Genomic DNA, 288,358 nt, shown 5'->3' with positions numbered 1-288,358 from the left:
GAGGAACTTGGGGTGCTTTAATGTGCTGAAGGAATTCTGACTTAGTTTTCAGGTAAGTCGTAAAATTAAATACAAGATCGTGGTAGGAGAAAGATACCTGTTGTCGAAAGAGCTTTGAAACGTCTAACATTATAAATTTTTCTTCCCAACGTTATATTCTTCTGCTTCGATAGTAAACCTTTTATTAGAAGACAGAGCTGTGTTGTGTTACCAAGAGGCAATAAATTATATTAGAGATTTAATTAATTTCGCTATAAATGGTCCATTGATCGTGACCGGGCCAAATATCTCACGAAGTGAGCGCCAAACGAAAAAACTGCAAAGAACAAAACTTGTCTAGCTTGAAGGGGGAAACCAAATGGCGCTATGCTTGGCCCGCTAGATGGCGCTGCCGTAGGTCAAACGGATATCAACTGCGTTTTTTAAAATAGGAACCTCCCTTTTTTTATTACATATTCGCGTAGTACGTAAAGAAATAGTTGGATCACTTTTTTCGCTTTGTGATAAATGGCGCTGTAATAGACACCAACATGTGGCTCACAAGTTTAGACGAACAGTTGGTATAGGTAGGTTTTTTTAAATTAAAATACAGAACTTAGGTACGTTTGAACATTTTATTTCGGTTGTTCCAATGTGATACATGTACCTTTGCGAACTTATCATTTCTGAGAAGGCATTTTGTTACAGCGTGATTACCTGCAAATACCACATTAATGCAATAAATGCTCAAAATTATGTCCGTCAACCTCAATGCATTTGGCAATACGTGTAACGATATTCCTCTCAACAGCGAATAGTTCGTCTTCCGTAATGTTTGCACATGCATTGACAATGCGCTGACGCATGTTGTCAGGCGTTGTCGGTGGATCACGATAGCAAATATCCTTCAACTTTCCCCACAGAAAGAAATCCGGGGACGTGAGATCCGGTGAACGTGCGGGCCATGATATGGTGCTTCGACGACTAATCTACCTGTCATGAAATACGCTAATCAATACCGCTTCAACCGCACGCGAGCTGTGTGCCGGACATCCATCATGTTGGAAGTACATCGCCATTCTGTCATACAGTGAAACATCTTGTAGTAACGTCGGTAGAACATTACGTAGGAAATCAGCATAAATTGCACCATTTAGATTGCCATCGACAAAATAAGGGGCCAATTATCCTTCCTTCCATAATGCCGCACCATACGTTAACCCGCCAAGGTCGCTGATGTTCCAATTGTCGAATCCAACGTGGATTTTCCGTTGCCCAATAGTGCATATTATGCCGGTTCACGTTGCCGCTGTTTGTGAATGTCGCTTTGTCGCTAAATGGAACGTGGGCAAAAAATCTGTCATCGTCCCGTAATTTCTCTTGTGCCCAGTGGCAGAATTGTACACGACGTTCAGAGTCGTCGCCATACAATTCCTGGTGCATAGAAATATGGTACGGGTGCAATCTAAGTTAATGTAGCATTCTCAACACCGACGTTTTTGATATTCCCGATTCTCGCGCAATTTGTCTGCTACTGACATGCGGATTAGCCGCGACAGCAGCTAAAACACCTACTTGATTGTCATCATTTGTTGCAGGTCGTCGTTGACATTTCGCATGTGGCTGAACACTTCCTGTTTCCTTAAATAACGTAACTATCCGGCGAACGGTCCGGACACTTCGATGATGTCGTCCAGGATACCGAGCAGCATACATAGCACACGCCCGCTGGGCATTTTATCACAATAGCCATACATCAACACGATATCGACCTTTTCCGCAATTGGTAAACGGTCCATTTTAACACGGGTAATGTATCACGAAGCAAATACCGTCCGCACTAGTGGAATGTTACGTGTTAGCAAGTACTTATACAATTGTTTGTCTAATATGTGAGCCATATGTCTGTGACTATTACAGCGCCATCTATCACAAAGCGAAAAAAATGGTCCAACTATAACATTCATATTTCTTTACGTACCTCACGAATATGTAATAAATGGGGGTTCCTATTTAAAAAAAAAAACGCAATTGATATCCGTTTGACCTATGGTAGTGCAGTCTAGCGGGTCAACCATAGCGCCATCTGGTTTCCCCCTTCAAGCTATTCTTTGTAGTTTTTTTCGTTTGATGCTTATTTCGTGAGATATTTGCCCGGTCACTATCAATGGACCACCCTATATATATATATATATATATATATATATATATATATATATATATATATACAGGGAAAGTCCGGAAACACCCCCATAAAATTAAAATGGAGTAGCAAACAAGGAAATAGAGTCCCTACACACGAGGAACGGAAAGGGGCAAACTTTATAGGCTATGCCACCAACATGGCGGCCATCTTGAAAGCCGCCATCTTGGATTCAACTTCAAAATTTCAAATGGGAATGTGGTCATGTAACATATCAAACAGATAGATAATTTCACCAGAAAAACAATGCCGTTGTTATTTTAAACATAGCTTTATTCATTCTCGGGTTATAGCCAGTTACATGTGGCAGTGGTGGGACGCTCGGCAGCATGTGTGTAATGTGCCGAAGAAACATTACGCCGATGTTACACAGTCCTGAGAGACCACCAACAGTCATAGGGATGGCTCCATATGTTGTCCATTATGTTGTATTGTTAATGCTATCCTCCGAACCCAGTCCTGATGAACTTTGTTTGACCAACACATCTGGCTGAATTTGACCACACACAATCAACAATGCGCTGCTTTAGATGATGCAAATCCCGTATTTGCACATAATAAACCAGTGCTTTGACATGACCCCAAAGATAAAAATCCAAAGGAGTCAAATCCGGTTAACGCGGTGGGCACACCAGCACTCCACAGCACCCTTACGACCAATCCGCTTCTGAGGGAACTGCACCTGCAGGGATGCTCGAACATTCTGCCCATAATGTGGTGGGGCTACATCATGCTGGAAGATGTCGGAAATGTCCCGTCCTCCGTTAACAACGAGGAGAACACTTCTTCATCCAATAACCTCAGATAACCGTTTGTTGTTAACGTACCATCAATAAAAAAGGTCCAACAACTTTGGTACCCCGCACACCACACGAGACCATCACTTTTTATGAGTCGACCGTTTTGGAAGCATCAATCCAGTGCGGATATGTGTCGGACCAGTATCTGTGATTCTGCTTGTTCACTTCACCATTGATAAAGAAATTGGCTTCATCACTGAACCGCACCTGATAGGGGAAACGTGGGTTTATCTGCAGCTGCTGTGTCACACATTCTGCGAACTGTGCCCGACGGTCTGGGTCATCCTCGTTCAGGTGTTGGAGCAGCTGAATTTTTTACGGGAGCCATTTGTGCTGCGATAAAATTCACAGTATGGAGGTACGGCTAACCCACATTCTTGTGACTGGCGAAGAGTACTGCGTTGTGGACTCTTGCTAAATGATGCCAACACGCTCAGTGTTGTTGCTTCATCGGTGGCGGATTTTGGTCTTCCAACCTTAGGTTTATCTGCGACAGAACCTGTTGCTAGGAATTTGGGCAAAAGCTTGGCAACTGCGCTGTGAGTGATGGGCTGTCTGGTTGGGTGACGACTGTTGAAATCCTCAGCAATGACCTGTGTGCATCTTTCCCCTGATATCAAGATGATTTCAATGCGTTCTTCATGTGTTAAGGACATTTTGTAGCCCGTAAGTAAGGAAACAATAATTAAAAGGTCAGCATGAGTAAATGATACCTAACAGTTAAACACATGGGATAGTCACTTTACACCGTTTCAGACTCAATTTTATGACTTCTCAGTACGTAATATTCACGCTGCCGAGCGTCCCACTGCTGCCGCAAGTAATTGGCTATAACCCGAGGATGAACAAAGCTATGTTTGAAATAACAACGGCATTGTTTTTCTGGTGAAATTCTCTATCTGTTTGATACGTCACATGACCACATTCCCATTTGAAATTTTGAAGTTGAATCCAAGATGGCGGCTTTCAAGATGGCCGCCATGTTGGTGGAATAGCCTATAAAGTTTCCCCCTTCCCGTTCCTCGTGTGTAGGAACTCTGTTTCCGTGTTTGCTACTCCATTTGGATTTTATCAGGGTGTTTCCATACTTTTGGACAACCCTGTATATATATATATATATATATATATATATATATATATATATATATATATATGTATGTATTGTTGTTGAGGTCTTCAGTCCTGAGACTGGTTTGATGCAGCTCTCCATGCTACTCTATCCTAAGCAAGCTTCTTCATCTCCCAGTACCTACTGCAACCTACATCCTTCTGAATCTGTTTAGTGTATTCATCTCTTGGTCTCCCTCTACGATTTTTACCCTCCACGCTGCCCTCCAATGCTAAATTTGTGATCCCTTGATGCCTCAAAACATGTCCTACCAACCGATCCCTTCTTCTAGTCAAGTTGTGCCACAAACTTCTCTTCTCCCCAATCCTATTCAATACCTCCTCATTAGTTACGTGATCTAACCACCTTATCTTCAGCATTCTTCTGTAGCACCACATTTCGAAAGCTTCTATTCTCTTCTTGTCCAAACTAGTTATCTTCCATGTTTCACTTCCATACATGGCTACACTCCATACAAATATTTTCAGAAAGGACTTCCTGACACTTAAATCTATACTCGATGTTAACAAATTTCTCTTCTTCAGAAACGATTTCCTTGCCATTGCCAGTCTACATTTTATATCCTCTCTACTTCGACCATCATCAGTTATTTTACTCCCTAAATAGCAAAATTCCTTTACTACTTTAAGTGTCTCATTTCCTAATCTAATTCCCTCAGCATCACCCGATTTAATTTGACTACATTCCATTATCCTTGTTTTGCTTTTGTTGATGTTCATCTTATATCCTCCTTTCAAGACACTGTCCATTCCATTCAACTGCTCTTCCAAGTCCTTTGCTGTCTCTGACAGAATTACAATGTCATCGGCAAACCTCAAAGTTTTTACTTCTTCTCCATGAATTTTAATACCTACTCCGAATTTTTCTTTTGTTTCCTTTACTGCTTGCTCAATATACAGATTGAATTACATCGGGGACAGGCTACAACCCTGTCTCACTCCTTTCCCAACCACTGCTTCCCTTTCATGCCCCTCGACTCTTATAACTGCCATCTGGTTTCTGTACAAATTGTAAATAGCCTTTCGCTCCCTGTATTTTACCCCTGCCACCTTCAGAATTTGAAAGAGAGTATTCCAGTTAACATTGTCAAAAGCTTTCTCTAAGTCTACAAATGCTAGAAACGTAGGTTTGCCTTTTATTAATCGTTCTTCTAAGACAAGTCGTAAGGTTAGTATTGCCTCACGTGTTCCAACATTTCTACGGAGTCCAAACTGATCTTCCCCGAGGTCCGCTTCTACCAGTTTTTCCATTCGTCTGTAAAGAATTCGCGTTAGTATTTTGCAGCTGTGACTTATTAAACTGATAGTTCGGTAATTTTCACATCTGTCAACACCTGCTTTCTTTGGGATTGGAATTATTATATTCTTCTTGAAGTCTGAGGGTATTTCGCCTGTCTCATACATCTTGCTCACCAGATGGTAGAGTTTTGTCATGACTGGCTCTCCCAAGGCCATCAGTAGTTCTAATGGAATGTTGTCTATTCCCGGGGCCTTGTTTCGACTCAGGTCTTTCAGTGCTCTGTCAAACTCTTCACGTAGTATCTTATCTCCCATTTCGTCTTCATCTACATCCTCTTCCATTTCCATAATATTGTCCTCAAGTACATCGTCCTTGTATAAACCCTCTATATACTCCTTCCACCTTTCTGCCTTCCCTTCTTTGCTTAGAACTGGGTTGCCATCTGAGCTCTTGATATTCATATAAGTGGTTCTCTTCTCTCCAAAGGTCTCTTTAATTTTCCTGTAGGCAGTATCTATCCTACCCCTAGTGAGACAAGCCTCTACATCCTTACATTTGTCCTCTAGCCATCCCTGCTTAGCCATTTTGCACTTCCTGTCGATCTCATTTTTGAGACGTTTGTATTCCTTTTTGCCTGCTTCATTTACTGCATTTTTATATTTTCTCCTTTCATCAATTAAATTCAATATTTCTTCTGTTACCCAAGGATTTCTATTAGCCCTCATCTTTTTACCTACTTGATCGTCTGCTGCCTTCACTACTTCGTCCCTCAGAGCTACCCATTCTTCTTCTACTGTATTTCTTTCCCCCATTCCTGTCAATTGTTCCCTTATGCTCTCCCTCAAACTCTCTACAACCTCTGGTTCTTTCAGTTTATCCAGGTCCCATCTCCTTAAATTCCCACTTTTTTGCAGTTTCTTCAGTTTCAATCTGCAGTTCATAACCAATAGATTGTGGTCAGAATCCACATTTGCCCCTGGAAATGTCTTACAGTTTAAAACCTGGTTCCTAAATCTCTGTCTTACCATTATCTCCAGGATTCTTCCAGGTATACAACCTTCTTTTATGATTCTTGAACCAAGTGTTAGCTATGATTAAGTTATGCTCTGTGCAAAATTCTACAAGGCGGCTTCCTCTTTCGTTTCTTCCCCCCAATCCATATTCACCTACTATGTTTCCTTCTCTCCCTTTTCCTACTGACGAATTCCAGTCACCCATGACTATTAAATTTTCATTTCCCTTCACTACCTGAATAATTTCTTTTATCTCGTCATACATTTCATCAATTTCTTCATCATCAGCAGAGCTAGTTGGCATATAAACTTGTACTACTGTAGTAGGTATGGGCTTTTTGTCTATCTTGGCCACAATAATGCGTTCACTATGCTGTTTGTAGTAGCTTACCTGCACTCCTATTTTTTTATTCATTATTAAAGCTACTCCTGCATTACCCGTATTTGATTTTGTATTTATAACCCTGTAGTCACCTGACCAAAAGTCTTGTTCCTCCTGCCACCGAGCTTCACTAATTCCCACTATATCTAACTTCAACCTATCCATTTCCCTTTTTAAATTTTCTAACCTACCTGCCCGATTAAGGGATCTGACATTCCACGCTCCGATCCGTAGAACGCCAGTTTTCTTTCTCCTGATAACGACGTCCTCTTGAGTAGTCCCCGCCCGGAGATCCGAATGGGGGACTATTTTACCTCCGGAATATTTTACCCAAGAGGACGCCATCATCATTTAATCATACAGTAAAGCTGCATGTCCTCGGGAAAAATTACGGCTGTAGTTTCCCCTTGCTTTCAGCCGTTGCAGTACCAGCACAGCAAAGCCGTTTTGGTTAATGTTACAAGGCCAGATCAGTCAATCATCCAGACTGTTGCCCCTGCAACTACTGAAAAGGCTGCTGCCCCTCTTCAGGAACCACACATTTGTCTGGCCTCTCAACAGGTACCCCTCCGTTGTGGTTGCACCTACAGTACGGCCATCTGTATCGCTGAGGCACGCAAGCCTCCCCACCAACGGCAAGGTCCATGGTTCATATATGTGTGTGTGTGTGTGTGTGTGTGCACTATTTGCATGAAGGCCTGCTGAAAGCAAATTGTGTACATCTAGTTACAAAATAAATAAACTTCTCTTCAGAGTACATAAAAACAAAGGCCTACTTAAGGTCCTCTTTAACAAATCAGACTGCCTGCTTGCAAAATCTTGCCCATGTCCTTGAGTTATAGCAAATATAATGTTTCAAACAAAGGAGTCGACAGCCTCCAGATCAGACTACAGGATTTTGATCTAAGTTGATGCCGTGTTAGGCTCAGTTCATAAGAAAGACATGAAATTGTTTCTTATAGGGATTTAAACATAAACTTTCTGGCTGATTCTCCAGAGAAAAGAATGCTAATGAATTTACTTGAATCTGACAGCCTGATCTGGGTAGAATTCAGGGAAACAGCAGAACAATTGTAGACAATGTCTCCGCAGATTATTCTCTAGCTGAGGCAACAGCATGAAAAAAAATAGTAACCACTTTATTTGCTACCTCTTTCCCGTTAAAGAATTGCAGGCAGATATATAGATCTAAGATGTAATAATCAGTACACCCAATGGAATTAATATATCATGTAGAAGGAAATCCGAGCTGTATCATAACATAAAGGGCAGTCAGATCCCTGTTACAGAATTTTACCGCATACAGTGCTGTAAGCTGCTGAGGAACTTCATCAAGCAAGCTAGAAAAATGCGTTACATCTAAAGAATAGAAAGTTCTCAGAACAAAATTAAAACTACACACATCAAAAAACGTTTTGCATCACCTTGGTTCAGAGAGTCCGGAACCTGTACAGAAAACTGGGATAGAGATCAACATAAACATCATTTCCGCCCTTTTTATTGCTCATGAAAACCACACATTGCATGTTGCACCACCACACAGCAACACCTTCAGAGGTGGTGGTTCAGACTGCTGTACACACTGGTACCTCTCATACGCAGTAGAACGTCCGCTTACATTGATGCATTCCTGTATTTGTTGTGGCATACTATCCACAAGATCATCAAGGCACTGTTGGTCCAGATTGTCCCACACCTCAATGGCGATTCGGCGTAGATCCCTCCGAGTGGTTGGTGGGTCACGTCGTCCATAAACAGTCCTTTTCAATCTAACCCAGGCATGTGCGATAGGGTTCACGTCTGGAGAACATGCTGGCCACTCTAGTCGAGCGATGTCGTTATTCTGAAGGAAGTCATTCACTAGATGTGCAAGATGGGGGCGCGAATTGTCGTCCATGAAGACGAATGCCTTGCCAATATGCTGTCGATATGGTTGCACTGTCGGTCGGAGGTTGGCATTCACGTATCGTACAGCCTTCCATGACTACCAGCGGCGTATGTCGGTCCCACATAATGCCACCCCAAAACAGCAGGGAACCCCCACCTTGCTGCACTCGCTGGACACTGTGTCTAAGGCGTTCAGCCTGGCCGGGTTGCCTCCAAACACGCTCCGACAGTTGTCTGGTTGAAGGGATATGTGACACTCATTGGTGAAGATAACGTGATGCCAATCCTGAGTGGTCCATTTGGCATGTTGTTGGGCCCACATGTACCGTGATGCGTGGTGTTGTGGTTGCAAAGATGGACCTCGCAATGGACGTCGGAAGTGAAGTTGCATATCATGCAGCCTATTGCGCACAGTTTGAGTCGTAACGCGACGTCCTGTGGCAGCACGAAAAGCATTATTCAACATGGTGGCGTTGCTGTCAGGGTTCCTCCGAGCCATAATGCGTATGTAGCTGTCACCCAATGCACTAGTAGCCCTTGGGGGCCTGGGCGAGGCATGTTATCGACGGTTCCTGTCTCTCTGTATCTCCTCCATGTCTGAACAACATCGCTTTGGTTCACTCCAAGACGCCTGGACACTTCCCCTGTTGAGATCCTGCCACAAAGTAACAACGCGGACTCGATCGAAACACGGTATTGACTGTCTAGGCATGGTTGAACTACAGACACACGAGTCGTGTACCTCCTTCCTGGTGGAATGACTGGAACTGATCGGCTGTCAGACCCCCTCCGTCTAATAGGCGCTGCTCATGCATGGTTGTTTACATCATTGGGCGGGTTTAGTGACATCTCTGAACAGTCGAAGGGACTGTGTCTGTGATACAATGTCTATAAATGTTGATCGTGTTAGGACAGCAACCAGCCACTAATTTACTTTGAGTTCCTTTATTCAAAGGAAACCGTTACCGGTTTCGAATCGTTGCGATTCATCATCAGACGGTTTACACGCTTTCTTTATACATTTGGTGTGTTTTTTACAGATTAATTGTCGTGAAACGTCGGTTTCGAGTGATTGTTTCACGACAATTAATCTGTAAAAAACACACCAAATGTATAAAGAAAGCGTGTAAACCGTCTGATGATGAATCGCAACGATTCGAAACCGGTAACGGTTTCCTTTGAATAAAGGAACTCAAAGTAAATTAGTGGCTGGTTGCTGTCCTAACACGATCAACATTTGTCTTCAAAAACAGCCACGGTCTCCAACATGTCATGATATGACAAAATTACAATGTCTATAGTCAACGTCTGTCTTCAGGAGTTCTGGGAACCGGGATGATGCAAAACTTTTTTTGATATGTATATATGATGAATTGTAAGAGAGATATTTGGACAGAATGTGGGTGAGAATGAGACTAGCAGTGATCCACCAGAATTATGCAAAATGTTTAATAATCACTTCTTGTCAACAGTTAGCATGTGAAATCAGAATTTTATTGGTACAGGTATCACATGCAGCTACAGGAAACAAGCAAGGATGATACTGAATAAGTTATTACAGCGTTAAAGAGTAAAGATGCCCTTAGTTATGATGACATTTCATGTAGGATTATGAAGATTAGTGCAGCATGTGTTAGTTCTGTACTTAGTGACCTGTGCAGTGCGTATTTAAAGTGCGAGCAGTTTCGTGACAGATTTAAATACTTGTTAATGAAACCACTGTATTAAACGGATTAAAGAGTTAATGTGAACAATTATAACTAATTTCTTTGCTAGCAGGGCTTACAAACGTTTTCGAGAAAGCAATGTATAGGAGACTAATGACACATCTCAGTACACGTAATTTGCTGGCACCTCACAATTTTGTTTCAGGAAAAGCTTGTGAATCGCTACTAGATATGGAAATAACAGTTTACCTCAGACGAGATACATCAGTTTCGATGCTACATCTGGTCGCATGAATAATATTATTAATCCTCTGTCGAGATCAATCAGCTGCTACAAAATTAAATGAAGGTATGTGCTCGACTTTAAATATCACAACGGGTCGGTTAATCAAATGGGGTCACATACATAAGAAAGAAGAGTACACCCAAAACTGAATCCTGTGATTTGTGATTAATCTTCAGTCACTAAAATTTTCTAACCTTCCAACATTGTCTGAATTATTCGACACAATCGTTTGCATTCTGTTTGTTAGCTATGTCGCTTTGAGTAAAGATATCAGTCTCAAACAGCTTGAGTTTTTCTAAGAGAGTAACATGATCTACAATCTACAGAATCAAACGCTTGGAAAGACCACGATAAATACCAACTGGTGATATTTTATTATTAAAGGCTTGTACTCCCTGAGTGAATATATGAATAGCATTCTCAGACGAGCAACCCTTCTGGAATCGAGACTGTAATATAGTAACTAAATTGTTGCCACTTAAGCGTGACACGTCTTTTGACTACATTACTTTTTCGAGTATTTTGGAAAAAGATCTCAGTAGGGATACTGAACAATAATTGTTGAAATTGCTTTGCCATCTTTCTTACTAAGAAATTTAACTGTTGCACATTTTAATCTGTCTGGAAAAATTCCCTGCCGCAGTGATGCATTGTACGTATCAATAAGGACATTACTTATTAAGCTGTAACATCTTGTCAGAACTGTAGATTCATAATGCAATTAGAGCATTCACAGAAACTAATAAGTGCGGAATAAGTGCTTGGAGCCTTGCAACTATATCACAAAATCCTATAACCAAAATCACAAAGTTCTACAGCTTGGAGTCTCGTTAGCATTCAACGAGAAATACAATCTTCATCTTTGTATACACAACTAAAAACCACTCAAGTTTATTCCACTTATGAAATTAAGCAGTGCAACAAATCTTTACCGACCTCCCGACTCAGCAGCATTAGTGGCAGAACAACTGAGAGATAATTTGGAATACATTTCACATAAATTTTCTCAGCATGTTATAGTCTTAGGTGGAGATTTCAATTTACCAGATATAGACTGGGACACTCAGATGTTTAGGACGGATGGTAGGGACAGAGCATCGAGTGACATTATACAGAGTGCACTATGCGAAAATTACTTCGAGCAATTAAACAGGGAACCGACTCGTGAAGATAACATCTTGGACCTACTGATAACAAACAGACCCGAACTTTTCGACTCTGTAAGTGCAGAACAGGGAATCAGTGATCATAAGGCCGTTGCAGCATCCCTGAATATGGAAGTTAATAGGAATATAAAAAAAGGGAGGAAGGTTTATCTGTTTAGCAAGAGTAATAGAAGGCAGATTTCAGACTACCTAACAGATCAAAACGAAAATTTCTGTTCCGACACTGACAATGTTGAGTGATTATGGAAAAAGTTCAAGGCAATCGTAAAATTCGTTTTAGACAGGTACGTGCCGAGTAAAACTGTGAGGGACGGGAAAAACCCACCGTGGTTCAACAACAAAATTAGGAAACTACTGCGAAAGCAAAGAGAGCTTCACTGCAAGTTTAAACGCAGCCAAAACCTCTCAGACAAACAGAAGCTAAACGATGTCAAAGTTAGCATAAGGAGGGCTGTGGGTGAAGCGTTCAGTGAATTCGAAAGTAAAATTCTATGTACAAACTTGACAGAAAATCCTAGGACGTTCTGGTCTTACGTTAAATCAGTAAGTGGCTCGAAACAGCATATCCAGACACTCAGGAATGATGATGGCATTGAAACAGAGGATGACAAGCGTAAAGCTGAAATACTTAACACCTTTTCCCAAAGATGTTTCACAGAGGAAGACCGCACTGCAGTTCCTTTTGTAAATCCTCGCACAAACGAAAAAATGACTGACATCGAAATAAGTGTCCAAGGAATAGAAAGGCAACTGGAATCACTCAACAGAGGAAAGTCCACTGGACCTGAAGGGGTACAAATTCGATTCTATACAGAGTACGCGAAAGAACTTGCCCCCCTTCTAACAGCCGTGTACCGCAAGTCTCTAGAGGAACGGAAGGTTCCAAATGATTGGAAAAGATCACAGGTAGTCCCAGTCTTCAAGAAGGGTCGTCGAGCAGATGCGCAAAACTATAGACCTATATCTCTGACGTCGATCTGTTGTAGAATTTTAGAACATTTTTTTGCTCGAGTATCATGTCGTTTTTGGAAACCCAGAATCTACTCTGTAGGAGTCAACATGGATTCCGGAAACAGTGATCGTGTGAGACCCAACTCGCTTTATTTGTTCATGAAACCCAGAAAATATTAGATACAGGCTCCCAGGTAGATGCTATTTTCCTTGACTTCCGGAAGGCGTTCGATACAGTTCCGCACTGTCGCCTGATAAACAAAGTCAGAGCTTACGGAATATCACACCAGCTGTGTGGCTGGATTGAAGAGTTTTAAGCAAACAGAACACAGCATGTTGTTATCAATGGAGAGACGTCTACAGATGTTAAAGTAACCTCTGGCGTGCCACAGGGGAGTGTTATGGGACCATTGCTTTTCACAATATATATAAATGACCTAGTAGATAGTATCGGAAGTTCCATGCGGCTTTTCGTGGATGATGCTGTAGTATACAGAGAAGTTGCAGCATTACAAAATTGTAGCGAAATGCAGGAAGATCTGCAGCGGATAGGCACTTGGTGCAGGGAGTGGCAACTGACCCTTAACACAGACAAATGTAATGTATTGCGAATACATAGAAAGAGGATCCTTTATTGTATGATTATATGATAGCGGAACAAACACTGGTAGCACTTACTTCTGTAAAATATCTGGGAGTATGCGTGCGGAACGATTTGAAGTGGAATGATCATATAAAATTAATTGTTGGTAAGGCGGATACCAGGTTGAGATTCATTGGGAGAGTCCTTAGAAAATGTAGTCCATCAACAAAGGAGGTGACGTACAAAACACTCAGTCGACCTATACTTGAGTGTTGCTCATCAGTGTGGGAACCGTACCAGATCGGGTTGACGGAGGAGATAGAGAAGATCCAAAGAAGAGCGGCACGTTTCGTCACAGGGATATTTGGTAAGCGTGATAGCGTTACGGAGATGTTTAGCAAACTCAAGTGGCAGACTCTGCAAGAGAGGCGCTCTGCATCGCGGTGTAGCTTGCTCGCCAGGTTCCGAGAGGGTGCGTTTCTGGATGAGGTATCGAATATATTGCTTCCCCCTACTTATACCTCCAGAGGAGATCACGAATGTAAAATTAGAGAGATTAGAGCGCGCACGGAGGCTTTCAGACAGTCGTTCTTCCCGCGAATCATACGCGACTGGAACAGAAATTGGAGGTAACGACAGTGGCACGTAAAGTGCCCTCCGCCACACACCGTTGGGTGGCTTGCGGAGTATTAATGTAGATGTAGATCTTCTATAGTTCACAACATCCTAATAGTATTCAAACAACAACAAATTACGCACTGTTGTAAAATATTCAGTCACTGAAACCTGCTTTGGGGCTCTAAGTCCAGCAGCATTTGAGTTCAGAAAATATTCTATTTCCTCAACTCGTGGTCACCGAAATATTCCAAGTCCGAAATAACAACTAAAGCCCAAGTGACTCTCTCGCCTCACAGTGTCTTCGAAACAGCTTAGCAGATTAATCACATACCGACAAAAGATCCTAAGCGTTGTCTTGCTTGCTTATTTAAAACCTTGGTCAGATGACCGCTGCGTTAGTCAGTACATTGTTTTCAATCTGACCAATATTCGTGAAAATTGGAAATAATGGGACATTTACTCGTTTCATAATATACGTTAAATATGCTTGGCTTATTTGCAATCTCACTTTAGAATATTTACCCTAAATTTAGCAGGAACAATTAGCTTCATTGACTGTATTCGCAACATCCGAAGCTGCAGTTACAGTAGTCAAAATAACATCTTTACACACCTCGGCGCTGCAGGTTTGGGCTAGCAAATGATGGTTTCACATACATTAAGTTATATAAATATTACCAAATAGACATGGAAATTGATGGAGCTGGGATTCCCATGCCGCGTTAATAAATTGTGTTCTTGTGAAGAAATATTTTTTTTTTGGCACCGTTGTTTATGTTATCTAAAATCTTTTGTAACTATTTACTCATTTGTTAAACAACAATAGTGACTTCTATATCTACATCTACACGACTACTCTGCAACTCACACTTACATGGCTGTCAGAGGGTTCTTCAAACCACATTCAGACTATTTCTCCACCCTTCCACTCTCTAACAGCACGTGGGAAAAATGAACAATTAAACCTTTCTATATGAGCTCTGATTTCTCTTATTTTATTATGATCATCATTTCTCCATACGTAGTTTGGCAACAAAAAAATATTTTCACATTCAGAGGAGAAAGTTGGTGACTGAAATTTCATGAAAAAATTTGTCACAATGAGAAACGCCTTTGTTTTAACGACTGCCATCCCAACTTGCTTATCATATCCATGATACTCTCTCCCCTGTTTAGCGATAATACAAAACGAGCTGCCCTTCTTTGAACTTTTTCGAGGCCCTCCGTCATTCCTATTTGGTAAGGATTCTGTACCGCATAGCAATAGTCTAGAGTCTAGCACAGGAAGGACAAGTGTAGTGTAGGCAGTCCCTTTAATAGACCTGATGCATCTTCTAAGCAGTCTGTCACAAAAAAAATGCACTCTTTGGTTCGCCTTCCCCATAGCATTATCTATGTGGTCATTTCAGTTTACGTTGTTCGTAATTGTAATCCAGAGATATTTAGCTGAGTTGACAGCCTTTAGATTTGTACGACTGGTACTGTAACCGAAATGTAACGCATTCCCTTAAGTACTCAGGTGAATAATGTCACACTTTTCGTTAGTTAGGGTCAATTGCCACTTTTCGAAAGTCGTGCACTGCATCGTCTATCGATAATACCTTAAACGTATGGAAATGTTACAGTAATGATACGATACATTTCTGCAAAAGCTGGAGATAGAAATCGTTGGTTGTCTACGAAACTGATGGATGAATCTGATACGTCACAACTGCTCAACCCAGTTTTCGACTCATGAACGTTGACATCTTACTTCATTATGACCTCTTCAAAACTGGATAACTAGAACATAGACGTTAGCTTCATTATCGAAGGAGGTAGTGCCGTGGTTACCATATTGGACTCGCATTAGGGAGGATTCTATTTCAAAGCCGCGCCCGACCATCCAGACTTAGGTTTGCCTTTATTATTTTCAGCCATAATGGCTATGTTTGTGGACCGTGACTGTGTGGGATAATTATTTATTTCAAGTTTCTGCTACCAGTCACTTTTTATTTTATTTTATGCTTAATCTAACATAATGCAACGCGTTTCGAACATGTTCTGTTCATCTTCAAGCGTTAATACATACATACATACATACATACATACATAGAGAAGGTTTGCCTCGATTTCCCTAAACTGCTCCAGCAAATACCGGAACGGTTCCTTTGAGAGAGCACGGCCAGTTTCCTGCTCCATCCTTAAAACAATCCACGGTTGTGCTCCGTCTCTAATGACCTCGATGTCGACGGGACGTTAAACCCTGATCTTATTTCTTGCTTGTTAGCTTTATCGCTCGAAAATTCTGTCACGTGCTTGAAACGATCATGTAACAGTGATAAGATCGCTAATGGAGGCAATATCGGTTGATATCTATCTGTGATGGTTATCGTTATGAAAAAGTGACGTGAGCCTGTGTTGTAGAGGCTTAAGACACCATGCCGCAGACAGCGTTGCTTCTGTTGCTCCTAGCAGCGTCCGTGCGCTGCGCCCCAGGTGAGAACTGGATCTGTTTACATATTGTTTACCTACACTCTGCGACCAACCCTTCATGTGTCTGAATGTAACTCCATCTTCTGTCTGGAGTATGGGACTATGGCTGGTCAATATCCAATAAAACAGTACCACCGCCGTTACTTAGGTTTTATTTTTGGGTTACCAGTTTCGGCGATACGTTACGTCATCTTCAGGCTTGCTTGAATCGAGTAACCTTCGTGTTACAAAACACTGCAGCTCTTTTAAGTGGTCTCGTAACGATTATCACGGGCATGCGTGCTCCTTGGACAACTGTCAGAAACTTTGGGGGCTGTTTTGACAGTTGCTGCAAGGTTCGCAGGAGAGCTTCTGTAAAGTTTGGAAGGTAGGAGACGAGGTACTGGCAGATGTAAAGCTGTGAGGACGGGCCGTGAGTCGTGCTTGGGTAGCTCAGTTGGTAGAGCACTTGCCCGCGAAAGGCAAAGGTCCCGAGTTCGAGTCTCGGTCCGGCACACAGTTTTAATCTGCCAGGAAGTTTCAATCCTCTCTTTATTTTGCCACTAGCAGGTCGAATTCTCTGGCATAGTGTTAATAAATTGTGTATATTGACCGTCCAAGAAGTCCCGAGACTGATTTTATTCCTGGCGTGTCAGAGATGTCGGTGCAGTAAGTACGGTGGCAGATGAACTAACAGCAAATGTGCATTGGACTAGTCAGGTACGAGCAGGCAGTGTTAAGTAGTGGGCGTGCGGACGTACTGTGTCACAAACTGGAATAGGGCAACATCTCTAAATCAAGTGTTCAACACATTTTCCAGTATGTTTTAAAGACGCAAAAATATCTACAGAGTGTGTCCCGTACACCTTAACTCCAGTAGAAAAACAACAACGTGCGGGCACGTGCCACGGCAATATTGGGCAAATCTTTTCTGGAAAAAATGATCGTGGTTGACGAGGCTTGTTGTTCTAAATACTAACTTAACACAAAGTGCAGAAATTCACACGAAGGGGCAACTCTGTGGACATATCATGCATTCCAACCGTTGTGATGTGAGAGTTGAATAACGTCCCAAATGAGGACTCTGACAGCTTCACATGGTTGTATTAACGGGGTTAGGGGGAGACTATGTAGAACACTTGAAGCATTAAAACCACAATCTTAACGTTCATTTCTTTCATAAATATTAACTCGAAACTTTTTGGACTGATGAGGTGCACAAACCTTCTTTGTGATGCGTCTATCTATTAGTGAAAACCCTATAAAATCCCTACAGCAGTTGTTGAGATTAGCATTCATATATAGACGGAAAAACCCGGTGAGGTTTTTTAATCTGTGATATGTATAGATGTAGAGATTCTGCTCAACATTCGCTGCCGTCCGGAGTTAGTTCGTTACTTGTTCTCACGGGTAAAGGTTATGAAGTGGAAAACATAAACAGAACAAATGTATAACAATTACATACAACTAAATAAAAATAGTATTTATATGGCAGCGCGGTGGCTATTTATAGTAATTTATATCTCTACCCAAGAATTCCTCTATGGCATAAAAGAAGTTATTATGGAAAAGCCTCTGTAATCTACTTTTGAAAACGCTTCTGCAATTTGTCAGACACTTTATTTCGGTGGAAAGATTGTCAAATAATTTTACAGCTTGCTATTTCATTCCTTTCTGTGCCGAAGTTAGATTCATTAAAGGATACTGCAAATTATTTTTCGTCTAGTATTGTACTTGTGAATATATTTGTTATTCTCCAACTTACATGGATTATTGATAACAAATTTCGATTATACTTGACTGTGTGGTTTTATCATTGTTTTATGTCCGACTTTATGTAATCGTTTTATAAAGAATGTGTAGTCTTTTAATTTTAGAGTTTCTTATATTGCCATATCGTACTAAATCGTCTATAAAAATTTGTCAGTGGATCTATTCATTGGTGTTCTGAAAATTTGTTTTCGTACTAGTGTCGGCGAGCCGTTCAGAATGTGTGTCATCGATTTGCTGAGCATGGCACCGGCATGATGATATATAGACACCTACTTGCTTCCGTTGCAAATTGTAACTGAAATATCTTCTGATAGAGATTTTTGTTTGAATTTGAAATATGTGTCTTGTAAGGTTTGTTACCACATATGGGGTTAATCACTTTGGAGAAAACTGAAAGAAGAGAAAAATACTCGTATATTTGAAAAAAAGTTGCTGCTAGACGATAAGTGCCCTCTGTCCTAGTCTCCGTAAAACCTCCCACACCTCAGTGTCTCACTCAGGTGAATGAAGTTCAGGTCTGCACTGCATTACAAGATGTGTTCAAATAGAATGAACAGCCATGTGGTTGTCGTAATATACACTTATGTTACTGCATAGCTTGATTGTATGTACCAATTGTCATTAGTTATCTTTGTACTGTGGCACTGTTTTGTAATGTACAAAGTACTTACTGTATGGTTTCTGATTTTTGGGATGATTTGGTAATGCTCTAAGGCTCGAAACTAGTCACCAAGTAATAAAGAAAATTATTATTGCTACTTCGATGGTTCTCTGTAATTTATTGCACAATTTGGTAAACCATAAAGTTTCTGAGATCATGCCTTCAAGAATGCTGGAAATCAGCAACATATATTAACTTACTGACTTCAGTATCCCCAACTCTGGCACTCATTAGTAGGGTAAAAGTAGCCGAACCTATACTTCGCCTGAAGATGATGGATACGCAGTCCATTGAAACGTTGCGACTAGAAGATGACGCAACTCGGCTGATAACCCGTGAAGATTTCATAGCTGAAATACGCCGAGAAAATCTGCAGTCTCATAGAACCTGTACGTTTTAGTAAGTGTACAATACAGATCTTCCAGTTCAATCTTTTTATCAATATGCACATCTAAGGACTTACAGTTTTCTACCTCGTTTATAATATCTTGGTGATATACTACGTTAATTGGAGATGGGATATTTTTGACTGCACAAAACAGTGTGAACTGCGTTTTTTCAAAGTTTAAGCCTAGTCCATTCAGTAACTTTTACAAAAAAATAAAGTTAAGTACTCGTTTGTTCCTGTCTATCTCAACTCTACTGCATTTGTCTTGTAGTCCACAACTTAACCATAACTAAAAACCACAATTGATGATAATATCATAAAATTATGAACCAAAAGAACTGCTTATTGTAGATGTCTCCTGTTGGTAACTTTCCTACTATAGGGTGGAGCCCCTCCACGCCCACGCCGGCAAGATGACCAACACAAAAGGTCTACTGCCATCTCTGCATAAAGGGTTAGTTATCACTAAGTGAGGTCTCGCAGGGTGTGGGTACTGAGATGTTTGCGTAAGTCTGTCTCGAGTTCCTGTATAGTCGTGTGACGAACGTTTTGAATACTTCCTTGACGGTTTCAAGGCGGTATTCATTGTGAAGATCCACGGTGCGAGTCTAACGTAGAGCGTAGCTAATGGTGTGTAGCACTTTGTTCTGTATGATCTGCAGGTGCCACAGACGTCTAGGAGCTGCAGATCCTCAGACGGGAGCTGCGTACGTCATCAGAGGTGTAATCAGTGTCGTGTATATGGACCTCGACACCCTCCTATTCAGTGTGCTTTCCCTGTTGAGCATTGGGTAGAGCTGTTTGAGCCTCGCGTGCGCTCTGTTGGCAACGTACTTGATGTGGTCCCCCCGTGTAAGTTTCCGGTCCAGCCAGACACCAAGGTATCTGACTTTCTCTCGGAAACGTATTGGGCATGTATGTAGCGTTATCTGTCTACTGTGTTGATGTTTGCGCAGTAGTTTCGGTCTGCGTGTAAACAGAACTGCTTCGCACTTGACGACGTTTACTTTAATACGCCATCATTCCAGCCAAGGCTCGGAAGTTCTGAGTGCCGTCTGTATTCGTGAATTAATGTTCTAGGCGCTACAGTCTGGAGCCGAGCGACCGCTCCGGTCGCAGGTTCGAATCCTGCCTCGGCCATGGATGTCTATGATGTCCTTAAGTTAGTTAGGTTTAATTAGTTCTTAGTTCTAGGCGACTGATGACCTCAGAAGTTAAGTCGCATAGTGCTCAAAGCCATTTGAACCAATTAATGTTCGACGGTTTCCAATCTTGCGGAAGGATGGCTGTGTCATCCGCGTAGATGGCTAACGTCGTGTTTTGTGTTACTGGAAGATCATTAATGTAGAGGTTGAACACGATGAGCCCCAGAATGCTTCCCTGGGGTACTCCAGCTTGGATACCATGTTATGTCGATTGTTTGCCCTGCACGTCAGTGTTGACACATCCGTTCGTGAGGTATGAGGGTATGAGACATACGAGTCCTTCGTGGAAACCAGCATCGCTTAGTTTGTATGACTTTATGCAATAATTTTCTTGATGCAATAATTTACCAACAGCCGTATGTATTGTAGAAATTTATTTTATGAACTTCTTATGTGCTACCAGTTTCGGCATTACATTGATGCCATCTTCAGGCCCCACACGTCATAGTCGTAAAATCGCTATACACGGAAGGAGCCATATAACTGGATCCGTGAATCAAATCGTTCTGCAACAGCTCTTGGTGGCCAGGCTGTTGCATAAGGATTTGATTCACGGATCCAGTTATATGGCTCCTTCCGTGTATAGCGATTTTACGACTATGATGTGGGGGGCCTGAAGATGGCATCAATGTAATGCCGAAACTGGTAGCACATAAGAAGTTCATATAATAAATTTCTACAATACATACGGCTGTTGGTAAATTATTGCATCAAGAAATACATGCCAGCCGTTGTCCCATGGTCCACAATGGATCAACGAAGATTAGTTTGTATGAGGCTGTTATGCCAGAGGCGGCCGAAAGCTTTGCCGATGTCCAGGAACTCGGACCCTGTGCCTTTGTTCGTGTTGTGGACGCGTGTTATATGTTCAACTAGCGGATGAGTTGTTGTGTTGTTGAGTGGTGATTCCTAAAGCCGAACTGCTCCGGTCTTAGGGTGTCACTGGCGATGCAGTGCCTATTGATGCGTTTTAGTATTACCTTCTCAACAATCTTTCTGAGCGAGCTCAGCAGACTGATGGGTCGGTAATTTTGCGGGTGGGGCTGGTCTTTCCCTGGCTTCCTAAACATCAGAACTTCGGCCACCTTCCAAAAGTCAGGGAAGTGCCGGTGTTGTAAGATGACATTCGTTATGTGTGCAAGGTATTCTACGGCTCTGTCTGTGAACTCCTGGAGGACACGGTTTCGAATGCCATCGGGACCAGGAGCTTTCCTAGCATTGGTACGCTTGATAGCCCAAGTAATCTCATTTGTGCTAGTACATCTGATTTCGTCGTGCGTGGGCTGAGCTACAAGTTGTGTAACCTTCTGGTCCGTTTTAAGCGTGAATACTGGGTCTGAAGGGGCCAGATTCGACACGAAGGATGCTGGAAGTTTTGTGACCATAAGCTCTGCCTCCTCCTTCGCGGAGTACGAAGGACTGTCTGGTGCTTGTAGAGTAGGAATGTAATGGCGAAATGTCTGGCTAGCTTCCATACGCCAGCACGTGTGGTATCTAGCCCTGCGAGTTTCTGCCCCCATTGCTCGTTTCTAAATGTTTGTATTTTCTCCTGAATTAGTCCCTGGAGTCTGCAGACGTGTAGTTTATAGAACAGGCACCTGGTACGGTGCCAGTATCTCCTGAGGCAGTTCCTCATTAAGATAAGGCCTAGGACTTCCTGGGGAAGGGCCGTTGAGTGTTGTTGTGGTGTTGTATGTGGAATGGCGTCAGACATTGCGTCTTGGACTGTAGTAGTGAGACCTTCCACCTCCTCATCAATTTGTTGCATGTGAGTGTCCGGAATACGACTATCAAGCGTTTCCTTGAACAGGGTCCAATTCGTGCACTTGTAGTTCAGTACCCTGCATGCTTCTGTGTCCCGCAGTGTTTCTTACATGTGAAATATTACAGGCATGTGGTCCGAGTCCAGATAGTTTTCAACCGTAAGCTTGAGTGTGCATGTGATGCCCTTGATGAAGGCTACGTCTAACACGTCTGGCTTGAGTCAGGCCTGTGCAGGCATGTTCGTAGGGACGTTCGGCCCAAGTATAATAGATTCGCCCTAGTGCAGGTTCCTGTTGCTGGATCAATTGTACTAATGCAAAGTAATTAGTTGTATGTTGATGAGACAGCACATGGCGCTATGTGACACGACGGTCAAGGACGCAGCTGGGGTCAGACTCACATGGCACCCATGTGAAGACGGAATGGACAGGAAGACAGCTAGTAACACTGGCGGTGAGGTAGACACGTCAAAGGGTCGAAGCCAGGGCCCTCAGGCTGACCAGCTGCAGGCGGGCCGCAAGGCCGCAGGTTACAACGTGGCAGTAAACTCAGGGCAAGGGCTGTATGATACTAGTCAGCAGATGGGTCGCGCACCTGATCGGCAGCAAACAGCATGGCTCAGGGGCAGGCAGTACGGCAGTGAGCCTCTCAGTGGTGGTGTACCATGTCGACCGTGCACGGCTTGCCTGTACATTTGAACAATGTCAGCAATGTGTACTCAGTGCTTGGCATTGGTATCTGGTGACAAGACGACCCCCGGTGGTGCTAGCTCACACACACACACATCATTGTGTGGCTTGACTTTTGTGCCAGTCTGGCAGAGAAGCCGCAGAGTGGCTCCACGAACACTCTCCTGAGTTTAAACACTTCCGGTGAGCAGCAAACTCCCCAAATATGAACGTTAATCAGCATATCTGGGATGCATTGCAATGTTTTATACTACTGCACTGTTTTATACTACTAACACATATTCAATAATACACTCCTGGAAATGGAAAAAAGAACACATTGACACCGGTGTGTCAGACCCACCATACTTGCTCCGGACACTGCGAGAGGGCTGTACAAGCAATGATCACACGCACGGCACAGCGGACACACCAGGAACCGCGGTGTTGGCCGTCGAATGGCGCTAGCTGCGCAGCATTTGTGCACCGCCGCCGTCAGTGTCAGCCAGTTTCCCGTGGCATACGGAGCTCCATCGCAGTCTTTAACACTGGTAGCATGCCGCGACAGCGTGGACGTGAACCGTATGTGCAGTTGACGGACTTTGAGCGAGGGCGTATAGTGGGCATGCGGGAGGCCGGGTGGACGTACCGCCGAATTGCTCAACACGTGGGGCGTGAGGTCTCCACAGTACATCGATGTTGTCGCCAGTGGTCGGCGGAAGGTGCACGTGCCCGTCGACCTGGGACCGGACTGCAGCGACGCACGGATGCACGCCAAGACCGTAGGATCCTACGCAGTGTCGTAGGGGACCGCACCGCCACTTCCCAGCAAATTAGGGACACTGTTGCTCCTGGGGTATCGGCGAGGACCATTCGCAACCGTCTCCATGAAGCTGGGCTACGGTCCCGCACACCGTTAGGCCGTCTTCCGCTCACGCCCCAACATCGTGCAGCCCGCCTCCAGTAGTGTCGCGACAGGCGTGAATGGAGGGACGAATGGAGACGTGTCGTCTTCAGCGATGAGAGTCGCTTCTGCCTTGGTGCCAATGATGGTCGTATGCGTGTTTGGCGCCGTGCAGGTGAGCGCCACAATCAGGACTGCATACGACCGAGGCACACAGGGCCAACACCCGGCATCATGGTGTGGGGAGCGATCTCCTACACTGGCCGTACACCACTGGTGATCGTCGAGGGGACACTGAATAGTGCACGGTACATCCAAACCGTCATCGAACCCATCGTTCTACCATTCCTAGACCGGCAAGGGAACTTGCTGTTCCAACAGGACAATGCACGTCCGCATGTATCCCGTGCCACCCAACGTGCTCTAGAAGGTGTAAGTCAACTACCCTGGCCAGCAAGATCTCCGGATCTGTCCTCCATTGAGCATGTTTGGGACTGGATGAAGCGTCGTCTCACGCGGTCTGCACGTCCAGCACGAACGCTGGTCCAACTGAGGCGCCAGGTGGAAATGGCATGGCAAGCCGTTCCACAGGACTACATCCAGCATCTCTACGATCGTCTCCATGGGAGAATAGCAGCCTGCATTGCTGCGAAAGGTGGATATACACTGTACTAGTGTCGACATTGTGCATGCTCTGTTGCCTGTGTCTATGTGCCTGTGGTTCTGTCAGTGTGATCATGTGATGTATCTGACCCCAGGAATGTGTCAATAAAGTTTCCCCTTCCTGGGACAATGAATTCACGGTGTTCTTATTTCAATTTCCAGGTGTGTAGTACGAAATTTGAATATACTGCTATGAACATATACTGTGAAAACTTTTAATATGTACTTAATGGCAATTCCTCCAAGTACTCAGAGTGATAGGGATGCTTGGCTCTACCACTGGTTCTGCTTTGTTTTCTGCTGCTGCTGAGCGCTTCACCTCCATTCAACTAGAGATAGGGCTGATGCACTAACAACAAATGTGACTGCAGATTAGAGCAGAATGAGGGAGAGTGTGTGGGGATTAGGGTTTATGTATACTCAAGCTCCACCTACTAATTCAGTGAGAACCAATAGGAAAGCTGTACTCTGGCAAAAACACAGGTCTGGAAATACATCTTTAGGAGTCCTTCCAGGAATCCCTTCATGCTTCGTTGGAGTCTTTCATGGGACCAGGTGTTCCAGGAATCACTTCATACTTTGTCAGTGTCTTCCAAGTGTGCAGGTGGTCACCATCTTTCTAGAAATCCCTTCGCCCTTTGTCAGTGTCTTTCAAGTGTATAGGTGTTCGAGGAATCACTTTGCCGTTTGTCAGTGTCTTTCGAGTGTGCAAGTGTTCCAGGAATATCTTCACACTTTGTCGGTGCCTTTCACGTGTGCAGATGTCCCAGTAATCCCTTCGCTCTTTGTCAGTGTTTCAGGCGGCACTTAAGAGGGCATTATGAGCAGCCAGACAACAAAGCAAGCTGCTGACAAAGCCAGACCTGAGGAAAAGACTTACGTTGCGCACCTACAAATTGCACCTCTTACATGAAATAAAACCTACTGATAAAATCGGAAGGTATGAGTTTGCTGTTGACTCTGCACAAAACTGATGATAATGTCAATTTTTTAAAACAGATTCTCTTTTCTGATGAGGCTACATTTCATGTCAATAGAGCAGTTAATCGTCATAACTGCACCATTTTGGGGGCAGAGAATCCACATGAAGTTATTCAGTATCAACGTGACTCTCCCAGAGTTAACGTCTGGTGCGGTTTGATGGAAGATCGTGTGATTGGCCCTTCCATTTTTGTAGAAAAAACAATAAACGGGAGCGTTTACTGTGACATGTTGACGAGTACTTCTTTACCCAAATGGATGATATTGAGGCGGAAATGGGGCTTGTCTTTCTCCAATAAGATGGCGCCCCACATCTTTACAGTACCCATGTGTGTGTGGCTCTTGACACTCGCTTTCCAGGAAGGTGGATAGGCAGGGCTGACACAATACCTTGGCCACCACGAAGTCCAGACTTAAGCCCACTGGACTTTTTCTTTTGGGCAACATAAAAAATATTCTGTACAGTGAAAAGATCAGAGACATCAATCATTTACAGGAAAGAATTGTCATGGCAGTTGGGACAGCTACACCTGAAATGTTGGTGAATACGTGGCGAGAAGTGGAATATCGTCTCGACGTGTGCAGGGTAACAAATTAATCCCACGTGGAAGTCTACTAACATTAAACAAAACTTGAAGGAATTCTCTTTCATGATATGTACTTATTAATGTAATTCTTCATTAATTTCCCCATTAAATTTATACTTAAAACTAGAGAGTTCTTTTTCAAATACCCTGTATCATACAAAACTTGTACTGCAGATGTTGACCAGCCCCAGTGCGAACGACCATTGTGTTTGCTGTGCTTGTTGTATTTCTTCTTTCCAATCTGCTGCTATGTTGGAAGTTTCCTTCTTCTTTTCATGAGCCATTTTATCCTCCAACGGCTATACTACGCATGCTTTACTCACTCGAGGAAAACCGTTTGTTGCTTTCCATTACACAGTATTTGCATCACATGTTAATCACGCCTTAAGGCTCTGTATGGTCTGGCACCCCTGGTCTAGATGTAGCGTCTTTGACTGGTCTGCTGGTTTGAACCCCATCATTGCTTAAATATTTAACAAAATTCATCAGAAATGCCAGCCAAAGACTTCTAGCATGAGACTTCACTCTCGTTCTGCCAACGATCTTGTCCAAGAGGGCGGGGGAGCGATAGATATTAAGGGCGATCTCTTGACCTTGGGGTGGGAAACTGCCTCTAAAACGCTAAAAGATGGAGGAATCAGCAATGATCAGTGGAATGAGGATGAAAACTGTAAGGCAAACGACTGCATTAAATACACATAATGTGTATCTACATGATATGTCCATGTAATTGAAAGTAAAGGTTGTGTAATTGAAGACATATCATAATCGTATCTCCATTCGTAAAAGATTCTGGACTAGTCCCCCATTTGGATCTTTGGAAGAGGACTGCCAACAGGGAGGTTACCATGAGAAACATTAAATAACCAATGAAAGGGTGTGGAATGTCTGAAGTTTGAATGTGGTAGGGAAGCTAGAAAATCTGGAATAGGAAATGCTAAGGCTCCATCTAGATATAGTAGAGGCAGTGAAACGAAATAGAAAGAAGACAAAATTTCTGGTCAGGTGAGTATAGTTTGATATGGTATGATGGGAGTAGAATGTGTTACGAATAGGAAGATTGAGCAGAGAACGAGATATTGTGACCAGTTCAGTGATAGGGTTATTCTTACCAAAATCAACAGCAAACCAGCATCGACAACAATAGTTCACGTATGTATGCAGATGTCACAAGCGGAATATGAAAACGTTGAGAAAGTATATGGGGTACTGAATCGGTAACTCAGTACATAAGGGAGACGAAAATCTATTAGTCACAGGGGATTGGAATGCGATTGTAGAGGAAAGTGTAGAAGAATGCGTTCCGAGAGAATATGGACTTGATATTAGCTATGAGAGAGGAGAAAGACTAATTGAGTTCTACACTAAATTTCAGTTAGTAATAGCAAATACTCTATTCAAGAATCACAAGAGGAGGTATACCTGGAAAAAGGAAACGCGAGAAAATTCTGGTTAGATTATATAATATCAGGCAGAGATTATTAACTTAGATATTGGACTGTAAGGCATAACCAGAAGTAGATACAGACACAAGAAGTGAGGCAAAGTGCCTACTGGCGCAGTCTGTAGTTTATTCACGATGATGGATCTAAGATGGCGTCAGTAGATGTGGCAACTGATTATGTCTCCGTATGATGGCATGGTTTTTCCTCCTCTCCTCCCCCTTCCTCACCCCACCCCTCCGCCTTCCCATCCCCACCCCTCCCCCTTCCTGTCCCCTTCCCTTATTGGTGGGAAATTCAACTGCTGGCAGGAAATTCAAATTTTCATGGTAAATTCGAATTTTCCCAGTAAATTCAAATATCAGTTATATTGAAGGGATAATAATAATAATAATAATATATTTATTTATAAAAAATCAGTCTGCATATTTGTTGAATGAAGGATATCTCTTTATTTCATCATTTTTGGAAGGTGCATGTATTACCCTGCTTGAGGATCAACAACTACATGATACCCTAATTATATAATTACATTGTGCAGATCATCAATAATAACCCATTTAAAAATCATAAACATCAGTATGCACGGTTCAGATACAATACAAAGTGCTAAACATATTGCAAAAAACGGTACCCTAACACAGCTATCGAACGATCGAACGTAAAAAACAGCACAAAGACACTCCTGTTTATCGCAAATGGATTCTAAAGATCACACTTAAGAATAATTGCACCTTATGTGGGAGATGGCCCTTCCATCCGCATTTGTTGCAACAGCGAGTGGCTGGATGTAGCCACAGTGTTATGCAGGGCGTGTGCATGCACTGAGCACATCACACACCTTTCTCTCTCTGCAGTAGCCACCTGAGACCTGCGTGGCAGTTGTTGGCCGCCCCACCAGCCCACTGAGAGCCATAAAAAGCTAATGGGGACTCACACTGACTATCTGCAGAGGTGCGCAGTGCATTGTTTGCTTTTACCACCCCAACTTCCTGTTGTGGGCTGCATAAACCGCAGGAGATGCGTGCTGGTGGCAATTTGCTTTGTATCCATTGGTGATCTCCAGAACTGGTCGGGAACACTGTAGTTCTTCCTGCCAAATCGTTAAGCGTTCTGTGTGTGTGATCCGGAAGATGTGAACAATAGCAAAATACCTGCCTGCAGACCTGCCCATCCCAAACTTGTCTAAGATTATAGACCTAGGTTTTCCCCAGATCTGGCTTTGTCAGGCACTCCTAATTGTAGACTATGTCTGGCCAATGACTTCTCCGCGCTCCAAACACACAAACACGGATCTGTTCGACAAAATCTTCAGAAGTTCTCAGTCTACCTGGTGATTTTGCTTTTAAAACACTACCAGTTTCCTTGAAAGACTGTACCCAATGACAGACAGTTTTTGCTGTAGGCGGTTCACCACTGTACTGACGTCTAAAATTAAATTGCATTGTTATAACTGACTCAGTTTTCGCAAACCAGATAACACACTGCACTTTCTGTTGCAGAGTACACATTGTTACTGAATTGCTCTGCACTGCAGAGCACACATGCCTGGACTGAACTGAGGGAACAGAGGAAAAAAAACAGCACTGGTGCTATCTCAAGGTCAAGCAGACATGCCAATTGCATGGGACCCAAACTTGGAGTGTTTATGAATCGAACACCACAAACTAGAATAGTGTATGTAACTTTGTACAGATTCTAGGACACATTAAAACTAGGGAATTCTTTTTCAAACACACTGTATAGTATCTTATTGATCCAAGAAATCAGTGTATTGTATAATTTGTACAAGTCAAGTACACATTTTTACAAATAATTTTTACAATTTATTTGTTAGAATTTTAATTTGTTAGATGAAAGTCGGTACTGGGAGATGAAGAAGCTTGCACAGGATACAGTAGCAAGGAGAGCTGCATCAAACCAGTCTCAGGACTGAAGACCACAACAACAAACAGATGAAAGTCTGTGCAGTATTACAAGAAGGTAACAGGTTATTTGTTAGGTGAGATGTAGCTTCTTTTTACAATATAATGAAATGCCATGGAACATGTTGAGGCCAAAACAGGAAGAAATACAGATCAGTATATTACATACTTTAAGGAAACATACCCAATACATAATTATCAGGCATAAGAGATCTTTTATTAAGAAATTAGTTAATGTTTACAACCTTTTCAGACTGTGTAAAAGTTTTCCTCCAAGAGTTTTTTTTTTAATTTACATGTGAAAGCTCGTGGCATTTCTGTTCTTTTAATTTCATCTGGTAAATTATAATGCAACCATATTCCAACATGTAGGTCTCTTTTCTGGTAACCAGTTGGTCTGGACTGAATCATATGTAGGTCAGACTGCTATCTTGTTTCATAGTTACGAATATGTTCATTTAATGTTAGTTCTTTTTACAGATGACATTAGTATTGTAATCAATCCAAACATACATAAAGAATCAGAAGAAATGGTAAACAAAGTTCTTAAATGTACCACTGACTGGTTTTTAGCAAAAATACTCTCCCTGAGTTTTAAAAAGTCACAACATATTCAGATCTGCACGTCTATGACTACAACACCAATGATAAGTGTAACACATAGTGGGAAAATAATAAATATTGTGAGAACTTCAAAATTCTTAGGTGTACGTATTGATGAGAGTTTAAATTGAAAAAAGCACATTTTGTAACACCTAAAACAGCTTAGTTCAGCCACATTTGCACTTAGAATAATTGCAAATCTTGGGGAAACACAAATGATTAAGTTGAGATATTTTGCATATTTTATTCAGTAATGTCACATGGAGGAATGCTCTTAGGTAATTCTTCTTTAAAAAAGAATGTCTTCATTGTGACAAAGCTTGCTATAATAACATGTGGTGCTCATCCACGATCATCTCGTAGACATCTATTTAAGGAGTGGGATATCCTTACTACTGCTTCACTACATACTTATTCCCTTGTGAAGTTTGTTTTAAATAATCCACTACAGTTCAAAAGGAACAATGATGTACATAATTACAATATGAGCAAGGAAAATGAGATTAAGTAATCCAAATATAGATTGTCTTTAGCACACAAAAAAGTGCATAATGTTGAAAAAAAATTGTTCACTTACCTAGTGATATAAAATGTCTGACAGATAGCAACTTAAAATTTAAAAAAATCTGAGATGAATTTGCCCAGACAAATCTTTCTATTGCACAGAAGAATTTCTTTTACCATAACGTGTAAAAGGCAATGGGTGTGTTGGAATTACTAACTCACATCCACATATACTTTTTCTTTTCATAAAAAAAATTCAAAAACAGCTCTACATCAGATTTTCATAAACGCAGACAAACTACACCACTCAATTGAAGTCATCAGAACAGGTTACAGTGACCATGAAGCCCAAGTACTAATGGCGAGTTTAAATTACATAGGACAATACCCCACAATAACAAAAATGCAAAGGCAATTTAATGATGATAATATAAGGCTTTTTACTATCTGTTAAGGGCTGAAAACTGGGCAGAGGTATATAAAGAAAATAATGTGAACTACATATTTAATTCCTTCCATGAAACATTTCTCCACCACTTCAATACTGCATTTCTACTGACATCCAGGAAAATCGGAAACAAACACACAAACTCATGGGTAACAAAAGGGATAAGGATTTCCAGCCAAAAAAAGCGTGACTTAAAAAATCGCATGAAACACCATGAAGTCGATGATCGGTTTAGGTCGTATTGTAAGACCTATTTTGCAATCTACAGAAAAGTAATCCAACAAGCAAAAAAATTATACAATGATAAATTTATAAAGGAATCTAACAATAAAATGAAAGGCTTGTGGACAGTTGTAAATAATGAAACAGACAGTAAGCAGCATTTTATAAACAAAATATTAAAACTAAACCTAAATGATGAAGTCACATCAGATCCCCAAAAAATAGTAAATGGTTTTAATGACTATTTTAGCAAAATTGCAGAAAACCTGGTAAAGAAAAACTGCTACAGACCAAATACTCAACACCAAACACTAATGGACACCATACCAGTACAGGCATCAATGTTTCTTCACAAAGTCTCCAATACTGAAGTACTTACAGCTATAAAAGGACTAAACAATAAGTACTCCAGTGGCAGTGACAACATTCCTGATTTAATTGTAAAGAAATGTGGAGAATCCATTGTAGAACCCCTAACCCTCATAATAAATGCATCCTTTACAAATGGAGTTTTCCCTGGCCTACTAAAGACTTCTAAAATTACCTCACTTCACAAAAAGGGCCCTAAAAATGATGTAGCCAATTACAGGCCCATAGCACAACACAGCTCATTCTCAAAAATATTTGAAAAATTATTTTACACCAGATTGGAAGACTTTACTAATAACCTATCCTTATTAACAAAACACCAGCATGGTTTTAGAAAGCAAAAGACAACAACCACAGCTATTTATGAGTACCTCAACAAAACCTTAAAAGCATTGGATAATAAGGAAATCACTACTGGTATCTTTTTAGATTTATCCAAAGCCTTTGATGTAATTGACCATACCACACTCCTTAAGAAGTTAGCAAATAAAGGTATAAGAGGAATTGCAAACAAATGGTTAGAATCTTACCTGTCAAACAGATTTCAAAAAGTTGAAATTAATTTTGAAAAAAAGAATACAACCACCCATCAATCTACTGTCCACTCCTCTGACACAATGCGTATTAGACATGGTGTGCTACAAGGCTCAATCCTCGGACCCATACTGTTTCTGCTATACATTGATGACACAAGCACGAAGCTTGCTACAGGACATACCACACTATTTGCCAATGACACAAGTGTACTAATAACAGGTACTGATACAGAGGACCACAACCAAAAAATTAAACTGCTTATGTCGTCACTCAGCAAATGGTTCAACGAAAACAAACTGATTATAAATATACAGAAACAACATACATCAACTTCAGACTCTCATCCCAAAAACAAGAAATGCCCGATGTGATTCTAAATAAGCAAGAGCTTATGTGTGTGGACTCTGTCAAGTTTCTTGGCATATGGCTCGAAGAAAATCTTAAGTGGGAGACTCACACAAATTATATCTCAAAAAAGCTATCAACTGTGTGTTACATTTTAAGGATACTCAAAAAATCAGTCACAAAATCTGTTCTCATACATGTATATTATGCTTACTTCCACTCTACATTACAGTATGGAATCATAACTTGTGGGAACTACCTGGAGGTAGATATATTTTCAAAATGCAAGAAAAGTCAATACACATAATATGTAACCTAAGACATAATGAATCATGCAGACAACATTTCAAAACAAATGGCATTATGACACTGCCCTCTGCTTACATTTATAATATCGTCTCATTTGTGAAGTCATACCTGTTAAACAATGACTGCACATTAAAATTCAGTGGAGATATTCATAACTATGCAACGAGGCAGCAATCTGACCTACATATGATCAGTCCAGAACAACCTGCTACCAAAAAAGTGTTTTAAATGTTGGGATACAAATGTATAATAATTTACCAAGTGAAATCAAAGCAACAAAGAAACCAAGAGCCTTTACACAGAAGTTTAAAAAAATATCTCTTGGACCATTGCTTTTATGCAGTTGATCACTTTTTGAAAGAGGTTAAAATTGTAAACAATTTTATGATAAATGTTCAATTAGGTCTGAAAATTACACTCCTGGAAATTGAAATAAGAACACCGTGAATTCATTGTCCCAGGAAGGGGAAACTTTATTGACACATTCCTGGGGTCAGATACATCACATGATCACGCTGACAGAACCACAGGCACATAGACACAGGCAACAGAGCATGCACAATGTCGGCACTAGAACAGTGTACATCCACCTTTCGCAGCAATGCAGGCTGCTATTCTCCCATGGAGACGATCGTAGAGATGCTGGATGTAGTCCTGTGGAACGGCTTGCCATGCCATTTCCACCTGGCGCCTCAGTTGGACCAGCGTTCGTGCTGGACGTGCAGACCGCGTGAGACGACGCTTCATCCAGTCCCAAACATGCTCAGTGGGGGACAGATCCGGAGATCTTGCTGGCCAGGGTAGTTGACTTACACATTCTAGAGCACGTTGGGTGGCACGGGATACATGCCGGTCTAGGAATGGTAGAACGATGGGTTCGATGACGGTTTGGATGTACCGTGCACTATTTAGAGTCCCCTCGACGATCACCAGTGGTGTACGGCCAGTGTAGGAGATCGCTCCCCACACCATGATGCCGGGTGTTGGCCCTGTGTGCCTCGGTCGTATGCAGTCCTGATTGTGGCGCTCACCTGCACGGCGCCAAACACGCATACGACCATCATTGGCACCAAGGCAGAAGCGACTCTCATCGCTGAAGACGACACGTCTCCATTCGTCCCTCCATTCACGCCTGTCGCGACACCACTGGAGGCGGGCTGCACGATGTTGGGGCGTGAGCGGAAGACGGCCTAACGGTGTGCGGGACCGTAGCCCAGCTTCATGGGGACGGTTGCGAATGGTCCTCGCCGATACCCCAGGAGCAACAGTGTCCCTAATTTGCTGGGAAGTGGCGGTGCGGTCCCCTACAGCACTGCGTAGGATCCTACGGTCTTGGCGTGCATCCGTGCGTCGCTGCGGTCCGGTCCCAGGTCGACGGGCACGTGCACCTTCCGCCGACCACTGGCGACAACATCGATGTACTGTGGAGACCTCACGCCCCACGTGTTGAGCAATTCGGCGGTACGTCCACCCGGCCTCCCGCATGCCCACTATACGCCCTCGCTCAAAGTCCGTCAACTGCACATACGGTTCACGTCCACGCTGTCGCGGCATGCTACCAGTGTTAAAGACTGCGATGGAGCTCCGTATGCCATGGCAAACTGGCTGACACTGACGGTGGCGGTGCACAAATGCTGTGCAGCTAGAGCCATTCGACGGCCAACACCGCGGTTTCTGGTGTGTCCGCTGTGCCGTGCGTGTGATCATTGCTTGTACAGCCCTCTCGCAGTGTCCGGAGCAAGTATGGTGGGTCTGACACACCGGTGTCAATGTGTTCTTTTTTCCATTTCCAGGAGTGTATATACTGTGCATATCTATGAAATATACTGGATTATTATGTACTGTGCATGTCCATGAAATATACTGGACTATTTTACTATTACAATTGTATTGGCTGTTTGTATTTTACTATACAACATTTGTATTTACTGTTTTGTTAAACATAGCTAACTTCCTCATTACAAAATAATGTAAAATCAATTTATTAAAAATTACTTGCAAATATGTTCTCTTGACCTGTTCAATATCATATGTACAACTGTACAGTTCCATGATTTGTATTAATTGTTTTATTTAAGATAGATAATTTCCTTGCTACAAAATAATGTAAAAATCAATTTGTAATAATTACTTGTAAATAGCCTCTTGACCTGTCCAATATCATATGTACAGCTGTACAATACTATGATTGCATGGATCAATAAAAATACAACACAATACAATACAAAAGAAAAAGGAAAGAAAAGAAAAAGCTTAGAAATATTCAGAATGTTACCATGTGTACATATTAATTTGCAATGTGAATGTAAAATTATATGTTCTACATCATTACGACCTATTGTGCAGAATGATCCATGGAACATGTAACTAACTAATTAACATTTTATATAATAAGTAGGTCTTAACAAATGATATACTATAAATGTAAACACTAACCAGTTTTGTAGTGCCAAGTCTCTTGAAATGTTGTCTGCATGACTCATTGTATCTTGAACTATATATTATACATATTGCCTTTGTTGGCATTTTGAAGATATCTCTAGTGTAGTATGTATTCCCCAAAATATGATTCCAAAATGTAATATGGACTCAAAGTATGAATAAATACTTGTGTAAGAAGTAATTTGGTGACTGATTTGCTGAGTATCCTTGGAAAATAACACAGTTGGTAGCTTATTTGAGACATAATTGACATGAGTGTTACATGTAAGATCTTCAAGTCATATACCAAGAAACTCAGCAGAGCTCATACTGGATAGCACTTGCTTGTTTAGGAGTATGCTGGGTGTTTCTCGCTTATGGGATGAGAGGTTCAAACTAATGTGAATTGTTTTTTAAACATTTATAATGAGATTGTTCTCACTGAACTATTCGCTCAGTAATGGCATATGTGGTTTAATCTTTTGGTTATGGCCAGCATTGTCTGCACCTGTTACCGAAATATTTGTGCATTAGCAAATAGTGTAGTATGTAGCTCCCAAAGCTCTGCTCTTTTCACAAGATGGGGAGGGGCGGCTGTGAGAGGGGATCGCCACTGGCAGTGTTGACTGCGCATTGTACTTTTGTGTTCCTTGGAACAGACTCAGTTGGCACTCCATTTACTCTTTTGAGTTATAGATTTCTCTTTGTACTTTTGTTGTTTGACAGTTTTGGTAAGTTCATAAGTTGCATGTTGATAAAATTCATTGTAGCACCCAAAAGTGTCTTTTAGTTTGCTCACTAAGATGATCAACATGTAGGATAGCTACAAATTATTGCAAATACAAGCAAAAATAAAACAATGAAATTCCAAGATTGCAATAAAGAAGTCGTGATCAGGAACTCACATTGAGTGGATATATCTCTTCTACAGGGACACAATCGGATAAAACAAGATTTAATGACTTGTCATGTCAGATGATTTTTAAGTTTTGACTTATGCTAAGGCGCAATTATTTCTATTTGGTAATGCTCACTTGATCGAAATTGAAACATTGGCATTTACAAATAAATACCCTTACAGTCAAAACATTTTACATGACTGAGAACCCCACCTATGAGAAGTTAATCTTAGTTTTTTACTCAGATTTTTGGTATATATTACTTCGCAAAGTTTCCAGGCACATTACTAGACTACAAGATCTACCGTAAAGTATAAATAAAATATTGTCATCCAAATAGCGTATTTCCGAATAGAAATACGTATTTTCGCGCCATTTTTCTCGTATTCAGTGTTCATTGGCAGGCTACTAGGAGCGCTGCTGTTGTTCTCTGTGTTTTGTGCCGGCTGGAGTGGGCGTGCGGTTCTAGGCGCTACAGTCTGGAGCCGAGCGACCGCTATGGTCGCAGGTTCGAATCCTGCCTCGGGCATGGATATGTGTGATGTCCTTAGGTTAGTTATGTTTAATTAGTTCTAAGTTCTAGGTGACTCATGACCTCAGAATTTAAGTCGCATAGTGCTCAGAGCCATTTGAACCAGTTTTGTTTTGTAGCATGGTTCTGGCACTACTTAAGCTGGGTTTGCACTCGCAACAAAAGTGTCTCCACAGCTGGTGGTATATTATAGTTGCAATGTAGTTGTGTGTGCGAACTCCCAGTTTTTAGTGGCCCAACTCAAGAGATGCAACATTTGTCATGCCACAAAAAGTTTATTTATTTATTTACATTTTCTTTGCGTGGAGCCATCGTAATGATGGCTTTTGCAAACGTCAGACTTAATACTATGGTCATATTTATACTTATAAAATACACTATATTCTGTACTGATATGCTAATGCCTCATGTTACAATCACTATTTTAAAATTCATTGAAAGAATATAAACCTTTTTCTATTAGAAAAGATTTTAATTTTGTTTTAAAAACATTTCCCATGTATGTTCTTAGAGAGTTTGGTAGCCTGTTATACCAAATCAGACCACTGATATTTGTTGTTGTTGTTGTGGTCTTCAGTCCTGAGACTGGTTTGATGCAGCTCTCCATGCTACTCTATCCTGTGCAAGCTTTTTCATCTCCCAGTACCTACTGCAACCTACATCCTTCTGAATCTGCTTAGTGTATTCATCTCTTGGTCTCCCTCTACGATTTTTACCCTCCACGCTGCCCTCCAATACTAAATTGGTGATCCCTTGATGCCTCAGAACATGTCCTACCAACCGATCCCTTCTTCTGGTCAAGTTGTGCCACAAACTTCTCTTCTCCCCAATCCTATTCAATACTTGCTCATTAGTTATGTGATCTACCCATCTAATCTTCAGCATTCTTCTGTAGCACCACATTTCGAAAGCTTCTATTCTCTTCTTGACCAAACTATTTATCGTCCATGTTTCACTTCCATACATGGCTACACTCCATACAAATACTTTCAGAAATGACTTCCTGACACTTAAATCAATACTGGATGTTAACAAATTTCTCTTCTTCAGAAACGCTTTCCTTGCCATTGCCAGCCTACATTTTATATCCTCTCTACTTCGACCATCATCAGTTATTTTGCTCCCCAAATAGCAAAACTCCTTTACTACTTTAAGTGCCTCATTTCCTAATCTAATTCCCTCAGCATCACCCGACTTAACTAGACTACATTCCATTATCCTTGTTTTGCTTTTGTTGATGTTCATCTTATATCCTCCTTTCAAGACACTGTCCATTCCATTCAACTGCTCTTCCAAGTCCTTTGCTGTCTCTGACAGAATTACAATGTCATCGGCGAACCTCAAAGTTTTTATTTCTTCTCCATGGATTTTAATACCTACTCCGAATTTTTCTTTTGTTTCCTTTACTGCTTGCTCAATATACAGATTGAACAACAGCGGGGAGAGGCTACAACCCTGTCTTACTCCCTTCCCAAGCACTGCCTCCCTTTCATGTCCCTCGACTCTTATAACTGCCATCTGGTTTCTGTACAAATTGTAAATAGCCTTTCGCTCCCTGTATTTTACCCCTGCCACCTTTAGAATTTGAAAGAGAGTATTCCAGTTAACATTGTCAAAAGCTTTCTCTAAGTCTACAAATGCTAGAAACGTAGGTTTGCCTTTCCTTAATCTTTCTTCTAAGATAAGTCGTAAGGTCAGTATTGCCTCACGTGTTCCAGTGTTTCTACGGAATCCAAACTGATCTTCCCCGAGGTTGGCTTCTACTAGTGTTTCCATTCGTCTGTAAAGAATTCGTGTTAGTATTTTGCAGCTGTGACTTATTAAGCTGATAGTTCGGTAATTTTCACATCTGTCAACACCTGCTTTCTTTGGGATTGGAATTATTATATTCTTCTTGAAGTCTGAGGGTATTTCGCCTGTTTCATACATCTTGCTCACCAGATGGTAGAGTTTTGTCAGGACTGGCTCTCCCACGGCCGTCAGTAGTTCCAATGGAATATTGTCTACTCCGGGGGCCTTGTTTCGACTCAGGTCTTTCAGTGCTCTGTCAAACTCTTCACGCAGTATCATATCTCCCATTTCATCTTCATCTACATCCTCTTCCATTTCCATAATATTGTCCTCAAGTACATCGCCTTTGTATAGACCCTCTATATACTCCTTCCACCTTTCTGCTTTCCCTTCTTTGCTTAGAACTGGGTTTCCATCTGAGCTCTTGATATTCAAACAAGTCGTTCTCTTATCTCCAAAGGTCTCTTTAATTTTCCTGTAGGCGGTATCTATCTTACCCCTAGTGAGATAGGCCTCTACATCCTTACATTTGTCCTCTAGTCATCCCTGCTTAGCCATTTTGCACTTCCTGTCGATTTCATTTTTGAGACGTTTGTATTCCTTTTTGCCTGTTTCACTTACTGCATTTTTATATTTTCTCCTTTCATCAATTAAATTCAATATTTCTTCTGTTACCCAAGGATTTCTACTAGCCCTCATCTTTTTACCTACTTGATCCTCTGCTGTCTTCACTACTTCATCCCTCAAAGCTACCCATTCTTCTTCTACTGTATTTATTTCCCCCATTCCTGTCAATTGCTCCCTTATGCTCTCCCTGAATCTCTGTACAACCTCTGGTTCTTTTAGTTTATCCAAGTCCCATCTCCTTAAATTCCCACCTTTTTGCAGTTTCTTCAGTTTTAATCTACAGGTCATAACCAATAGATTGTGGTCAGAATCCACATCTGCCCCTGGAAATGTCTTACAATTTAAAACCTGGTTCCTAAATCTCTGTCTTACCATTATATAATCTATCTGATACCTTTTAGTATCTCCAGGGTTCTTCCATGTATACAACCTTCTTTCATGATTCTTAAACCAAGTGTTAGTTATGATTATGTTGTGTTCTGTGCAAAATTCTACCAGGCGGCTTCCTCTTTCATTTCTGTCCCCCAATCCATATTCACCTACTATGTTTCCTTCTCTCCCTTTTCCTACACTCGAATTCCAGTAACCCATGACTATTAAATTTTCGTCTCCCTTCACAATCTGAATAATTTCTTTTATTTCATCATACATTTCTTCAATTTCTTCGTCATCTGCAGAGCTAGTTGGCATATAAACTTGTACTACTGTAGTAGTTGTGGGCTTCGTATCTATCTTGGCCACAATAATGCGTTCACTATGCTGATATATGGACTTCTATCAGTCATTTTTAACATTGTTCTGTTACGGAAATAGTTACACTTTGTTCTAGTGTTGTGATCGTGTACATCACTGTCCTTGATTGCTTCTGTTGGTTGACTTATAAAAAATACAACTATTTTGAAGATGTACAGAGAACATATTGTCAGATATTCATGCTGCACAAACACTTCACGACATGAATCTCTACGTCCCATCCCATGTATAAGTGTTATTGCTCTTTTCTGTTGTAGTAGTATTCTTTTTAAATGTACTTCAGCTGCACAACCCCATAGTTCAACTCCGTAATTGAGAAAGGGGTAAAGTGTTCCATAATATACTAATTTCAGTGCTTGGCTAGGAACTATCTTTGTGAGCTGGCTGAGGAGATATATGGCACTACTGACTTTTCCTCATACGAAATTAATGTGGTATGTCTACCACAAATTTTTATCAACATATACACCCAGGAATTTACAGTTACCATTTTCTGTCGCAGAGATATTACACACACTATTCATATTGTTGTGATGAGAACTGCCTGTTTTAAATGTCAGTAGTTGAGATTTGGTGACATTCACCTTGAGTCCCTGATCATTGATGTATTTTGTTACTTCTGTTACACCACTAGTAGCAAGAGATTCTAGCTCTTTAGATTCACTCCCATAGAATAAGATTGACGTGTCATCTGCATAGCTTACAATATGGGAGTTAATGGGTTGCGCAATGTCGTTAATATATATAAGGAAGAGAAAGGGTCCAAGGATTGAGCCCTGTGGTACACCTTGTAATACAGGTTCACTGGTGGACTGGGAGTTCATGATTTTATTATCTAGTTTGTATGACAATTTAGTGCTTTGCTTACAATTCAACAGGTACGTGGTTAAAAGATTCATGGCTTGATCCCCAATACTATAAGATTTTAGCTTTTTAAGAAGTACCCTATGGTTTACCGTATCAAATGCTCTTGTCCGGTCCAAAAATATACCTGCAGTCTGCATCTTCTGGTCCAACAGACAGTAAACTTCATGGATGAACTGTGTAACTGCTGTGGTTGTACTTAGCTCTTTTCTGAAACCATGCTGCGAATCTACAAGCAGTTTATGTTTTGTGAAAAAGGCACTTAGCTGAGAAAGGATAATGCTTTCGAATATCTTGCTAAAAGTGGGAATTAATGATATTGGTCTATAGTTGGAGACTTCTTCCTTAATTCCCTTTTTATACACTGGTTTCACTACACTCATTTTTAGAACCGTTGGATACATGTTTTCTCTAATGCTGCAATCAATCAGGTGAGTAAGACGTTTCGAAATTTCTTTTAAGCATGCTTTAGTAATAGCACTGGATATGCCATCCCATCCAGATGAAAATTTTTTCTTTAGCATGTATATTGCCCTGCAAACCTCCTGCTCATTCACTTCCACAAATTCAAATTCGGTACACTGGGTGAGATGGCACCGGATCTCTATCTGTGAATCTGTAATATGCATTGATTGTTCACCGGAAATGTAGTAGTTATTAAAAATATTACATATATTATCCGGGTTTTTTATGATGTTACCATCATGTCTTATGCTGAGTGGTTCCATGTTCATCTTGTTGGGACCTTTTTGGTATTTGTCAATCAGCTTCCAAGATGCTTTGCTTATGTTGTCAGACTGTTCTATTGTTTTGCTGTTAATCTACTTCCTTAGATTGGCAATTTCAGTTTTAAAAGTTTGCTTGGCCCTATTGTATTTTTCCTTGAAAACCTGCACAGTAGTAGCTTTATAAAGCTGGTTTAGATCATGTACTTGCTGCCTGAGCCTAATCAACTTGGTTGTATTTTGTTGCACAACTTTCCTTCCACCACTGCTCCCTGGTGCCTTATTTCGAAACATGAGTATTCTGTCACAGTTATTGTGGACTGATTGATGCTGTAATCCATTCGACTTTAGTGTGTTTCCATCTTATTACTGAAAAAATTGAAAACAGTGGTCGGTAGGTACACTTTCTCAGCTTCTGGAACAACAAGGACAGCAATCTATGCTCAATCTTCTGCAGCAGCGTGTCTGTGTGTGTGTGTGTATGTGTATCTCTCTCTCTCTCTCTCTGAGTGAGTGTGTGTGTGTGTGTGTGTGTGTGTGTGTGTGTGTGTGAAAGAGAGAGAGAGAGAGAGAGAGAGAGAGAGAGAGAGAGAGAGAGAGCAACATCGCAAATCAATGACATACCCCACAATCTCAAAAGATTTATGAATAAATAAATTAATAAAGTTAATATACCTAATCAAAAAAGCGAGTCCTTTTGCGAGACCAAGCATTGTATAAATTGTGGACTGTGTGCAGGAAATAGCTCCCTAGTGTGATGTGGCAGCTGTTAAACTAAAAGTTAGGTATCGAAATGCCCATATCAATGAATACAACAACATTCTAAAATTTTGGAAGAGTGACATGTCTGCAGACGATATCGAAATGGTAGCCATTAGTTATTGCCACTGCAGGAAATAGCTCCCTAGTGTGATGTGGCAGCTGTTAAACTAAAAGTTAGGTATCGAAATGCCCATATCAATGAATACAACAACATTCTAAAATTTTGGAAGAGTGACATGTCTGCAGGCGATATCGAAATGGTAGCCATTAGTTATTGCCAATGCAGAGAACATTTCCATCTCTGAGTGTTATTTCTTTTATAAACATGTTTGTGCCCTCTGAGTTATCCCTGTGCGAAACCTATCTCCAGATCCTACATTTGGGTTTTGGCTTCCTTGGATTTAACTCGTGCACAGCTCTAATGACATAATCTGCACTCATACCCACCCATATGATATTTCAGTTGACGCCAAATTGAAAGCTGTGCAACTACTGTTTGTCCACGACAAGTTGACGATTGTCGAGGTGGCTGTAGGGAACGACCATGTCCACGCATTATGGCTGCCGTGGGGAGAGGAGTGGTGCGGGGAGGCAGCATCGGCTGCTTGCTGCAGTACTGGCACCACTACCCATGTTCTGTGCTTAACACAAAATCGAGGCGGCAATCATGGAAACTTTGCCTGCTAAAGTGGCAAATCTGTCGGATCGTAAATCACCTAATTTGCTTGACATATTCATGCTCAACGGTTTACTCATTCATCGAAAAACATGAAGAATGAAAGTAGATAAATGTACAACTTCCGAAAGCCAAAAACTGATCTTTAGAATCTGTTTGAGTATTAAATTTATTAGACACATCACAGCAGTAATGGTGTGTAATTAATTGTGCCTGGAAGAACTGTCAAAATGATGTTCATTAAAGATCGTGGTCATTTGTGTCTGATTCGAAATCATCGTCATCACCTCTTGAGAGCGTGATATTGATGATAACTTCACCAATGGAAATTTCCATTATTCCGTCTCATATCCAATACTATTGCTCCAGGTGCTGAACATTCCTGAAGTAAGGTCTAGTGCCGTAACTGAAAGGAAAGCAACAGTAAGAAAATTCTGCAATTTTTCCTTCGACATGTTACCAGTAACATCGGTCTCCCTGAAATTGTGTTTTATTTTTGGCTATACCAATTCCATAGGATTTAGATAGCAGTTGTAGGGCAGTAAATGCACTACTTTGTGGCCTGTGCTCTCAGCCATTTTATCCACAACACACACTTCTACGGCTGGTTTGTTTTCCTATATTATAGTAACAGTTCAGCCTTCCTCGATCGGCCCACAGTTTTGTCAGAAAATTTGCAATCAGAGATCACTCCGGTAAAGAGTGAAAATTTGTTCTAGTTTCTTGCATCTTGGCGACTTTGTCTTTTCGTGGAAGTTCTCAAATTTACAGAAGTTGTGCGTTCAGTACTGGTGTGAAATATCATCGTCAAAAAGGAAATGGCACAAAGACAGATGGGCCGAAACAAATGTACCGCTGGAACCCCTAAAAACACATAATTGGCACTAGCAATCAACAAACTACGAAATGAGTTCACCAACGAAATAAGTTTCACCTAAAGGGAAAGTAGAATGGTGATATAGACGTCTTTAAACTTTAGCTGATTTTTTAAATATTAGTGTAAACATAAATGCATTACATTTGTGATGAAGGTAGTAAATACTACTTGCAAAAATCGAAGAGTACTTAAAATGCAGTCTCTTGGTGAGATACTGCTACTCATTTTTGTCTCCTGTTATCGAATACTTGATTATGCAACAGACAAGAGATGTTCGGTATTTGCATACAACATCCTCAAAGTTTTTAATCTAAGTGAAAGGCTTTAATTTTAGTTAACTGAATATATCATCGATATGCACCCTCTAACTTTTTTGCATTTCATGAGGACTTATATTCATTAACAACAATGCAGCAACAGTGGCGATTGCTTTTCTTTTACTTTATTGAGTTTCGATTCCCCCTGAAGAGGGCGGGCTGCCAGCAGCTTAGTATGCCGCTCTTCAGCCTACAGAATTTGTTTTAAACAGATGAAGATAATAAATAATAAAAGCAGGCGATAAAATCGGTGACTTAAATGGGAAAATGGCGGAAAATGGTGGAACTTAAAACATAAAACAAAGTGTTGATGATGCTAATAAAATACACAGGAAGCAGAAAGGTAAAATAATAGACAGACAATTAAAAAACATGACGACAGTCTGGTATCTGTTCCCAAGAGATATAAAATTTACACCCAGTGACAGCATGATTTCTGTTTGCAACACTTTGAAAAGATGCACAACATTGAACACTCACTTGAACACTGCACTAAAAAGTTGGCACAAATATGACATACCACAGCCGAGGGCAGATGGAAGCAACCTGGACAGGTGATGGGAAATGGGGGGAGGGGAAAGGAGCCAATGGAGGACACGGAGGGGAGGACTGGGCAGATGTGACAGGGAGTGGGGAATGACAGAGGAGGGGAATGCAAAAGGACTCGGGGGGGGGGGGGGGAGGAAGCGAGGCAGAGAGAGGTTAGGCAGGGAAAAACAGGATGGAAGGGGGGGGGGGGAAGTGGGAGCCTGGAAAAAGAACAAAGAAAAGGAGGGGGAGATGAGAATCAGAGTTGATAGGAGGGATAAATGGAGGGAAAGAGGGCATCATCCGGGAGGTGGAGTTGACAGAAGCCACCTTGGGAAAGGAGATGAAGGATGTAGAGATGGAGGGTAGGGGGGACACGACAGTAAAGGTGCGGCAGAGGGTGGGGGTTGGGGAGGAGAGGAGAAACCAGGGAATGAGGGGGATCAAGGCAGCAGGAGGTGTAGAGTATGCGGTTATGTTCGAGGAATAGGAGCACATGGGGGAAAGGAATCAGGTCATAGAGGATCCGTGTGGGCGACGGGAGGTATATACGGAAGGCATGGCGGAGTGCATGGCGCTCAAGGATCTGGAGGGACTTATAGAATTTTGGGGAGGAGGCAAATATCCAGGTGGGACTGGCATAACAGAGGATGGGATGGATTAAGGATTTGTAGGTCCATGTCCAGCCAGAGAGGAGTTTGAGGAGTTGGAGGTGGTTGTGGGCTTTGGATTGGATGGAGCAGAGATGAGGAATCCAGGTGAGGTAACAGTCAATGGTGAGGCCAAGGTAGGTGAGGGTGGGGGAAAGGTGGACAGGACGGACACAGATGGTAAGGGGGAAATCCAGGAGCTGGAAGGAGCAAGTGGTATGACCTACGATGATTGCCTGGGTCTTGGAAGGATTGATTTTCAGGAGCCACTGGTTACACAACAAAGCAAAAAGGTCAAGGTGATTCTAAAGAAGGTGTTGGGACCGTTGGAGGGAATGAGCGAGGGAAAGGAATGCGGTGTCATCGGCACACTGCAGGAGGTGTACTGGAGGGCGGGTTGGGGCATATCTGCCGTGTACAAGAGGTAGAGAAGAGGGAGAGGACAGAGCCCTGGGGCACACCTGCGGTGCTGGAATCGGCGTTATGGATGGTAACGTAGGAGGGGCGGTGGGAGAAGAAGGAGGCAATCAGATGGATGTAATTGACAGGAAGGTTTAGAGTTTAAACAGGAGGCCGGGGTGCCAGACATGGTCGTAGGCCTTTTCGAGGTCGAGGGAGACAAAAATGACGGAGCGACAGGAGTTAAGCTGGAGGGAGAGGAGATGAGTGAGGCGTAAGATTTGGTCATCGGCAGAGAAGGAAGGTCGAAAGCCACATTGGGTGTTGAGAAGGAGGTGGTTTCGGTGGAGTTGATGATGGATGCACTGGGTAAGGGTGGATTCCAAGAGCTTGCTGAACACTGAGGTGAGACATATAGGACGATAGGAAGAGGCATCAGATGGAGGCTTGTTGGATCTGAACATCAGGATACGGGAGGTTTCCCACACGTCGGGGTAGAAGCCGGTGGCAAGGATGATGTTGTAGAGGGTGGCAAAGACTGGAAGGAAGCAGGGAGGGCAGTGTTTGAGGTGGTGGCAGGTAATGCGGTCATGGCAGGGAGCAGTGTTGCGTTTAGTGCGGAGTGTGAGGCTGATGTCCTGTGTAGTGATGGGAGTGTCAAGTTCAGATGGTGGTGAGTGGCCAAAGTACTGGAAGATAGGAGCAAGGGGAGGAGCAGAGGTATTCGTACAGTCAATGACGTCAGGGAAGAGGGAAAAAACATCGAATAGGTGAGGGGCAAAGTGGTTGGCATTACTGAGATTGTCAGGAAAGGGATGGTCATCAAGGAGGAGGGGGTACTAGGGGGTGTGGCAGTTCCCAGTAAGGCGGTGGAAATAAGACAAATACTTGGAAGAGTTTATTGGGAGTGTGGTGTTGAGTTGTGTACATGTCTGGTGCCATGTGCGGCGTTTCTTTTCAGTAAGCAGGTTGCGGATGTGTCCTTGTAATTGCCGGTGGCAGGTAAGTGTGTCCCAGTCATGAGTGCAGAGAAAAGAGTAGTAGAGGCGGCGGGATTCTCGAAGGAGAAGGACGGCCTGTGGCGGCAGGGCTGGGTGGTGAGGGTGGATGGTTTTGGTGGGGCTATGGATGGCGACAGCGTCAGACAAGGTCTGGTGCAGGAAGGCAGCATTGTGGGAGATGTCATCAGGAGTTTGGAGGTGAACGTCGTGGCCTTCGACCTGGGTGTGAATGGAGTCCCGGTAGGCATCCCAGTTGGCACGGGAGTAATCATGGACAAGTATAGGAGGGATGTCAGGGTGAGGAGCGGGCCGGGGATGGCAACCATTAGAGATAGTGAGGAGAACGGGAGCATGGTCACTGCCATTGAGGTCAAGGACATCTGCAGTGATGCGCCCAAGAAGTTTGGGAGAGGCAAGAATCAGCAGCGAGCACCGGGCAGCAGCTCTGGCAGACAGGCGGACGGACAGACAGGCAGACAGCAACACCAACAAGCTTCGAAGACTGAGATTCCACCCTGAGGGTAGCCCAGGCTCTGCAATCTGTCGTTTTCGAAGGAGGGGATCTAGTTTGTAAGAATAAGTACACTTCGGTAACAAGTATCTGCAGGGAGTTCCTGGAAAAAAGTTGCTCCAGTAACTCTAAGAAGTGAACACGAGTATGTTTTTGTTCTGTTGTAAACATGTCAGCAAGTTCTACAGAAGATACTTGGTAGTGGACACAAGCATTTTGTAGTACTTAGCCTCCAGCGGCAGCTTGACGTTGGCAGCACTCAGATGCAAATGAATATCCTTCAAGCAGTGCCGATTTCCTCCAATTCCGGCAGCACTATCGAAATCGTGACCAAACAGTACGTAGAATTTGTGGTGTCCTGTGTGAACGGTGCCACTACAGAAAGCAACGAGCTGTGGTGCCATATTAGTTGCGTGTGTGAACCCTATCAAAGTGTTTGACTCATTTTGCTGTCAGCAGACGCTTGTACTAGCAGGACAGGTACTAGAACTGTTGGTATTTTTAAATATATCGGAATTCGATATATCAATATTTAAAAAAAAATCATTATCGCCCATCGATATATCGAAAAAAGTATCGAAATATCGGATGCACATTGCAAATATACTGCCAGTTATAGAGCTGTATATTCAAGTATTGATTTATTATTAGATATTCTATACATAACAAGCTGACAGTCAACTCATCTCCCTTAGAGCAAGAACTTGCTGCTTATGGTAACTGCATGTAAGTGGCTCACTAAAAGGTGTCCGATGAGTCCATCATTCTGTTTCGTCACATATCATATTTGACCAGAACACTTCATGTCGGCTTCCCTGTTTCTTCATTTCAGCAAACGCTAGCGACCTATCAGTTGTAGTGTCGAAATTCCATGGTAAAGTAAAACGTTACAGTTTCTGTTTGCAGTGCGCACTAAGTCAGCATTTCCTCTCACATGTCTCCACCCAATGTAAAAACCAGTCTTGTCATTTAGATTTTTGTTCATCATTTTCAGCAAAAATGCAACTGGTATGCAATTTCTTCAAATCGGAAATCTTCTTATTCCATTCACACCCAGATGCAACTGGACTTCTATTTTGTGCCACCTATACCAAGACCACCTGCAATACATCAGACCACAACACAGAAACCAAGATGGCGGCCGTCTTAGGCCAAGTATTTCAGCGCTACCCTAATACGAATAATTTACAAACTTCATAAATGGAAAGTAGATTCTAAATTGCGGAAGAAATGTATTGTTATGTATTTTTCTATCTTCAAACTTAAATAAAAAGTTGTCACTAAAGCCACAAATTACGTAATAAGTCCTACGACGAAGTAAAATTATGAGATGCAACTCAAAATCAAATCAAAAAAACTACTACACAACACTTGTAAATGGCATATTTGGACTCTAATAATAATTTGCAAAATAGAAGATACATAACAATAATAAATGGTGTAACTAAAGCTCAAAATTGTATTAAACAATATGCAGTTAATTCTAGTCACTGTCATTACGTAATGTGTTAGAAGTGGTTTGATTTTGAGTACCTGTTGTATTTATATGCTGCTCAGCTTGGCCACTTTGCATTTTGTTATTTTTGCTGCAATGTCTTCATGAGTTCCTCTTTTTTGTTTGACTAGTGTTCGAGCAATTTCCTTTGAAACACACTTTTCATTCAACAGCCTTGCATAATTATGAATAAAAATATTTGAAAGCACTTTAATACTTTTCTTGATTATTGTCTTTAAAGGAATGCCACATTTGCACACATAACTGAGGTTACTAATGGCATTTTCACACAATTCAGTACCTAAGGCAAGTACTGCATCTCTCTGATTTTCAAGTTTGAGAAATTCTGGTTCATATGTGCTGCTAATCAAAACTTGAAAAAGTTTATATAGCTATATTACAACACAAGGAAATCATTATAGAAGAAGGACACTTCAATCCCCCATGATTCAGTTGGTTGAAATAGGAAAGGAGTTCTTTGGTTTCAAACTGCAACAAAATTTCATCCGGTGTCTGCAACATTTCTTCACAGCCTAAACATTTTCCACCTTTTTGCAGCTTCTCAAGCACTGTTTTGCTGGTGTAGCTAGCAATACAAACCAAGACTTTCAAGTCTTCATCCACCATGAGAATGTTTGCTAGTTCCTCTAGAGCAGATTCTAATTTATCTAAATTTTCATACGTTTGGTGTTGTATGCTGTAATTCACTTTTGCTGCAAAATCATTTATGTAAATTCACCATGTTTAATAGATCTGAGCTTTAGTAGACTTATTCCTTTCAGTTTCCTCTCAGATTCCAAGATTTGCTCAACTGAAACATTATACATGCAGCTGCTTAGCCTTCGATAAGCTCCAAAGCTTGCTTCCAAAGCATCATTGTGCAATTTGGCTGTCAGAATATAGGACCAGTTGTAAGTGTTAAAAATGTATCTGCAAAACTGAACTGTTGTTGCAAGTGTGTGAGAGAAAGCAGTATATGTTTCATTGGTTAATTTTCCATGAATAGGCAATGCATGGCAGATATCAAGAAATGTTTTCAATTTTTCAAGAAACACAAGTTTGAAGTCAGTAGGTCCAGTGATTGGGCTAGAATTATCAACTGATGTGTATTTGCCTTTCATGGGATGCTATACATTAGAAACTGTCCACCATTTAATGATTAATTTAAAAAATTGAATAGTGTGATCAGAAATCTCAATCCCCTGACTTTTCAAAATTTCTAGTGCTGCCACATTTTTAGAATCAAAAATGCTGAAAGCAAGGTTAACATTCTGTCTCTCAATAGAAGTTGGATATACTGCCTTTCTCACTAGCTTTGGGGCTAGTTTCAACAATTTATTTTTCTCAGAATGAAACAAGTTCCCTAAATCTGAAAACTTTGCTTCACTGACAGTATATTCACATGCAGCATTCCCTTCATCACTGTGTAGAAAAGTATTGATGAAAGCAAATGTATCCTCAATATTTGGCATTATGAACGATTCATTTTTTCCATTCAACCAATTATTTCTGATACATTGAAGCAAGTGCACATTGTCAAACAGAAGAGAAATTTGGATGGAGCAACTGGATTTGTAATACATGGATGTAAAGTGCACCCACACATAAGCTGATACATTTTTCTATTAGTGCTATGGTTATCTGTTACCAGGCATATAACATCATACTGAAGCTCATGCATTAACTTTAATACAGCAATTGTCATTTTCTGTAGAGTATCAGAATTAACATTTTTTACAGGAAAGAGAGCTATTACTTCTTTATAATCAGAATGTAAAGATGAGGCCATGAAAACCTGCATTGTACCTGCTGTTGTGGTATCTGAGGTATTCTCAGCTACACCAAGTATCTTTCCTGCCTTATAAGAGAATTTTGAATTAACATAAACTTCATCTAGCATCACTGAAATTACCTTGTCACTTCCCTGAAGAAATTTATTTTTTTCCCTCAAAAAAGCTACCTGTGATGGACCAATACAAGATTTATTTGGACCCATTTTGCGTAGAAACTGCCTTAAATAGACAGGATGAGGTAATGTTAACACATTTGTTTTTCTCAAGTGATGGTAGGCACCAGGAAATGAAAAGCAAATGGTTGCTGCCCATGTCAAAAGCTCAGGAGAATATCTACTTTGCTTCGTTATTTCAAGTTGTAATTGCTCCAAAAGAAATTCTATTTTAGGTGCTATTTCAGCGTCAAAATCACTACCAGCTTTCAGTGCTTGTTTGAGAACATTGTCTAAAACTATAATCTTCTTAATGGTGCCAGTAGAGTTATCTGTGGAACCATTTAGGTGACTCACCAGATTATCAAATTTCGTCCACTTGTCACATTTCAAGTTCTCTTCCTCCCCAGACTGTAGTATCCATTTAAAGGTTTCTGTAGGCAAACATACATTTTTGTGAAACACTTTTACTTCCAAGGAATTTGATATCTTGAAGCACACTGAAACTAATGGCACATCACTGACTGAATCATCCTTTAATTATATGAAAGATACGTAGTCATCCTTAAGTAAAATTGTAAATGGACAAACATTCCTTTTCTGCACTTCGTTTTTAAAATGCTGAAAGTCAGGTATATCGTCATTTTCGACCACTTACTGAAACTACATTCATCGCGTTCCAGTAGCTGTTGAACACGATCTTCAGGATTCTTCCTTTCCTTAGGAACTGGTACTTTGTGATAAGAAGGTTGATTATGAAAGATGGTTGGAATTGCATCATTTGTTAGTTTTGGTATTTTTCGTGGCACACTTATTGGTTCACTATTTTCCACAGGAAAAATGCCTTCCCTAACCACAAACTTAGGTTCAAAACGCTTAATGCATACCACAGCTGTATCGTTCACTTCAAAATTATCTCTATGAATTAGTTTAATCCATTTGTTCCTCAATGCTGTTTCCTTGGGAAACGTAAATGTTGAGGTATCGTATGTTTTGCCGTAATTGGATGTACATCCTGGAACACAACAGCTACGACCCACCGCAAGAACAGTTTACACTTTAAATTATGCCGAACTTACTACAGAATCTAGAAAATAAATACTAGCGTAGCACTTGTGACGACATTCACAGCATATAGCATAAATAACAGCTAGTAATAAATGCTTTCGCTTCTCTTGAACGTCACGTATACAATGTTACACACACACACACACACACGTGTTATGGAAACGTAGTGGTGGGCAGGAAATCGCGTATCTGTTAGAAATGACAGTGACTGAGAAGTCACAGATATCACAGTAGCAACTTTACAGAATCTAACTGCGATTTCAGTCACAGTTAGCAGTCGCAAGTAGTATTTCACATTGAAAGATGTGAGCCATTTATTGGTCGAATTTAGCACTGCTTTCTGAGATTTCAGTGACAAGTCGCAACTAAGAGTCGCAAGTAGCAACTAAAAAGGGCGGTTAACAGTGGCATCTGTTGGCCGAAGTTCGTACTACGTCCATCTCTGCGGTACGCTATGGAGTCTAACTGCGATTTCCGTGACAAGTCGCAACTAAGAGTCGCAAGTAGCAACTAGAAAGCGCGGTTAACAGTGCCATCTGTGGGTCAAAGTTCGTACTACGTCCATCTCTGCACTACGCTATGGAGTCTAACTGCGATTTCCGTGACAAGTCGCAACTAAGAGTCGCAAGTAGCAACTAAAAAGCGCAGTTAACATACTTTTCCTAGTGTCATCTGTTGACCGACGTATGTACTTCGTTATGAGAGCCTTGTGCCTCACGAGATCGATGTGCTGTGTGTGCATATGAAGGGCTTATTTCAATAGTGGTACAAGTCCATTTTTGTTAATTTTGAGATATAGAGTCGTAAAGTTAAATGAATGCTGAAAAATCTGCAGTTGAGATACCAGAAATATTCAAGCATATGGCTTCTTGCTAGAGATGAACCTTTATTTATGTTTGTTTGGATCACTAATTTCAGAAGCATTATAGACAGAAAAGTGTAGGTAATGGACTTGTACCACTATTGAAATAAGCCCTTCATATTATATGACGACATGCACATTCAGCATCAGTTATGGTTGGTCAAATACTGCTGTGACTCTGAATGTATTATATTAATAAGAAGCAACATTGCCTTTTTCTCCTGAAAATATCAAGTAACGTAACAAATGTGTTTGATTCTGCTTCCAATATGACAGTTTTGGTTAATACTCCACATGCCTGCAGGACTTTGCAATGTTAACACAGCAGAACTCAGACATCTGTATAAGTGTAGAGAAATGAAAACAGTCATATGAATGCCTCACTTTTGTTCCGACACAGTTCAAGACTCGGGAGAAAAGTTTTACACCTGGTGTTCTACATGGCAACTTCACACTCAAGAACTTTTTGCCGACACTACTACCACCTACATAAGTAAGCTTTTCCTGTGTCACTTTCAAGTAATGCACTTAAGCTATTCCTGATTTAACTGGAAGATCTGTACTTCCCACTTTCATATCAACAGCCTCAAAATGCATATTGTAGACTTCGGGATATGTTACAGGTCAGTGTCACACTAAGATTGGGGAGAAAGGGGGGGGGGGGCGGCATGTCACTCTCCAACAAGTGTTTACCAATAAATAAGTGGCGGAAAATTACGGGTATAGGACGGCTTAACATGTGGAAAATGAGATTTTTATTATTCACTCAATGTATTTAACATTCATTATTCCTTTAAAATCGCACAACAACTTCAATAAAACACTTTAATCAGTCACACACTTATTTCATAATTATTTCACTTTTAAACTGCAAATCCTCTAAGAGCTGTCTTGAATCTTCACGAGTCTCTCTCAACAGTCTTGATGTGGATAGATATGTACAGCAACCTGTAATCAGTCAGAACTGAGTCTGCAAAAACACAAGGATTATTAAACAATTTTTGCTGTCACTAATTACTAGCAATATAATTGACAGAGTAGATTGCTAATATTTGTACATATCACATTTGCTAATATTTGCTATATCACATTCGCAAGAACGATCTTACTGAAATAATTAAGTCCATCAAAACGCTTAGAAACTAACCTGTCGTCTGGCGAAAACGGTCTAAAGACTGGCAATTTCTTCAGATCTGTTGACAATGATATTTTGAATTATCACTTTACTGAGTGACTGAAATGTAGTTCAGGTACCTACGAACATAACAATATGTTAGAATTCATTTTCTAAACACGAACTATTACGGTACTGTGCGGCTACTTACATATTAATTACACTATTAATATTTTCACAGTTGTTTCTTTAATACAAAATTAAAGCCAACGGAAGAATAAACGTAAAACATACTTACCAATGACAGGTTTGTTGAGATGCAATTTTCTGTGTGGACAGATGTAACTTTTTCATACGGTGGTACGTCGCAGAAATCGCAGGAGTCACAGAAATCGCAGAAGTAGAAGAAATCGCAGAAGTAGCAGAAATCGCAGAAGTAGCAGTGGCGGAGGGATACGCGACTTAGGTCCCTTAACTGCGACAAATCACAGTTAAGAATAACAGATACTGAAAAGTAGCATTCACAGAAATCACTGATATCGGAAAATCGCAGTTTAACCCATCACTATGGAAACGCAAGCACGCTGATTTGTTTCCCCACGATTGCCTCCACATTGTCAACTATCGATATCTGCCTTATGGTCTGATTTATTTTAGGTGCTCTCGCCTATACTTGGTTCACAGTGTCAAATAGAAAGACTGGGCGTGATAGAAGCTCTAAAAGTAGAATACTCTTTCACACAGTGAAAGTAAAATTATGTTCTATTACTACACAAGAGAACAGTTTCAAATATTTACTGAAAATTGCGAAAACAATATAACATGAAATAAAGATATCGGCACTCGATATTGTCGTTTCGATATCGATATGTCGGGGACGAAAGCGTATCCTATAAGTATCGATATTTCCAGCGAAAACATCGATATTTTATCAACAGCCCTAACTTACTTATATTTGGTGTTGTATTGTTGACCACACTGATTGTTGTCAAAAGCAAGATTGTAAACAGTGTAATCAAGCGCGATGTGATATAATTCGAAAGTTGAGTGAACAAATGGAACGCTTAGGATTCGTTGCAGTCATTTTGTTGTTGCAGTTTAAATGTTTATACTGCGTAGAGGACTGTGACGTACATGCGACCATCACAAGACGAATTGAAAACGACGGCTTTCATCGGTTAGTGGAATAATGATTACCACTAATACATGATTGACAGTTGTATGCATAAGCGTCATATGTCGTATTCACATGTTTTGAAAAAATTGGGGTTGTTATTATTGTTATTATTACTAATAGTAGTATTACTGTTGTTGTTGTGTTGTTGTGGTCTTCAGTCCTGAGACTGGTTTGATGCAGCTCTCCATGCCACTCTATCCTGTGCAAGCTTTTTCATCTCCCAGTACCTACTGCAACCTACATCCTTCTGAATCTGCTTAGTGTATTCATCTCTTGGTCTCCCTCTACGATTTTCACCCTCCACGCTGCACTCCAATACCAAATTGGTGATCCCTTGATGCCTCAGAACATGTCCTACCAACCGATCCCTTCTTCTGGTCAAATTGTGCCACAAACTTCTCTTCTCCCCAATCCTATTCAATACTTCCTCATTAGTTATGTGATCTACCCATCTAATCTTCAGCATTCTTCTGTAGCACCACATTTCAAAAGCTTCTATTCTCTTCTTGTCCAAACTATTTATCGTCCATGTTTCACTTCCATACATGGCTACACTCCATACAAATACTTTCAGAAAAGACTTCCTGACACTTAAATCTATACTCGATGTTAACAAATTTCTCTTCTTCAGAAACGCTTTCCTTGCCATTGCCAGTCTACATTTTATATCCTCTCTACTTCGACCATCATCAGTTATTTTGCTCCCCAAATAGCAAAACTCCTTTACTACTTTAAGTGTCTCATTTCCTAATCTAATTCCCTCAGCATCACCCGACTTAATTAGACTACATTCCATTATCCTTGTTTTGCTTTTGTTGATGTTCATCTTATATCCTCCTTTCAAGACACTGTCCATTCCATTCAACTGCTCTACCAAGTCCTTTGCTGTCTCTGACAGAATTACAATGTCATCGGCGAACCTCAAAGTTTTTATTTCTTCTCCATGAATTTTAATACCTACTCCGAATTTTTCTTTTGTTTCCTTTACTGCTTGCTCAATATACAGATTGAACAACATCGGGGAGAGGCTACAACCCTGTCTTACTCCCTTCCCAACCACTGCTTCCCTTTCATGTCCCTCAACTCTTATAACTTCCATCTGGTTTCTGTACAAATTGTAAATAGCCTTTCGCTCCCTGTATTTTACCCCTGCCACCTTTAGAGTTTGAAAGAGAGTATTCCAGTCTACATTGTCAAAAGCTTTCTCTAAGTCTACAAATGCTAGAAACGTATGTTTGCCTTTCCTTAATCTATTTTCTAAGATAAGTCGTAAGGTCAGTATTGCCTCACGTGTTCCAGTGTTTCTACGGAATCCAAACTGATCTTCCCCGAGGTTGGCTTCTACTAGTTTTTCCATTCGTCTGTAAAGAATTCGTGTTAGTATTTTGCAGCTGTGACTTATTAAGCTGATAGTTCGGTAATTTTCACATCTGTCAACACCTGCTTTCTTTGGGATTGGAATTATTATATTCTTCTTGAAGTCTGAGGGTATTTCGCCTGTTTCATACATCTTGCTCACCAGATGGTAGAGTTTTGTCAGGACTGGCTCTCCCACGGCCGTCAGTAGTTCCAATGGAATATTGTCTACTCCGGGGGCCTTGTTTCGACTCAGGTCTTTCAGTGCTCTGTCAAACTCTTCACGCAGTATCATATCTCCCATTTCATCTTCATCTACATCCTCTTCCATTTCCATAATATTGTCCTCAAGTACATCGCCTTTGTATAGACCCTCTATATACTCCTTCCACCTTTCTGCTTTCCCTTCTTTGTTTAGAACCGGGTTTCCATCTGAGCTCTTGATATTCGTACAAGTGGTTCTCTTATCTCCAAAGGTCTCTTTAATTTTCCTGTAGGCGGTATCTATCTTACCTCTAGTGAGATAGGCCTCTACATCCTTACATTTGTCCTCTAGCCATCCCTGCTTAGCCATTTTGCACTTCCTGTCGATCTCATTTTTGAGACGTTTGTATTCCTTTTTTCCTGTTTCACTTACTGCATTTTTATATTTTCTCCTTTCATCAATTAAATTCAATATTTCTTCTGTTACCCAAGGATTTCTACTAGCCCTCGTCTTTTTACCTACTTGATCCTCTGCTGCCTTCACTACTTCATGCCTCAAAGCTACCCATTCTTCTTCTACTGTATTTATTTCCCCCATTCCTGTCAATTGCTCCCTTATGCTCTCCCTGAATCTCTGTACAACCTCTGGTTCTTTTAGTTTGTCCAGGTCCCATCTCCTTAAATTCCCACCGTTTTGCAGTTTCTTCAGTTTTAATCTACAGGTCATAACCAATAGATTGTGGTCAGAGTCCACATCTGCCCCTGGAAATGTCTTACAATTTAAAACCTGGTTCCTAAATCTCTGTCTTACCATTATATAATCTATCTGATACCTTTTAGTATCTCCAGGGTTCTTCCATGTATACAACCTTCTTTCATGATTCTTAAACCAAGTGTTAGTTATGATTATGTTGTGCTCTGTGCAAAATTCTACCAGGCGGCTTCCTCTTTCATTTCTGTCCCCCAATCCATATTCACCTACTATGTTTCCTTCTCTCCCTTTTCCTACACTCGAATTCCAGTCACCCATGACTATTAAATTTTCGTCTCCCTTCACAATCTGAATAATTTCTTTTATTTCATCATACATTTCTTCAATTTCTTCGTCATCTGCAGAGCTAGTTGGCATATAAACTTGTACTACTGTAGTAGGTGTGAGCTTCGTATCCATCTTGGCCACAATAATGCGTTCACTATGCTGTTTGTAGTAGCTTACCCGCATTCCTATTTTCCTATTCATTATTAAACCTACTCCTGCATTACCCCTATTTGATTTTGTGTTTATAACCCTGTATTCACCTGACCAGAAGTCTTGTTCCTCCTGCCACCGAACTTACTAATTCCCACTATATTTAACTTCAACCTATCCATTTCCCTTTTTAAATTTTCTAACCTACCTGCCCGATTAAGGGATCTGACATTCCACGCTCCGATCCGTAGAACGCCAGTTTTCTTTCTCCTGATAACGACATCCTCTTGAGTAGTCCCCGCCCGGAGATCCGAATGGGGGACTATTTTACCTCCGGAATATTTTACCCAAGAGGACGCCATCATCATGTAATCGTACAGTAAAGCTGCATGCCCTCGGGAAAAATTACGGTTGTAGTTTCCCCTTGCTTTCAGCCGTTCGCAGTACCAGCACAGCAAGGCCGTTTTGGTTATTGTTACAAGGCCAGATCAGTCAATCATCCAGACTGTTGCCCCTGCAACTACTGAAAAGGCTGCTGCCCCTCTTCAGGAACCACACATTTGTCTGGCCTCTCAACAGATACCCCTCCGTTGTGGTTGCACCTACGGTACGGCTATCTGCATCGCTGAGGCACGCAAGCCTCCCCACCAACGGCAAGGTCCATGGTTCATGGAGGGGGGGGGGGTGTATTACTATTATTCTTAATTAGCGGTAAATGAGTGTACGCTTTACGGGACGTTTTTGAATGGTTGTCAGGCAGGAAGCCAATTAATCAGTTTTTCTTCCGTCAAGGGTGACGAAATAGAACGATGACGGTCTTGTAAACGTTTCGGCGTTGCATCCATAAACAAAAGCGTAGTATAGTCTCCTGACTGGATATTTGGCATATCCTGGACTCTTGTCTTACACTTAGGAAAACCGTGCAGCATTAGCTTCCAGCTCTGAGTATGAAAATTTATTATTATTATCATCATCATCATCATCTTTAATTCATCTAACGATCACCATTCAATGGTATAGGAATTGCCAAGTTACTACCATACAAATTAATACCTCAAAATAACTTCTCACAGAATATGCGAAGTGATACATGACTAAAGGACAAGTGGTCAGCCATGGCCTTGTTGGAGGAACAAGCTTGGCATTGGCCTTAGTGATTTAGGAAAACCCAAATCAGGATGGCTGGACAAAGCAACTCCATCCTCCCGAATATTCAGCCAGCTGCACTACCTCATTCATTTGGACCATATTGTACCATGTTCCTCGATTTAAACACAGTTTATTTCAGATAACTGGTAATATAAAACAAAAGTTTTGTTCTTTATCGCCAAACACACTAAAGATACCCATTGTAAACTCATGGACTTGACTCCTACTGTATAAAAATATGGCTCCTTAAAAATGTCTATTAGGGCTTATACCAAACAATTTTAGAAAGAATTAAAATTTGTAGAAGCACAAAAGTCATTGAGACTGAAACCCTCGCTCTCCTATACTTTTATTTCTTTGTTTTAATTTTTATTGAGAAGGGGAGTCTTCACTGATATAAAAAATTGGAAAGTTAGTGTTAGGGATATGTGTGCATGTGAAAACGTCACTTTTTATTTTCTGACTAAGATTATTGTGATCAAGCTGCATATTGAGCTATCATAAAATTATGACAAACCATAAATGTTATCATTTCTTAACTTTGTAACCTGGTAGGGATTATTTTAGTAGTGGTATTTGAACTACTTTTGTTTTTACAAGAAAGAATAACTGAGCATGAAGTATTCTTAAGTTGTTTTCATTACCGAGTTAGAAGGACAGAGTGGAATTGGGTAACTTTTGCAACCCCAGGAATGTAATAATGATAAAAACTATTTTAATGTTGAAAAGTGCTGCTTTGCACATTGCTCTGGTTAGAGAAGTAGTTCAGAGGGATAAACCTGTGCTTTCTTTATGCACTGCAGCTGCAATATAAACTTTGTGATTTGTATCGAATGGCTGTGGGGTAAATTGGATACATGGAGGAAACAGCCTTGTTGGATTAGAAACTGCTGTGTCACTCATCGTAGTGCAAAACATGCTGGTCACAGCAGTGTTATATGGAATGCAAGTCATCAGTGCATATTGCAGTTGTACTGCTCTGCAGTGTGGTTTGGTCACTGATGTTAGCAGTGATTGGAGAAGAAACACTAGGGACACTTAACCTCCTAACTTTTGATTTCTGATTTAAGGAGAAGAAATATCAAGAAAAGCTGTCGCTATTTGTCAGAAAATGAAGTAGGCTACAGTAATCCAACCAAAAGTATCAGGTTGTCAAAATAGGAGATAGTACTGATAATGACGGATAAAAGTATTTTATTATGCAGTTGTATTATAAAATGTTGCCTTATTTTCCGGTACTGTGAACTATAAATGTGTATTTGTTGTCTTGTTTATGTTGCGTTAGAGACCTGCATTCACTTGTGGAGATAGTTGTGGATCATGCTGACCTTTGGATCAATTGCTCAGTGATACTGGAGGAGAAGATCCCAGCAGCATTGTATGTGAATCCAGACCAACTGCAGGAATTACAGCGGTTCAAACAGGTATGTTATACACTCTGCAGTTACCTACAAAAGTTGCTGAGTGATACTGGTGGCACTTGTGTGATGGGAATGCATCTTCAGCTGGTTCCAAATACATCACCCCCTTCCCATAATTCCCAACATGTAACAGTTTGTAGAAGAAAGAAAGAAAAAAAATAGAACAGTCATAGTATCATTGCTTCACAGTATAATCTTCATAACAACAAAAATAGTTTTGTTAATGTGATATAAAAATAAAATCACAATTCATACTAGTGTGTGGGCCATGCATAGTCTCTGATCACAGGCTGTTTTTTTTTAATTACTGCTTGAACTGGTCAGTAACAATAGCATCCCCTCATGATATTAGATTTGCTGGCTTCATCAAGTCACAACCTAACCAAACCTCAACTACTATACCAATCAATCTCTTATGATAACCTTCATTACTTGGACTAGTTTTTTTTTATTATGTTGCCATATTCACTGACTTCTGCAATTAAAACCAAGTAGGCCTAGCATCTTCCAGTTTAACTCAGACCTGAGGCTGCACTACAGATCAGTCAATAAACAGAAGCTTCATCTCCAAGAAATAGTAAATAAATATGAAAGCTGACGTGGTGGCAATTTAAGGCAACCTTTCTTGACTTGATGTAACAACATGTAATATCTGATGTTTTGGTTTTGGCTCTCAAAATGTTAAAATATAGAGAAGAGACATTTGGCTTACATTGTCATTTTTTTGTGTGTGTGCAGTTGTCATCTTGTGCAGAAGTAATGGGAGCGGTGAACATCGAGTTGCCAGAAGCCATAGCAACAGAACACACCGTCATTGCTTATAGTCCATTGCAATGTACTCAGAACCTCCTTTCAGCAAAGCTTTCATTACCTGTGCATGCACGGTACCGGGCACCAATTTCAGGTGGTGGCCATGTTGAGGGACACTTGAATTCTCCACGCCTGTTTCTCCACTGCTTAGAAGATACCTGCCTAAGAGCAAATGCGCAGGCAACTGCCAACTTCTCTTGTCAACCTTGTGTGGAGTTTACTGGCAAAAACTGTTCTTGGTTTTCTCTACCTTATGAGACAGTAAGTATATAGATGTGATTTTATTTTAGTTTAACCTCATTAACCATCTTGTTTGTCAAAGCTATAAGATGTGAAAAAGTGATGTGGGAAGTTTCTTATTTATGGTATTCTTTTCTGTGGATCGAAGGCACAAAACATGAACACAGTTTTTAAGCTGCAGAAGAGGGCCATGAGAATAATAATTAGAAATAGTAGTTGGGCTCATTGTACAGGACTGTTTAAGAAAGCGGGTATCCTTACTGCACCAAGTGAGAACATCTGTCGATTGGTGTACACATCAGGTAAAACCTAACTGAGTACTTAACTAATATTTCTATCCAGAATCGTGGAACAAGAGTCAATTTGGACATAAATTTAGCAAGAGAACAAGCAAAAAGTTCAAAACTCTATTTTCTACTAGAGATTAAAATTGTTTAATTAATTGTCCAAGGAAATGAAAAAGTTTAATATTGGGTTGGTGCACAAGTTCATAGCATTTTTACATATATTTAATAAACAAAGCAGATACACATAACAGAGACTTAAGCCATCAGTAATATATTTTCCTTTGCTATTTGCAACAGTCTGTCAATGTTGGGATAACTTTTTGACTCCACAACTGTAGAATCCCGAAAGAAAGTTCCTTGAGGATCATTTGGTAGAGAGCAGAAGAAATGAAAATCCGAGGATGCAAGATCAAGTGAATAGGGTGAGTGTAGAATGATTTCTCAGCTATCTCCTTGAAGTTTTTTGTCAATCTGGCAGAATGCAGGTGGGCATTATTGTAGGGTGGCATCACTTCATGCAATCTTCCTGGTCATTGTTTTTGTATTGTGTCCACAAGACGTCTCAGTTGTTGACAATAAATGTCAGCAGTGATGATTACAAGTTGGGGAAGCAATTTGTAGTACACCAGACCATCAATGTTCCACCAGGCACATTACAACCATTCCTTACTTTACCTTATATTAGCACAATTTATTGTCACCAGTAGTGATGTAGGATAGGAATGGTCAGTGTTGTTCAGCGGGCCAGTTGATGACTAGTAAGCAGGGATGCACATATGGTCACCTTCTGATTTTTGTGGTATTGGCTTAGAGTTTGTGGTACGCATAGACCCGATTTTTGAAACTTCCACATTGCATGCAAATGTCACACGATGGAATGATCACAGTTCGTCACATTTGCCACTGACGTAGATCGTTGTAGATTAATGTGTTAAACAATCTACATCAAACCGCAAAGGTCGTCCCAAACATGAGAAGTCCCTAATGTCAAAACTATCATCCTTAAAATGAGAAAACCATTTTCTTTCATGCACTGTCCAGTGATATTATCCCCATACAAGGCTCAAATGTTTCTGGATGCCTTCACTGCTGTCACACCTCTACTGAACACAAACAAAAGAATATGTTGGAAATGTTCCTATTTCTCCACTTTGCATTCCATTTTCTAGCATCCACAGCTCCACATACTATCTCCACATGATAGAATGACAGTATGCAAACCCATATAGCAGTGATGAAATACATAAAAAATAATTGATAAATAAACCCATAGCAACTGGAATACCAACATGTGAAACAAGAACACTACGAACTTATTCACCAACCTCATAAAATATACTTGTTTAAAAAGGCCGATAAAACATTCTTCATTAGTAATGCAAGCAACACAGTTAAAGATTGCTTAGAGGACTCAGCATATTGGTTTGTAAGGAAAGGGGTAACTGCAGTATCCTGTCGCATTATACTGCGAGATCGTGAAGACGTGCCTGGGGCATAGTTGACTGTTTTTGGGAAAGTAGATAGTGTTCCGAACAGAATGGAGAGAGTGCAAGGAAATAGTAGCATGTTCGTGGTCCAGGAGTCACCTGCAGGCATCCTTACTGTGTGTGGCAATGAAAAGTATTTATTATTGTTATTATTATTATTATTATTATTATTACAAGTTGTCTGGAGCAAACTGTGTACAAATCAAAGAACACTGTGCAATAGAGAGTAACCGAATAAGGTAGTGCATTTGTTAGGACACTGACTTCATGTTTAGGAGAACCGAGTTTGCTCTGTCCGGCCAATCTGATGTAGATTTTCCATGGTTTTTGTAAATTATTTCAGGCAAATGCCATGATGGTTCTTTTATCAAGGCCACAGTCAACCACATGCCCTATCTTCATAAAATCATGTTATATATTTTGTGTCTGTATATTTTGAGCTTTTTATTTTCATTGTATTACCTTATTCAAACACTGTTTTCCCCCAAAACTTACCAAGGTTAGAGCAAAGTCTACAAAAAAGCCATGGATTACTCGAGGAATAGGGGTATCTTGTAAAACAAAAAGAAAACTGTATCTGTCAATCTGAAACAGTTCCGATGTTGATGCTATAGCACATTACAAGAAATACTGCAAAATATTAAAGACTGTAATATGGATGTCAAAGCAAATATATTACAAGGAAAAGATAGTCATATCAGATAACAAAATAGAGACAATATGGGATATAGTGAAGGAGGAGACCGGTAGAACCAGACATGAAGAGGAACAAATAGCATTAAGAGTAAATGATACATTGGTGACAGATGTGTATAGTGTTGCAGAACTTTTTAATAAACATTTTATAACTATCACCGAAAAGATGGGGTTGTCAGGTTCGGTAGATGCTGCTATGGAATACCTCAGATCAGAAATTTCAAGCAACTTCCATAATATGAATTTGACCCTCACTACCGCAGCAGAAATATCCATCATAAAATCTTTAAAATCAAAAACATCTAGTGGGTATGATGAAATATCAACAAAGTTAATTAAAGAATGTGATTCTGAGCTAAGTAACATATTAAGCTATCTGTGTAACCAGTCATTTATCAATGGAATATTTCCTGAATGGCTGAAATATGCTGAAGTTAAGCCACTGTTTAAGATGGGAGATAAAGAAATAGCATCAAATTTCCTTCCAATTTCACTGTTGCCAACATTCTCAAAAATTTTCGAAAAAGTAATGTACAGTCGGCTTTATAACCATCTTATCTCAAATAACATACTGTCAAAGTCACAGTTTGGATTTATAAAAGGTTCTGATTTAGAGAAGGCTATCTACACTTACAGTGAATATGTGCTTAATTCATTAGACAAAAAATTGCAGGCAACTGGTATATTTTGTGATCTGTCAAAGGCATTTGACTGTGTAAATCACAATATCCTTTTAAGTAAATTAGAGTATTATAGTGTAACAGGAAATGCTGCAAAATGGTTCAAATCTTATATCTCTGGCAGGAAACAAAGGGTGTTATTAGGAAAGAGACATATATCAAGCTATCAGGCATCATCCAACTGGGAACTAATTACATGTGGGGTCACACAAGGTTCCATTTTGGGACCCTTACTTTTTGTTGTGTATATCAATGACCTTTCATCAGTAACATTACCAGATGCCAAGTTTGTTTTGTTTGCCGATGATACAAACAATGCAATAAATAGCAAATCAAGTGTAGTCTTAGAAAGATCAGCTAATAAAATATTTGTGGACATTAATCACTGGTTCCTAGCCAATTCTTTGTCACTAAACTTTGAAAAAACACACTACATGCAGTTCAGAACTTGTAAGGGGTGTTCCACGAGTATATGTCTAACATACGGTGACAAGAAGATTGAAGAAGTGGACAGTGTTAAATTATTGGGATTACAGCTTGATAATAAATTCAACTGGGAGGAGCACACCACAGAACTGCTGAAGCGTCTTAACAAATCTCTGTTTGCAATGCGAATTTTCTCAGACATAGGGGATATAAAAATGAAAAAGCTGGCATACTATGCTTACTTTCATTCCATAATGTCATATGGGATTATTTTTTGGGGTAATTCATGAAGCCAAGCTAAAGTTTTCCGGGCACAAAAACGTCAGTAAGAGTTATATGTGGTGTGAACTCAAGAACATCCTGCAGAAGCCTGTTTAGGGAACTAGGGATACTAACTACTGCTTCCCAATATATTTATTCCTTAATAAAATTTGTCATTAAAAATATATCACTTTTTCAAACCAACAGCTCAATTCATGGAAACAATACTAGAAATAAGAATAATCTTCACAAGGATTTAAAGTCACTTAGTCTTGTACAAAAAAGTGTGCATTATTCAGGAACACACATTTTCAATAACTTGCCAGCAGTCATAAAAAGCTTAACAACCAATGAAATTCAGTTTAAGAGAAGCCTAAAGGATTTATTGGTGGCCAACTCCTTCTACTCCATTGATGAATTTCTCAGTAAAACCAACTGATTTGTGTATATATTTAAGTACAATATAACTTCTGCGCAATTTCAGTGCAGTAATGTGTTCATTGTAAATGTGTGGGTGCGTGCGCGCGCGCGCGTATGTGTGTGTGTGTGTGTGTGTGTGTGTGTGTGTGTGTGTGTAAGTACAATGTAATGTCTGCACCATTTCAGTGCAGTAATGTGTTCATTGTAAATAAGTATTATAGTAGTTGTATTACACATTTATTACCTTATAAATAAATAAAAAACTTTTTTATTTTAAATTCAGTGCATTAGTAGTTGTAAAATGACTTTCATATAGTGTTCATTAAAAAATGACGATCATTCCACTTGGGACCTGTGGAATGGTACATTAGCTTATTTGTTTTAGTTGTAAATATTTGTCATGTATTGTTGTTTTTCTGACATGTTCCACATCCTGGAGGACCTCCTCACTATGGATCAATTGGAATGAAAGTTAATCTAATCTAAAAAACCGTGACAAATCCTGTATCATTGTGAAATGATCTGTGGATGAATAAACAAAATAAAAGTGTACAGTTGTATCCCTAATGCCCATGAAGTTAATAATGTGTGATACCTGTTTTCTTTGCCGCATGCAGTGAGCAGTGCAAGGCCGATGTAATAGAATGGCAAGAGTAGGTTCTTGCCTTTTGAGGTACACATTCTAAAGGAAGTGGCTGATGTTGTAGGTGTAGGCCTATACCATTTACAGTGCTACAGTTTATATGGCAGTGGTAAAATTTTTACAGCAAAATATCAATGCTTGTTCTTGTCAACCATTCCTGAAAGATGTTGTGAAACCTGGAACATTTGCATATCAAGACAACACTGAACACTCTTGCCCTTGGAGCTGCCTCGTTACAGTGTTGAGATACACCAGCAGTTGACCGTGGAGGGCCATGGATAGTTCGTTTGATCAGATGTGTTTGTTGGTATGTGAAAGACAACCGGAGTCTTACTCATTTTTTACTACAGGAAATCGTGCCCAAAGGGATTTAACTGTTATGTTCCAGTGCTGATGTAAGTAGGCCTATGTGCAAAGGATAGTTGCTACCCACCATATAGCGGAGATGCTGAGTCAGAGATAGGCACAACAAAAAGACTGTCACAAAATGAGCTTTCAGCCACAAGACCTTTGTCAAAAATAGACAAAACACACACACACACACACCACACACATGATTACAGTCTCTGGCGCTGAAGCCAGACTAGGAGCAGCAGCACATGATGGAGCAGTAAAATGTTGCTAGAGAGTGTGCAAGGATGAGGTGGAGAGAGGGTAGGGCAGCTAGGTGAAGTTGGGAAGCAAGACTGGGCGAGGGAGAGGGGGGGCGGGGGGTTAGCGGAAAAGGAGAGAATTGAAAAGACTGGGTGCATTGGTGGAAAAGAGGGCTGTGTAGTGCTGGAATGGGAACAGGGAAAGGGCTAGGACAGCGACATTGCAGAGAGAGTTCCCACCTGCACATTTCAGAAGCCGGCCGGGGTGGCCAAGCGGTTGAAGGCGCTACAGTCTGGAGCCGCGTGACCGCTACGGTCGCAGGTTCGAATCCTGCCTCGGGCATGGATGTGTGTGATGTCCTTAGGTTAGTTAGGTTTAAGTAGTTCTAAATTCTAGGGGACTGATGACCTTAGAAGTTAAGTCCCATAGTGCTCAGAGCCATTTGAACATTTCAGAAAAGCTGGTGTTGGGCGGAAGGATCCATATGGCACAGGCTGTGAAGCAGTCATTGAAATGAAGAACATCATTTTTGGTGGTTGTTTAGCAACAGGGCGGTCCAGTTGTATCTTGGCCACAGTTTTTCAGTGTATATTCATGTGGACAGACAGCTTTTTGGTTGTTATGCCCACGTAGAATGCAGCACAGTGGTTGCAGCTTAGCTTGCAGGTCCCTGGTTTCACAGGTAGCCCTGCCTTTGACCAAAGTTTGCTTTAGAGTCCCCTATACAGAAAGACACATGGAACTTATTAATGAACCCGTTATGATGGCCTGTGAATCATGTTTTTAATTTTGCTCTTACGTATACCCACTGCTTTGATTCCAACCAGACTGTGAACTACTGTTGCTCTTGTGCCACTATTTATTCCTGAGTTCAATTCCCAGTGCCCACTATGCCCATGTTCAGAGCCCACTTTAGTATCCTGTGAAATGCACATTCTCTTAGGCTTTCCCTGCTATGGTGGATGTGATGCTGAGCAAGCTCTTACTCAACTCTGCATCGAACCCCAAGCCTTGTTTAAAATGAATCTTTTGCCCTTGTGTAGTAGGTTTTCTGATGTTTTTATTTCAATATACACTATAAATATGCTGTTATGGAAACTTGGTAATTGTACTGCAATAATGGTCTCATCGTATTTCATTTCATGATTATATTTTGATGCAGTAATTGGCAACAGATGATTTGCTTGGTTGCTTTAGTCACGTGTATTGCTGACTTGCTGACCTACCTGTGTGTGTGTGTGTGTGTGTGTGTGTGTGTGTGTGTCGGTCTCATGGGAGGAGGGGGGAAATTAAGTAGCTTCAGTAAAGGACATTCCGTCATGTTAATGTGTCTGCTGTCTACACAGCATCTCATGTATACAGGGAGTGGTTACCTTTACCCCTGTTTGGAAGTCAATGGTTCAGTTTTGAAATGATGAATATGAATAATAAATCTTGCTAATATAGCCTAAGTCTACATTAGGGTAGAAGATGATAGCATTAGGGTTTCTGTCTATTTGACCCAGAAAATGGCTTTTTTTCCTCTGAAAATATAATTTGCCTGCTCTTAGGGCTGGTGATGATGATGATGAGTCCCATACTCCTTGACAGAGCGTAGGGGAGTGATGCGGGAGACCCAAGCCGCCTTACTAGGCAAGGTCCTTGTGGAAGTGGTTTGCCATTGCCTTCCTCTGACCGTAATGGGGATGAATGATGATGATGATGAAGACGACACAACAACACCCAGTCATCTTGAGGCAGGAAAAAATCCCTGAACCCGCCGGGAATCGAACCCGGGACCCCGTGCTCGGGAAGCGAGAACGCTACCACGAGACCACGAGCTGTGGACGCTCTTAGGGCTACAAGTAGAAAATGACCTTATTATTGCATCATTGGCTACTCAAAACCAGCTGCTATTTTACCATCTTAATTTCTGTGATCTTCAGCAATGGATAATACCAACAAACACATTGAGCACTGTATCTTTGAACAACTTCTTGTAATATTGTACCAGAGATTTTACTCTGCTCCAGTGATCTTGCCATCATTAGGACATTAAGCTATAATCCTCCTTTGTTCCACAAAACATTGAAAATATTTGGTAGCATTACTGACTTGTGACCACACAACATCTGCCCATAATTCAACATTGGCGAGAGTGAAGTCCAAGGTATGCATGCCATCTCCACATTTTTATTTATTTATATAATGGAGGGAAACATTCCACGTGGGAAAAATAAACCCACATCCTTTCGTCTTTCCCTCTCCTTCCCTCTTTCCTGATGAAGCAGCCGTTGGTTGCAAAAGCTAGAATTTCGTGTGTATGTTTGTGTTTGTTTGTGTGTCTATCAACCTGGCAGCGCTTTCGTTTGGTAAGTCATATCTCTCTCTCTCTCTCTCTCTCTCTCTCTCTCTCTCTCTCTCTTTCTTTCTTTTTTCTTTTCTTTTTTTTTTAAAAAAAAAAAAAAAAGAAAAACGGTTTGCTCAACAGGATTAAGGCCAATGACTTAAGTAGCAAATAATTCATTTACATCCATACTGTGCAAAACATTGTGAAGCGCATGGCAGAGGATACTTGTGATTGTACCATGAGTTAGGTTTTCTTCTCATTCCATTCATGTATGGAGCATAGGAAGAATGACAACTTAAATGACTTTTGTAAACAGTAATCAGTCTAATTTGTTTTCACAGTCCCTATACTGCGAGATTCCTCACTTAATATGTGTTCTTGAAACTTTGTGACGTAAGCTTTCACAGAGTATTGGCTTCTGTCATCAAGCATCTGCCAGTTGAGCATTTCTGAGAACTGTCCCGTGAGTCAAACAAACCTGTCATCATTCGTGTAGCCCTTCTTTGCAAATGTTCACAACCCGTTTTTATTAAAAGTTTAGGATGTTAATATTTTAGGACACCATCACTTACTAAGTATCACACAATGTATATGACACCGTGTTACATATCGTATATGACAGCTAAATTACCATACCATACTTTCCAAATAACTTTCCACATGTTCTTCATTCTTGGCTAAGCAAAACATAGTCTCATTTTTATTTATTTTTTGTTACAGAATTCAATAACAATGAATATACGCATACCAGTTGGAAACTCTGATCTGCGAGCCATTGTGGTAATTGTTACATTAACTGTTACTTGGACAGCCACTGCGTATGTCCTGTCAACGATCTTCCTCAAGCACAGTAAAGGAAAAAGCATTTCATAGGTAAAAGCATGTGAGCTCGTCTTTAAAATGTGGCATCTAGAGCACCACTGAATTTGTTGGATATTGAAAGACAGACTTTAAGAACTGTGTGATTTAACTATTGTATACATTCCCAATTGCATTTTATGATTAAATAGAAGTGTTTGAAAATTTGAATTAATGTAAGTGTGAGTGTGAGCAAGTGTGCATGAGACAGGCAAGCCAAACTTGCTACAACATTTGGAATGTCTTGTATTTAACCAAAGAACACAAGAATGATTGTAAAGTATTTATACATAAAGAGGAAAAATAGACAAAACTGCTTTTGTTGTAAAATTCAGTTTAATCCTGTTTGCTAGTCCTTCATCATATCCCCAGGGTATTCAGTGCAACATGAATTTTTATGAAACGTTTCTTATCATCTCTGATGTGCGTGGCAGAAGTTTTATTTAAATTTTATGAGATTGTATCAAGTATTGTAATGTAGATTTGTAAAAAATATAGATACTGTTTGTAATGCTGAATTGCTCTTCTGGTGCCATAAAATGGAAGATACTCGTGTGATTCAGACTGAAGCCGACTTTTGAGAAGACCTTGATTCAAATAGTGAATATAGAGTAGACTGCTGTCAGCCAGCAGTCATATAGGAGTAGTCTAACAAATGATGAACTATAACCACAACTAGACATGATTGGATCTGAAAATTATTGCAGTGAGCTTCAGTGACCTTACTGCAGAAGATGCCAAAAGCACTGGAGTTCATTGGTTTTCCTCTTACATATAAACACCAAGTAAGGCTGTGCACAGGACTTTTGTTCAGAGGAATCGGATTCTAGCTCTTGGGCACACCCTCTTGGATGCCAGGCGTGTACTAGGAAGAACATACGTGAAAGTTTCCATACACAATTCTAATAAAAGCTAATTGTGTTAATGTATTTTTTGTTACCTTTCGTCAGGTGAATAACATGTATAAGTTGTGCCCTTGCATTATCTTGTATTCCGCAACTAAGTGCAGATTGAACTGCTGTTACAAGGATGACAGACTCACAGCTATAGGAACCTGGGGTTCATGCATCCAGAAAATGGGAGAGTGCAAAATATTAACAGAAGTAAGACTTTTATATTGATTACACAGGAAAATCACCTGGAACCACGGTTAAGAATAATCATTGGGATGGAGTAGTGTAAAATTGAGATTGTCTTCCTTGATTTGTTTTGTTTGATTCTGAACGCTTCTTTTCTTTACCAACCATATAACAAAAGCTGCAACAATACAGCATAGTTGTACGAGAACAAATCATCATCTTCAGTGAACCTGCAATTCTCTTTACCCAGTATTAAACAATGAGAGCATTGCTCCGTATTTTGTTTACATAGGGTCGTGGATGGTTTTCTGTCTCTTCGAAAGTCCTGTTTTATTTCATTCATCTTGCCTGCAAATATGATCAAGGAGAAAAACATTCAGGGAGATGAAACAGTTAACATGTGCATTAATTAAGGGGAAGTAGGTGTTACCAGTTAAATCTTTCCTCTGTCTTAGTAACAGACTATCACAAGGGGCTAAAAAAAAGTCTTATTTCATCATTTTCAATACCATTTCTCACAGTTCTACGACATTTTTGCCAGTTTCATTGTTATTTTCTAACAGCATTTGTTTGATTTAGTCTTTATGCTTGTCTTATTTTATTACTTTTTTGGTGTTACATCCAGTAGTTCTCCTTTCTTATTATGATTTGATCTAAATCTACAACTGTAATCTGTGAACCACTGTGAAGTGTGTGGCAGAGAGTGCATCCCATTGTACCTATTTGGTGACGGTCTCACATGCTTGAGCAATATTCCAGAATGGGTTGCATGAGTGATTTGTAAGCAGCCTCTATTGTAGACTGATTGCATTTCTCTAGCATTCTACCAACAAACTGAAGTCTGTTACCTGCTTTACCCATGACTGAGCCTACATGATCGTTCCATTTCATGTCCCTACAAAATGTTACACCTAGGTATTTAAATAAGTTTACTGATACAAGTGATGACTCATTGATATTATATTCATAAGATGCTTTGTTTTTTTTTTCATTTTTTGAAGGGCACAGTGTTGCACTTCTGAACAATTAAAGGAAGTTGCCAATCTTTTGGACCTGAAATCTTATCAAGGTCTGTCTGATTATTTGTGTAGCTTTGTTCAGGCTGTGCTTCATTGTAGATAAGTGCATTATCTGCGAAAATTCTGAGATTAATATTAATATCATCTGAAAGATCTTTAATGTACAACATAAACAGCAAGGGACCCAACACATGTCCCTAGGGTACACCCAAAGTTACTTCTACATCTGTTGATGACTATCCATCCAAGATAGCATGCTGCATCCTCCCTACCAAGAAATCCTCAATTAAGTCATAAATTTCACCTGATACTCTGTACAGTCATACTTTTGATAATAAGCATCAAATACTTTTTGGAAACAGAAATACAGTATCTTCCTGACTAACTTAATCCATGATTTTCAGGATGCCCTGTGAGAGAGTTATGAGTTGAGTTTCACATGATCTGTTTTCGAAATCCATATTGATTGGCATGGAAGAGGTGATTCTGTCAGAGGTACTTAATTATGTTTGAGCTCAGAACGTCTTCTAAGATTCTACAACAGATGGATGTCAAGGATATTGGATGGTAGTTTTGTGGATCACTTCTGTCAGTTCCCCATTGTTTTTAAGGAGAATGTAAAGATAGTAATAGAAATAATTGTTTAATCATTGATTCAGTTATCTCTGAAAACTGATCACGGAAGACTAATTTTCTCTGCAACCAACTACTGTTACCTAGCTGTCATGAAACACAAGTGACAAGAAGCAATAATAAGGAATGAAATAACATCTAACAACAATAAAAAGAAGTGGTGAAGTTAAGCTCCATTAAATTACATCCTAACAACAATATATACAGGGTGATTCTAAAGTCACTATACATTTTGTACGTAAACAAATTTTATTAACCAATATATAAAGGCACTGCAACTTATGTGTCAATAGGACATAATTTCAGTATATTTCTATGTGACCATCTTGCATGTCTAGGCACACCCCCCCCCCCCCCCCCCCAGTGCTCCACTGTAGGCCGAAAAACCTACCCTAGCATACCTGGTGCAATCTCAGCAGCTGTGGCTCAAATCCGCTGTGTTAAGTGTTCAGTGCTGTGGATCTTCACCTGGTATACCTTAGACTTGATAAACCCCCATGCAAAAAAGTCTAAGGGTTCAAATCAGGAGAGCAGGGTGCCCACATCTGTGGAGAGGCACAACCAACCCATCTGCCAGGAAATGGTTGATTCAGATAGTCCCGAACAACGAGGGCAAAATGGGGTGGTGCACCACCCTCTTGAAAAACAACAGTATCCATAATCCCATCAGATATCAACTGGGGCTCCAAAAACTGTTTCAACATATCTAGGTATGTGGTTCCAGTAACGGTTTGTTCTGTGAAGAAGAAGGGCCCGTACACTGTTGACCTCGTTATTCCTAACCACACATTCACTTTGGCTTTGTCCTGTTGCCACTCCTGCAGCACACTTGGTTGTTCGTCTGTCCAGATCCTACAGTTGTGTCTGTTCACATGTCCACAGGTATGAAATGTAGCTTCATCACTGAACAAGACATTTTGCATCAAATTATCATTTTCCACAGCTTGTAGTAGGTCATGACACATAGCTTGTCTGACTGCGTAGTCCTCCGCTTCAAGCTTACGTATGACCTGGATATAGTACGCACTTTTGTGCAGCTTGTAACGAAGAACTCTCCATACAGTGGTTTGAGGAATACCAAGCTCCCTACTAAGTCTCCTGGTAGATGTGGAAGGGCTACGTGTGATCACATCCTGCGCACTTTGCACGGTGTCTGGCATTATGACCGGCCTCCCTGGACCTTTATCATCTGCAACACTACCAGTACGCTGGAATTTATTGACTAGGGTCTTCATAGCAAGCCTGGTGGGGCCTGTTTTCTGGAATCGACGGGTAAAGTCTGTCCGCACCTGTTCATACGTCATTCCATGAAGACGAGCAGAAACAACAGTGAGATTCGTTCTTCTTTGGTTAGCATTCTGTTGTAGTACCTGCAAGAAAAAAATATTCCATTACTATATCACTGAAATGTACAGTGACTTACTATATCACTGAAATGTATAGTGACTTTAGAATCATCCTATATAACGAAACATATGTAGTTATTGTGACTGAAAGTAAATCTAGAGTGAGCAGGAAGGTTAGGCAAGCGCTAGTATCAGTGCCCACATTATGTCAAAAATGAGTTCGGATGCCACTATCAAAACTACCGGGGAAAGTGTTTGACACTGAGGGTTTATCCGATTCGCATATGTCGAGTGTAAATTTACCTTAATGCTTCATACTGATCAAATAACTGCAAGCAGAATGCCATAACATTCCATCGTTGGTCAAATGGGTGTATTTTGTAAATGAAATCTTTTGGCCCAGAACTGACAATGCCAAACTATTTTCCATTTGCACACTCAGTGTGGTTAGGTTTAATGTTTCTTATGGTGCATGCTCTGTACTGTCTGCAATAAATTATGAGAGACAATGATTGTTATATTACTTGAAGCATAAAGCCAATATTAGGCAACATAATCACAATGAATTTATTTACAAAATATGCAAAAAATTACTTTTTTTACATTGTATTTTAATTAAATTTTCATGCCCCTGCCATATGCAATTCATGCTTAACCTGAAGCTTGGTGTACTTACACAAATGAAATTTTTCCAGTCTTTCCTCTTTATCTTGACAGACAATAAAACCCGTACATATAGAAACTGCAAAACACAAATACCATAAAATTACCAAGAGAACTTTCATTTTTATGTAACTATCACTTGGGATGTAACAGAAAGTTTGCTCTGAATGGAAGCATTAACAGTGAGGACAGAATACATAATGAAACTTTAAATTGTGAAGTTGTGGGAGACATAAGTAAATAACTATCTGTTGTGTGTATATTCTGAATTGCTAGAGTTGATGACATGAATGTACGTTATGATTTTACAACAGTGTTTACTTACCTGTTATTGGCCCAGAGACAGTGAAGACAAGATTAATACAAAAAATCATGGATCAGTGTCATCTGAAAAGAGCAATTCATTCCCCAGCAGAAAAAATAATGCAGAATTTAGGAAAAGATGTACACAGAGTGGGGTGAGATAATTAGACTGCCTCCACTGTCTAATTTTCATTATTGTGCCTTGATGACACATTAAGTCCCATGGTTGTTTCCTAGTAATAACACTGTTTTGTGGTGAAAAAGTCCTAGTATGGTACTCAGTACATCTGGCCTAATAAACCCAACTGCAGAACTGTTTTATTGAAGGTGTGTTGATGTCAAGTGTCTATAAGCTATATAGGGTGATTCTGTGATGGTGTTACAAACTTACATGGGTAATGGAGAAGGGTAAATTTATCAGTTTGAGGTAAGGGAGTCTGGTCCGGAAATGAGCAAGTCGAAAATTATAAGGGAAAATCCTTCTGATACCTCCGACGTAGACTTTTTCTACTGTGAGCTCTTTGCTTCCCATATTTTGAGAGATGTTATTAAGGATCGAAACAAAAAAGTGCACACCTCAAGAGCTATGAGCATTTGTTCATCTTTGATTCTGTGAAACAGAATCCTTCTACTGAACAAGTGTTCATAGCTCATAAGATATGCATTTTAGAGCCCATGTTTACCAGGCAACTTTTTCTTTTTTTGTCTATACTACTTCCTCTTAAAATATGGAAAGCAAAGAGCTTTTCTGTTTCTGGTCCAGGGTCCCTTGATATTTTTATCTTCTCCATCAGCCCTGAAATTTTATAACATCATCACGAAATCACCCTCGACATGTACATATGCACAATGTGTCACACATCATAACATACAGAATGTACATTTGCTAATGGTTATTTCCAGCGAAAAGAGGTGCTGATGGAAATGTTTACAGTTATTTTCTTCGAAATGAGCCTGAACTCAAACTAGACCATATGTTTCTAATTAACATCATATTTACCATCAACTGCACTATGTATTACAATTTATGTAATTGCAATTTCGGCAGTAGGTCTTTTCAATTGTTTACAGATGTTGAAAACACAACAGTTGTTAACATTAATAAAACAAGTAAGTACTTTTGTGTTTTTAGCACATGCAACCACTTGAAAATGACCTAAACTTGAAACTTGAATTGTGGAAATTGTAATAAACAGTACAGTGAATATGAAGTCATTTAAAAAGCACACACACACACTTAAACATCAAAGAACCCTCAAGTGCACTGAGAGATTGTGCCGTAGAACATTGCTAGTAGTGCAAAATGTGCTGCTGTGGTTTACTTTGACACTATATTTGGTCTTCTTTAAACACAAGCACAGGCATTTTTAACACCCACTACACGATCACTGCATGTATTATTTTTTTGAATGTCCTAACAGTTTTCAAACTTCGCAAATGACAGAAGCATATGTTACATTCTGCCGCGTGGTGTGACCACGCAGTCTGAGGTGCCATGTTACGGATTGCATGGCCCCTCCCGCCGGCATGGATGTGGTGTTCTTAGCATAAGTTACTTTAAGTTTGTTTAAGTATTGTGTAAATATAGGGACCAATGACCTCAGCAGTTTGGTCCCCTAAGAATTCACACATTTGATCATATTGTTACATTCTGCTCTTGTGGACTAATTGTCACCATTTTGAATATGGAAAGTGCACTGCTGACTAAACACTGTTACAATTACCTTGTGAGCTGGACCATGCTGACCCCTTGTTCACACATAAGCAAATGGTGCCCTTATTCTTGAAGCTCAAGCACATGTTTCTTTCTCCAACTAGTCAGCCTCAGAAACAATTTGGAAGCTCTAAGAGCGTGAATGTACCTTGTAAAGACAAAAGAGGTAGAAAAGTCAAAGTCATAATTTAAGGCTGTTTCGGTACCTCACAATCCTCCTTGTAGGAGACAGTAATCAAGAAAATGAATTTAACTAAGTGCATACAACTTCCGAAGACAAAAAAGTCATATACAAGTAAAACATTTTTTGCAACAGCACTCACGAACAAGTGCAATGGAAAATGAAGCATATTCAGACACTGTCATGGGATTTAAACACAAACAAATGCTTTTGCAAATGGATCTTAAAAAACAGAGTTGCAAATGAGGCAGCTCCACCAATCAGAATCATTCTATCAGCAGAGGTTGAACATTTGAAGTAGAAAAACTGTGAAAAAGAACACAGAAAAAAAATCTCATACAACCTAAGTCAGTGCCTTAAAATTAAAAGAGATAACTGCATGAAAGCAAATACAAAATCTTACAATTTTAAATGTGGCTGTGAGATAGCAACCATACAATAATACGAGGTGTATAATACAGCCAACCAGTTGCAACAAGATTTTACTTTAACCTGGTTTCGACACCAATTGTAGGTGTCGTCATCAGAAAATTCAAACAATAACTGCAAAGATTACAAATCAATTAACAATGAGAAAAACCAAGAATAGATGGTTATTATACCAAACAGATTCATGAGGAGACTGTACTCACATGTAGTAACAGATTTAAGAGCAAAATGCTCTCGTCATATAAAACCACATCTGAACGATATAAAATTACAGACTTTTGGAACTGACATAAAACTGTTAAGTGTCAGTAAAATTATAACTACACGATGTAGTACACCATACACCACTAAGGGCTGTAAGAGGAAAGAGTCACTGGAGGTGGCATCAGACTAAGAGGCTACTAGGCCGAAGTTGCCACAATTTGGACACAACAAGTCTCGCCATCTATTAGAAACCAAAATAATCAGCTGCTTAAACTATGAAAGTATTTCAAATGGTCTATAAGTATTCATCTCACTAATCAATAGTCAGTGTTACGCAAACTGAACTTTTTACAGGACAGTGCAATAGCAATTATTCTGTACATTTTGTATGAAATGATTATAATGTAATAAATAAAAAGGAGGGAGGGAAATGGTTTATTAGGGTCTACTCTGAGGAAAAAGATGAATGCTATCGGCCAACAAGGCCTTTGTCAAAATAGACGAATGACACACACACACACACACATGCAACTCACACCCACCTGACCACAGTCTCTGGCAGCTGAAGCCACACTAGGAGCAGGAGCAGCACAGCAGTGCAGGATGGGGGTGGCAACTGGTTAGAGGCTAGGTGGAGACTGGGCCAGGTGAGGGAGGGATAGCAAGGTAGGAGTGGCGGATGCTGGAGTGCTGCTGGGCAGTGTGCAGGGATGAGGTGGAGAGAGGAGATAGGGCAGTTAGTTGCAGTCATGACATTAGCAGGAGAGGGGCCGGAGGGTAGCAGAAAAGGAGAGAAGTAAAAAGACTGGGTGCGTTGGTGGAATAGAGGGCTGTGTAGTACTGGAACAGGAACAGGGAAGGTGCTATATGGGTGAGGACAATGACTAATAAAGGTTGAGGCCAGGAGAATTATTGGAATGTGCAGTTCAGAAAAGTTGGTGTTGGCGGGAAGGATCCATATGGCACAGGCTGTGATGCAATCATTGAAATGAAGAATGTCGTGTTTGATGGCATGCTCAGCAACAGGATGGTCAAGTTGTTTTTTGGTTGCAGTTTGTCAGTGGCCTTTCATGTGGACAGACAGCTTGTTGGTTGTCATGCCTACGTAGAATGCAGCACAGTGGTTGCAGCCTAGCTCGTAGATCACATGACTGGTTTCACAGGTAGCCCTGCCTTTGCTGGGTTAGGTGATGTTTGTGACCGGACTGGAGTAGATGGTGGTGAGACGATGTATGGGACAGGTCTTGCATCTAGCTCTATTACAAGGATATGAACCAAGAGGTAAGGGGTTGGGAGCAGGGGTTGTGTAGGGATGGATGAGTATATTGTGTAGGTTTAGTGGATGGTGGAATATCACTGTGGGAGAGCTGCGAAGAATGATGGGCAGGACATTTCTCATTTCAGGGCATAATGAGAGGTGGTCGAAACTGCAGCGGAGAATGTAATTCATTTGCTCCAGTCCTGGGAGGTACTGATTTATGAGGGAATGCTCCTCTGTGACAGGATGGTAAGATTTTGGGAGGTGGTGGGTGACAGGAAAGATAAGGCATGGGAGAAATATTTTTTGTACAAGGTCGGTACAATAATTATGGTCTGTAAAGACCTCAGGGACACTTTCAGTGTATTTAGAGAGGGATTACCGTATTTACTCGAATCTAAGCCGCACTTTTTTCCGGTTTTTTGTAATCCAAAAAACCGCCTGCGGCTTAGAATCGAGTGCAAAGTAAGCGGAAGTTCTGAAAAATGTTGGTAGGTGCCGCCACAACTAACTTCTGCCGTCGAATATATGTAGTGCTACACAGGCATGCTTTGCAGGCACAAAGATAAATACTGGCGCCAAAACCTCTGCGTCAGTAAATAAATTTAAAAAAAAAGGTGGAAGACGAGCTTTTTACTCCGCCCCGAGTTTCGATCATTGCATTTTTATACATTATCCAAGGAAGTGAATACGAATTCCGTATTGTTCATCTTCGAATGTAGCAGCATTTCAATGTACTACAAAAATCCGACTGACAAGACTGTTTGGGATGTTTGTCAATATGGCCGACTCTACGTTCTGAATTTTTTCCTACCTGTGAGAAGAGATGGTTGCTAATAGGAACTTTTATGAACTGTGAATCACATGCAGTATTCTCTTCACCATAAGAATAATATGAATATAAACATTTTGCCATGTATTGTTTCATGTTTGCTGGTATCTCATTTAAATCCTGTCTGCCTAATACACTACAAAACTAGAGTGAGACAACAGCAAATGTGGAAGAATATACATTTGTCATGTTTATATTCGTATTATTCTTATGCCTAATAGTGATACAGTCAAAAATGAAGCACAGCAATTGACTAGATTTTTAAATCTAAAATGACTCTAATTTCTGTGCAGAATGTTATCTACTAAAGAGGCGTCTGCAAAGATTTTCAAACGGAGAAAATTTTTCGCTAAACTCTCGGTCAGAACTTCTGTCATACGCAGTATATTATTTGATTCTTGTTGATCATTATCAAAGAAAGCAGCAGTGTAAGTAACAACAAATAGCAGTCTCTTGCCATTGTTTAGCCAATGAGACGATTCCTCTCTCTCTTTTTTTATTTATTTTTTTCTCCCAATTGTAAGCGGCGGTAGCAAATGCATTTTCAGCTTAGAGTGACGTAAACACCTATAACAAAGAGAACGGCGCTTATCAGATCAAAGAAAAATAAACAATCAATTCAAACCAGACGAAGCACGTGAAAAAGGAAGGGTACCCGTATAAATACGGATGGAGCGCCTGACGCATAGCAATGGCTACCTGGTAAAGCTTAACAGCTAAGCTTACGACTCGAAGCATACTACTGTAGCTGTATCGTCATTCATTCTACCTAAATTGTGTCTCATATTACAATGGACCAACTTCGTTTCGATTTGGAGGTGCGGCCTAAAACTTTTCTCTCCCCTTGAATTCCGAGTCTCAAATTTCAGGTGCGGCTTAGATTCGGGAAAATTTTTTTTCCTTGATTTCAAGTCTCATTTTTTAGGTGCGGCTTAGATTCGAGTGTGGCTTAGATTCGAGTAAATACGGTACTTGTCACTGCAGATGCAACAACCATGCGTGACTAGGGTACATGGAAGCGATTTCTTGGTATGGAACGGGTGGCAGCTGTGAAAGTGGAAGTTTGCTAGTGGTTAGTAGGTTTGATGTGGACAAATGTACTGATGTAGTCATCTTTGAGGTGGAGGTCAACATCTACAAAGGTGGTTTGTTGGTTTGAGTAGCACAAGGTGAACCGAATGGGGGAGAAGCTGTTGAAGTTCCAGAGGAATGTGGATAGGTTGTCCTCACCCTCGATTCAGATCGTAAAGATGTCATCAATGAATCTGAACCAGGTGAAGGGTTTAGGATTGTGAGTATTTAGGAAGGATTCCTCTAGATGGCCCATGAATAGGTTGGCATAGGATGGTGCCAAGCAGGTGCCCATAGCCATACCCCAGATTTGCTTGTAGGTATCACCTTCAAAGGAGAAGTAATCACGGGTGAGGATATAGTTAGTCTTGGCAACTAGGAAGGTGTTTGTTGGTTTGGAATCTGTCAGATGTCAGGAAAGGTAGTGTTAATAGCAGTAAGGCCATGGGCATTAGGGATGTTAGTGTAAAGGAAGTGGTATCAATAGTGACGAACAGGGCACTGTGTGGTAAAGGGACTGGCACTGTGGAGAGTCTGTGGAGGAAATGGTTGGTGTCTTTCATGTAGGAAGGTAGGTTCAGGGTAATAGGCTGAAAGTGTTCTGGGATGGGCCTAAGGATTTGAGGATAGACTGGAGATCCTTTTGGATTACTGGAATGGGGTCACTGTGGCAAGGTTTGTAGGTGAATGTATCTGACAGCTGGCGGAGTCCTGCCAGGTAATCTTGGTGGTTAAAAACAACAGTGGTGGAGCCTTTGTCCACAAGCACGACTATACGAGGGTGAGTCAAATGAAAACCTTAAATCTGTAATAACAAATCGAAATTTCACGCCGTTATCCTGTAAGTTTGTAAGCGTGCAGAATGGCCTGTAGGTGGCAGAATAGTGCAGATGCACACCTACTGTCGCAGTATCAGTATAAAGATGGCTGCCCCACTTGCGACTGGCACCAGGGAAGAACAGCGTTCTGTTATTCGGTTTCTGCATAGTGAAGGTGTGAAACCTATTGAAATTCATCGACGAATGAAGGTTCAGTACAGTGATGCATGTTTGTCACAGCAGCAACTGTACGAATGGACTAGGAGGTTTGCAAATGGTGTGACTTCAGTGGAAGATGCTCCTCGTCCAGGTCAGGCACAACGAGTTGCGATTCCACAGAACAGTGCAGCAGTTGAAGCCATAGTGAAGAAAAACTGCCGAGTGACGCTAAATGACATTGCAGCATGTTTACAGATTAGTCATGGGTCGGCACACCACATTGTGCATGATGTGCTCCAGTTTCACAAAGTTCTTGCAAGATGGGTGCCATGGCAGCTGACTCCTGAAATGAGAGAACAATGTGTTGATGCATGTGAAGAACTTGTTCGGCACTTTGAACGAGAAGGTGATGGCTTCCTTGCAGGAATCGTTACTGGGGACGAAACCTGGGATCACTTCCACCAACCGGAAATGAAGAGAGCGAGCAAGGAATGGCGCCATTCCTCATCACCAAAACCAAAGAAGTTTCTAACAGAACCATCAGCAAGGAAGGTTATGCTGACTCTCTTTTGGTATGAAAAATGCGTCATTTTGGAGCATTACATGCCTAGAGGGACCACTGTCACCAGTGCATCATACACAGATCTCCTAAAAAATCATCTGTGACCTGCAATCAAATCAAAGCGATGTGGATTGCTGTCAGCAAGTGTCCTTTTGCAACATGACAATGCAAGGCCCTACACTGCCTGTACAACAGTTGCAACAATCACAGACCTGTATTTTGAGTGTCTTCCTCATCCACCATACTCACCAGACCTTGCCCCAAGTGATTTCCGTGTGTTTGGACCACTCAAAGACGCAATGGAAGAAAAGAAGTTCCATTCTGATGAAGAGGTACGCCACACGGTGCATGAGTGGTTGCGCAGACTACCAAAAGAATTTTTTTCTAAAGGAATTTATGCACTTTGTAAGCACTGGAGGACTTGCGTTGAGCTTGGGGGAGATTATGTTCAAAAGTGATACAGCTTTGTACCACTTCTGCACAATAAATAATATTTAAAAAAATATTTAAGGTTTTCATTTGACTCACCCTCGTAAGTTTGGGATCAGTTTTTAGTTGATGGACTGCAGTTCTTTCAGCACATGTAAGGTTAGTTCGCATGTTGAGGAATTTGGGAAATGATGGAGAGGCATGGTTTGAGGTTAAGAAATTCTGGAAGGATAACAAGGGGTGATTTGGGGACAATGGGGGTGGATCATGGTTGAATGGAGGGGTGAACTGATTCTGGCAGGATTCAACATTGGCCTTTGGGTGAGTCCGATTGACAGGGTTGGTGGCGAAAAAGTTTTTCACTATAGGGACTGGGAGAAGGAGAGAAGGTCTTTAGCAAGTCCTGCATGATTAAATTTGGAAGTGGGGCAAATCGTGAGTCCTTTGGAAAGGAATAATATTTCTGTAGGCCTAAGGCTTTTGCAGGAGAGGTTCATGAATGTGTTTCAAGTCTGTTAAGTTATGTTCTGGATTCTGTATTTTGGTGGGAGTGCATTTTGGAGGGTGGGGTAAATGTAGTAGGTCTGTGAGACAGGAATTGTCGGCTGTGTGGGGATGTGGGGGAATACCACTAGGGAATGCCCTTTACCACCACCTCTGCAACAACCTTCAAACCTCTCTCACGGATACATCAGTACCCCTGTCCATAACAAACCTAATAAGCACCAGCAATACCTCCATTTTGACAGCTGCCAGCCATTCCATTCCAAGAAATCCCTTCTATACAACCCAGCCACTCGTGCTGGTCACATCAGCAGTGGTGAGCAGTCCCTCTCTAAATATGCCGAGGGTCTCACTGAGGCCTTTACAGACCATAATTATCCTAACAACCTTGCACAAAAACAAATCTCCCATGCCTTATCTTTCCTGTCACCCACCACCTCCCAAAATCTAACCATCAGGCTACAGAGGAGCATTCCCCTCATAATTCAGTACCACACAAGACTGGAGCAACTGAATGACATTCTCTGCCATGGTTTCGACTACCTCTCATCGTGCCCTGAAATGAGAAATGTCCTGTCCACCATCCTTCCCAGCCTTCGCACAGTGGTATTCCACCGTCCACCAAACCTACACAATATATTCGTCCGTCCCACACAACCCCTGCTCCCAACCCCCTACCTCTTGGCTCATATCCCTGTAATAGACCTAGATGTAAGACCTGTCCCATACATCATCTCACCACCATTTACTCCAGTCTGATTGCAAACACCACCTATTCAACAAAGGCAGGGCCACTTATGAAACCAGTCTTCCGATCTACAAGCTAAGCTGCAACGACTGTGCTGCACTGTATGTGGACATGACAATTAACAATCTGTCTGTCCGCATGATTGGCCACCGACAAACTGCAGCCAAGAAACAACTGAACCACCCTGTTGCTGAGCACGCCGTCTAACACGAGATTCTTCATTTCAGTGGCTGCTTCACAGCCTGTGCCATATGGATCCTTCCCACCAACACCAACTTTTCTGAATTTCGCAGATGGCAACTCCCCTGCAATATATCCTGGGTTCCTGTAATCCTCCTGTCCTCAAACTTTGTTAGTCATTGTCCTCAACCTTCGTTAGGCATTGTCCCCACCCATCTAGTGCTTTCTCTGTTCCCATTCCAGCACTACACAGCACTCAACATGGCGGAGAGATAGGCAAGTTGCTCTAAATGTTCAGAAATGTAGAATTTTGAACTTTACAAAACGAAAAAATGTGGTATCCTATTGTTGTGGTCTACAGTCCAAAGACTGGTTTGATGCAGCTGTGCATGCTACTCAATCCTGTACAAGCCTCTTCATCTCCGAGTAACTACTGCAATCTACATCCTTCTGAATTTGCTTAGTCTATTCATCTCTTGGTCTCCTTCTACGATTTTTAACCCCCCCCCCCCCCCCCCACTCCCTCATGCTTCTCTCCAGTACTAAATCGGTGATCCTATGATCCTTCAAAATGTGCCCTACCAACCGATCCCTTCTAGTCAGGTTGTACCACAAATTTCTCTCCTCCCCAATTCTATTCAGTACCTCCTCATTAGTTATGTGATGTACCCATCTAATCTTCGGCATTCTTCTGTAGCACCACATTTCAAAAGCTTCTATTCTTTTCTTGTCTAAACTGATTATCGTCCATGTTCACTTCCATCCATGGCTACATTCCATACAAATACTTTCAGAAAGGACATCCTGACACTTAAATCTATACTTGATGTTAACAAGTTTCGCTTCTCCAGAAACGCTTTTCTTTCCATTGCCAGTCTACGTTTTATATTCTCCCTACGTTGACCATCATCAGTTATTTTGCTTCCCAAACAGCAAAACTCATCTACTGACTTAATTCAACTATGTTCCATTATCCTTGTTTTGTTTTTGTTGATGTTCATCTTATATTCTCTTTCCAAGATGCTGTCCATTCTGCTCAACTGCTCCTTTGCTGTCTCTGACAGAATTAAAATGTCATTGGCAAACCTCAAAGTTTTTATTTCATTCCCCCTGAACTTTAATTCGTACTACACATTTTTGTTTGGTTTTCTTTACTGCTTGATCACTGTGCAAATTGAATAAACTGATGATAGGCTGCAACCCTGTCTCACTCTCTTCTCAACCACAGCTTCCCTTCCATGCTCTGTAGCTGCTGTCTGATTATTGTACAAGTTGTAAATAACCTTTTGCTCCCTGTATTGTACCACCACCAGCTTTAGAATTTGAAAGAGAATTTTATTCCCATCTACAATGTCAAAATCTTTATCTAAATCTACAAATGCTATAAACATAGGTTTACCTTTTCTTAACCTATCTTGTGTGAGAAGTCAAAGGGTCAGTATTGCCTTGCGTGTAGCTACATTTGTCTGGAATTCAAACTGATCTTCCCTGAGGTCGGCTTCTACCAGTTTTTCCGTTCTTCTATACAGGATTCATGTTAGTATTTTGCAACCGTGACTTATTAAACTGATAGTTTGTAATATTCACACCTATCAGCACCTGCTTTATTCACATAGGATCAATGAGACACTGTTGGAATCAGCCAACTCATATAAATACCTGGGTGCAACACTGTATGGATATGAAAGGGAATGATCACTTAGGTCAGTTGTGGGTAAACCAGGTGGTAGACTTTAGTTAATTGGTAAAATGCTGGGGAAGTGCATTCAGTCTACGTAAGAGACTGCTTACATATCACTTGTGTGACCCATTCTAGAATATTGCTCAAGTATGTGGGACCCACACCAAATAGGACTGTTGTTGTTGTGGTGGTGGTCTTCAGTCCTGAGACTGGTTTGATGCAACTCTCCATGCTACTATCTCCTGTGCAAGCTTCATCATCTCCCAGTACCTACTGCAACCTACATCCTTCTGAATCTGCTTAGTGTATTCATATGTTGATCTCCCTCTACGATTTTTACCCTCCACACTGCCCTCCGATACAAAATTTGTGATCCCTTGACGCCTCAGAACATGTCCTACCAACCAGTCCCTTCTTCTAGTCAAGTTGTGCCACAAACTCCTCTTCTCCCCCATTCTGTTCAATACCTCCTCATTAGTTATGTGATCTACCCATCTAATCTTCAGCATTCTTCTGTAGCACCACATTTCAAAAGCTTCTATTCTGTTCTTGTCCAAACTATTTATCGTCCATGTTTCACGTCCATACATGGCTACTCCATACAAATACTTTCAGTAACGACTTCCTGACACTTAAATCTATACTCGATGTCAACAAATTTCTCTTCTTCAGAAACACTTTCCTTGCCATTGCCAGTCTACATTTTATATCCTCTCTACTTCAACCATCATCAGTTATTTTGCTCCCCAAATAGCAAAACTCCTTTACTACTTTAAGTGTCTCATTTCCTAATCTAATTCCCTCAGCATCACCAGACTTAATTCAACTACATTCCATTATCCTCGTTTTGCTTTTGTTGATGTTCATCTTATATCCTCCTTTCAAGACACTGTCCATGCCATTCAACTGCTCTTCCAAGTCCTTTGCCCTGTCTCTGACAGAATTACAATGTCATCTGTGAACCTCAAAGTTTTTATTTCTTCTCCATGGATTTTAATACCTACTCTGAATTTTCCTTTTGTTTCTTTTACTGCTTGCTCAATATACAGATTGAATAACATCGGGGAGAGGCTACAGCCCTGTCTCACTCCCTTCCCAATCACTGCTTCCCTTCCATGTCCCTTGACTCTTATACCTGCCATCTCATTTCTGTGCAAATTGCAAATAGCCTTTCGCTCCCTTTATTTTACCACTGCCACCTTCAGAATTTGAATGAGAGTATTCCAGTCAACATTGTCAAAAGCTTTCTCTAAGTCTACAAACGCTAGAAACGTAGGTTTGCCTTTCCTTAATCTCTCTATAAGTCGTAGGGTCAGTATTGCCTCACTTGTTCCAGTATTTCTACGGAATCCAAACTGATCTTCCCAGAGGTCAGCTTCTACCAGTTTTTCCATTTGTCTGTACAGAATTCGCGTTAATATTTTGCAGCTGTGACTTATTAGACTGATAGTTCGGTAACTTTCACATCTGTCAACACCTGCTTTCTTTGGGATTGGAATTATTATCTTCTTGAAGTCTGAGGGTATTTCGCCCGTCTCACACATTTTGCTCACCAGATGCTAGAGTTTTGTCAGGACTGGCTCTTCCAAGGCTGCCAGTAGTTGTGACGGAACGTAGTCCACTCCCGGAGCCTTGTTTCGACTTAGATCTTCCAGTGCTCTGTCAAACTCTACACACAGTATCATATTTCCCATTTCATCTTCATCTACATCATCTTCCATTTCCATAATATTGTCCTCACGTACATCGCCCTTGTATAGACCCTCTATATACTCCTTCCACCTTTCTGCTTTCCCTTCTTTGCTTAGAACTGGGTTTCCATATGAGCTCTTGATATTCATACAAGTGGTTCTCTTTTCTCCAAAGGTCTCTTTAATTTTCCCCTAGGCAGTATCCATCTTACCCCTAGTGAGACAAGCCTCTACATCCTTACATTTGTCCTCTAGCCATCGCTGCTTAGCCATTTTTCACTTCCTGTCGATCTCATTTTTGAGACATTTGTATTCCTTTTTGCCTGCTTCATTTACTGCATTTTTATATTTTCTCCTTTCATCAATTAAATTCAACATTTCTTCTGTTACCCAAGGATTTCTACTAGCCCTCGTCTTTTTACCTACTTGATCGTCTGCTGCCTTCACTACTTCATCCCTCAAAGCTACCCATTCTTCTTCTACTGTATTTCTTTCCCTCATTCCTGTCAATCAGTCCCTAATGCTCTCCCTGAAACTCTGTACAACCTCTGGTTTAGTTAGTTTATCCAGGTCCCATTTCCTTAAATTCCCACCTTTTTGCAGTTTCTTCAGTTTTAATCTACAGTTCATAACCAATAGATTGTGGTCAGAGTCCACATCTGCCCCTGGAAATGTCTTACAATTTAAAACTTGATTTCTAAATCTCTGTCTGAAACCTTCCAGTATCTCCGACATCTTCCATGTACACAACCTTCTTTCATGATTCTTTACCCAACTGTTAGCTATGATTAAGTTATGCTCTGTGCAGAATTCTACCAGGCAGCTTCCTCTTTCATTTCTTACCCCCCAATCCATATTCACCTACTACGTTTCCTTCTCCCACTTTTCGTACTATCTAATTCCAGTCACCCATGACTATTAAATTTTTGTCTCCCTTCACTATCTGAATAATTTCTTTTATCTCATCATACATTTCATCAATAACTTCTTCATCTGCACAGCTAGTTGGCATTTAAACTTGTACCAATGTAGTAGGCATCTATCTTGGCCACAATAATGCGTTCACTATACTGGTTGTAGTAGCTTACCCGCACTCCTATTTTTTTTTTTTATTCATTATTAAACCTACTCCTGCTTTACCCCTATTTGATTGTGTGTTTATAACCCTGTATACACCTGACCAAAATTCTTGTTCGTCCTGCCACTGAACTTCACAAATTCCCACCATATTTAACTTTAACCCATCCATTTCCCTTTTTAAATTTTCTAACCTACCTGCCCGATTAAGGGATCTGACATTCCACGCTCCGATCCGTAGAACACCAGTTTTCTTTCTCCCGATACCCAAGAGGACGCCTTCATCATTTAACCATACCGTAAAGCTGCATGCCGTCAGAAAAAATTACACTGTAGTTTTCCCTTGCTTTCAGCCGTTCGCATTACCAGCACAGCAAGGCTGGTTAGTGTTACAAGGCCAGATCAGTCAATCATCCAGACTGTTACCCATGCAACTACTGAAAAACTGCTGCCCCCCTTCAGGAACCACACATTGGTCTGGCCTCTCAACAGATACCCCTCAGGTATGGCTAGCTGTATCACTGAGGCACATAAGTCTCCCCACCAACGGCAAGGTCTATGGTTCATGGGGGGCAAATAGGACTAACAGAGAATTTTGAATGTATTCAGAGAAGGGCAGCATGAATGGTCATAGGTTTGTTTGATCTGTGAAAGAGTGGCACAGAGATAGTAAAGGAACTGAACCGGCAGACCTCTTGAAGACTGACTTAAACTATCTCGAGAAAGTTTCAGGAACTGGCTTTAAATGATTATTCTAGGGAGTATACTATAACCCCCTATGTATCACTCACATAGGAATCGTGGGGATAAGATTAAGATAATTATTGCATGCATAGAGGCATTCAATTAATCATTCTTCCCACACTCCATACATGAATGGAACAGGAAGAAACTCTAAAATTGGTACAATGGGACGTACCCTCTGCCATGCACCTCACGATGGTGTGGGGAGTATAAATGTAGATGCAGAATAGGATGGACATGTGTCACAGCTAATTTTGTAGATGTTTGAATTTTTTTAAAGGGAAAATGCACCAGTTTCAAATTATGAGTAAGATTATTTTTTTTAACCTATTGTTTGGTGGAAAATGCTGCTTTACAGTAATATTGTTTTGGAGGAGATGCTGACTCCTGTGAGATACATGTCTGAAAAATGGTACAGAATTTTTTTTTTTTTTTTTTTTTTTTTTTTCTTTTCATGGTGGAGTATGAAAGAAATTCCTGAGAAGAATTCACCTTTCAGCCACTATTTTAGGTGTTCTTTCATCCTCCAGCTTTGTAGACAACATTTTGATTATTTACAGAGGGTCTAATAATGGCATTGATCGCCATTTCAAAACCTTTAATGAACTTCACGAAAAAATTACTTTCGCATGTGAGCTTGAAAACAAGTTCCGTCAGTTAAATTATTTAGATCTGACATTAACAATAATTTATAACAAAATTTCTTCCAACATTTTTTTGCAAAGTAGCCTGTACTGATCATACAGTGCCGTCCTGTTCAACACACCATCAGTTTCTTTTTTGCAAAGTAGCCTGTACTGATCATACTGTGCCGTCCTGTTCAACACACCATCAGTTTCACAAAAAAAGCCTCTTTTCACTCTTCCATACATAAAGCTGTTCTACTTCTTTATCTGATGAAAATCTTGATATTGAAATTAATTTGATTAAAGTCATTACAGTGAGTAATGGATGCAAACCAACCACAATGGATAATATTTTCAAAAACAAAATCAATAATAGAATCTCCACTCTCCTAATAACGAACATCATGAAAACGAAAATTTTTAGGACCTCTATCTTACAGGATTCAACATTTCCTCCAAAACAATATTACTGTAAAGTATATTTTCTGTCTAATAATAGCTTAAAAATAATCTTATTCATAATTCGAAACCAGTGCATTTTCCCTTACAAAACTCGAGAATCTATAAAATTAGCTGTGACACATGTCCAGCCTATTATATATGACAAACAAGATGAGCAATTGCTGTTAGACATAAAGAACATCCCTTACAAGAAAAATGTACTATCCTGATTATAACCTTCAGTAGACATCTTGTTTCATTTGGACAGTTTGCATATGTTTAACTCGTATTCCTTGATAACCTTTTAACATGTTGACTGCCACGAGGCACTGGTGGACACAGCAGATGTTCATACCTGATGCCATGTCCACTGGATGCCGCACAATCCAGGATGTTCATTACAGTATATACTGCAATACTGTGCATTAATTTGTTTTTCTTAGTTGATTTGACAACAATGTACAGGAAATCGACTACAGCATCTTTCTCAACATTTTGAACTTTGTTTTTTGGAACTTAACACACCATCCAAAGTTATACTGTGCTACATCAAATGGAAAAGTCTGCCGGGGCAGCCTCGTGGCAATCAACCTGTTATGCACAAGACCCAATACATGATGGACCAGTGAGAACATGCCTTCACTGTGAAGCTCATTCAAATGATGGATGAATGGAAGTTTGCCCTCACTATGAGATCCGTGATATTAGAGCCACCAATAGCACTTCTTTGTAAACAGACCACGTGGTCTGTCTGGAATTGTGGAATGATCTCTTATGCCCAAGCAGGAGTAGTTGGACATACTTAATAAAAGTGATAGTGAGTATTTGCCCGAACTGTGTCAGGCAAAGCTTTTTGTTCCTTGTGAAGAATCTCATCAGCTCAACCTCCCCAAGTATCATGCTTGAAAATACAAGGTGTAGTATTTCTGAATAATTATCAGACTAATGAAGATCCAGGTATTGGGAGATAGGGGGGGGGCCTTCGTCTCTGTGAGCTGCCATTCTTGCAAGTCACAACTGTCACTGGCTGAAGACAATGGCTTCGCAAATATTTTGTGGATGAAGAACTAATCTGTCCAACTGCAGGCTGTTTTGACTTGAGAGCATGGCAGCTGGTGCCGCCGCTCCTTGGCAGCATGCACTTGACCGTACCGGCTGTACACCAAGACTGTCCCTTGGGTTGTCCAGTGTGCCAATGATGGTACTTCTGCCATACTTGCCATCATGACACCCACCATCAGGGGTATCCTGATTTTTGGGGGCAAGCCTAAGAATAACTATGCTCAACAAGAGACCTGACACTTCAGTGGATATCCATAGTCACTCTAGGGTGTGGGGATTCACTAACTGCTGCTCCGCCCTGCACTAGGCTGCAGAACTGACTATGGGAAAAGAAGGGATTATGGCCACAGATTCCAATATGGGCACCGACACACCACTGAGTGCATTCCTGTGAAGCGAATTCAGCACGGCTGCTAACACCCTGCGCTCCTTTGATGGAATCACTGTAAACTTCTCAGCAATAAATGGATGTTAAATTAATGCTATCTCAATAAGACATTGGGCACGACATGGGACCGCACCACCACTTCTCCAGCTGACCGTCCTGAACCTTCATAGTGGTCATATCCAGTGAACCCCTACATAATTTTCTAACAACGTGTTTTGAGTGAAATAATACATACATATATTTATTGACATGATCAGTTCCGCTGATATTTCTGTTAATGTTTCTTTATTTCTAGAGTGACAATTGCTAATTAAATGATTCCTAAAATAGACCTTACAGTATCATACTGAAATATAAAATAAAACTGAATACCAGTACTACCTTATTTACCAGTGCATAAGGTGACCCTAAATGTAAGCCCCCCCCCCCCCCCCCCCCCTCCTTTCCTAAGAAGCTCCTTGAGAAAAATTTATTTTGTCACATATTCTGACAAATCGAAATTACAAACTTTTGTTCACGTAAGAGGTCTGCCAAAAAGTTAACATTACACCTACTCTAAATTTATGCCATTTACTGTCTAAATTTTGATAATACAAGAAGAAATAAAATTTAAAAGGAAATTGTTTACATTAATTTTTATCTTCACTGCCTTTTTTGTTTAGTTATCCTGTTGTCTGTGGTATCACTATTTTTAATCATCACTGTCATCATCCTAACAGGACAGCTGTGAATCTTATACCTCCATGTTTGGCTGTTTCTTCCAAATATGTTGTGATTTCTGAGGTGGTGGTTACTGTGGGACCCAAGAACACCACTGTTTTTTGTGTACACACAGCAGATTTCATCTGATGTGGAAATATTTACAATATTATTTGCTTACAAACATAATTTCTGCCCGCCACTCTCTCATTGGCTGTGTCGAACCAGCAGCTGAACCCCCCCTCCCCCCCCCCCCTCTCCCCAGTTGTGCCACAGACTGATTACCCTGTAGTTTGGTCCCTTTATACCACAAACCAACCAACCATCACTCACAGTGAGTGTCGACAACATTGCTGCACAAAACACGTAAATACACCACTGGCCCCCATCTAGACGTTTAGTCTCTCCTGCAAAAATGTGTGTTACTGTTGTGTATTTGTCCAATTTTGAAATAAGTTTGATTCTGAGCACAAGTGCATTCATGCAAACTGCAGTTTGAACATGGTAGTTGTACATAGAAAGCCAAAGAACACAGAATATATTTCCACAATTGACTGCACGATGAAATTTTTGCCTGCTGAACACTCCCCTCCCCACACTCATCGTAGTTCTCAGCCACGATGGATACTGTTCCCCCTCCAACTTCCTGTATTGCTGTGCTTGAGCAACAGTGAACATGGACAGCAATATCTTCTGGGATGCAACTAATACGTAAATGAAAGATTGCAATCACTATCAGTCCAATTCTCGAACTTTTACTCATCCCGCAATCTAGTGACGTCTATTCGTACCATCTCCATAATGGGCCCTTTTGTTGTAATTTATTCTCGTGACAACAATTACAATCCATTTAATATCATTTTAGCATTTGTTAAACATTTCCTTCTGTGTTAATTTTCCTTCAGATTTCATCTGAACATCATCAGTGTGTTCTAAACCTGATTAAAAAGCTGGTAAAGATTTTCTCTGGTATTCTAATATGTGTACAGCGATTGAATTTCTCATTTGCAACCCCTTGGTATGTATACAAATGAAATGACAATTTCAGAGACTTTACTGGCTCATACATATACAATTTTATGTACATAGACAAACATTGACACAATTTGTATCAAGGCTGGGAACTGAACCCAGATCTCCTGCATACGAGGCAAATGCGTTAGCCACAAAGTCTCCTTTGCACAGTGGTTCACACAGCAGCACGAATTGCCCTGGCACGTCTTCCTCCTCAATCCAAATCCGTGCAGCTGGGTGAACCACTGTGCTAAGGAGGCTTTGTGGCTAGTGCACTTGCCTAGTAAGCAGAAGACCCAGTTCAATATCCAGCCTTGGTACAAATTTTCACTCACTGCTTCAGTCTATGTACATAAAACCCTTGGAAAAACATTACTTTCTCATAATGAAATAAAATATTGACTTGGGTTCAGACTCAAATAATGGTTTTTAAAGAACAAGATTTTCGTCTCTGAATGTGACCTCTACTTAAGAAGTAGCATAAATGTTTGTGTACGGTATCCATACATGTATGAGAACTTTTATTGCAGACCTATTCAAATACAACAAACGTTTGTAAGTTGTTAGAATTTAATGTTAGTTCCTCCTGTGTTTCCAAAACTTGTCACTTTGTAAACAGAGCATTAGATTGTTGTGGTGGCTAGTTTATAGTCTCGCGCATATCCCCTTCATTAGTGCCAGGAGTCAAGGTTGACACTGTATCGAGTGCTTCGGTCTGTATGGAAATCTCGAGCCTATTCGAATGCAACTATTGTCCTACCCTTCAGGATTGTTTGAAATAAATTTGTATGAAACCCCAACAGCCAAAGCTTCCTCTATAAATGTTAGATGCGCCCTTTATTAATCTATTAAAAAATGTAAAAACATTGATCTCAGCCTCAATAGTTTAATCTGCGAATATAAGATGACTCCATATTTTTCAAATGACAGATTTGCGAAAAAACCTTGTCTTATAATCGGGTAAATACGATAAGTGACTCAACCACTTCTCACGTAATACAGAAAAGCATTTTATTATTATTATTGTTGTTGTTGTTGACCATAGCTGGATATTTCTTTTCAGAAAGGAGAAATAGTAATGTGTGCTGCTCTTCTTGTGTAAAATTTATATTCTGAGGCCGCAGATGAAATGTCTTTTGATGTTGTCTAATAAATATTTTATTTTAGAAGGAAACATTCCACGTGGGAAAAAATTATATATAAAAACAAAGATGAGGTGACTTACCGAACAAAAGCGCTGGCAGGTCGATAAACACACAAACAAACACAAACATACACACAAAATTCAAGCTTTCGCAACAAACTGTTGCCTCATCAGGAAAGAGGGAAGGAGAGGGGAAGACGAAAGGAAGTGGGTTTTAAGGGAGAGGGTAAGGAGTCATTCCAATCCCGGGAGCGGAAAGACTTACCCTGAAAATATGTCTGCTTGTGTCTGTATGTGTGGATGGATATGTGCGTGTGTGCGAGTGTATACCTGTCCTTTTTTCCCCCTAAGGTAAGTCTTTCCGCTCCCGGGATTGGAATGACTCCTTACCCTCTCCCTTAAAACCCACTTCCTTTCGTCTTCCCCTCTCCTTCCCTCTTTCCTGATGAGGCAACAGTTTGTTGCGAAAGCTTGAATTTTGTGTGTATGTTTGTGTTTGTTTGTGTGTCTATCGACCTGCCAGCGCTTTTGTTCGGTAAGTCACCTCATCTTTGTTTTTATATAAAATATTTTATTTTCATTGAATCAACAGTGGGTTCTTGGTGAAACATTGTAAATTAACTAAACAAACACTGTTCTTTGGCCTTGTTTCACAATATTATTATAAATGTTACTGCACAACCTAGGTTTCAGGTTATAAGCCCACTATGTACTTGTACTTGAAAATGGGCTTATAAGCTGAAACCTAAGTTTTGCAGTAAAACAGAAAAAAGTGAGTGTATGGGACACCATTTGCAGCTGTGGAATCATTTGGGCCAATCTTTTCCAACAGCACAGTTAAAAATGCCCACTACATGGATTTGTTGCAGAACAATTTTCTTCTGCAACTTTAGGCAATAGTGTTACCAACTGACACACAATGGTTCATTCAAGATGGAGCTCATCCTCAGAAAGCAAACATTCTGGATTTCCTGCATGAACATTTTGGGCACTGTGTCACGACCCATTGATATCCATAATGTTTTCAGAGTGGTTCAATGTGGTTGCCACAGAGCCGAGATCTTAATCTCCGATTATTTCTTATGGGGATCTGTAAAGGCAGGCACAAAAACCATTAAATCTAATCCAGCTGTGAGTGGCTATCGACAGTTTTTCAGTAAGTCACAGTAGACTTGGATCTAGGCTGGTTGGAAACAACAGTTTGTCTCTAAGAGATGATAGTCAACAAGGTGGACATATTGAACAAGTACTGCATGCTCACGGAGCATCAACATTCTGATGAATAATGTAAAACAAAAAATTGAGATGTTCTGTTTATTAAAAGTAAAATAAACAATTTTCAATGTGTGACATTTTGAGCGACACCCCATATATTCCATGTGAAATAATATGCAATTTATTATAATCAAAAGTATGTAATTTTTTAACTTTGCCAGTGCCAATCAAAAGCCTATATCAAAAAGGATGGGAAATGTTCTTTATTTTGTTGCATCTAGTCTCGTGTCACAAATCCGCTAGCAGAGCCTTCTCATGCAGATGATTCTACACTGCATGAGGCCACACAGTGCTCCCATCACTGACTTTAAAGGGTCAAATCTTATTTTGCATTCATATGAATGAGGCATGTTCTTCTGGCAACCGTAAGTAGACAAAACTTTCATCTTTCATTAATAAAGATTTACTATGGCAATATGTGCTTTTAGTTGAAGCCTTGTCCCAGCATATTAATTTGCATGTTACTTAAATTAAGCAAGGAGTTGGAAAGCACACAAATGTTTGTAAATCAAAATTATCTGTACAATCACATCCAAAAATAGGTAGTACATTTTCTGTGAAATAGCCAGCATAAATTGCTAGATTAATGAAACTACCAATGCCAGCTATCAGTGACTGGCAGCAGCAGCACAAGTTTGTGCATTGCTCCTTGTTTATTATTAAGCATAATTTAGTCTTGCACTTAATTTCTCCATTTTTCCTTGAAAGAAATAAGTGATTGTGGCTGTTGTGAGATTGTGATGAAGGAGTAGGCTGCCATTTCCCAACAGCTGGAAGCTGCATTGGCCACTGTCAACCAGATTCATGTGGTTGCTGAGAATTGTGCCAGTGATGGAGTGGCAGGGTGGCCTCCTTTTCAAAAAATACCATGGTTTTTGCTTAAGTGGTCTGCAAAGGACCTTGGTCGATATGTGGCTTAATCCTCCAGTTGCACTGTTGGCATGCACTAACAAAGTTAATTTGCACACCTGGATACAGGAAATGGAAGTGCTTAAAGGAATGAAACTTCACAAGCTGTCATTTTTATGATATAACATCATAATTTCCAGTTTTTTTTTTAATGTGAGAAAATCTTTTTCTGTCTTTTCTCCAGATCTTGTTTATTACATGTCATTTGGAGCATTGAAATACTGACAAAGAACACTGATAGCCAGGTAAATTTTATAGTTACAGCAAGAATTAATAATTATAAAAATAATACTGTAACAACTGTAATGCACTTCCACAAATTTGGTATAATATATTGTCCTATATTTGTCTTAAGTTCTATCAGAATATGACAGTGATCCATTCCTCAATAAAGGAACATATAGAGTGTTTCTATGAAAAAAAAGTTTTTTTTTCATCAAGGAAAATATTTTCCAATCATAATTCAGATCTAATTAAACAACTTAACAATATATACACACAAAAGTGCACAGTATTAGGTATAGCTAATCAATAAGCTACATATTTAGAGAAATATAAATAAATGTGCTTCATGATTAGTTATAACTGCTCTGCTTATTATTCCTTAAGTCCTTCCAAAGAAGAACTGATAAAATTTTAAATAAAATACATCAACAAAGGAAAAAAGAAATCTATAGTGTTTACTATCACAGGTTGCTTAAAGCCATTCTAGACATTTCACTGCCTCTCAATTACACCACCAGACAACATTAGACATTTTTATCATTCAAGGAACACAGTACAATTGTTGTCTGCTAGTACAAACATAATTAAGAGTTTACCCATGAAATTGCCACAAAATAATCAAGAACAAAGATTCCTGTTTTACTGAAGGAGAAAGACTAGGTAATAAAACATTATATTAACAGTGATACTCATGGAATGTGTTACTGTTTCTTATCAGAAACATGAAGTAAGATCAACACACTACTTCAGTTATTCCTTAGACTAAAGGAATATGCCACTATGTTGTACATCTATAATTTGCACTTTTAAGATCATAAATACTTATGAACTGCACAGGTCTTTAAACATTCATGGCATAGTATATGCTGCTCTGGGCTACATTTTTAAAATATAAAAAGGTAAACCCATTATGAACCAAGCAGATATTGATACAAAACACTATTTCCATTGCATGTAAAAAAAATATTTTATATTGAATCATATCAAATAACGAACACACGTCAGCTGCCTCATGAATAGTGTTGCCTGGTATAATTTTGTTATACAATATTTACACACACAAATCACTTAAGATAAAGGATTCTTTTTCCCTGAGGAATATGCAATATGAAAACCATAAAATTTCTTGGAAATAAGTCACAGCTGTACAGTGTCTGTTAATACCTGAGTAAACAATTTTTGGCACCAAACATTGCACCTCACAAATATAGTTTGGCTCACAAAGTCCACAGTTAAAGACCAGTGTACTGTGGAGTGTTCTCAGCTGCACGAGTTTCTGCACTTCGCCCCAAGCGTGAAAACAAGCTGCGAGAGCAAGAACTTGTGCCCTTCTTGTGAGAGTTGCTTCTGTCATCTGGAGCCGCAAATGAATCTCTGAAAAATTACACTAATTGTGAAGACTGTTTACCAGTTATAAGACTCAAGATAGGGACAATTGAAAAAGTATCTGTAATCCATGTACATTATAATCAACTGATATAATTTATTAAAAATAATTAATAATTAACTAAAAAATAAAAATTAATAATAATAATGATAATAATAATTCATAAAAATATTTGAGCTTACTGGCTCAACTGCTTAGTCAGATTACAAATTCAAAGATTTGGGAGTTAAACCCCTAGACAATTCTCAAAGGTTTTTCAGTCACTTCTTCCAACTCGGACAATGACATGTTAATATGAAAATGCTGAGTTGCGCAGTGGTTTGGAGTGCACGTGTAATTGTTGGTCCTGCTTTAAGTTGCTAGGTAAATGAGCTGAAAGGTCTGAAGACTGCAAAGACACACTATCCTAATATGTTCATGCCTTGTAAAGCACTGTGGTGCTCAAACCAACCACTGGATTGACATTTCATTTCATAATTTGTTCAGCTGAACTGCTGTTATGAGGTTGAAGATGTCAGAAGTGCTACAAAACTTTTTATTTTTATTTTTTTGTGCAATCTCGTCTCAAGATTCATATCTTCCTGTGTATGTCTGGTAATGAGCTATGATCACAAGCTGCGATGTGGTCACAAATTGAACAGTGACCCAAAAACTGAATAAATTTCCTTTACTTCATGTCTATGGTCACAAATTCTTTTAAGTCCTTGGACTACAGATTTCAGTCAGCAACGATCTTCAGATCTGCAGCAAAATATTGGAAAAACACAAATACAACTATCAGATTGTCTACAGCTTAAAACAATAAAACAGACCATGATGAAAAGTGTTACTGACACATATGTGCACATGTGAACATTAAATATGATGAAGCGTTGTTGTTGTTGTTATCTTCAGTCCTGAGAATGGTTTGATGCAGCTCTCCATGCTACTCTATCCTGTGCAAGCTTCTTCATCTCCTAGTACTTACTGCAACCTACATCCTTCTGAATCTGCTTAGTGTATTCGCCTCTTGGTCTCCCTCTGCGATTTTTACCCTCCACGCTGCCCTCCAATGCTAAATTTGTGATCCCCTGATGCCTCAGAACATGTCCTACCAGCCAATCCCTTCTTTTAGTCAAGTTGTGCCACAAACCCCTCTTCTCCCCAGTTCTATTCAATACCTCCTCATTAGTTATGTGATCTACCCATCTAATCTTCACAATTCTTCTGTAGCATCACATTTCAAAAGCTTCTATTCTCTTCTTGTCCAAACTATTTATCGTCCATGTTTCACTTCCATACACGGCTCCACACTCCGATCCGTAGAACGTCAGTTTTCTTTCTTCTGATAACGACGTCCTCTTGAGTAGTCCCCGCCTGGAGATCCGAATGGGGGACTCTTTTACCTCCAGAATATTTTACCCAAGAGGATGCCACCATGATGCATGCCCTCTGGAAAAATTACGGCTGTAGTTTCCCTTGCTTTCAGTTGTTCGCAGTACCAGCACAGCAAGGCCGTTTTGGTTAGTGTTACAAGGTCAGATCAGTCGATCATCCAGACTGTCGCCCCTGCAACTACTGAAAAGGCTGCTGCCCCTCTTCAGGAACCACACGTTTGTCTGGCCTCTCAACAGATATCCCTCCTTTGTGGTTGCAACTACGGTACGGCCATCTGTATCGCTGAGGCACGCAAGCCTCCCACCAGCGGCAAGGTCCATGGTTCATGATGAGGCATACCTGTTTTATAAAAACACGTCCTAATGTACTGCAGCCATAGAGGCATCGTCAAATGCTAAACACAAAATCAGCAACGGCATTGTCAAACGTATATAAACAATAGTATGCGGTCAAACATATATAAATAATAGTATGCGCAGCTGTCATCTTATCAGCAGCACTACTGTTCAAAACAAACTGCAGTGTACAGTAGCTACAAAATGTTTGTGTTGCATGTTCACCAGATGTAGCTACTGTAGGCGTACACACATTCTTCAGTGATAATTGTGTGATGTAAAATAAAAAGGGAGGTACAATCAGTAAAATCTGTAGTGGACTTATAAGGTGTAAAATGCATTAAAGGAATGAAATAAAACAAGACACAAGTTAATTGTTAAAAAGGAAAAAGTTAAGAGCAAATAACTGACACACTCAAGTGGCGGTATTTTAGATAATGACATAACTAATAAACAGCTTTCAGAGTACACAGAATAATATAAAAATCACAAAACAAATAGCTAAAGAAGTCCAATGAATGTAAACAGACTGCTGCTGTTGGTGCTAACGCAAGAACGCCGCATTAGCGAGAAGGGGTTAGCGGAATGTGACCACCAGAGGACCCCTCGTACCCTGTGGAACATTGTTCCAAGAAAAGAATGATTCTAGTTAATGAAAGAGAGGAGGAACAAGAAAACTCTAGAGTTATGCACACAACATAAGAAAATGAAGTAAATATGTAAAGCACTCTAAAGTAGGTGAAACTATCAGCAAGATATATAAAAGAGAGGTATTCAATGATTAAAGTAGAACACTGTCCAACAAAGTAAAGTAGGCATTGGCACAATATCACTTTGGCAATTAAGTACTTATGCTGGCTCTTGTTTTTCCTCTTTATAAATTTCAAGCTCTTCTAACAAGTTCGTGGTCTTTTTCCACCCTGTGGAGAATATGCATACTATTCTCTGTGTTCTCCATAGAATGGCGACTTTTGGATACATGCTGTCCCAAAGCAGTTTTGTTCCATAGCTGTGAATGTTCTTTAAACCTACATTAAAAGCAGCATGTTTGATTGATATAATATTTGTCACAGTTACTACAATCAATCCAGACCCATCAAATTTGTCACATGTCCTTTCCAGTTTATGATTTACTTGCAGTTTTAGGGTGTTGTTAACCTGAAAGTTGCATCTAACATCAGATGTGTGTGCCCGCTGTTTGTTATACATTTCTTTAGCCTACTGTAAGGGCGCGTTATGTCATTTACAGAAAAGCCGTTAGCTACAACAATCTGCTTTAAAATGCCGAGTTCTTCACATATTTTGCTTTTGGCCAAATGTAGATGAAGGAGCTGGTGAATCATGGAGGTGAAGAAGGCCTTTTTGTATCAGGGAGGATGACATGCACTGGCACTGAAGATACTATTTGTACAAGTCAGTTTTCTGAAAATCCAAAACTTATGTTTGTTGTCAACTTTTTTAATGTTAAGATCAAGGTAGTTAATGGAGCTTTCTTTTTCAACTTCAGTAGTAAAAGTTGTTTTTGAGTGCACGCCACTTGTTGCTTGGGCAAATGCGTTGACCTAACTGGTGTCGCCTTCCATCAGTAATAAACATACTGTTTATAATAAATAGTTTGATCTTTTAGCTGAGAAAACTTGGCAAAAAATTTACAGTCTATATCATTCACAAAAATATTGCTAAAGTACCAGCTAGACTATTACGCATCCCAAGCCCATCTTTTTGATAATTTATTTTGTCACTGAAGGTGAAAAAAGTCAAGAAATTCAATTAGTTGTGTACACTTTTAAGCACTGATTTTATTATGGGATAGGAGATTACGTTGAATAATATCAATAGTTTCTTTTACTGGGACATTACTGCAGAGGTTTTTTATATCCAAGGATGCTGATGTCGCATTATTTGGTATAAGTATAACCTTGATTGCATTTGCTAGCCTAGAACTGTTTATGACCCCAATTTAATTATTGACTTTTTCTGTTGTCCGTCTTTCCCTCACTAGCTCTAAATTCCTGGAGGTATGTACTGTCTATGCAACTAAATGAAGGCAGTTTTGTTTATTGCCATATGCATTTCGCTTCTTTTATCAAATGTGTTAACTGATTTAAGTTTATTGATCTGTTCAAAATGGTTCTTTTAAAGTGGTGAATCATGAGAGCCATATTTTAAAGGGTCTAAATACCAAGTCAAAGAAGGAATCGAATCCAGGTCTCCTGCTTACTAGGCAGGCATGTCACCCACTGAGCCACCTTGGTACAGCGGTTCACGCACACACCTCCCTCCTTGATCCAAATTTTCACTGCCACCCCACTCTAAATTTTCGCTTACACACATACAGAAATGCCGAGGTCCTTCATGTTCTGGAACAGCACCTCAGCATTGAACGTAAAATAAGGGATCCAACCTGAAACCCAAAAGCAGAAACTTATACAAATGAAATAACAAAATTTCAAACTTATCTGGTCTCATACAGGTATGATTTTGTGTATATAGACTGTATGAGAAGAGTAAAGTCTCTGAAATTGTGTCATTTCATTCGTAAATATATAACTTATAATAGGAGATGAAGTCCATCTATTTGATATAACTTAGAAAGCAGAACTTCTCTGCAAGGTAGCACCTTTGTTTACAGTTTACTACATTAAATTTAGCTGGTGCAAGTATGATTAGCAATATGCTAAGTGATAGTTTATTGTTAATACATTGTAGAGATTAAATTAAGACATGTAAATTACAGAAACTTAATTATGTCTTGATTCATTCCATATCCCTGAAGGTTCTCTTCAGCAGAAAATCACCCTTAGAATTGAGAAGAGATTTTTTTTAAACTGACATCAAGATTCCCCTTCTGCACTATTATCTGATATCCGCAAACACTGCTGCTTCAATATCATGGACAGGAAGTTACATTTGCTACACTTTTACATAGTTTTCAGACAATACAAGAATTTATGCATATGGCCATATGCAGCTAGTTAGTTAGATGTTCCATGTTGTTGTTGTTGTGGTGGTCTTCAGTCCTGAGACTGGTTCGATGCAGCTCTCCATGCTACCCTATCCTGTGCAAGTTTCTTCATCTCCCAGTACGTACTGTAACCTACATCCCTCTGAATCTGCTTAGTGTATTCATATGTTGATCTCCCTCTACGATTTTTACCCTCCACGCTGCCCTCCAATGCTAAATTTGTGATCCCTTGATGCCTCAGAACATGTCCTACCAACCAGTCCCTTCTTCTCGTCAAGTTGTGCCACAAACCCCTCTTCTCCCCAGTTCTATTCAATACCTCCTCATTAGTTATGTGATCTACCCATCTAATCTTCAGCATTCTTCTGTAGCACCACATTTCGAAAGCTTATATTCTCTTCCTGTCCAAACTATTTACCGTCCATGTTTCACTTCCATACATGGCTACACTCCATACAAATACTTTCAGAAATGACTTCCAGACACTTAAATCTATACTCAATGTTAACAAATTTCTCTTCTTCAGAAACGCTTTCCTTGCCATTGCCAGTCTACATTTTATATCCTCTCTACTTCGACCATCATCAGTTATTTTGCTCCCCAAATAGCAAAATTCCTTTACTACTTTAACTGTCTCATTTCCTAATCTAATTCCCTCAGCATCACCCGACTTAATTCTACTACATTCCATTATCCTTGTTTTGCTTTTGTTGATGTTCATCTTATATCCTCCTTTCAAGACACTGTCCATGCCATTCAACTGCTCTTCCAAGTCCTTTGCTGTCTCTGACAGAATTACAATGTCATCGGCGAACCTCAAAGTTTTTATTTCTTCTCCATGGATTTTAATACCTACTCCAAATTTTTCTTTTGTTTCCTTTACTGCTTGCTCAATATACAGATTGAATAACATTGGGGAAAGGCTACAACCCTTCTCACTCCCTTCCCAACCACTGCTTTCCTTTCGTGTTCCTCGACTCTTATAACTGCCATCCGGTTTCTGTACAAATTGTAAATAGCCTTTCGCTCCCTGTATTTTACCCCTGCCACCTTTAGAATTTGGAAGAGAGTATTCCAGTGAACATTGTCAAAAGCTTTCTCTAAGTCTACAAATGCTAGAAACGTAGGTTTGCCTTTCCTTAATCTTTCTTCTAACATAAGTCATAAGGTCAGTATTGCCTCACGTGTTCCAATATTTCTACGGAATCCAAACTGCTCTTCCCCGATGTCGGCTTCTACCAGTTTTTCCATTCGTCTGTAAAGAATTCGTGTTAGTATTTTGCAGCTGTGACTTATTAAACTGATAGTTCGGTAATTTTCACATCTGTCAACATCTGCTTTCTTTGGGATTGGAATTATTACATTCTTCTTGAAGTCTGAGGGTACTTCGCCTGTCTCATACATCTTCCTCACCAGATGGTAGAGTTTTGTCAGGACTGGCTCTCCCAAGGCCGTCAGTAGTTCTATTTCTTTATTCATTATTAAACCTACTCCTGCATTACCCCTATTTGATTTTGTATTTATAACCCTGTATTCACCTGACCAGAAGTCTTGTTCCTCCTGCCACCGAACGTCACTAATTCCCACTATATCTAACTTTAACCTGTCCATTTCTCTTTTTAAATTTTCTAACATACCTGCCCGATTAAGGGATCTGACATTCCACGTTCCGATCCGTAGAATGCCAGTTTTCTTTCTCCTGATAACACATAACACTATAGTTGGCTAAACGAGATGTTTTGCAGAATCATGAAAATTACAAGTGTGTGAGAATTCTGTTATGAATAACAGCTCTGTACTCCAGGGCGGAGGCTAGTGCCTCCTCTTGGCACCTTCCATCCTCAGTCACCTATGATACTAATTTTCAATTTTTCATAAGAACCGTATATGAAGCACAAATGAATGGTGAACGAGTAAAAATAAACGGTTCCCAGAAAAGAGTGATAATCAGTGAACTAGTTCCCAAGGATGAACGAGTTTGCCCATGTCTAGTACAGATCTTTCATCGAGTGAGCACTTCTATATGATGATTAAGTACGGAGCTATTATATCTGCACACTCAAAGTGATTTAATTGGTATACTATCTGGACCAGCGGACTAGTCTTTATTGAATGATTTAAGCCGGTTTGCTACACCAAGTATATCTAATTTTAACTTACTCATGTTGGCAGCAGTTCTGGATTCAATTTTTTTAATATTTACACTGTCTTCTTTGGTGAAGGAATTTTTGAAACCATATTTAATGACTCCACTTTAACAGCTCTGTCACTGGTAAAATTAGCATTGCTATCATGCTGTCAAAAGCAAACCACTCAGCTCTTTGTTTACATGGCTGACAGCTGTGTTAACATGGTGCTGTAAAACCTCTACAAACCCCATGAGTGTGTGTGCTGTTTCTGCACCTGTCTCCTCCATGTGACCTTTAATACTGTACTCTTAAGTTTCTGGCCAGGCTGTTACTTGCTCCTCCTACTTTAACAGGGTGTATATGCCCCGGGACAACTTGGAAATCAAGGAAAAATGTAAGAATTTTTTCATCTGGGAAAAATATGAGAAAACCTAAGTTTTTTCGTATTCTGGAAGTTTTTTATTTTTTAGTTTTTAGTTACATTTTTATAATTTTGACTGAGAAGAACTGATACTCTAACACAACAAAACAAACAAGAGAATAACACCAAAATAAAACTTTAGTTGAAAAGAAAATATGCCATTTAGAACAACAAAACACAGCATTTTATTTTAGAGGTCTGTCTTGACCATACCTATTACTGGTTTTGGCTACTGACATCTTCAGATCATAAAATATTCTGTTGTAGTATCAACGTCAAAATATTTTATGATCTGAAGATGGCAGTAGCCAAATCCAGTAATAGTGAAGCGGTTAAAAAAATAAATAAATAAAAAAAAAAGATCATGAACACATTTTCAGACTTTTATGTCTTCTACTGATAACGAAACACGGTGCACCCATAAGCTGTGTCAACAGCAAAATGTGTCAAAGGCCTTCAGACGAAGACTATGCAATACTCCATAACAACAAACTGCTTCTTATGAGCTTGGCATCACAACTGTTCACATTCCTAACACATCACTGGAAAATACTACAAATGATGGTTGGAGAAACATTACTTTTAAAGTAAATTTTCTTTTTCAAGGCGAATCATGTTACATGTGAGAACGTGCAATGCATTTCTTAAATTATCGATTCATTCTAAACCTAACACTTTGAGGATCACCCATTTACAAACATTTAAGGCCCAGAAGGACAGCCATTTATGCCATTATTTAAAATTTAACTGGCCAATTGTGTTGGATATATCTTAAAGAGTAACCCACTCCAAGAAAGACCAATATTATATATGAAAACTTAGCTTTTCTCATAGCTGTACTTACATATATAATTTAAACCATTACCTTTTCCTATTTATGTGTTTGCACTACTTAACAGTGATGCTGCTATGGGCGACATCATCAACATGTGTCCTATGCTTTGAATATCCACTGTGATTGGCTGGCGAGATCACATGACATGATGAATGTCCGGCTGACAAAAACGCATTGCGGTCTTGATTACAGTCCTTCGGAAACTACTGTGCTTTATTTGGTGGAATTCATATTTATACTTTTGTAATCTGAAACTGTGCAATACACATGTTGCCGTGCATCACTGATCTTTCCAAAACATGCCATTTGTTGGGTAGTTCTACGCTGGTGTATAAAAGTTTTCCCATTTACCAGGAGGAAATGTGTTTTTAACCAGGAACTCCAGGAATCTCTCTTCCTTGGCTGTGTATACAGCCTTTATAAGAACTTAATCCTCTTCCTCAAAATGTCTGCACAAAGTCCATACTTTCTGTCACCTAGGTAAGCTAGGCACTAGGTCTGCAATACTTGTGACCTGGTATTCTGCACTTATCTTTTCATGTACTATTTGGCCTACACCCCTCCCGCGACTGCTATATAGCAGCAGACCTCTCTTCTTTGTACTCGACTTTCTACTGACCTAACCTTAAAGTCATTGTAGAAAGTCTGCTGCACTTTACTTTGCAGTAGAATCCTTTTTCTGTCTACTGATTGTGTGCATCACCCCCCCACCCTCCCACACACACACACACACACACACACACACACACTAAATGAGTCACATCCAAAAGATTATTATCTTTTTTTAAAGTAACAAACAGGTAACTGAAATGTCTTACCCAAAGAAGGGGACAAGGGACACAAGAAGATCCTTGTCTGGAGATGTGGCCATTTCATTGTTGGTCTGCACAAGGTGATTAACCACACAACGCAGATAGTGCTGCAAACGTCTTCGTCTCTCTTCAACAAATCTGGAATCCTGCAGCAAAGCAGTGATGCAACATTCTGAATGTGAATGATTAATGACTCATGGTCTAACAAATATGTCTACTGGTTCCTTCCTGCAACTGAATTTTTTTTGTCAGTTCACGAACTTATATCCTTTGAAAATTTCAGCAGGTCCAAAAATGAATTTGTTCACAAAACCATGCCCTTTAGATGTTGCTCTCATATTACAAATGATTAGAAACTGGAAAAATTTTCATTTTTCGATAAATGTGTAATAGATGCTAATTCTGCTCAAAATAACAAAATGCAAAATTACTTAATAGATACTATTTCACAGCTAATTATCTAGATGAACTGTTTTATCAGAGATAGTTTGAAACAACTTTATTTTCTGCAAATAAATACCGAAAATGTAACCAATTATCAATTACTGGTATTGTAAATCATCTGCAAACCAAATTTGGAAAGATAATTTGTGTAAGAACCTGTTTGCAAAATAAAAAGTATACAAAAGCAACGACATACACTAAGTGATCAAAAGTATCCAGACACCCCCAAAAACATACTTTTTTCATATTAGGTTCATTTTGCTGCCACCTACTGCCAGGTTCTTCATATCAGCAACCTCAGTAGTCATTAGACATTGTGGGACAGCAGAATGAGGCCCTCTGCAGAACTCAGGGACTTCGAGCATGGTCACATGATTGGGTGTCACTTGTGTCATACGTCTGTACGCGAAATTTCCACACTCCTAAACATCCCTAGTTCCACTGTTTCCGATGTGATAGTCAAGTGGAAACGTGAAGGGACACATGCAGCACAAAAGTGTACAGGCTGACCTCATCTGTTGACTACAGAGACCACCCACAGTTGAAAAGGGTCGTAATGTGTAATAGGCAGACATCTATCCAGACCATCACACAGGAATTCCAAACTGCATCCGGATCCACTGAAAGTACTATGACAGTTAGGCGGGGGGTTGGAAAACTTAGATTTCATGGTCGAGTTGCTGCTCGCAAGTCACACATCACGCCGGTAAATGCCAAACAACGCCTCGCTTGATGTAAGGACGTAAACACTGGATGACTGAACAGTGGAAAAACGTAGTGTGAAGTGACAAATCACACTATACAATGTGGTCATGTTTTTCATGGAGGGGGCTTGCACCCCTTGTTGTTTTGCGTTGCACTATCACAGCACAGGCCTACATTGATGTTTTAAGCACCTTCTTGCTTCCCACAGTTGAAGAGCAATTCAGGGATGGCGATTGCACCTTTTAACACAATTGAGCACCTGTTCATAATACATAGCCTGTGGCGAAGAGGTTACGCGACAATAACATCTCTGTAATGGCATCCACAGAGGCTTGACCTGAATCCTACAGAACACCTTTGGAATGCCAACTTTGTGCCTGACCTCACTAACTGACATCGATACCTCTCCTCAGTGCAGGACTCCATGAAGAATGTGCTGCCATTCCCCAAGAAACGTTCCAGCACCTGATTGAACATATGCCTGCGAGAGTGGAAGTTGTCATCAAGGCTAAGGGTGAGCAAACACCATTTTGAATTACAACATTACAGGTACAGAGCACCACAAACATTTATGTTATTTTCAGCCAGGTGTCCGGATACTTTTGATCAAATAGTGCATCAATGTGCCCAAAGATCTGGCAGTTGTGGGCAGTTGAATGGTCTATTTAAGATATATGTAGTACTCAGTCATGGTACATAGCATTTTATGACAAAGACACATGTGCAAGCTCAAAATATGGTATAAGGCAGACACTTTTAATGTAGCAAATTAGGTGGCATATGTTTTGAACTGTGGTTGCATTTTACACAGCTAGGCGTCAGGTCCGAACTATTTCGTTAACAATACTCTGCCAACCTCAAAAAGCAACTGCGCAGCAGTCCTCCCTGAATGCTTTGTGTTGTGCATTGACTGCTGTTTTGATTTCTTTTCTTATTTTGAAATAAGTGAAGTGACTAATCCTGGTTCATCACAAATATTGATTGTGACCCTTAAAACACCAGATGAGATCTGTGATCCCCATGACGATGGGTCAGTTCTGCTGTAGACTGCTGCCATGTGAAATGGAAACTGTGGGAAAGGGGGGAGAGTTTGTTTCTCACAAGGGAACCTCCCCATCGCCCCCCCCCCCCCCCTCAGATTTAGTTATAAGTTGGCACAGTGGATAGGCCTTGAAAAACTGAACACAGATCACGCGAGAAAACAGGAAGTTGTGTGGAACTATGAAAAAAATATGCAAAATACACAAACTGAGTAGTCCATGCGCAATATATGCAACATCAAGGTCTAATGTGAGTCCAGGAGTGCCGTGGTCCGGTGGTTAGCATGAGCAGCTGCGGACGAGAGGTCCTTGGTTCAAGTCTTCCCTTGGGTGAAAAGTTTAATTTTTTATTTTCAATTATTTTGCGAAGCTGCACAGGTACACAGAGCAGTATTGTTTATGTGATTGTGAGTCAATTATCGAAGTTCAGGCACTCACACATAATCAACTTCGCTCTCCAAAATTCCAGGACATGTTCAGATTTGCTTGGACATATGCAGGATTTGACGGTCTACACACGGAAAAATTTGAAAATATTAAAAACATATGTTTGGACAGAGCACAGGGAAAACTGTGAAACTGTTGCATTCATTTGTTATCGTTTATGTGACAAACTCTTATGTTTTCATCACTTTTTTGGGAGTGATCATCACATCCACAAGAAAACTTAAATTGGGCAAGGCAGAAGAATCTTTTTACCCATTGTTCAAGTGTACAAGTTAGGTGGGTCGACGACATATTCCTGTCATGTGACGCACATGCCGTCACCAGTGTCGTGTAGAATATATCAGACGTGTTTTCCTGTGGAGGAATCAGTTGACCTATGACCTTGCGATCAAATGTTTTCGGTTCCCATTTGAGAGGCATGTCCTTTCGTCTACTAATCGCGCGGTTTTGAGGTGCCGTCGCAAAACACAGACACTAAACTTATTACAGTGAACAGAGACGTCAGTGAACGAACGGACAGATCATAGCTTTGCGAAAATAAAGAAAGTAAATTTTTCACTCTAGGGAAGACTTGAACCAAGGACCTCTCGTTCCACAGCTGCTCACACTAACCACGGGACCATGGTGCTCATGAGCTCAGACTATACTTGATGTTGCCTATCTTGCACATGGACTACTCAGTTTGTATATTTTGCTTATTTTTTTCATAGTTCCACACAACTTCTTCCTGTTTTCTTGATTGATCGGTGTTCAGTTTTTCAAGGCCTATCCACTGTGCCAACTTATAACTAACTCTGAGGGGGCTGTGATGGGGAGGTTCCCTTGTCAGAAGCGCTTCTCTCCCCTCTGGCAGTCAAAATTCTAGTTTGTTTACGATCGTGGCCATCTGCCATTATATCCTGTAGTGCCTGCACTCTGTGCTATAGAGATTGGAAAACAAAACCTGCAACTTTTTTCGTCTGCACCGAAATTCTGCGGAGATCTGGGGTGCAAATTTCTCGATTTCCCTATTGGGTGGACAAATGTAGGGTCCCTATGAATAGGTCAGGAGTGCACTACAAGCAGAAAGCAGCTACAAGGGTAGCATAGTATGTGTGGAGTGCACATGTGGGGTTTTTAGGTTAGAGAATTCCCTCCCTAGGCTCGACAAGATGCCTCCTGAGACGCGACAAGGTAGTAGTAGGCAAAACACAACAGGGAATAACAAAATTAATGTGGTAATAGTAAACTGCAGGAGCGTCTATAGAAAGGTCCCAGAACTGCTCTCATTAATAAACTGTCACAGTGCCCATATAGTACTAGGGACAGAAAGCTGGCTGAAACCAGATGTAAACAGTAATGAAATTCTAAACTCAGATTGGAATGTATATTGCAGAGAGAGGCTGGACAGTGAAGAGGGAGGCGTGTTTATAGCAATAAAAAATGCAATAGTATCGAATCTAACTGACGGAGATCCGAAATGTGAAATTATTTTGGTGAAGGTCACGGTTAAAGCAGGCTCAGGCATGGTAATTGGATGTCGCTATAGGCCCTCTTCCTCAGCAACTGTTGTGGCAGAGCAGCTGAAGGAAAATATTTTGAGTACATTTCCCAACCATGTTATAGTTCTGGGTGGAGATTTTAATTTGCCAGATATAGACTGGGAGACTCAAAAAAATTTCACTGCCACCCATTATAAACGTTTAAGTACATTATCTGAGAACTACCTTGAGCAGTTAAACAGAGAACCGACTCATGGCGATAATATATTAGACCTTCTGGTGACAAACAAACCCCAACTATTTGAAACAATTAATGCAGAACAGGGAATCAGCGATCATAAAGCAGTTACTGCATAGATGATTTCAGCCGTAAATAGAAATATTAAAAAAGGTAGGAAGATTTTTCTGTTTAGCAAAAGTGACAACAAGCAGATTTCAGAGTACTTGGCGGCTCAACACAAAAGTTTTGTCTCAAGTACAGATAGTGTTGAGGATCAGTGGACAAAGTTCAAAACCATCGTACAATATGCATTAGATGAGTATGTGCCAAGCAAGATCATAAGAGATGGAAAAGAGCCACCATGGTACAACAACTGAGTTAGAAAACTGCTGCAGAAGCCAAGGGAACTTCACAACAAACATAAACATAGCCAAATCCTTGCAGACAAACAAAAATTACGCGAAGCGAAATGTAGTGTGAGGAGGGCTATGCGAGAGGCGTTCAATGAATTTGAAAGTAAAGCTCTATGTACTGACTTGGCAGAAAATCCTAAGAAATTTTGGTCTTATGTCACAGCAGTAGGTGAATCAAAACAAAATGTCCAGACACTCTGTGACCAAAATGGTACTGAAACAGAGGATGACAGACTAAAGACCGAAATACTAAATATCTTTTTCCAAAGCTGTTTCATAGAGGAAGACCACACTGTAGTTCCTTCTCTAGATTGTCGCAAAGATGACAAAATGGTAGATATCAAAATAGATGACAGAGGGATAGAAAAACAATTAAAATCGCTCAAAAGAGGAAAGGCCACTGGACCTGATGGGATACCAGTTCGATTTTACACAGAGTACGCGAAGGAACTTGCATCCCTTCTTGCAGCAGTGTACCGTAGGTCTCTGAAGAGCGTAGCGTTCCGAAGAATTGGAAAAGGGCACAGGTCATCCCCATTTTCAAGAAGGGACATCGAACAGATGTGCAGAACTATAGACCTATATCTCTAATGTTGATCAGTTGTAGAATTTTGGAACACTTATTATGTTCGAGTATAATGACTTTTCTGGAGACTAGAAATCTAGTCTGTAGGAATCAGCATGGGTTTAGAAAACAACAGTCGTGTGAAACCCAGCTCGTGCTATTCATCCACGAGACTCAGAGGGCCATAGACACGGGTTCCCAGGTAGATGCCGTGTTTCTTGACTTCCGCAAGGCATTCGATACAGTTCCCCACAGTCGTTTAATGAACAAAGTAAGAGCATATGGACTATCAGACCAATTGTGTGATTGGATTGAAGAGTTACAAGATAACAGAACACAGCACGTCATTCTCAATGGAGAGAAGTCTTCCGAAGTAACAGCGATTTCAGGTGTGCCACAGGGGAGTGTCGTAGGACTGTTGCTATTCACAATATACATAAATGACCTTGTGGATAACATCGGAAGTTCACTGAGGCTTTTTGCGGATGATGCTGTAGTATACCGAGAGGTTGTAACAATGGAAAATTATACTGAAATGCAGGAGGATCTGCAATGAATTGACGCATGGTGCAGGGAATGGCAATTGAATCTCAGCGTAGACAAGTGTAATGTGCTGCTAATACACAGAAAGAAAGATCCTTTATCATTTAGCTACAATATAGCAGGTCAGCAACTGGAAGCAGTTAATTCCATAAATTATCTGGGAGTAGGCATTAGGAGTGATTTAAAATGGAACGATCATATAAAGTTGATCGTCAGTAAAGCAGATGCCAGACAGATTCATTGGAAGAATCCTAAGGAAATGCAATCCGAAAACAAAGGAAGTATGTCACAGTACACTTGTTCGCCCACTGCTTGAATATTGCTCACCAGTGTGGGATCCGTACCAGGTGGGATTGATAGAGGAAATAGAGAAGATCCAACGGAGAGCAGCAAGCTTCATTACAGGATCATTTAGTAATCGTGAAAGTGTTACGGAGATGATAGAGAAACTCCAGTGGAAGACTCTGCAGGAGAGAGACTCAGCAGCTTGGTACGGGCTTTTGTTGAAGTTTCAAGTACGTACCTTCACCAAGGAGTCAAGCAGTATATTGCTCCCTCCTACGTATATCTCACGAAGAGACCATGAGGATAAAATCAGAGAGATTAGAGCCTACGCAGAGGCATACCGACAATCTTTCTTTCCACGAACAATACGAGACTAGAATAGAAGGGAGAACCGATTGAGGTACTCTAAGTACCCTCCGCCACACACCGTCAGGTGGCTCGCAGAGTATTGATGTAGCTGTGGATGTAGATTCTTCCCCTAATGTTTAAACAGTTACTTTATGTTCAGTTCTAATTCTATGCTAAGTATCCTGTCAGTTCTACCCGTAGGCCTAGCTTTGTCAAGCATAGACCACATGACTGAATTCCCATGAAAGGTTGAAATTTATCATTTGCAGAATTTGTAATCATTGAACTTGGGAGAGAGAAGACAAATATGTGCAGAAACATCTTAAACCAGAGACGCATTCAGTTCACTGGTGGGAAAATACTGGCTGCTTTTCAACAGAATAATCATTTTTGAAAGCTTCAGTACAGCCAAACGGAGAAAACATAGGTTATTTAAGAAGAAAATCGTGTTGAAGTTTTTGCAAAAGCAAACATTCCAGTCAAAAAGTTCCCAGTCAGCACTTTTTTTAACAGTCAATTTCAAAGAACTGAGGCTTGCTTTGTCTTCAATCATGTAGCATTACAACCTTTTAAATTTGTACATCTACTCATTTATAATAACATACGAAAAAAATTGTGAACTTTTGACAAAAACAGACAAGAATTTTGCCAAAAACAGGTGCAAATTTTGCCAGAAGTAGATGCTACAATTTTCAGTTCCTTAAAGTGACCTATGTTAATTGCAATGCATTTTTGACCAACACAGGAGCACTAAATAATTTTGGTTGCTTAAAACTTAATCATAACAATTTCTGTGAAAAGTCTTGTTAAAGGTAAAAAAAAGCTCTAAGATAATCACAACCCTGGATGTATATGAATTCATGGATTTATCAAAGTATTAACACTCTTACGGCACAAATACTTTTCTGTGTGTTCCTCTTTCTTTGACACCCACAGAAGAGAAGTTACATGACAGACAAAACAAATTTATAAATCCATAAGTCACAAAACAAACGCTACTTCTTTATTAAACTCTCAGTTACTGTTACCACAAGAATGCCATTATAAGAAGGCAGAATTATCATGATCTGAACTGTAAATTTCTAACTACATGTAATTCAGTTACGGTAGCAACTGCAAGTCACTTTGAAACAGAGCCATATTCGTAATTTGGAAAAGCGAGTAACTATCCAATGAGTTGTTACTTTTACACTTAAATTATTTCCAGAATCTTATCCCCGCACCCCCCTCCCCCTCCCCCCTGTCCTCTCTTCATAAAGAAAGATATACCAATATGGAGATATCAACCTCACCAAGGTAAATGAGGTACTGGAAGGGAGAAAAAACTTACTTTGTTTCCAAGAGTCTTCTTGGGAGGAAAATCAAAAGTAGTGAAGACAGCATCTTGTTTCTTCAACTGCTTATGGAGACTGTAGAACTGGGCATATCGCCTGTATATATTCCATTCATCATCTCTGATACGAACAAATACCTGTAACAACATACACAGTTGGAAATAGTTTTACATTGGCCTACAATAAACAGCTTCTAGTAATAAGAGACTGAAAATGTAATGCACTTTCATGGTAACACAAAGCATGAAATAATATGACAGTGTGCCAAAGTTTTTATCGTAGACCATAGATCTATTCACAGATAATGTGGTATCTCCTGCAGGCACTCTACTACTATTTTTCTAACTTCATTTTATTACATATATTATGATAGAGTTTACCTCTGAAGTAATTTCCAAAATGTGACAGAACAAAATCTTAAACAGTTGTTAGAATAGTAAGGTTGGTTAGTCAGATCTGACTACAAAGTATTTTGTGAAGACTTCAAAGCACTACGAATAAATTTTAGGAAACAGAACCCTTTAAAACATTGAGCACACCACTTCAAATATGTAGTCTTGCCTGGTATATGACGATACAAAGAAGCAAGTACTTTGAGGTAACTGCTACCATTCAGAGGTTTTGAGAATGAAGGTACGGGTCAAACCCACTGACAGAATAGTCAATGAATACCTTAATAGCTGTTTCTTCCTTGCAACATCTGTAACTGGAGACAGTCTTGCGTCAACATTCACGTCCAATACCAACTGCTCTATTAAGTGATGTAGGATCTCCAATTACAAATACAACACTAACATCTGTACATGCCTGTTGAAGTCCAAGTTTATAGATTTTTTAATTGTTATCCAAACTGGGCCAGAACAACCTGTTACCTTGACAGGCAATACATATAAGATTAAATGCCTCTACCTCCTGGGTATAATGCTGAATGTAAGTGCCATCTACCATATACTGAACCAGTGCCATCTACCGTATACTGAACCAGTGTCCCAGAGTATGAGGTCCATCAAGTTCCAACACGAATAGCAACTCATTATAAATTTGACCCTTCCTGGCTACATCTGTAAGGAAAAAAGCAAGCTACAGCACAGAAGTTGGGGACTTTTCCAGTGAATGTAACTCCGAATGAGAAGACAACTGCATGAAATGTGTGTGAATATTTGTGTACTATAACTGCTACAACAACTATTTTGATTCATTTTTAGTAAGTGTGAGTGTGTGTGTGTGTGTGTGTGTGTGTGTGTGTGTGTGTGTGTAAAAATGTATTTACATGGAAAGAAATAATCATAGTCATGTGGCAAATTTTATTTCAAGAAATATTAGGCAAATGGATTAATAAGTCATAGTTTTCAAAATACCAACACAAATTACTTACAGAAGAATGGAAAAGCAGACAGTGGCCGACCTTAGTGATGATCAGTTTGGGTTCTGGACAAAATGTAGAAACTCTTGCAGCAATACTGACCCTACAGCTACAAAATAGTTTGGAGAAAGCATTGTATGTTTGGAGAACATTTTTGACAATGTTGATTGTAAAACACTTTTTGGAATTCTCAAGGCAGCAGGGATAAAATACATGAAGCAAATGATTATTTAGAACATGTACAGAAACGAGACTGTAAGGTGAGCAAGCAGTAGAAGAAACCGAAGATAAATTTGGGAGAGAGATCAAAGCTCAAAGAAGATTAACAAAAACTAACATTTATGGGTGACATTTGAATTCTGTCAGAGATAGCAGAGGATTTCAAAGAACAATTTAACAGTACAGATAGTGTCTTGAAAATATTTTACAAGATAAATATCGATAAAAATAAAACAATGATCATGAAGCATAGGTGACTTAGCCCGCCTGGTTGGCCGTGCGGTCTAACGCATGGTTTTCCTGGTGGGAAGGAGCGCCTGGTCCCCAGCACGAATCTGCCAGGCGGATTTGTGTCTAGGTCCGGTGAACCGGCCAGTCAGTGGATGGTTTTTAGGCAGTTTTCCATCTGCCTCGGCAAACGCGGGCTGGTTCCCTTTTTCTGTCTCAGTTACACCATGTTGGCAACTGCTGCATAAAGAAGTTCTCCATGTATGCATACACCACCATTACTCTACCGTGCAAACATAGGGGTTACACTCGTCTGGTATGGGACATTCCCTGGGGGGGGGGGGGGGGGGGGGGGGGTACACCAGGGGCTGAACCGCACAATAACCCTGGGTTCGGTGTGGGGCAGCGGAGGGGTGAAGTGGACTGTGGTAGTCGTCATGGGGTTGTGGACCACTGCGGCTGCGGCGGGGACGGAGCCTCTCTGTCGTTTCTAGGTCCCCGGTTAACATACAATACAATATATACAATAGACTTACATCAGGCAAAGCCAAGGAACTTCCATTCACTAGGCCATGGGACACAAAGTTGAACAAGAGTTTTGGTATTTGGGCAGCAAAATAACTTGCTATGGTTTAAGTAGAGAGGATGTAAAATGAACTCTTGGGGAAGTTTTTGAAAAAAAGAGAAACAGATTAACACTTAATATAAATTTGGGTGTTAGGAAGTGTTTTTTGAAAGTATTTAACTTTAGTGTAGCCTTGTATGGAGGTGAAAGGTAAACAGTAAGTAGTACATACAAAAATAGAATTGAAACTTTTGGGATGTGGTGCAACAGAAGAATGTTGAATATTAGATTGGATAAGAAATCAAAACTTACTGAGTTAAACTGGGGGGAAAATAAATTTATGGCACAGCTTTACCAAACGAAGAGATCGTCAATTGATACGGCAGATTCAGAAGCAAGTGAGTGAGAGTGTAATAGCATAGAGGGAGACCAAGGCAGGTTCAAATCAATGTAAATTGCAGTAGATATACAGAGAGGTTAAACAATGGAAAATCCAGCCCGTAAGCCCCTCATCAAAAATAGCCCAAGCACACACGCACGTGCGCGCGACTGCAGTCTTAGGCAACTGTAACCACACCATCTGTCATCTATTTTTGACGACGTAGTCCTTATGGGCTGAAAGCTTTATTTGTGACAGTCTTTTCGTTGTGCCTATCTGTGACTCAGCATCTCCACTATGTGGTGAGTAGCAACTTTCCTTTTTGTAATAATGTTATACAGATATTATTGCACAAACTGGACTAGCACACAGCACTGCATCGAACCACGAACCATTATTTGGGCTGACAACATTTTAAAGGCTTCTGCATCAATCAACCAGTAGATACTTTGGCACTAACCCAGTATTTGTGATATCAGAGGCAGAAAATAAGAATATCAACAGAAGTCATTGAATTGCAGACAGGCACAATGGGAAGAGTGTTATACATTTGAACTTTCTTCCAAAAAGGCCTCTTTCTAAAGTAGAAAAAACACATATTCACACAAGCACAACAATTATTATTCCTAAACACATTCAATAATATGAACAAAAGGTCCTTCCTTATCTACACAAATGGTTTATAGAGAAATCTGCAAACTCACTTGTTGGACAGACACATCGCCATAACCAATTACAAACAAAAGCTTACAGACTACACTTCTTTTAAAACAAAAAAATTACAACCATCTTTGTAATACGAAGTGTGTTATTTGTATTGATGACAGCTTCACGTATCAAATGCCAATTCCTAATCTGTTGAAATTTAGGCACTATTTAAAACTGAGGTTGTATGAAATATGCCACTGACCTGATAAACATGGTGGACATCTGAAGAACCTCCGGTGAGGAATGCGGAAGGAATCCATATATTTACAAGTGCACGTGCTGCAGCACCTAATGAGCTAACATCATAGTCTGAGGTGACAGATGCTGCATCTTCATCCGATGTATGTGCATCATCTGGCAGCGGTCCTCGCAAATCCACTAACTCCTCCCTCAGACGTCGCAATGCTGCCTCCTTTGACTGCAGCTGACGATGCAGGCGATCGTTGAATTCCATCAGCTCACCATGCATCTCTGCCACCTGCAAATGTTTAGTGAAATGCTTGTTTGTCCAGTTTCTCTAACCAGTAAGTGTTTTTTAATCACAATCAAGAATGTAAGCAATTTTCATTAAAACTAGAGTGGTAGGGTTCTAGGCCTGCATATGTGACTTGTTGAAAATAAATCTTTTCTGTTCTTAGGTTAGTAGTTAAGAAGTTATGTTAATTTCTTTAAGAACTTGTAAAGTGAAATGGGACATTCTGCCCACCTGACTTTATCGCTGATTATCTCTGGCACCCCAAGTCCCTAAAGTACACTTCGAACAGCGCTGGGAAGGCAGGAAGAACCAGGCAGCGAGTCATAGCAGACATGAGGGCATTAGGAGAGTGGGTCAGTTGGTCATTAGCTCTGTTTATGTCAAGACTTGGTGTAACTGATCAAGCCAGAGCTACGACATTGAGCTCAGCATGTTGTCGTCCTGTCCGCAAGCACGGATTGGTCTGGCTTTGATATCCCATGCTGTGTGGGACTGGGAGTGAGCTGGCAACCACACTGAGTATTTCCAGGATTATCAAATATCTGTCACATCGTGTGTTCATGGTCGGTATTCCTTATACTACGACACATCCACCTCTACTGCCTGCACTTGATGGCTTGCTAAAATATTTGTTCCAGTGTCATTATCTAGGCCAAGGAGCTGTTGTTTCAGATTATTCATACTTCTGATAGTCAAATTTGGCTGTATATATAATTGTACCTGTATTTTCAGTGTTTTCATGCGCCATCATCACATTTTAGCAAAAGATCTGGCTGAGAGCCTGAGAAATTTTGGTCTCACTATGCAGGTCTAAGGCATCCAATCAGTCCCTTGCTGACCAGTCTGGTGTCGCATTTGAAGATAGCAAAACGAAAACTGAGTTTCAAATCTCACATCCAAGAATTTGTTCACACATTAGAAATATATCATCATTTGACCATGTGACAGATTACCTTATGGATGATATATAATAAGCATATCTGACATGGAGAAACAACTGAAAGACTTGAAAACAAATAAATCACCAGGTTCGGTTGGAATCACAGTTCCATTTTACAAAGAGTACTCAGTGGCACTGGTCCCTTACCTAACTTGCATTTACCATGAATCTCTTGCCCAGCACAAATCCCCAAGTGACTGGAAAAATGGGCAGGTGACTCCAGCATATAAGAATTGCACAAGAACAATATTTTCTGAATCTGTGTTGGTTATGTATCAATAAGTCACTTTCTTCAAGAGTCACTTTCTTCAAGGTGATTCATAATGTTCGAGTACAGCATATGCTCCAAAATCCTACTGCAAATTGAGGTCTGTGATAAGGGTCTGTAATTCAATGTGTTACTCCTATTTCCCTTCTTGAATACTGGTGTGACCTGTGCTACTTTCCAGTCTTTAGGAACAGACCTTTCGTCAAGTGAGCAGTTGTATACAACTGCTAAGAAAGGAGCTATTGTGTCTGCATACTCCGAGAGGAACCTGATTGGTATACCATCTGGACCGGAAGACTTTTCTTTCTTAAGTGATCTGAGTTGTTTCACAACACCTAAGGTATCTACTTTTATGTCACTCATACTAACAGCTGTTCTGGTTTTGAATTCTGTAATATTTACTTCATCTTCTGTCATGAAGGAATTACAGGAAACTGTATTTAGTAACTCCGCTTTAGTGGCACCATCATCAGTGTTCTGACATGTTTTGTGTACCATGGTGGATCAGTCCCATCTCTTATTAACTGATGCGGTATGAATCTCTCTATTGCTGTCCATACTGTATCTTTAAATTTGAGCCGTATCTGGTCTACACTTACATAATTAGCTTGGAAGGAATGGAGACTCTCTCTTAGGAAGGCATCAAGCAAAATTTTATCTGCTGTTTTAAACAGATATATTTTGCGTTTATTTTTAGTGGTTTTGATTGATATGGTTTTGAGCCTCGCTACAATGACCTTGTGTTCACTACTCCCTGTATCCGTCATGATGCTCTCTATTACATCAGGGTTATTTGTGGCTTAAAGGTCAAGTGTGTTTTCACAACCATTTACAATTCGTGTGGGCTCATGAACTAATTGTTCAAAGTAATTCTCAGAGAAAGCATTTAGTACAATTTCAGAAGATGTTTTCTGTCTACCACCGGCTTTGGACATGTATTTTCGCCAACAAATCAAGGGCAGACTGAAGTCTCCGCCAATTATAACTGTTTGAGTGGGTTACTTATTTGTAATGAGATTTAAGTTTTCTTTGAAGCGTTCAGCTATTGTATCATCTGAGTCAGGGGGTCAGTAGAAGGAGCATCCAATTATTATTTTGGTATGGCGGTTGAGTATAACTTCTACCCATAGTAATTTGCAGGAATTATTCATTTCAACTTAACTACAAGATAAACTACTACCAACAGACACAAACACACCACCACCTATTTTATTTAATCTATCATTTCTGAACACTGTTTGCGCCTCTGTAAAAATTTCGGCAGAATTTATCTCCAGCTTTAGCCAGCTTTCTGTTCCTACAAAACCGCCCAGTCCATGCCACAAAGCCCCTGCTACCCATGTAGCCACCACCTGTGTGTAGTGGAACTCGAAGTCCCACCACCCTATGGCGCAGCCTACATGGTCGCAGAACTGTCTGAGCCTCTGATTCAGACCCTCCACTCGGCTCTGTACCAAAAGTCCACAATTGGTCCTGTCGACAATGCAGCAGATGGTGAGCTCTGCCTTCATCTCCATATGGTGGCTAGTGGAATATCTATGTAGATACAGACATTTTGCATTTAATCTTTTATTTTATATTTGTTTGCTTTAACAGAAATTTTTCTGTATTTAATGTATGTATTAAAATTGTGTTTTAGATTCACATGACTAAATACCATGAAAGGAGACACTGCTTGTAAGATCTAAAGGTACCACCTTGCAGGGGTAAGCTTGCGATTTTCCTTACGGAACTGTTTGCTTTGTGTTAAGTTCCATGCTATGTGGTTTGCCTAAATTGCTATCAGATGTTATTCTGAGCATTTCTCAGGTTTTCCTGCATCACATTTTATTCTGCTTCGAGAGACAGTACCTTTGCAACTACTATGCTTTTTGATAGCATGAAAATTTAGTTAAGGATAAATTTTGAAATTTTGTCTACATTCCATCCTGGAGATTCCAGTGTTCGATTCTGAAATTTTGTGGTGGATTAAGAGCCCTTACGCTGACCATTTCTTAAGATGGTGGCCATTAATAGTTGTTTAAATAGTTTGTTTGGTCTATGTTTTCCCTAAGTTGTGTTTGTTAACAACCCTACATAGTATTCTTAACCTTGTGGCTGGGTTTTCAGCAGTTTGTGGCCGCATTATCGGCTGCCTTTGAGGTATGATCTTGATCTGCTTATCCTGCTGATTCATATTCTTTGCTACAAGATTTTAAGCTAAGTAGTGACTGTACAATATTCCAGAGGTAAAATAGTCCCCCATTCGGATCTCTAGGCAGGGACTACTCGAGGACGTCGTTATCAGGAGAAAGATAACTGGCGTTCTACGGATTGGAGCGTGGAATGTCAGATCCCTTAATCGGGCAGGTAGGATAGAAAATTTAAAAAGGGAAATGGATAGGTTAAAGTTAAATATAGCAGGAATTAGCAAAGTTCGGTGGCAGGAGGAACAAGATGTGAATACAGGGTTATAAATACAAAATCAAATAGGGGTAATGCAGGGGTAGGTTTAGTAATGAATTAAACAATAGGAGTGTGGTTAAGCTACTACAAACAGCATAGTGAACGCATTATTGTGGCCAAGATAGACACGAAGCCCACCCCTACTACAGTAGTACAAGTTTATATGCTATCTAGCTCTGCAGATGAAGAGAGTGATGAAATATATGATGAGATAAAAGAAATTATTCGGGTAGTGAAGGGAGATGAAAATTTAACAGTCAGGGGTGACTGGAATTCGAAAGTAGGAAAAGGAAGAGAAAGTAGGTGAATATGGAATGGGGGTAAGAAATGAAAGTGGAAGCCGCCCAGTAGAATTTTGCACAGAGTATAACTTAATCATAGCTAACAGTTGGGTAAAGAATCATGAAAGAAGATTGTATATATGGAAGAAGCCTGGAGATACTAGAAGGTATCAGATAGATTATATAATGGTAAGTCAGAGATTTACGAACCAGGTTATAAATTTTAAGACATTTCCAGGGGCAGATGTGGACTCTGACCACAATCTCTTGGTTATGAACTGTAGATTAAAACTGAAGAAATTGCAAAAAGGTGGTAATTTGAGGAGATGGAACCTCTGACAGAAACAGAGGTTGTACAGAATTTCAGGGAGAGCATAAGGGAACAACTGACAAGAATGGGGGAAAGAAATACAGTAGAAGAATGGGTAGCTTTGAGTGATAAAATAGTGAAGGCAGCAAAGGGTCAGGTGGTAAAAAGACCAGGGCTAGTAGAAACCCTTGGGTAACATTAGATATATTGAATTTAATTGATGAAAGAAGAAAATATAAAAATTCAATAAATGAAGCATGCAAAAAGGAATACAAACATTCTCAAAAATGAGATCGACAGGAAGTGAAAAATGGCTAAGCAGGGATGGCTAGAGGACAAATGTAAGGATGTAGAGGCTTATCTCACTAGGGGTAAGATAAATACTGTCTACAGGAAAATTAAAGAGACCTTTGGAGAAAAGAGAACCGCTTGTATGAATATTAAGAGCTCAGATGGAAACTCAGTTCTAAGCAAAGAAGGGAAAGCAGAAAGGTGGAAGGAGTATGTAAAGGGCGATGTACTTGAGGACAATCTTATGGAAACGGAAGAAGATGTAGATGAAGATGAAATGGGAGATACGATACTGTGTGTAGAGTTTGACAGAGCACTGGAAGATCTAAGTCGAAACAAGGCCCCAGGAGTAGACTACAATCCGTTACAACTACTGGCAGCCTTGGGAGAGCCAGTCCTGACAAAACTCTAGCATCTGGTGAGCAAAATGTATGAGACAGTTGAAATACCCCCAGACTTCAAGAAAAATATAATTCCAATCCCAAAGAAAGCAGGTGTTGACAGATGTGAAAATTACCAAACTATCAATTTAATAAGTCACAGCTGCAAAATACAAATTCAAATTCTTCACCGATGAATGGAAAAACTGGTAGAAGCTGACCTTGGGGAAAATTAGGTTGGATTCCGTAGAAATATAGGAACACTTGAGGCCATACTGACCCTACGACTTATCTTAGAAGCTAGATTACGAAAAGGCAAACCCACGTTTCTAGCATTTGTAGACTTAGAGAAAGCTTTTGACAATGTTCACTGGAATACTCTCTTTCAAATTCTGAAGATGGCAGGGGTAAAACACAGGGAGCAAAAGGCTATTACAATTTGTACAGAAACCAGATGGCAGTTATAAGAGTTGAGGGGCATGAAAGGGAAGCAGTGGTTGGGAAGGGAGTGAGACAGGGCTGTAGCCTATCCCGGATGTTATTCACTCTGTATATTGAGCAAGCAGTAAAGGAAACAAAAAAAAAAAAATCTGAGTAGGAATTAAAAATCCATGGAGAAGAAATAAAAACTTTGAGGTTCGCCGGTGACATTGTAATTCTGTCAGAGACAGCAAAGGACTTGGAAGAGCAGCTGAACGGAATGGACAGTGTCTTGAAACGAGGATATAAGATGAGCATCAACAAAAGTAAAATGAGGATAATGGAATGTAGTCAAATTAAATCGGGTGATGCTGAGAGTATTAGATTAGGAAATGAGACACTTAAAGTAGTAAAGGAGTTTTGCTATTTGGGGAGCAAACTAACTGATGATGGTCGAAGTAGAGAAGATATAAAATGCAGACTGACAATGGCAAGGAAAGCGTTCCTGAAGAAGAGAAATTTGTTGGGTAGATCACATAACTAATATGGAGACACTGAATAGAATTGGTGAGAAGTGAAACTTGTGGCACAACTTGACTAGAAGAAGGGATTGGTTGGTAGGACATGTTCCGAGGCATCAAGGGATCACCAATTTAGTATTGGAGGGCAGCGTGGAGGGTAAAAATCGTAGAAGGAGACCAAGAGATGAATACACTAAGCAGATTCAGAAGGATGTGGGTTGCAGTACGTACTGGGAGATGAAGCAGCTTGCACAGGATAGAGTAGCATGGAGAGCTGCATCAAACCAGCCTGAGGACTGAAGACCACAACAGTTCTAAATTCCTTCGGAATATGCTTGTTTTGTACATTATGTGACTTCCGGGTAGTTAAGATTTTCTTAAATAAGGTGCTGCCTTCATCACCATTATCAAGTTGTGTTAATGTTTCCAAATCATTTAACCATAATTAGTATTTGAGCCTAACTTAACATTAATTTGCCTCTTGGGTGGATAACCTTAATCCATTTGTGCTGTTTTGGTACTTTATAAAATTTTCAGTAGATTTTATGCTGTTCAAAAAGATTTCGGGCTTGCAGCCAGTCGCCGTAAACTTCATTGCACGATATTTCGGCTGGACAACTGCCAGACATCTTCAGGTGAGCCGAACAAGGACTGGCAAAGACGTTCTCCGCTCCAGCTTATATAGTGCGCTGATAGTACTGCCGCTCATGCGTTGCAATTGCGTAGACAGAAGGGCCACACCGCCCAGCGGCAGCGCCCTCACTGGTGGAACTGCAGTACTCAGCTGCCGTCAGTATTGTCGCTGGCTGCAGTTATCCAAGTCTTCTGGTGTCTTCGTCTCGAGCAAATTTCAGAGATGACAGGATACCATGCGTTATTCAATTGGTAAACACTGTCACTGTTCATTAGATTTCCTACAATGCATATTTCAACTGATTCTTTGATAATGGAGTCCCAAAAAGTTGTTGCAGTGGCCAAAATCGAAGTTTTGTCATACTCCATTGAATGTCCATTAGAAATACAATGTTTCGCAACTGCAGACTTACTGGGTTGCAGTAGGCGAGTGCAACGTTGATGTTCTGTACAACGCTCTTCCACTGTGCGTGTTGTCTGTCCTGTATAGGCCATACCACATTGACATGGTATTTTGTAAATTCCCACCTTCCGCAGTAACAAATCATCCTTCACCGATCCCAGCAAATCCAAAATCTTAGAACGCAGACAAAAAACCACTTTCACATTAAAATGATTAAGAATCCTTGCTATCTTGAAGGAGATATTTCCGACAAAGGGAAGAAAAGCTAGGGACTTGGCTGGCGGTCGGGTTCTTCTGAAAGCTCCTCCTCAACGCAGTAATATAACTGCTGAAGAACGGGCTGCATTACGGAACCTTAGAGAAGATCCGGAAATAGTAGTGCTTAAGGCTGATAAAAGTAACTCTACCATTTTGTTAACTCATGGGTTGTATTTGGAGATGACGTATAGTCTACTTAGTGATACTATGTATCGGAGAATTGATCAAGATCCAACAGCACGTGTGCAACGGAAGACATGTGCACTTTTGAACTCTTCCTCGCTAGCTCCAGAGACCATGAAGCGGTTAAGACCACATGGCAGCGTACCACTGAGAATGTATGGTCTTCCTAAAGTGCATAAAGAATGTCTGCCTTTACAGCCTATAGTTAGTAATATTGACGCACCCACATATGATTTAGCCAAACATCTAGCTTCTTTGTTGAGACCATTTGTTGGCAAATGTTCACACCATATACGGAACTCTGCTGATTTTATTAACAGACTGGGGGCTCTCCACTTAAGTAGTTCCGATCTTTTAGTGAGTTTTGATGTAGTTTCCCTTTTCACAAAAGTACCTCTTGCGGATTCCTTGATTTTAATTGGTCAACAGTTTGAATCGGACATTACTGCTTTGTTTCAACATTCTCTTTCCTCAACTTATTTTATGTTTAACCAGTGATATTTTGAACAGTCTGACAGTGTCGCCATGGGCAGCCCTCTGTCTCCTCTGGTGGCTAACTTCTTTATAGAGGATTTTGAGGAGAGAGAGCACTTGAATCAGCTGTCTGTAAACCAACTGTTTTTTGGAGATACGTTGATGAGACTTTCTTAGTGTGGCCCCACGGAGAAGAAAAGTTAATGGAGTTTTTTCATCATCTTAACTCCATCCATGAGAATATTCGATTTACTATGGAACTAGAGAAAGATGGCTGCCTTCCATTCCTGGATGTTTTGGTTAAACAGAAGAGTGACGGCACTGTGGGACATTCTGTCTATCGCAAGCCCACTCACACTGATTTGTATTTGCATTCTTCAAGTTGCCATCACCCATCACAGACCATGAGTGTGCTTAAAACCCTTGTACACAGGGTGCACACAGTGTCGGATGCAGAGAATTTGCCTAAGGAACTGGCACATTTGAGGACAGTCTTCAGAGACAATGGGTACTCGACCCGGCAAATAACAGGGCCTTCTCAACTAGAGCCAGGAACCGGGAAGTGGATAAAGAGGAGGAAGCGCCAGCCAAGTCCCCAGCTTTTCTTCCCTTTGTCAGAAATATCTCCTTCAAGATAGCAAGGATTCTTAATCATTTTAATGTGAAAGTGGTTTTTCGTCCGCCTTCTAGGATTTCGGATTTGCTGGGATCGGTGAAGAATGATTTGTTACTGCGGAAGGCGGGAATTTACAAAATACCATGTCAATGTGGCATGGTCTATATAGGACAGACAACACACACAGTGGAAGAGCGTTGTACAGAACATCAACGCTGCACTCGCCTACTGCAACCCAGTAAGTCTGCAGTTGCGGAACATTGTATTTCTAATGGACATTCAATGGAGTACGACAAAACTTCAATATTGGCCACTGCAACAACGTTTTGGGACTCCATTATCAAAGAATCAGTTGAAATACACATTGCGGGAAATCAAATGAACAGTGACAGTGGTTACCAATTGAATAACGCATGGAATTCCTTCATCTCCGAAATTTGCTCGAGATGAAGATGCCAGAAGACTTAGATAGTTGCGGTCAGCGACAATACTGACGGCAGCTGAGTACTGCAGTTCTACCAGCGAGGGCGCTGTGGCCCTTCTGTCTCCGCAATTGCAACGCATGCATGGCAGTACTATCAGCACACTATATAAGGAAGCGGAGAATGTCTTCGTCAGTCGTCGTTCGGTTCACCTGAAGATGTCTGGCAGTTGTCCAGCCGAAATATCGTGCAATGAAGTTTACGACCGGCCGCAAGCCTGAAATCTTTTTGAACAGTTGATTCACCGGGAAAATTTCAAATTTTACAGATTTTATGCTGATTTATAACAGTGTATTTGCACCCCTGTGTGTTAAGGGCCTGTTTCTTAAAAAAAAAAAATAAATAAATAAATAAAAAATAAAAAAAAGAGGTCAGTTTCCCGAAAATCCTTTGAAGGCTTCGTCACCGTTTCTTAAATTATCTTATGATTTTTTTAGCTGTTACACTTTGAGCACTTTGTTTTATAAGGAAAGAGATTAAAAAAAACTTTTTTTACAGTTTAATATTTATTCTGGCATTGAGTTTTGTGGCTTGTTAAAGCATATTACTGGTGTAAGCAACTAATTAATTTTACTGTGTCACCCATCATTATTTATGGTTATTTTATCAATTTATTCATGCTGTAATGTGGTGCTTTAATAAATCTAAACAATCAAACAACAAATGACACTGCTATTCTGGGGTCACCCTTCCGTGCTTTCCTTGTTCTATGCCATGCCGTGCTTAGGGATTTCACAGTCAGTGGTTTTCTTGAAGTTTGGAATTCACATAATTCATGAACAGAGAATTCTGCTCTTAAATGTATGTCTTTAGAGCTGTCAAATTTTAACAAACTAAGTTACACCTGACGAAACATAATATGCAAGAGATAAGTGTGACTTAATTGTGAAAAAGATTACTGTCACTGCTGATCTTGATTGGCATCTTTCCTTGTTCACCAAGTTATCTCTGTAACATTTATTTTAACCAACTGCCACTGTATTTGTCACATTCTAAATTTGCTGCAAATTCTAATTACATTTTATTGAGAGATATATGGTATAACACTTGCAATAATAATGCACCTGTATAAGTTTCTTCTCATACTCCTGAGCTTCATGATGGTAGTCAGCTGGATCAACAGGCCGAGACTGCTGCCCTTCAAGACTTGCAAGTGCTTCATATGCTTGCATGCCATCCCGTTTCAGCATTTGCACTGCACCAACATATTTGCGGAGCTGGTGTTTTAGGAGTTCATTCTCCCTGAAAAAAATAGGAATTGCTCTCTCTGTACTAAAAATTTGAATACACAACATTTTGTTGGAACAGAATTTTTATGCTATGAAATTAAAATGTAAAAAACATTACTGCAATCACTATTTTGTTGAAAACTGCCATTTTGCAACCGTGGCTTTATTCAAAATGTAAAGTCAATCCTTTCATAGAAGAAGACAGAACCAGCCCCTACTGAGATTGCTATTTATTTACACAAATAGTACCACAACCAGTTTCAAACCACGCAAGTTCTTCTTCAGACAACTGTTCACGTCAAGATGCACATTTGGTGAAGTTTACATAAGGTTTTAGCTCCTTATTCCCCTTGTGGTGAAAGGTTCATCACATTCTTCGATAGTAAAGGATTAGTTCACCATGAGGATGTTCTTCCAGGTCAAACAGTGAGCCAGACTTTACCTTGAAGTCTTGAAACATCTGCGACAAGCAATTCGATGCTGGCACCCTGATTTGTGACATTTTCAGGACTTGTTCTTACTATATAATAAGTCAAGACCCCATAGTGCGCTTTATCTGTTACCAAGTATCTGGCTGGACATTCTGCTATTGCCATCCCACACCTGTTATATATGCCCAACCTCCTGCCTTGCGATTTTTTCTTGTTTCTACGAGCGAAAAGGTGACTGAAAGGAAATAATCAAGCATTGCAGACATCCAACAGGTTGTGACAAATGAGCTTACAAGCATCGCAGTTGAAAATTTCCCTGCGTGCTTCCAAGATCTCCAGAAACGTTGGCAACTGTGTTAGACAGCCAAGAGGACTATTTCAGAAGGAGCTGGAATCATTATGTGGTCTATTTTTTTTTCTTTTTTTTTAAAAAAAGAAAAACCTGTCTTAGAACTTTTCTGACAAAGGGAGTATTTACAGATAGCCACTTATTTTTTAAAGTGAACTTTAAGTATCGGTTCATTCCTTGTCATGCAAACATTTTCAAGACACTTCCGGAGAAACAGAATCACATTGAATAATTAATATTCATAATAGGGATATCAACAACTCATTGGCGCAGGGTGTGATTCATAACTGTCTTTGGGCTTTGTTCTGCCAACTCAACACTGACATTCATGAAAGGCTCAATCATGCTGTTTCTGTTCCAGCATATCGACAAGCACCGGCACGAAGATGAAGACCACAAGAGCAACGAAGGTGGTTGAGAAGACATCATCTTATTTGTAGTAAAAACTATTAATGTGATTTGCTTGAATTGTTGCGAGAACGCAGTATCCTTTAGGCACCCTACAAGAGGCGAGTGGGCAAGATCCTGGTTTCTACAAGGTTTGAAGTTTTCCATCAATGTAATAAATAATAACAATAATAATATAAAATGAGATGCATACTAAAAGGTATTTTCTAATCAGACTGAATGCTGAAAGGCCCTGTCAGTCATATTATATTTATAATTTTTGAAAACACAGATTTCATTTAAGGAGACAGTTGCTGCCCTACATCTGCTTGTGAGCTGTTAAAATACATGTGGATCACACCTGAAAGTACCATGTTCATGCGTTGTCACACTGCATATAAAACAAAAAATCGTGGAGTTATACACATGAAACTAAGTGTATGTTTCTTTCTCTACTCTTTGTGCCAGATGCATGCATCCACTATAAGACAATATTTACTTTTGAAAACCATAAAATACGAAAGGACTAACAATAATATTTCAATTGGTTATTTGTAAAATTTAAAATTTTAGTAAAAGTCGTTAAATCAATAAAACCATATTTAGGAACAGAGTAAGGTTTTTACTATGAGTGAGACAAAGGAGCAATCCTTATAGTACACACTTTCAACAGCTGTTGGCGTTGCACTCCTGGCTTCTAGATGTTTACATCACTGCCCGTAAGTTTAGAAGAGATGACAACGGAATGGACGACAAGGGTTGCATTCTACTGTAGCTTGCTGGTGCTCTTTTTACAACTGTGAGGCGTGTTTATATTTTCTTGGCAGATGCTAGTAAGTGCTGGGATATCCTGGACAGTAAGCGGAGCACTCAGTCGCAGGGCAGCCTCAGCATCAGCTGTATATATATATATATATATATATATATATATATATATATATATATATGATGCAATGACTCCCAAAACTTAATAACTGCGCTGTAAATATTCAGATATGCATCTGTTGCAAACTCATTCTGCCCATTGAGGAATTTGTCTGGTTTCTTCTGTTTTGTAATGTAAATCTTCAGTGCTTCTAAAACATCTAACCATGTATTTTTTTCCAACTCTATGTAAAATTCTTAGTTGCTCCTCAATGCTACCAATAATGTGTCCCTCCCTTCACAAATAAAAGCCTAATGCCTTCTTACTGCTAACATAAGTGTGCTCTTTACATATCAAGTCAAAGAACCTGTGTGACTAGCTGATATAGACTTTTTCACAGTCATAGCGTGGTATTTTGTAGACCCCAGATTCCCCCTATTTATTACTGTTATGTGGCAAGTTATGATGATTCACGTTTTTGTATTATTTGATGTGAATGTGATTTTAAACTCCATTTCTCCTGAATAAGTGCCAATTCTATCTGATGTTTTGCCTACGATTTCACGGGGCGTACTTGAACTTAACAGATAATGTTCGTACATGTAGTTCATTTATCTTCTTTACATTCTTTTTAATATTGTTGTGTATGGTTATATTTTCAGGTCATATTCATTTGCAATGGGGACCTGTCTTAATATTCCATGTTCTTTTTTCTCTTATGCTGCACGCAATGGAAGCCATATTATTCTATGAATCAGAGTGGATGATTGGAATGGGCATTGCTAATTATGTCTGTACATGCTAGCTTCCTAAACATCTGAAATACATGTCAACAATATTATGAAAAGGACAGATTGCTGCTCACCATAAAGCTGGCACACTGAGTTGCGATGTGTCACCTTTACCATTTCCCATAGCAATTCCATCAACTTGTGTGTAACATTTACTGTTAAACAAAAAATTGTCATTCGGCAGAACAAACTTTAATATTTCTATCAGTTCTACAACTGCTGCTTGGCCTAGGTATTTACTACATAGCAGATTTATTTTTATAATATCTAAGGCTTTGTCAATAGGAACATTTGTATAAGGTTTCTCAATATACGATGATGTGAAAGAAGCACAATCTGGCATCTCAGTGTCTTATTTCCTGGACTAAGGCCACACAGTTTTTAATATCACAGTATTGTTCATGAACAAATTTCACTTTCAATATTTTGTTGGGCTCCCTATTAATTTTATATGTAAGGCAGTCTTTGGTATTAACAACTGGCGTGATTAATCTCTCTTTTTACACAGTTTAATTTCCCTCAGGACAGATGTACAGGCAATCATAATCTTCACATAACTTATCTGAAAACAGAAAAATCAAATTATCTATCTTCTGCTTCAGCTTTTTCTGGAATCTCTTGGTCGTGTCCTTTTTTTCTTCTATAATGTAATTCTTCTTAATGAATTTGTAACCATTATTGTGAACTAACACAGCTATGTTCCCCTTGCCTGCCCTAATAACAAGAACTTTAAGATTATATTTAGTTTTGGAATAACTTTATCCTCAGTGTCTTCTTTTTGTGAAAGATTTAGCGGCCTTTCTAAGAACTTTTTGCTTTTGGCCACTGTTGTTAACTGTTCACATCTACTCAAATTTACCACCTCACCTGCCATTTTAACCTCAGCTACCATATTTTTAACTGTAAATCTGTCTTGCATTTTCCTTATATTATACTGTAAACCTTTCGTAAAAATAGGCTTCAGCGGCCGTTGTCACAGTCAATGAAATTCTTAACATTTTGGTGACTATTGCAAGCTGCCTTCCTCAGGTGTATTGCTAACTAACTAATAGTAATACACCCTGAGAAAGGCGTCTTGCAATAGTCGCTGATACGTCGGAATTTTATAGTTGACAATGCGGTGTCAAACCCAGAAGAATTTTATTGACTTGTAAACCTTTGTTTAAAAACGTGTCCTTTGCCACTGTTTAACATTGTAGTAGAAAAATTTTCAACATGTTTAAAATATTTGTGGACTTCATACTCTTTACTTTTTTGCTGCCTGTTCCTGTTAGAATTTAAATTTTTAAATTTATTTTTAAGTCCCCTTTTAATTAAAACTAGTCCCTGATGGATGTGATCCTAAATCATCATCCACACTGTCAGAAAACTGTGCTGGTAAAATTATACAACTTTGCGGTAGGTGCCCCCTCATTTTTTCACTTGTGTACAATCCACACGTATTTTAATAGCACTTTACTTAGCTTACAATCAAAGCTTGGAAAAATATTGTTACTTGCTCAAAGGTTTTAATATATACTTCTTTTGAAACTTCCTGGCAGATTAAAACTGTGTGCCCGACTGAGACTCGAACTCGGGACCTTTGCCATTCGCGGGCAAGCGCTCTACCAACTGAGCTACCGAAGCACGACACACACCCGGTACCCACAGCTTTACTTCTGCCAGTGTCTCGTCTCCTACCTTCCAAACTGCAAGGTTCGCAGGAGAACTTCTGTAAAGTTTGGAAGGTAGGAGACGAGATACTGGCAGAAGTAAAGCTGTGGGTACCGGGCGTCGGTCGTGCTTTGGTAGCTCAGTTGGTAGAGCACTTGCCCGCGAAAGGCAAAGGTCCCGAGTTCGAGTCTCGGTCGGGCACACAGTTTTAATCTGCCAGGAAGTTTCATATCAGTGCACACTCCGCTGCAGAGTGAAAATCTCATTCTATACTTCTTTTCTTTGTAGCATTTGAAGATGGCCACTGTGGCCAAAACCAGCAATGACTATCACATAAAAACATGATTACATCAAACAATATTTTAAAAAAGCTTTATTATCTATTTGGTTATCAGTGGAATGGGCTGCTAGCCCTATATTGGGGCCATAATGTTGTAACGAAATTAAAAACATAACAGTAGGTACTAACCAGTGGGTATATCAGAAACTTCATTCAAAGGTAGTAGATGAAGATGAAAATAAAACAGTGATGTGGTTATGTGGTTTGCACGATTAAAGAATTCAGTAATGGCTGATAAGAAGTAGAGATGGACCAGAAAAGAGGATGGAGTTTATCTGGGTGGTGGCAGGTGGTGATAACTGAAGACGGGGGGAGCAGTAGAGAGAATGGGCCAGGACGTATGGATGGGTGGAGGGATGTAGTGCCTAGTAAGAAATCAGATCTAATGTTTATAGGGAAAAATGCATGTTTAAGAGTCGAATAATAAAATGACTGTACTCTCATTTGTGTGTTAGTATTGACTAAAGACGAGGGATAGTAGATATCCTTGGCTAACAGAAGTGTGATATACTTGAGGGTAATATTATGGAAATGGAAGAGGACGTAGATGAAGATTAAATGGGAGATGTGTAATGAGGTTTTTTTTTTTTGGGGGGGGGGGGGGGGGGGTACAGCTACAATGGTCATTAGCACCCAGACTAAGTTAGGAATGCACTGTGAGGCACAAGGTTAAAATAGCAACTAAAAGGGACAACACTATAAAAGACATATTAACAGGCAAGGGATTAAAAGAAAACAGCATAATCAAATGCCCTCAGACAGGTTTGTCGAGTGGATAAAACGAAGAACGCGAGCAGCTGCTCCTGGGTCATCCCCTAAAATGGCATCCAGAGTACATGGCAGGCCCAGATCAACGCGCAGTGTATTAAAATGCGGACAGGACGTTAGAATGTGGCATTCCGTCAGCAATTGCCCACATGGGCAGAACGGCGCCAGCACAGCCGTCAGCATGGCGATGGCTGAACTGGCAGTGTCCAATTTGTAACCGGGCCAAAACGACCTTCTCCCACCGAGAAGGGCGTGAAGAGGTCGTCCAAGCCGTGGGAAGAGGTTTCAAGGCCCGAAGCTTGTTGTTCGTAAGTGTAGCCCAATCGGCATGCCACAGCGATAAAATGCGCTGACAAATGACCCTGCTAAAATCAGATGAAGGCATACACCAAGAAGCTGTCCGAGGCTGGAGGACCGCAGCCTTGGCCACGGCACCTGCAGCTTCATTCCCAGGGATACCGACATGGCCAGGAACCCACATAAAGGTAACAGGAGAACTGTCATCCACCAGCTGCTGAAGAGAGCGTTGGATCCAGTGCACGAAAGGGTGAACCGGGTACAGATCACTGAGGCTCTGGATGGCGCTCAGGGAATCAGAGCAGATGACATAAGCAGAATATCGGTGGCGGCGGATGTAAAGAACAGCCTGGTAGAGGGCAAATAGCTCAGCTGTGGAGACTGAATGGCCATGGAGCCGGTATTTGAAACTGTGTGCCCCAACAATAAAAGAACGCCTGACACTATCATTGTTCTTAGAGCCATCTGTATAAATGAAGATCATATTAATGAACTTCGGACGAAGTTCGACAAACCGGGATCGGTATACCGAAACTGGGGTTGTAACGAGAATTATACATATAATAATTTTTTTCTTTATGAGTTTAGATAAATTAATAATAGCAATGTGTTGAATTTCTTTTTCGATTCTTTTCGTGTCATGTTAAAGAAACTGTGAGCAACTTTTGAAACGAATATTATTATTTATGTTAGATTTCAAATAATGTGGTAATCAAAGGAAGGTGTATTTAATGTTAAAACTATTGTAAGATGTGAAAATTGTAATTTATACACTTGGTCCATACGTAGGTAATGCATTAGGATATGTGTAGTAGAAAACCTGTGGTGAATACCCTACCTGTAGGGGAGCGGGAAAAGGTGGAGGCAGGCGAGGCGGGAAAACGCACACTGGCGCGGTTCGGCACAACGGGCTCAGTAACACAGTCTGAGGCGAGCAACAGTCGGAGGCGAGCAACAGTCGGAGGCGAGCAACAGTCGGAGGCGAGCAACAGTCGGAGGCGAGCAACAGTCGGAGGCGAGCAACAGTCGGAGGCGAGCAACAGTCGGAGGCGAGCAACAGTCGGAGGCGAGCAACAGTCGGAGGCGAGCAACAGTCGGAGGCGAGCAACAGTCGGAGGCGAGCAACAGTCTGAGGCGAGCAACAGTCGGAAGTACACGTACTGTACCGAGGAGGCTACCCAGGAAAAGTGGATTCCATTGAGCCTCGGATGAACCGATTCCGACGACTACTTGGCATGGCTATATTCTGAGGCACAAAATTGGAAAAATTACGACGCTGAGAAGATGGAAAGTGCCGATGTTGTGTGAGCTTTAGCCGTGCTTGTATGTGTGCCGTGCTGTCCGCTATCTCGCTGCCCGCCATCCGCCGCACCGACTTGCACAGGTCAAACATTTATTTCATCTTTAGAAGTGTATCTGTGTGGACCAGTGTCAAAACTGTTTCTAACGATTCAATAATAACGTGACTTTTACCAGAATTGTTTTAGCCATGACTTATCCTGATCACTGACCTAGACAGGATCCTTACCTCGTATTGTGCAATCCGAGTATCCTAAACAGAAAGTTTAATGTTTGTGTTAATGAAAATTATCAGCAGATTAATCTATGCCTTAAAGGAATCGATAGTTCTGTGTGCTGTTGCAAATGTTGATACAGAACAAAAGAGTTTTTTTTTTTTAATTGAGTTAGCGATGTTATTTAATTAATTTGAGACAGAAATAATGACAGTTAAATAATTCAGAAGTGAGACAAAAGAGTAGTTATCCAGAGATTGATAAATTTTGTGTGTTAATTTGCCTTCAGTACTTAACAGTTTCAGTATAACCACTATAACAGTTTCAGGGCCCGCCCCCCCCCCCCCCCCCCATTTTTTCTCTTATCCATTCGTTAAAACCTTGATGTGTACTGATCAGATTTGACCAGTAAAGCTAAATTCTATATTATACCTAAGTGTATTAGTGTTTTTCCATCTTTAATAGTGACATTGTATATGTGCTTTCAAAACTGCTAATTATAGGGTAATCTATGCCCGATTTCAGTCTGATCAATATACAAAATGTAGTTCGTAGTAATCATTGCTGTGGGGTGTTGTGTAAATTTAGTTTGTCTAAATTAGTACAAAAAGAGAAAACTTTAGTCCAGTGGATTTTTCGGGTTCCAAACTTTGTCATATAACGCATCATTACTACGTGTTACTATGCTAGTACCTGCACCCACTTGTACTAGGAAAAACTCACTAATTGCCTAAGTAGGCTGGCGACCGGATCGTTAATTATAGGTAGCACCTACTGTGAGTACTTCTTGTCCATGCGAAAGAGCAATTATACTTTACATTTGCCTGATGCATCACTGTAGTTATTGACTGAGAATAAGTCCGATCTTGCTTCTATTAGGTACACGCGGTCAACTAACGTACTAAAATCCTTGTTTATAAGGTGAAGCCCGTGAACTTATTACAGTACAGGCTTTATATAGCTAACCTACGTCCGATTAGGGCGGTAGTGTTACAAGTGGCTTCCCGGTGACAGGACATCCATCTGTTGTCGGTTACAAATTAATGTAAATACCGAACAGTGGATGTTCAGTGGCACGAATTACAATAAAGTTTAGTAAAAGAAACTGCAGTGTGAGCCAAGTATAATAGTGTGGTGTAGTTGGCATTTAGTATGGACAGAAACGTAGACGGGGTAGGTGCGCCAAGCGAAATGGAGAATGCGGCTGGCAGTAGCCGGAGTTTACGCGGCCAGATAACAGATGGCGTTAGCGAAAGACAGTTGGCGTACATACGATACCACGAACATGTCAATGAACAGATTGAAAGGTTGAGATTGCCTCGGACACAACAAGGGACAAAACAGGAAGCAGAGGGTGACTTTGTAGATGATAGTGGGTATGTGAATGAATCCACTGACATGTTTGATTCACCACAGATAAAGAAAGAACCGAAAGAAACTTTTGAAGTAGAATCGGAACACACCGATTCCGTAGAACAAAACAGTGTGAAAATTTTAAGCATAAACGATTTATTTGAACAATTAACCAAACAAATTTCAGGACAGAGTGAGCAGATCAAAACACATGTTGATCAGCAGCTCAAAACACAGGGACACCAGCTCAAAATGCAAAATGAGCAGCTTAAAACACACGTTGACGAGCAGCTCAAAACACAGGTGGATCAAATTAAAGCACAGGTCGAAGGACAGGGAATTAAAATTAGTAAACAAATAGAACAAGTAGAACAAAAAGTGGGTAATTTAAATTCTGTGGTAAATACTCTGAAATTTGAAATTGATGTTATTAGCAAAAATATGGATACTATGCAGGAGGAAATTGGAAACATTAATAGTAGATTCGAGGTTGAAATTCTCAACATCCAAGAGAAAGTAGAACTTCTGGTTGAAAATAAGGTAGACGAAAAAGTTTTCGGTCTTAAAACTGAGATCGTAAGCGAATATCAACACGGGATATCACAATTGAAAAAGGTAGTTTTGGACACTGAAAGTGATTTAAGTAAAAAAGTATCCGGATGTGTTCAAAATTGTGAACAAAATACTACGAAATTTCAAGGCAGAATTTTCGATCTGGAGAGCAAAATTAAAGATAGGCCTGGTGTTGTCTGTAATGGCACACCAATTACGAAGCTGCTAGAAGGCGAGGAACGCTTCGAAACAGCCAAGAAACATAACGGGTGGCATCCGTTAGATTTTATCAAAAATTGCGAGAGAGTATTTCCTGAGTACTTGTCTGATCAGGAAAAGATAAACGTAGTAATTAGCGCCTTAGCGGGTGATGCTAAGCGCTGGGGAATAAATTTAAATGCCGAACAAATGACGTTCGAGGAATTTAGGCAGAGATTTACGGAAGAATATTGGTCTGAACAAAAGCAGGACCGTTTATGGCGGGAGTTCATCATGGCCAAACAGCATGATAACAGGGGCAGGAACTCTTTGAAAGATTTCTGCGAGTATTGGTACCGGAAATTAACGCATTTAAGAGGTCGAAGATCAGATTCAGAAATTATCTGGGAGTTATATAAAAAACTTCCAGAAGATTCAAAGAGGTATGTAGGAAGCAATCATCACAGCTTCCAAGCATTTCTCGAAAGAGTCGAAGACGAAGATCATTGGCGCGAAAGTCGTGCCAATTATCAAAATTTTGGTAACCATAATAACCGACGTAATGACGAACGAAATGACGGCGATGGATTTCGCGTCAATATAATACAAAGACAAAGAGGTAGAGGAAGAGGTAGAGGAAATAATTCAGGTCGCGGTAGAGGGTATACCGCGCAAAACAATAACGACGCGGGAAACTAATTTCCGCGAACGTTGCGGGCCAAACGGAAGCGGACAATACATACCGGCCCCGATTCAAGAAAAGATACCGGACCGACCGTAATGTAATGAGACAGGCTAGGGACGAGCATGGAACGCCGCGACGTGTTGTGGCGAAACAAGCGTCAGGTGCGAGCCAGAATGAATCATCGCTGCCGCACAGAGCGCTACATGTTAACAGGCGAGTGGAGCATCAGAGGGCAACGGCCCAGCCTAGCCGAACATCTGTTCGGAAAGAAGCCGCTAGCAATACGGCAGCAGTAGGTACGAACATAGCAGTCAGAGCTAATGAAAATTTTACGAGTGATAATTCCGTGGCAAAGGAAACAATAAATGAGACTGTGAGTACACAGAGAGGTGCGGTTAGCAGTGTTTGCAATGAGGTAAAAGGCGATAATGAATTAGCAGAAGTTACTGATTGGCGTGTGCAGATCGACGATCTGTACAAGGGCCTAAAGCAATGTGAGTGGGAGGATTTTAAAAGGGAGTATGAGGCGCAGAAATTAGTTGGTGGAAAGAGAGATAGTAGGGACGTCCATAAAGTGACGTGGCCCAAAATTGAAGAGGGGAGAATAAATAGCGCCGCGCAAAGTACGCGTGCCGCCAATAGGATGAAGGTTAATGATAGGAAGGATTTGGAGGATGAAATCCTCAGCATTGACGAAGAAATAACCTCTGCTAACAGTCCACCAATAGTACAAGCTGCTACCGAGAGGCACCGTGTAGAAGGGGTAGATGATTACCTGAAAGTAATTAAAGTCCACGAGGATTACACCGAATATGAAGTCACAGTGGATGTGAATAAAGCTGAGGATGAGGCCGTTTTGCCAAAAGAGGAGATTGAATTAAAATCTAAACCTGACGACAATACAGAGGAAGAACTTAGTGCCTGTCTCAGAAAAGCTTTTATGTTAGAACCTGAAAGCGATCCAGAATGGTCAGATTCCGACGATAGTTCAGATGATGAAAGATACGCAAATACAGACGAAAATGAATGTACTAACTCTCCCTATTGTGCAAAAGTAGCGTACTTAAGTGAATCTGATGTTGAGGAAGAGAGTAGTGATGAATCTAGTGAAGATGAATTTTCAGGTGTAAAGGAAAATGAATATACTTTTACTGAAAGAGGGTATCAGAAAATCAGTGAAAATAATAGGGATGCAGTTAATTGCGGTATTGTACCTAAGGATGAAGAAACTTCAAAGCAAAATCCAGATGTTGAAACAGAACAAAGAAAGAAAGAGCCACCGGACGACTCAGGGTTTATTTCGCGAAGAGTTCTGGTAATTAATGACTTTGAACTCCCGGAACCCAAGAAACCGCCAGATATATGTGAAGTGAATGTTAAAAGCATATCTTGGGACGATGTCATTGTAGACCCGGATTTGCTCAAGGAAGACCACGGTAATGAAAAACATTCGACGGTTAAACAAACTATAATACCAATTGAAATTTATAACGTGGAATTGCAAGTACTTCTTGATACTGGGTCTCAGATAAGTGCAATTTCTCAGTCATTTTTCGAACATATTTGTGATAAGCCTGGGCTAGTAATTATGTCAGTGACAGGTGTAAAAATTGTTGGTGCAACTGGTAAGGCTAGCAAGCCGGTAAAGAACCAGATTTTGGTTGAATTTAGTGTAAAAGGACAAAACTTTGAACATGATTTCTTGGTTGTGCCAGACTTGAGTACTGAAATGATTTTGGGGATAGATTGGTTGGATAAAGAAAAGGTTATTATTGACTGTAGCCAGGGAGTGTTCAAAATAAATAGTACATTTAGGAATTTGGAATTAAATTTTGAGGAAAGTGGGAAAGTGTTTGATTCAGAAATCGATTCTTTGTTGTTGGAGATCGACCAAGGGAATGATGGGTTGACAAACAAGTACGAGGTGTACCACGTCCAGAGAATATTAAATGACAGTGACGAGCAGGGGCAGGAATTTAAGGGAATGGTGGAAAATTTAGAGGGAATATCTCCCAAACAGAAAGCAGAATTACTTGAAATTTTAGATAGTAACCACCCCGTATTTTCGGACAAACCTGGCCTAGTTAAGAATTTTGAATACCAGATTGAGACCATAGAGCATAAACCTTTCTTCGTAAGACCGTTTTCGATACCCATATCAAAGAGGCAGGCTGTTCAAGTGGAAATAGATAAAATGATAGAGTGGGGGGTAATTGAACGAAGTAGCAGCGAGTATAATAGTCCCCTTATCATAGTGAACAAAAGGGATGGGGGAGTGAGAGTAGTTATCGACGCCAGGACTTTGAACAAAATTGTAAAGAAGGAAATAGACAGACCTGAAAATCTGGACGAAATGCTCCAAAAATTTTATAACGTGAAGTATTTAACCAGTCTGGATATGACAGCCGGATACTGGCAAATCCCATTAAGTAAAGAATCCCGTAAATATACCGCTTTTCTATTCGCCGGGAAATGCTATCAGTATAAAGTAGTGCCGTTTGGGCTTAGCACTCCTGTGGCAGTATTTATTAGGGCACTGGACTTTGTGTTAGGGAGAGAACTGAGTTCCCGGCTAACCATTTATGTAGACGATTTACTGATTGCTACAGAAGCATGGCAAGAGCATTGCGAGTTGTTGCGGAAAGTTTTTGTTGCTCTACAAGCAGGGGGCATGGCACTTAAGTGGAAGAAATGTGAGTTTGTGAAATCGGAAATAAAGTTTCTGGGGCACATTATTACTACAAACGGCATTGGCAAGGATCCGGAAAAGTTAAGTGCACTATCAGGATGTCCGGCTCCTAGAAATAGAAAACAGTTGAAAGCCTTTTTAGGTTTATGTGGGTTCTATAGAAAGTTCGTCAAGGGGCAAGTTTTTAATAGTCCTCATCTGAATAATTTACTTAAGAAAAATAGTGCTTTTGTGTGGACTGAAGGGTGCATGAGAGATTTTGAAGATTTGAAGAACGAACTTTTGAATGACAATATTTTGCATCACCCCATACTATCAGAACCTTTCCATATGAGTACTGACAGCAGTGCTTATGGAATTGGAATAGAAGTTTTCCAAGAAATCTGTAATGACAAAGAAATCGAACACAGGACTATCACATTTGCAAGTAGAACTCTAACAAAATACGAGAGGAACTACACTATTTCGGAAAAGGAAGCTTTAGCCATTATATGGGGGCTAAAGAAATTTAGAAATTATCTGTGGGGCCATAAGCTCATCATATATACTGACCACAAAGCTTTAACTTTTCTTAAAGATTGCCGTTTACTTAATGGTAGGCTGACTCGTTGGGCTTTGTACCTACAACAATTTGATTACGATATTTGCTATGTTAAAGGTACTGAGAATTATGTGGCAGGTGCTTTATCTCGATTGCCTAATGGTATGAGTGAAGTGCCAAATGAAAATGGTGAAGAGGGTACTTTTCAGATAAGGTATATGAAAGAGGTTTCAGGAAAGAGGAAAATTGAGCAGATATGTAAAAATATGAGATACCATCAGAATGAGGATTCAACCTGGAAATCAGTGAAGGTAAATTTTGACAGTGTACAGTATCCTCAAATTAAGAAATATTACAAAATTTATAAAGGCATTTTATATAGGAGGAAAGATTTAGCCACTGAGGAATGGAGAGTATGTTGGCCACACCAGTTTGATACCGAGGTCATAGATTATTTTCATTTAGCATTGGGGCATAGTGGGCCAAAGAAATGTTTGGATAAATTGAATAATGTAGTAGTGATTACTGGTAGTATAAGTAAGAAGGTAAAGGAACGAATTAAGTCATGTGATGTCTGTCAAAAAGCCAAAGCGCCGAACAAAACTAGTAAGGGACCAATGCAAAGTACGTTGCCTGAAGACACCCTAGACTTATTATCGGTAGATTTATATGGTCCCCTCCCAAAGACTTCGGGGAATTGTGCATATATTTTGGTGATATTGGAAGTATTTTCAAAACTTGTGAAATTATACCCCTTGAAAAAAGCAACAGCAAAAGCTGTATTTAATAGGATGGTCGAATACTTTAGGACCATCGGGAAACCGAAAGCAGTACTATCTGACAATGGACCCCAGTTCATATCCAAAATTTGGAAAGAAGGAATGGAGAGAAATGGTGTGGAGGTTAAATACACTCCTGGAAATGGAAAAAAGAACACATTGACACCGGTGTGTCAGACCCACCATACTTGCTCCGGACACTGCGAGAGGGCTGTACAAGCAATGATCACACGCACGGCACAGCGGACACACCAGGAACCGCGGTGTTGGCCGTCGAATGGCGCTAGCTGCGCAGCATTTGTGCACCGCCGCCGTCAGTGTTAGCCAGTTTGCCGTGGCATACGGAGCTCCATCGCAGTCTTTAACACTGGTAGCATGCCGCGACAGCGTGGACGTGAACCGTATGTGCAGTTGACGGACTTTGAGCGAGGGCGTATAGTGGGCATGCGGGAGGCCGGGTGGACGTACCGCCGAATTGCTCAACACGTGGGGCGTGAGGTCTCCACAGTATTTCGATGTTGTCGCCAGTGGTCGGCGGAAGGTGCACGTGCCCGTCGACCTGGGACCGGACCGCAGCGACGCACGGATGCACGCCAAGACCGTAGGATCCTACGCAGTGCCGTAGGGGACCGCACCGCCACTTCCCAGCAAATAAGGGACACTGTTGCTCCTGGGGTATCGGCGAGGACCATTCGCAACCGTCTCCATGAAGCTGGGCTACGGTCCCGCACGCCGTTAGGCCGTCATCCGCTCACGCCCCAACATCGTGCAGCCCGCCTCCAGTGGTGTCGCGACAGGCGTGAATGGAGGGACGAATGGAGACGTGTCGTCTTCAGCGATGAGAGTCGCTTCTGCCTTGGTGCCAATGATGGTCGTATGCGTGTTTGGCGCCGTGCAGGTGAGCGCCACAATCAGGACTGCATACGACCGAGGCACACAGGGCCAACACCCGGCATCATGGTGTGGGGAGCGATCTCCTACACTGGCCGTACACCACTGGTGATCGTCGAGGGGACACTGAATAGTGCACGGTACATCCAAAACGTCGTCGAACCCATCGTTCTACCATTCCTAGACCGGCAAGGGAACTTGCTGTTCCAACAGGACAATGCAGTCCGCATGTATCCCGTGCCACCCAACGTGCTCTAGAAGGTGTAAGTCAACTACCCTGGCCAGCAAGATCTCCGGATCTGTCCCCCATTGAGCATGTTTGGGACTGGATGAAGCGTCGTCTCACGCGGTCTGCACGTCCAGCACGAACGCTGGTCCAACTGAGGCGCCAGGTGGAAATGGCATGGCAAGCCGTTCCACAGGACTACATCCAGCATCTCTACGATCGTCTCCATGGGAGAATAGCAGCCTGCACTGCTGCGAAAGGTGGATATACACTGTACTAGTGCCGACATTGTGCATGTTCTGTTGCCTGTGTATATGTGCCTGTGGTTCTGTCAGTGTGATCATGTGATGTATCTGACCCCAGGAATGTGTCAATAAAGTTTCCCCTTCCTGGGACAATGAATTCACGGTGTTCTTATTTCAATTTCCAGGAGTGTATATCTCAGCTTATCATCCTGCTAGCAACCCAGTTGAAAGGTACATGCGAGAAATCGGGAGATTGTGTAGAACATACTGCAGTCACAATCATAGAGCCTGGGGCAGGTTTATATCGGATTTTGAGAATGTCATGAACACATTACATCATGAAACTACAGGATTTCCACCGGAAGAAATTTTGTTAGGCAGAAGTAGTAAAAGTTTAATTGAAGAAAAACTAGAGTTTCCACCTTGTACAAGTTTGGGATTGGATCAAAAGAAAGAATTGGTGATAAAAAGGGCAAAGCAAAAAGCTGAATCTAGATCTAAAAGACACAATAAAAATTTAAAAGTTTCAAAATTTAAAATTGGAGATTATGTTCTTTTAAAAACCCACGAAAAGTCTAGTGAACTAAACCATGAAATTTCAAAATTTAAATATATTTATAATGGACCATATATAATACAGAATATTCCACACGACAATGCTTACTACCTGATCTACCCAAAATCCAAAAGACCTTTAGGCGTAAAAAAAAATATTGTGGACCTGAAACTGTATGTTCCTAGGAACGAGTAAATGTGCTGTATCTTATGCTGAACCCAAGTTATTCTAAATGTATCTAATCTTTGTAAATGTCTGTATACCCTTGAAAGTGTGCTAATGTAGTTATGTGAGTTTCAGATTACCAATTGTACTGTAACTGTAAAAATGTATGGAGAAAAGGACTGAAAAGAAAGGATAAATGCTATCAGCCAGATAAAAGATGGGACTGTCAAAATGAAAATGGGCAGTGAATGAACCATAATATGAAGGACTGCCAAATACCAATGAGGGCAGATAAATAATCGATGGAAAATTGTAAATGTGATCCAGGAAATGTCACAATATGAAGTGAAAAGGACTGCCCAAATCCGCATAATAGGCAGCAAATATGTGTAATTAAATTTCTGAATATATGTGTGTGTGTTTTGTTTAGTAAGTAAGAAAATGGACTGCTATGCAAAGCAAGCAGCGACAAATTATCTTATAGTGTATACAAAATATGAAATTGTTTTTGTAGTTAAATGTTTGTATTCCAGAATTTTAAATTATTTCCTTGAGAAATTTAGAAAAAGTGAGTAAATTGCTATTTTAGTGATGTTATGATGGGAAGTTGGACTGTGCAAAAGGCACTTGAGTAAATGACAAGTAGTTATTCTTGAAGTGTTTAAAAAGTGTAAACCTATATACAGTGAGTAAAAGGAAATATGTAGTGTAAATCGTTTTGGACATTTAAGTGAAAATTCAGAACCACTGTATAATTGTAAGATTTAGTGTTCCCATAAAATTTGGACTTAAGAAAATTTTCTGGAAACAGGGGCATGTGTAACGAGAATTATACATATAATAATTTTTTTCTTTATGAGTTTAGATAAATTAATAATAGCAATGTGTTGAATTTCTTTTTCGATTCTTTTCGTGTCATGTTAAAGAAACTGTGAGCAACTTTTGAAACGAATATTATTATTTATGTTAGATTTCAAATAATGTGGTAATCAAAGGAAGGTGTATTTAATGTTAAAACTATTGTAAGATGTGAAAATTGTAATTTATACACTTGGTCCATACGTAGGTAATGCATTAGGATATGTGTAGTAGAAAACCTGTGGTGAATACCCTACCTGTAGGGGAGCGGGAAAAGGTGGAGGCAGGCGAGGCGGGAAAACGCACACTGGCGCGGTTCGGCACAACGGGCTCAGTAACACAGTCGGAGGCGAGCAACAGTCGGAGGCGAGCAACAGTCGGAAGTACACGTACTGTACCGAGGAGGCTACCCAGGAAAAGTGGATTCCATTGAGCCTCGGATGAATCGATTCCGACGACTACTTGGCATGGCTATATTCTGAGGCACAAAATTGGAAAAATTACGACGCTAAGAAGATGGAAAGTGCCGATGTTGTGTGAGCTTTAGCCGTGCTTGTATGTGTGCCGTGCTGTCCGCTATCTCGCTGCCCGCCATCCGCCGCACCGACTTGCACAGGTCAAACATTTATTTCATCTTTAGAAGTGTATCTGTGTGGACCAGTGTCGAAACTGTTTCTAACGATTCAATAATAACGTGACTTTTACCAGAATTGTTTTAGCCATGACTTATCCTGATCACTTACCTAGACAGGATCCTTACCTCGTATTGTGCAATCCGAGTATCCTAAACAGAAAGTTTAATGTTTGTGTTAATGAAAATTATCAGCAGATTAATCTATGCCTTAAAGGAATCGATAGTTCTGTGTGCTGTTGCAAATGTTGATACAGAACAAAAGAGTTTTTTTTTTTTTTTTAATTGAGTTAGCGATGTTATTTAATTAATTTGAGACAGAAATAATGACAGTTAAATAATTCAGAAGTGAGACAAAAGAGTAGTTATCCAGAGATTGATAAATTTTGTGTGTTAATTTGCCTTCAGTACTTAACAGTTTCAGTATAACTACTATAACAGTTTCAGGGCCCCCCCCCCCCCCCCCCCCATTTTTTCTCTTAGCCATTCGTTAAAGCCTTGATGTGTACTGATCAGATTTGACCAGTAAAGCTAAATTCTATATTATACCTAAGTGTATTAGTGTTTTTCCATCTTTAATAGTGACATTGTATATGTGCTTTCAAAACTGCTAATTATAGGGTAATCTATGCCCGATTTCAGTCTGATCAATATACAAAATGTAGTTCGTAGTAATCATTGCTGTGGGGTGTTGTGTAAATTTAGTTTGTCTAAATTAGTACAAAAAGAGAAAACTTTAGTTCAGTGGATTTTTCGGGTTCCAAACTTTGTCATATAACGCATCATTACTACGTGTTACTATGCTAGTACCTGCACCCACTTGTACTAGGAAAAACTCACTAATTGCCTAAGTAGGCTGGCGACCGGATTGTTAATTATAGGTAGCACCTACTGTGAGTACTTCTTGTCCATGCGAAAGAGCAATTATACTTTACATTTGCCTGATGCATCACTGTAGTTATTGACTGAGAATAAGTCCGATCTTGCTTCTATTAGGTACACGCGGTCAACTAACGTACTAAAATCCTTGTTTATAAGGTGAAGCCCGTGAACTTATTACAGTACAGGCTTTATATAGCTAACCTACGTCCGATTAGGGCGGTAGTGTTACAGGGTAACCTCCTTTGAGAGCGAGCTGAGGTCAAGGTGAACGCGAACCTGAGCGTGGAGCCAAGGTGGCATTTGGCTCTCACCCACTCAAAAGGTTGCAGGGAGTGAAAAATCAAGGTGCTGAATGAGGCGACGAAAGCGAACTCTAGGGGGTAGCAGGGGAGATACATGTAACCCGTATTGACGGTCGAGACAGTCTTCAAAAAAGGAACGATAAGACGGGTGGTCGGGCATTGACAATAGCTGACAGGCGTACCGACAAAGCAGTATATCACGCCGGTAGGTTAGTGGCAATTCACTGGCTTCAGCACGAAGACTTTCGACGGGACTAGTATAGAATGCTCCGATCGCAAGACGTAGCACCCGATGGTGTATAGAGTTGAGGCGGCGTAAGATGGACGGCCGTGCAGAGGAGTATACGAGGCTCCCATAATCCAGCTTTCAGCAAATGATCGACCGATATAGGCGAAGTAGGACGGTTCGATCCGCACCCCACAGGGTACTGCTGAGAACACGGAGGACATTTAGAGAACGGGTACAACGGGCAGCCAAATATGACACATGTGGAGACCAGCTGAGTTTCCTGTCAAATGTAAGACCTAAAAATTTTGTTGTCTCCACGAATTTGAGAGCAACGGGACCGAGATGTAAGGACGGTGGGAGAAACTCTTTGTAGCGCCAGAAGTTAATACAGACCGTCTTCTTGGCAGAAAAACTGAAGCCATTGGCGACACTCCAGGAGTAAAGACGGTCAAGACAACGCTGAAGACAGTGCTCCAGGAAACATGTATGTTGCGCGCTGCAATAGATGGTATGATACATCAGCTGGGAGGCAATCCATTATTGGATTGATGGCTATGGCGAAGAGAGCAACACTCAAAACTGAGCCCTGTGACACCCCACTCTCCTGGCGAAAGGTGTTAGACAGGACAGAACCCACACGTACCCTGAACTGTCGATCCATTAAAAAGGCACGAAGAAAAAGAGGGAGGCGACCGTGAAGGCCCCAGGTATGCATGGTGTGGAGAATGCCCGCCCTCCAACAGGTGTCGTAAGCCTTCTCCAAATCAAAGAACACAGCCACGGTCGGGCGCTTCCGCAAGAAGTTATTCATAATGAAGGTCGACGGGAACCAGATGGTCAACGGCAGAGCGGCGCCTACGAAATCCACATTGTACATTGGTAAGTAGACGTTGAGATTCAAGCAGCCAAACCAAATGAGAGTTAACAATTCGTTCCATCACCTTACAGACACAGCTGGTAAGGGAGATCGGTCGATAACTGGAAGGCAAGTACTTGTCCTTTCCCGGCTTAGGAATCGGGACAACAATAGATTCGCACCAGCATGTGGGAACACGATTCTCAATCCAGATGCAGTTATAAGTACGAAGAAGAAAACCTTTACCTGCAGGAGAAAGGTTCTTCAGCATCTGAATATGAATAGAATCACGCCCTGGAGTGCAGGACCGTGACCAGGTAAGTGCGTTTTCAAGTTCCCGCATGGTGAATGGGGCATTATAACTTTCACGAGTCGAGGAGTGGAAGTTAGGTTGCCTTGCCTCCTCTGCCTGTTTTCGGGGGAGGAAGGCAGGGTGGTAATGAGCGGAGCTCGAAACCTCTGTGATAAAGCGGCCGAAGGCATTGGAGACATCCTCAGGGGCCACAAGGCCGTCATTCGTGACCGTCAAGCCAGAAACTGGTGAGTGGATCTTAGTGCCAGATAGCCGGCGCAGGCTACCCCAGACAACAGAAGAAGGAGTAAAACTGTTGAAGGTGCTTGTGAAAACAGCCCAGCTGGCTTTCTTGCTTTCTTTAATAACACGACGACACTGCACACGTAATCGTTTATAATTGATACAATTCGCCATTGTAGGGTGGCATTTAATGGTGCATAAAGCACGCCGACGAGCACGTAAAGCATCTCTACATGCTGCAGTCCACCAGGGGACCGGTACGTGACGTGGAGAAGAAGTAGTGTGAGGGATGGAATATTCAGAAGCAGTGAGAATGACTTCTGTGAAGTGTGGGACCCGACTATCGAAGCTTGCGAAGGTTTGATCCTGAAAGGTCCCTGGAAGAGGAGAGCCCCCAGTCTGCTTTGGAGATGTTCCAACTAGATGAGCATGGAGAGGTGGTATGATGCAGGAGACGGATAACACAAGGGAAGTGGTCGCTCAAATATGTATCACAAAGTGCGTACCACTCAATCCGGTGTGCAAGTTGAGTAGTACATATAGAGAGGTCTAAATGGAAATAGGTGTGAGTTGTGTCCGAAAGAAAAGTAGGGGCGCCAGTATTGAGGCAGACAAGATTGAGGTGGTTGAAAAGGTCTGCTAACAGGGAGCCTCTCGGGCAGGATGCTGGAGAGCCCCAAAGGGGATGGTGGGCATTGAAGTCTCCAGTCAACAAAAATGGTGCAGGTAGCTGAGCAATAATTTGCATCATGTCTGCCCTGGTAATGGCAGACGACGATGGAGTGTAAACGGTACAAATGGAAAATGTAAAAGTGGGGAGAGTAATTCGGACGGCAACTGCCTGCAGGTCGGTGTGCAATGTGATGGAATCATAGTAAATATCTTCTCGGACCACCAACATAACCCCTCCATGAGCCGGAATACCTGCCACAGGGGGTAGGTCAAACCGCACAGAGGCATAGTGTGCTAAGTCAATGTGATCGCATGGGCGTAGCTTCATTTCCTGGAGAGCTACGACGAGCGGACAGTGCAAGCATAGCGGCAACTTTAAGTCCTCTCGGTTGGAGCGAATGCCGCGAATATTCCAATGAAGAAGTGCCATCGTGAGAAGAAAAAAAAAAAAAAAGGAGAAGCAAGAAGATGTCACCTCGAAGGTCGCTGAGGGCCTGGCTTCGAGTGAGCACTGCCGCCACTATCAATAGGTGGAGAGTCATCGTCCATTTGTTCAATAGGTTCGTCGGCCATCTTGTTAAGATGGCCGGGAGGGGGAGCTTCTTCCGCCAGTGAACGGCCAGATGTTCAGCTACCAGCGGTGCGGCCAGGCGAAACGGATGACGGCCTGGGGTGGCAACCGCTGGGTGGCACAGGAGAAGAAACACGCCTTGGCAGAGAAGGAGAACTTTGCTCCCTATGAGCCTTCCTGGAAGGTCTTCCTATGAGCCTTCCTGGAAGGTCATTTAGTCTAAGTACTGGTTGATGGCTGGGAGTTCGAGGTACATAGGAAGTCTTCACGAGATGGTTCCTTGTTGAAGGCCCATGCATCTGACTTCTGGGTCTTAGTCTTGGCAGAAGCTGATAAAGGTGCTTGTGTCTTAGGGGTGACGGGGGAAGAGGAGACGTTGACCGGGCGATCTTAGCATTGGCCGAACGGACGATCATAGTGCTAAAGGTCAGATCGGATGTCTGCGTCGACACCTCCCTGGCAGTCCGAGGAGAGGTGAGGACAGTACTGTATTTCCCCGCTGGGAGCAGTGTGGGCTTCCTACTAACAAATAGCTTGCGAGCAGCCGAGGTGTACACTTTCTCTTTGACCCGAATTTCCTGTATACAGCATTCATCCTTGTAGATGGGACAGTCGCGGGAGGACGCTGCATGGTCACCCTGACAGTTCACGCAACAAGGAGACGGAGGTGGACAGTCACCCTCATGGGCGTCCCTGCCACAAGTGATGCACTTAGCCGCATTAGAACAAGACTGGCGAGTGTGATTAAAATGCTGACACTGGTAGCAGTGCGTAGGTGTCGGGACATATGGGCGAACAGAAATAACCTCACATCCCGCTTTGATGCGTGACGGCAGCTGAACACTATCAAAGGTCAAGAAAAGTGTCCGGGTCGGTACAAGGTCATTGTTGACCTTTTTCATGACCCTATGGACAGCCGTCACACCCTGCTCAGCGAGGAAAGACTGAATCTCCTCGTCAGTCAATCCATCGAGGGATCTAGTATATACCACACCACACGAAGAATTCAAAGTGCGGTGAGCCTCCACCCGGAAAGGGAACGTGTACAGGAGTATGGCCCGAAGCAGCTTTTGTGCCTGAAAGGCGCTCTCAGTTTCTAACAACAAGGTACCGTTATGCATCCTGGTACAAGACTTGACAGATCCGGCTATGGCATCTACGCCCTTCTGAATAATGAAAGGGTTGACAGGTGCAAAATCCTTCCTGTCCTCAGATCTAGAAACTACGAGGAACTTTGGGGCAGGCAGTAGTACTTTTGTCACTGGTGGCTGGTCAAGTTTCCATTTTTGGGCAGACGTCGAGAGAGAAGAAGAAGAAGATAAATCCATTGCGGAGGAATCCCCGATGATTGCCAGCGTCTCCGATGGCTCCTTCCTTGTGGGGACCCTCTCAGAGGGTGCTCCCGCCTTAGTTGAATGTTTACACCTCAGGTCACACTTCCCGAGAAATGGATGGAGGGACCAATTGGCATGGTCAGAAGGTGTCAACTCAGGCAATCACCCCTCCCTGAGCCTGGCCTTTACCAGGGGTACGTGCATGCCTTACTTGTCTACCCAGGGCGGGGAATTATGCGTTACCCCGTCACCGGCTATGCGTGTGAAAGGTGGGTTGGCCTTCAGGCACGCACAGGGAGGAAAGAAGATAGAGGAAAAAAAAGGGGAGAGCGGGAGAGAAAGGACAGACAGTCTGAAATGCCGAGGCGGAGGCCAGAGGGTGAAGAAGACGGCGAGGCACGGAGGAGTGAGGGAGGCACGGAGGAGTGAGGGAGGCACGGAGGAGTGAGGGAGGCACGGAGGAGTGAGGGAGGCACGGAGGAGGAGGCAAAGTAAAAAGGAAGGAAGACAGTGAGAGGGAGAAGGACAAAGAAAGGAACCAAACAAAGGAAGGAAGAAACCAGAATAAGCGAAAAACCAAAATTACCACAAATATAAGTCGTGAAACCGTCCGTCTCCGGACGCAGGCACAAACTACCCCCTTGAGGGGGAGGGACTCCGTTTAGTCACCTCTTACGACAGGCAGGAATACCTCGGGCCTATTCTAATCTCCGAACCCGCAGGGGTGATGATGGGTTTGACTGAGTACTGAAAGACCTGAGTCAAAACAAGGCCCCGAGAATAAACAACATTCCATTAGAACTACTGATAGCTTGGGAGAGCCAGCCCTGACAAAACTCTACTATATGGTGAACATCATATATGAAACAGGTGAAATACCCTCAGTCTTCAAGAAGAGTATAGTAATTCCAATCTCAAAGAAAGCAAGTGTTGACGGATGTGAAAATAACCGAACTATCAGTTTAGTAAGTCATGGCTGCAAAATACCAACACAAATTCTTTACAGACGAATAGAAAAACTAGTAGAAGCTGACCTCGGGGAAGATCAGTTTGGATTCCATAGAAATGTTGGAACACGTGAGGCAATACTGACCCTACAACTTACCTTAGAAGATAGATAAGGAAAGGGGAATCTCCATTTCTAGCATTTGTAGACTTTGAGAAAGCATTTGACAATGTTGACTGGAATACTCTCTTTCAAATTCTGTATGTGGCAGGGGTAAAATACAGGGAGCGAAAGGCTATTTGCAATTTGTACAGAAACCAGACTGCAGTTTTAAGAGTCAAGGGGCATGAAAGGGAAACAGTGGTTGGGAAGGGATTGAGACTGAGTTGTTAACTATCCCCGATGTTATACAATCTGTATATGGAGCAAGTAGTAAAGGAAACAAAAGAAAAATTTGGAGTAGGAATTAAAATCCATGGAGAAGAAATAAAAAGTTTGAGGTTTCCCAACAACACTGTAATTCTGTTAGATAGCAAAGGACCTGGAAGGACAGCTGAACAGAATGGACAGTGTCTTGCAAGGAGGATATAAGATGAACATCAACAAATGCAAAACAAGGATAGTGAAATTAATCAAATTAAATCAGGTGGTGCTGCAGGAATTAGATTAGGAAACAAGTTTTGCTATTTGGGAAGAAATAACTGATGATGGTCGAAGCAGAGAGGATATAAAATGTAGACTGGCAATGGCAATGAAAGCATCTCTGATGAAGAGAAATATGTGAACATTGAGTATAGATTTAAGTGTCAGGAATTTTTTTCTGAAAGTATTGGTATGGAGCATAGCCATGTATGGACGATACATAGTTTAGACAAGAAGAGAATAGAAGCTTTCAAAATGTGGTGCTACAGAAGAATGTTGAAGATTAGATGGGTTGATCACATAACTAATGAGGTGGTACTTAACAGAATTTGGGAGAAGAGGAATTTGAGGCACAACTTGACTAGAAGAAGTAATTGGTTGGTAGGACATGCTCTGAGGCATCAAGGAATCACCAATTTAGTATTGGAGGGCAGTGTGGAAGGTAAAAATTGTAGAGGGAGACAAAGAGATGAATCAACTAAGCACATTCAGAAGGATGTAGGTTGCAGTAATTACTTGGAGATGAAGAAGCCTGCACAGGATAGGGTACATGGAGAGTTGCATAAAATCAGTCTCTATACTGAAGACCACAACAACATTAACTAATTGCACGTGCTCTGTATAAGACCTGATGCAATTGCTGCATTATGATCAACAAGCTCGAGATATTATATCAAACAGCCTAAAAATTACAACTAAACCTGGAATTGAACTCTGCATCTCTGCTATTCTAACTCTAAACTGCATATGCTCTACTAACTAGACACCACTGTTATATTCAATTGATTTAAAGAATTTGTCATACATGTGACTACAATTTTACCAAATTGGTGTTTCTGATGTCCATTTTCTACCAAAAATCTTCTTTCCAGTATGTTTGGCAATAATACAGGTTTAACTACTGACGTAAGCCATTGTTTTCAGGACAAACATACACTGAAAATAAGAAAGGGATTAAATTTTATTACACGTTTTTGTATTGCTAGTAGGCAGGAAGTCATACTGTGAAGTCTGAATGCATTACTCCACCAGTATTTGAAGTTGTTCTGACTGTATTGATGATTTTGATTCAGGTACTGGCTGAGTAACACCAATGTTTCCTGGGTTTTATTGACTGGTTGGTATACAAAGTTTTAATTTTGAATTCATTCTGTGTTTCTTATGCTGCTCTCATTACAATTATTTTGGCTTAGTTCAACTGTGCAATAAAGCACTCTTTGCATTCATAGCAATTTTCTATCTGCTACTGAAGCATGATGCGTCCTCCCCAGGCCTCTCCATCTTGCTCACATATTTGTCATAAGACAGTGTAAAATATTCTTTAAGTTTTATTGGAGATTACCTTTCTATCTGCATAAAAGTAATGAACTATGAAGTACTATCAGATAACTATGATAATGTTCATTTTTAGTGACTCAATTTCATAACCACCAGTTCCTTTATATTTGGATAGTTCATCAATAATGACAGACTTATGAGGACTTTCTCTAGGGCACAGCTTTATTGACAATGTAAGGCTAACATGAAAGCTGTGTGGGTACAACGAAGAGGAGGAAATAAAGGGAACTTTGTAGGAAAGACATTTTACCAGTAATTATTACTGTTATCTTTTCTTTCTACGAAGTATTACAGGTCAAATTTTCTTGCTTTCAACAGTTCTCTTCTTAAAATGTTATGACTTATGTGGTTAAATCATAAATATTATCTGTATTTTCTCCAGTTTCTGGCTACAATATAATTTGCACAAGTGAATTTGATGTATCACTAAGATTACACACCTAGCAAGAGCTTGTATGCGAGCCTCCAGTCTCTCCGTCTTTTCAGTGTGCTGCCTTTGTTTCTCTGACATTTCAGCTTGCAGATGTGTATTTGTTTCTTGCATCTGCTCCACCAGCTTCTTCAGTGATCTCGACTCTGCCTGCAACTCTTCTTTCAAGGCTAGCACAGTGAACAGTGCCTCACGAACTTCACCTGTCACATACAAAATACAGTACAGTAAACAACGACTCAAATCAAGCTTTAAACAAATGAAGAGGAACTTCTATCCATCAGGCAATCTTACACATCCCAAAAAAGACAATTTCAGAACTAAGTACAAAAGGAACTGAGATCTCAAGTCAAGGTATATCCAATATGAAATAACATCAGCATATTATTACTTTGATGGCTTTTAGATGCATTCTTTTATTTAGCCAGAGGACACACACACACACACACACACACACACACACACACACACACACACACACACACACACACACACCTGGTACAATGTTGCTGTACCAGTGTGTGAGTGCACTGTTCTGGGACTGCAGTTCTGGATATTGACTAGGGCAAGAGGTTGTGTAGGGTGCAGTGGGTAAGGGGAGAAAGGAGGTGGGGAGTGGAAGGGAGGGTTGCGGAAGAATGGCAGATAATTTGAGGGAGGCAGGCAGGTGCACGAAACATGAATGTGGTAGGAACTCTAGCACTGGTGAGCTGTGGATGGTACATCTACAATGATGAGAATTCCCTTGCCCAGTATGCTGCAGTTCTCAGTAAGGCCTTCACCAACTACCATTATATCCCCCCCCCCCCCCCCATTAGGCATTGGCCAACTGGTGCTATTTTCCCTCCAAAATTTAGTCTATAGGCATATTTTGTACACTATTTCCTCACATCCCCATAAGTTGTCCTCAACAGGCAGTTGCAACTACAAATCATCCAGTACCATCCTGAACTGGAACAACTAAGCCAATTCCTTTGGCTTCAACTGTCTGTTGTTGTGAAGAGGAATTAGGACCATCCTACCCACAATCCCCCCTCCCTCAAATTGTAACTTGCTGCCATTCAATCCAAGCAACATACTGACCAATCCTTAAGCTATATCCATTCCCAACTCCTTGCCATATGTGTCATATCCCCTTGGAAGACTCAGGTGCAAGATCTGCTAAGATATGTTCACTCAGCACATCCTATTTCATTCCTGTTACAGACTTATCCTATCCCATCAGGGGCAGAACCACTTGTGAAAGAAGTTGAGTCTTGAAAGTAGCTCTGCTGCAATTTCTGCACAGCTTTTTATGAGAGCATGACCACCAATTAGCTGTGGATCTGAATGAAAGGCCACTACCAAACTTAGGCCAAGTGCAGATCTGACAACCCTGCACTCTCTCCATCCTCTGTTTGGACACCACCACCACCACCACCACCACCACCACCACCACCACCACCACCGTTTGATGTACAAACTCACCATTGCCAGTATACATGCCATATTCCTATCCCACACTTGCTGCCTTCCTCCGACTGTCAACTGCCCTGCCTCCTACTCCCCGCCTCTATTCTCCCCTCATCCACTCCATCTGACAACCACTCATAAGAATCAACTTGCAGAACTGCAGCCTGGCACAATTTATTCAGCCAGTGCTTGTCTATGATGCAACACCTCTACTATTTAGTCAGTCATTACCTTTGCTTCTAAATTATTTAGATTCTACAAACACTTTCCGTTACCATATTTACGAGGGTCATTTAATAATTAAAGAGACAAATTGGTCTGGGGAAAAAGCTGTTAGTAGGGCAAAGTTTGGTACTTTTATGGCCTTAAATTGGCAACACTGGGATGAGCCCTGATCAGCTGATGTATCAACATTATTTTGTTTATAACCTCAAAAATACATTTTTAAGACAGCGAGTCTGCTTGAAATATCCAAATTACTTGAACAACGTTCTGTTATTCTTTTTTTTTTTTTTTTTTTTTTTTTTTACTTGCTGAAGGTGAGAAACCAGTGAATATATACTGTAGAATGTCTGAAGTTTATGGTGAAGGTTGTGTGAATAGTGCAAATTTTTACAAGTGGGTAGATTCAAAAATGGTCGCAACTCAGTGACTGACGACCACCGTGCTGGCCGACCAGTTGCAGTTTCAACTATCTCACTTGAAAGTTGAACTGATGACATTATTGATGCCGACCGCCATGTGACTGTGGAAGTGATAGTTGATAAAGATCAGATTAGTACTGGTACAGTTCATAACATTATCTGTAACAAGCTGAAGTACCGTGAAACACGTGCAAGATGGGTCCCAAAGGAGTTGACGTGGCTACACAAGGAAGCCAGGTTGAGAGTGTGCACAGAGCTAAAGGAACATTACGAAAGAGAAGGTAAACACTTCAACAAAATTTTAACTTTTGATGAAACTTGGGTTCACTATTATGAAGTAGAATCAAAAAGACAAAGCCGGGAGTGGAAGCCCAACAACCCACCTGTCCAGAAAAAATTTCAAAACCAAAGCATCAGCACAAAGTCACGTTAATGGTGTTTTGGGATGCTGAAGGTCCAGTTTTGTACAATGTACCTCCAATAATACTTCGATTTGCTTTTAAACAAGGTGAAGCCAACCATGAGAGAGAAACTGTGACATTCGCCTGCTTTTTTTTCTTTGGTGATAGTCTTTGGTGTCTGTGTAATGCATTGCTATACTGGCTGAAAAATCGAGGGTGGAAGTTCCACACTGACTACTGTAAAAATGACGTAGCCAACAATTGCATAGTTATGTTTCACAGTTCTTTACTTCCACTGTTCACAATCCCCCCTCCCCAAATATTACACAGTTAATATGGCCAGTTCACTATTGGTTAACTTTTGATAAGCCTCATTAATAGTTTACACGAAAACATCACTATACTGCTACAACAGTTTACCATTGAACACCTATGAGCAATAAAACCTAACCACACAGTTCTAGCAGAATAATACAGTACATATGACACTATTGAACAGACACTGCCATTATTTTAACACACGGCCTATTTGTGTTATATTTATTTCACGGTTCTGTTGATGCATTGTTGTTGATCAAAAAAATACAGGTTTCTTGTCTGGAAATTGGCCATGGACTGACTGTCTCTGGACCAAAAGTCGAGCCTTTATATATCCTCACAATAACAGATACTGAAACTATAAATTGTTCGATGTTTAATTTACAGGAATTACAAGTAAAACATAACTCATTCAGCTAACTGAATCCACTTAAAAATTACATCTTTTTAACAGTTTCTTCTACAATAAAGGTTAGGCTGAATTATTTGTTTAAATAACAAAATTAAAAGACATATTACACAAACAATGCTTTTGACAAACCTGCTAAATATTTTGGAATTAATTAAGGGCAGGCTTTGCAAATATGTTTTCGAATAGAGCCAAATAGATACTTAAAGAATCCTAGTGGTGGTTCTTCCAAATGTTTATAACTAGTACAGAATTTATATTTGTTTGTAAGTCAACAATAGAATTTAAGTTATGAAACAATTACTTATTTCACCCTATAACAAAAGATATTAACTAGGAATAGTCAAAATAAATTAGGAAACTGATTACATACACAAACTAAGCACAAAATTAAATCTGGTGCTATATTCATTAAGACTGAGGGCCAACCTTTCTCTTTTATGAAATTACAGATTATACTCTTGTGTGTTAATGGTAATGAGTCAAAAATGAAAAGATGAATTTAAGGAGGCAGATGGCAAAACAAGAGAGGAAGTAAAGAGATCCCAGCTTGCTTCATCACAAGATGATGTGGATCTCAGAAGAGAGGTGCGATTCTCTAGCAAGACAACGCACGTCCTCATATTTCTCAACTAACCCATGAAACCATTGACAAAATGGGCTGGAAAATACTGCCTCATTCCCCTTACAGTCCTGATTTAGCACCTAGTGATTTCCATTTGTTTGGTGCACTGAAAGAGGCATTATGTGGGATAAGGTTCCAGGACAACGAGGATGCGAAAAGTTTGTGGAAAATTGATTCAAACATAAAGCTAAAGAGTTCTTTGCAGTTGGAATAAAAAAGCTTGTAGCCCATTGAAACAAGTGCATAAATGTTAAAGGGGATTACGTTGAAAAGTAGAAAAAGTATTGTTTTGCTTTTTTTCTCCAGACCAATTTGTCTCTCTAATTACTGAATGACCCTCGTACATCAAATCTGCCAAATAAACTTCACACGGTCCTGTTCAAAATCCCATACCACTTGCCTCGATGTTGACCTCATCCTCACTGAAGGTCAGCAACACACTTCTGTTCACATTAAATCCACTAACAAACAGCACTAACGTTTTCACAGTTGCTGTCCTTTCCATGACAAAACTTCTCATACAGCCTTGGCATTTGTTCGGATGCAGACTACAGCAGGGATGGCAAAGGACTAAGCTTATGAGCCATGACATGGCACAAGTGCCATAGCACTCGGCCTCTCCACACATTTCCCTCACTGTCACAGCAAGATATCTTAGCACTAGGAGGGGGAAGAGAAGTAACTGCGAACGTGCCACATTTAAGTAGCCATGCAAATTATTTTTGCCATACTGAAGGCATAATTCTTATCTGGTATGTAGTGTCGGTGTATGGAAAGATACAGACAATTTCTCAGATTTTTGCACTTGGGTCGACACGAAACTGTGACTTAGTTTCACAATAAAAATGTCTTTCTTATAAAAAATCAATCAAAATTTATAGCAATTTTGCAACCTCATTATGGGGACATGAAAACTCTACTTGAGGAAAGCAATGCAGAAGTCCTGGAAAGTTTTGACATAAAAGGATTTGTCATTAAAATGGGAATTACCTCAAGTTCAATCAGTTATATCTGCATTTGCACAATGGCCCTTTCAACTGAAAAGGCAAACAATCTTTAAAACAGATGTAAGATTGACAGTGTTCTCAAAATATTTCGGAAATTATCCTTTTAATTCTTTCAAGGCCACAATGATTTCTTCAAACCTCATTTCTTTAATGGCAGTGAGCTAAGAGAACTGTACTGTGTTTGTCAGAGTTTGTCCTTTCAATAATGTAATTTTCTTTTTAAATGAAACTCTCTCAAATCAGAAAGAAGTTGTTTCTCACCTTGCAAAGTCTTATAGTGGCCAGGGTGCAGTCAAGTCCACTTAAAATGCTAGGTCTGCAGTCCATTCTGGATGTCCTGGTTTTCAATCCTCCACTTCTTTTTCCTTCATAAATTTAACAATGAGTTTTAAATCAAAAAATTGTTCCATGTATGCCCCTTGGCTTAATAACATACTTTGTCTTTATATAAATTCTCCACACTCTTTGTTCCACCAAAAACTGTTGTAACTGACAGTGGAATAACAACAATATAAGGAAAAGATATATTCCCACTCACCACGAAGATGACAAGATAAGTTACACACAGGCAAAACAGATAGACTGTTACATTTTCAGCCAAAGCCTTTTTCAGAAAAGGAAACACAAACATACATTCACACAAGCTAGCTCACTTCACACACAAATGACCACCACCTCCGGTAGCTTTGAGTCCGAATCTGTCAAACCGAAGAGAGTTGTGCCAACTGAAAAATACTACACTGCAGTAGTAAATGAAGTGTTGCGCTGTACCTAGTACTCCTGGGAACAAATGTGAAAAGCTGATACAGGCGAGTCTTGCCCACATGTGGCCCTCACACTCAAGGCGTGTTCAATTTGGCATGCCATGGCTGGCCCTGCTTTACAGCAACACACCAACTTTCTCATCTCAGCCTTCACTGTATGTAACTAGCCCACCAGCATAGTAGAAAAGCAATTTTTCCTGAGTCATCACATCCAATGCTATTACTGCTGATCCCTCCACAAAACAGCTTAGGAGTACACCTCTTGTCACTCAGTACTATAGTGGTCTTCAATGCAATATCCTGGTTATAACCTATCCTCCTCCTGCACCCATTTCCTGCCCTATAGCTCCTATGCCTGTGACTGTCCCTACTGTAATACTTGCCCTATGCACTCTCCTACCACTACCTATACCAATCCTGCAACAAAGACCTAGGTGCTTGTTTCACCATGCATGCCATCTGGATTATTCTCACAGACACTAGCCTCTGAGAACTCTGCAGGTGAGAACTGGCTTTACAGCATGTCCCAATTCTCACCATCCACCTGGCCTTAATGTGTGTTAATTTTTCTTGGCCTCTGAGTTTCTTCTCAGAAACTATATCTTTCATCACTAACTTTTAGTTTTCTAGATCTTTTATAAAAAAATTTAATTTTCTGAACCAAAGGAAGGTAATTTTACTCTCATCCTTTTATGATCTCCACTCCTTGGCCCTCTGCCACTGCTGATTTTCAAATTAATTCTTAAATGGTCTAGTTTCTTCCCGTCTGTCCTCTCTTGATGAATGAGAATGTGAGGCCATGAGTCATCTCCCAGCTAGTGGATACTGTACAGGGAGCCCCCTGATTCTGAAAACTATCATTCTTGTCACTTGTGTTGCTATATCTGCCACTACTTGATAAGTGAAATGCCAATGTCTTTAAGAAATTTCTGTGCCTCATTACTTCTCTTTTAGCCACTCCCATTTTGTTATGCACATCTTGTGTTCAACAGTGAATTGTTATATATATTAGCTCAATAAAAAAATAAATGGATGATACAACTCAGAATTCACACTGTGCATTTATTGTTACTGACAATGAACACTGTAATACGAGGATAAATCAAGGTTAGAAGATGATAGTGTTCTGTGAACATACGGATCTTAAAATAAGAAACGAGCTTAGTTGAACACAGAGTGACACAAAATTTACTGTGGTGTATTTAAAGGAATCGTTTTGGTTTTTGCATGATCTGAGCAAGGTAACTGCTGCAAAATATAAATCCATAGGGCTGGATAAAGATTTAAACGCCGCTCTTCCCAGTGTCTTTAACAACTTTTATGACACAATAAGCAGGATTTAAGATACAATGAGTCAAACAATACCTTACCAGATGGACTCTCAATCACAAACTGTCAACCAGTAAGCTGAATTGTATCCAACACTACAAGTACAGTATTAACAGTAACTTCAAAAAATTACCTGTAGGAGGTCGTGTACTCACCATTAACTTGGTAGTGACCATGGCTGTCTTGGGTACTTCTAGAGGATGTCAGTTCATGTGGGGACATGTCCACTAGATTTGACTGCAATAGCTTCTGTGTGGCCAGAAGAGCTGCAGCAGCTCGGTCAGTGTCCTGCAAAAGATATTCTATCACTAACAGTATTATGCACTACTTTGAAGCTTTTGGATGATAATTTCAGAAAATCATGTAAAATTTCAGCTAAAATACAACTTTTCATCCAACGAGTCCTTTACTTCAAAATTCACAATCAGTGGCACCAACTCTGTCACTGATTTATTTCTCTGCAAGAACACCATGATATATTTCTTTTATTTGACTTCTCCACAATTCAATCAAATAGAATTCTTTACTACTTTTATTGTGTTCCCTAATTCATTTCATCTGTTTGTTTTCGAGCTTTGATCATGACAGAAAAAAATTCTATTTCTCCTCCAATCTGAAAAGTAACAAGTTTGATGTTTTCTGTAAGTATGCCTTCATGATACAACAATTCTCTGAAGTTTATATGTTTCATATTTTTAAGGTAAAACTCCTAGCATTAAAAACCAGTACTGTGGAACCTCACTTTATGAGCACCTCCCAAACTCGCGAACTAGCGATGTTTTGCTTAACGGGTGACAATGATTTAGTGTTAGGTCACCAACTGTACGCGCACTGCAGGGGAAATTTTCAACAATATGAGCATCCCCATGAACCATGGACCTTGCCGTTGGTGGGAAGGCTTGCGTACCTCAGTGACACAGATAGCCGCACGGTAGGTGCAACCACAATGGAGGGATATCTGTCGAGACCAGACAAACATGTGGTTCCTGAAGAGGAGCAGCAGGCTTTTCAGTAGTTGCAGGGGCAACAGTCTGGATGACTGACTGATCTGGCCTTGTAACACTAACCAAAACGGTCTTGCTGTGTTGGTACTGTGAACGGCTGAAAGCAAGGGGAAACTACAGCCGTAATTTTTCCCAAGTGCATGCAGCTTTACTGTATGGTTAAATGATTATGGCGTCCTCTTGGGTAAAATATTCTGGAGGTAAAATAGTCCCCCATTCGGAACTCCAGGAGGGTACTACTCAGGACGACGTTGTTATCAGGAGAAAGAAATCTGGCGTTCTACGGATCAGAGTGTGGAATGTCAGATCCCTTAATCAGGCAGGTAGGTTAGAAAATTTAAAAAGGAAATAGATGGGTTAAAGTTAGATATAGTGAGAATTAGTGAAGTTCAGTGGCAGGAGGAACAAGAATTTCGGTCAGGTGAATACCGAGTTATAAATACAAAATCAAATAGGGGTATTACAGGAGTAGGTTTAATAATGAACAAAAAAATAGGAGTGCGGGTAAGCTACTACAAACAGCATAGTGAACACCTTATTGTGGCCAAGATAGACACTAAGTCCATGTCCAACACAGTAATACAAGTTCACATGCCAACTAGCTCTGCAGATGAAGAGAGTGATGAAATATATGATGAGATAAAAGAAATTATTCGGGTAGTGAAGGGAGATGAAAATTTAACAGTCAGGGGTGACTGGAATTCGAAAGTAGGAAAAGGAAGAGAAAGTAGGTGAATATGGAATGGGGGTAAGAAATGAAAGTGGAAGCCGCCCAGTAGAATTTTGCACAGAGTATAACTTAATCATAGCTAACAGTTGGGTAAAGAATCATGAAAGAAGATTGTGTACATGGAAGAGGTCTGGAGATACTGGAAGGTTTCAGATAGATTATGTAACGGTAAGACAGAGATTTAAGAACCAGATTTTAAATTGAAACACATTTCCAGGGGCAGATGTGGACTCTGACCACAATCTATTGGTTATGAACTGTAGATTAAAACTGGAGAAACTGCAAAAAGGTGGGAATTTATGGAGATGGGACCTGGGTAAACTTAAAGAACCAGAGGTTGTACAGAGTTTCAGGTACAGCATTAGGGACTGATTGACAGGAATGGGGAAAAGAAATACAATAGAAGAAGAATGGGTAGCTTTGAAGGATAAAATAGTGAAGGCAACAGAGGATCAGGTAGGTAAAAAGACAAGGGCTAGTAGAAATCCTTGGATAACAGAAGAGATATTGAATTTAATTGATGAAAGGAGAAAATATAAAAATGCAGTAAATGAAGCAAATGAAGCAGGCAAAAAGGAATACTAACGTCTCAAAAATAAGATCGACAGTGCAAAATGGCTAAGCAGGGATGGCTAGAGGACAAATGTAAGGATGTAGAGGCTTATCTCACTAGGGGTAAGATTGATACTGTCTACAGGAAAATTAAAGAGACCTTTGAAGAAAAGAGAACCACTTGAACGAATATCAAGAGCTGAGGTGGAAACCCAGTTCTAAGCAAAGAAAGGAAAGCAGTAAGATGAAAGGAGTATACAGAGGGTCTGTACTAGGGTGTTGTACTTGAGGGCAGTATTATTGAAATGGAAGAGGATGTAGATGAAGATGAAATGGGAGATATGATACTGTGTGTAGAGTTTGACAGCACTGAAAGATCGAAGTCGAAGCAAGGCCCAACAAGTATACAACATTCCATTAACAGCAAAGCAGCAATCTTCTGGTGCAACAAGAGGAATGCTGAAACCATAGAATAGGTTGCATCGTACATTGAAAATCATCACCCCGATAAAGCAGTGGCTACACATGCTACAAATTTATTTGACGATAATGGTGTGACGCATTTTTGCCAAGTGTTGAAGCTTCAGCAGAAACAATTGACTATAGATAGCATCCTGATAAAAAGGAATTAGTTACATATCGTAAACAATAAAGTATGTAATACTTTATGTATAATTTTCTTTGAACAAATGGCTTGAATAAGATAAAACTTTTAGTACTATTTCTGAATGGAATGTACTATCATATTTTACAGCAATTTATACGGGATCAAGTGTTTCACTTAGCGACTGTTTTGCGCTATGAGTAACATTCTGTAATGAATTATGCTCAGCTATTGTTAGTTCAATACTGTATTGCAGTGACCTTCCCACTTGCTTCGGCAATCTATGGACCCAGGAGGCTTGACATGCTTTGACTGTCACCAGAAGATTGCAGCAGCAGTCACAATTCAACACAATGTCATCGTCACCATGAATCCTGCAAGCTGTCAATGTGAAAGGCACTGATGCTGCTGAGAGGCTGTTGTAGGCTGCTTACACAAATAATAGAGTCATACAGGTTGGGCCCATTTGCAGCTGTCAACCAGCTCAAAGAAAAAGGAGGACACTGATACCCATTTTCTGGAGTGCCGGTCCGGCACACAGTTTTAATCTGCCAGGAATCTTCCAATCAGTGCACACACTATCCATTTGTTGGGTAGCATAAAGCAAGAGCTGCCACAAAATATGACTATATATAAGCCAGCATGTGCACTTAATGACCTCAGTAGTCACGCTACAAATTTTAAAAAGTGCATTACAATAGCACTAAACTAGAGAAGTGTTTGTATCCTGTTTTCTCTACACACAACATATAATTAAATAACTTTTTAATTCAGTAATATGATAAATGTAGTAATGGGCAAACTATGTACAATAGCACTGTTTTGCATACACCAGTCTGCAATGGATGAAAAGTCATAAAATTGATATATTATACATCCATTTGATATTAAAAAGTTTTTCTTTCAACGTTGTATGTTTCATTTAGTAAACTAAATCTCTGGTCGTACCAGTCACAGAGAAAAGATACAAAGATCACAGTATGTTACACATTTTGAGGCCTACATAAACACTAACACTGTACTTTAAATTAAAAATCATTAGACCGTACATTCTCCTAACACTTCACTAGTAAAGCTACTTAATAGACAGGTCGTCAGAATTTAGTTTTCAGAATGCCCAAGAGTGAACAATGACCTCTGGATGTAATGTAATTGAGTGGAAGTGTCCTCCTATTCAGAAGCTAACTTCGAGCTTTGATTTTAGCTAAAATCGGTGAGCTAACAGTCCAGTTGTTTCAGTCCATTGCCTCATTAAATGCATACTACAAAATTAACTCTAAACTGTTCCTCAAACCAACACAGATCATATCCATGATTAAGAAATTCAGGCAATTAAAATGGTCTGTGTGGTACTATAGGAGAGAATGCAAACTAACACAGGGTTTCAACAGATGATAATGCCAGTGTTCAGAATGTATCAGGTTTCCATTCAGTAGTGTTGCGACTTTATCGTGGCTGCACATTGTGTGTACCTGGCACGGCAACATCCAAGGGCTTTTCTGTGGTAATTTTTGGTGTGGTTCTCCTCTTGCTACCTTCAATGGTCACTCACTGCAGTACGTGAATCCAGGACCCTTTCACTTGGCTGGCATGGAGGTTCTGGCTGGAGAGAAGAGCTATCACACCTGCTTGTTCAAAGAAGCTACAGAAACATACAAACATGAGAATAGCTTCAACAAGAAACAAGAAAGCCTCAAATTGAATGGATCCTGAATTACCATGCTCCAGCGAATGATCGTTGCATGTTCCAAGAGTGGAACTGCACCAGAATTGCCCATGGGAAACGCCTTTGATGTTGGCACGACTGGTACGTATAATCAGTGGCTGTCAGCTTGACTCCAGTCCACTACAAGTGATGGAAGGTGAAGCTTTGACAACGCCAGCCACTTGTGCTGGTGAAACATCCAAAAAATGATCCAACAAGTGTCAGCCAATGAACCCGAGACAGAAGTCTTATAAAACTGAAAGACCTTCCAAATAACATTAGATCCATGCTCTACTCTTTTGTTCTTACAACAAATCAATCAACAAGGAAAAAGATGGAACACTTAAGTCACTCTGCTCATCCTTGCTGTCTGTAGGAGAAGTTTGTCACAATCATCAAGTTTCTCCTGTAGTTTTTTATGTTCCTCATGACACATTTCGAAATGGACTGGAATGGTTAAAAGGTCTTTAACATGAGTTTTTCTGCAGTATCATGTTCCTGAATGGTGAAAAGCACTACAATTGTCGTCGTAATTATGACTGGAACAAATGACATAGCGAAAAACAACAGCGCGAACTTAATAAAAGGTTTAAGAAGCACATTACCAAGTATCACATCAAAAAAAGTGTTTGTTGTCGATGTTCCATTTAGATATGATCTTACAAAACGATCCTGCGTAAATCGCGAGGTATTGGACTTAAACAAACGGCTATATCACCTGTGTTCGAAATTCAAAAATACCACAATCATTAAAGCTAGCGAGTTTGACAGGGAGTGCTATACACGACAAGGATTCCACCTCAACAACCAAGGAAGAAGACTAATCTCGAAACTGATTACCAAAACTGTGAGAAAAGAAATGGCCACCTTAACAGTAATACCGCTGGACCAGGGAAGCCTGTAAAACCTGCTGGTCTGTCTGGCAAAATATTAACAGATATGCTCCAGCAGGATCAAAATAACCTTCAAATCATTCACTCTGAGTCCAGGAAACTAGATGCATCCAAACGTTGTCAAAATGGGGCCTGGCTACCAGCAGTAGACTTACAAACAACTCAAGATATCAGCTGTATAGAAGTGCCCTTAAGAAGACAATCTGAACCCTCATCTTTACTGCCCAGGGTTAGCAAAAATAGTCTTCTGCTCTTACATATTAATATACAGTCTTTAAGAAAGAAGTTGGAAGAATTGCAGTACTGGTTAGAAACTTCCAACTGTGGTATACTTAGTGTAAATGAGCACTGGCTATATTCATCAGAAATTGATCTCAATATTCCATTTGGTTACTCCTTAGCTAGTAGTTACTGCAGATCAACAATTGGACATAGGGGTGTTGCAATATATATTAAGAATAGTCTAAATCTACAATACTTTACTATTGATGTCACAGACCTGTGTATAGACACCATCTTTGAGGCTGCAGTTGTACATATACCTAAACATAATATTATTGTTGCATCTGTATATCGCACATCATCTTCTAGTGAATATGAATTTATGGTAAATTTAAAGAAACTGTTAGTCTTACTAACTAAGCCTAAATATAAATACCAAAGAATCTTAATTTTTGGTGATATTAATATGGATATCAGGGTACGGAATCATATCATAATGGAATTCTTGGATAGCCTAAGAGCTTTTGATTGCTATTGTTTAAATGATAAGCGTACAAGATATAATGCATGCTTAGACAATATAATAAGTAATATCCATGAAAATAATGTTGAAATTGGAGTAGTGAAGTTAGGCCTAGCTGACCATGATGGCCTATGGATTACAGTTCCAGTCAGCATTCCAGATGAACAACACAAAACTGTTAGACCTATGAATGAATGCAACATAAGAGAGTTTAGAACCAGATTAAGGTCAGTTAACTGGAATGACATCTTATACAAAGATATGTGTGTGAATAACACAAGCAAATTATTTATAGAGGAAATTGCAAGAATATTTGATGAGTGTTGTCCCAGATTAGTAAAAAGACAGAATAATAACCGAGCTCATAAACCACAGAGACTAAATAATTGGTTTACGCCATACCTCAACAGCATCAGGATTATGCTTCTTATGTTTAAGGACAGATCTCATAACAGCAACGAGTACAAAGAGATGTACATTAGAATAATAAAAATTTATAGATCTGAAATAAGTTTGGCAAAACGTAGGGCGAAAGATAACTATATTCTTAAATCCAGAAACAGCTGTAAAGCTGCCTGGGAAATAATTAAAAGTGAAATAAATAGACCAACAACTCAACTAGCTATACCCATAGCCCCAGATATCTTAAACTCACACTTTGTTAACTTCAGTTTACAACAAGATTTGTCTCCCCTCAACGCCATGCTTGATGCTAAAACTCTTTTAGGTTCAAATAAGTATGTAGTCCATAAATTCTGCTGGGCAACAGTAACTGAAAATGATGTTAGCAAAGCAATAGGCAAACTAAGTAGTTCCAGAGCAGAGGACTTCTATGGTCTGTCAAACTTTGTCATAAAGAAGATATCAAGTGATCTTCTGCCCCCTCTAACCACTCTCATTAATCATATATTACAGCAAGGGATTTTCCCCGACTGTTTGAAAATAGCAGTAACTATTCCCATATTTAAGAAAGGAGATAAATCAAATCCAAGTAACTATCACCCTATCTCATTAATCCCAATAATATCTAAAATAATCGAAGACTGTGTTCACCAACAAATGAATCACTATTTTGAGAGGAATAATTTGTTAAGTAACTCACAGTATGGATTCAGGTCTAAACTATCCACAGTTAAAGCAGTTGAAAATATTGTTAGTGATATATATGATGGCTTTGAAAATAAATTAATCTCATGTGCTACTCTCCTAGACCTGAGTAAAGCATTTGACACTGTATCTCATAGTACATTGATCATGAAATTAAGACACTACGGCATGGAAGAGGACACCCTGAAATTATTAGAATCCTACTTAAGCAACAGAGTACAATTTGTTAGTGTAAATGGGCAGCTGTCAAACCCACAAACAATAAAAAGAGGTGTGCCACAGGGCTCCATACTTGGGCCCTTCCTGTTTGTAGTGTATGTTAATGATATGCCACAGTATTTACCCTGTAAAACAGTCCTCTATGCAGACAATACAACTTTTATCAATTCAGGACAGACTCGAATCTGTACGAGAAAAAAATAATATAATATTTGAAAAATCAGTTCATTGGTTTAGTGCAAACTCCCTATTCATAAATGAAACAAAAACTGAGGAAATATTCTTTAATTTGAAGGTATCAAACAAAGAAAATAAGTCCGTTAAACTGCTAGGAATGATGATTGACCAGAAACTTAGCTGGGATAAACATATCACATACGTCTGTTCTAAACTTGCACGTGCTATGTTCCTACTTAATAAGCTTAGGAGTAATGTCAGCCAAAACTTACTGTTGCATTCATATTTTGCTTATATCCACCCCCATCTTTCTTATGGTATTCTGCTTTGGAGAAATTCTCCCAGTACAATATCGATTTTCAGATGGCAAAAAAAAAGCTCTTCAATGTGTAGTGGGTTTATCTCCCAGGGATACATGCAGGGAACATTTCAAAAAACTTAACATCATGACAGTTCCTTGTTTGTACATCTATTATTGCTTACTACACATAAAAGAAAACATAGCTCAATACCCCCTTAGGTCATCTGTCCACACCCACAATACAAGACGAAACCACACAATTGATCTGCCATACTCTAGACTGTCTAAGGTACATAATAGTTATAAATATGTAGGCCTCGAACTGTTTAATATGCTCCCTAAAACTGTACAAACAGTATCTAAAAGTAAATTTAAGACAACATTGGGTCAATGGCTCAAAGGTAAAGCATTTTACTCAGTTGATGAATTTAAAGATTGTAAGATGGAAGATTTGCTGTTTTAACATAGAGAAAAGTACCTCTGCCTGTAGTAGGCCCTAAATTTGTATCAATAGCTTAGGATAATTACATAACGTTATCAACATGTATATGATAATGACACAGTGTCATCAACATGAATACTCCCTGCTTAATATAAATCTGTATAATGCTTTCCTTTTTATTGTAAAATTAATAATATATAAAATTCCAAATGTGTGCTATTGTACTAAACTAAATTTCACATGATTTATATATACATTGTTATGAGAATATAACCATCTCTATACTGTAATTGAACTTATTGACGAAGCCCATTGTATAAGAAAATACTGAACGGCTAATAAAGATTCTTATTCTTATACAATTAACCTTGTTGTTCTCTCCGTTTCAAATGACAATAACGACATGTTATAGTAATGATTTAGGGTGCAACAGCAATCAAGATAGCAGCAGAAGAAATATCTTAGTATGCATGATTTTTTTTTAATTTTGCAAACAAGAATGGCACGTGCGCACGCACAAGTAAATTCATATGGCATGATTGATCATGAATCCCTGAAGAACGATGTTCTGCCACCTATTTGAAAGCTTTCTCCACCCCCCCCCCTCTCCCCCCTTTCAATTTGACACCGCGTTGGCAACTTGTGTGCTATTAACCTATTCCAGTAATCCTGCTGGGGTAAGGAGATCTACAGTTTATAATGAAATCCAAACCATGTGTTGTTCTTGGCATGTCTTCACATCACCGAAGTGAAGGTTAGCATAAAGGTAGATTGAAAAATTTTGGCTTCTTATCAGAAATCAATCTAGTGACTTAACAGTATTCAAGCCAGACTTGTTTCTTGGTGATTCAACCAGTCTATGGAAACATTACACTCATTATCAAAAAATAATGTATGCTACTATTTATTCCATTGAATTTTTGATACTGCTGGTGTACCCTGATGTCTTATCTACTCGCCGACACTCAAACTATGTGACACGTCCTGACCACCTTCCATGTAACTCCTTCACCACAGATTTATCACATGTATGATATATGCCACAGACGGTGCCATTTATGCTAGAGAAAACCATTCACTCTATGCAGAAGATGGGAGCCACACTCTTCACTTTCGTCAACAGTTTCTTACATTCATCACTAGAACAGGATACAGAGTATGAAATACACTAGGCAAACCTCGAACACTATCAAATATTACAACTCCAGCAGCCTGAGAAAAAGCTGCTGCATAAGTTCAATGTGTAAGTGTCCCTTACAATCAGCAAGAGCCTCTTATTTGGACCATAACATTATGTAAAACTTAACTTGTACAAAGCTTCTGTTCAGCCAGCAGTAATACAAAATCATGGTAAAAACACACATATACTAACCTCAGAATAACTGGGCACAGAAAGCGAGTCATCCTCAGAATGTGGTTCTTCACTAGCAACACCTTGGGACACTGGGATGAGTTCTCCGACATTCACATTGTTCACAGGAGTCAAAGTCTGGGGGGCATGTCTCCTGGGTGGGCTACCACTCCTATGGTTGCACGTAACATTTAAATAGTGTTAATATTACTGAGATGAGGTGGTGTGGTTGGAGAGATTAAATTACTACAAAATACGCAAATTATATTAATTTTTGGTCCTTAAATACAAAGACTGTTCCATCTTTATTTGACTTTTTCACTAGTTAAGTGCTAAAATTTACAGAAAAAGCCTCCACAGTTCGTATATCGCTCAAAACTACTATGGGAAGAGGATTTTAAATATCTGCCCTACTCCACTGGTCAATATCTGAGGATCAATTATGTTACCAAATTATACCTTCTTCATACATTAAGTACACAAAAAAAATAATCGTTACAGCCTCATTCATTTACATAATAAGAGCTGGAAAGTCCAACAAGTGTCACAAACAAAGCAGAAACAATCATTCACCCTGTCATTCTTGGTGCTTTTCACTGAACTTTGATATCTCCAAAAACATTTGTTTGTTTTGTTTTAAGGTGCAAAAACAAATAGGGTCATAGGCACCCATGTCAAAACTGTGAAACATGAAGACAAAGAGAAGAGTTAAAAACAACTATTTGCCAACCCAAAGAAAAGCTAAAAACAGGGATGCAGAGAATGTTCTATAACATACACTCTACAGAAACGGAAGTCCAGAACTAAAAATTAAATAGTCTTTGTCATATTGCTATGATGGATAAAAGTAAAGCGCGGTCGACAGCTCGCGCTTCGTGGACAGTTCAAAGTTGGGCACAATGTGCACAAAGTGGTGGGGGAGTGTCACTTCACAAACTGTGATGGCTAAAAAGGCAGTGCCCAGTGCCTGAAGTGTCGTAGGGGTTTGAAGACATGCAGCGATACGTCGACTGAGAGCATCCCAGACATGCTGGATGGGGTTTAGGTCTGGAGAACAGGCAGGCTACTCCATTCGTCCGATATCTTCTGTTTCAAGGTACTCCTCCACGATGGCAGCTCAGTGGGGACATGCTTTATCATCCATCAGGAGGAAGGTGGGACCCACTGCACCCATGAAAAGGCAGACATAATGGTGCAAAATGACATCCCGATACAACTGACCTGTTACAGTTCCTCTGTCGAAGACATGCAGGGCTGTACATGCACCAATCATAAACCCACCCCACACCACCAAACCACAACCTCAATACAGGTCCCTTTCAAGGACATTAAGGGGTTGGTATCTGGTTTCTGGTTCACACCAGATGAAAACCTGGCAAGAATCAGACTATACCTGGACTCTTCTGTGAGCATAACCTCGGACCACTCTTCCAACGATCATGCACTGTGTTCTTGACACCAGGCTTTACCGGCTCTCCTGTGACCTGGGGTCAGTGGAATGCACCTTGCAGGTCTCTGGACGAATAAACCGTGTCTGTTCAGTCGTCTGTAGACTGTGTGTCTGGAGAAAACTGTTCCAGTGGCTGTGGTAAGGTCCTGAGCAAGGCTACCTGCAGTACTCCGTGGCCGTCTGCAGGCACTGATGGTGAGATATCTGTCTTCTTGTGGTGTTGTACACTGTGAGGTCCCGTTCTGTAGTGCCTGGACACGTATTTCCTGTCTGCTGGAATCGTTGCCACAATCTTGAGATCACATTTTGTAATACACGGAGGGTCTGTGCTATGACCTGCATGTTTCACCAGCCTCCAGTCACCCTAGTATTCTACCCCTCATAACGTCATCAATATGTGTTCTTTTAGCCATTTTCAACACACAGTCACCATAACGTCATCAATATGTGTTCTTTTAGCCATTTTCAACACACAGTCACCATTAGCATGTCTGGAAATGTCTGCACACTTACTCGCTGCACCGTACTCTTATATGCACCAACACACCTCTGCATATGTGGACTTCTGCCAGCGCCACCTGGCGGTGACCACAGGTCAAATGCACTGCATGGTCATACCCTGAGAAGATTTAAACCCGCAAACCGCTCACCAGAGTGTTGTTTCACCATATATCAGCATTATCCTTAATTTATGAGCATGAGTGTAGTTATAATGGCCTCCTCATGGCAGGAGGGCTGAGAGAAGGTCGCCCAAGCCACTGGGAGAGGCTTAATAACCTGGGGCTTACTCCCATGAAGGGAGAACCAGTGGCAATGCCGAAGTGACACGACCTCTTGACAGATGGCAACACAGATATCACTGGAGGGGACATAAGAACTAGTGGGCTGTGGTACAAGGACTGTAGCCTCGACAGCATTGTCAGCAGCCTCGTTTCCTTCAGACCAACATAACCAGGAACCCACATAAACAGCACAGTGGCTCCATCAAGAGTGAGGAAGTGACGTTTTCCTGGACTCGTTGCACTAAGGGATAGGCGATGTAAAGCGTACAGAGGCTTTGAAGGGCACTGAGTCTGAGCAGATGGCACAATTGAAAAGCCTGTGTCACTGGATGTCTTTGCAGCCTGATACAGGGTGAAGTGCTCTGCTGTAAATACTGAGCAGTGTGCTGGAAGCCGATACCGAAAAATGTTGGCGCCAATAAAAAAGGTACACCTGACACCAAGATCAGTCTGAGATCCTTTAGTGTACACTAAGGTACTATCGCGAAGTTCAATGCAAAGGTTGTCAAACTGAAGGCGACAGAGCGAGGCTGGAATAGTGTTCCTACGAAGCGAATGAGGGCCATGGTGAACATGGGCCGCCGCATGAAACCAAGGTGGTGAAGGGTTCACCCACTGGGAAAGTTGCAGGTAGCATGAAGTTACGCTGCTGGAGCAAGAGCCAAAAGCAAACTCCATACTGGCAATCAAAGGAGTCATCGAAGGAGGAGGCATCAGATGAGTGGCCATGCATGGCGGACAAACAGTACTCACTCCTGCTGAGTAGAAAGTCATGGCAGTAGGACAGCAGTAGTTCAACAGCTTCTGCATGCAGACTCTCAACTGAGCTAGTGTAAAAGGTACCAGTGGCCAAGTGGATGACACAATGGTGGATAGTATTGAGACAGCATAAGAGGGACAGCAATGCAGATGCATAAACAAAGCACCCATAGTCTAGTTTCAAGTGGATAAGGCACTGGTACAAACTGAGGTGGTTTTATCTGCACCCCAGGAAGTAACATTGAGGACTTGAGGGACTGCATACAGCAGGCTGCCAGGTAAGACATGTGGTAGGACCTAGAGAGTTCTGTATTGAGCTTGAGCCCCAGGAATTTTGTAGTTTCAACGAACAGAAGAGCAACAGGCCCAAGATCTAAAGATGGTGCGAGAAACCAATTGCGCCACCAGAAATTCATACAAACGGTTTTGTCAGTGGAAAAACGAAGAGACAGGTCCATGGACAGCTGCAATAGATGGCAAAGTCACCAACAAAAAGGAAGCCAGAGGTGCCCGGCAGGAGACAGGCCATTATAGGGATAATGGCGATAGCAAAAACCATCTTCCTGGATAAAGGTGTCAGACAAGGCAGAACCCACACAGACCTTGAAAATTTGATCTTTTAAAAAGTCCTCAAGGAAATGGGGCAGGTGGCCATGGAAGTCCCAAGTGTAGAGAGTACAGGGGATACCAGTCCTCCAGCAGGTATCGTAGGCTTTCTCCAAATCGAAAACGCAGCCACAGTCAGGTATTTTCACAGAAAACATTCATGACATGGGTGGATAAAATGATTAGATGGTCAACTGCAGAACAGCGTGGCCGAAATCAACTCTGTGCAGTGGTTGGTAAATTGTGAGACTCAAGCCACCATACCAGCCAGGCATAAATCATACTTTCCATCACTCTGCAAACACAGCTGGTGAGAGAGATGGGGCAGTACCTAGAAGGAAGATGTTTGTCCTTACTAGGCTTAGGTATGGATATGGGTATGTCAGTGGCTTCACACCAGCATCTGGGAAACATGCCCTCTGCCAATATGATGATGTACATACTAAGCAGAAAGTGCTTGCCTGCAAAAGAAAGGTGCTGCAACATCCAATTGTGAATAGCATCTGGCCCTGGAGCAGAGGATTGAGAGGAAGTGAGAGCATGATCTAGCTCCTTCACAGTAAAGACAGCACTGTATACACACACATTTCTGAGAAGAGAAGGGTATTGCTCCAGCCTCCTCCACTCATTTCCATTGGAGGAAGGCTGGGTGATGGCGGAAAGAGCTCAAAATTTCTGCAAAACGGTGGCCTAAGGTGTTGGAGATAGCAATAGGGTCCATGATGACATCTGCTATTGTCAGGTCAGAAACTGGGGAGTAGAGCTACGTCCCAGAGAGCCTTCGGAGGCTGGCTCACAGGACAGAGGAGGGAGTGGAACTGTTAAAAGAACTAGGGAACGAAATCCAGCTAGCTTTTATGCTAACCCAAAGAACGCGACGACACAGTGCATGCATCTGTTTATAATGAATGCAGTTTGACATCTAAAGATGACTGTTAAAAATACGGAGAGCATGTCTCCTCGTGCAACTTGTGTTGCGGCACACCTCAGTCCACCAAGGGACCAGAACACAGTGTGATAAAGATGAAGTGTGAGAAATGGAGCGTTCTGCAGTGGTAAGAATAACTTTCGTAAGATATTCCAGCTGGTTATCACAACTGGTGAAATCTTGTTCACTGAAGGTCGCCATGGAGCAGTAAAACCACCAGTCGGCCTTAGTAAGCTGCCATTTGGGCATGAACGCAGGTGGGATAGGAGTTGGTAAATGGGTAGCATACGGAAAATGGTCGCTCGAGTAGGTGTCAGAAAGAATGGACCACTCAAGACGATGGGCAAGCTGGGCATTGCAGAAGGATAGGTCCAAATGGGAATAGCTATGTGAGGATTCAGAAAGGAATGTGGGTGCTCCTGTATTAAGGCAGAAGAGTTTAAGTTGATTACGAATATCAACCAAGAGGGCACCTCTGACAGGTTCTGGGAGAACCCCAAACAGGATGGTGTGCATTAAAGTCAGTCACCGAGCAGCAGAAATGGGTAAGGTAGCTGCCCAATAAGCTGGAGGAAATCTGCCCTGGTGACATTGAATGATGGAGGGATATAAATGCAACAAAGGGGAAAGGTCAAGTGAGGAAGGAAAAGGCGAACTGCAACAGCTTGATGACGGGTAGTCAGGGAGATGGGTTGACTATGAACGTTATCCCTTATGAGCAGCATGACTCCCCCACGAGTTGGAACGCCAGCCTTGGGGTGAAGGCCAGAATGGATCGGGAAGAAATGCGAGAGCTCAAAGCAGTCATGAGGACAATTTTGTTTTCTGAAGGCAGAATACAAGTGGACGCTGCAATTCTAAAAGCTGCCATAAATCCTCTTTGTTGGATCAAAGGCTGCGAACGTTCCATTGGAGGAGAGTCATGATGAGGAAACAATGAAGGCATGTCACCTCGGCTGCTGCGAGTGCCAGCCTGCGAAGACTAGCTGCTACGGGGCACAGAAGCAGGAGGTTCCTGCTCCATGAGGTCTACAGAAGCATCAGCTTTCTTGTGCTGTTGGCCTATGGCGTACAACACAGTAAAACAGTTGGTGGTGTGCACAGACAACACAGAGGCTGGCTGGGCGAAGGCACCAAGTGGCGACACCTTCGAAGAGGATCTTACGGTCAGCGAAGGAGAAGACCGTTTGCTTTTGATGGGCTTCTTTGAGCCTTTCCAGTAAGCAGAGGAAGACTCAGGTGTTGGTTAGCTGGAAGGACGTAGGAAGTCTTCACATGAGTATTCCTTCTCTCCTTTCCAGCCTGCCATTTGTGTAGCTGGTGACTTCGCCCCATGAGGCGAGAGTTTGATGGTTTGTTACACACCCGGACAAGGGGACAGCGATGCTACCATGACACAGGGCGATTTCACAACCTCAGAGCTGAATTTGAGGTCACGTGTCTGCATGGCCATGTCCTTCATGAAGCGAGATGTAGAAAGGACAGTATTATAAGTGCCAGACAATGGAACACAGAGTTTGCGACTAGCCAATAACTTGCGAGCGACCTGGTAAGGAATTTTTTCCTTTACCCAGATCTCCTGGACAGCCCATTCATCAAGATACACGGGACAATCTCGAGAGACAGCAGCATGGTCACCATTGCAGTTGATACTGGGGGGAGGAGGCAGCAGACAATTGCCCTCATGCCTATCCCTACCACAAGTTACACATTTGGCCAGATGTTAACAAGACACTCGAGTGTGGTTGAAACAATGACATGGGTAGCAGCACATCAGGTTCTGAATGTATGGTTGGACTACGATATCTTTATAGCCTGCTTTGGTCTTCAATGGAAGCACCACTCTATCAAAGGTGAGAAAAAGAGTGTGTTTGGGCATTAAGGAGGCATCTACCTTTTTCGTCACCCGATGGATGGCAATGACACCCTGATCAGACGGGTATGTTCGGATTTTGGCCTCGGTCAGACTGTCGAGCAGCCTAGTATAAATAACACCATGGGAAGAATTCAGAATCTACGGGCCTCAACACGAATAGGATAAGCGTGGAGAAGCGAAGTGGCATGCAGTAGTTGTGCTTGAGAACCAGAAGTAGTCTCCAAAAGCAATGTGCCATTCCGTAAACAAGATTAGGATTTCACAGGGCTTGTATCAACACCTTTCTGAATAATACACAAACGTATTTACTGTTGTGAAGGACTGACCGTCTTCAGTACGTGAAACCATGAGGAACCATGGTGCAGCTGGAAGGGTCTTTGAATTGTTAGCCTCATTCTGTTTATGTTTTGTAGATTCTGATTGTGATGATGACTGGCTCATTGCGATTAGCTAATGAGATGCCTAAAGGACTTCGAGACTGGGACCATGGAAAGCTGGAGTTTTAAAGAAATTACTTGATCAGCTAGATAAGTACCAACTGAATTACCATTATTCAAGAGGTGATTCGGTCAAGTGAAGGAGTGAGGGAAGAATAAACAACTGATTTTTTACATCTGCCAAAAGAAAGATCATATGGATGGTACTGGCTTTACTGTAAATAAGAGGTGGGGATAGTCAACTTATGCACTTATGGTGAAATCTCAGACTTTTCAGACTCTGAATCAGAGGAGGACTCTTCAGCTATGGTCTCACATGTGCTCATGTCTAAACTTGAAGAGAAGGATGATTTCTATTATGAGTTATACGAAGTATACAATGAGTGTCTTGACACTATTTCTGAAGATGTCAATGCTAAAACAGGAAAAGAAGATGAATATTAGTCTTATGCAAGGCAATAATGTCAACATGACAACTTAAATGATAATAGGATCAAATGCTTACACTTTGTTTCCTTAATGAATACGGTAGTGGGCAGTACAACTTATAACCACAAAGATGTATGTGAAATGATGTGTAAATTTCCAAATTAAAATAGTTTTAACCAAACTGACCACCTAACAGATGCAAGACGTGTATCCGACTTAATGGCTGTTAGAAGCTATAGGGGCAATCACCCTGCAATAGCAATAATCAGAAAGAAAAATATCTAATGCAAGGAAGGTATGTGGATCTTGGGCAAAAAAATTCCACACTAGTAAGCTCAAGGAACCTCAGAATGCTTAAAGATTTTCCATCCTACTCATGGAAAACCTCGCACTCTGTTCAACAGTGAAAGAATTGAGGAAAGATGGAACCCTAGAAGACATCCATCCAAAAGCTGCTGATGAAGGTCTAAAGAGAGTAGATCAAGTTGTACACAATGGCTGGTTTGATTATGAATATACACAAGTAGTAGCAGTTAAAAATGAGTCCTACACAATAATGCAACACATAAACCATTTCTGAAGATCTGTGCAGGATTACATACCGTATTTACTCGAATCTAAGCCGCACTTTTTCCGGTTTTTGTAATCCAAAAACCGCCTGCGGCTTAGAATCGACTGCAAAGAGGAAGTTCTGAAAAATGTAGGTAGGTGCCGCCACAACTAACTTCTGTCGTCGAATATATGTAGCGCTTCGCAGGCACAAAGATAAATACTGACACCAAAACCTTTGCGTCAGTAAATAAATTTAAAACAAAGGTGGAAGACGAGCTTTTTTTCTCCGCTCTTGAGTTTCAACCACTGCATTTTCATACATTATCCAACAAAGTAAATACAAATTCCGTATTGTTCATCTTCGAATGTAGCAGCATTTCAATGCACTACGAAAATCCGACTGGCAAGACTGTTCGGGATGTTTGTCAAAAGGGCCAACTCTGCGTTCTGAATTTTTTCCTACCTGTGAGAAGAGATGGTTGCTAATAGGAACGTTTATAAATTGTGAATCACATGCAGTATTCTCTTCACCATAATAATAATGAATATAAACATTTTGCCATGTATTCTTTCGTGTTTGCTGCTATCTCATTTAAATCCTGTCTGCCTAATAAACTACGAAACTAGAGTGAGACAACAGCAAACGCGGAAGGATATACATATCATCTCATGTTTATATTCTTATTATTCTTATGCCGAATAGTGATACAGTAAGAAACGAAGCACGGCAATTGATTAGATTTTTAAATATAAGATGACTGTAATTGTCTGCAAAGATTTCCAAACGGAGAAAAATTTTCACTAAACTTTCGTTCAGAACATCATCTATCTTACGCAGTCTATTATTTGGTTCTTGTTGATCATTAGTAAAGAAAGTGGCAGTGTAAGTAAAAACAAATAACAGTCTCTTGCCATTGTTTTGCTAATGAGACGATTCCTCTCTTTTTTTAAAAAATTGTAAGCGGCAGTAGCGCGCACAAAAGCAAGCCATACCGCGAGCGGCGACAGGTCGTAAACACGCCTTATCAGAATGCGACAAACAATGCATGACACAGTACAGTAATGCATTTTCAGCGTTGAGTGATGTTAACACCTATAACAAAGAGAACGGCACTTATCAGATCAAAGAAAAATAAGCAATCAATTCAAACCAGACGAAGCACGTGAAAAAGGAAGGGTACCCGTATAAATACAGACGGAGCACCTGACGCATAGCAACGGCTACCTGGTAAAGCTTAACTGCTAAGCTTACGACTTGAACCAAACTACTATAGCTGTGTCGTCGTTCATTCGACCTAAATTGTGTCTCATATTACAATGGACCAACTTTGTTTCGATTTGGAGGTGCGGCCTAAAACTTCTCTCTCCCCTTGAATTTTGAGTCTCAGATTTCTGGTGCGGCTTAGATTCGGGAAATTTTTTTTTTTCCTCGATTTTGAATCTCATTTTTGAGGTGCGGCTTAGATTCGAGTAAATACGGTAATAGCATGAAGAGAAGTAAAGAGGCTGCACAAAATGGAAAAGAGAAAGAGCACAAAAATACAGAACTGGAAGAAATGGAACAGCTGAAGGGGATGAATGAAGGAGGACTTTTTTCTATAGTTGAATGAAAACAAAAAGGATTTCAGCCTTGAACTAATCCATATAGAAATGCAGGTGACTCAGTGTTGAGGAGTTATGCAATAGGTGACAGATGGGCTGTTGGATGAGGTTTATCTGAAGACCAACGAATCTTACCCTCTGTAACAACAAACAACTCAGATACAAGAAAACCAGCACCAGGTGCTGAGGAACTGGAGGCAATCATGAAGAAGATTCGTAGTAATGTCCTGGGAATGGGTCTAATATAAACAGAACTGTTAAAAATACAGGAACAGTGTGGGCCAAACATTTCCACAAGCTTGTAGTTAAGGTCTGGATAAATGAAAACATTCAGATGAATGAAATGTCTGTATCATCTGCCCAATACACAAAAAAGTCAATATCATAGTGTGCCTGTCTACAGGGAAAATTGCCTATTACCGACTACATATAAAATATTCTCCAACATTGTCTTTAGTAGGTTTGCACTTCATATTAAAAACACTGCTGGTATATGAAAGTGGATTTTGTCAAGGAAGATTGATTGTTGATCAGAACTACAAGCAGCAGCAGCAGCAGCAGCAGCAAAGACTAGAAAAATGGAAATGACTTCAATTTGATACACGTCACCTTTTTGCAGACTTCGGATCAGCCTACAAAAGTATTTATGGAAGGGAGTTGTATATAGCAATGGAGAAGCTAGAGATTCCTAATAAACTGACCCTCACCATCTTCGAATGAAAGCAGCTAAGAAAAACACAGAGTCAAATTACTGTGCAGTGACCACAAGTCAGAGAGATTCATTATCCTGCCTTCTAATCTGTTCAGGTGTTGGCATTTGCATATGACACTGATATATTGTAAGAACACCAAGATCAATTAAATGAGAAAAAGCCTTTACAAGTCTTAAAAGTGCTGCTACAAAGATGATTCTACAAAAAAATGAAGAGAAAACTATGTATATGCTAATATTTAACAATGCGAACATAGCAAGTGCCATAACTCTATTTCCCAGAAACTTCACTCAGTGGAAGAAGAAGCAAAATAAGTGAACACGTGTCCCGAGTTAACTGTAGATACTACACTGTTTCTGAGAAAGCAAAAGTCAAAGTTTTTGACATAATTTAACACATTTTTACTGCAGGACAGTCTCAGCCACAATGGGGACTCAGTGGCTAGTGTAGAGGCCTATCACTTCTGAGAGTCTTGTTTGAAACCTGATTAATGTTTTATTATTTTTTTCCTTTACCTGCCCATGTACGTAGAAGGTTACCCCAACAAGAATGTTTATTATCTAGTTAGAGGATACATGGGCGTTAGATTAATTTTAAAATTACAAATTAGTTTCATAATAACTGTCATTTATTACATACTATATGTATATGGTATTTTCAGGGTTACAAACTTTAAATCCTCATGTTCTTGTATTAATTCTTAGATTAATTTTTATATTTTAGTCATATTTATTTTTCAGGAACGTTTAGATGAGACCAATCATAGAAACATTTGGAACAGAGAGATTCTGAACACCTCGAGCATCACATGAAGACAAGTTTACTACATTAACACTTCTTCATATGAATCTCACTGGGAAACTTCATTAACTTAGCTGAGGATTTCATGCTTTGCGAATAATTTTGTGGAAAATCTTGCATAACAGGTAGCTTTTCCGAAAACTGGCACCTGCAGTTAATTGTGAATCAAGATATACTACAGGAATTTTACTGAAAAAATTTTCAAATAATTTTCTTGTTCATTTATTTTTTAATTCATTCAAAAGACATACAATTAGTAGATAAACACAGATAACATTATTTCAGTATACACTGGAAAATATTCTTGTAGTAATCTCCTTTGGAGATGTGTAGAAAGATGAAAAACATAAATGAAATTGATAATTCAATTTCTGAACATGGAGCGCAAAAATGAGATTCCATGACACTAGCCATTGTGCCCCATTGCTTCTGTTCAACCGTTTACTTACTACAAAGGCACATAAAGTAGCTCAGAAACTTTGACCACAGTTATCTCAGAAACAGTTGTGTATCTATGTATAAGTGAAGACAGGTGTTCATTTGTTTCGACCCCACGAGTGACATTTCTGGAGAATTGGGTTATGGCACTTGCAGTGTTCTCCTCATAAAAAAGATTATCCTAATACACCTCCATTCATATAAACTGGTTCACACAAATTTGATGTATTAATTCCATTACTTTGGATCAGAAGTCAACTAAGAACAATGTCAGCTCTGGAATACAAAAACAAATATTGTCCACTAACAAATGCTAGTATGGTCTCAGAAAACATCTGAACTCTAAGGTACTGTTCAGGAAAACTAAAGTTACGATGTGTATAGTTTTAGTGAGGCAGACACTAATGTATGGTGCTGAAACTGGGACATAATTCAATCAAAAGTGACTTGGGATATTTGAAAGAAAAGTCTTGAGACAAATTCTTAGGCCACTCTAACAAAATGGAGAAGGTGATTATATGATGTATGTAATGAACCAGACACTGTCAGCTGCAATTGATGCTGCTAAGGGGAGCCTACTACTTCCATATTGCTGGCAACAGGTTATACACAATGCTGGTGACTTACTTTGAAGGACAGTGAAACTTTGAAACATCTATCTATTTTGCATAAGTTGTAAATAAATAGTTGCCACTATTAAAGTTCTATCCTCATAGTAATAAACAGCCAACTGCAGAGGCATTTGATTTACTCTGGTAGACACTGCGCACACTACTAACGAACAGTTTCAAACATAAAACCTCTGAAGAGATTAAAAATTGGTCAGATCACTAACACTTAAATCGTTTGGCAACAATTGTGTTTCTGCTGAGTATTCAAAATACAGTGGCATCTTCGTTCACCTTATAATCAGGCAATGACTCAAGGCCTATTTCTGAATAGACTTAGATATGCTGTAGTGTCGCCTATATAAGGGGCTCAGAAGAAAATTGAAAATCCTAGTTATATGACAATTTGGTTCAAAGATATCAATAATTCCTCAGAGTAACAACGAACCAAGTACATGGTTCAATATTCTGTCTGCAGGTGCTGTAGTTACTTGATGCTCTGAGACCATCTACATTACATCTATACTATGCAAATCACCATGAAATGCATGGCAGAGGGTATGTCCCATTGTACCACTTATTACAATTTCTTCCAGTTCCATTCATGTATGGAGTAAGGGAAGAATAATTGTTTGAATGTGTGTATACATGCCATAATTATTCTAATACAAAAGGTATCTCTAATCCCGAAAAAAATATTTGATACTGAGCTTAACGGCTACTGTCCATGAAAGTGCACATAAAAAATTAGTATGAAAACCATAGAAATTACTTCATTATTGAATCTTGGGGATTTTTCTGAACAAAACTTGTACCTTCGTGATCTCGTGCAAGTTACTGAATGCCAGACATGACAATACAGGCACACCTACATAAAATAAAAGCAAGTAATTTATCAGGATTTCTAATGAAAGTGTGCAACACATTTTTTCTGGCTACATTCCAAGTAAGTTGGGGAAGGCTATAGAGAGGTCTGACAAAAACAGACATATTTGCTGTGACAGCAATGGGATAAACATCTCTGTGAATAAAACTGATGGCAGTGATGTTATGAACACCATACGATCTTTTCCTGCTTATCAGAGTCATTACTCGCAAAAAAGAGAGAACTCTGGATGAAAATGCCCAAATCCTTATCTTAACATACATAAAATTTATTACTTGTACATAGCAAAATGCCAACATGAAAATTAGACCCAATGAAACAAGGGTTCTGTTACTGAGTTGTCAGTACAAAATTTAATTTGTCTTTCAAACCACCATATACAGATACTTGACGACCATGTGACTAATTAGAAATGAAAATTTCTAGTTAATGTAATAACATTAAAGCTTTTAAAGCTGAAAAAGACCTGCATTAAATCAGGCTGGTACAAGACACTCAATGCAATCTGATAAAGAAACTGCATGGCATGAGATGTATCAGGCTGCATCCGATTTCCAGAGGGCTTTGCCATTCCATAAACTATCTATAAGATAATGTACTATGAAAGAAATGTGTATGTATACAATTCTGACATGCTTTCAATCAATCCGTGGCCTTTATGTATACATGGGATGAAACAGGATGATGAAAAGGATCTCAAGAAACAGCCAGCTGTACCAGAATGCATTTAAAACCGTATGCATCTTTACCCTGATGCATGTTCTGGACAGAACTTAAAAATTAAGATGGCTCTCACCTGTTAAAACTACTCAATAATACAGAAATGCAGGTGGAAATAACTGACCACAAATTTATAACACTGGATCATTTACGATTACTTATTTTTACAAAATGATGTTGACTTTGGTCTAACAGAAAAAGCTGCAAGTAAGATGCAATATATCTACGGCCCAGAGGATTGGTTCAATATTGCAAAATCCTCAAAAAGCTAAGCACAAAAATTTTGAAGTCAATGTAATGAATAGAGAAAATTTGACAAGTGCAAAATCATTAGAACAGGCAGTTACAAAGAGAAAATAAGCTATTGCTGGGTATGAGGTAAATTGGTTAAAAATTTGATGAAAGAAGTATGAAAAGAGCCTAGCTTTTACAATGAGGTTTAAAGTGGCTAACTGATTTTGTGCAATTCAATGAGGTATGTTATATGTAGAAGAAGAAGAAGAAGAAGAAGAAGAAGAAGAAGAAGAAGAAAGGAAATAAACTAAACTCACTTCCCAGTGACAATCAGGAACAAATTTACAAGAATCAGAGGTCAGTTAAAAATTAAAAGGAGGACATGCTGTAAAAGAATTTTCTAACTGCAGAAGAGGAAGACCACAAGAGGAACAGCAAGGTTTTCATGAACACAATGATTTGTTAGATGAAATTGTGTTTGCCTCAATGTTATGTAAACTTGCTTGTAGGCCTGCAGTTTGTGTAATTAATTAGAAGAAAAAATATTTATGAGGACAGATTAAAATCTGGGAAGAAACAGGATGCAGGTTTCATTATACCTAAAGTCAGAAGTGAAAACGTTTTTGTGCATTAGTGAACCATGTCCAGTAAACTGTAAGAAAGATTTTAAATTAATGAAAATCTCTGTGTACATTGTACTCTACATTATCTCTTATTTGAGACCCGAGTTTCCCCTGGCATATACAATGTTCAAATAAATTTCAGGAATGCATCCCTGTAAGTTATCTGTAGCTTGTATTTGTTCTCTTTCACTGTAAAAAAATAATGTTTACTTGATTTGCATTTAAACATATTACTCTAACATTATATAACTTTTTCTTCAAAGAGTAAAATGTGGACTTGGTTCACTTTTGCTTTGAACCCCTCATATATAAAAAATGGAGATATATCATCTCATTACAAACCTGCTTCACTCCTTCCAGTATTTTCACATTAAAATTTTAAATTTTGCTATGTGGACTGCAAAATCCCTCACCCACAATGTAGAAATTTGAAAGGGTAATTAACACTATTTGATAGGTGGTTAAAAGCCCAAAGCAATACTGACCTTATGAGATTGCCTCCTATTACACAACAGAGTACCACAGATTAAGGGTCTGCTTCAGCATAGTGTTGCTGACTCAAGACAAAGTCAAAATCTTATGATTTCTTCTACGACTTAACTACAGCGCTAAAATTTAAATCCGATTAAGGGGTAAATTGCTTTTTTAGAATTCATGTTGTGGGGGCACCGTTGGTCAAATAGAGGGGAGAGTGGGCATGATTTATAGTGACCAACTGGAGGTTTGTATTCAATTGGTGTTCAATTGCGATAATGCATTGGACACGTGAGAAGTGCTCATTTTGTGTTGAAGCATATTGCTCGAATTCCCACTATCATAGCAGTGCAGCGTGCTTTTCATTTGCGATTTGCGGAACCCCCATGCGGACATGTTCATGGATGGCAATCAATTTTAAATTGGGTAAACACATTCAGAACAACAGGGCATGTGTCTTCTGTATGAAGGCAATCTGGGAGAAGTGTTACAACATCACAAAACGTTAAACAAGTTAGAGCAGCAGTACTGCAGTTTCCGAAATGCTCAGCTTGGAAACATGCACTTGCTCTTGGCATTTCAAGACATTCTCTCAACCAGCTTCTTCATAATGAACTGAATTTTCACCTGTATAAAATGTGTTTCATTCAACAATTGTCAGTCCAGGATTATGTAGCATGAAGAGCTTCTTGTGAAGACATGCCTGCAACCGTACCCGGTGACACAAATGTGTTCTTTTCTGATGAGGAGTATTTTCACCTCAGTGGGCTATTACATAAACAGAATATTCGGTACTGGACTGACATGATCCCCAGGCAAATCCACCAGGAACTCCTGCACTCAGACCGCATTACTGTGTGGTGTGCCATATCATGAATATGGTGTCATTGGTCCTTACTTTTTCCAGGAAAATAATCATGCTGCAACTGAATTCAGATCATTACTTAACTACGCTGCAAGAATTTTTCCAGCTGGCTTTAGAGGCAATGTAACTACAGGATACCTGCTTTCAACAAGACAGGGCCACTGCACACACACACACACAATGGGCATTGCCATGAATTTTTTTGAGGCATACATTTCTTGGAAGGCTTGTCTCTCAGATGGGGGATCTCAACTGGCCCGCATGGTCACCGCACTTAGACTCGTGCAATTTTTTTCTTTGGAGTTACCTTAAGTCAAAGATGTATTACAACTGTCCCAACACCCTGGAAGACCTACAGAACAAAAACTGAGGCTGAAATTGCAAGAATACCTGAAGACAGCTTGAAACAGTGCATGGGAATTTCAGAACACAACTGCAGCAGTGTGTAGATCATGAAGATAAACATTTGCCAGATATACTGTTTAAACCATGTAATTAGAAACTTCCATTATTGTCCAATATGAGAAAAATAAAAAAGAAGTTTCTAAGTGTTTACTATTTTTTAATTTCATTCCCGAATCAGCAGTTTATCGTGCTCCACCCCGTACAAGAAAATGCCTGACAGGAAGACTCATGTTCTATGAACAATTGCATAAACAAATAATGTCTAATATATAAAAATATGATTATAATAGAGGGAAACATTCCACGTAGGGAAAATATCTCTAAAAACAAAGATGATGTGACTTACCAAATGAAAGTGCTGGCAGGTCGACAGACACACAAACAAACACAAACATACACACAAAATTCAAGCTTTCGCAACAACCTGTTGCCTCATCAGGAAAGAGGGAAGGAGAGGGAAAGACTAAAGGATTGTCTGCTTGTGTCTGTATATGTGTGGATGGATATGTGTGTGTGTGCGAGTGTATACCCGTCCTTTTTTCCCCCTGAGGTAAGTCTTTCCGCTCCCGGGATTGGAATGACTCCTTACCCTCTCCCTTAAAACCCACATCCTTTCGTCTTTCCCTCTCCTTCCCTCTTTCCTGATGAGGCAACAGTTTGTTGCGAAAGCTTGAATTTTGTGTGTATGTTTGTGTTTGTTTGTGTGTCTGGCGACCTGCCAGCACTTTCATTTGGTAAGTCACATCATCTTTGTTTTCTAATATATATATAAAAAATGAATATTTATTTTTCTATCTTCTATACCAGTCATCTGATTATGATGAAACTGAGCTGCTGTGCTCACACCCATGAAGGTTTCTGTGGAGGCAGAGACCCACTACCACCCACCTAGGTGACGGGTAAGAAGACTGTGTAAAAATAGTCAACAACAAACAATGTCAATATCAAATCCAGATTTTCTAGGGTGGCTAGACTTACTGCTGACAAGTCATGGTGATATTTCACCCCTAGAGACGAGAGGAGTGGTGCAAAGACAGTGACATATCAGAATATTTCTGTAACATATAAAAGAATTTCTTCCGCACACATATCACTAGCTGTCTGGAAGGATTTGCTGTGGCAGCAAGACATACCAAGCATCCATATGGCTGAGTATTTGGTATGAAAAAGGCATGACAAAAGCACAACACAGGAATACCTGAAGCTACTGTAAATTTGGTATATAATGACTCATTATTTGCATAAAAATTCTGTGGGAGTAAGGTACCCTCTACTACTGCTACAGGTGGGGGTTATAATGAGAGGCATCTGAAAATGACATGTTTGTATTTCTTTCCTGTAATTAATTGTCTTTGAATACTTTGAAAGTATGAAGCACAATGGGATTTGCATTGCTCAATGCATCAAATACATCATGTTTTGGGGCCAAAGATCATGCCACACAGCTCAATACACCCGGACACATTTAATATGTCAATTAAAAGAAATTTTATCAATGGCAATTGAGAGAGACATATCAAATCAATAAGAGATGGTACTGATCCCCCAAGACACACAAAAGAGGTCAGAACATTGCTGCACAATCAATGGAAAAAAGTGGGCCAAATTATAAGAACACAAAATCCCCAAGATTGGCAATGCTTTACAGAAGCTCAGAATTTAGCATGAACTTCAATGTGAGATACTTATAATGTTTCAAAATTGTCTTGAAATCTGGCAGAGAAACCAAAGAGCTTCTGGTCATATGTGTATTACACCAGTGGCAAGACAATCAATATCTTTAGTGCACAAAAACATCAGTGATGCTAGTAATAACAGTAACACTACAGCAGAGCTACTAACATCTTTTCCAAAATTTGTTCACAAAAGAAGACAAAAGTAAATATTCCACAATTCAAATCATGAACAACTGCCACAATGAGTAACGTAGAAGTAGATACAATCAAACAATGGAAACTCCATGTAGGAATATCAACAACATAAGAAAAGATAGATTGCTACTTACCGTAAAGAAGAGATGTCAAGTTGCAGACAGACACTATTAAAAGCTATTCACATGTTGCTTTGGGCCACACCCTTCGTGTGCATGTGTCTCTCTTTACTGATGAAGGCTGTGGCCTAAAGCTACATGTGAATGTCTTAATTGTGCCTGTCTCCAACCTTGTGTGTCTTCTTTACAGTAAGTAGCAATCTATCTTTTCCTTCATTGTTAGAAGTAGATACTCTCAGTACAGCACAGCATCTTAAATCAATAATGGCAAGGCCTCCAGTCAAGACTGTATACCAGTGAAGTTCCTTTCAGAGTACGCTGATACAATAGCTCCATACCTAGCACTCATATGCAACTGCATATGGAAAAAAGTAATGAAGTGAAGGTTACGGGAATGTAGGATATGCTGCAGGGTGAGATCCCATCTGCACAATTAAGAAAAGCTGGTGTTTGTACGAAGGATCTAGATGGCATAAGCTGTGAAGCAGTGATTCTGGATCCTTCCTACCACCATCAGCTTTTCTGAATTGCAATGTGTCTCTCTCTTCCCCCCCCCCCCCCCCCCCCCCCCCCAAGCCTCAACCTTCATTAGTCACTGTCTTTCTCCCACTATCTCCTTCCCTGCTCCCACCCCAGTACTACAAGGCATTTTACTCCACCAAATACCAACAATATTTTTACTTCTCTCCTTTTCCACTCCCCCCCCCCCCCCCCCCCCCCCCCCCCCACACACACACACACACACACACACACACACACACACTCTCCCGCACATGCTTCACCCCCAATAAGCCACTCTGTCTTGTTCTCACCACATCCCTGTATGCCTCCTCAAGTAGCACTTTAGCATTCCCCACTCCTACCCTGCTGTCCTTCCCCCTTCCCGCCCAGCCTCCTCCTTGCCCCCAACACTCAGACTAACTTTCCCAAGATGTGTAGCTGCTCACAGTCCACCCTTGGCAGCTACACACAGTGTTCAAGTGTGCGCAGCTGAGCTTGCGCGAGTGTGTGTGTGTGTGTGTGTGTGTGTGTGTGTGTGTGTGTGTGTGTGTGTGTGTGGAGAGAGAGAGAGAGAGAGAGAGAGGAGGAGGAGGAGGAGGAGGAGGAGGAGGAGAAAGCCACGTTGTAAGATTAATAGCTTTACTAAATCTCAAGAAACTTAAGCTTATAAACACTTCATTAAAAGGAAACAAAACAATTTTTTAGAAAAAAAAAATCAAATTTTTAAAATAAAGTCTCTGAAAGTACAAAATGAAAAAGATTAGAGAAACATCTGACAAGCTTCTGAATGATACTCGAAATTGTGAACAGCAAATGAAGAGCTGATTAAGGATTTAAACGTGCAATGTTTAACTTAGAACTTTCAGTCAGCACCTCATTTGCTGTACATGACGTCGAGCATCAGCCAAACGCTTGTAAAATGTTCATCTAGTCTACTTTATTTCTAACTTTTAGACCAATAGTTTCGCAAGACAGTTGCCTGATTTTCTGTCTCTCTCTCTCTCTCTCTCTCTCTCTCTCTCTCTCTCTCTCTCTCTCTCTCTCCCCCCCCCCCCCCTCTCTCTCCCTCCCTCCCTCCCCTAAACTAAGCCTCACACTGATCAATTTGGTACCCCGTTTGTCCATTTCCCACTCTTCATTTGGCTATGAACTTCAGTACAAAAATCAATTGCATATGTCTAGGGAGTCTTGTTTTCACACTGCTCAAACACATTACCAATAAGAAGGAAGAAAATCCTAAATTAAGTATCTCATGATCATGGGCCCTTGGTTCACTGACTGTTTATGTAATACCGCAATTAATACTTCTATTTCAGAGACATCTTGACACTGATAGTCACCATTATATTGCAACTTAAAGATCTAAAGTTTTGACAACGATATGGAAAATACAAGACAACACTATGAAAGCAAGGAACAGAGGTATAAAATTAATTTATTTATTGCTACAAGAAAGTATAATTATATTACAAGAAAGTGAGTAAATGCCCACAAACAGTTCTCAATAGCAAAAGTGTTAACCTCTAAAGGAATAATATTAAAAATCTTTTGATAAAAACACATAATGAAGTTATTGGCAAGAAGGCATTATGTAAATTCAAAAGAGAACTGAAAACTAGAAACAATGATATAAAATACTTAATAAAATGCAATCAGAAAGCTTGTCACATATTTCTAAACAAGGGCAAATTAAGCTTGTCACATGTACAGGGTGGTCCATTGATCATGACAGGGCCAAATATCTCATGACATAAGCATCAAACGAAAAACTACAAAGAACGAAACTTGTCCAGCTTGAAGGGGAAAACCAGATGGCGCTATAGTTGGCCCGCTAAATGGTGCTGCCATAGGTCAAATGGATATCAACTGTGGTTTTTTAAATAGGAAGCCCCATTTTTTATTACATATTCGTGTAGTACATAGAGAAATATGAATGTTTTAGCTGGACCACTTTTTTCACTTTGTGACATATGTCGCTGTAATAGTCACAAACATATGGCTCACAATTTTAGACGAACAGTCGGTAACAGGTAGGTTTTTTAAAATTAAAATACAGAACGTAGGTACGTTTGAACATTTTATTTCAGTTGTTCCAATGTGATACATGTACCTTTGTGAACTTATCATTTCTGAGAACACATGCTGTTACAGCACGATTACCTGTAAATACCACATCAATGCAATAAATGCTCAAAATGATGTCCGTCAACCTCAATGCATTTGGCAATATCTGTAACGACAGTCCTCTCAACAGCGAGTAGTTCGCCTTCCGTAATGTTCGCACATGTATTGACAATGTGCTGATGCATGTTGTCAGGCATTGTCAGTGGATCACGATAGCGAAAAGCTCCAGGGATGTCAGATCCGTTGAACGTGCAGGCCACGGTATGGTGCTTTGACAACCAATCCACCTGTCATGAAATATGTTATTCAATACTGCTTCAACCGCACGCGAGCTATGTGCCGGACATCCATCATGTTGGAAGGACATCGCCATTCTGTCACCCAGTGAAACATCTTGTAGTAACATCGGTAGAATGTTACGTAGGAAATCAGCATACGTTGCACCATTTAGATTGCCATCGATAAAATGGGGGCCAATTATCCTTCCTCCCACAATGCCGCACCATACATTAACCTGCCAAGGTCGCTGATGTTCCACTTGTCACGGCCATCGTGGATTTTCCATTGCCCAATAGTGCATATTATGCCAATTTAAGTTACCACTGTTGGTGAATGACGCTTCATCACTAAATAGAACGCGTGCAAAAAATCTGTCATCGTCGAGTAATTTCTCATGTGCCCAGTGGCAGAACAGTACGCAATATTCAAAGTCGTCGCCATGGAATTCCTGGTGCTTAGAAATATGCTACGGGAGTCATCGATGTTGATGTAGCATTCTCAACACCAACGTTTTTGAGATTCCCGATTCTTGCGCAACTTGTCTGCTAAAGATGTGCGGATTACCATATTTGCTCGAATCTAAGCCGCACTTTTTTTCCGGTTTTTGTAATCCAAAAAACCGCTTGCGGCTTAGAATCGAGTGCAAAGCAAGCGGAAGTTCTGAAAAATGTTGGTAGGTACCACAACTAACTTCTGCCATCGAATATATGTAGCGCTACACAAGCATGCTTTGTAGGCACAAAGGTAAATATTGGCGCCAAAACCAATGCGTCAAAAAAAAAAAAAAAAAAAAAAAAAAAAAAAACCCCACACGAGCTTTTCTTCTCCGCCCCGAGTTTCGACCACTGCATTTTCATACATTATCCAACGAAATAATACAAATTCCGAATTGTTCATCTTCGAATGTAGCAGAATTTCAATGTACTGTGAAAATCCGACTGACAAGACTGTTTGAGATGTTTGTCAATATGGCCAACTCTAAGTTCTGAATTTTTCCTACGTGTGAGAAGAGATGGTTGCTAATAGGAACCTGATGAAATGTGAATCACATGCAGTATTCTCTTCACCATAAGAGTAATACGAATATAAACATTTTACCATGTATTCTTTCGTGTTTCCTGCTATCTCATTTAAATCCTGTCTGCCTAATCAACTACGAAACTAGAGACAACAGCAAACGCGTAAGAGTATACGTATCGTGTCATGTTTATATATTATTCTTATGCCTAGTAGTGATACAGTCAGAAATGAAGCACGACAACTGACTAGATTTTTAAATCTAAGACGACTCTAATTTCTGTGCAGAATTTGACATACTAAAGAAGCGGCCGCAAAGATTTTCAAACGGGGAAAAATTTTCGCCTAACTCTCGTTCAGAACATGTTCTATCATACGCAGTCTATTATTTGGTTCTTGTTGATCATTATCAAAGAAAGCGGCAGTGTAAGTAACAACAAATAGCAGTCTCTTGCCATTGTTTCGCTAATGAGACGATTCCTCTCTCTTGTTTTTAATTGTAAGCGGCGGTAGCACGCACAAAAGTAAGCCATGCCGAGAACGGCGACAGGCCGTAAACACACACTATCAGAATGACACAGCGCAGTAATGCATTTTCAGCTTAGAGTGATGTAAACACCTATAACAAAGAAAATGGCACTTATAAGATCAAAGAAAAATAAGCAATCGATCCAAACCAGACGAAGCACGTGAAAAAGGAAGAGTACCCGTATAAATACGGACGGAGCGCCTGACGCATAGCAATGGCTACGTGGTATAGCTTAACTGCTAAGCTTACGACTCGAACCAAACTACTGTAGCTGTATCGTCATTCATTATACCTAAATTGTGTCTCATATTAGAATGGACCAACTTTGTTTCGATTTGGAGGTGCGGCCTAAAACTTTTCTCTCCCCTTGAATTTCGAGTCTCAGATTTCAGGTGCGGCTTACGGGAAATTTTTTTTCCCTTTATTTCGAGTCTCATTTTTCAGGTGCGGCTTAGATTTGAGTGCGGCTTAGATTCGAGTAAATATGGTAGCTGTGACAGCAGCTAAAACACCTGCTTGGGCATCATCATTTGTTGCAGGTCGTGGTTGATGTTCCACATGTAGCTGAACACTTCCTGTTTCCTTAAATAACATAACTATCCAGCAAATGGTCCAGACACTTTGATGATGTGGTCCAGGATACCAAACAGCATATATTGCATACGCACGTTGGGCATTTTGATCACAATAGCCATACATCAACACGATATTGACCTTTTCTGCAATTGGTAAATGGTCCATTTTAACACGGGTAATGTATCACGAAGCAAATACCATCCGCACTGGCGGAATGTTACGTGATACCACCTACTTATACGTTTGTGACTATTACAGCGCCATCTATCACAAAGCGAAAAAAGTGGTCCAACTAAAACATTCATATTTCTTTACGTACTACACGAATATGTAATAAAAAATGGGGGCTCCTATTTAAAAAAAGTGCAGTTGATATCCGTTTGACCTATGGCAGCGCTATCTAGCTGGCCAACCATAGCGCCATCTGGTTTCCCCCTTCAAGCTAGACGAGTTTCGTTCTTTGTAGTTTTTTTCGTTTGCTGCTTATTTCGTGAGATATTTGGCCCAGTCACTATCAATGGACCACCCTGTATAAGCAAAAGCAGACTTTTGCCAAGATTATTATGCAAGATGTGCACAAGGAGCATGACATATCTTACAAAATCTACAAACTTATTAGTGTACTACAATAATGGAAATTCCAGGTTGGATACAATAAAAGTGAATAATGGCAGGCACCCATTTGCAGCCGATCACAGTACTTAAACTGGAAACAGAGCAGTAGCTTGAAAGCTAGAGAAGTCTCCCTACTGTTCTGCTTGCCTTTGGACTGCACATGAATCAGCTACAAGTAAATCACTGCCTTTCTTCACTTTTGTTTATCTGACTTTATATACATTTTTAACACCAAGTTTAGTTAAAGAGAACCACTTCAGCAGAACTTTGAGGACTATACGAGCCTCTTGAGCACTGTTGCTGGCGAAAAGCAGAGAGACTTACTGATGCCGTAAAACAATTCTCATTTGGTTAGAAACAAGCTTTTGGATATTTTTACCGTTTTTGGGGGAACATGTGGAAATTAATTATATGGTGATTTCCCAGAATTTGCTGTTGGGTGAAGCATGACTAATAAACCAAATACAAATATGTCATCAAAAATCTTGCGAAACATTAACAAAGGTGGTTTTTACCTTCTTTTCGTAGCTATGCTCTACCAAGCTCCGAGGGAAAAATTCAATAACTGTCATCAATACTTTTATTATAGTGTGTTCTGTGATGACATGTACACACATCAAAAAAAGTTTTGCATCACCTCAGTTCCGAGAGTTCCTGTACAGAAAATTCGAATAGAGATCAACATAATCATCATTTCTGTCCTTTTTATTGCTCATGAAAATTACATTGCATGTTGTACCACGATACAACAAGACCTTCAGAGGTGGTGGTCCAGACTGCTGTACACACTGGTACCTCTAATACCCAGTAGCACATCCTCTTGCATTGATGCATGTCTGGATTTGTTGTAGCATACTATCAACAAGTTCATCAAGGCACTGTTGGCCCACATTGTCGCACTCCTTCAGCGTAGATCGCTCAGAGCAGTTGGTGGGTCACATCATCCATAAATAGCCCTTTTCAATCTATCCCAGACATGTTTGATAGGGTTCATGTCTGGAGAACATGCTGGCCACTCTAGTCAAGCGATGTCATTATCCTGAAGGAAGTCATTCAGAAAACATACACAATAGGGGGTGCGAATTGTCGTCCTTGAAGACGAATGCCTCGCCAATATGCTTGTGATATGGTTGCACTATTGGTCGGAGGATGGCATTCACATATCGTACAGCCGTTATAGCGCCTTCCATGACCACCAGTGGCATACGTTGGCCCCACATAAAGCCACCTCCACCTTGCTGCACTCGCAGGACAGTGTGTCTAAGGCGTTCAGACAGACTGGGTTGCCTCCAAACACGTCTCTGATGATTGTTGAAGAGAACATGATGCCAATCCTGTGTGGTCCATTCAGCACATTGTTGGGTCCATCTGTACTGTGCTGCATGGTGTCGTGGTTGCAAAGATGGACCTAACCATGGACGTCGGGAGTGAAGTTTCGCATCATGCAGCCTATTGCGCACAGTTTGAGCCATAACACGATATCCTGTGGCTGCACGAAAAGCATTATTCAACATGGTGGCGTTGCTGTCAGGCCTCCTCCGAGCCATAATCAGTAGGTAGCGGTCATCCACTGCAGTAGTAGCCCCTGGGCAGCCTGAGCAAGGCATCTCATTGACAGTTCCTGTCCCTCTGTATCTCCTCCATGTCCGAACAACATCGCTTTGGTTCACTCCAAGATGCCTGGACAGTTCCCTTGTTGGGAGCCCTTCCTGGACAAAGTAACAATGTGGACATGATCAAACTGTGGTATTGACTGTCTAGGCATGGTTGAACTACAGACAACACAAGCCATGTACCTCCTTCCTGGTGGAATGACTGGAACTGATTGGCTGTTGGACGCCCTCCGTCTAATAGGTGCTGTTCAAGCATGGTTGTTTACATCTTTGAGTGGGTTTAATGACATCTCTGAACATTCAGAGGGACTGTGTCTGCGATATATTATCCACAGCCAACATCCATCTTCATGAGTTATGGGAACCGAGGTGGTGCAAAACTTTTTTTGATGTGTGTGTGTGTATATATATATATATATAAAAACAAAGATGAGGTGACTTACCGAACAAAAACGCTGGCAGGTCGATAGACACACAAACAAACACAAACATACACACAAAATTCAAGCTTTCGCAACAAATTGTTGCCTCATCAGGAAAGAGGGAAGGAGAGGGGAAGACGAAAGGAAGTGGGTTTTAAAGGAGAGGGTAAGGAGTCATTCCAATCCCGGGAGCGGAAAGACTTACCTTAGGGGGAAAAAAGGACAGGTATACACTCGCACACACGCACATATCCATCCACACATACAGACACAAGCAGACATATTTATTGGTCTTTAAATATGTCTGCTTGTGTCTGTATGTGTGGATGGATATGTGCGTGTGTGCGAGTGTATACCTGTCCTTTTTTCCCCCTAAGGTAAGTCTTTCCGCTCCCGGGATTGGAATGACTCCTTACCCTCTCCTTTAAAACCCACTTCCTTTCGTCTTCCCCTCTCCTTCCCTCTTTCCTGATGAGGCAACAATTTGTTGCGAAAGCTTGAATTTTGTGTGTATGTTTGTGTTTGTTTGTGTGTCTATCGACCTGCCAGCGTTTTTGTTCGGTAAGTCACCTCATCTTTGTTTTTATATATAATTTTTCCCACGTGGAATGTTTCCTTCCATTATATATATATATATATATATATATATATATATAGCATCCAATGGCAATGGCAAGAATGATCACTGTTTCACGTACTACCCTGCCCAATCACACAAGACTGGAATTATCTATCTATCATCAAGATCAGGATTTACTTGGGATAACTCAGTACCTGAATATGCTGCTGACGCAGCACATGGAACAGGTAGCTATGAGATAGATTACCACAAAGACAGTGGTGTTGCTTCAGAGAACTCCAGAGGGATATATTGTCTTCAAAGGGATTGCAACTGCAGGATTATCTCTCAACTATCTACAGTAAATCCTCTGTTCACACACAATTGCGGAAGTTTGCCCATATGAGTGGTACCTTCTCCCAGCAGAGGAGGGCAGTGTGAGATCATATGGTCTGCTACACGCCGTCAGGCTGGCTGCAGCAGCATCCACGCCAACTTCCTCAGCCGCCTGCTCAACTCTAGAGAAATTCTGAAAGTAGACAAATTTATCAATCAATATTATGCTTTTCTAAGACACAGAAAGTTATCACCAGCCTCGAAACCACTTGGGTGTAACAGCCATCTCAGATATCAGCATAAGGAAAAATATTCATTAGGTTTAGTACTACATATGTAGAAGGTGTTATGCTTACTTGCTGTCTTTCTTCAGTTTCAGCAGATTCAATGGATACCTTCGGTGCAGTAGAGCATTCAGAGTCTGCTGGAGATCCAGCAGTTTCACTTTCTGACGGTTCATCATCAAAGTTTACAATCTGTGCTGGAACCCTTTTTCGTCTTCGTTGATCTTTTTTCTTTTTACTTTCAGCATCTGTAACTGTTTTTACCCAACAATGCAAAAAATGAACTTTTGTTGGGCATAAACTACTTAATAAAGATCTAATGTATTTAAGTACTACCCATCCCCAAAAATGCAATTAGTGTTCAGCAATTTTTATGTTCAAAATGAAATTAATAACGGTTTTAAAGATGAAGGAGGGTATAATTATACCTCAGATCAAAGTTACATTCATCATAAAATATTACACACCATATATTTACAGTAAATATGCATTAACACAGTAAAAAAGCACTCACATTTTAATATAAATAAAACATTACACGAACAGTCTAAATGTTGTGTTCCACTTTGACGTCTGGTAGGTGAATGTGTTCCTACTTGTGTTAGATACAGTGAAAGCCAAACTATTATCCCTTTTGATGGTGAGAAATAGCTGTACAACTGTGTATTATTTTGTCAAAGAGATACTGATGAGTCACAAGACAAGAACTACTGTAAAAAGAATAAAGGTGTCAGACAAGACCAAACCCATATGTACCTTGAAAACTATCTTTTAAATATTCCTGAAGGAAATGGGGCAGGCAACCTCTGAAGCCGCAAATGTACAGAGTGTGGGGGATACCAGTACTCCAGCAGGTGTCATATGCTTTCTCTAAATCAAAACACAGCTGCAGTCTGTTATTTTTGCAGAAAACCGTTCATGACATTGATTGACAAAGAGATGAGATGATCAACTGCAGAACGGCACACACAGAATCCACATTGTGCAGTGGTTAGTTAATTCCAAGACTCGAGCTACCATACCTGCCAGCCATGGATCACACATTCCATCATCTTGCAAACACAACTGATGAGAGAAATGGGGTGGTAGCTAGAAGTATGGTGTTTATCCTTACTGGGCTTCGGTATGGGTACGAAAATGGCTTCACACCACCACCTGGGAAATGTGCCATCTGTCCAAATGAGATTGTATGTATGAAGGAGGGAGTGCTTACCTGCAAGAGAAAAGTGCTGAACATTTGAATTTGAAAAATGTAACATCTTAATGTGAACAATGTCTGGCACTGGGGTGGAAAATCAGCATTAGTTGAGAGCACAGGCAGGCTCCCTCATAGTGAAGGCAGCATTGTAGCTTCTGAGAGGAGAAGTGTATCACTTAGCCTCCCTCACTCATTTCCAAGGGAGGAAAGTGGGACGATAGTGTGTGGTGCTCCAAATCAGCAGAATAGTGGCCCAAGTTATTGGAGATCATCTGCTGCAGACATACGAGAAATCAGAGAATGAACCTTAGTCCCAGAGAGCTCACAGAGGTTGTCCCCCGTGACAGAAGATGGAGTGAAATTGTTAAAAGAACTTGTAAAGGAAATATCCAACTAGCAGCAAAGTCATCGGTCTCATCGGATTAGGGAAGGATGGGGAAGGAAGTTGGCCATGCCCTTTCAAAGGAACTATCCCAACATTTGCCTGGAGCGATTTATGGAAATCACGGAAAACCTAAATCAGGATGGCCGGACGCAGGATTGAATAGTCGTCCTCCCGAGTGCACAGGAAATGGTCATTCTTAGTACGTGTCAGAGAGAATGAACCACACGGACAATGGGCAGTGCAGAACGAGAGGCCAAATGGGAGTAGGTGTGCACGGAGTCTGAAAGCAACACGAGTGTTCCAGTGTTAAGACAAGTGAGATTGAGCTGACTGAGAAGGTCAGCCAAGAGTGAACCTCTCTGACAGGATGTTTTAAAAGCCCCAAAAGGGATGGTGGGCATAAAGTCACCAAACAGCCAAAAGGGGTGAGGCAGCTGACCAATAAGCTGGAGGAAGTCTGCCCCAGCGACAGCAAATGATAGAGTGATGTAAATGTTACACAGAGAAAAGGTGAAACGAGGAAGGAAAATGTGGACTGCAAGAGCTTGCAGGTGAATGTTAAATGAGATGGCTTGGCTATGGGCACATCCTGAATGAGCAGTGCAGCTCCCCATGAAATGGAATGCCATCCTTGGGGAGGGGGTCCAAAGTGGACCAGAAGGAAATGCAAGAGGTCAACGTGCTTGCGAGGATGCAATTTCGATTCTTGGAGGCAGAAAACAACCAGACACTGTGATTCCAAGAGCAGCCATAATTCCTTCTTGTTTGATCTAATGCCATGAAAGTTCCATTGGAGAAAAGTCATAACAGGTAATGGGGAGGTGGGAACAAATGAAGGACAGTCACCTTGGCAGCTGCCAAATGCCAGCTTTTGAAGACTCACTGCTACAGGGCCCAGAGAATGGGGGATCTTGTTCCATGAAATCTACAGACACATCAGCATTCTCCCTGGGTTGGCTTGCAGGCTCTAGTTCAGAAAAATGGTAGACAGTGCGCACCGGTGAAATGGCGGTCAGCCGAGTATCATGTAGCGACACTGCTGAAGAGGATTTCCGAGTCGGGGAAGGAGAAGACCATTTACCTTTATTCGATTTCTTAGAGCCTTTATGGTTGAAAGATGAAGAACTGGACATTTGTTGGATAAAGGGACATAAGAAGTCCTTGCAGGAGAGTTCCTTTGTCCTTTCCAGCCTGCCAGTTGTGTAGCAGGTGATTACACTGCCACAGGCGAAGATTTGGTGGCTTGTTGCGCAGCTGTAGGAGAAGTTGACTAGGATGCTACCATGATATTGGGCAATTTCGTAACTGCAGTACTGAATTGGAGGTCGCGCATCTGAGTGCCCATGTTCTTCATGGAGCAAGGCATAGCAAGAACAGTACTATAACTGCCACATGATAAAATGCAGGGCTTTCGACTAGCCAACAACTTGCAAGCAACTGGGTAGGGTACTTTTTCCTTCACCCGGATCTCTTGGACAGTCTACTCATCGAGGTACATGGGACACTCATGGGATGAGGTGGCGTGGTTGCCATTACAATTGATACAGCAGGGAGAAGGAGGCAGGTAATCGCCCTAATGAGCATCTCTACCCCAAGTAACACATTTGTCCATGTTTTGACAGGAGGTGCAAGAGTGGTCACAACATTGACACTGGTAACAATGCATTGAGTTTGTAATGTATGGTCAGACCATGGTGACTACACAGTCTGTCTTAATCTTCGCTGGAAGCAATAGTTCATCACATGTGAGAAAAACTGGAAGCAATAGTTGATCACATGTGAGAGAAAGAGTGCTTGTAGGCACTAAGTTTTTAACAACCTTTTTCATTACTCAATGAACCGTAGTGATGCCCTGATCAGAGTGTAAATGCTTGATTTCCCCCTTGCTCAGACCATCAAGTAGGTGAGTGTAAACAATACTACATGAAGGAGTCATCCTACGATGGGCCTTGACACGAAGAGGATAGCCATGGAGGAGTAGACATGTAAGCAGTTGTTGGACTTTAAAGTCACAATTGGTCTCCAGAAGCAAAGTCCCATTACATAAGTGAGAGCAGGATTTCCCAAGCCTGCAATTGCACCAAAACCTTCCTGAATAATAAACAGATTAACTGTAGCAAAAGATTGACCCCCTTTGGTATGTGACACCACGAGGAACTGAGGTGCACCTGGGAGAGTTGTTGAATCTTTAGCCTCATTTTGTTTATGTTTAGCAGGCGTAGACTGAGATGATGAAGGTTGGATCATTGCAAAAAAATCCACCATGATTGGAAGCATCTCTGGTGCACTCCTTCTGACTTCCCCCGCCCCCCTCCCTCACAGGGGGGCTCACCCACCTTAGGTGATTGTTGACACTTCCCAAACTCCAGACAGAAGGACAAATTGGCAATTGGGAAGGTAACAATTCAGGCAATTGCCGCCCCCCCCCCCCCTTTCCCCAGGGCCTGGCCTGTACCAGGGGTTAAGTGTGAACAATACCTGTCAACCCAGGGTTGTGTGTCTTCAGGAGCACACATGGAGGAAGACGAAACTAAGAGGAATCTCAAACACCGATGTCGAGGAAGGGGAAAAGGTGGAGGGAGGGGGGGGGGGGGGAGAACAGACGAGGGATTTTTCTAATACCGGGGTACCGAAACTTCAGAACGCATTCCCATCAGAAACCCAAAAAATATTCCCTACGAGAGGACAAAAAGAACAGTAGGAGGATAGACATGCAGCACAGAAAGGGAAGATGTGCTCTACAGGCTGGTAGCCAATGACAAACTCACCAAAGAGTGGTATGGGTGATTGGGGAGAGGGGAGGGTGACACACTGGGTGAGAATGGAATATACACTGAAGCGCCAAAGAAACTGGTATAGGCATGTACATTCAAACACAGAGATATGTAACCCGGCAGACTACAGCACTGTGGTCGGCAATACCTATTTTCCCATCAACCATTCCAAGAGTGTATTGTGAATATCAGGAATCCAGTAAAACATCAAATCTTCAACATCACTGCAACTGGAAAAAAATCCTGCATGAAAAGGACCAACGATGGCGTGACAGAGATGCAACCCTTCCACAAATTGCTGCAGATTTCAATGTTGGGCCATCAACAAGTGTCAGCGCGTGAATAATTCAATGAAACATCATTGATATGGGCTTTTGGACCTGAAGACCCACTCGTGTGCCCTTGACTGCACAACACAAAGCTTTACACCTCACCTGGGCCAGTGAACACCAATACTAGTGTGTTGATAACTGGAAAATTGTTACCTGGTCATATGTGTCTTGTTTCTAATTGTATTGAGTGGATGGATGTGTATGGCTATGGAGATAACCTCATGAATCCATGTACCCTGCATGTCAGCAGGGGACTGTCCCAGCTGGTTGAGGCTCTGTAAGGGGTGGGGCATTTGCAGCTGGAGTGATATGAGACCCATGATACATTTAGATAGGACTGTGACAGCTGACACATACATAAGCATCCTGTCTGACCACCTGCATCCATTTGTGTCCATGGTGCATTCCGACAGACTTGGGCAATTCCAGCAGAACAATGCAACACCCCACACATCCAGAATTGTTACAGAGTGGCTCCATGAACACTTTTCGGAGTTTAAACACTTCTGCTGGTCATCGAACTCCCCAGACATGAAAATTATTGTGCATATCTGTGATGCCTTGCAATGTGCTGTTCAGAAGACATCTCCACCCCCACATACTCTTGAGAATTTATGGACAGCCCTAAAGGATTCATGGTGTCAATTACCTCCAGCAGTACTTCAGACATTAGTTGAGTCCATGCAATGTCATGTTGCGACACTTCTGTGTGCTCGCGGGGGCCCTGCACGATATGAGGCAGGTGTACTAGTTTCTTTGGCTGTTCAGTGTATTATAAACGTGGAATGTTGAAAATTCTATGAAGTTTCCAGATTTAATTAAGCGAATGATTCACTTCCTAGTTCACTTTCATGATGATAAAATCACACATAATATAAAATGGATCAAAAATAGGAAAGAGTGGCCTAAAGGTAAGATATTGGTCAAGATACCATCTGATAAATGGAACTAAAATAAATTCATCACTATGTTCATATATGGCAGAAACCAAGGAATTGGTGAACGCTGAATTAGCAGTGAGAGACGTGCAGTCTGATGGAAGTGTATATTTCAAACAAAAGTCTTAACATTAAATCAAACAGAAAATGTACCAGTATTTGACAACTTTAACTTACCACAGATAGTTACAGGTGGGATAACTGGTTCACTGCGACTCAAAGGTGTTCCTACTGACTCCGTCTCCATTGTAGCAGTACCACCATTCAGATCACTATTATCTATACTGATTGCAAATAGTATTGACCCGAGACCTGCAAAGAAAGTAAAACAAAATAGTCGAACTGTTGTTACTATGATGTGGCCAACACAAATAGAAAACTGACCCATGACTCATGTTTGCGAATTCTAGAGAATATACAAGAAGTATCAAATTTTCTGGTTTCTCCTCCTTGAGCTTACAGCAATTGAAGCATATTTTTTTCTCCAAAGACATTTTGCTTTTATTTATAAATTATCTTCTGTGGTAATTCTTGACATATGGAAAATATAATGCCTCTACATTTAAATCACACAAATCTAAAAGGCTATAAAATGCAACCAAAACTACTATCGGAATATAGGAAAATAGGTTACATTTCACAACTGATTTCAGACATAGTACAACGAGTACAATATGGCTTTCCATCTTGCACAGTATTATGTCAACCATATCAAATTGTTCATGAGGAACATCATATCTTGTCAACATTCTCAATAGCAAGATAAGTCCAAACTGCTACCATGGGACAAATTGAAAGCTAAGTGGACTAAACCGCTAGGCAGTTTTGGATACATATTACACTCTGCATTTGTTTGTTTACAACAAAATTTTCATTGTTACATTGTATAAAACAATTTCATCAGTATATAAAAATGAAAACAATCTATTATTGACAAAATAATTTAACTGGATAGATTAAAAAATCTACTCACCAAGCGGTGGCAGAACACACACACAAAAGAGGGTTCTAATTGGTAAGCTTTCTCAGCCACAGGCTCATGGTGAGCAGATTTTTTTATCAATCCAGTTAAATTATATCAGTTGGCCTCATGTACCCTAACACCAATCAGCGTGCTCTTCCAATGCATTATCTTCAACCACTCAAAAGATCTGTTACATATTGTTTGTAAAGAAATACCTTTTTCTAAAACTTTGTAACGTGATTTCCTTGAACTGTTTACTGTTGAAATTGTTTTATATGACGTAACAATGAAAATTTAGTTGTACACAAACAATTACAATGTCTACCACCGACTAGCAGTTTAGTCCATATGGCTTCCAATTTGTACCTTGGTAGCAATTTGCACTTGTCTTTTTATTGCAAGTTCTGACATGATACAATATATCTAATGAACAATTTTATATTAAACAACAGAAAATCCAGGATAGATTAATAACAATATTACGAAAATAACAGATTGCTACTCACCTTACAGCAGAGGAGAGTCAGAGAAAGACACACGCAGCAAAAAGGGTGTGTGTGTGTGTGTGTGTGTGTGTGTGTGTGTGTGTGTGTGTGTGTGTGTGTGTGTGTCCATTATGCCTGTCTGCGACTGAACAGTTTTATATGATTAACATAACAATGGTAAGCTAGAAAGCCATGTGCTACTCATTATACTATATCTCTAATCAATGGTGAAATGGAAATATTTTCATATCTTTTTCTGATACCAGTTTTGTGTTGTATTTTATATGCTTGAAAATGACAATGTCAAAACACATAAGGTGATTTTGGAAATAATAAAAAGTGTGGTCAAGACATCAGAAAAGTTATTAAAATAATAGATACGTAATAGTTGCTGAAAAAGATGTACATACAAACAAACATATACTGACCCGGGCCAAAACACTTGTGAACAGATCATAGAAAGTGCTCTCAGAAACAGCAAAGCAGAATGGGATGTTAGCAAAACGAAAATTCCGAAACCAACACACTACATGTACCTATGGATCCAGAATAACCAGAGTGAGTGAACTGAAAAATGAAATCAAACCAAAGAGTACATCTCTATTAGACCTGGTTGGTGCCAAGCCACTTGTGAGGAATGCTTTCCACTGGAATTTTGGCACTTACAAGTATGTTAACGCTGTGTCAAATGTTCTCTGACTCCAGAATTATGGACTGCTATTTATTCTGAAATTAAAGAAACTATACAGCTTATTGGTCACCCAAGTACTATCATTTTCAATAAATATTTAGAAACTGGAGCTTTCCCTAGTGGACTCCAAGTCTGTAAAATTGTAGCGATCTTCAACAAGGATATCCTATTAGCAAAACTAGAATTTTATGAAACACACAGCCCATTTTTTGCTATGATCAAGCCCTATTATGGAACACCGGGCACTTTGGCTCAGTTATAAACAGATGTTCTCCACTGAAGTTTGCACTGTTGTGCTCCAGGGCTTAGTCCTCAGTCCATTTATTTCATAACTGCATGAATGATTTAGTCTCTTATGTAGGAACTAATTTAGAAATATATTATACACAGAGGACACAACACTGCTTAATACACACCACAACACTATAGAACTGCATCAGGAACTTTGGGAAATATATAATTAGCAATGAAATGGTTTTCTTCTAATGAAGTACTTTGTGACTCTGTTAACACACAGGAACACATTCTGGGATTAACTAAAAATGCACAAAATACATCAGTAAAACTGTTAGGCTTTCATACTGAGTCAAAATTAAACTGAGAGACAAAAACTGATCATGTCTGGAAGAGAATAATTTTTAGTGTGCTTCTTCAAGTGGAAACCGACAGGTGCAGTTACTAATGAGCATCTGGAGATGATATATTTTTGTCTTTATCTATCACACAACTCTTACAGCTTAATGATATGGGGCCATTCCTGTTTTCTAAAATAAAGTTCTAAAATAAAAAAAAAGTTATCAGAATAATGAGCAAAGTGAATCTTAAGGAATACTGTGACTCTCCTTTATCAAACTGAAGATACTGATAGCTGCTGTATCATTACCTCTTATTACATGCAACTTAAATGAGTAACACCAGAGACAACTAACACTATCACAACACCAGAAGCAAACTCGAATTTGCTGTCCTGAGATACACTGGCAAAGACAAGAAACTCCCATGAAGTAACATGTTTAAATTTTCTTAAACTCCACTAAATTCTTGCCTTACAATATTTCTAAATTTAAGCTTTATGACTGGCTACTGAAACATCCGTCTACAAGATAACTGATCTATTTGAAATGAATGTTTTGGTATTAGTTTTTTTTACAATATCGATAATGTAGCACTAAATTTTAAGAATTGTTTCTGCAAAAATACCTATGCTATCAATTATATACCTAATGATTAAAACTATCAAGTGGTAAGTGGCCAATGGTTAATAAAGAATAAATACGAAAGCTCGATGCAAAGCACAATCTTTTCAATATAGTTTACATGCCTGTCGACTGCTTAACCCTCAAGTACATTATTACCTTTACTCTGACCACTATTTTTATTCCATCTAGGACTGCACAGTTCAAAAAAACTTATCCCTCAGAAAAGTGGGAAAAGTATTACTAAATCATATTTTGGGAAGATGTAAATGATATTCTCCCGAAGATTCCAAGGAGACATACTATTATACTTACAGGATATTTCAAGGCATATTTGGGTAAAGGGAATACACTGTAATGTAGTTACCAGCTATCCAACACACATGCAAAAAACTGCAATGGAAATTTTAGCTTAGTCATAAAGTCCACAGCTTCTAAGCACCTTCAGAAGAAACTGAAGATGCATCCACCATACAATCTGAACTGGGAGTATTACAAATACATCATGTGGTCATTCTAGAAAATTCTAAAAAGGAAAAATGGAATATGAAAGTTGAGAAGTGCTCATTTGAATTCTGGTCAGTAGTTCTCCAAAACTAAATTTAGATTCTACCCAGACAAACACCACACAATGCCCTTAACATAATTGAGTTTGACACAGGACAACTTAAGAATAAACAAAGTCAGAACTTCAACTGTGGATAACTTATGAAACGACACCAAGGTGAACGAGGCTCCATTTTATACAGCCACTTGACTATTATCTCTCACCAACAAAGACAACACATACAGCATATTGAAGACTCACCACAGAACAGTCCAAATGCAGTCAGGTGGCAAATGTAGAGTTTCTATAAACTGAGGAAAATTTGTTAAAATACTTGTAAGCTTACAATGAAAATATCGTAGTAGGTTTAATGATATCTCTCGTGTAAACAACTATAATCGAAGAAAGTTTTCTGAGAAACAAGTCTACAGACCTTTACAAAGAGTTCAAACAGATGCTCCTCTAAGTCACCATTTCTGAGATTCGAAACAAACACACACATTAACAATGATAGCTGTAATATTTCAGCTGAATATTTAAAAAAATCCTCAATCCTTCGTCCAAGAGTCTGATTACCAAAGAGAAATGTTAAGCCTAGAATCACTAGGGCCTCCAGTGGAAAAAGTCCTTCCAAATTGCCATAGTATTTAAGAATGAGGCAACTGAGAAGACAGTTGCTGAATTCTAGAGATGTTCTGGTAACAGCACAGTAAATGACCTTACTGAACTTTTACAGAATATCTGCATAACAGAATTTGCTATCTGACTGGATCTCCACTTTAATCCATTACATTCACAAAAAATTATGTAATTTATGTGAATAACTATTGAACAACTGTCTTCACACAGTTATGCCAAAGATTCTATCCAAGGGTTACTGAACATGGATAGATAATTATACATTCACCTTTACCAATAACATGGATCTTTCAGGAAGAGCTGATGCAGTGCCAAACAAATTTTTAATCTCTGAACAATACAAGCCTAGTATTGAAATCACAAACTGCACTGTAATAATCACTCCTGTTGATCTCAGGAAGGTGCAGACTCAGTTTTTTGGAAGAATATTTCAGGAATTACAGTTATAGGAGAAAACACTCGAACTTATTCTACAGAGTGTGGATAACACCATTCTCCAAAGTAACATTTTAGAGAGCTCCGAAAGTTCTGAGATTAAATCAGATGTCAGGTCAGATGACGTGTTTCTGTTTTGAATACTCATCTTCAATTGCATCCTTGACAGAGGTGTATTGCAAATGGTTGCAATGCACGTCTACTGCCTGATAAGGCAAGCAGTCAAACAAAGATTTCACACTTGAAATAGTGTGGCAACTTCAAGCAAGGTAATAAAAAATAAAATAAACACTAGAACACAGCAAAGTCAATATAACACAAAAATTTAGAGCTCTCTATGAGTGGACTGAACTGAACTTGTCAGAGAATGCAGCCCTGCCTGCAATAATAATAAAATGGAACTAGCCCCCCAATGGATTAAAGAAACATAACAACAAAGGATTATATCATCATCATCATGATCATCATCATCATCATGTGAAGCTGAAACATTACACAACAGCCACCTACTCTGAAGCCTTGTATGCCATATTGCGCCCAATATTGGAAGTTCAGGAATACTGGGGATATAGAAACTCTGCTGGGAAAGCTGGATAGTTCTTTTGATCATGTGCCAAGATTACCTCTTAATTCACTCAAAAACCATATGTTCACCTACTGCCAAAGCACGACAGTCCACACCATCTGCCTGATGGAGATAAAAAAATGATATAAAGAAACTGGTTCTGACAAATAACAGGGAGACACTAAGACAGACACACACTGCAGGTGTCCACAATTTTCAGGAACATTTGTATCTAAACTCGGCAAACCATTGTGGAGTGCATGGCAGTGGGTATGTCAATTCAAAACATTTATTAAAGTTCCTTCCCACTCCATTCGCAAACAGTTTATGAGACGACTGTTTAAATGCTTCTGTGTGCACTGTAATCAATCTTGTCTTTGCAATCCCCACAGGAATGAGACATAGGAGGTGTAGTGTACTCCCTTATTCCCCAATCTAAGAAAAATTTACACCCAGTCATAAAAAAGAAATGAGCAGTACAGAAAGATAAACACTGGGTGATGCACAGCAAATAACACAGCCACACTTTCCTGCCACAGAAATTGTCTAAGTGGAGGAAACATTAGTCTCCATGATAGACACACTACGAATTACTTGTCCTATGAACTTAAAAATTTTAGAACACTAACAGCGCAAACAATATTAATCATTTCTCTGAAAGAATTACAATGTCACTGGCACACCTCAGAGTTTTTATTTCTTTCCCACTGAACTTTAATTCCTATTACAAGTTTTTGTTTGGTTTCCTTTACTGCTTGATCACTGTACAGATTGAATAACACTGATGATGGGCTACACCCCTATCTCACTCCCTTCTCAACCATGGTTTCCCTTCCATGCCTCTGTAACTGTTGCCTCGTTACTGTACAAGTTGTAAATAGCCTTCCATTCCCTGTTCTTACCACTGCTTATCTTCAGAATTTCAAAGAGAGTATTCCACTTAACGTTGCCAAAAGCTTTCTCTAAGTCTGCAAATGCCATAAACTTAGGTTTGCCTTTCCACAACCCATTTTCTAAGAGAAGTTGTAAGGTCAGTATTGGCTCATGTGTTCCTACATTTCTCTGGAATACAAACTGTTCTTCCCAAGGCTTCTACCAGTTTTTCCATTCTTCTGTAAAGAATGTGTGTTAGCATTTGTAACCATATATATGAAGACAGTAACTGTTCTCAAAAGAACAGAATACTGTTGATGACCGTGCAGCTTTTCCCTGGAATAAATGATGACTAACTGAAACCCTCAGCTGCCGACAGGTGGTGTTGATGTACCTCGATGTGGACAGCTGAAAATGTGTGCCCCGACCGGGACTCTAACCCGCGATCTCCTGCTTACATGGCAGACGCTCTATCCATCTGAGCCACCAAGGACACAGATGAATAGTGCGACTGCAGGGACTTATCCCTTGCACACTTCCCGTGAGACTCACATTCCCAACTGTCCACAATTATACATATGTAATGCACCTTATAGACATTTGCCCATTCACTCATTACTTGTAAGCAGGAGATCCCGGGTTCGAATCCTGGTCGGGGCACACATTTTCAGCTGTCCACATCGAGGTATATCAATGACACCTGTCGGCAGCTGAGGGTTTCAGTTAGTCATCATTTGTAACCATGACTTATTAAATTAAGAGTTCATTAATATTCACACCTATCAGTGCCTACTTTGTTTGGAATTGGAATTATTACATTCCTGTTGAAGCCTGAGAGTATTTCACCTGTCTCATACATCTTGCAAGCCAGATGGAAGTGTTACCCCCCAGGGCCTTCTTTTGACTTAGGTATTTCAGTGTTCTGTCGAATTCTTCTTGCAATATCATATCTCCCATCTCATCTTCATCTATGTCCTCCTCCATTTCTATAATATTGTCTTCAAGTCCATCTCTCTTGTGTATATACCCTCTACATGCTCCTTCCACCTTTCAGATTTTCCTTCTTTGCTTAGAGCTGGTTTTCCATCCGGGCCCTTTATATTCAGACAGCTGCCCCTCTTTTCTCCATAAGGCCTCTTTAATTTTTCCATAGCCAGTGCCTATCTTTCCCCCAGTGACATTTGCTTCTAAATCTTTAGATCTCTCCCCCAGCCATTCCTGCTTAGCTATTTTCTACTTCCTGGCAGTCACCTTTTTTAGACGCTTGTATTCTCTTTCATCTGCTTCATTTGCTGTATTTTTATACTTTTTCCCTTTCATCAATTAAATTCAATATCTCCTGTGTTATCCAACGATTTCCAGATTTCCACTAGGCATTGCCTTTTCATCTATTTGAGCCTCTGCTGCCTTTACTATTTCCTCCCTCAAAGCTGCTTATTTGTCTTTGATTGTACTTCTTTCCCCGGTTCTAGTGAATCATTGCCTAATACACTCACTGAATCTCTCAACAACCTCTGGTTCTTTCAACTTATCCAGGTCCCATCTCCTTAATTTCCAACCTTTTTGCAATATCTTCAGTTTCAATTTATAGTTCATAACTAATAAATTGTGGTCCAAGTCCACATCTACCCCTGAAAATGTCTTGCAATTTAAAATATGGCTCCAAAATGTCTGTCTTACCAGTATGTAATCAATCTGAAACCTTCCTGAGTCTCCAGGTCTCTTTCAGTATACAACTTTCTTTGATGATTCTTAAACCTAGTGTTAAGAATGATTAAATTATGCTCTGTGCAAAATTTTACTAGGCAGCTCCCTCTTTCTTCCCCCCCCCCCCCCCCCAAGTCCAAATTCACCTACAATTTTTACTGTCAAATTCCAGTCTCCCATCAAAATTAAACTTTTGTCTTCCACAACCACTATAGTGGTAAATGTTGCTATAAAGCACAATAAGTCTCACTTTTCTTTTACTAGACCGATGAAAAATGTGTGTGTGAAAAAAGTGATTTTAAAAAGTATTAGGATAAAGAGCATCTACTGTGCCCAAATTTGTTGGAATTTATGTGCATATATGAGAAGAAAAAATGTGGGCACAATGCAGAAAGCAGTGATGTGTGTGGAATTGGAACTGGCCAGCGAAAGGTCACTTGTTCTTTGCAGTTGTGCTTTTGGGAAGGGGTGGGGGGTTTGGACTCCAAGGAAGGAAGGAGCCTGATGACAATGGTCAAGCACTAAAGAAAAATGAATGTTGTTGTATAGACTCTATGCTATGGTATCTTGTGTTAACTACAAACTTATGGTTTTAATCAACCATTGAAGCTTCATGTATGAACATTTTGTCTGAAAAGCTTTGTTAATATCTGTTGTTGTGAGCTGAGAACTTAATTTTGTAGTGAGAGGTGTGAATGTAGGAGCTCTCTTATAGCCCCCACCCCTCTGCAACTGGAAAAGAGGTCAGTGGTCAAATACGTAGCACTGCACACCAGACTACACCATCAAGAGAAAACAAGACGACGACCAGGAATTTCAGAAAACAAGGTAACTGTTATTATATAGAATGAGTGAAGACTTGGCACCTTGCAATGTATTGATCACTTAAAAATCAACTCATAACAAGAATAACACCTCACTACCTGAATAATTTCTTTCATCTCATCATACTTTTATTCACTCTATTCTTCATCTTCGGAGCTAGTTGGTGGGTGTTGGCTTTGTGTATCTTGGTTACAATGATGCATTCGCTATCTGTTCATAATAGCTTAAACTCATTTCTATTTTCTTATTCATTATTAAACCAACAAGTGCATACCCCTATTTGATTTTGTATTTATAACCCTGTATCTACCGGAACAGAAGCCTTTTTAATCTTGCCACCTAACTCCACTAATTCCCACTGTATCTAACTTCCACCTATCCATTTCCCCTATTATATTTTCCAACCTACCTGCTCAACTAAGGGATCTAACATTCCATGTTCCGATGTGTAGTAGAACGTCAAGTTTTGTTTCTCTGCCAATGATACCCACCCGAGTAGTCCCCTCCCCCCCCCCCTTGGAGATATGAATGGGGGACTATTTTACCTCTGAAATATTTTACCCAAGAGGACGCCATCATCATTTAACCATGCAGTACAGCTGCATGCCCCCAGGAAAATTACAGCCTGTAGTTTCCCCTTGCTTTCAATCATTTACAGTACCAGCACAGTAAGGCCATTTTGGTTGATGCTGAAAGGCCAGATCAGTCAATCCTCCAGACTGTTGCCCCTGCAACTGCTGAATAGGCTGTTGCCCCTCTTCAGGAACCATACATCTGTCTGGTCTCCCAAAAGGTAGCCCCCCCCCCCCCCCCCCTGTTGTGGTTGCAACAGTGGTATAGCTACCCATATCACTGAGGCATGTAAGCCACCCCACCAATGGCAGGGTCCATGATTCATTATCCATTGTGGCAGATGGGGAGGAGGAGGGGAGGGGGGGAAGAGCTGACAGGAGATACAAGAAGTATAACATGTGCCAATTGAAGTTTTAGGGCTATTTCAGTTGACAACTAATATATAAGATCCTTGACTTCGTTACCTGCTGCCATAGTGGGCAGAGTGCTGCTCATTTCTTGATCCAACAGTAATGCCCAGTCTTCGTAGAATGCTTGCAGCAGCTGGGGACTAGATAGCAGAATGTGTAGGTAGCGCTCCAGGGAGCGTTCATTCAAGGCTGCCCGCAGCCATGCTCGACCTCGCCCCACATCGGTAGTCACATTGTGTAGTGCTGTGTACCTCTCGTACTCGTGGCGAGTCAGGTGTTCACGTATGTAATGCCACAAAACTGAAACAATTGAGAGACCTGTGGTTCTTCTGTATTGAGCCTTAATTGTATTCTGTTATATTCTTTATTAAATGGCACAATTTGTGTAAAAATCTTGTGCAATCATCTACAAATAAGTTTTGTTTTACTTTAATTATGATAGTCAAACAAAAAAGCTTTGGAAAGGGACACAGCCAGATTGTCCATATGTACTTACCACCCTAAGGATTCAAAGGAACCATCTTAGGATAGCAGACAAATATTGTGATACCAGACGTACAGAGCTATATTGAAGGAGTGGCAAAATAGCTGACCCCTTGACCCCTCCCCCCTTCCAACACCCCGTCCCGAAGGAGCAGGCACAGAGTGGGGCAAAAAGTAACAAAACTGAAAGAATACTGCAACAAACTAACCAGGAGAGGTACATGAGCTCTCCCCTCTAGTAATCTTATTTTCTGCCTATGAAAATAATGGTTTCACATGACACGCGACTACACACAAGCTACTCTCATCTCTACAATGTCTGCAGCGTTACCTCTTCTCACTAGCCTCATAAAGAAATAAGTAATATCAATCAGATGTCTATTGATAACATAGTTTATGTGGCAATAGTGGTTCGGTCTACACAGCTCACTCATGTTCAAAAAGGGAGTTCTTGTTGATATTTCATATGGTCAAGAACGCTAGGTGGGGGAAAAAAAAAAAAAAAAAAAAAAAACCACCAGGGAGGATATGCTGTTTACTAGCCCCTCCAGCCAGTACTTTTGCAGCTCCCAAATTTCTGCTGACACACTCCGCCCTACAAATAACAAAGAAATCAAAAATCTGCTCTACAAATAACAAAGAAATAAAAAATAAGTCTTCTGTGACTGGTTAATTACATTACGGGGGTTCTTAGTCATCACACCTATAGACAGATATACTCTGTGATATATGCTGAACCCACATGTGAATGAAAGTATGCTGTACTAACGGTCATCAGCTACATTGTTCTCATGTTGTGAATGAAAGTATGCTCTACCAATGGTCATTGGCTACATTGCTGAAGCATCTGGTATTTTGTTGTTATTCTAGTCTCAATGAAGCTTCAACAAATGCTAAAGCAAAAAGTAGTAAGTTCCTGTGTTAATTATGTGATGAACATTTAACCACTGTAGTTCTTGTATCAGATCTCACTGGACAGCCTATTTCCCTGTGACTGCCAGCTGTGCCCTAGTAATTCTACTAACGATTTAAATAATGGAAAACTGCACCACTTAGTTTCATTTTCAAGTGTATTTTTTTACATAAACACTTTTTGTGATATCTGCATGGGTGATTTTCTGCCTCTCTTGTACTGTCATTTAATGGATTTATTGGAGAGCAGGAAATTTTTTACGTCACAAAAAGCAAGCAGAAAAAAATTCCCAATGACAAACAAGATACAGAATCAGTTCATTATTCAAATTTTTCTCCTGCTTATGATAACTGTTGCAATTTCCATAAACATGTACATTTATTTATAGACTAATCATCATATATACCAAAATAGAAACAATCAATAATTCAAACGTCAATAAATGTAAAATAAATTTTATAAGTGAAAACTTTATGCATATACTGCAATCTCCAATAAATGTAACAACTCTGACTCTATACAAACTATTTGTGAAATCAAACTGTCGTAATACTTCTGTAGCATGCTTTAATTATAAAAATGAACACTGAGTGTGTGTGTGTGTGTGTGTGTGTGTGTGTGTGTGTGTGTGTGTGTGTGTGTGCGCTACAGGAGGCACAAAGAGAAGAGAAACAAACACTGTCTCTAACGTTAGCATATAAAAAACATTTCAAGATATATTTTGTCTGCTTTTCCAGCTGCAGTATAACCTCAAAAAGACAACTAGAGCGCAAGAGAGGCAGAAAATCATGCATGCAAACTTCACAGAAAATATTTACGTAAATAAATGCGCTTACAAATGAGAAATTCTTGAAAAACATTGTGCCAAGTATGAAAAAACAAGTAACTGATAGTTTTTGATTGTTTAAAAACTGAGTGACACGGTTGCAGGCTTTCCAAAGTGTCAATTATTATGAATGGAATTAAATTCTACTAATGTAGACTTTCAAATGGGCATAGTTCATTTATGCAATATTTTTCAATAATTCTACACCTTTGTAGCACCTACGTAAAAATTTAGAAAGGGTAAAGCATTGTTGAAAAACATTACTTAAATTAACTATACTGATGAAACCAACATACAAAATTCCCATGAAGCACGTATTTTGCTATGGTAGAAAGGCTTGTGTACCTTGATGATACAGATAACCCAGAATGGAACGTTAAATATTATGAAAAGGACAGTTCCTACTCACCATATAGTGGAGATGGTGAGTCGCAGATGGGCACAACAAAAAGACTGTCATACAACAAGCTTTCAGCCAACAATGCCTTTGTCAAAAATACACACACACACACACGAGACCACAGACTCTGGCAGCCGAAGCCAAACTAAGAACCCAACCAGCATCTCCGGTATATGTTGAGTAACAACTATCCTTTGCATAATATTGTCAATGATATATGTAATTGTACAGAAGGTGCAACCACAATGGAGGGGTTGTCTGTGGAGAGAACAGACAACAATGTAGTTCCTGAAGAGGGACTGCAGCCCTTTCTGGTAGTTTTGTGTTACCTGGTTCATTAATAAATTAATCTTAAGGATGTGGAACTGTCTTCTTACATTCACATTACACACCCACCTGTAAATATGGCTACATACTCATCATTTACAATTTTTACTCTCCAGGGAGAACAGTATGGATAACTGACTGCTCTGGCCTCTTAACGTCAGCCAATATGGCCTTCGTGTTACTGGTACAGCAAATGGAAAGTACAGCGATAAGGCAGCCATTATTTTTTCCAAGGACATGCAGCTTTTCTGTATGGTTAAATGATGGTGGCATCCTCTTGGGTAAGATATTTCATAGATAAAATAGTCCCCAAATCTGATCTCTGGGCATGAACTAGTCCAGAGGATCTCGTTTACAGGAAAAAAGAAACTGATATTCCATTGGTGTGAGTGTGAAATCTTAGAACCCTTGATCAGATAGGTAGGCTAGAGAATACGAAAAGGGAAAGATACACGTTGAAGATAATAATAGTGGGAATCAGTGATGTACTGTGGCAGGAAGAACAGAACTTTTGGTCAGGTGAGTGCAGGGTTATAAATAGAGACAGATTATATGTACCATAAAGACCTTAAAATATGCATGAAACATGCTTAAAAAAAGGCATAAAAAGTTTCAAAATATACAAGATCAAATAATAAAAGAACATGGTACTTACTGCGTGCTTTATATCTAAAAGTTAAACGTGTGAATATCAATTACAAGAAAGAGCACCGGCCACACAAAAACTTTTAGAACACTGATATTATTTTCCGAATACTTTCTGGTAGAGGTTAGTAGTAAGGGGGGGGGGGGGGCCCCTTCCTTAGATTATTTTCCAAAAAATCTGCAAAATGGGGACACATACCGTTTTTCAAGAATTGTTCCTTCTTTGCTATTGTTGGCGGTAACAATCAGATGCAATGCAAGTGAGTCGCAGTGAAACAATCAATATGAACAGGACCAACTTCCAGATATATCGCACGCTGAGGGGCACGCTCAAAAACTCCACAATATTTTATTTAAAAAACAACATACAATCATGATTTTTTTAAACAGCATGAACTTTTAATTAATACTATTGGACCAAAGCATCATTTACAGTTTATTTTACATTTTTCTACTATTGTAAACATAAACGAACAAGTACTGTTCCAAATGTTTGGTATTAAGATTGTGTCTTCTATAACTCAAAAAAATTTTATAAGCAGAGGAGGACTGTTCTACATCAACTGAAGTAACTGGGCAGTATTTGAATTTGGGTGGTATGTTGGCACTTATTGTTTCTGGTAAATGTTCACCCATCTCATTAATAAAACTATCAACTTGGCACAAGGGTTCAAAGCCTGGATTATTGTTTAAAATGTTTCTAAACTCTTCTGTAAGTTTTCTTGGAAATACCTCCAGCAATGAGGAGTTCACTAGAATAATTTTATTTATTAACTGAATAGATTCATTCAACACCAAACCTTGAGTTTCAAGCTTTTTAATAGTTGCAGATATATGGGAAAAAGAGTGCTAATCAGAGCAATGTTTTTTTTTTTCTGGAATCATGTAAGGGTTCCTTGCACTGGCAAGCTGCCAAAGCCTATGCACTATTGAAGTCGCATACTACCTTCTAATGGCCTCAAAATGTTCTTTGTAAAACAACACAGCTTTGACCCACGTACCCAAATAATCATAAATGGTTTGGGAGGTAGAGGCACATTTGGTAGTTTTTCTCTGTAGGTCTTGATGCGAGCAGAGGCCTTTAGAAATACTTTCTTTCTGGAGAAAATCAGTTTATTTATGTTCACTAACATGGAACATACTTCTTCAGCAAGACAATGTACTCCATTAGCAAAGCACGTTACATGAATCAAATTGGGATAAAATGCTCCGAGGGCTTTTCCTCCTTCGATCGTATAGGGAGCAGCATCTGAAGTAAAACAAAAACCCTTTCATCTGCAGAAGATTCTGGAAATATTTTTCCAATCCCTCATTCACAAATCTGGCAATTGAAGAATGATTTACTTTGCCAAGCTCTTTGCAGGCCGCTAAATAGGAAGGAGGCTCTTCTTTTAAAACACCAACAAATTTGCGATGTAACTGTCACAAGTGTCTGTAGTTTCATCAACTGAAATCCAGATAATGCTGTCCGTGAGTTCATTGCATATTTCTTCCAGAATATTTACATAAATTATTGGTATTTAAGTTTCACACAATGTTGTTTCATCTGGTATATTTTGATTTAAACAATATTTGTGCACAAAGCCTCTGAGGATAAGGTTTTCTGAGGATAAGGTTTGTAAGTTAGTGAAGAGGAATATTGCTTGCAATGAATGCTTCACATAGATCCATGTTAAACCATCTTTTTCAATTACCTTTGGACAAATCCCTGCTACTGCAACTTGCTGTTGTCAGAAGTAGTTGTTGCTGTCACCCTTTCTTCTGCATTCCTGTGATATGAGGACTTGTCTTGACGTGCTGGTCTATTTGAAACATTTTTTTTCCATGAAAAGTTTTTCTCGCAAACTCGACAATATACACAGATATAAAACAATTCCGTCATGTGTAAATGTTCCAGAATAGTCAGCTATTCACGTCATGGTGTTTCTTTTTTCGGGCGGCATGGTGCACAACATGTTACACACTACACACCGTAAACGCATTCAATTGTGTACCAGTAAATAGAAAGCTAAACTGAAACAATGGATGTGTGACTAAAAGCTTAAGTAGTTTAATTTAATTGTTGCCAATGTGTATGGTATGACAACAGAGGGGATTAAATGGGGGCATGGGTGCAGGAGCATCGACTGTCTGCCTGTTCCTGATCCTCTTCTGTAATGATTTCGCTAGGCAGTGGCCTGTCGGTTAGCTATTGCACGCAGCTTTAGGTTGCAGTCATTCTGGGAGACATCAAAACTAGAGCGAGCTAGAGAAAACCCATCTAAATTTTTAAAATACTGTAAACATAGAGGAAAAATATTTGTTGTCACTAATTTTTAGTTAAAATATGCAACAACCGGTGAAAAGGAGCCAAACATGCAACATGCAAATGCATACAAACCGGTCTATAGTTACACATATAAAATCAAATAGAGGTGACCGCAGGATAAGATTTAATAACTAATAAGAAAATAGGAATGTAGATAAGTCTCTCTGAATAGCATAGTGACCACTATCATACCCAACATAATGTAACTGGATAGATAAAAGATGTACTCACCAAGGAGTGGCAGAACACACATATAAAAAAAAGGTTTTACTTATGCGAGCTTTTGGAACTAGTGGCTCCTTCCAGCTGAAGGGTTGAAGGGGAAGGATGAGGGGTGAAGAGAAAGTAACTGGAGAGGTTTAGGAAAAGTGGTAGCATTCAGAGAAGTCACCCAGAACCCCCAAGTCAGGGGAGACTTTCCAACCCAAGACAGACATGAAGTCAGTAGCCACTACAGTAGTACGAGTTAACATGCAAGTAACTCTGCACACTAAGAGACAAAGAATGTTTGATTACATAAAAGAAATTATTCAGACAGTTAAGGGAGAGAAAAATTTAATTGTGATGGAGGACAGGAATTCTATAGTAGAAAAAGGAAGAGAAGGAAAATAATAGGAGAATATCGACTGTGGGAAGGGAGTGAAAGAGGAAGTCATCTGTCAGAATGTTGCACACAGCATAATTCAGTCATTGTTAACACTATGTTTAAGAATACTGACAGAAGGTTGTATACATGGAGAGACCTGGAGAAAAATTGAAAGTTTCAGATTGACTACATAATGTTGGAGAGATATTTCAAAACAGGTTTTAAACTGTAAAATATTTCCAGGGGCAGAGGTGGACTCTTGGCCATAATTTACTGGTAATGAACTGCACGGTAAAACTCTAAAAATTGGAATGAAGGAGATGGGACCTCAATCAACTGAAAGAACCAGAGATTATTGAGTGTTTCAGAGGGAGAATTATGCAATGTTTTAATGAAGTAGAGGAAATAAATACAATAGGAGACAAATGGGAGCTTCAAAAGATGAAATAGTTAAGTCAGCTTAAGTTCAAATAGGTAAAAAGACAAAACCTAGCATAAATCCTTGTACAACACAGGAGATAATGAATTTAATTGATGAAAGGAGAAAAATAACAAATTCAGTGAATAAAGTGTCCAAAGAGGAGTAGAGACATCTAAAAAATGAAACTGACAGGAAGGGCAAAGTGGCAAAGCAGGAATGGCAAGACATGAAATACAAGGCTGCAGAAGCATATACAGTATCTGACTGAAAGCACTCAGACCCCTATCAGTGGACATTATTGTGTCGTGTCTATACCCTTCACCTTTATGAGACCTTTGACTCTGCTGGGGACACTTCCACTGAGGTGTCTAAATGTCCGTGGAGGAATAGCAGTCCATTCTTCCTCAAGAGCTGAAACCAGAAAAGGCAGTGATTCATGTTTAACACTACGGTCTGGAGCAAAGTCCACGTTCTAACTCATCTCAGAGGTGTTCTCATGGGTTCAGGTACTGACTCTGGACAAGCCAGTCCATTTCAGGAATGCTATTGCCCACAAACAATTGCCTTGCAGATGCTGCTTAATGATGGGGTGCATTGACCCGATGGTACTAACACTCATTGTCTCTGAGCTGTTCCTCTGCTGTGTGTTGTATACAAGGTTGTAAAATGTGTCCATATCCTTCCCCATTTAGTGTTTTCTTAAGCGCACCCTAACCATGATAAACACACCCATGCTGTCACTCCACCTCCTCCTCACTTTACTGCTGGCAGTACACATGACGGCAGGTAATGTTCTCTAGTCACCAAGTTCTCCTGACCAACCCATTCTACTGTTGTCAATTTGCTACTGACAACACAATACACCCTGTTTCTTTTCTATTGGCAAGTCCACTTCTCGTGATTTCTAGTGGCCAATTCCACACTACACAGTGGTGTCCAGATAATTCGGATAAGAATGTGTATAACTAGGGAAAGGATAGATACCACCTACAGGAATATTAGAGAGACCTTTGGAGAAAAGGGAAACGGCAACAAATATCAAGAGCTCAAATGGCAAGCCAGTAACAAGCAAAGAAAGGAAAACAAAGGTGGAAAAGATATACTGAGGGGTCCAGAAAAGTGTAGACACTGTTTGATAGTCAATGTTAATGGAATGAAATATCATTACAATTAAACAACGGAAAATCTGGGATGTAATGTAACAATATTATTAGAAGTAAAGTTGCTACTCACCATATAGTGGAGATGTTGAGACGCAGATAGGCCCAACAAAAAAATATATTTTTTTATTTCCCCCCCCCCCCCCCCCTCTCTCTCTCTCTCTCTCTCTCTCTCTCTCTCTCTCTCTCTCTCTCTCTCTCTCTCTCTCTCTCCCCCCCCCCCTCCCTCCCTCCCTCTCTCCTTTTCTGCTACTTGCCCCCCCCCCCCCACTGCTCCCGTACCCAGCACCCAACCTGCAGCACTTCATTGTCCACCATACTATACCTCCCCCTCCCCACCCCAGCTTCCTCCTTCACCCACCTAGTCGCCATTTCCACCATGCACTGGTGCTGCTGTTCGCAGTGTGGTTTCAGTTGCCTGAGACTGCAGTCGTGTGTGTGTGTGTGTGTGTGTGTGTGTGTGTGTGGTTGACAAAGGCCATTGGCCGAAAGCTTTAAGTGTGAAAATCATATGTTGTGCCCATCTGCATCTCAGTATCTCTGCTATATGGTGAGTAGCAACTTTCCTTCTCATAATATTATATCATTACAAACCTGCATATGGGGGGGGGGGGGGCATTAGCAGCCAAACAACGTCGATGCTGCTGAATTGTTGACCGAACTACAGCTGTCAGAGTTGCCAGTGTGGTAGTCACACGGGGTGTCTCAACGTCTCAATGGTTTCTTGTCCCTCAGAGGTAGGAGTCAATAGGTGTAAGGTCTGGAGCCTATGGTGAGTACACAACAGCTCACATTTGACCTATCCATCAGAGAGGTAGATTTTCATCCAAGAAGGCTCTGACAGCTCTGTGGTAGTGAGGTGGAGAGCCTTCTTGTCATAGGTAAATTCTTTCTTTTCTAAACACCTATCGGATGGCAAGATAAAATTGATGTTTGTAAAATGTAAACTTTCATGGCTGGAATTGCCACAATTAATAAAATATTCTGGGCTATTATGTTGTGATCAACGTTTGCAGTTTATGAAGATATGTCTTACTAATCACTGTACCTTCGAAGAAGAATGGGCCAATCAAACTACATAACAACAGACCACACCACACATTAACAGCCAGCAGATTAACACGTTTGTCCACATGAACATGAGGATTTTCAGGGGACCAGTACACACAGTTGTGGCAGTTTACAGTACCATTCAGTTTGAATTGCACTTTGTCAGACTAGATCATCAACCCTGCAAACCATTCATCCTTGCAACACATGCCTTCAAATCACTCTCAGTACTCCATCCTTCAATCTCAGTCATCCTTGTTCACAGCATATGGTGATCTTTGAATGCACACTTTCCACTTAGCAGCTTTCAGAATTTGTTTCATGCTTGATCGGCCTACCCCACTTTCACGCACACTCTGCTTCACAGATTTTTGGGGTGATCTAGTAAAGTGTTTCAACATAACAGTGCTAGAGGCTGGACTTCATGTTTTTGGTCAGACAGACCTTTCCTCATGCACGTCCTGAACACTACTGCCAGCTTCAAATGTATCCTGAATACAATAAACTGTACTTGTTTGTGGCCGAGTTCCATGCACGTTACGCCACTGTCATTGTACCTCCCACCATATTTTTGTACTTCCAGTACCACTTCAATATGGCCTTGCATTGCTCAAACAACAATCTCACTTCATTAATTGCTTCACTGTCATTTGCTGGAAAACGCGCACCAAGATCTGTCAGACTATGGTGCCATGCAAAATAGCAATGATATGTCTTTTTTTCCAAAGATATTAATTATCAGAGGAAGTCTACATTTTTATAGGGACTCCACAAGGCAAATGAACTTTAATACAATAATATAGAAAAGGCAGTGGAAGTAGATGAAGACAAGATTAGAGGTTTGATACTGCGAGAAGAATCAAAATTATTCCACTGCTGACCAAAATATACAGGAAAGATTAAATTCTGCCAATTTGAAGAATAATGTGCTGCTAAGGGTGAATACTACTGAACTGACAGTTTAAAATACTGGCATGAATTACTTACAGAAGAGTGAAGACACTGATAGAAGCCAATCTTGGGAAAAATCAGTCTGGTTTTCAAAGAAATGTAGAAACACAAGAGTCACTACTGACCCTATGACTTATCTTAGAAGATAAAGTGAAGAAAGGAAAAATCTAAATTTACAGCAACCATAGATTTAAAGAAAGCTTTGGAGAATACTGATTGGAGCACATTCTCTGAAATTTGAAAGATTGTAGGGATAAAATAAAGGCAGCTAAAGGTTTCACAGAGCCTGTACAGAAACCAGACTGCAGTTATAAGAATGAAAGGGCACAAAAGGAAAGTAGATATTGAGAAGAAAGAGAGAAAAGGAGAGAGAGAGAGAAAAGGAGAGAGAGAGAGAAAAGGAGAGAGAGAGAGAGAGAGAGAGAGAGAGAGAGAGAGAGAGAGAGAGAGAGAGAGAGAGAGCGCTAGCTTTGCAACCCGTCCCCAATGTTATTCAACTTGTATGTTGAGCAAGCTGTAAAGGAAACTGAGAAAAAATTTGGAAATGGAATTAAAGTTATGGGAGAAGAAATTACAACCCTTAAGAGTTTTTGATGACACTGTAATTCTGGCAGACAACAAACAACATGGAAGATGGGTTGTATGGAATGGACAGTGTTTTGAAAAGAGGTTGTGATATGAGTGTCAACAAGATTAAAACAAAGCTAATGAAATGTAATCTAATTAAATCAAGTGATGCTGAAGAAATTAAATCAGGAAACAAGACACTAAAAGAAGTAGGAGAGTTTTGCTATTTGGGCAACTGAATAACTGATGATTGCTGCAGCAGAGAGTATATAAGATGCAGACAGCTACAGCAAAGAGAAAACATCTGAAAATGGAAGAACTTGTTAACACTGAAAATAAATGTAAGTAGGAGTTAGGAAGTCTTTTCAAAAAGTCTGTCTTGAGTGCACTGAAGTGAAATGTGGACCATAAGCAGTTGCAATAAGAATGGAACAGAAGCTTTTGAAATGCAATGTTGTATATGGATGCTGAAAATTAGATGGGTAGAACACATAACTAATCAGGAAGTACTTAATAGAACTGAAGAGAGAAGTAGTTTATGGAACAACTTTACTAAAAGAAGGAATCATTTGACAGGACACATTCTGAGCCATCAAGGAAGCATAGAAAGAAGAGGGGGGTGAGGAGGGGAGAGGCAGGTGAAGAGCAGCTCTGACACTTCCACGGTTCCACTAAGGCACAATATCCTCTCAGTATGGCTTTGTGACTCTGCAGATATACTATTTTCAAGAATTTAGAAAGTGTAGTGTGCACAAGTCCACACCAACAATGAAGTTTAAACCAAATAGAATGTATGACAAACTTTAAACAACAAGCATAAGTGAGGAATTGAATACAAGAGTAATTCAGCAACACAGAGGATTCAGAAGCAAAGAAATTTTGTTTTACAAACAGCTGTTTAGCTTCAGAAACAGTTGTTAAGTTTCAGAATAACTTTATGACACCTACAGGAAATACAGCAAAAAGCCATGTTAGATGACAAACAACCTCTCTAAGATTTAGATTGTTCTTATTGGAATACAATCAAAGTGCACTGCAAGGAAGTGTGGTGTCAGAGTACTTTGTACACACAAAACTGGGCATTTTGTCTCCATTAATTTGCTGAAAGTGAATCAGCTGCAACGGTTCAGCAGAGACTTCATGCCCAGTACTAATTTCTGCTTAAAACTGGTAACCAGTTAAACTTTGTTTTCCTGCAGCCGCAGGAATGTAAATAAAATGACAGTGTGTTCATTAATGTTTATAGTAATTGTGTACACACATCTTGTAAACTGACTCATTCATTTCAAGAAAGAATCATTCAAATTATCTATGGAACATCATGTAACTAACTGAATAACTAAGCAAACACTCCAACAGATGAAGGAAGTCATATATTAAGTGAAATGTTAAGTGAATCTGGCTTCTTGTTTGCTGCAAGGTGATCCACCCACCTGGGAAAGTTATTTCAACCATGGTTGTCTGCAAGACTTCTCCTGTACTGAGGCAATAACAGTAACTATTTAATTTATCAACAGCTGGCATTCCAACAGATATGCTTTCCAGCATGATTCACCCTTTGGCAGCCATAGCCACATTTCACAACAAAATTTGATTTTTTTCCTTGCAGGATTATATTAAAGATAATACAAGAACATTCATGCATCCATCACCATCTCTACACCTACATCTACATTTACATTCATACTTTGCAGTTCATCTTATGGTGCATGGCAGAGGGTAGCCTGTACTACTACTACTACTACTACTACTACTACTACTCGTGATTTCCTTTCCTGTTCCACTCGCAAATAGAACAAGGAAAAATGACTATGTGCCTCCATATGAGCCTCAATTTCTTGTATCACATATTTGTGTTACTTTTAGACAATGTACATTGTAAACCATGGAATCTTCCTGCAGTCAGCTTCAAATGCCGGTTCACTAAATTTCCTCAAAAAGAATGTCACCTTCTCTCCAGGGATTCCCATTTGAGTTCCCAAAGCATATCCGTACCACTTGCATGTTATACGAACCTACCAATCACAAATCTAGCAGCTTGTCTCTGAATTGTTTCAATGTCTTCCTCTAACCTGACCTGGAATGGATCCCAAACTCTCAAGCAGTACTCAAGAATAGGTCACACTACTGTCCTATATGTGGTCCCCATTACAGATGAACAACACTTTCCTAGAATTCTCTCAATAAACCAAACTCTACCATTCGCCTGTCCTACTACAATCCTCAAAAGCTTGTTCCATTTCATATTGCTTTGCAACATTATGCCAGACATTTAAACAATGTGACTGTGTCAAGCAGGACACTACTAATGCTGTATCTGTACATTTCAGGTTTGTTTTTCCTACTTACCTGCATTAACTTACATTTTTCTACATTTAAAGCTAGCTGCCATTCATTACACCAATTGGAATTTTTGTCCAAGCCATCTTGTAGCCTCCTACAAGTCATTCAATGATGACACCTTACTGTACACCACAGCACCATCACCAAAAAACCACAGATCACTGCCTGCCCTGTCCACCAGATCATTTACATATATAAAGAATAACGGAGTCCTATCACACTTCCCTGAGGCACTCCTGACAATTCCTCTGATCTGATCTGATGAACATTCGTTGTTGAGGACAACAGACTGGGGCCAGTAACTTAAAGAAGTCTTCAGGCCACTCACATATCTGTGAACCTATTCCATATGCTCATACTTTCTTTAATAGCCTGCAAGGGGGCACCGTGTCAAAGGCTGAAAATCTCAAAATATGGAATCTGCTTGTCCTTCATCCATAGTTCGCATTGTGCCATGCGAGAAAAGAGCAAGCAGAGTTTCGCACGAGCAATGCTTTCTAAAACTACATTGATTCATGGACATAAGCTTCATAGTCTCAAGAAAATTTATTATATTCTAACTGGCAATACGTTCAAGGATTCTGCAGCAAACCGATGTTAAGGATATTGGTCTGTAATCATGCAGGTCTGTTTCTTTTCCCCTTCTTATGCACAGGAGTCACCTGCACTGTTTTCCAGTTGCTTGAGCCTTGGACTGGGCAAGGTATTCACAATAAATGCAAGATATGTAAAGCGCCAATGCTGTACAGTACTCGTTTAAGAACCGAACTCGGATTTCACCTAGACCTGGTTACTTATTTGTTTTCAACTCCTTCAGCTGTTTCTCTATGCCAGGAATGCTTATTACTACATTGTCCACACAGGAGTCTGTTCAATGATCAAACAACATGTTTGTGCGCGCACGCACGCACGCACGCACGCACGCACGCACGCACGCACACGACTCCAGCATCTCAGGCCAGTTAGGTTGAGGTCGGAATGATTATGGGAGCAGAGAATGTGTTGTAAGGATAACTCCCATCTGTGCTGCTCAGAAAAGCTGACGGTGAAGGGATGGATCCAGATGGCTCGGGCAGTGAAGCAGCCATTGAAATCCAGTGTGTTATGTTCAGCTCATGTTGCACCACAGGGTGATCTACTTTGCTCTTGACCACAGTTTGGCAGTGGCCATTATCCTGTCGGACAGCTGGTTGGTACTCATTTCAGTACAAAAAGTTTTGCAATGATTGCAGCAGAGCTGGTAAATGACATGACTGCTTTCACATGTGGCTCAGCCCCTGCTGGGGTAGGATAAACCTGGACAAGATTGGAACAGGAATTGCTGGTTGAGTGGATTGGGCAGGTTTTGCACTTGGAACCTTCACAGGGATATGATCCTTGTGGCAAGGGGTTGGGTTGGGAGTGGCATAGGGATGGACTCGGATGTTGTGGAGGTTGGGTGGGCAACAGAACACTGCTTTAGGAGAGATGGGAAGAATCTTGGGTAGGACATCCCTCATTTCAGGGAATGATGATAGGCAAAGACCTGGCGAAGGATGTGGTTCAGATGTTCTAGCCCAGGGTGGTATTGGGTGATGAAGGGGGCACTCCTTTGTGGCTGGTTTTTGGGGATGGTGGGAGGGTTGAGGTTGTGAGGGGGAAATGGCAGGGGAGGTCTGTTTGCTAACTAGGTCTGGGGGATAGTACCTGTCTGTGAAAGCTTTGGTAAGACACTCAGCATACTGAGTACAGGAGCTTTTTGTCACTGCACATATGCTGTCCCCACGTAGCCAGGCTGTATGGGAGGGATTTTTGGTTTGAAAGGGATGACAACTGTCAAAATGCAGGTACTGTTGGTGTTGGTGAATTTAATGTGGACAGAGGTGGGGATGGAGCCAACAGAGGCAAAGGTCATGTAGGAAAGTGGCACGATGGGTTGAGGAGGACCATGTGAAGCAGATGAGAGAGATGATACTGAGGTTGTGAAGGAACAAAGATAGGGTCCAGATCATGAAGATATCATCAGTTCACCTGAACCTCACTAAGGGTTTGGTGTTTTGGGAGGCTAGAAAGGTCTCCTCTAAATGGCATATAAAAAGGTAGGCATAGGAGGGTCCCACGTGGATGCCCATGGCTGTGCCACGGATTTGTTTATATACCTTCCCTTCAAATGAGAAGTAGTTGTGGGTTAGAATAAAGTTAGTAAGGTGTATGAGGAATGAGGCAGTGGGTTTGGTGACTGAAGGACATTGATAAAGGTAGTGTACAATCGTGGTAAGACCATGGGCATAAGGGATGTTGGTGTACAGGGAGGTGGCATCAACAGTGAAGAGTAACGATCCACGAAGTAAAGAGGTTAGTGTGGTGGAGAGTCTATGAAGGAAATGGTTGGTGTATTTGATGTGGGAGGCTAGATTATGGGCAAGGGCCAAGACACCCTAACTTCATTCCTTCAGAACCTCAACACCTTCTCTCCCATCCACTTCATATGGTCCTCCTCAGCTCAGTGTGGCACCTTCCTAGATGTTGACCACCTCCTCTCTGATGGGTCCATCTGCTCTTCTGTGCACATTAAACCCACCAGCCACCAACCGTACCTGCATTTTGACAGTTGTCATCCCTTTCACAACAAAAATCCCTCCCATATAGCCTGGATATCCAGGGGCGGCATATCTGTAGTGACAAAAACTCCCTTGCTCAGTATGCTGAGGGGCTCACCAAGGCCTTCACAGACAGGTACTATCCCCCACACCTAGTCAACAAACAGACCACCTCTGGCACTTCCCCTCACAACATCAATTCTCCTGCTGCCCCCAAGAACCGGCTACAATGGAGTGTCCACTTCATCACCCAGTGCCACCCTGGACTGGAACGACTGGACCACGTCCTTTGCCAGGGCTTTGATTACCTAGCATCGTGCCCCGAAATGAGGGACATCCTACCCGAGATATTACCCACCCCCTCCTAAAGTAGTGTTCCATTGCCCACCAAACGTCTACAACATACTAGTCCATCCCTATGCCACTTCCAACCCAATCCCTTGCCACAAGGATCATATCTCTGTGGAAGACCCAAGCGCAAAACCTGCCCAATCCACCCACCCAGCAATTCCTGTTCCAGTCCTTTTGCAGATATAGCCTACACCATCAGGGGCCGAGCCACCTGTGAAAGCCGTCATGTCATTTACTGGCTCTGCTGCAATCATTGCACAACTTTTTATATTTGTGTAACTGCCAACCAGGTGTCCACCAGGATGAACGGCCACTGCCAAACTGCGGCCAAGAGCAATGTTGATCACCCTGTGGTGCAACATGAGCTGAACGTAATGCACTGGATTTCAATGGCTGCTTCACTACCTGAGCCATCTCGAGCCTTCCCTCCACCATCAGCTTTTCTGATCAGTGCAGATGGGAGTTATCCTTATAACACATTCTTCACTCCCATAATTATCCCAGCCTCAACCTATGGCAAAATATTGTCACCACATCCCCACCCAATAGTTTCTACCCACTCTGTCCTAACATCTCCTCCCCATCCTCATTTCCACCCTGTTTATTTGCAGCCCTTTGCCAACTCCTTTTTCGTTCCTTTCTTCCCCACCTCCCTGCTCCACAACCTCATGACACTGCATCTGTTGCCAGTCTAGTCCCTGCACATTCCACCAGACAGCATTCATATTCCCCACCTGTACCTACTATCCCTTCCCCTTCCCCAGCCCCTCCAGATTGTTGCTTGCATCCCAACTGGTGATGTATTCTGGCCCCAGATGCTGGATTTGGTGGTCGTGTGTGCGTGAGGTGTGGTCGTGCACGTGCATGTGTGCGTTGCGGGTGGCAGAATACTACTTTGAGGAAAGTGGGTAGGTTTTTGACTCAGGGTAGTACGAGAGGTAATCTAAGCCCTGGTGAAGCATGTGGTTGATCTTTTCAAGGTCAGGGTGGTACTGGAAAATCAGAAGAGTGCTGGTTAACAGGTTTACCAGAGTCAGACGAGCAGATGGCAAGGGAGATTTGTTTATAGATGAACTGGATGGGATACTCCAGTCAGTAAAGGCTCTGGCAAGATTGCCAGTACATTCTGACAACTTCTGCTTTCCACTGCACATGTGGCATCCTTGGGTGAATGTAAGGAAAAGACTTTGATATGGAATGGGTGACAGCTGTCAAAGTGGAGGTACCAGTGGAGGTTGGTGCATTTGATATGGACATATTTATGAAGCCATCTGAAAGATGGAGACTGACAGCTAGGAATATGGCGCGACATGTTGGGAATGACCAGGTGAAGTGGATTTGGGAATAGATGTTGAGGTTATGTAGGAAAAATCGAAGAATGTCCTTGCCTTGAATCCAGACCATGAAAGTGTTATCAATTAATCAAACAGAAAAGGTGTTTTACGTGTTGACTGGATAAGAAGGATTCCTCCAGATGGCTCATAATAAATACGCTACATGATCAAAAGAATCTGAAGACCTGGCTGCAAATGACTTACAAGTTCGTCCCCCCCCCCCCCCCCCCAAATCAGTAATGGTGGAATTCAGTATGGTGTTGGCCCACCCTTAGCCTTGATGACAGCTTCCACTCTCGCAGGCATACGTTCAATCAGGTGCTGGAAAGTTCCTTGGGGAATGGCAGCCCATTCTATATGGAGTCCTGGACTGAGGAGAGGTATCAATGTCAGTCGGTGAGGCCTGGCAAGAAGTTGGCATTCCAAATCATCCCAAAGGTGTTCTTTAAGATTCAGGCCAGGACTCTGTGCAGGCCAGTCCATTACAGGGATGTTATTGTTGTGTAACTACTCCGCCACAGGCAGTGCCTTACGAACAGGTGCTCGATCATGTTGAAAGATGCAATCCCCATCCCGGAATTGCTTTTCAACAGTGGGAAGCAAGAAGGTGATTAAAACATCAATGTAGGCCTGTGCCGTGACAGTGCCACGCAAAACAACAAAGGCTGCAAGCCCCCTCCATGAAAAACATGACCACACCGTAACACCACCGCCTCCGAATTATGTTGTTGACACTAAACACGCTGGCAGATGGCGTTCACTGGGCATTTGCCAAACTCACAGCCTGCCATCAGATCGCCACATTGTGTACCATGATTCATCACTCCACATGTTGTTTTTTCACTGTTCAGTCGTGCAATCTTAACGCTCCTTACACCAAGCGAGGTGTCATTTGGCATTTACTGGCGCGATGTATGGCTTATGAGCGGCCACTCTACCATGAAATCCAAGTTTTCTCACCTCCCTAACTGTCATAGTTGCAGTTTATCCTGATGCAGTTTGGAATTACTGTGTGATGGTCTGGATAGATGTCTGCCTATTACACATTACAACCATCTTCAACTGTCGGCAGTCTCTGTCAATCAACAGACAAGGTCGGCCTGTACGCTTCTGTGCTGTACGTGTCCCTTCATGTTTCCACTTCACTGTCCCATTGGAAACAGCGAACCAAGGGGTGTTTAGGAGTGTGGCAATCTCGTGTACAGAAATGTGATACAAGTGACACCGAATCACCTGACCATGCTTGAAGTCCCCAAGTTGCGCGGAGCACCCCATTCTGCTCTCTCACAATGTCTAATGACTACTGAGGTCGCTGATATGGAGTACCTGGCAGTTGGTGGCAGCATAATGCACCTAATATGAAAAGTGCGGATACTTTTAATCACATAGTGTAAGTTTACATACGATGTTAACATGTGAATACTATGACAATACAACAGATCTGTTTGTAGATTTGACCTTCAGAAGTGAAATAATTGTGTGTTAGGAAATGGTTGGCTAGGAAGATTAGGGAAGCGGTGGTGGGTTTTGTATCAAGGGAATGTTGGCACGGGGGATGTGAGTGTTGACAATGGGTTAGGAACTGCAGAGAGGCAGTGAAGGAAGTGAGCAGTGCCTTTAACATAGGATGAGACATTATGGACAGTAGTTTGGAGATGTTGGTCAACAAAGGCCGAGGTTCGTTTGTTGGAAGCACTGTACCGAGCCACAATGGGATGACCAATGGGGAGACCTGTGGGATTGGGTTTGTGGAGTTTGGAGAGTAGTTAAAAGGTGGACTGCGAGGGGCTGCTGGTGTGAGAGGGAGACGGCCTGAGGTGTGAAATTTTGGGATGGGCCTAAGGCCTTGAGGAGTGGCTTCAGGTCATGACAGATTTCTGGTGTGGGATCATGGTTGTAAGGTTTGTATGCAAAGTGCTGGAAAGTTCGCACAGGCCCTCAGCAACACAGTCATTACGATTCATGATAACTGCCATGGAGCCTTTGCCTGAGGGAATGATGATAAGGTGTAGGTTGTTTTTCAGGTTACAGATAGCAGTGTGCTTGAAGGAGTGATGTTGGACTCACCTGGGAGGGATGTAGGGAAGAAAAGTGATACCAGATTAGAAGTGAGGAATTTCTGAATTATTATCAGGGGATGACTGGGTGGAAGGTGAGGATGATCATGGATGGCACGAGGGCAGAACTGTTTCAAACAAGGGTCTACAGGGACTTATGGTTGGCAAAATTTTATTCCAAGAACATTACTTATTGACTCTCACGGAATTACTTTATTTCATTTATATGTGCGTTTATTGGCGACAGTATAGACCTCAAATGTCTACTCACAATTTGAAGGCTTTTCGGTCAAAATTGGTTCACAGATTTCTATACAATTGAGTTACAGTATAAGGCACCACTATGTACTATTATGATGCTAAATACAACTATTGATGGTGAAGTTGTCTTGACAATGATTCAACGCCAGCTGCCTTTAGCATTACTTCAAGCAATATTATTATGTATTATAAATGCTAGCATTGCACAGTTTTTAAACTATTACGAAGAGGACACTATATTACAGTTCCAACTATGCTCTAACAAAAGTTAAGGATAATACAGAAACCACAAACATTTAAGAGGTAGTGGTATAGCATTACACTTTTAAGGCTACATGTTAAAACCCATTACCTATATTTACAGGCATTATAGTGTCACTGTGGGATGTCATCCGACCATCCATCCATGGATAAATCGTTTTCCAAGGATTACATCTTGGAAAGCCTTCACGTAAGAGGAATGGGTCAAGGAAACACAAATCATTACAACAGGGAAGTTAAGATTGATTTTGCTAGCCCTGATTTTCCACAAACAATGTGGTGATACAGATATATGGGTGCTTTCTTACTCACTCTGTAAGTTAATTCATATCATTACAATGTTCTACAGTTTTTCATTTTTTTTTTTAATATTTTGAGGTCCTGTAAAGGTTACAAAGATATGTTTGAAACAAAGGTGAAACTGCATTCACTTACCTAATTGGTCTTGTGCACCTCCTCTGCCTATGTGAAGGCTAGTTGATACAATCTCAGTCATGTGCCTGAAAAAAAAAAAAAAGTCATTTGAAACAACTGGTAGAAAATTTAGGATAACAATTTTATTTGAAACCATATTCTAAAAATGTGACACTGATTAATATAACGTAACTTCATCCCTCAAACTTTTAATTTTGAAATAACTGCTTTATTTGCTTACAACTGCTGTGACAAAGATTTGCCATTTTATTATTGCAGAATAAAAATAACAATGGTATATATCTCAAAAATTCTAAGTAGATATGAACAGTCACAAGGAACAAAATCTAAGAACATATAGTTGTTTATCACATGCATTTAAAATAGAAAAACAGTCTGATGACCGACATAACATACCTAAAAGCAGAGCTTGTTTTAGAAATGGCACGGGACCGTAACCCATGAGAAAGAGCTGCTTCCATCCTGTGGCAGAGAAGAGCTACACAAGGATCAGATTCAGTGGCCAGCTCAGCACGTCCACCAAATCTCACCTGGCATCTCTTGACAGCTTCCAGCAGTTCAGACATGAGTGCCTGGCGCTCTGCTGCTTGGTGGTGTTCCAAACCACTTGCTGTTGCAGCCGCAATCATTGTGCTTGCACTATAACCTGTCAGACATCAAAATCTCCACATTACATATTTTACACCATCACCATCACCACCACCACCACCACCACCACTTAGTGATCAGGGAATAAAACAGTACTCTTATTAGCATATTTTACGATGGCAATAGATACACAAGTGAAACTAATGTTAGAAGTAAAACATTTATTCAGCAACAAAGTAAACACTATTCTACTACAGTGACCATGCTACTAATGATTAAATATTATCTGTGGAATAGGAGTTGACCAGAAGAAATGATTTCAGACTGCATTTTAAATGTGGTTTGATACCTATCCGACATTCTGTCATTCTCTATCAAAATGTAACCCACTTTAGAATTCACTAGTGCAAACTATCAAATTACACGGAGACAGACTGGCAAGCCTGTACTTAGCTTCAGGAAGCCCAATTCTGACTACTGCTAAATGCATATAAAGAACTACAAAAAATCTAAGGGCTATTTGAACAACAATATGAAAAGAACAGACTGCTACTCACCACATAGAGGTGGTTCTGAATCGCAGACAGGCAAAATGAAAAATAACAACAGGAATACTTTCAGCTTCCAGATAAAGTCCTTCTTCACAAGTGGAACTTTTCAAACAACAACAACAACCACACACACACACACACACACACACACACACACACACACACACACACAATTACTGTCTCCAGGTGCCAAGGCCTGCCGCAGACGGTGGCCGTGAGTGTGTGAGCTGTTCTGTAAACGTGTGAGAATTCTGTTTCTGAAGAAGGTTTTTGTTTAAAAGCTGAAAATATTTCTACTGTTCACTTTTCATTGTGTCTGTCTGTGGCTCAACACCACCTCTATGTGGTGAGTAGCAGTCTTTGTGTTATCTTTTTTTTTTTTTTTTTTTTTTTTTGGTTTTAGGGCGCAAAACTTCTATGGTCATTAGCGCCCAGCCCGTGACGTAGAAAACAGGAAAAAAACGAAATTTAAAATCAGCAGCAATGGGAACAAAGTCATAAAATTTGAGAAACTAAAGGCAGAAGGAATGCTTAAAAATCCACTATAGAAAGGGGTTGGTTGTCCCCCAAAAAAAGGCTTCAAATGACTGAAGTCATTTCATTGTCACTAATAAACTGTAGAACGCGGTCAGCTGAGCGCGTGTCATCTGCTAAAATCGACGATAGATCAGGCGATAGCTGTAGACGGGAGCGTAACGGATTAAAATAGGGGCATTCAATTAAAAGGTGTCTGACCGTCCACGGCTGAGAGCAGTGGGGACAGAGTGGGGGAGGATCACCGCTTAAAAGATGTCGATGACTAAAAAGACAGTGCCCTATCCGGAGTCTAGCTAAAATTACCTCCTCCCGACGACGCGATCGGGAGGAAGAGGTCCATGCGCAAGGAAGGGCTTTCACTTCCCGCAATTTATTATGGGGAAGTGTTGACCAACGCGCATGCCATAAATGAGCAACTTGGCGACATAAACCGCTCCGTAGATCGGTAAACGGAAGAGACTGAATAGCTGGCTGAGGAAGAGAGACTGCAGCCTTGGCCGCTATATCGGCCGCCTCATTTCCACAGATACCAGCGTGTCCTGGGAGCCAGAGGAACGCCACTGAGACGCCCCCCAGGTGGAGCAAGCGCAGACAGTCCTGAATCCGGTGGACCAGAGGGTGCACAGGGTAAAGAGCTTGGAGACTTAGGAGAGAGCTGAGAGAATCTGAGGAGATTACGTACTGTATCCGCTGATGGCGGCGGATGTAGTGGACAGCCTGGAGAATAGCGTAAAGCTCCGCAGTATAAACTGAACACTGGTCGGGAAGCCGAAAGTGATTTGGGGTGTCGCCAACAATATAGGCACTCCCTACACCTAACGATGTTTTCGAGCCATCGGTGTAAATAAATGTGGCTTCCGTCATTTGTGCACATAGAGCAGCAAATGCCCGATGGTAAACAAGTGTAGGGGTACCATCCTTGGGAAATTGACATAGGTCTCTGAGCAAGTCGATCCGGGGACGGAGCCAAGGCGGTGCTGTACCCCAAGTTGTCAAGAAGGTTTTAGGAAAGCGGAAGGAAAGAGAATGGAGCAGTTGACGGAAGCGGACTCCCGGGGGTAGTAGGGAGGAGGAGCGGCCTGCATAACCGACATCAAGGGAGGCGTCGAAAAAAAGGTCATGGGCTGGATTAGCAGGCATGGAAGACAAATGGCTAGCATAACGACTCAGAAGGACTGCCCGCCGATTGGATAGCGGAGGTTCAGCAGTCTCAGCATAAAGGCTTTCCACAGGGCTGGTGTAAAAAGCTCCAGACACTAAACGTAATCCACGGTGGTGGATAGAGTCGAGACGCCGAAGAATAGACGGCCGAGCAGAGGAGTAGACTATGCTTCCATAATCCAATTTCGAGCGCACTAAGGCGCGATAGAGGCGGAGAAGGACCACTCGGTCCGCTCCCCAAGAGGTGCCATTCAGGACACGGAGGGTGTTAAGGGAACGCAGACAGCGAGCCGAAAAATAGGAAACGTGGGAGGACCAGCACAGTTTTCTGTCAAACATAAGACCCAAGAATTTAGCGACGTCGGAGAACGGAAGTTTGACAGGACCTAGATGTAAGGAGGGCGGAAGAAACTCCTTACGTCGCCAAAAATTAACACAAACGGTCTTACTGGGTGAGAAACGGAAGCCAGTTTCGATGCTCCACGAGTGGAGGCGATCGAGACATCCTTGAAGACGTCTTTCAAGAAGGCTGGTCCGTTGAGAGCTGTAGTAGATCGCAAAATCGTCCACAAAGAGGGAGCCCGAGACATCAGGAAGGAGACAATCCATAATTGGATTAATGGCAATGGCAAACAGTACAACACTCAGCACGGAGCCCTGGGGTACCCCGTTTTCTTGGGAGAAAATACGGGATAGAGTAGTGTTCACCCGCACCCTAAATGTGCGCTCTGCCATAAATTCGCGAAGAAAAAGGGGCAGCCGGCCTCGAAAGCCCCAAGAGAACAGTGTGCGGAGGATGCCTGTCCTCCAACAGGTATCGTATGCTCTCTCCAGATCAAAAAATATTGCTACCGTTTGGCGTTTCCGGAGGAAATTGTTCATGATATAAGTGGAGAGAGCAACAAGATGGTCAACGGCAGAACGATGTTGTCGGAAGCCGCATTGGGCTGGTGTTAAAAGACTGCGAGATTCCAGCCACCAAGCTAAACGGTAATTCACCATACGCTCCAAAACCTTACAGACACTACTCGTGAGAGAAATGGGGCGATAGCTAGAGGGGAGATGTTTGTCCTTTCCAGGTTTCGGAACGGGAACGACAATAGCTTCCCGCCATCGCCTGGGAAAGGTACTGTCGGTCCAAATTCGATTATAAAGGCGAAGGAGGTAGCGCAGGCTACGGGTTGATAAATGCAGCAACATTTGGACATGGATACCATCCGGTCCTGGGGCGGAGGAGCGAGAAGAAGAGAGTGCATGTTGGAGTTCGCGCATGGAGAAAACAGTATTATAGCTTTCGCGATTTTGAGAGGAGAAAGCAAGATGTCGCACTTCCGCTGCACGTTTCTTCGGGAGAAACGCTGGCGGGTAATTTGAAGAGCTCGAAATCTCAGCAAAGTGCTGACCCAATGAGTTAGAAATTGCGACGGGGTCCACTAAGGTATCATGCGCGACAGTGAGCCCAGAGACCGGGGAGAAACTAGGCGCGCCTGAGAACCGTCGAAGCCGACTCCAAACTTCCGTGGAGGGAGTGAAGGTGTTAAATGAGCTAATAAAGAATTGCCAGCTTGCCTTCTTGCTACCGCGGATGACGCGACGGCATCGCGCATGGAGCTGCTTATATCGGATACAGTTGGCCAAAGTTGGATGGTGACGGAAAATGCGAAGAGCACGTCGCCGCTCACGTATTGCGTCACGGCATGCCTCGTTCCACCAAGGAACTGGGGGGCGCCGGGGCAATTCGGAGGTGCGTGGTATTGAACGTTCCGCAGCTGTGAGAATAACGTCGGTAAAATGTGTGACCTCATCGTCGACGCTGGGAAAGCGACGGTCATCGAATGTCGCTAGAGACGAAAAAAGTGTCCAATCGGCTTGGGCAAACTTCCAGCGTCGCGAGCGCAGATATGGCAGTTGAGGCTGCAGTCGAAGGACACATGGAAAGTGGTCACTCGAGTGTGTATCATCAAGGGCGAACCATTCGAAGCGCCGGGCTAGCGGAACAGTACCGACCGCAAGGTCCAAATGAGATAAATTTGCCGTGGAGGCAGACAAAAACGTGGGGACCCCAGTGTTGAGGCAGACTAGATCCGCTTGGTGGAAGACGTCTAGCAATAGTGAGCCACGTGGACAAGGATGTGGAGATCCCCAAAGCGGGTGGTGGGCATTGAAGTCCCCAACCAGCAAATAGGGGGGTGGAAGCTGATCAAGAAGATGAAGGAGATCAGCTCGTGCCAGTGGTGTAGACGATGGAATGTATACCGTACATAGAGAGAACGTGTATCCAGAAAGGGAAAGACGGACGGCGACAGCTTGGAAGGAACTGTTTAAGGGGATTGGGTGATAATGGAGAGTATCATGGAGCAGAATCATGAGTCCTCCATGGGCTGGAGTGCCTTCAACAGAGGGGAGATCATATCGGACGGACTGAAAATGAGGGAGAACAAAGCGGTCATGGGGACGCAGCTTTGTTTCCTGAAGACAGAAGATGACCGGCGAGTAGGATCGTAAGAGGATCGACAATTCATCCCGATTGGCGCGAATGCCGCGGATATTCCAGTGGATAATGGACATAGGGTAAACAGAAAATGGAAAAACGTGACCAAGGGTGCTGTCAACTCAACGACTGCTCAGAGCTTGCGACCGACAGCATGGAATGGCATTCAGTCGAAGGCAGAAGATCCTGATCCATAGGTTGGTCAGGAGCAGCTCCTGCCACCAACGATCGGCCAGTTGACCGGCCACCAGCAGTGCGCCTCGGCGACACGGAAGATGGCCGAGGGCGATTTCCGCCAGGTGGTGCTGTAGTTGGGACACGCCTTGGCGGAGAAGGAGAGGAACTGTGTTTCTTCGTAGCCTTCTTGGAGGTATGATGTTTAGAGGAAGGAGGAACCGATGGTTGTGAAGTTGCAGTACGTAAAAACTCTTCACGAGAATGCTCTTTTTTCGAAGACTTGGCGTCTGACTTTTGGGCTCGAGATTTAGCAGAACCCGACGAAGGGTGAGCCATAGAGTGGGCAGGCGAAAGTGGTGAGGTGGAACGGGCGATCTTTGCGCTGGCCGATCTGACGACCGTGGTACTAAATGTGAGGTCGCAAGTCTGCGTGGCCGCCTCCTTTGTTGGCCGAGGAGAAGCAAGGACAGTGCTGTATTTTCCTTTCTGAGGCACGGTGGGCTGTCGACTGGCGAGTAACTTTCGAGCAGCAAAGGTCGACACCTTTTCCTTCACTCTTATTTCCTGGATGAGCTTTTCATCCTTAAAAACGGGGCAATCTCGAGAGGAAGCAGCGTGGTCACCCATACAGTTGATGCAGTGTGGGGATGGAGGTGGACAAGCACCCTCATGGGCATCCTTGCCACACGTAACACATTTGGCCGGATTGGAACAGGACTGGCTGGTGTGATTGAACCGCTGACATCGATAGCAACGCGTAGGGTTTGGGACATAAGGGCGAACGGAAATTATCTCATAGCCTGCTTTGATTTTTGATGGGAGTTGAACTTTGTCAAATGTCAAGAAGACAGTGCGGGTTGGAATGATGTTCGAGTCAACCCTTTTCATAATCCGACGAACAGCGGTGACGCCCTGGTCAGACAGGTAGTGCTGAATTTCTTCGTCAGACAATCCATCGAGGGAGCGTGTATAAACGACTCCACGCGAGGAATTTAAGGTACGGTGCGGTTCCACCCGGACAGGGAAGGTGTGGAGCAGAGAAGTACGCAGCAATTTTTGAGCCTGGAGGGCACTGTGTGTTTCTAACAACAGGGTACCATTCCGTAATCTGGAACAAGACTTTACAGGACCCGCAATTGCGTCGATACCTTTCTGAATAATGAAAGGGTTGACCGTGGAAAAGTCGTGACCTTCGTCAGACCGAGAAACAACAAGGAACTGTGGCAACGATGGAAGAACCGTCTGTGGCTGAGACTCAGTGAACTTACGTTTGTGAGCAGACATAGTGGAAGGTGAGGAAACCATTGCGGAAGAATCCCCCATGATTACCGGCGTCTCCGATGGCGCGCTCCTCCCTTGTGGGGGCCCTCACCGAGGGCACACCCGCCTTAGGTGATTGTTCACACCTCAGGTCACACCTCCCGACAAACGGACGGAGGGACCAATCGGCATTTTCGGAAGGTATCAGCTCGGGTAATCACCCCTCCCTGGGCCTGGCCTTTACCAGGGGGTACGTACGTGTCCTACCTGTCTACCCGGGGCGGGGAATTACACGTTACCCCGTCACCGGCTACGCATGGAAGTGCGTGGGTCGGCCGTCAGACACGCACAGGGAGGAAGAAAGAGAAAGGGAAAGGAAAGAAGAGGGGGTCTCAAACGCCGCAGTGGAGAAAAGGGTAAAGAGAAGAGGTAAGGAAAGGAGAAGGACAAAGGAAGGAAGAAGACATACAAGCAAGGAAGAAGAAGAATGCGGTACATTTACAAGCGTCCGTCTCCGGACGTAGGCGCAAACCATACTCCCAGAGGGGGAGAAAGTGAAGGAAAGAGCCAGAGGTGAGGGGGGGGGGGGGGGTGAAGACAGGGGATGGGGAAGGATGCGGAAAGGGAAGGTATGCAGCCCGGAAAGGAAGGAAGGCCACATTAGCTCGGGGCCCCGTGCTCGCTACGCACGTATCCACAAAAGAGTTGTGGATCCCCTGGGGGGGTATGTGTTATCTGTCCAATGAATGAACAGCCACACTCACAGGCTTCCAAAGCACTAAATCATCTTTAATGGAATTGAAATTCAGTTGGTGATGAATTTAAGTAATAGAGATATCAGCTTCAACTTGGACATATCATGGAATCCGGCACTTTCTATAATAAATTCGCAAAGACATCACGATGGTGCAGCTCGCATTGATACATCGATATCACCGTGTGGACTGACTGCGCAGCCTTAGATTCAATTCCATGCATATGTCATACCTCTTTGCTGCCGATCAATGTCTCTGGCACCTTGTGTATCTGTTGCCGCATGTGCAATGGTGCGGTCCACGGGTTAAAAGGATGGAGCAAGTTCTGTAGCACCAGCCACCTCTACTCACTCTAAAGATGACTGGACAGTATACAGATGATATGGTAGAAGAAGAAGAAGAAGAAGAAGAAGAAGAAGAAGTCAAATTTATGAGGCTGCACACCCAAAATTTTATGGAACAGTCTTTGCACCGCAAAAATCTGAAGATGTACATCCTTTCAAGCAGTTTGCACAATATGTTGATGAGGCTAATCATCCGGCAACTGTTAACGGATGTTGGGTTTTTGTCCAGCTTAAGGATTGGAGTGATGACACTATCTTGCCAACACTTTGAAAGAAATACTCCATTGAGCCAAATATGATTGAAGGAGATGGAGATGCTTGAGAAGATGGGGCTGTTGAGTAAATCAGATGTTGGATCATATGACTGAATAAAATGAAGGCCCAGAGCAGTACTGTGAAAGGAGGCAAGAGCCTGAAGCAATTGTCAGTCACTGAAAGGTTGATTATTTAACTCGGCATGTCGAGGAATGAACAAATGGGAGACGTCTACAATTCGTTGCTTACATTTCCAGGAGGCAGCTGCACATGACGAGGACACTGGTGCCATCGCAAAGTGGGCAGCAAGGTTTTCATCAAGAAGTGGCATGTCAGTAGAGAGACGTACTGAAGGAAGAGACCAGGTACAGTTGTGGATCTTGGCCCACACCTGGAATGAGTCACACATTCCCAGGGAGGAGACATAACATTACCAGCATTCCTTCATACTGTGTTTAACTAGAGAACCTCAGCACAAAGTCACTTAGAAGTGATAAGGTTGATCTGCCAAGGATGTCAACTCAATTTTTGCAAGCAGGGCTCTTTAATGATCCTGAACAGCTAATGCAACGTCTTTGGTCCACCATGTCATGGGCCAGCAATGGAAAGGGCACAGCCGTTCCAGAAGTGTGGGTGATCGTGTCGGCGATGTCCCGCACAGCCTCGTCAATGCAATCTGACAGGGATGCAAAGGTAAAGGACAAGGAATACAATGGCCAGTTGGCTTTTTGAAGCAACTACCGTGGCAACTGATCTGTTTGGTAGTATCAAGAAAGTGTTAGGATCACTGGAAAGTGGCAACTGCCATGATCATCATCATGTAATGACCAAAGTAGCAAAGTCATTGTGTACGAAGGGGAATCTACTTCCCGATGACATCTTTGCAAACCATTGTACGGACCCCTCCAGATGCCCTTTCGGGGGCCAGAATGGTTTTGGTCTATAACCACAGAGCAGTGGGTAACAGTCATCAGTGAACTGTTTTTTCCTGGACAGCAACACAAATTGCACGAGATGAAGAAATAAGGTATTGTAGTTCCACCAGGTGAGACAAATATCTGAAATAAGGTATTGTAGTTCCACCAGGTGAGACAAATATCTGTTACAATTCCACTGAATGACAGGGGCCAGGAGGACTGGTCATCCCCATGATCACATTGTCACCAATAAGAACAGTACCACACCAATAAGCATTGGGTCAGAATCTGATGTCATGGGAGAATCTGTCACCACAGGGGTCACTGGAGCAGCCTCATCACAATTCTTCATCTTCTCCTTCTCCACAGCCTTTAGTGGACAAGAGTCTTGTGAGAACCTACCTGTGATGAGTGTGGGGATAGAAGAAGAGCACGCAGTCCTGGAGCTCACAGGCCAGGATTCCTTCAGCCATTGACTGGCATCAGGCCTCTGATATGTATGTAGGTTTCCGGGGAGATGAGTCCCAAGAGAAAGCCCTGTCACCAGTAGACACCAGAGAAGGAGCTGCTCCTCTGGCTGGGTGGGACAAGTTGTTCCCAAAGGTGGTGCCACGGAAGTCATAAGAAGGAAAGTGGTGGAAGAACTGGTTTGGAAAAAACTGATGTAATAGAGACGATGGCTGTGACTTTTACACAATTGGTCACTGTAGCAACAGGATGAGGCATTCATATTTTTTTCCAATATGATTTTTATTCTTGTATTTTTCTTTCTTTCTTTCTTCCTTGAAGACTCACCAAACTGGCGACTGTGGAGGATGGTGTTATGTGCAATTGACACCCCAAAGTGGTCATTCACAAGGACTACCTTCATGGAGTGATTGACCAGTTACTTCATTTTGGGTTCGCCTTGCAGTGGGAAACACATGACCAAATTGTAAGTATCGGAAGTCAACATAAAGGGAGGCGGTTTGGATTTGATAAAGAGCCAGGTGAATATGAGTTGATAAAAGGAGTTAAGCTGTCAAAAGAAACAGAGTAGTAGTGGTGGTGGTGGTGGTGGTGGTGGTGGTGGTGGTAGTAGTAGTAGTAGTAGTAGTAGTAGTAATTAAAAAAAAGAACACAAGCCCAGGCCACAAAGATAGATGTAATTGATAATCTATACCAAGCCATAGGGCAGCTTCTGGGTCTTTAAGAATGCCTCTTTCATGTGGACTGTGAAAAGGTTGCCATCCTTGTTCCCACAGCAAACCACCTAATTTGTTTGTAGGTCTGTCCATTTATGTGAAGTAGTTTCAGCTGCAGGTGAAGTTGGCTAGGGTGACATTTTATATTGTCTTTGAGAGATTTTCAGATGGCCATTTGGGGAGGTACTGCTCTAGGGCTTAGAGGCAGTGTTTATGCTAAATGCTTGCATGGAGTGAGGTCACACTGATAGTGACAGAGTTCCAGGTTTTTCTTTCACACTGTTACTACTTCTTCTTCTGCTTTTACAGCCTCATTGGACCACTTCAGTCAATCATTTCTGGTCCTCTTCTTTGGTGTTTTCCCCTTCCGAGTGGCCCAGTATCTCTTCATTCGTTCCAATGCTTTACGTCGTTCCTTATTTGTAAATACCCTTTTCATTGTATGTCGTTTGTCAATTTTTGGTTTAAATCTTATTTCTGTGTCCCTCAACTTCTTTAAATTTGGCGTTTTGTTCTGCAAATCATCTAGAGTTATTTCCAGTTCTTCCATATCCTCTCTTATTTCCTTAAGCCATCCTCCTTGTTGTTTCAAATTCCAGAGTTTCTCAATAATTTTCCTTGATAATCTGGTTTCTGGTGTCCTCAGAATGTGACCACAAAAAGAGATCCTTTTCTTTCGTATAGTATCAGTGATGGGCTCCAGTTCTCTGTATACCACTTCATTTGGAACTATCCGCCATTGCCCAGCTTTTTGATATTTCTTATTTATGCATGTTCTAGCAATTCTTCTCTCTACTTTTAAAATTTTGTCAATTCTGTTTTTCTGGGTGACTTTGAAAAGAGTTTCACTTCCGTATGTAACCTCTGGTTGAACCACCGTCTTGTAATGTTTTAATTTTGTTTTAATTGATAGACATTTTTTATTGTACGTAGACCATGTTAGTTTTTGAGCTTTTATCATTTTATTAGTTCTTGCTCGCCATGCAGGTTTCTCGTCCGATTTATGTGTTATAATTTCACCCAGGTATTTAAATTGTTTCACTATTTTAATTTCCCTATTATTCACTGTGATGTGATCTATTACAAGTGGATCCGTTACCATTATTTCAGTCTTTTCAAATGATATCTGGAGCCCTAATTTTTGTGCTATATTTTGTAAGCTTGTTATTTGTTTCATGGCTTCCTGAATATTATTAGCTAGTAATGCTAGGTCATCAGCAAATCCCAAGCAATTTAGGTTTATTTTATCTTTCTTAGTTCCAATTTTAATATTCATAGGATTTTCGTTGTACCATTCTCTCATTACATATTCAAGAGCACAACTGAATAGCAATGGTGATAAACAATCTCCCTGTCGCAACCCTGTTTTAATCGTAAATGGTTCAGATATTTCTCCTCTAAATTTTACTTTGGATTTGGTGTTTGTTAAGGTTAACTGTATCATTTTTATTAATTTAGGATGAAGTCCAAAATTCCTTAATATTTTCATCATTGAAGATCTATGGATGCAATCATATGCCTTTTTGAAATCTACAAAGGTTATGACTAGTTGTTTTTGCCTTCTTTTGTAGACATCCATAACTAACTTCAAGGTGATTATCTGTTCTGGGCAGCTCCTCCAGGATCTAAATCCTCCTTGATATTCTCCCAGTTTCAGTTCTAGTTGATCTTTACAGCGGTTGTATAGTATTCTTGACATGATCTTATACGTGCAGTCCAAAAGGGAAATTCCTCTATAGTTGTCTGGATTTGATTTTTCTCCTTTCTTATGTAATGGATGTATTATAGCAGTAGTCCAATTTTCTGGTAATTTCTCTTCATTCCAGATTTTTACTATGCATTGGTGTAATGCTATCTTTACTGGTTCTGCTGCATATTTCCAAAGTTCAGCAAACGTTTGATCTTCTCCACTTGCTTTGTAGTTTTTGAGTTCTTTCAAAGCTCTGTAGACCTCATTAATTGTAGGTGGATTTATATTTTCTGCTGGTGTTTTAATTGGGGTTTCTGTGTTTATCTGAAGAAGTTCTGGGGGATCTTCACAATTTAGAAACTTGTTAAATGTTTCTGCTAGAATTTCTGTATTTTTACTATTGCTATGGGCTAGGTTATTATCTTTATCTTTTAACATTAATGTTGGAGGATCATATCTTTGTAATTGTCTGCCAAATATTTTGCAATAGTCTCTTGAGTTTGTTTTTTCACTATTTGTTTCCATCATTAGAAGTATATCTTTTTGGTACTGACGTTTAACTCTCCTTATTATTTTTTGTGTTGTCTTCCTTTGTTTTGTGAGTTTCAAATATGATTTTTCTGTTTTTTCATTTTGATGCCTTAACCAGGCTTGGTGTCGATCCAACACTGCTTCATCACATTCATCGTAAATCTTTATATCTTTTTTTCACTCATCTTATTATTATTCTTAATTCAACACCTGAGTAAATATACTTCCCAAGTGCACTGGCACCATAGCCAAAACAAAAGTTTTCTAATTTTCCTCCAGTCCTGCTTAACTTTTGGTCTGATTCTCGAGACCTCACATTCAAGTTCCCATCTCTGGCTGCAATCCATCTTTCTACCAAGCCCTCTTTACATTCCAGACTGATCAATCCCAACAGCTGGTGTTTTATTGGAAAACCTACACCTTTCAGCCCTTGGATTTGCAGACACACACAGCGAAAACACCCCAAACAAATTACACACTATTTTCATCAAATAGCTTTACAGTGGTGCCCATATCTCTGTCTCCGCAACAACAGTACACAACAACCTAACCAACTCCCTCCCCCCCTCCTTCTAGCCAACAAGCTCAGCCTGCTCTACTTACTCAACCAATCAATAGCAGCACATTTCTCGCCTTAGCCCAAATATACCCATTAACACACCACAATCCTTACCCCATTCAGACCTAACCTAGCAACCAGATCCCTTTCTGATTCTGAGATATTCTTTACATACATCTAACGTTCAGTCACACACCCAAATTCAATCACACTGAATTAATCAGAGCCCTACTCTCACTCACCTGTAATCTCAATTGGAAACACGCCTCAGCATTAAACTCTTACTAAAATCAAAAGAATGAGCATCAAAGCTTACCTACAATAGTTTCAACCCAAACCCCAAAGGATTTTTCTCTTCTCCAAAATTACCTTATCCTGGCATTCCACAAACTCCTCACTTTCTGCGTCACCTTCCAAATGTTCTGGAAAAATATCTCCAAAACTGCAAACATTACTCAAATCTTACTCAAACTGAGTCCCAAGACATCTGTTATCTGAGGATAGACCACTCCAGCATCCTTCCTGCAGACAAAGGCTCCATTATGGTAGTACTTTACCATGGGGAGTATATGGCAAAGGGCTTTGTCAGATACCAAGACAGAGAACTGTTCCTGATGATCCCACTCCATATGGGCCAAACTAGAGAAAATACCGGGTGATCAACAAGTCAGAATAAATTTTAAAACTGAATAAATCACAGAATAATGTAGATAGAGAGGTACAAATTGACACACATGCTTTGAATGACATGGGGTTTTATTAGAACCAGAAAAATACAAAAGTTCAAAAAATGACCAACAGATGGTGCTTCATCTGATCAGAATAGCAATAATTAGCATAACAAAGTAAGACAAAGCAAAGATTATGTTCTTTACAGGAAACGCTCAATACGTCTACCATCATTCCTCAAAAATAGCTGTAGTCGAGGAATAATGTTGTGAACAACACTATAAAGCATGTCCGGAGTTAGGGTGAGGCATGGGCGTCGGATGTTGCCTTTCAGCATCCCTAGAGATGTCGGTCGATCACTATACACTTGCGACTTCAGGCAACCCCAAAGCCAATAATCGCACGGACTGAGGTCTGGGGACCTGGGAGGCCAAGCATGACAAAAGTTGCGGCTGAGCTCACGGTCATCACCAAACGACACGCACAAGAGATCTTTCACACGTCTAGCAACATGGGGTGGAGCGCCATCCTGCATAAACATCGTATGTTCCAGCAGGTGTTTCTGATTCTCTCTCTCATTACAGCTCCTTTTATACACTATTGTCATGCGCAGTCACTGACGTTTTGCTGTCCAGTGCCATCTGTTGGACATTTTGTGAACTTTTTTTTTTCTAATAAAACCCCATGTCATTCCAAGCATGTGTGTCAATTTTTACCCCTCTATCTATTCTGTGGTTTATTAAGTTTTCAAGTTTATACTGTTTTTTGATCACCCGGTACTTACCTCTATGTAAAATTCTCAAAAAAATGTTACATATACACTGAGGAGCCACAACATTATGACCACATGCCTTAATAGCTTGTTTGCCCGTCTTTGGAATGAAATAGCTCACTAATTCTGAGTATCAGGAATCTGACAGTTTGTTGGTAGCTTTGCAAAGGTATGTGGCATTAGATGTCTACACATAGGTCGTGTCATTAGTCTAAATAACTTGCCGCTGATGTGCGTATGCAGTGATGGCGTCTGATAGCGACTAAGATGGGATTTACAACAGGCAAATTTGGTCATCGGGACATCAATGTGAGTTCACTACAATGCCCCTCAAACTAATGTGGCATTATTCTGGCTCCAAGACATGGACAATTATACTGTTGACAGATGACATCACCGTTGGGGAAGACTTCAAGAATGAAGGGATACAGGTGGTTCACAGCTGTCAGCATGTCTTCAATTATTACCACAGGTCCCATGTAAGTGCAGGAGAATGTCTCCCACAGGATAATACTGCTACCACCAACCTGCATCTATGGCGCACTGCATGTTTCCAGCTACCATTCACCTCAATGATGGCATTTGTGGAGACGAACATCAATTTAGTGTAGCAAAAATGTGATTCATCCAAAGAACCAACACATTTCCATTGATCGACGGTCGAATCCCAATGGTCCTGTATCTACTGCAATTGTAATTTACCATGTCATTGGGTCAACATGTCAGCCCACATGGGTGGTCTACTGCAGAGCTTCATGTTCAACAATGTAAGATGAAATGGTGAGCTCCAAAACTCTTGTACATGCGTCACCATTGTGCTCTTTCGGAGAGATGCCATATATCACCATCTATCCTACTTCACAGAGCAGAAAAGAAGCCGAAACTCATGTTCTGTGAAGAGTTGTGCACATACAATCATTTAGTGCCTAGTGGTAGTTTCACTGTCCTCCTACCTCTTTCCATAGATGCACATGACAGTAACACATGAACATTCAATTCAACCAGCTTCATCATTTTTGAAATACTCATTTACAGGCTATTTGTAACAATATGCCCTTTTTCAAAGTCACTTATCTCAATGGATTTCCCCATTTGCAGCCCATACCTTCACTAAGATGATCCCTCACGGCCAAGTCTGCCCCGCTTACATGCTTTTGTTACAACATTACATGACTGCAACACCACCAGGCAGCATCCAATATCGCAGTGTGCAGTGGTCATAATGTTTTGGCTGATCAGTGTACATCTACATCCATAGGCTGCTAACCACCACGAAGTGCATGGCATAGGGTACATCCCATTCTACCAGAGGTTAGGATTTCTTCCTGTTGCATTCAAGTATGTAGTGCGGGAAGAATGATTGAATGAGTGCCTCCGTGCATGCTATAATTATTATAATCTTGCCCTCATGATCCCTATGTGAGGGATAAACAGGGGGTTGTTTTCTGTTCCAACAGTTGTCATTTGATGCCGGTTCTTGAAACTTTTTTGTAAGACTTTCTTGGGATTCTTTATGCTTACCTTCAAGAGTCTGACTGTTCAGCATCTCTGTGACACTCTCCAAAAGATCAAACACACCACAGACCATTCATGCTGCCCTTCACTGTGTATGTTCAATATCCTGTGAGTCCTATTTCGTACAGGTCCCATATACTTGAGCAATATCCTAAACTGGGTCACATAAATGATCTGTAAGGAATCTCCTTTGTAGACCGATTGCACTTCTCCAGTATTCTACGAACATACCCAAGTCTACCACCTGCTCTAGCCATGACGAAGGATTCACAACTGCTTCCATAAAACACACTATCTCTCCCAATTCACACCCACCACCCTCCTCCTAATTCCCAAAATACACCAAGGCCCTTCCATTACAGCTGGCTTCACCACCACTGAACACATCACAGCCCTAGTTCATTAGCACTTTCGATCCAACACACACAGCTTCTCATCACATGTAGAAAGCACCAGACACTTCCAAGAACACCTAAAATCTGTTCCAATCTCTTTCACCCTAACAAATTCATTATTTGAGCACCAGATCTACAAAGAAATGGGTGGGAAAGGGTGGTGGTGAGGAGGTGGGGGGGGGGGGGAGGGGGGCTCCAAGTTGGCCTCATCTTATGGCAACCTTTTCTTGTATGGGGTACATAGAAGATAAAAAGCTCAAGACCTAGAAGTTGGGACACTTCACTTGGTACAAATTTACTGATGACCTTTTTGTACCCTGGATTTGGTGAAGAACAACTCTACTTCCTGCAACATCTTAACTTCTGTTCTAATTCATATTCAATGGTTTTTACCCTACTGCAAAGCCATCTATTTTTTTGACGAGCTCCATTTCACTGAAGCTCACATCCAAAACGCGACCTATTGAAAACCAGTCAATAAACAACAACACTTTCCCTTCGACGGCTGCCACCCATTCCATACCAAACTGTGGTCTCTCTCTCTCGACTCTGAATTCCTTCTTTGGCTGTAGATTTTATGTTATTGGACAAAGGATCAATGGTTTTTATTACTGACTTTATGACCTACTTACTGAGTCACTATCAGCTTTAACGAAAAGTAAGATTTTTTTTCCATAGTGCAGTAGCTATGGAAGATGCGCCTGCAAGCCAGCTATGGGAGAACACCACAGATTAAAATCAGATAAAAGAAAAAAAATGATAATGTGACAAAAAATTTTATTTTTACTTTTTAATACACACACACACACACACACACACACACACACACACACACACACACACACACACACACACAGTCTCATTTGCAAATAGATATATACATACTGAATCACACACTATTTTAAACTTAATATTACAGTTTTGGGGCAAAATATACTGTTAAATCTAACACAGAATTAAAATAAATCAGCTGGAGATAAGCAAGCATCAGCATGCATCCCTCCCGCAAGTGATCAACTTTTGATATAATATAGTGAAAATGTTACAAATGGGAATAGAATCCTGCATAAAAGTATAAAAATTTGTTCAGCTGTTCTTATGTCACTGGCCAGTATCAAAAATTAGGAATTCTTGATGTCTTTCTTTTCTTGGAGAGCTACTTGAAGTGGCATTTCTAAAAAGGTAAAATAGAGTTTAGCAGGAAAGGGACCAACGATATCTAAAAGTAATTAAAAACAGAATAAAAGATGGATGACCAGAGAACTTGGTGCAGAAGACAAGAGCCAAGGGCTCCCTGGGCCCAGGTTATGGTGGGAAGTAACCCAGCCCCAATCACCCTGCCTCATTCTGAAAGCAGATTCAAACGTTGGATATGAGAATAGAAACAATTTTCCTGGAGGAAATAAAGAACCAGTTCAGGCATCCATACATCCTCAGCCAATGCTAGGGGCAAAGGATCCAGAAGATGACAGTGTTGAGAGCCAGAATCAGGAAGCATTCCACCAGGATGTGAGCTACATCTGTAAAACTTCACAACCACTATGTGGGTGTGACTCATTAAACAAGAAAACTACAGGTTAACATGGTATGGCCTATGCGGAGATGACATATGACAGCAGGTTCCTTCCAGGAGGAATGCCATGCAGCTGTAGTCTCCTTGATGATCAAGAGACTATTAGAGTAGGCAGCAGCCCACCAGATGGTGATCCACGTCACCTGCAAATCCATGCCCAGAATCATCATAGCAAAAACTGATTGAGTAATCACTTTTTTTAGTAAATCTGTCAATTAGTTACCTGGGATACTCCCATGACTTGGGACCCAGAGAAAGAGAACTGAGCAGATAGTATGATTAAGTTCAGACAGTAGACTGTAAATAGTATAGCGTAGCAAATGTAACTTCAGTCAGCAGCCTGGGAGATTACCTATTGAGTCACTACAAATTAAAATGCAGTAGAGCAAAGTCTGTCCAATAAACTGTAAGCCTGTCTTAATGGTTATCAGTCTATCTATCTATATCCAAATCCCGCTCCAGCTACTGCCGGATCTGGGTGCTGACAAGTACTCTCCATTTGGCTTGGTCCTCCCATGACTTTTCTTCCTCCACTTGCTGCCAGGTCACACCTCTCCTTTCTACAGATATTCTCACTCCCATTTTCCACCGTGTCCTTGGGCGCCCTCTAGGTCTTTTCCCATCTATCTTTAGTTCTTCCATAATTTTGGGGAGTCTCTGCCCATGCATCCTCTTAACATGCCCATACCATTTTAATCTCTTTTTTTCAATTTCTTCTCTCATACTTTGTTTAAGGTCCTTTCTGATATCTACATTCCTTACTCTGTCCATTCTTGTTTTTCCCTTAACTGCTCTGAGAAATTTCATTTCCCCTGCTTGCAGTCTGCTCCAGTCCCTTTCTGTCATTGTCCATGTTTCTCCACCATAGGTGACAATAGAGAAGTAATAATTCTTATACATAATGAGTTTTGCTTTTTCTGAAACTTCCTTATTCCAAATCAGGTGTTTTATTGTTTGGTAGAAATTGCCTCCCTTCTGTAACCTCCGATTAATTTCATTAGTTATTCTTCCATCCCTAGATATTTCACTCCCTAAATAAGTGAAACTTGCTACCACTCTGAGGGGTTCTCCATTCGAGGTAATATTTCCGTTGATCCCTTTCTCTCTTCCAAATACCATTACTTTTATCTTTATTTATTTTTAATCCATACCTGTTCATTATTTCATTCCACACATCAAGCTGAAACTGTACATCTACCTCTTTATCACCCCATATTACCATATCATCTGCTAAAATCATCTTTTTGTCTTTTTCTTTTGCTACATCTTTAACTGCCCTATTCATTCCCTCCATCACAACATTAAAAAGTGCAGGAGATAGAATACTTCCTTGCGTCAGTCCATGTCTTATTTCGAAGTATTCCGAGTTCCCAAAGATGTTCTAATTCTACAATTGTGTTTTCTGTACATTGTCTTTATAACATTAATGTATCCATCTTCTATATCTATCTTCTTCATTTCCTCCCAGAGTCTTTCCCTGTCAACTGAGTCATATGCCTTTTCTATGTCTATAAAAACCATTATCACCCTTTTGTTATACTCCCAACTTTTCTCCATCAGTCGACGGATAGAAAATATCAGGTCGATCGTGCTTTTTCCTTTCCTAAACCCATGCTGTTCTTCAATCAGCTACTTTTCTATCTTTTCACTTATTCGATTTAGTAAAATTTTTCAAAAATCTTGGCTGTATGATTCATAAGGGTTATTCCCCTGTAGTTTTTACAAAGTCTTTTATTGCCTTTCTTGAAGATGGGAACGATGTCTCCTGTTCTCCAATCGTCAGGTATTGCACTCTTTCTACACACGCTTGATAGTACTCTATACAGCCACTGCATTCCCACTGGACCTGCTGCTCTTATGTCTACTGATACTTTATCAGGTGCTGGGGCTTTCCCCCCATTCATCTTCTTCACAGCTTTTTCCATTTCTTCCCATATAATTTGTCCTAATTCTGCTTCCCAACTTCTCTCAATTTCTCCATTATTTGTTGTTTCCTCATGTACCCGCTCCTCAGTGTTTAACAGCTTCTTAAAATGTTCTTTCCAGAGATCTTTTATATTCCCTGGATCTTCAATCATGGTACCATCCTCTGTTTCCATCTTTACTGGTACTTCAGAAGCCTTCCTTTTATTTTTCATCATTTTATAGAACATTTTCTTATTGCTCTTCACATCTTCAAGTTTTTTTTGTAAACTCTTCCCATGCCTTTTTCTTTGCTGTTTCCACTATTTCTTTGCACTACTACTCTTCCACTATATATCTTTTATGGTCTTGCGTCATTTTTAGTTTTCCACTACTTTCTCCATGCTCCATTTTTTCTTCTAACTGCTTGGATTGTGGTATCATCCCACCAACTTGTCTGTCTTATTTTTTCCTTTCCACATGTTCTGCCACATACTTTTTGTGCTGCTCCAACTAAAGTGTCTTTGAATAAACTCCATTCTTTTTCTACATCACAGATAACTTCTTCGGAAATTTTTGTGTGATTAATTCTCTGTACTTCTCAGCACATTCACTCTCCTTGAGTTTCCAATCCTGTATCCTCATCACTTTCTTCTGTTTTCTATTTTTCACACACGGATTCATTTTCCAATGTCCCATCAATAATCTATGGTCTCCATCTGCACTCACACTTGGAATTACCTTCACATTTGTTACTTTCTCTCCCAATTCCCTATCTACTAGAATATAATCAATTACACTCTTGGTTCTTCCATCCCAACTGTATCTGGTGATAACATAACTTTCTCTCTTCATAAACCAGATGTTTGCTATTTTCATTCAATTCTTCTGGCACAAATCCAGGAGTCTTTCCCCTTCTTCATTTCTGCCTCCATATCGAAAACATCCCAAAACTTGCTCAAATCCCTTTCTGTCTTTGCCTACCTCTGCATTAAAATCTCCCGTCACTATATTAGCACTCTCTATATGGTTTTCTAACACATTTTCAAAGTCCATCTTCTCTTCTTCGCTACATACTTTAAGTGCATAAATCTGTATTACTTTTAGTGTTTCTTTTTGGAATCTCAGGTTTAAAATTATGATCCTGTCTGATATATATCTTATATTTTCAATACAGCTTTGTACGTTCTTATTCACCATCACTGCCACACCATTTCTTCCAGACTTGTTATCCCCACTCCAGTACAGTTTTCCTCCTACTCTCAAATTCTTCTCACTTTTTCCCTTCCACTTTGTTTCACGTAATCCCGATATATCTAACTTCCTCTCTTTTAGTACATCTGTCATTTCTTCCATTTTTCCATTTAGGGTTAATATATTAAGGGTGCCAATATTTAGATTATTTTTTAGTCCAGTTGGTTTCATCATCTTGTACTGATGAATATCATCAGGTCTCCCATCATTCGCACAAGTACTTGAAGAAGCAGTGGGGTCAAATCCTGAGTGGTTCGTTCCGAGGCTCGTCTGTGTTTTGAAAGCAATATATGAAGACTTTCCTACTGGCTTGCTAGGCCTAACGCAAGAAAGGAGTTTCTGTTGGGGTTGTCTCCCTTAGCCTTTGGAGTTTCTCCTCCACCACAAGGCAGTGGTTCCCTTCTCATTTAATCCCCAGAAAGGAGGGTTGCCTCATCTGCCAGCTACACCATTCCGAAGTCTTCCTTTTCCGCTGTCGCTGCCATTAAGGTCTTCACCCATAACCTTGGGCATAGGTTCCGTGTTATACCCCACGGGATTGGGTCCCTGCCTGAACTCAGCCATCCTAGCACTCTGGCCTATTGAAGTGTAGGATGCCCACCCCCGCGAGGTGGACGCGCCAGACAGGAATTACCCCAAGCAGATACCCTTTGATGACTTCTTGAAGTTTGCATTCAACCAAGCCTACAGATACTGTCAGATCGAAACCATCCCGACAACCCTTTTGTAATGCAGAACTGACCACTAAATGTCACAAGAGGCACACCCACCAGTATAGAAGGAGGTGGAGTGTATTGTGTTGTCCATGGAGAAGCAGTAACAGCAGAGTGGGTTCATCAGGAGGGCTCAGGAACTTCAAATGTTGACTAGTCATTGGATGTTACCTAAGTAACAAATTCATCATGTACATTTCAACCCTTCTGAAGCTGCTCAAGCCTGCTGTTGGTGATGTGATTGTGAAGCAGAATTGTGAATGGAGAACCACAGCTAAACCAAGAGCAGGCAGACCTCCTGTGCTGGTGGAGTACGTCTGTAGAAAACTGCACAAAACCAGGGGAGGAAATCATCCGAGTTCCAAAATGCTACTGGCAGTTCAGCTAGTACAATGACTGTGTGCAGAGAGTTAAAAAGAATGCAGTACAATGTCTGAGCAGTTCCTCATGTCCCACACATTTCTGCAGTCAATGAAAAGCTATCCTTGAGATGGTGTAAAAATCAATGCCACTGGACAGCGGATGAAGTACGAAGTTGGTGATGGTGTTATGGCACGGAGGCGTTTTTGTAGTTAGGTTGCGATCCAATTGCTGCACTTAAAGAAGGTGCTAAATGTGGAAGAATGTGAACATGTTTTACAGCACTGCACACTGTGTACAGTAGAGGAACCGTTCAGTGATGACGAGTGTTTGTATCATTATGACAATGCACTCTGCCATAAAGCAGCGTCTGTGAGGCAATTGTTTCTGGACAATAGCTTTCCTGAAATGGACTGGCCTGCTGCCCAATGGAGCACCTTAGGGGTGAGTCAGAACATCGATTTCACTCAATAACCCAGTGTCCAACATCATTACCTTCTCTGGTTTCAGTTCTTGAGGCTGCTAGTCCCTCACAGATATATCAGTGAAAAGTGTTCTCAGCAGAATTCAAGCTGTCAAAGATTATGGGTGGACTTACTCCATATTAATCTCCACTAATGGTGTCTGGATACTTTGATTAGTTAGTGTATTGGGAGCTATGGAAAATACAAAAGTCATCAACACAACAGCACAGAGATAAGCACCATTCCAATGTAGGTCACTAGTCCACTGATGGTGATAAGGAAGAGAGTAACACTTAGCACAGACTGAGGGACGCTGTCCTCTTGACCCCATAGGCAACTGTGTGACACACTGACTAACTCAATCAATCAGAGAGAGAAAAACTGATAAATAAAAACTGGTAGGGAGCCTCAAAAGCCTCATTATAGAGGTGAATAAAATGTGATGTCAATGAGTGGCGTCGTATGCTTTATACAAGTTAAAAAGACTGCAACAAGATGTTGGCATTTAGAGAAAGCTTGTCTGATTTCTGTTTCCAAGCCAAGCAGATGCTGGTTGTGGATTATCCCTCCCAAAAACCAAACTGATGGAGAGAAAAGGGCCTGTGATCTGAGAACCAAGCATTATCGTTGGGCTACCATCCTTTGAAGTAGCTTGCAGAGCCCATTTGCTACATTTATCGGTCAGTACCTGTTGAAGAACATTGCTTTCTTGTCTAACATGAAGTTCTCTCTCCATTGCACACAGAAAAAACTGTCTAGCCAAGTACTGCTGACCACCATGAGTACATTGAGCTTGTGAGTTGGATCACCTGATTACGTTATCAATCTTATCGGGGCCTGGGGTCATATCTTGAGATGAGGGAAGAGCTTGATGTAGTTAACAGTCAATGAAACATTTATTACACAATTTAGTGTTACACAGAGTAATATACAGGAGCATGTCTTCAAGCTGTCTTACATGTTCAAAAGATAGTTGGGTAAGAAGAGAATGCTAACACTATTCCAAAGTGGGTAGTGAAGTGTTCATCAAGAACATCTGCATTTTTTGTCATCAATCTAATGAATAGTTTGAAGAGGCCCACCATTCACGACTTCCTCTTCATCACAAGTAGCACTTGCACGCTATGTCCTCAATTATTTGTTGGATTTATTCCAATCTCAAGTCTTCCTATACAGTTTTTTGCCCCCTACAGTTCTCTTCAGTACCACTTAAGTTAACACATGTCCTATCATCCTGTACCTTCTTGTCAGTGTTTTCCATAAATGCTTTTCCACAGTCCACAATTCAATTCACTACCATACAATGCTGTGCTCCAAACATACATTCACAGAAACTTCTTCCTCAAATTTAAGTCCATGTTTGATACTAACAGACTTTTTTTGGATAGGAATGACTTCTTCATTTGAGCTAGTCTGCTATTCATGCCCTCCTTGCTTCATCTGTCATGGGTTATTTTGCTTCAAAGTAACATAATTCCTTAATTTCGACTACTTTGTGATCAGCAACTTTGATGTTAAGTTTCTCATTATTCTTTTACTGCTACTTATCGTTCTTTCATTTATCTTCGATTTACTTTCAATCCATATTCTGTATTCATTAGGTTGTTCATTCCCACTCATTAGATTGTTCATTCCCTTCAACAGATCCTGTAATTTTTGTTCACTTCCACTGAGGATAGCAATGCCATCAGCAAATCTTATCATTGATATAATTTCACCCGAATTTTAATCCCACTCTTGGACCTACCTTTTATTTCGTCATTGCTTCTTTGATGTACAGATTTAACAGTAGGCCGAAAGACCTCATCCCTGTCTTACCTCCTCTTTAATCCAAGCTGTTGATTCTCGGTCTTAAAATCTTGTTGTTCCTTCTTGGTTCTTGTACATACTGGATAATACCCATCTTTCCACATAGCTTACTCTTATTTTGCCTCAGAATTTCTAACATGTTGTACCATTTTACACTGTCTAACACATTTTCCAGATCGACAAATCCTATGAATATGTGTCTACTTATCTTCAGTCTGGCTTCAGTTATAAAGTGCAATGTCAACACTGCATCTCTGTTGCCTTTACTGTTCGTAAAGCCAAACTGATCATCTAACAGATCCTCAATTTTCTTTTCCATTCTTCTGTGTATTATTCTTGTCAGCAACTTGGATGCATGGGCTGTTATGCTGGTTGTATGATGGGTCTTGTACTTATCTGCACTTTCTATCTTCAAGATTTCATGAACGATATTTTCTGAAAGTCTGATGGTACATTTCCAGTCTCAGATTTCTACACAACGACTTGAATTGTTACTTGGATGCCACTTTCCCCAATTGTCTTAGAAATGCCGATGAAATGTCATCAAACCCTTCTGCCTTGTTTCATACAAAGTCTTCCACAGTTCTTTTAAATTCTGGTTTTACATTGGATCTAGTGTCTCTCTCTCCCACATTAACTTCAACTTCTTATGACAACTCCTCCCCCTCATAGTGGCTTTCAATGTTCACTTGCCATCTATACGCTCTCTCCTTTTCATTTAAAGGATGATCTGGCTCTTTTTTTTTTTTTAAAAAATATGCTGGGCTAGTCCTTCTAACGCCGATTTATTTTTTGATTTCTTCACATTTTTTTCTGCAGCCATTTCACTGTGGCTTCCCTGCACTTTCCATTTATTTCATTTCTAGGTCATCTATATTGTTCTATTCCTTCCTTTCCCTGAACATTTTTGCACTTAATCAGTTGAAGTATTTCTTCTGTTACCAAAAGTTTCTTTGCAATTACCTTCCAAGTATCTATGTTTGTCTATACAACATCTGAGATTGCACTTCATTATGTTATGAGTGTGTAGGTGAGTTATTCATACACCTAGGGCTGGCACCCAAGGGAGGAAAATTTGCTTTTGTGGCTGAGGACTAGACGTGCAGCCCCAGGGCCAAGTGCGAGTCACATCCGGTACTGGCCAGCCAGGTGCAGAGAGTAGTAGTTACCAGAAATGGATGAATCCCAAAGCTAGGAATTCGGGTTGCACTAGCTCATATGGTCTTTGTGCAGGAGAAAATGCTCCAAAAATGAGCAGATAGTCAGACAAGCTGAAAGCTGGCTTTTTTTACAGCTCTTTGAGATTCAACAATAACTCACAGTGAAATATTAATGCAAATCTGGATACATATGCAAACTCAGAAAAATGAGGTGCATCCAGTGACATGACAATATTTTCAATATATTCTAAACCACACAAATCAATATTTCACTGTGTATAAACATTTTCACAATGAAACTCTGAATTAATGACTTTTAAATGTTACATGTGGTTTCAACATACAATATCTCAGATGATAGACTTGCACAACAACTACCATCTCTGAAAGCTATATATCTGTATATTTTATTTATTTATTTACAACATCTTGCACATCTTTTTGATTATGCAAATGCTTGTCAGAATATAATATATTCCATATTTACACAACAAATGAATGCAGCATGAATACCTCATATTTTGTCATACTTTTGTATTTGTTTAATTAACAGTTTACTATTTTGCCAGTAACTTTATTCAAATTCGATTGCAATTGCTATTAAAAACTCTGTTAATCGAAAAGTGGTCAATCACATGTTAGCTGACACCACAGTTGAAAAAGTAAAAGATACTTCCACCAAGAAGGCATATATAATTGTTAAAAAAAATTAATGACAATTCATTTGCACTTAGCATGATTACACAAGAATACTATCTTATTTATTTATGAACAAACCTCTATTTGTAATTATTGTGAATGATCTAAATGTGACCAAATATTTACAACATTTCTTTATTTATAAAGGGTGATTTTTTTATTAAAAAAAAAAAAAAAAAAAAAAAAAAAAAATTATCGCTGCACATAACAACCTGTAGCCATGATCCCGCAGTCAAATAGTCTATGCATTGGCTAGAATTGCAAGTAAACAAAATACACATAAATACAAAATAAAAGTTAGCTGAATAATTTAATAATCAAGAATCTGTTCTAACGCCTGCAATTGATGTAGACAATAGAGAATTATGTTGAAGAATGTTTATTCATGAAAGGACATCTCACATAAACAGGAAGTGGTGCTATGATATTCAGTTAGAAAACAGGCAGGGGAGGGGGGAGTTATCAAATGCAGTAAAGTTACGTTGAGAATGTTAGAAGAATGGTAGAAAAATTTCCAAACTAAATAATCAAGGGCACTGAAGACTAAACCCATTTTGTGCTTACAGTACATGAAATATTCACCAGCTCACTGCAGTTCAGAGTTCAACAAGAGTATTCACAAATCAGGCCTACCACACATGATACAAAGAATAGTAACTCATACTCTGTCCTCAGTTCCATAATAGAAATGGAAAAAATTAGACCTGCTCTCAGGCAAATTCAGATCTCTTGTGAGTTAGAGTACTGTGAAAAGTTAATCTTATACTGGCTGTTCACCGCCCAGTACCAGTCACCTACATGACTGTTTCATATGCCTTACCATAGGCAGGTCTTGAAAAGTCCCAGTCTTCACTTAATTCCTGTCACATACTGCTACTGTCTGCTTTTCCATTGGCTGAAGGCTGTACTCACAAAAAATACATCATTCTTAAGCTATACAGACATGGACTAAACTAACAAGTTACGAGAACAAGGACTAGTAGCCACGCAAGTCCCGGGGGCTGGCTCGAAGACCATTTAGGGCTACTAAATGGCGTTGCATTTATTTAGTCAGATGCTACAAATCGCTGTCTGCTACAGTTGTTGCTTACAGATGCATGGGGACACACCTGACATCAACACTGCATTGAATCCTGCCCACTAGGTCCTCCAGCAATGTAATAGATGTTTCATACACAAGACCCTTCTGATTCCCCCACAGTTACTCGTTTGGAGATGGATCGGGTGATCATGGTGATGATGCTACTGGCTCACCACAACCAATCTAGCAGCTCGTAAAGATTGCCTGCAGATGTTCCTTCACATGTCTGCTGAAATGCACAGGGGTTCCATCATGATGAAATCGAATGCAACAACAAATAGGCATGGGAACATCATTCTGCAGGTCTGGCAGACTCTCCTACAGAAATAAGAGATACACGCAACCATCAAGTCGGTGTGGGAGAACATAAAGCCCAATTAAACAGTCTCCGACGATGCCAGCCCATACGTTAAGGGTAAATTTGCGTTGTGAGGCGTGCATACGTATAGACATGTGGGTACTCATTCACCCACGTATGCAGGTTGTGAATGTTTATCACATCCTTCAGTGAGAATGCAGCCGTATCTGTGAAGAGGAGACACACTGTGATGCTTTAGTCTGTCGCAGATTCCTTCGACACAATCACGCAAATCCCATGTGCTTGTTGTAATCCCTCAGTTGCAATGCCTGACACATTGGAAATGAAATGGATGCAGTCCTTCATTGTGTACAACATGCTAGGTGGAGGGTTGAGGGACATCAGTGGCGCAGGATACACTTCCTGTGCTTGTTGCAGCATAATCTGCACCCTTCCGAGCCTTACACCACAACTGCCCACATTTTTCTTTGGCGACCAGCACCCAGCTTATGCACATGGAATGAGCATTACAGGGTGGCAAATAAAGTATGACATGGCACCTTTCTATCAGGATATTTTGCATGACAATCTCACGGGTTCTTGTCCACTGCAGTTGCCCAGCCATAAATCAAATGCTTCTCAGCCATTTTGTTGTATGTGTAGTCAGCCATGTTAGCCCAAATGCTTCCACAGCATGAATGGCAATGGTGTCTGTGCACTCCACTCGCGTTGTTTGTGGCCCCCGTTCTTATGCAATTACTGATCCTTGCTGTATCCCCAATGTGGTCTGTCAATTGGTAAGTTTTTTTTAATCACCCTATGTGTCATCGTAACTTGTTAGTTTAGTCCATGTCTGTATAGCTTAAGAATGATGTATTTTTTGTGAGCACAGCCTTCAGCCAATGGAAAAGCAGACAGTAGCAGTATGCGACAGGAATAAAGTGAAGATTGGGACTTTTCAAGACCTGCCTATGGTAAGGCATATGAAACAGTCATGTAGGTGACTGGTTCTGGGCGGTGAACAGCCTGTATAAGATTAACTTTTCACAGTACTCTAACTCACAAGAGATCTGAATCTGCCTGAGAGCAGGTCTAACTTTTTCCATATCTATTATGCAACTGAGGACAGAGTATGAGTTACTATTCTTTGTATCATGTGTGGTAGGCCTAATTTGTGAATACTCTTGTTGAACTCTGAACTGCAGTGAGCTGGTGAATATTTCATGTACCGTAAGCACAAAATGGGTTTAGTCATCAGTGCCCTTGATTATTTAGTTTGGAAATTTTTCTACCATTCTTCTAACATTCTCAACGTAACTTTACTGCATTTGATAACTTCCCCCCCCCCCCCCCCCCTCCCCTGCCTGTTTTCTAACTGAATATCATAGCACCACTTCCTGTTTATGTGAGATGTCCTTTCTTGAATAAACATTCTTCAACATAATTCTCTATTGTCTACATCAATTGCAGACATTAGAACAGATTCTTGATTATTAAATTATTCAGCTAACTTTTATTTTGTATTTATGTGTATTTTGTTTACTTGCAATTCTAGCCAATGCATAGACTATTTGACTGCAGGATCATGGCTACAGGTTATTATTTGCAGTGAATTACCCACGAGGCATGAAAGCAGACGTGTGCGGTTCAACCCTATGATTACATTGAGCTATTTTTAAGGGGGGGGGGGGGGGGGGTAGGACATCAAACGGGCCGACTTTGAGCAGGAGAGGTACCACAGAACATTTTATTTTCTACTGTCTATACTTTTACAAATAAATTCATAAAACATTGTCAGCATGACCAGGAAGGATTCAGGATTCACACTCATAGCAGTGGAAGTGCAAAAACAAAACAAAATAATTTTTTTTTTAGATATGAAAGTATATTTTTTCACTTACTGTTGGCTGCTGCATTTGTTGCTTTAGGTACATTTTTCTTCACAAGTAAGAGAGATTCTTTGACAAATTTTGCACAGCATACAAACCATACTGACAGGTGTATGAAACTCTAGAATTTTCCAAATCTATTAAAAACTGTGGTAAAAATTGAGATAATTAACTACAAAATTTGATTTTTGCCAAACAAAGTTTAAAATGTAACAGCTCATTCATTTTTTCATAAATAGATTCTCGAGTTCAGACACCTGTAAGTAGGTTTGTATGCTGTGCAAAATTCATTGAACAGTCTCTCTTACTTATGACGGAAAGTGTACCTATAGCAACAAATGCAGCCAATAGTAAGTGAAAAAATGATGAAATTTCACATTTAAAAAAATTATTTTGTTATGTTTTTGAACTTCCACTGCTGCGAGTGTGAATCCTGAATCCTCCCTGGTCATGCTGACAAAGTTTTATGAATTTACTTGTAAAAGTATAGACAGTGGAAATTAAAATGTCCTGTGGTGCCTCTCCTGCTCCAAGTCGGCCCGTTTGATGCCCTACCCCCCTTAAACAGAGTCATACACAGCTAGTACCTAAAGCAATAGTAACCACAGGTAAAGACGCAACTGGCTTGCTTGTATAGGATGCTGTTTGGAAGACCAACTGAGCAGCATTAATGTCAGGTAATGTTGCAACTTTTTAGAGAAGTCCTCTCCTCTCTAACAGAACTGCCAGTTGAGGTATTCCTTATCCCAGAAGCCACATCTTTAGTGAACTTCAATCAAATATTCCTCAGTGCTTCAGTCTTTTACTTTATACCACACTGGTTCTTCCATATGATTCTCTTAAACTTCAGTCTACTGTTCTTAATTATTAAATTGTGATCTGATTCTATATTTTTCCCCGAGTCTGCATCTGCTCTGTATGCCTTAAAATCCAATATTTGCTTTTGGAATCTGCCTGACTATAATGTATTCCAGCTGGAATATTCCCATGTAGCTCCTCTTGTGATTATCAGAATATTCACTATTACTATCTCAAATTTATTGCAGAATTCAATTAGTCTTTATCCTTTCTTCTTCCAGCTACCACGCTCATATTCTCCCGTAGCCTTTTGTCCTACTCCTATCCCCAACAACAACATTCCAGTGTCGACGATGACTGGATTTTCCATCTCCCTTTACATACTGAATTACCTGTTCAAAATCTTCATATGCAGGGTGCAGCAACAAATCTGATGATTTTAACTGTTATCAGGAGTGACTGATTGGCATTATTTACTTGAAATACATATGAACACACAGTAAACATAAAATCATTTATTTTTCAAACTGAAAAAACTAAAAAAGCCTATTTTCCAAAAATAACATCTTTTAGATGCACTCCATCCCTCCATATGCACTCAGCAAGTCTTCTGCTGACATTGCCCATTACTGTTGCAACATTTCCACAGGAATTTATGGGATTTCCACTGAGTTCCACATTTCAACACCTGAATTGTGTGTGGTGCTTCCGAACTAAACATTTGTGATTTAAAGTAGCCCCAGAGATATATATATATATATATATATATATATATATATATATATACACACACACACACACACACACACACACACACACACACACACACACACACACACACACACACACACACACACACACTCTTATCAGGAAAGAGGGAAGGAGAGGGAAAGACGAAAGGATGTGGGTTTTAAGGGAGAGGGTAAGGAGTCAATCCAATCCCGGGAGCGGAAAGACTTGTGTCTGTATATGTGTGGATGGATATGTGTGTGTGTGTGTGCGCGAGTGTATACCCGTCCTTTTTTCCCCCTAAGGTAAATCTTTCCGCTCCCGGGATTGGAATGACTCCTTACCCTCTCCCTTAAAACCCACATCCTTTCGTCTTTCCCTTTCCTTCCCTCTTTCCTGATGAGGCAACAGTTTGTTGCGAAAGCTTGAATTTTGTGTGTATGTTTGTGTTTGTTTGGGTGTCTGTCGACCTGCCAGCACTTTCATTTGGTAAGTCACATCATCTTTGTTTTTAGCTATATTTTTCCTACATGGAAAATTAAAATCACAAACCGAAAGGTCAGGGGATGTGCCTAGCCCTGTATGGAGATAACATGACAGGGAAACAGATTTCTTAGATAGAATTTCATGTAATGCGATTGGTAGCTCCACACAAGAACATGTGTTTATTCACAGTCAGATGAGCAATTGCACTTGCTAAGAAGTCCTTCAAAATGTGAACACAGTGTTCCTGTGTCAAAGTTACAGTCGTTTCCCTCTCATCTTCAGAGTACTACATGCCAATAATTGCAAAAGATGATGTCGCACACCACACAGTAACTTTCAAGCTGTGGAGGGTTTCTCATGGATTTCTTGCAGGTCTGTGTTAGACCAGTAATGGAAACTTTACTTGTTAACATATCCTGACAAATGGAAATGGGCTGCTTCACTTATCAGGATGTTAACATGGTTTTGTTTTCCATTTCTCCACTGCAAAAATGTCTGGCAAAATTGAAGTCTGTTTCCATAATCCTGCTCCTGTAGTGCACGAACAATTTGAATCCTGTAGACATGGAAATGAAGGTCTTTCTGTAAGATCCATTGAATGCTGCAGTTTGAAAACACGAGTGCCAGAAAAAGAGGACACACAGAGTAGCAAGGACTCTGTTCAATGGCCTCCCTCACTGTCACTAATTCTCAGACATACACATTGTTTTTCCACTACCACTCCTCCCACCTCTCTCATTTACTGTTCAACCAGGTCTTGATGACCTATTACGAAGAACCTTGAACTCTTCAAAATTCACATTGAGCAATCAGGTATCTGTTGCTGTTTTTATAAAATATCTTTACAGCATGAAGACATTGTGTTCTGGTCCACTGCTCCATTGTAACTAACAATGTTTTACGGTTTTTTACCAGGTGGTGATAGCATTGTTTTCCTCACTCCCGCAAAACCAACACAAGCAATGTTGCTAAACTGCCCAACTCACTGTCGCAGTCTGTACTTTCTTCATATCTCCTTCATCTGCTTGTAAAATTGGCGTATATACCTGAACTACTGCTATTGGTGTTGCTGGCGTTGGTTTGCTGTTGATTCTGGTGGCAACAACCTTATCACTGAAGAGCTCACAATAACTACTTCTTTGCCCTATCTTCCTATTCATTATGAATCCTACTCCTGTCATGCCATCGTCTGCTGCTTTTGATATTATCCTACGTTAATGTGACCAGAAATCGTTATCTTCTTTCCACTTCACTTTACTGGCCCCTTTGTATCTAGATTCAGCCTTAGCATTTCCTTTTTTCTAGTTTTCCTAGCACATTCAAACTTCTGACATTTGATGCACCAACTCTTAGAATGTTAGCATTTCATTGGTTATTTATTTCTCATGGTCACTTACTGTTTGATACTCCCCTCCTGGAGATCTGAACGGGTGGTTTTTATCTTTCCACTGGCAAAAGATTCTGGGTATCATGACAATTTTTTCAATTGCAGGCCACATGTCCTATGGATACACCTTGTGTCTCTTTAATGCAGTGGTTTCCATTGCTTTCTACATCCCCATACTGTTAATCATTGCTGATTCTTCTGCCTTTCCCATCCCAGGGAAAGAGTGCCTTGGACCACTGTCCAGTCCTCCACCCTTTTTGAAAAGGCCATTGGCAGAATGAGGGTGTCTTCTTGCGCCTGTAGTTTTTGGCCACCATTTCCGACCATTAAGCACTGGCTAGGGCCAAAACCAAGACTAAGGATGTTTTGATTACTGTTCAAAGACACTGCAACTAGGCCAACAGCATTAAGCACTGGTAGAAATACAGGAAGATTAAGGAAAGGCAAACCTACGTTTCTAGCATTTGTAGACTTAGAGAAAGCTTTTGACAATGTTGACTGGAATACTCTCTTTCAAATTCTACAGGTGGCAGGGGTAAAATACAGGGAAAGAAAGGCTATTTACAATTTGTATAGGAACCTGATGGCAGTTATAAAAGTCGAGGGGCATGAAAGGGAAGCAGTGGTTGGGAAGGGAATGAGACAGGGTTGTAGCCTCTCCCCGATGTTATTCAATCTGTATTTTGAGCAAGCAGTAAAGGAAACAAAAGAAAAATTTGGAGTAGGTATTAAAATCCAGGGAGAAAAAATAAAAACTTTGAGGTTCGCCGATGACATTGTAATTCTGTCAGAGACAGCAAAGGACTTGGAAGAGCAGTTGAACGGAATGGACAGTGTCTTGAAAGGAGGATGTAAGATGAACATCAACAAAAGCAAAACAAGGATAATGGAATGTAGTCGAATTAAGTCGGGTGATGCTGAGGGAATTAGATCAGGAAATGAGACACTTAAAGTAGTAAAGGAGTTTTGCTATTTGGGGAGCAAAGTAACTGATGATGGTCAAAGTAGAGAGGATATAAAATGTAGACTGGCAATGGCAAGGACAGCGTTTCTGAAGAAAAGAAATTTGTTAACATCGAGTATAGATTTAAGTGTCAGAAAGTCGTTTCTCAAAGTATTTGTATGGAGGGTAGCCATGTATGGAAGTGAAACATGGACAATAAATAGTTTGGACAAGAAGAGAATAGAAGCCTTCGAAATGTGGTGCTACAGAAGAATGTTGAAGATTAGGTGGGTAGATCGTGTAACTAATGAAGAGGTATTGAATAGGATTTGGGAGAAGAGAAGTTGTGGCACAACTCGACTAGAAGAAGGGATCAGTTGGTAGGACATGTCCTGAGGCATCAAGGGATCACAAATTTAGCATTGGAGGGCAGCGTGGAGGGTAAAAATCATAGAGGGAGACCAAGAGATGAATACACTAAGCAGATTCAGAAGGATGTAGGTTGCAGTAGGTACTGGGAGATGAAGAAGCTTGCACAGGATAGAGTAGCATGGAGAGCTGCATCAAACCAGTCTCAGGACTGAAGACCACCACAACAACAACAACAACAACAACAACAACAAGAAATACAATAAATGAGGGGACCAAGAACAATTTATCTTAGTGGCCCAGTACACTGTGGAGCTCGCTCCACAGCAGAAATGAAGAGGTATACATTCAGAAGGAGGAGACGTATCCCTATCAGCATTCCTTCTTACTCTGTTTAATTTCATGTGTGTCTTTGCACAGAGCCACATAAAAATGTTAGTGTGGTCTGTGAAGGCACAACTGGAGATGTTACAGGGCCCTTCGATAGTCCCAAATAGCTGTTGCATTGTCTTTGTTCCACTATTGTACCAACCGTAGAAGAGGAGACAGAATGTCCAGCACTGCACGTGATCATAGCAGAAATGTGTTAAACAACCTCATCCATACAACCTGACAAAGGGGATGCAGATGAGGTTAGTGCTTTGGGGAGCCCAATGTGGAAATTGGTCCCTCAGGTGGTCATAAGGAGTGACAGATCACAAGAAAAAAGTGGTCATATCACAATTATCATTGCATAGCAACAACCACTGTAGAGAAACTATGAGATTGGTGAAAGAGATCATAAAATACAAAGGCAAAAGGTGCTGTGGGTGGCACTAAAAGCGTGTACTGTCTTTGAGAAGAGACAGATGAGTATCGGAACAAGTTGTCAACCAGACAGCCCTACAAGATGACATGGTACTTCCCCATGGGGAGGCATTTGTATGTTCAAATCCCCAAGTAGCAAACAGAGGGAGAAAAAGCAGTTGTCAGATTGAGGTACTTAATTTCCCTGTCTGCAGGTAAATAGATGCTGCAAATGGTGACTTATGGACTCACTGCTATTGCTTCCAATGTTGTATGGAGGGGAATCCACTCAGTGACGACCTCTGTGCGAACTAATATGCTGACCACTCCTGATGCTAGTTCAGTTCCAACAGATGGTGCAGTAACCTGGAAGAGTTGGAAATGGGTCATCAGTGAAATTTGTTTCTTGGAGAGCAAACACAGACTGCAGAACAGGAGGACATTTGTTGCCGCAGTTTTGGCATGTAACCGTAATATTCATTGCAGTTTCATTGAGTTATCAGGTAAAGTTCATCCTAGTTATATGTACAGGTTACCATCTGCAACCAGAGGGGATAGAACAGCTTCAGCAAACTAAGCCTGTGGGGACATCTGGCACCTCTGGTGTCACCAGCATAGCCTTCTACTGGGATTTCTTCTTTTTCTTCTTAACTTCTTTAGAGTGCTGGTAATTTTGCAAGTTCTTATTCTCAATGAGGATAGGAACAGAAAAGGAGAAGACAGTCCTGCAACTCACAGTTCACAGCTCCTACAGCCATCTGTCGATGTCTGGTCAATAGCCTGTAGATTTCCAGAGATGCTGACACGTCGTATGTAGTTTTGTTTGAAATGTGAAACTAAAGTTTTTTTTATTATGGTTTATGCTGGCACAGTGACAAAACCTGCCAAATGACTGCATTTTTCGCAATTTGCATACACAGTTCACATTTGTGATAGCTGTGCTCATTACCAACATGATAACAAGACACCTTTATTAAGGACACCGATAAATGGAGCTTCATCCACATAAATGTGTGGAAGATAAGATACAATGTGCCTAGAGTTATTCACTGTGACACAAATTTCGGAGGTAGCATGAAAAGACTATTTTTATGGATGACCTTGTTTAACATATGAACCCCCACAAATCTGTTCTACTTGTTGATGATACCAGTTAGTTTCCTGTTCCATGGATCATTTGAACAATAAATCATAATGACATGGAATGAATCATTTTATATTTGCATCACAAATGCCTACATGCTGATCATTTAAAAGTAGTTCCTTTTTAAAAAAAAAAAAAAAAAATATATATAATGATACACATAAGCGAGTTTCTAATTCCTACCCACCACCTTTTGCACATTATTATAACAAATTCTTTTATAGAATAGAAGGAGTTGTCAAGGAGAACCTTTTTCAGTGTGTTATCAAATTTTACTTTGCTGTCTGTGAGACTGAATTAGCGATCAAAAGATTTAGTTGCAATACTGAGAGATTTAACAACAGGATACTTCAGTATCCCTGAAAAAAATGCATGGAGTTAGTGATGCATTACATGTTTCAGATAAGACAGGATGTTTTATATGAGGGAAAATCTTTAGTACTCTATTGGTAACACAATCAAATTCAGATGTGTTTTTATTTTTCAAACAGTATATAATTTTTTTAATTTTAGAAGGAGAAATTGGTGATACATTCATTTGATTGGATTTTAAGAGAGCTGCTTTTCCAACATACACTCTTGACTTTTCTCTGTAACTGTCTGTCTATATATTTTCTAGCCCATTTAATAAACTATTATCAAACATATCTACTACCAGTGACTGATCATTTACAGCACTTTCTTAATAGTGATGTTATCCTGTTCTGAGTCTGGTCATCCTGTCTCATTTCACTATATTCAATATTGCCATAAATCTCTTGTCAGAATCACAGATTTCTGACATTACCTGCATGTCCTCAATCTTTTATTACCTTTCCTTACCAATTTTTAGCAGTTTTTGTACAGTGAAACGAATGCAGGACATCTATTTTTTCATTCCAGATCATCTTAAGTGTTCTTAAGAAGGAGAATCAGTACAGTAAGGCACTATCTTGTTTGTTCTAACTGTCATACCAGACAGAGCACTCGTTACTGGATATACAGTTATTTTCTTGCTTTGAGATTTATTTAAAAAAAAAAAAAAAAAAAAAAAAAAAAAAAAAAAAAAAAAAAAAAATCAATTAGACTCCTATTGTCTTCACCCACCAGTCTTGCAATGTTAATTACTGGGATCAAATTATGGTATCTAAATAAGGTTACCAGATCATTTTCTTTCTTATAAGAATCCTTTAGAAAATCTGCAATGAAACCACCACAGACTTAACTGCTTGCTGCTGTCAGAATAAGGAATCCAAAAGTCTTGAACAGTTCAAGATTTCCCAGTGAGTATCTATATACAGTTCCAACTACATGATAACTGTAGTATTAGTTCACAAACACATATCTCTATGTGCTGAACACTACAGAATCTACTTGTTGCAATGTTCTTACCATCTGCACACAACGTAACATGTTTTCAGTTAGGCCTAACAAAAGAAAACCATGTCGAGACTTTCACGGTAATTCCACACAAATTGCAAATGTGGAGTGGAAAGTGGGGGGGGGGGGGGGGGGGGGGAATTAATTTGAGATTTTTCTTTTGTCCACCACACAGTGTCTAGATTATCACCCTACCCGAAAAGTATCTACTGCAGCATCACATTAAATACCACAGCAGAAGAAATAAATATTGCTCCAGTCAGTTTTTAAGGAAAAAAGGCATTCCTCAGAAAGCACTGTTTTCATTCTGTACAAAAACTTCTAAACATCCAAAAAAAGTAATTTTTGTTCAAAAGTAGATCAAACAACCAAACTTGGAATTTAAGAATGTTTAAATATATTTCTTTTTACTACATCTGATGTTATTCTGATCTGTTCAATACGACTTCAACAACCACCACAACAATACAAAAAGACCTATACGAAAATATATGAACAGGTAATTGCAAGGGCAAAGCTGCTCAGAAATGGTAACATAATAAGAAGCTAGGCAAAAAATCAAAATTTCTGTGGGATATTGTAAATAATTAAGCAGGCTGATGAGATCAATACTGGCAAAAAATACCTACCAAATTACACAAATGATTACTTTATAAATGCTTCCTAAAAATTTTGCTTAGATCTCATCAATCAAGATAAACTTACATTTTGTGCACTAGCATATAGCATTAGGTTAGCTCCTAGCAATGAGCATTAAGTAGTAAAGGTGATTAAAAGCCTCAAATGCAAAATGTCAGCTGGTGTAGATGATGTTCCAGTGTCACTTATAATCCATTCTACTTCACAAATTGCAGAGCCCTTGGCTCACGTTGTTAATTTATCATTCACTGAGGGTGTGTTCCCCAAAAGATTAAAAATATCAAAAGTGATACCTTTCTTCAAGTGTGTTAATAGCCATAAAGGTGAAAATTACTAATCCACTTCACTCTTCTTGGTATTCTCTAAAGTAATTGAGAGATTAATGAAACAATGACTCGCCAACTACTTACACGACTACAGCTTACTGAATAACAACCAGCAAGACTTTTGAATACATGGTTTTGGATAAGAACGATAGTGTTGTCAGAGGTAATTAACATATTTCTAAAGCTTGTGCACATTCAGAGCTCGCATAGAGATAAGATTGTTCCAACAAATATCGCAAATAGGTTGTCATATGTCAAATGGGACACTGAAGTGAAATTTATCAGCGATTTCATACCGCTCTTATATTTCGTTCCATTTATGTGTCAATTATAACGTACACCATACTAATTACTGTTTAATACGCCATTTCACTAATCTGTTACGAGATTTGGTCTTCCCCGCTAGATTATATCTACAGTTAACATGATACTAGTGACCACACTGTTGTGAGATAGTACACATACATCAGACTGATAATTAAAAACTTTTTGTACAGAGTTATGATGTAATGATAAAATACACAAGAAGAACGCAAACGCACACTCACCAAACCTTTATTCAAGGGTATTTGTCAAAATATTTACGTCTCAGCATTTGCGCACTGACATATTATTTTACACAGTGGGTTTAAAGTTTCACTATACAACGCGTGACAGATAAATAAATCAAGGCTATCACATTCGTGAAATTTACCCTCCTCCCCAGTGTCATGTTCTACGAGCTGGAGCCAGGCACCACAACCCTACCAGTCAAATTCGAGTCCCACTCTGTCATAACAAAGGCAATTCAAGGATATTATGTATTTTTTAAAATATTTGGGTTTTGAATGTTTACAATTTAACCAGGGATATTGTGCATAGTAAGTTGAAAACTAAGTTTCTGCTCTTTATTGTTTCTTGCACTTTAACGAGAAGGAAATTATTCTTTGAGTGTCTTTCTCAGTAAATTAATGGTTCAGGTAAAAATGTATCATCATAGACTACGGAAAATAATAGAGGCGGTGAGCGATTTTCAGGGACTTCTAGAAAATCTTTAGATTCTCGCTAATGATCTATTAGATGTTTTAATACAGAACTGTTTTGTTTTCCTCCTAGATTAAAAGTCCACCGCATTTCCTAGCACAATGTGAGAGTGGAGGTTGGTAGCACACTGTATGCGAAAGTCTTTTGTTTTGATTACAACTACAAGTTTTTGTTTACGAACTTTGGAGCTAGCGTTATGTGGTGGGATGTTTGATGAAAGCAGTTAGCAGTTAATGTTTAGAAGTACTTAGATAGGCAACAATTATATTATCTGTGCAACATATACTATTCCATGAAACCTTCAGATTAAATAGTTTTAACGCTGGCAGCAAGTTAAAGCACATTTCTATTCCCTGTTGTGTATATGACAGCGTGGTTTAGTCGAGACTATAGCTTACATGGACCATGGATGTTTCAGTGGGTGACGTTGTTATTCCAGGTGACAATTTTGCAGGTCTTCCATCTCCGCCGGGTAAAACTCAATCTGTAATAGGACCAGGGCTTAGGTTAGAAACTGATAAAGTGATTGTGTCACGGTGTGGAATAATCAGGCAAAAAGGTGCCAACACATATTTTGTCGATGGTTATCATCAGAAACGCTACATACCAGCCAAGGGAGAAACAGTTGTTGGAACAATAACTAATAAGTCTGGTGACATATTCAAAGTTGACATCGGTGCCAGCGAACAAGCTTCTCTGTCCTATCTTGCCTTCGAGGGGGCGACGAAGAAGAACCGACCAAATGTTCAAGTTGGAGACATCGTATTTGCCAAATTGATATTGCCAAGTAAGGATATGGAACCAGAACTGGTTTGTGTTGATTCCCATGGAAAGAAGGGCAAGCTTGGCCCTGTACCAGAAGGTGGATTCGTATTCAGCTGTAGTTTAAATCTTATACGGAAAATACTTCGCAAAAACTGTCCATTGCTGCGTATCCTAGGGACCAGTATACCACACGAGATAGCTGTTGGAATGAATGGAAGAATATGGGTCAAAGCATCCACTGTGAAGGAAACTGTTGCCGTTGGTAACGCTATTTTAGCAGCAGAATATACGGACAACGACGAAATTAAAGATATGTGCCAAAGTATTTTTGGAAAGCTGTCTAGGGAATAGTAAATAATCTCTTGTGACTATGTCAAATGGTGTTCAACTTCGTATCTTTACCTTGTAATTTGTTTTAAATGTGTCATTACCTTCTGTTTGTATTGCCTGTTAAAATCAGTAAAGTGATGATGGTATTTTGAAACTAGAACTCTGTTTTGCAACTTATTTTTAAGGAGTTTTCAGGAAGCCACATTCTGAAACTTGAGCCAGAAGCCTCAGTGCACTTCCCAGTGTCTGGTGATTTTTGCTACTGTAAATTCTCATACTTGACCTTCATTGTTTTGGAATTATAGTGAAACAGATTTCTCTGGCTCCCGGTATTTCGAGCTGTCTGTATGGAAGGGGGTTTTACATGACTTGTTTATATATTCTTTACCAAATTCTGAAAAAAAAGAAAATCCTCCCATTTCAGGACTACCCTCCTGACTGAGTACAAAACAGATTCCATAATTCTGGAACACATTGATTTGTTACATACATTTATAGTTAAAACACACTACACTCTGACATTTCCTATTAACTGCAACAGTCTCTCTGTGAGAAACTGGTGTTAGAAAAGTTTCCTGTTTGTTTCCATAATAAAGGTAGCATATAACTGCTATTTGGTCCAGTGATGGGTAGAGTGAAATAGTATCTTCCAACAAAATCATGGTTGTGGTGACAGACTGATTTGTAGCAGAGCCTGAGGTCTAGGTTACATTGGGATGTCAGTATGGTTGTGTTGGGGTACAACATGTTGTCTATGTTAGAAGTCACATTTAACACACTTTGTCATATTTTAAGAATTCACAAGGTTAAGTCACAAAAACCATATTAAATAATGGTCAGGTCTATGCATTTTTGTGTGTATTTAATACATACATTGTCCATAAACTATGAAAAATATGCAAGGGTTCACTGCAGAACTTTTACTGGTAACAGCTAGTTGCTTTTCAGCACAAGATATCATCCAGACTGCTTTAATGTAGGACGAGAAGTTCTTTGCACCAATGTTAGGCTGATGTTGATAAGATCTCAAAATGGCACTAAGATATGCGACATCTACATCTACATGGATACTCTGCAAATCATATCTAAGTGCTTGGCAGAGGGTTCATCAAACCACCTTCACAATTCTCTATTATTCCAATCTTGTATAGCGAGCGGAAAGAATGAACACCTGCATCTTTCCGTACAAACTCTGATTTCCCTTATTTTATCGTGGTGGTCATTCCGCCGTATGTAGGTCAGTGTCAACAAAATATTTTCGCATTCGGAGGAGAAAGTTGGTGATTGTAATTTCGTGAGGAGATTCTGTCGCAACGAAAAACGCCTTTCTTTTAATGATTTCCAGCCCAAATGCTGTATCATTTCTGTGACACTCTTCCCCATATTTTGCGATAATACAAAACATGCTGCCTTTCTTTAAACTTTTTTTATGTACTCTGTCAGTCCTACCTGGTAAGGATCCCGCACCGTGCAGCAGTATTCTAAAAGAGGACAGACAAGCTTAGTGTAGGCAGTCTCCTTAGTAGGTCTGTTACATTTTCTAAGTGTCCTGCCAATAAAATGCAGCCTTTGGTTAGCCTTCCTCACAACATTTTCAGTATGTTCTTTCCAATTTAAGTTGTTCATAATTGTAATACCTAGACATTTAGTTGAATTTACGGCTTTTAGATTAGACTGATTTATCTTGTAACCGAAGTTTAACGAGTTCCTTTTAGTACTCATGTGGACGACCACACACTTTTTGTTATTTAGGGTCAACTGCCACTTTTTGCACCATTCAGATATTTTTTCTAAATTGTTTTGCAGTTTGTTTTGATCTTCTGATGACTTTATTAGTCGATAAACGACAGCGTCATCTGCAAACAACTGGAGACAGTTGCTCAGATTGTCTCCCAAATTGTTTATATAGATAAGGAACAGCAAAGGGCCTATAACACTACCTTGGGGAACACCTGAAATCACTACTGTTTTACTCGATGACTTTCCGTCAATTACTACCAACTGTGACCTCTCTGACCGGAAATCGTAAATCCAGTCACATAACTGAGACGATATTCCATATGCATGCAATTTTACTACGAGCCGCTTGTGTGTTACAGTGTGAAAAGCCTTCCGGAAATCCAGGAATACGGAATCGATCTGAAATCCCTTGTCAATAGCACTCAGCACTTCATGTGAATAAAGAGCTAGTTGTGTTTCACAGGAACGATGTTTTCTAAACCCATGTTGACTGTGTGTCAATAGACCGTTTCCTTCGAGGTAATTCAACTTGAATTAAATGTACAGAAATTTGAAACTGAACATTTCACAAATCATATGACTTCAATTTATCAATGAGTGTCAGTCCCTATTATAGCACACAAAATCCTAAACACCACAATCCTGGAAATCCCACTATGACTGGTTGTTGTGCCCCTGCTGAAAGAATTTGGCTGTCACTGACCGACACATCTAACCAATTACCCTAATCTATACTCCCACATTGGAGACACCAACCACTTTCTTCACTGACTCTCCACCATCTACACCCCTTTACCTCCTGGATCCCTACTCATCACTATTGATGCCACCTCCCTATATGCCAACATCCCTCATTCCCATGGTCTTATCACTACTGAACACCACCTTTCCCAGCGTCCTTCAGACTCCAAACCCATTACCTCATTCCTCATACACCTTACTAACTTTATCCTAACCCAAAACTAGTTCTACTTTGAAGAGGAGGTATACGAAAATATCTCCACACAGTTGTGGGCAACAGCGTGGTACCCTCCTATGCCTACCTGTTAATGGGCCATCTAGGGACCTTCCTACCCTTCCAAGATGCCAAACCTCTAGTGTGGTTAAGATTCATTGATGATATCTTCATGACCTGGACTCAGGGCCAAGAGACTCTTACCTTCATTCCTTCACAACCTCAACATCTCTCCCATCCACTGCCTCCGTTAGCTGAGTGGTCAACGCGATAGAATGTCAATCCTAAGGGCCCAGGTTCGATTCCTGGGGTGGTCGGAGATGTTCTCTGCTCAGGGACTGGGTGTTGTGTTGTCCTAATCATTATCATTTCATCCTCATCGACGTGCAAGTCGTGAAAGTGGTGCCAAATCGAAAGACTTGCACCCGGCGAATGGTCTACCCGAGGAGGGGGGGGGGGGCCCTAATCACAAGACATTTACCTTCCTAGGCGGTGACCTCTTGCTCTCTGATGGCTCCATCCACACTTCTGTCCACTTTAAACCCACATGCCACCGACAGCACCTGCAGTTTGACAGCTGTCATCCCTTTCACACCAAAAAAATCCCTCCTGTACAGCCTGACCACCCAGGGACAGCATATCTGCAATGAGAAGAACTCCCTTCCTCAGTATGCTGAGGGTCACACCAAGGCCTTCACAGACGGACACTATCCACGAGACGTAGTCTGCAGACGGATCTCCTGTGCCATTTCCCCTTATACCCCCAATCATCCCACCACCACCCCAAGAACCAACCACAAATGAATGCCGTCTTTGTCACCCAGTACCACCCCGGACTGGAACAACTGAACCACATCCTTCACCAGGGCTTTGATTACCTATCATGATGTCCTGAAATGAGACACATCCTTCCTGAGATCCTTCCCACCCCTCCTGAAGTTGTGTTCTGTCACACACCCAACCTCCACAACACCCTAGTCCATCCCTATGCCACTCCCAATCCCAACTCCTTGCCACAAGGATCATGTCCATGTGGAAGACCCAGGTGCAAAGCTTGCCCAGTCCAACCACACAGCACTTCCTATTCCAGTCCTGTCACAGGTTTATCCTACCTCATCAGGGACACGGCCACCTGTGAAAGCAGCCACATCATTTACCAGCTCTGCTGCAGTCATTGCACAGCTTCTTATATTGGTATGACCACCAACCAGCTGTCCACAAGGGTTGATGGCCACCGCCAAACTGTGGCCAAGAGCAATGTAGACTGTCTCTTGCATAACATGCAGCTGAACATAAAACATAATTGATTTCAATGACCTTCACTACGTGAGCCATCTGGGTCCTCCTTTCCACCACCAGCTTTTGTGAACTGTGCAAGTGGGAGTCATCCTTACAACAAATTCTCCTCTCCCATAATTATCCTGGTCTCAACCTACAGTAACAGATTGTCTCCCACACCCTCCACCCAACAGTCCCCCCCCCCCCCCCCCCCCCTGATGAGGCTGTGACCGAAAGCTTTATGTAAGTATCTGCAACTTAACATCTTCTTTACAGGAAGTAGCAATCTGTCTTTTCCTACATTGTTGATATTTCTACTTGGTGTTCCCACCGTTTGGTATTTCCTTATACAATACTTTACTGAAATAGTTTTCAACCTGTTTGCTTCAGTCTGTGTAATGAGACTGATTCATTCATAACAGTCACCTTTTGTTTCATAGTAGTCATCTTTTGTGGTCTGTTGTGATCCTGATGCCTAAGCAATATGACCCTTTCCCAAGCTCTTTCAATTAAATTGCTCTTTGAGTTTGTTTCTGAAGCTTTTCTTCTGTTCCATTGTTTTGACAATGTGATTACCATGTGTTTTAGTAACAGCTTATCTTGGTTTTTGCTTAAACTATTTACGTAATGATGAAAAGTCATGATACCATCAAAACTGAGATCAGCTGCTTTGCATTCTTTTTGTCCTAAGGCTTTTGGGTTCATTGGTATGTGTAGCAGTCCTTGTTCACAGACAATAGCTGGCATTTTCTTCTTCTTGATTGATTTCTTGGATGCCTTCACTCTTGACGTGGACTTCCTGCCATCAGAGCACTTGGTTACACTACCACCATTTTCTGAATTGCTTGTAGTAACCTCTATTCTATAGTTTAACAATCTACTTTTTTTTACTGCGAACTTCTCCCTGATAAAGCAAACAGGAGTTAGATGTTGTTTGAGTGAGCCACTAATGTCTATTGTTAGGCCTGGTGGCAAGTGTTTGCCTACAGTTTCTGTCACCCCCCCCACCCCCCCACCCCCCCAGAAAACTCTTCCACATTCTTTATTTGCCCGTGGATCATTTCTTACAACGATATTGGACACTTCATGTTTAGAGATTATGTAAGAGTAGGATGACAATAATAGAATTGTTAATAAAAATGTATATGTAACTAGAAACTTAAGTGCAAGATCTCTTGCCTGAGTGGCGGGATATGTAGTGTTTTGGGATATTTGTAAACATCCCAACACACCATTGGAAAGCTGTCGACAAGAGATGCTCATGAGTAAGTTGAACAAGCATAAATGTAGTGGGAAAGGGAAACTGTGTTTTCCTTTCTTGTATGCGGTGAATGTGGAGCAGTGGTGGAGCCGGCGAGAAGGGGACCAGAAAAAATGGAATTATAACCATTGGTCATCCAGGAATCATTTGTGCTGTGGTGCAGCAAGTGCTGAATCCGAGAGCCATGGAGTAAACGACGCAACAAGGGCGTAATGAACAATTGAAGAGTGATAGTTGTTTAGCTGTGTTTTTTCCTCTCAATGTGCAGTGGACACATTTTAGTTGGTAAACAACATATGTGGTTTTGCATTATGATCTACCTTTGATATAGTACGACTTACCAGTGGTGGACCTGGTGTAGGTGGTAATGCTTGGGAGCATAGGGCAGACTTTACAGTGGGAGCAACTGCAGAGATAATATCCTTGGGGTAGGGATAATGGTCTGGGAATCTCACATGGTTTGTAAAGGATGTATTGTTCTAGTCAGTACTTTATAAATATGAAACTCGTACTGACTTACTGACAGTTTTCACATTACCTCCAGTGCAGTTCTTCTGTAGCCTGAAGATAAATGTTTTTGATGAAAATTTGATGTTACAGATTCTGGACACCAAATAAAACCATCTTGTAATTCTCACATCTGAGACCAATTTCTTTAATCCCAATCTAAGTGTTGTCGGTTCCTGCTGTCTTGTTTTAGTTCAGAACATTCAGTGCTCAATCTCTGCCCATATTACTGGATTACCTATTTTTTCCATATCAATCTCATACTCTGCCACCATGCTGTAGAACAGTTCTTCTACATATACTCCTACCATGTTCCCTTTTGCCTGCACTTAACTGAGGCTTTTGCTTCACACATAAACCTTTCTATTTTGCCAAAATTTCCATTCATCTCCCTGTATGCAGCATTACTTTTATTTGTATGACAAGATCTACAAAATTTCTCTCCCTCTGTCGTATATCCTGATTTGGTTTCAATGTAAATCTGTTTACTTCATTTGTTAGTGTCCTGTATTCTTCACTTCATATCTTATCCAATGTATTCTCATGTTCTGTTCTTTCATTACTATTTAAAGAACATTACCAGGCTTTGCTGTGTCCATAGTGGCAATTACAGCCCTAATTCTGGTTCCTCTATTATAGTCCTTATGTTTTCAACTGCACCAGCTGCAACACTTATTTACTTTAATGGCCATTGCTTCAGCTGTGGAGTCTCTATTCCCATTATTCATATGAAATGGATAGAACAGGCAGCAACTCTCACCATGCCACGTATCTCAATAATAAAATCCTCCTCCTTGTAATCCTACTGGAAGTACGGATGGATCAGTCGAAATTATTATGCTCATGTCTGGCAGGATTGCTACGTATGCCATGGAAGGATACATCTGCCAATGCCATGTCATATGGCCACCTCTAAATATGTTGTGAATCACCACAGCCTCACTTGTCACAACCAGCCAATGTTTACAGAGCCACTGTGGTGTACCTGTAGATGATGACCCAGCCCTACATGGTTTTTTCCTGGACTGCTATGTGAACTTTATTGTTACCTACCATATGTCCGCCACTGGTAGCTGAATGGTCAGCATGACAGAATGTCAACCCTCAGGGCCCGGGTTCGATTCCCGGCTGGGTTGGAGATTTTCTCTGCTCAGGGACTGGGTGTTGTGTTGTCCTAATCATCATCATCATTTCATCCTCATCAACGCACAAATCACTGAAGTGGCGTCAAATCAAGAGACTTGCACCCGGCAAACAGTCTACCAGGCGGGAGGCCCTAGTCACACGACATTTATTTCTACCTACCATAGATGTTTGGCTAGTACACTTACCTGTCTGCTCAATGTGGTACTGTCTTCACTCAAAGTTCAACTGAAAGTTGTGTTTTCAGTGAACAAACTGATGACATGTGGGTGGATCATATTCAAGTGCCTCCTGGTTGAACCTACAAACAGCGTTCTCTTGCACTAATGTGTGAGTTTTTAACAAAATTTCAAAGTACAGTATTGGCTAAGAACATCCACTTACAGAAGTTTGCCATTTTGTTTATTTCCGGAAGTCAGGAACTACGACGGCTATCCACAAAGTACATTACGTTTTCGTTTGTGTCCGTTAGGGGCAGAGCTAGCGCGGCCATCTTGGTGTCATGGCATTCCGCCGCTCAGTCGGCATCCTGCTGTGCTAGTGAGAGGTTTGTGCTGTACTCCGTTGAGTTACTGTGACAGTTTGAAATGTCAGCATTAATTGAAAATACCGCGAAGTGTGAAGTGCGTGCTGTAATAAGGTTTCTGACTGCAAAAAACTGTACACCGATAGAAATCTATTGGCAGCTTTGTGAAGTGTATGGGGACAACATAATCACTGAAGGTGGAGTGCGTCAATGGGTCATAAAATTTTAAAATGGCTGAACTAACGTTCACGACGAAGAGCGAAGTGGAAGACCCAGCATAGTGACTGCCGAACTTGTCGAAAAAGTCGATGCCGCGGTCCGTGAAAACCGTAATTTCACAATAACGGAACTCTCTATGAGTTTTCCACAAATTTCACGAAGTTTGTTGCATTAAATCATTTCCAAAAAGCTTGGTTACCACAAGTTTTGTGCAAGATGGATACCAAAAATCTTGACAGAGATTCACAAAAATCAGCAAATGGCTGCAGCGTTAACGTTTTTGGACGCTTACGAGAAAGATGGCGACTCATTACTCGATCGCATCGTTACTGGTGACGAAACATGGGATAAGCACGTGAACTGCGAGACAAAATTGCAGTCAATGCAGTGGGGGCGCACAAATTCCCCCCAAAAACCCAAGAAATGCATGCAGACAATGTCGGCAAGGAAGGTGATGGCGACTGTCTTTTGGGACAGAAAAGGTGTGATTTTTGTGGATTTCCTGGAAAGAGGCACTACAATAAACTCTCAAAGGTATTGCCAAACTCTGCACAACCTCAGAAGAGCAATACAAAACAAGTGCAGGGGAAAGTTGGGCTTAAAGATCTTGCTGATTCACGACAATGCCCGGGCCCACACGGAAAATGCCACTCGTGAAGTTCTCGAATCAAAAGTGGGAGTTGTTTCCTCATCCACCATACAGTCCCGACCTGGCACCGGGTGACTTCCACTTATTCCCAGCAATGAAGAAGTGGTTGGCTATGCAGTGTTTTGATGACGACGCACAGCTTCAAGAAGAGGTAACCACGTGGCTGAAGGCACAGGCGGCCGAATTTTACGACGAAGGAATTTCCAAGCTCGTCCATCGCTATGATAAGTGCCTTAATTTAAATGGTAACTACGTAGAAAAATAGTATTTAAGTGTAGCTTTCATCTGTATATATTAAAAAAAATTTCCAATACTTTATTTATTTTTAATTCCAAAACGTAATGTACTTTGTGGATAGCCCTCGTATTATTTTCTGTGATTTATTTATACATAATTTGTGCTTAGTAAAACCTATGTTCTCGAAGAAGCAGAATTGCATGACTTCTCATGGAGATGTCTACTTCCAGTGAAGTATGCAACTTGATTGAAAGCAAGGAGTGTTAAAGAACACCTGATTGCACATGATTTGCACAATACATTAAGAATGGCAAATGTTGTAACATAAATAACACATGGACATGGACATTGCAAAAGTAGATGTGCGGAAAGGAGAAGATGAGTGTGTCTGCAATTTATAAAACGTAATGAACTTGCTGTACTGGAGATCGAGAAGATTCTAGTTACATTACATAATGGTCAGGCAAAGATTCCAAATTCAGATATTGGATTGTAACGGGTACCCAGGGGCAGATACAGACTCCTATCACAATTTAGTAGTGATGAAGAATAGGGTGAAGTTTAACACACTAGTCAGGAAAAATCAAAGCACAACAAAGTCCGATACGTAAGTGCTAAGGAATGAAGAGATATGCTTGAAGTTCTCTGAAGCTATAGATACTGTGATAATGAATAACTCAGTAGGCAGTCCAGTTGAAGAGGGATGGACATCTGTAAAAAGGGCAATCAAGAAGTTGGAATGAAAAACACAGATAGAAGGAACATAGCTGTGAAGAAAGAATCATTTTACAAACACTCATTTACTAAGATCGTATTAATGCACTGAATTTCATTAATGCACTGAATTTAAAATAAATTATTTATAAGGCAATAAACATATAATAGAACTACTACAATACGTATTTACAATGAACACATTACTGCACTGAAATGGTGCTAAAGTTAGATTGTACCACACACACACACACACACACACACACACACACACACACATCAATGGAGTAGAAGGAGTTGGCTACCAATAAATCCTTTAGGCTTCTCTTAAACTGAATTTCATTGGTTGTTAAGCTTTTTGTGGCTGCTGGCAAGTTATTGAAAATGTGTGTTCCTGAATAATGCACACCTTTTTGTACAAGAGTAAGTGATTTTAAATCCTTGTGAAGATTATTCTTATTTCTAGTATTGATTCCATGAATTGAGCTGTTGGTTTGAAAAAGTGATATATTTTTAATGACAAATTTCACTACAGAATAAATATATTGGGAAGCAGTAGTTAGTATCCCTAGTTCCCTAAACAGGCTTCTGCAGGATGTTATGAGTTGCACCACATATAACTCTTATTGCACTTTTTTTTGCTCAAAAAACTTTAGCTTGGCTTGATGAATTACCCCAAAAAAATAATCCAATATGACATTATGGAATGAAAGTAAGCATAGTATACCAGCTTTTTTTTATTTTTATATCCCCTATGTCTGACACAATTCGCATTGCAAATAGAGATTTGTTAAGACGTTTCAGCAGTTCTATGGTGTGCTCCTCCCAGTTGAATTTATTATCAAGCTGTAATCCCAAGAATTTAACACTGTCCACTTCTTCTACCTGCTTGTCATCGTATGTTAGGCATATACTCATGGGAAACCCCTTAAAAGTTCTGAACTGCACATAGTGTGTTTTTCCAAAGTATAGTGACATGTTTGTATCATCGGCAAACAAAACAAACTTGGCATCTGGAAATGTTACTGATGAAAGGTCATTGATATACACAAGAAGAAGTAAGAGCCCTAAGATGAGACCTTGTGGGACCCCACATGTAATTAGTTCCCAGTTGGATGATGCCTGATATCTTAATACGTCTCTTTCCTAATAACACCCTTTGTTTCCTGCCAGATATGTAAGATCTGAGCCATTTTGAAGCATTTCCCATTACACCATAATATTCTAATTCACTTAAAAGGATATTGTGATTTGCACAGTCAAATGCCTTTGACAGATCACAAAATATACCAGTTGCCTGCAATTTTCTGTCTAACGATTTAAGTACATTTTCACTGTAAGTGTAGATAGCCTTCTCAATATCAGAACCCTTCAGAAATCCGAACTGTGACTTTGACAGTATGTTATTTGTGATAAGATGGTTATAAAGCCGATTGTACATTACCTTTTCTAAATTTTTTGAGAATGCTGGCAAAAGTGAAATTGTATGTAAATTTGATGCTATTTCTTTATCTCCCTTCTTAAACAGTGGCTTAACTTCAGCATATTTCAACCATTCAAGAAATAGTTCACTGATAAACGAGTGGTTACACAGATAGCTTAATATGTTACTTAACTCAGAATCACATTCTTTAATTAACTTTGTTGATATTTCATCATACCTACTAGATGTTTTTGATTTTAAAGATTTTATGATGGACATTACTTCTGCTGGTGTAATGTGCGAGTTACTTGGAAGTTACTTCAAATTCTGGTCTGAGGTATTCCATAGCAGCATCTACGTAACCTGACATAATCTTTTCAATAACATCTATAAAATGTTTGTTAAAAAGTTCTGCAACACTATACACTTCAACAATGTATCATTTACTCTTAATGCTATTTGTCCCTCTTCATGTCTGGTTCTACCAGTCTCATCCTTCACTATATCTTGTCTTTATTTTGTTATCTGATATGACTATCTTTTCCTTGTAATATATTTGCTTTGATGTCCATATTACAGTCTTTAGTATTTTGCAGTATTTCTTGTAATGTGCTAAGCATCAACATCAGAACTAGAATGAGATTTTCACTCTGCAGCGGAGTGTGCGCTGATATGAAACTTCCTGGCAGATTAAAACTGTGTGCCCGACCGAGACTCGAACTCGGGACCTTTGCCTTTTGCGGGCAAGTGCTCTACCAACTGAGCTACCGAAGCACGAGTCACGCCCGGTACTCACAGCTTTACTTCTGCCAGTACCTCGTCTCCTACCTTCCAAACTTTACAGAAGCTCTCCTGCGAACTGTTCGGATTGATAGATACAGTTTTCTTTTTGTTGTACAAGATAGCTCTATTCCTTGACTTGTTTGTAGACTTTGCTGTAACCTTGATTAGTTTTGGGGGAAAACAGTGTTCAGATAAGGTAAGCACTTTATGGGCCAAAGTGTTATTTTTTCATTCATGTCGTGAGCATTGTAAACATCACTCCAGTGAAAGTCTCTGAGGAGTGCCCTAAAATAATCAATTTTTGGCTTATTGATTATGCTCTTGAGCTCAGATTTAACAGATTTTATATCCTTTTCAGTATTAACATTTAACAGAAGGAACTGCATGTCATGGTCTGAGAGACCATTGACTATTGGTTTTGTAATATAATTTTGTTCATTGGACTTTTCTATAAAGATATTATCAATGGCTTTTTGTGAGCAATTGGCTACCCTAGTGGGGAACTTTACAGTGGGAATTAAATTGAATGATAATGTTACTAACTCAAATAAGTTCTCATTGGGAGAGTCTTTAAGGAAATCTACATTGAAGTCACCAGCAACCACTATTTCTTTGTTTTTGGTTGGTAAATGCGCCAGTACAGCTTCAAGGTGGTTTATGAAAAGATTAAAGTTACCTGCAGGTGCTTGATATACACTTAATATTATGAAGGATTTTTTTTGTGAAATTCTACTTCTGTTGCACATGCTTCCATATGCTGTTCTAGGCAAAATTTATGAATGTCTATGTTCTTAAATTTATGACAGTTCCTGGTGAATGTGGCAACTCCTCCTTTCTCCATTTCTGCTCTACAAAAGTGAGATGCTAACCTAAATCCTGTAACACTTAAAAGTTTTATACCAGTGGTCACATGGTGTTCAGAGAGGCAGATTATGCCAGCTGTGTTTGAGGATTCTAATTCATCTAGGCAGATAATTAATTCATTAATTTTATTTCTCAGTCCTCAAATATTTTGATGCAATAAAGGTAGCTGACATTTCACATTGACTGATTTAAAATTGGGTAGAGTTGAAATTTCTGCTGATTGTTGAAAATGCTTAACCAATAGCTGTTTATGCTGATGTAATAAGCTGGAATTACATTTTTTTTCCCCCTCCCGGCCAAACTGAAGGTTTGTCTCAGTCCTAACCTCTCTTAAAACTTGGTTTCTTTCT

The 288,358-nt window shown here is 40.6% G+C and overlaps 3 protein-coding genes and 1 non-coding gene across 5 annotated transcripts; 2 read left to right on the top strand and 2 right to left on the bottom strand.

The window, feature by feature from the left end:
• Positions 1-54,403: 54,403 nt before the first annotated feature.
• LOC124551619 (phosphatidylinositol-glycan biosynthesis class X protein-like) lies at positions 54,404-70,035 on the top strand. The gene is made up of 4 exons (XM_047126454.1): positions 54,404-54,649; positions 59,833-59,971; positions 60,707-61,039; positions 69,562-70,035. The coding sequence occupies exons 1-4, from the start codon at positions 54,528-54,530 to the stop codon at positions 69,712-69,714; spliced, it is 747 nt and encodes a 248-aa protein (XP_046982410.1). The 5' UTR covers positions 54,404-54,527; the 3' UTR covers positions 69,715-70,035.
• Positions 70,036-96,715: 26,680 nt separating this feature from the next.
• LOC124619489 (sorting nexin-29) lies at positions 96,716-274,346 on the bottom strand. Of its 2 annotated transcripts, none has more exons than XM_047145914.1 (15): positions 274,137-274,346; positions 235,469-235,720; positions 235,073-235,137; positions 214,869-215,114; positions 205,082-205,216; positions 199,350-199,531; positions 199,071-199,186; positions 172,266-172,416; positions 162,570-162,702; positions 155,476-155,668; positions 128,800-128,977; positions 118,558-118,833; positions 114,890-115,030; positions 107,075-107,214; positions 96,716-98,181 (listed from the first exon to the last, which is right to left on the bottom strand). In XM_047145914.1, exons 2-15 carry the CDS (start codon positions 235,699-235,701, stop codon positions 98,040-98,042), a joined length of 2,331 nt encoding a protein of 776 aa, XP_047001870.1. In that variant the 5' UTR covers positions 235,702-235,720; positions 274,137-274,346; the 3' UTR covers positions 96,716-98,039. The 2 variants fall into 2 exon arrangements, with proteins under 2 accessions (XP_047001870.1, XP_047001862.1); XM_047145906.1 differs by having other exon boundaries at positions 235,469-235,718; positions 274,140-274,346.
• Positions 274,347-274,785: 439 nt separating this feature from the next.
• Positions 274,786-275,844, top strand: LOC124551602 (exosome complex component RRP40-like). Its single transcript, XM_047126453.1, has one exon. The coding sequence runs from the start codon at positions 275,020-275,022 to the stop codon at positions 275,728-275,730; it is 711 nt and encodes a 236-aa protein (XP_046982409.1). The 5' UTR covers positions 274,786-275,019; the 3' UTR covers positions 275,731-275,844.
• Positions 275,845-287,061: 11,217 nt separating this feature from the next.
• On the bottom strand, positions 287,062-287,136 carry Trnal-caa. The gene has a single exon. It is a non-coding gene; the product is annotated as a tRNA-Leu (tRNA).
• Between the last annotated feature and the right edge of the window lie 1,222 nt (positions 287,137-288,358).

The sequence above is a fragment of the Schistocerca americana genome, chromosome 1 (genome assembly GCF_021461395.2).
Source record: "Schistocerca americana isolate TAMUIC-IGC-003095 chromosome 1, iqSchAmer2.1, whole genome shotgun sequence".
Taxonomy (NCBI): domain Eukaryota; kingdom Metazoa; phylum Arthropoda; class Insecta; order Orthoptera; family Acrididae; genus Schistocerca; species Schistocerca americana.
This window is presented reverse-complemented; position numbering and strand designations above follow the sequence as displayed.

What these genes read in the sequence shown, in the direction of transcription:
- LOC124551619 (XM_047126454.1), top strand. Translation starts at nt 54,528, where the DNA reads ATGGAACGCTTAGGATTCGTTGCAGTCATTTTGTTGTTGCAGTTTAAA. An exon ending in GAAAACGACGGCTTTCATCG is followed by an intron (nt 54,650 to 59,832) that starts GTTAGTGGAATA and finishes ATGTTGCGTTAG; the next exon opens with AGACCTGCATTCACTTGTGG. An exon ending in TTTCTCTACCTTATGAGACA is followed by an intron (nt 61,040 to 69,561) that starts GTAAGTATATAG and finishes TTTTTGTTACAG; the next exon opens with AATTCAATAACAATGAATAT.
- LOC124619489 (XM_047145914.1), bottom strand. Translation starts at nt 235,701, where the DNA reads ATGATTGCGGCTGCAACAGCAAGTGGTTTGGAACACCACCAAGCAGCA. An exon ending in AGGTGCACAAGACCAATTAG is followed by an intron (nt 215,115 to 235,072) that starts GTAAGTGAATGC and finishes CAATTGTTTCAG; the next exon opens with TTTTGTGGCATTACATACGT. An exon ending in TCTGCCCACTATGGCAGCAG is followed by an intron (nt 205,217 to 214,868) that starts GTAACGAAGTCA and finishes CTTTCTTTGCAG; the next exon opens with GTCTCGGGTCAATACTATTT.
- LOC124551602 (XM_047126453.1), top strand. Translation starts at nt 275,020, where the DNA reads ATGGATGTTTCAGTGGGTGACGTTGTTATTCCAGGTGACAATTTTGCA.